The sequence below is a fragment of the Schistocerca cancellata genome, chromosome 3 (genome assembly GCF_023864275.1).
Source record: "Schistocerca cancellata isolate TAMUIC-IGC-003103 chromosome 3, iqSchCanc2.1, whole genome shotgun sequence".
NCBI lineage: Eukaryota > Metazoa > Arthropoda > Insecta > Orthoptera > Acrididae > Schistocerca > Schistocerca cancellata.
Window position 1 is genome coordinate 288,524,525 of NC_064628.1, and position 288,358 is coordinate 288,812,882.

General features: G+C 40.3%; 2 protein-coding genes and 1 non-coding gene across 3 annotated transcripts; 2 read left to right on the forward strand and 1 right to left on the reverse strand.

The window, feature by feature from the left end:
* Nucleotides 1-26,113: 26,113 nt before the first annotated feature.
* On the reverse strand, nucleotides 26,114-146,036 carry LOC126174969 (dolichyl-phosphate beta-glucosyltransferase). Its single transcript, XM_049921439.1, has 7 exons — nucleotides 145,826-146,036; nucleotides 131,228-131,399; nucleotides 106,000-106,199; nucleotides 79,424-79,532; nucleotides 57,506-57,749; nucleotides 38,984-39,069; nucleotides 26,114-26,458 (listed from the first exon to the last, which is right to left on the reverse strand). Exons 1-7 carry the CDS (start codon nucleotides 145,895-145,897, stop codon nucleotides 26,349-26,351), a joined length of 993 nt encoding a protein of 330 aa, XP_049777396.1. The 5' UTR covers nucleotides 145,898-146,036; the 3' UTR covers nucleotides 26,114-26,348.
* On the forward strand, nucleotides 138,521-138,594 carry Trnas-cga (transfer RNA serine (anticodon CGA)). Its single transcript has one exon. It is a non-coding gene; the product is annotated as a tRNA-Ser (tRNA).
* A 67-nt stretch (nucleotides 146,037-146,103) lies between the features above and the next one.
* Nucleotides 146,104-228,538, forward strand: LOC126174968 (TNF receptor-associated factor 6-B-like). Its single transcript, XM_049921438.1, has 8 exons — nucleotides 146,104-146,194; nucleotides 159,327-159,368; nucleotides 175,464-175,594; nucleotides 183,108-183,234; nucleotides 200,111-200,218; nucleotides 200,628-200,756; nucleotides 222,280-222,560; nucleotides 224,299-228,538. The coding sequence occupies exons 2-8, from the start codon at nucleotides 159,327-159,329 to the stop codon at nucleotides 224,624-224,626; spliced, it is 1,146 nt and encodes a 381-aa protein (XP_049777395.1). The 5' UTR covers nucleotides 146,104-146,194; the 3' UTR covers nucleotides 224,627-228,538.
* Nucleotides 228,539-288,358: the final 59,820 nt, after the last annotated feature.

The window sequence follows — 288,358 nt, forward strand, 5'->3', positions numbered from 1 at the left end:
AGTCTGCAAATGACTATGAATAGAGATTACCGGTTCTCAGCGAAAACATCATCTGCCGATCATTTCATAAGGCATTGGCATCGTGTAGCTGTTCATTTGTATGTCTAATTTGTATGGTGTTCCTATAACTCATTTTATTTTTGTATCTCTTTCAGCATTACTCTTCATACGTATTGTTTTGCCAGGCATTTGCTACTTATATAGACGACATTTACGACTGAAAAATTGTAACTCACCTTTTCCCCGTCTTGGGCGTGAAGTCATGTCTGTACACCGTTAAAAAGTCGTCAATTTTCCACTTGTCTTCCATTTCTATCCGTGAAACTTAAATAAGAAACAGCTATTACTTGGTAATAGCAAAAAAAAAAAAAAAAGAAAGAAATCGATCGTACCGGTAACGTAAACAAATCGCTCAGCTACTATTAATCTTTCAGTTCTGTACAAATAAACAAGTTACTTAAACACGAAAAATTATGCCGAACAGTTGCCGATAGCTTCAGTGGCTGTCTACAGATAACACAATACACGACTGCACTTAATTTATCTGTATCTTGTTATATTCGCAGAATGAGTTGTAGCCAGGGGGGGGGGGGTAAAATACCCATAATTTTGATCTTCTTTTTATATTAACGCATGTATGTTCTTAGCAGGCCTACATATGGAGCGGTATCCATCATGAAACGGTCCATTATATCGTATCGATTTAGATTTGGTGGATTAACATTAAAATGTTCGGTATCCTGTTCAGAACTGAGTAACTAGATGATAAGTAATATCTGTTACTCGATAATATTAAGTTTAAACCTAACTTAGTCAACAACTATTATTCTTTCAGTACAGTACAGATAAAACATATGAACAATATTTACTGTCACACTTTTGTTTACATTTACATGCCCTAATATAGAGCAGATCTGTATCATATGGGCACTATGGAGTGAACTCTTAATGCGTACTTGTCCTTTTTTTTATCGTAGTTACTTCAATCAGCAGCTATGCCAGCACTGCTGAGTTAAGATCACAATTTTAATTATCAACAGGAATGTAACAATACAAAAGGATATTATAACAACAGTTCAAACTCCTACGCTGCTATAGTTACATGACAAAATCGCCTTCCCGTTTCCTGTGACTGGGGTTGAATCATCAACAAAGAACAGTGGACAATCAACATTAGGGTACTTCGTAATATACTGATACAAATTCGACTAATTTAAATATAATTGGTGCATTCGGACACGGAAGAAGAAGAAGAAAAAATATCTATATTCCGTATTTTCAGGGCTGTCGTCAACAAAATATCTTGTGTTTTCGTTAATCAACATATTAACCCGCATGTGTCTTCTATATTCCTCCAATCGTAATAACGAATTTCGAACTTCATGTCGCTTGCTGAAGATACCTTGATTCAGTTTCACAATAATGCTTCAGTCAAAGACACACAGATATTCAGTTTGGTTAACTGAGGGTAGAACTAGTTACAATCCTCCCACAGTTTGGTAAACAGCTGCAGCCGACATTTTAGGAATATGGTTCTCGTTTAACCACAGATGCAGCTTAAGATGGCGTTTTGAGCTGACCACATTTTGCCTTCATTAACGCACCATGCTAATACCAGATAATTATGATTCCAACGTGTTGTACACACACACATGCATTCATTTCGCAATTGTCTAAAACTAACAATTCGGGATCAACCAGGGAAAACGGTCTCAGATCAATCCACCGTTGAATTTCATTTTTGGCAATATTCATCTGCATAAACACCTATCGGCATCACAAGACATGTGCTAAGTCCCATAGAGTGACATCACGAACAGCGCCACGTCATCGGTTTTCGAAACATATTTCTGACCTTGCAATCATTATGTGGAGTACAGTCCAGATTTCTGCGATTCTTACAAGTAGAGATTTGCTTGGATAAGAGAAATAAGATCCACGCTCACGTCCGTAAGTCTTTAAATCGCATCAGTTATATTAAAATTCTGTCAACGAAGTTAATCCATTCGGTAAAGCCGGAGCTCAAACGATGGGATTGCCCCTGGCCGACATTACTGTCTGATGAAGCGGATCATGATCATACTCTGTGGCGGCTTGTGCAAAATTTTGCCGATGGGTACAATATTATAAAAATAAATAGGTTGTATTTCACTGTATCGTTATGACAAGCGCGACTTAATATTGTTGCGATATTAGCTTTTCCTAACGCAGTTATCAAGTGTATTGTTAGTTTCCCTATTTTTTTTATTAATGCACAAATATTTCTTAAATCCCCCTGCATCCCTCGCATCACAGTTCTCTAACAACAAACATAAAATGCAAAAAAGTGCACTACGAACCTCACTTCAGCAGATCCAACTCTTTTCGTACACTTTCATACTAAATTTCTTCGAATACTCGCCTTTTTTTTCTTTTTTTTTTTTTTTTACATCACCTATGATCTTTTGACTCATAAGGGTAGTAATTGTCCGTACCATAAGTTGAATATATTTATTTTATGCATATAAATTGTACTGTTTAAATTTATTCCAATTTTGTAATTAACAGTTTACAAAAAAAAAGTCTTATCTTTAGAGGGCATTTACCTTTTCCTACAGCCTACTCAGGTGAAATTAGTCTAAGAACATGAAACTCTCACTTTCTCCTCCAGAACACTTCTGCAATATACGGAAGTCAACTACACTATCTGATCAAAAACATGCAGACATCTGTTAGTGGATATTAATACGGTTTGTGTCCAACCTTCACCTGTATAATGGCTTGAATTCTGCTGGGGACACTTATAATGGAATGTCTGTGGAGGAATGGCAAGCAATTCTTCCTCAAGATTCGAAACCAAAAAAGATAGTGACGTTGGACACTGGGGCCTGGAGCAATTCAATGTTTTAACTCATACTTACAGAGGTCCATTGGGTTCAGGTCGGGATCCCGGGGAGACGATTTCACTTCAGCAGTGTTACTGTCCACAAACCATTGTCTCGCATATGCTGCTTTATGAGAAGGTGCACTGTAATGCCGAGAGAAACAATCGTCGTCTTCGAAATGTTTCTTTCCTGTACTCAGTAAGCAATGACATAAAATATGTAAACATCCTCTAACGTTTCCTTAAGCGGACACAGGGGCTCACAGCCTAACCGCCAAAAACACCTTCGTACCATAATTGCACCTTCTCCAGACTTCACTGTTACACTACACATGATGGCAGGTAATGTTTTCTAGGCAAACCCTTCCATTGAACTGATACAGGATAAAGAATGATTCATCACTCCAAATCAGTCGTTTCCAATCATCCACCCTCCAGTTGTTTGGCTCTTTACAGCTCATCAAGTGTCATTTAATACTGACTACAGAAATGTGTGACTTATGCGGAGACGCTTAACCATTGTAACCCATTCTTTTTAACTCCCTAACCAGTATATGTGCTAGCTGAACTCCTCGTTGACTTTGGTATTGAATAGAGATGGGTCGTCGGCGAACTAAAGGCTCCAAACGAACGGTTCATCAAGATGAACGGAACGAGCGAGGAACGAATTCTAAGGAACGCTGTTTCATAGTTCACTTCGGCCGCGGCTTTCTACTGATAATTCCCGGAACAGGAAACGGTCGGTCTCGTTCCAGCCTCGATCCCGTTCCCGTCTCGGTCTCGGTCGCGCTCGGTCGGACTCGTCCTTCTTCACGTGGCCGCTCGTCGAGTTCCACTGCCGACTGCTCATAGTTCGGCATCGAGTTGTTTCTTTCGTTCGCTGCGCACGCCCATTCTAGATCTGTTTCAAACCTTTTTTTAACTCTGAACTTCTGGTTCTTTCCGTGGTATTCTATTCGGCGTCCACGACCGGTAATTAAAAAAGATTTTATAATTACGTAAATTACATAAAATTACGTGGTATGTAATACATACAACTTTTCAGGTAACAAAACGGCATATCAGCTTACTTCACTATTTCGACAAACAGCAGAAAAAATATTTGTAAAAAGGCAAGATTTTTTTGTTATTACACATGCAAAGGAAGTCGGTACGGCACACACGGGAGGCCATTTTCCGTCTTTTTTGATCCGAGGTAAAAGAGCACATTCATTGTTATGGAAGGCAGACCGACTTCCAACTGAAGTCGGCGCTCCATAATCAGAATGCCTGGTGTCACATTTTGTAAAGAGAATATGGTAACTTCTACAATATTATTTCAGTGCTACAGGGTGGCGCACGAAAAATCGGCCCCGAGTACTAGACTGCTCATGGTCGCCTACCAATCGGTCACCTATTGTTTAGAAGTTGTTTGTATTAGCTTATTTGTTATTTCTTCACTGCCTAATTATTACATGTTTATCTATTCGGCTCGGAGCGGTCAACAAATTCTGCTTAATTGGCGAGCTGTCTGTACCGGGGCCGGTTTTTCGTGCGACACCTTATGTTACTTCACTGCGATCAGCTACATAACGCTACAATTGACGAAACGAGAGGTTTTGCAGAATCACGAAAATTACAACTTTGTGAGAATTCTGTTATGAATAAAAACTCCAGGGCGGAGGTAAGTGCCCCCTCTCTTGGCGCCTTCCATCTTCATTCACCTATGCTACTAATTTTCAATTTTTCATAACAACCATATACCAAGCACAAATGAACGGTGAATAAGTAAATAAGAACGGTTCCCAAAAAAGAGCGATCACCAGTGAACTAGTTCCCAAGGATGAACGAGTTTGCCCATCTCTAGTACTGAACAAGTGATTCCTTCTGCTGATTTCATGTGATTTTTTCAGTCACCTCCAGTAATGCTCGAACGTCCCATCTGGCAGTACATGTGATCCACCTGGTTTTGCTTTAGCTGTGGTTGTTTCTCTGTGTTTCCACTTCAAAATCACATCGCCAACAGTATGGGTGACTTGAGTAGCTTTTTTTTTTAAAAGAGTTGAAATATTCCTCAGGTGACATCCAATGACTAGTCCATGTTCCAAGTCACTGATCTCTCCCAAATGACCCACTCTGCTATTATTGCTTCTCTGCAGATAACACAATAGTCCCCACTTTCTTTTATATGGGCAGGTCCACCTCTCACGACATCTAGTGCTCAGTTCTGCATAACATAGGTGTGCCCAGATGCTTTTGATCACATAGTATAGTTTCATGCTACAAGCTGACACCACATATTGCATACTGGCACTATTTAAAATAAGTCATGTACTCCATTTTTTTTTCAAATTATGTTACTTCAGCATAATGCATTAACTTCTCCATATAATGAGCACTGCAATGTGTACTTGTAAATATACACTCCTGGAAATGGAAAAAAGAACACATTGACACCGGTGTGTCAGACCCACCATACTTGCTCTGGACACTGCGAGAGGGCTGTACAAGTAATGATCACACGCACGGCACAGCGGACACACCAGGAACCGCGGTGTTGGCCGTCGAATGGCGCTAGCTGCGCAGCATTTGTGCACCGCCGCCGTCAGTGTCAGCCAGTTTGCCGTGGCATACGGAGCTCCATCGCAGTCTTTAACACTGGTAGCATGCCGCGACAGCGTGGACGTGAACCGTATGTGCAGTTGACGGACTTTGAGCGAGGGCGTATAGTGGGCATGTGGGAGGCCGGGTGGACGTACCGCCGAATTGCTCAACACGTGGGGCGTGAGGTCTCCACAGTACATCAATATTGTCGCCAGTGGTCGGCGGAAGGTGCACGTGCCCGTTGACCTGGGACCGGACCGCAGCGACGCACGGATGCACGCCAAGACCGTAGGATCCTACGCAGTGCCGTGGGGGACCGCACTGCCACTTCCCAGCAAATTAGGGACACTGTTGCTCCTGGGGTATCGGCGAGGACCATTCGCAACCATCTCCATGAAGCTGGGCTACGGTCCCGCACACCGTTAGGCCGTCTTCCGCTCACGCCCCAACATCGTGCAGCCCGCCTCCAGTGGTGTCGCGACAGGCGTGAATGGAGGGACGAATGGAGATGTGTCGTCTTCAGCGATGAGAGTCGCTTCTGCCTTGGTGCCAATGATGGTCGTACGCGTGTTTGGCGCCGTGCAGGTGAGCGCCACAATCAGGACTGCACACGACTGAGGCACACAGGGCCAACACCCGGCATCATGGTGTGGGGAGCGATCTCCTACACTGGCCGTACACCACTGGTGATCGTCGAGGGGACACTGAATAGTGCACGGTACATCCAAACCGTCATCGAACCCATCGTTCTACCATTCCTAGACCGGCAAGGGAACTTGCTGTTCCAACAGGACAATGCACGTCCGCATGTATCCCGTGCCACCCAACGTGCTCTAGAAGGTGTAAGTCAACTACCCTGGCCAGCAAGATCTCCGGATCTGTCCCCCATTGAGCATGTTTGGGACTGGATGAAGCGTCGTCTCACGCGGTCTGCACGTCCAGCACGAACGCTGGTCCAACTGAGGCGCCAGGTGGAAATGGCATGGCAAGCCGTTCCACAGGACTGCATCCAGCATCTCTACGATCGTCTCCATGGGAGAATAGCAGCCTGCATTGCTGCGAAAGGTGGATATACACTGTACTAGTGCCGACATTGTGCATGCCCTGTTGCCTGTGTCTATGTGCCTGTGGTTCTGTCAGTGTGATCATGTGATGTATCTGACCCCAGGAATGTGTCAATAAAGTTTCCCCTTCCTGGGACAATGAATTCACGGTGTTCTTATTTCAATTTCCAGGAGTGTATTTAAGAGGAATGTTGACAGATACTGATTTTATTCCAAACATTACTTGATACACAAAAATGAGTCAGACCAAAAAGTGAAGATTCCAGTGGATGGAGTATTCTACAAGACTTCTCAGGTAGCTTTATTACTGTAAACAGGACATGAATGAGTCACATGAGACAGCTGTTGATTTGATGGAAATAGGATGTTTGTGTAATTGTATGGAGACAGGAAGAAGAGCCTTGCAGATTGCAACAATACAGTGCTAAGTACCCTCTGCCACGGGCTTCACAGTGTTTTGCAGAATATGTATACAGATGTATTGTAGCACACTGATCATATTTGGTCAGAAACGCGCAGAGCAGGAAGTAGATTGCAGCAGTGGCAGCCACAGGCAAGGATGAATGTTACTGCGAGGCAAGCCTGCCTAGTGAGGTATGGAAACAGTTGACACAGCAGCATCAAAGTGGAAAAAGGTGGAAGCCTTTCCACACCAGCAGCTGGGTAGCTGTTTAATGTGTGTGCTACAAGGCACAGCAAAGTCCAAGAAAGCACAGTCTCCAAGTGTATAAATACCTAGATATTTTGTACTAAAGTTACTTGTGTTAGTATTGTAGCCCTACTGCCATAGGACTGTGACACTCAGGGCACCATCTGGAATGCCATTCGTGACTGCAGTTCGACTATGTGACAGAGGTGTCTGCCCTGAATCCACAGGAGCTGGAGCCGCTGCCACATCGGACCAGCTCAGGCCCCAGGAAGCAGTTTGCGGCTATTGATGCAGGGCAGTGGGTCACAGTTGAAAAATCACCTGCAGCCACCTGTTGGATAGCACTGGGGGTGCGAGCTGTGCCACAGCAATTGTGGCCGTAGCTAGAAGGCCATCACGACAGAGTCATCACCGACAGAGGAAGTTGCGCCACGTACAGTCGCTCGGCCGACACTACACTCTGTTGGCTTTACTGTATGAGAACACACGAGAGGTCGCTGGATGCCTGAGATAATGCCACTGCTTCCTGCAAAGAACCACATCAGAGAGTTGTAGTAAAGATATTTGGGCAATGTCTGGCTGTTTTTCTGGTGCCCCGCAGTGCCCCCTGGACTCTCATGACCCCAGACCACTTCAGTATGTAGATGTAGGTCTACCCTATGATACTGCACATTTAAGCCAATATAGTGGCACTCCATTCCAGATGGTAAATAATACTGACCTACAAGAGTAATAATCCAGAATGAGATTTTCACTCTGCAGCGGAGTGTGCGCTGATATGAAACTTCCTGGCAGATTAAAACTGTGTGCCGGACCACTGCACTCTGCTGCACTCCCCTGCAGAGTGAAAATCTCATTCTGGAAACATCCCCCAGGCTGTGGCTAAGCCATGTCTCCGTAATATCCTTTCTTTCAGGAGTGCTAGTTCTGCAAGGTTCGCAGGAGAGCTTCTGTAAAGTCTGGAAGGTAGGAGATGAGATATTGCCAGAAGCAAAGCTGTGAGGACGGAGCGTGAGTCGTGCTTGGGTAGCTCAGTTGGTAGAGCACTTGCCCACGAAAGGGGAAGGTTCCGAGTTTGAGTCTCAGTCCGGCACACAGTTTTAATCTGCCAGATAGTTTCAAGAGTAATAATCATTATTATTAATCCCGTGTCATGCAAATATACAAAAATTGTTATGCCCCCACTGTCCTTTAACTTTTAATGACATACTAGTTATATTATCAATATCTGCAGATCTGCACACAGATATCTGCACTGGTGCAGGTTATTCTCTGTAAAGTAGCTATTACTGCAGATATGCTCAGATGTATCAGTGTACACACAGACCTTCACTTATAAGTTAATTTCTTAGACCTAACACAGCCAAGGTTGGATTTAGAGCTTTCCTGATGCTTACTACCAACAGCATCACTATTACCAAATGCAACTAAATTCAAACCTTTGTGATGCAATACCCAACACTGTGAGCCTCTACTGTCTTGCCCTATTCAAACTCACTCGAGTCTATAAGACAATATATTGTTTTAGCTCTTGTAAACATAGATACAGGTTAAGCCTTAGAGTGAGGGAGACAGCAGGAGCATGAAGCAACTATGGGCACCTCAGTGTGATCTGAAAGGTCAACTGGCGCAATATGATTTGTTATGGTTGGTGATATACGCATATGATAACTACAACTGATGGGTGCAAGAGAAAGCATATACAGCACAACCGACGTCAACTTGGTTCGTATGAACAATCTGCTAAATTTTGACCATCAGTTGAGTGTCTGGATGACTGCAGAAACTCTCTGCCTTCCCAAAACAATTGTACACCAACTGGTGACTGATAAATTGCACACGAGGAAGGTGTGTGCCAAGCTGGTTCTCAAGATTTAGACAGATGACCAGAAGAATCACCAGGTGACTGTCACAACTGAACTTCTCAAATATGTGGAAATTGAACATCCTTTTTTGGGCTGTATCATTACTAGGGATGAAACATGTTGTTTCGAATATGACCCAGAAACAAAACATCAAAGCTGCAAGTGGCACACCTCAGAATCCCCAAAACTGAAAGAAGCAAGCATGAGCAAGATCAAAGTGAAAACGATGTTGTGATGTTGATTGTCTTTTTCAATGCCATAGGAGTGGTCCGCTGAGTTCATACCTTGCGGCCAAATCGTGAATGACACTTACGGAAAAACTATGAGAAAGAGTCATCAGAGTGGGAAAGAAGATGGCCACAACATGGGAGCTCAACCACAACAACTCTACGAGGCACACCGCTCTGCATATCCCCGAGTATCTGGTGAAACAACTTGAAAAGGGTACTGCAATCCCCCACCGTCTGGACATGGCTCTGGCCGACTCCTTTCTCTTCCCAAGGACTAAGGCACCCTCAGGTTGACTGAAGCCATGTAAGGCGCCATGACAAGGGCCCTTCCAGAGGTCTCTGTCAATGCCTTCCAGGATGCATTGCAGAGCTACTGGAAAATGTGTGTAGATGCCCAAGAAAACTGCTATGAAAAATATTAAATGTTTGAAATTATATTTACAATAAATTTATTCGTTAAACAAAACTGCAGTTCTCTATTGACATCTTGTACTTTACATTAACCTTAGAAAAAAAGAGGTGGTCATCCTTGTCCAGTGATAGACTGTGGGCTTTTCAATAAAACTGAGACTGATTCTCGAAATTTTCTCATGGGTCCATGAAGTTTCGAGATTCTAGCTGGATGATATCAACTTATTGCCATGACATTTTAGCTGATCTTCATGTGAGTGTTTTGCACTGGATTCAGCCATCTTCTGGTGAGTGTTTTGCACTGGATTCAGCCATCTTCAGGTGTGTGTTTTGCACTGTAAATTGTAGTTCACTAGCTTTATAGAAAAAATTGGCATGGAGATGCATGCACAAAGGCATCCACTAACATGAGCAACCTCCATTGAATGTAGCACTCTCTCTGAATACTGCTCCACCTATAGTTCGCAGGCACATTGCATAATATTGATAACACATGCATACTCTCTGTTGGAATGGGAGCTATGGAATTAAAATTCGAATATCAAATTAATAAAATTAATAGTCGCTAGACATGTCACTACTCACAAACTGCTTTTTTTTTTTTTTTTTTTTATATATATATGTTAAAGAAATCACTGGATCCCATCCCTTATACAGTTGAAAGCTGCTTCACGATTAATAAGGACTTCCTCCAAATGTATTTCCATCAATTCCTTAATAATTGAATTCCAGAAGGATCTCATCGAGTTCAAGATTTCTGTGGCAGAATAATTCATAGAATGTTCTGTGAAGAGACACAGATTGGCTATGGCTGACTTACCAGGCTGTGAAAAGCAAGCGTGGCGAACATGTTCAATATGCCATTTATGTACTGTGTGTGTTGTCTGACCATGTAGGCTTTGCCACACTGGCCAAGTATTCTGTGGATTCCAGCCCTCCCAAATCCAAAATTGTCCACTACCGAACTGAGAAGAGCACAAGTCTTTACAGGTGGCTGAAATATTACAATGTCCATTATCTTTGAACACAGATTGTAGGTGTTCCAGCTTCTTTGGAAGACTGTCTCCACCAGACACAACATGTGCCCAATGCATCATCAACGTTTGAAGGACAACCATAGTTTGTGATAGTTGGTGGCAGCTAGATGCCTGCAAATACAGGTCTGTATGTGTAGTTTTGTGGTAGACAGAATACCCCAATGTTCCATCCACTTTTGGATGGCTAAGACATGCAAAAAAGGTAAAACAGCCACCTTTCTCCACTTCCATCATAAATTGGATGTTTTCATGGATTGAGTTCAGATGCTACAAAAAGTGTGACAATTCTTGTTCACTGTAGGACCACACTACATAAGTATCATCAACATATTGCAAGAAATATTTTGATTTAAGTTCCGCCAAATCAAGTGCCCTCTCCTCAAAGTTTTCCATAAAAATGTTTGCTACCAGAGGGGAGAGAGGACTACCCATGGCAACACTGTCAACTTTCTCAAAATATTCCCCATTAAATAAGAAATAAGCTGAGGAAAGAGCATGATGAAACAGCACTGTTATATCAGCTTTTAACTCACTACTGTTGAGTGAGAATGAATCCGTGAGAGGAATCCTAGTGAAGAGTGAGTTTACAAATAAGTGTGATTCATTGAGTCGAAGTGACTTCAATCTATAAGGAATCATGAGTTGTGACCGTGCTGTGAGCACTTCCCCGTAGAAGGTCTCAGTAAAGAAGCAAGATATTTAGCTAAGTCATATGTCGCAGTACAGATATTGCCCACAATAGGCTGTAGTGGAAGATTTTTGTGAATATTCTCCACATAACATAAGCACTGCATTAAGGAGAAAAAAATGTGACCACCCCCAAGTGGCATAGGAGAAGGAGCGGTTCAAGTCCAGTGTGTTCCCCACATATGTTGGCAACATTTCATCAGAATTAGCCAGAATACTAAGAAAACATACCTTGCCAGTGTGACAAAGCCTACGTTGGTCAGACAGCATGCACAGTAAGTGAAAGGTGCGTTAAACGTGACTGCTGCACTCACCTTTCACAGCCAGTCAGGCAGCCATAGCCTAGCACTGTATTTCAGGACATTCTATGGATTATTATGCCACAGTTATCTTGAACTTGATGATATATTTCTGGAATTCATTTATTAAGGAATCAGTGGAAATACATTTTGTGGAAGATATTATTAATATTGATGACAGATTTCAACTGGATAAGGAGTGGGACCAATAGATTTCTTTAATATCTATAGAAAGAAAACATTTTTGAATAGAGACATGTCTCCTTACAATTAATTTTATTAATTTGACATCTGCATTTTATTCCATAGCCCATATTCCAACAGAATGTGCAAATTTAGTATCAGCGTCACGTATGCGCTTGCATGTCAAAAATGGAGCAATATTTGAGGAGCGATTCAGATTCCTTGTAAGCCACCGACTACATGCTGTAGATGGGCTTTACATTGATGTACAATAGCAATCACTATATTAGCTACTGGCCACATTTAACATACAAATAATTGATCCTATATAAACCTGTTGTACAGAATTGTAATAATAATCATAAAACTCATTTTCTAGACTACTAGTACCCAAGAATTCTCTTAAACTGTAGAATGGATTGTTTATTAACCAATTGTACAACTTACTTTTAAAATTATTGAAGTGTGTATTGCTTGTAGAATGTGGCAATTTATCAAAAACTTTCAAACAATTCACTTTGTGAGAAGTTTCTGTTTTTGTCATCCTATGCCTAGGAAAGTCAATGTTCTTCTTGTTTCTGGTGACAGTGTATGTTCTCTCTTGTGTCAAATTCTGCACTGTTGTTTTTCACATATATCAATGATGCATAGATATAAATATTGATACTGCAATTATTTTGGTATTAGTGAAATAAGGGCACTAGTGTTTCCTTGGACATACCTTACACATACCTGTAGCACCTTTTTCTGATTCAGTAATACATCACTGACATGACATTAGTGACCCCATGGCAGCAGCCCACAAGATATGTGGGACTGATACAGTATAAAGTAAGCTAACCTAAGATATTCATTTCTCACTAGCTCAGATAATTTCCGTATGAGATTAATATCTTTCAGCAGATGTTATTAATACGGGGCTGCCAGTTTAGTTTGGAATCAATATGTATTCCAAGCAGATTTACAGATTTTACTTCTATGTCTTTAGCTAGCACCAGCAGCAGGTGTTTTCTCTGGTCTGCACAGTAGTTTATTAGATGAGAACAAGTTTATTGTTAAGGTGAGAGTGCCCTGTGATTTCTGGCATAACCTTGACATATCTCGATCTGTGGTGATTAAATTTGTGTCATCCACATAACATGTAACTGACTGAAGCGCGCCACAATGTGGCAAAGCGTTAACTGCAACAATGAAGGAGAACGGTCCAAGGATAGAGCCCTGAGGCGCCAGATGATACTTTCTTCAGGGAAGAAAGCCTATTTTGAATTGACACAAATAGCCTCCTGTTATTTAGATAAGAATTAATTATTTCTAATGCTGTGTTATTTATTACATAATACTGTAGTTTGGCTAGTAAGATGTCATAGGGCTTACAGTCAAAAGTCTTACACAAATTGCATATCTCAGGAGAGACTGTATGCTTATTTTCAGATGCAGTTAAATTCTGATTAACAATTTCAAGGGCTGCAGAAGTGGTAAAACCATGCTATCTACTACAAAGATGGTTATGTTTTTCAAAGTAGTTACTAAACTGTACGTATTTTTAAAGATTGTGACAATAGACACTGGCCTTTAGTTCTCAGGGAGATGATTTTGCCCTCTTTTTGTACATAGGTGTAACTTTTGACATTCTGAGCTGGTCAGGAAAACTCCAAATTCTAGTCATTTGTTCATAATAAATGTAAATGGTTTGGAAATAATGTTTATTGCTGTCTGGCAGAGTGTGCAGGAACTAAAATGCCCCCCCAAGAAACCCCTCCACAACCTCAACACATTCTCTCAGGGACTAGAATGCAGCCCAAGGCACCCTATCTTCATTCCTTCACATCCTCAACACCATCTCTCCCATACGTTTCACGTGGTCTTCCTCACACCATCGTGCCACCTTCCTTAATGTTGACCACCTCCTCTCTGATGTCTCCACCCACACTTCTGTCCACATTAAACCCACCAACCACCAACAGTGCCTGCATTTCAACAGTTTTCATCCCTTTCCCACCAAAACATTCATACCACACAACCTGGCCACCCAGGGATGGCGTATCTGCAGTGACAAGAACTCCCTTACTCAGTATGCCGAGGATCTCACCAAGGCCTTCACCAACAGGCACTACCCCCCCCTCCCCCCCCCCCCCCCGGACTATCGCAAACAGATCTATGGTGTCATTTCCTCTAACACCCCAATCCTCTCAATGCCCCCAAGAAACACCCAGTACTACCCCGGAATGGAACAACTGAACCACATCCTTCAGCAAGGGTTTGATTGCCTACCATCACGTCCTGAAATGAGTGACATCTTACCTGAGGTACTATCCATTCCTCCTAAAATGGAGTTCTGTTGCTCAATGTCATTTACAAGCTCTGCTGCAATCATTGCATAGCTTTTTATATTGGTATGACTACCACTAGCTGTCCACCAGGCCAAACAGCCACACTGTTGTCAAGAGCAAAGTAGAACAACATGCATTGGCACATAACATGGCTGGTTTCAATACCTGCTTCACTACCTGAGCCATCTGGATGCTCACCTCCACCACCAGCTTTTTTGAACTGTGCAGATGGGAATCATCCTTACAACACATTCTCTGATCCCATAATTATCCTGGCCTCAACCTATGGTAACATACTGTACCCACACCCACCACCCAACAGTTTCCATCTCCTCCCCATTCTCATTTCCCACCCTTTTGTTTGCCACCCTCTGCCAACACACCCGCCCTCTTTCCCTGTTACTCTCCATTTTCGCTCCTTTTTTCCCCACCTCCCTGCCCCACAACCTCCTGATACTGTGCCTGCTGACAGTCTAGTCCCTGCACACTCCACCAGAAAACGTTCGTTTCTCTCTCCCCACCCATACACTATCCCTTCCCCTTCCCTGCCCCGTCCAGATTGCTGCTTGCATATCACATTATAATTGCATTCTGGCCTGAGATGCTGGAGTTGGTGCCCATGTGTGTAAGAGGTGTGCTTGCTTGTGTGTGTGAATGGTGTGTGTCTCTCCTTTACTGATGAAGGCTATGGCTGAAAGCTTTAAGTAAGTGTCTTTTAACTGTGCCTGTCTGCAACTTAACATATCTTCCTTACAGTAAGTAGCAATCATCTTTTCCTACACTGTTGTTATTGCATAGTTAAATAGCCAGAAATAGTCCTTGCTTTTAGAGTTAGAAAATTTTTAAACACAAATTACTATATTTATGTGTGTGACAAAATCCCAACAAAATTCATGTCCTCCAGGAACATGATCAGCAAGTACATTAGTTGCTGGTGTTTTTGACTGGTTGATTTAAAATCTTCCATTCATTTACTATAGCAATAAAGTATTTAGTGAACTCTTCTGACTCAAGCAGAATGTCTTTAGTATGTGTAGAGGGGGAGTCTTGTGTTATAATATTCCAGGCAGCCTTAAATTTGTCCGGAGCTCCTTCTATGTAATTTTTACAGGCAACTTGTTTGGCAATTTTAAATTTGGCTTTATAATTTTTTTTTCCAGATAAGCTTCATAAAAAATGTCATATTGCTCTATGTCATATTTGCAATAATTTTTATACATCCTGTACAATGAAAGCATCTCTTCCCTGACACCAGTAGGTCATCAGCGTACAATTTAAGTTTTTTACCTTTTTTGTTTGGTTTATAACAGATTCTTTTGAGTAGTGAGCAAGAGTACCATAAATTGATGTCTGTCTTAAAGAAATTATTAAAGAGATTTTCAACAGTTGATGTATCTCTATCATATTCATACATAAAGTCTCAGTTTATATTTCTAAGGCAGTCTGTGAATAACTTAATACAATCCTCTTTCTGACCTCTGACCCATGTAATTCTTGGCTTTTTATTTCCAGTCAGTCATTATCTGACTGTGCATAATAGTATGTGAATAGCTGCAGTGCCAAAACTTCACTGAAAACTAAGATTGTTCTTCATCCTTGCTATTCCCACATTCTTTCTATACGTTTTTTGCCCATAAAAGATTTTAATAAAGCACATCCTCATGTGTTTTGTATTTCTTCTTGTGTACCTGCAGAAAAATTGCAACAACTGTTGTCAGTGAGAATCCAAAATGTACCACTTAAAACATCATTTTTTGCTATTTGTTCAAATAACTCATGCCATTCACTAGGTCTGTAAATGGAAAAAACAATTAAATTACTCCAAAAATAGTAACTTCATTTCAGTTACTGGGATCTACAAGTATTATTTCAATTACAACTGTCTTATACCACCAATTGTTTAAATTAATGTTAACAGTTAAGAATATAATACAAAAATGCAGAAATAGGTGAATTTTGTATAGATGGGGAAATGGGAAATTGTCATGAAAAAAGTTGATGCTTTATTGCGCTGCTTGTCATACAGAAAGAAGGACTTATTAATATGTGGTGATTGTTCCATAATTTTATTGGAGGAATTTGACAGGAAAAGTGATATAGAGCTGCTGTTGGTCATTTATAATTTATTTCCAGTCATAAATTTCCCTACCCTACAACCCGAGTTACTGAACATAGTAGTACCATTACAGATAATAAATTTGTGCAAGAAGATGTTAAAGAAATACATGCCTATCCCGTGGTAAACATACTGCCAGATTCGGTTCTTGTATACCTGAAGATGCGCTTATATTCGTATGAAACCAATCATGATTTTGAACCAATAAACTATTTACAACTGTAGTGATTAATTATTTGTTTCTACCATGAAGATCAGTTGTCGATATCCTTTTAACCAAATTCTTTTAATTATAAACAGTACTGTAACATATAAAGAACAAAAAAGTCCTGGTGTATGCACATCCTATCTGAAACTGACAGATTAGACAACATCAAATCAATATGGTACTGTTGAAAGAGATACAGGGAAAAATGGTGATAGAAGAACCAAAAATTATTTTTCTGTTAAAGATAAAGGGAGCATTGTAGAAGACATTTTATGTGTAGCAGATTTGTTTAATTATTAGTTTTTTAAAACAGGTGAGAAAATTGTTGCAAATAGTTTAGAAGAGAGAACCAATAGCACACTGAAGAAGAAATACACAGGACAACTAGTGAAATAAAAATTAATCTCACATCCCCATCTAAAAATTAAAAGTTCATGTAGGGTGGATAATATATTCAACATGACATTAACATGTTGTGGCCCTATAAAAGGTGATGTTCAAAGTCACTTCTGCAATGCCTGATTAATCCAGGTGTTTTCCCAGAAAGATTAAAATATCCTATTATTAGGCCTCTCTAAAATAATGGTGACTCCACAGGTGTCAATAACTACTGCACATGGTCGCTCCTTACATTATTTTCCAAATACATTGAGAAGGTAACGTACTCGATGTTGTCACCCAATTGTGTAGCAATGGGATACGTAGCCAAATACAGTTTGGATTTATAAAGGGCTAGTCTACTGAGAAAGCTATTTACACAATTTTTAAATGATAAAATATCACCAATTGGGACCTTTGCATGTTATCATTCACTGACGCCTTTTGGGAGAATATCCCGGGTTAACCCCTCACTTTGGCAAAACGTATTCATTGCAACAAGAAAATCTTAACAAGAAGTGGGGTTCACACACACACACACACACACAATCTTGCAGGCATCTCTTTAAGCAGTTGGCAATAATAATCACAGCCTAGCAGTACATTTATTCACTTACAAAACTTCCTAATAACAATCCATCTGAGTTAGAGAGTAACAGAAAAATTGACAAGTACAACAATAGAAGGAAACAATATCTACATTAACCTTTAATAAATCTAACTTTGGCACAGAAAGGGCTGAAATTTACCCATGGATATAAAATTCTGATAGATAGCAGAAGTTTTTTCAAAAGTAGATAAAAGATGTTTCTCCTTAACAATTCCTTGCATGCCATACAGGAATTCTTGACAAGAAAAAATTGTAAATAACCAGCATGTAGCCATATAAAAAGTTTTGTTTTTTCAGCTATATACAGGGTGTCCATAATTTAAGTTCCAGTTTCAAAACACTGCTCAGAATGATGTAAGAATTGAACAGTGTCTTATTGACACAGGGGGAAACATTATGGAACAAAAAATTTTTACGAAAATTTGATCAATAGATGGTGCAGTAAGCATCAGAATATGCACACCAACAGATGCACAGCACATGGCTGTTCCTCAGTTTGCACCCGAGGTGCCCAACATGATTGTTTCTATAAAGGATCGCATGCAGCTGGCAGGTCTCTTCTATAAGAATGGTGACTGTGTGCCACTAGCCCTGCAGAAGTTATGGACACTCAAGGGTGTGAAAAGAGGCACTGGCCAAATGTCTGCTGAAGGTATGGAGAAAATGATTACAAAACTCGAAAACACAGTGGAGGAAACCAGTTGATCCGGCATCTATTGAAGATGTGGCCACAGCACTCAGGAGGGGTTAAGTGGTGACACGCAAACTTGCAGTGCACAAAGAACTGCACAAACGTTAGGTATGTCTGCGAGCAAAGTACATAAAATCCTATGAAACATCCTGCATTACCATCCATACAGTATCACCCATTTTCAGGAGTCACTTCCTGCTGACTTACCAGCAAGACAAATGTTCACTCTGGAATTTCTTTTTCACGTGGAAGTGGACAATGAATGGCCATGGAACACTGTATAGACAGAGAAAGTCTACTTCCATCTGCAAGGATATGTCAATATGCAGAACTGCAGAATATGAGCAACAGAAAATCTGCTCGCATATCAACAGGTACGACTTCATTTTGCAAAGGTGACTGTGTGGTGCAGGTTGATGGCATGTTTATCCCAGGGCCATATTTTTTGGTGGAGATGAGTCCTGTGGAATCTGTTACCTGTACCATCACTGGTAAATGTTTCGAGAGACTTTTACATACCAACATGCCCCAACCTTTCGCTGGCGTGGATGTGTGGGATCATTTTACATAAGATGGTGCTCCTCCACACAATGCACAGCTGGTGAAGTGGCTGCTGCAGAGGTGTTTTGGAAATGCTAGAATTATCAGCCATCATTTATTTACAGTTTGGCCATCTAGATCACCTGATCCTAATCCATGTGCATTGTGGCAGATGGGTTATCTGAAAGATGCTATGTTCAGTGTTCCAATTACAAACACAGCTGAACTGAAGACATGCATTGCGTAACACGTACTAAACATGACCCCCGAGACACTCCAGTATGTTGTTCAACACGCTATTTCTCAATTTCAACTTGTGGCAGAAAATGATGGACAGCATACTGAACATGTCTTGTACCAGTTTACAACAATTAAAACCCAATGTCATTTTGCTTTTTATGTGGTTTTTGGCCTCAGTACAATTAAAAATTGATTTTTCCCATCTGATATGGTATTACTTTGCTGTGGTATATGGGCTTACCTAACTAACAGTGCTGACTGCTAAACATGTGAAGTCATGCACATTGAACTGTAGGAATGGTGTAATGTGCAACTCAAACCATACCCATTGTATTGTAATTCATCTGCAATTCATTCGGAGCTGACCCAATTTACGTTAAAATGCTTACAGCATCATCTATTGGTAAAATTATCATTAATTTTTTTTTCCTCATGATGTTTCCTCTTGTGTCAATAACATGCTCTTCTCTTTCTATAGTGTTTTGAAACTGAAATTTTAATTATGGACAGCCTGTATATAAACATCAAATGTCCGGGAGTGGTAGATCACATTATGGGGAAAAGCTTTTGTTACAGACTTAATGTTTGCTAACACTTCTTGGCGATGCTACGCATCTTTTTATTAGATTTTGCCAGCCCTTGGACAACAAGACTTCACAGAACCAGAAGGGTCTTCTAACCAGGTGTGCTGCATATGCATAGTGCCTACCCTAACAAACTGACAGAATGGTTTTCGACAAGAAACCTTAAGAATGAATGTCTAAGTGGAGAAACATATTTCAGAAGTGAATCAGAAATGTTAATTTTGTTCAGCCTACCCCATTTCATGGCGCAGATGACTGTACAATATATAACATACATTGCATACAAATGCCGAAGAATGCCTACACCCTGCCGCCCCTTGGCGGCAACACCAATAAGCCTAGTGTAGCCAGGAGTCTCCAGTGATCAGCTAACATTTTGTCTCTAACAAAAGTTGTTCACCAAGATATGATCTATAAACCACAGGCATCTGATGCAAAGACAGACACTCTCTCTCTCTCTCTCTCTCTCTCTCTCTCTGTGTGTGTGTGTGTGTGTGTGTGTGTGTGTGTGTGTGTGTGTGTGTGTGTGTGTGTTTTCTGATGACATGTTCCATGTAATAACACTGAATATGATCTATGGTATACGTAACTAAGTACTTGTGCCGTATCTGCAATATTCTCTACTTGTTAGACATTATGTTTTTAACAGAACAACATTAGTCCATGCACCTCTGGAATACCTGTTTTTATTCAAGCCAGGCTGATACATTACTCTCCAAAAAATAGCCAGAGAAAATAATTTTTGCAGAAAGCCACTGTACTTATCAGCTGTCTCAGTGTATGAGAATTTCCTACTGATTTTTTGTCTAGGAAAAAGTTTACATTTGTTCACATCTAGCAGTGCTGCTGGAATTGAGAAAGATCATTAGCACAGCCAATAAGAAAATCACACAAGCTAGCCTTGCTTGATAGAGTTTACTGAAAACGGAACAACCACCTGGATGTGTACTATGGTGAAAATATAACACACACATAGTGCATTTGAACTGGAGGCAAACCAGTGTATATTCACTCATTGATTTTCATAGATCTCATCAAGGAGGAGAGCTTTCATGGATTTTGAAAGAGTTAAGGCATAACAAAAGATGAGCAAGTCATAGAAACTTAATTGTACAGTATCAACAATGAACTTTCACCATACTGCTTAATGCTACTTATGCTTATGCCAGCTAAAATAATCCAAGAATAAGACAGTAAGTTGCTGCTTTTAAAAAAGTGTGTTCTCTTTGATGGAACTGACAAAAAGGGTGTTATACATGGCATAGTTTCCTATGTTATTTCAAGGATCAAACAATACTTATTGCATATCCTCAGCAAACACAAAAAGGCATGTTGTACTGGATTTTCTAAGAAGGATGTATTATCCAGAGTAAAATAACATGGGTATTTTTTACATTCATGGTGGAATTAGATAATCAGTTAGTTATTTAATCAGTCAGTTAGTTATTTGCATGTTACATTGATCACAGTTCTGATCTCTCATTGTGATGTAGAATAAGCAAGTTAGTTTACAACAATTCACTTAATATTCTTTCTCAGTGGAAAATATGACAACATGTTGAACATTTACATGACTCTCTCACTTTCATTGTATGCAATGCAATGATTAATATCTAACTCCATCTGCAACCACACAAAAAATTATTTTATATTGCACACTCTAGAGGAGGAAAAGGGCTTGTTAAGCAGGTATGATTGCACTTTGTGTTTGAAATTAATATGATTATCGGTATCTACAAGGTTCCTCACATTACTGGGTATATGATCAATGATTTTTTGGCTGAAAACCTCAGTCCAGTCTTCACTACACCAAGGCTGAGTGAGGGATAGTGAAAGTCATTTCTCTTTAGGAATGATGCCCTTTTTTTCAAACTGTGATTGATTGTTGATAACAAAATTCACAAAAATGACACAGTTAAGCACCTTCCTGACAATCTTTTTCTTCCTGAGCTCAGTGCTCATTTTTTGTCTTTAATTATCATTTTTCTCTGTTTATCAATCTCTTTTCTCTCTTCGGCAACTGTTTTTCTTCATCTGGCAACCTTTTCTCTGTGATCAGCGATATTTTTTCTGTGTCCATCAATTTTATTTCTTTATTTCATAATCTTTTTCCTTTGTTGGAGATCATTCACTCTTTATTTGCCATTCTTTTTTCTGTGGATCTACCTTCATTGTTTAGCAATTTTCTCTCCTTTTTTAACGATTAACTCTCTTTCTATAACACAATTTTCTTTCCTATTTGTCAAGTATTTGTTTCTCGATTTGCCACTGTTCTTCCCCAGTTTTAGTGATCTTTTCCTGTCACGTTACAGTTTTATTTCTTTGCAGCTATAGAGTGGTGGGGGAAATGACTGTTTAAATGACTCTGTGTGCATAATTAGTCTAATCTTGCTTTTGTGGAACTTACGGGAGTAATATATTGGGAGTTGTAACATACTCTTAGATTTTCCACTTAATAGGGGTTTCTTGAAACTTTACAGGTAGGGTGAGATATAAAATGGAGTGATCCTATAGGTTCTGCCATAAACAGGTGGCAGACTTCAGTTCATTGGCAGGATACTTGCAAATTGTAGTCACTCTACAAAGGAGACTGCGTACAAAACACCCATGTATCCCATGTTAGAATATTGCTGTAGCATGTGGGACCTATATCAGATACGAATAACAGGGAATATTGAACTTATATACATATATTAAAAAAAAAAGAGAGAGAGGAGTGAGAATAGTCACAGGTTTGTTTGAATCATGAAGGAGCATCACTGAAGTTCTGAAAAACCTGACTGGCAGACACTTCATGACAGAAGCAAGTCATCACCCTTTTTCCCTCCGATGAGTGCCACTTTCCTGACAACTGAGCAAGACGGGCTTTCAAACTGGAATGATGAAAATTCTTCACATGGACCTTTACCTGCCTCCCCTCAAATGTAGCCATTGGGGGGCCACAGATGCTCTACCCCCCACCATCCTTTCCCCTGGTGTTAAGTTAGTCCTATTTCTAAAGACTAAAATCTCTGTTGCTCCTATCATTTTACAATAGGCAAATCTCTGTCCTCAGTCCTCTGCAAATACCAAGGTGCTGACATCATTTCTACTTATGGCTCCAAAGATGGAGAAAAGACAGGATATACTTTCACATACACTTATCAGCCAGAACATTATGACTGCTGATCTACTGTCGATATAAAACCCGTCCAGGCAACAGCAGTGTCACCTGGCGAGAAATGACTGCTAGTCAGGCACATACACGGTGCTTGTGGCACTGTTAAAAAGGAGAACTTCAGGAACGCATTTAATCGTAAAATCAAAATTCAAATGAAATATCACTTTATTAAGGCCCACCACGTAAGTCGGCAACAATCAAATAATAATAATCACAATAATAATATATATATTAAATTACGACGGCCGAAGTTACGCGAGACACCAGAGAGCATGCTCAGTGTGTGCAGAATGGAAAAGGCACACACAATCTATCTGAGTTTGACTGAGGGCAGATTGTGATGGGCCAGAGTCTTGGCATGAGCATTTCAAAAACTGCACGACTGATCGCATGTTCAAGGAGTGCTGTGATGTGTGACTTCAACACATGGCGAAATCAAGGTGAAACAATGTCCAGACATCGTGAGGTTGGCCAGCCACCCCTCTTGCAGATGTTGAATGTTGTAGACTGGGCAGGCTGGTAAAACACAAGTGGCGAACTGTGGTGGAACTAAACATCAGACTTTAATCGTGGGCAAAGTACAAGTGTATCTCAACATACAGTGCACCGAACACACCTAACGATGGGCCTTCACAGCCGACAACCCATGCTTTTGCCATTGTTAACACTACATCAGCAACTATGACTGAAATGGACATGTGGCCATCGGTACTGTACATTGTGGCAGTGGCAGAGTGTTGTATGGTCTGATGAATCCCATAACCTTCTTCATCATGCCAACGGGAGGGCACGAATCTGTTGTTTTCCAGGGAACAGCTCCTTGACACATGTACTGCAGGACAGTGACAAGCTGGCAGCAACTCCATTATTCTCTGGGGAACATTCACATGGGCATCCATGGGTCCAGTGGAGCTCAAGCAAGGCACCGTGATGGCCAAGGAGTATCGTATACTGGTTGCAAACACGTACACCCCTTTGTGACGACAATGTTTCCCAACAGCAATGGCATTTTCCAACAAGATAATGCTCCTTATTACAAGGCCACAAGTGTGATGGAGTGGTTTTAGGAACACAGTGGCAGGTTCCAATAGATGTGCTGCCCCTCTAACTCGCCAGATCTGAACCCGATCAAACACATCTGGCATGCGATGGAACTTGTCACCAGAGGTGATTTGGCTCCTCCCTGGAATTTATGGTGATTTGTATGTGCAGATGTCTTACCAACTCTCTCCAGTGACCTACCAAGGCCTCATTGCTTCCATGCCGTGAAGCATCACCACACTGTTATCCATGCCAAAGATACACATACTGATTATTAGATAGGTGGTCATTATGTTATGGCTTATCAGTGTATGAAGAATGCCATGAACAACACTCCTTACCAGAGGCCTGTATGGTCTTCATGGTGAAACTGGGCTATTGCTAGAGTTTCATTTCATATAAAGTACAAAACTCACAACCAAGTTTTGGTATGTATTGATTCTATGAACAGTCCGCAGGCCATTGGCCGATTCTTCACCACCCAACAGTGTCTACTGTCCATAACCAGCTTTATGATTTGAGTTGTACAGCAGCCTCAGACATTTTTTGCTGTATCCCAAGTCATATGGGAAATCTGAGGAACAATTTAGCTGATCACTTAGCCACGGAAAAGATTGCATGGCTAACACTGGTAATGGAGAGACCAGGCACTGATTTAAGAGTACATATGAGGCTTGTAATCTATCAGAACAACTCATTTGAATGGTGGGCTACTGTTCCCTCCAATAATCTTCACACCACTGTGGAGACCACTCCTGTGTGGAGGAATTGTTTATCGTATCAATGTCTTACAGAATCGTGTGTTGGCTAGAGGTCAGGCATAATAAGAATAAAGGAGGTTCTCATCACAAGTAAGTGCTCCTGTTTGCCTCTTTTCTTTGTACCACAGCCATTTCACACTTCTTCTTACATCTCCTGAAATTGCTTTTAACTCATGGTGTCTCTTAATTTTCCTCTTGTCTGTTTAGACATGTGCTACTTTTTAGATTATTTAATAACAGACATTCTGGAAAAACACTATAAGCTGTATTTGTTTTGTAAATAAAAACATTTTTATTTACAAGACAAATATTTCTGTGTTCGCTGCGGAGGATGGCCACACAAAGAAACTATAAGCTGTATATATCAAGTCTCCTATATTTCAATGGAGCACAACCAGTTTCCACATTCTTATTGGTCATTACCACGCACAGAGTAAATGGCAGTTATATTGCCAGTCCATGTGCCATTTAATACTGTTAAGGTGTACTGATTTGAGTTAACCGATAATGACAATTGTTGAGATATTTGACTACATGGAATTCAGTTGGCAGTTTGTAGTGTAACTTCCCTTTAATTCGCACCTGATAACAACCAAGAAGGTTGAAAGTGGTTGCACTCCAATGAAATAAATGAATTCCATGTATACTGCCTATGGCTCCAGAATATCTATCATTAAATTAAGGCTGTTAGTAACTGCTGTCATAAAATTTTTAATTTATTATAGCATTGTTTTGCACCTGTCCTGTATCTGCTGAGAGCTGTGCATGGAGGGGTCCTCTCATCAGAGATGAACCCCGAAGCACCCTCATCTGCCTCTGGCCTTCATGCTGGTCCAGTTTTGTGCCTGTTTTTATGTCTCTTTGAAACTGATTTTAATTCTTAACATTGTCAATATTCTGGATGTCTCTGTTTACTATTTTCCATGACATGGTAAAACTCCAAGGTGGCCTTAACAGTTTAAATCAGTGGTCTCTATCAGTAAATTGGTAGGCCAATTGGTTCTCTGGGATTACGGGACCAAACTACAAGCTCATCAATCCCCTCTATACAAAACAAGTCTATGGAGAGCAGCATCATTAACAGAGCAATGCTGTTCCCCATGGACTTGTTTTGCATACGGGGAATCGATCATATCAGTCTGGTCCTTTAATCCTATAGAACCAATTGGCCTACCAATTTACCAATATAGACCACTGATTAAAACTGTCATATAATTAGATAAATATATGAATATTATCAGGAATGTCTTTGGCCTGTGCTATGAAACAAGTACATATAAGATGCCACTGGTGATGGGAATGTGCACCTGTTCTGAGTCCCAGAAATTACAACAATTCTTATGCAATAGTGACAGGCAGTTTAGTTGTCATCTGTCTGTATTAGTATAATCAATAGGAATGGGAGCATATAGACACTGGAAAAGAAGAACTGAAAATTTGATACTTTTTTTATGAGGGAAGAATGATTTTTTTTTGGGAGGGGGGGGGGGAGGGAGGGAGAGGGAATGGAGTGAGAAATAAATGCTACAAATAAAACTTCACTGGATACTTACAGCATTAGATAAAAATGAATGGCCATACCATAGTTGAAAAATTTATCTTTTATTTCTGTCTGTTGAAATGTACGTGTGAAACAAAAAATAAAAGCATTAACAATATGTATGTCACAAGTATCAGCTTCTTACAAAAAATATCAGTACAAAATACCACTGAGATATTTCCCATGGAATGTTTGCTTTGGTTTCTACAGCGAACAAATGAATCAATCTTTTCACACAGCACCAGGTACCTACATGGTACAGCCATTAAATCACACTGCTAAGCAGATTTCTTCCTCAGCTTCCATGCTCCTATATGGTATCGAAACCAGATAAGGATTAAATCCTTTCCCATCTGCAGCCAGCTCCAAACTGGAACAATCTTTGAGCCTGCAAAAATGACAAACAGGGAAACATAAATTTCAATTTAAGGAGAAATAATGAACACGAACTATTCCTCACTTGAGGAAAATGTTATGGATGGTTAAACTTTATTTTATGTTCCAGAATGAATTTTCACTCTGCAGCAGAGTGTGCATTGGCACATTAAAACTGTGTGCCAAACTGGGACTCGAACCCAAGACCTTTGCCTTTTGCGGGCAAGTGCTCAACCAAATGAGTTACCCAAACACAACTTATGACGTGGCCTCATAACTTTATTTCTACCTTGGTTGGCTGTGGCTATGCTCTGCCCCTGAAGTACCTTTCCTTCCAGGAGTGCTGGTCACACAGGAGAACTTCCATGAAGTTTGGAAGGTTGTAAATGAGAAGCTGGCAGAAATAAAGCTGAGAGGGTGGGTCGTGAGTCGTGCTTGGTTAGCTCAGATGCTAGAGCACTTCCCTGCGAAAAGCAAAGGTCCCGGGTTCGATCCTAGTCCAGCACACAGTTTTAATTTGCCAGGAAGTTTCATTTTCTTACTTGCTTTCTCTTTATTTTTCCCAATTCAGAACTAATACCCATTTCTATTACAACTTTATGAAAATATAGCTGCTTTCTGAAAAAAATAAAATAGAAAATGCAAACCATATATAAAATTATGTAACTAATCAACATATTCATCACTACAAATGAATCAAAGCTTCATTAAACACACATATGCTCAGCTTATCATCAAAGGTAACAAAAATTTAATCAATGTAGCAGTTAAGATTTCATGTATGTACTGACTTATATGTAGAAAATTCAGCTATAATACAATCAATACCATTTACAGTAACATTGCTTTTAACAATTTATTGGCTATAACAGCGATATCTATTGGTTCCATTTAAATCCTATGGAAACGCTATACTTAAAAAATCGCTTAGTACGACATCACTTATTGTGACTTAGCATATAAACTAATGTATTTTTATTACATTTGTGGAGGAATATGTTAGCTATAACATCAATTATTCATTTCTGTTTGTTACATATCTGCAGGTTACTAACAACAATGTAAGACTTATTATCAAACTTTGTTTCCTGTAGAAGTCAATGCAAACATTGCTTTAAATACATCACAAAAAAAATGAAAGTATGTAATATTGAAGAAAAGTCACACATAATACAGCGAATTGAAAACGAGGAAACAAACTTCAGCATCGTGAAGAAATTGGGTGTCTCACATTCAACAATTTCTGCAATCTGGAACGACAGAGAGAAAATAGTCTCTTTCTGAAAACATTTCTTTTAAAAACAAGTGGGTGAGACAGTCTGCACACAAAGGTATTGAAGAATCTTAACTTACTTGGTTTAACCAACAAAGGTCAAATAAAGTGCCAATCCATGGACCAATTCTTCAGGCAAAAGTCAAAGAATTTGCCCATCTGTTGGGAAATCTGAATTTAAATTGTTCTTCATCTCGGATACAATATTTCCGAGCTTCCTATGCTATTACAGCCAGGAAAATTTGTGAAGAAGCTGCCGCTGTACTTGATGGTGTAATGGACAAGTGGCTGTCTAAGAAGTGGCTTGTTTTGTGTGAAGGTTACAAGCCTGATGCATTCAGTGCAGATGACACTGGCTTATTTTACAACATGACCCGAGATAAGATACTCAAATTTAAAGGTGAACAGGCTAAGACAAGAATCACAATTATGATTACTGCATATAAAAAATAACTTCTACATATAAGTCCAAATACAATTGACACTTGTTTTAAACATGCAGGGTTCAAAGATCTTTCTTCATCATCCCATAGTGAGGGAAAGACATTTTCAGCAACAGCTCATGATGAAGATGAGGATGACATTCCTCTGGCAGAACTAGTGCAATAATTTTGTCCATCTTTGTCAAATTATGAAATAGAGCACTTCAACCATGTAGACGCCACTCTTACCATGTACATCTCAGGGAACGAACAAGAAATTGTAGCTGACATCCAAAGCCAACATGTGACTGACAAAAATGAAAATGAACAAGAAGCACAGTTTGTTGTGCCATCACTTGACAAAGCTCTCAGTGCAGGGAAACTTTACCAAAAGTTCTTGTTTTCAAAGAAGAGTTTAATACAAATGACAATAGTGAGGTGTTAAAATGAATGCATTGTGAAATGCAAAATGTATAGATACATCTTAGATGCAGAAAGCAAATAGAGAGAACTGATTATCTTAAGTAAGATTGTATACTGCAGAATATGTTACTGTATTGTATTTTAAAGTTAAAGTAATTTATATATAGAATACTGTCTTTCATTTTGGCACCGTTGATTAATTTCTGTAATAAATTAATGGGAACGAAGCTGTGTCATTCATTACTATTATACTATACAGCACTTACAATAAGTTTTACACATTCTCAACATTTTATCTCATTGATTATCCAAGACAGTGTTTGAGTGTTTGACATCAATGAACAATTTACATTGTTGCTACTTCTTTCTTCGTTTATTGTAATAACAATGCACATCCCCATTCTACACGCGTCCCTCAAAACATTATTCAACAACAATTCGACTGGGAGCAGTTCAATCATCCAGCGTGCAGCCCCGATTTGTGACCTTCTGACCACCACCTTGTTCTTGAACTTGAAGCATGATTTTGGAGGAAGGCACTTTGACAGCAATGATAATGTAAAAATGGTGTTCAGCAGTGGCTGTCTTCATTGGCAGCATCTTTCTGTGATGAGAGCATAGAAAAGTTGACAAATGTCAATGGCAATTAAGCAGAAAAATAATTTAAGATATTTCCAAAATGCCTCATACATACTCAAGAGGTTTCACTGCATCAGTATTCTTTTGGCACATTTCACTGAACAGAATGTCACAATGAAGCATGACTTTATTAAAATAAATGCAACCAGGAGAGAAAATCATCATCTAGCAGGAGACCCTTCCGTCTGATAGCCTGGTTTACTGTTCTGTAATCATTAGTGTCATTTTCCCCATGCACTTAAGAATCTCCTTTTGGCATTTTTATAAAGCGACTATGTTCCACAAGTTGAGTTTCCATCTCAAGGACTGAGGACAGGAGGGAATATGTTTCTTCATTATCTCATCAAGAATTGCTGTGCATTTAGGAGACTGGGAGAAAAAGGTGGAAATTCATTCCAAGTTAAGATCTGCACCCTTATTGTATCACACAACCTTCACAACTGAATTTAAATGATGTCTATTGCAGAGAATAAAGTCAGCATTTTCAAATACCCTTCAATTCGAATTTTAACTCCAGTTTTCCGGGTACTCGTAATAGGAGCTCTGTCATAACACAGCGCTACCAGTGCTTCAAGTGTTTCATTTACTTCGTTTTGTCTAGGTCACTGATAACAGCTATACTTACATCATCTACAGGGTGACTTTTTGGCCTTACAATTTAAAATTGCAAGTTGACAAGTGTGAGTTGCTACAGAGAAGTAACTTACTATAGAAACATAATTACAACAAAAGGATTAAAGCCCCACCAACAGAACATGAGTGCAATAAGTGTACCCAAGAGCCAGTAACATATATCAGTTTTGAGTGCAAAAAGTGTACCCAAGAGCCAACAACATGAATCTGTTAGAGAGCTTTCTAGAGGTTGTGTCATTTTATCACAGACTTCAGTGGGATAGCAAGACTGTTACATGAACCACTCAATAAATGAGGAAACTATGAGTGGTCAACTCAGAAGGAAGCAGTTTTCCGGGAATTAAAAGAGAAAATAGTTAGCCTCCCAATCTTACAGTATCCTAATTTTACGGAGCAGTTTATAATCACAATGGACACTATGAAACAGTCGATTTGTGCCCTATTGAGTCAAGGAGAATTAGGACAAGATTTACCAGAAGCCTTTACATCCAGGACACTGAACAATGCTGAGAGAGGATATAGTGCAATCGAGCAAGAGATCTTAGCCACAGTGTAGGCAGTGGACCACTACCGACCCTACATGTACAAAAGAAAATTCATTTTATATACCAATCAGAAACCCTTGAAATGGTTGGCGCACATAATTGATCCATCATTAAGATTAATGAAATTCATAATTAAACTGGCAGAATATGACTTGGAGATAATGTAGAAAAAGAGATAGCAAAACACAGTAGCAGATGGATTGTCAGGCATTATCAGAACACCCAGCTGCAGTTGTTAGGAATGTGGAGGAGGCCAATGATGAAGAACAAGATGACCAGCAAGCAGCCATTAGTATGAGGAGAAACGAGCTATTCTCAAGCAAATTCATTATTCACCAATAGGTGGACACCAAGATGTCAGTCAAATGTATGACTGTGTTAAAAGGTATAGCTCATGAAAAGGTATGAATAAAAACGTAGAAGAGTACATTAAAAGTTGCAAGAGTTGTCAGAGGAATAAGATTATCCCCAATAAAGTTAAGATATACTTAGTGCTGATCAAAATACCCAACCAGGTATTAACCCGTTGTGATGTTAACATAGTCGGACCACTTCAGATAACAGAGAAAGTGACCAAGGCACAGACTTCCAAAGTGACATCCTAAAGAGGGTTTGTTGCTTACCGAAGTTCAAGAAGATTCAGTCTTGCACATACCATCTGCAAGTGAACAAAGCACTCGAAAGAATGCATCAATCACTAACAGAATATCTACGTCACGTGAGAATGAAGCAGGAAAACTGGGTGAATGGATGCATTTTACCTCTTCTGTATATAACGCCACACCATATTCATTAACGGGGTTCACTTCATTTGAGCTATTTTTGGGATAATATGAAACATTCCTGGGATCCTACAGCAGGATGCAGCCAAAGCACAATACAACTACACTGATTACATAACAGAACTAAAGATGCATCAGTCGGCAAATAAGGAACATTACATATTAAAAGAGAACATAGTTACCCACCAATTGTATAGTAACATGATTTCATGAAGCACTCAAAACAGAATGGAATTCAAGGCAGGAGACAATTTACTATTACACACGAAACTTTGAGAATAGGCAGGCAAACAAGTTAACGGGCCCATGGAGAGGATCTTCTCATGTCATGAAGATTCATGGACCAAATGTAGTACTCTAATTAACAAATAAGAAGTTCATAATAGTAACACAAACAGATTAAAGGAGTTCATCTAACATTAAGAATGTGAGATTGAAAGTGAGTTAATTTGTTCTGAAGAAAGAAAGAGAAAGAACAAGGTACATTCTATCTTAAAACTGATTAAAGGGGTACTTATATATAGGAATTCAAAAGTTTTATGTGAGAGAGACTTTGTGGTTTATCCTCGAAGATAGGCTGATCCTTGGTCACTTCACCTCTATTATCCTAACCCTGGCAGCTGTAGCAAACAGGAAGAAGGGACAGAGATGGAATATGTTCATGAGAAACACAAAATTAAAAGTTTAGATGTCCAGATATTAAGACAAACCTCTTTTATTTTACTGATGGCCCCAACGACAATGCTGCTAGGAGCCTTTTTGATAAATGTGTGAATAACAGCAACTTAAATCCAGTATAAGCTAGATGCCTACCAGATGGAGGAGTTTCATGCCACCCCAGAGGTATACTACAACTTGGAAGGAAAAGTAGAGGTCACCGGTATCACATGGAAAATTGTGACATACATCAGTTCACGCAAGTTAGAAGAAAAAGTTGACAAGAAGATACGCGTGGCACAAAGATTACTGGGACAAGTGGTTCCAGATAACAGGGCTGGATGCTATAGGTGGAAACTCCACAGAGAAAATGGTGGAATGGCTCTTCATGAACCACAGCCCAAGCAAGGACTCACAAAGTTTGTAGGATCAGGCAGTAAACTTTAATTTGGCACTTTAAACAAGTAGGACAATGAGTACTTTGAGATCAGGATAAGCAACTGGAACAGGAACAAAAGCAACTATTGCACCTAAGCCAGGAGGAATAAATGATAGTGAAATCTGCAATAACCAATTTTAACTGCATGGGGAATTGGCACTGGTGCACAGTTATCCAGTGGACCAGTACAGAGAAAATTAAGAAAAAAACTCTCTAAATTTCAGAATGAAACAGACCAGAAGTTGCAGTGGTTAACCTTAGAGACAGTTTATAATGAGCAGATGACACAGTTGACAGCAATGTCTCAAGGATTATGAGAAGAATATGAACAGTTATTGGCAGACATCATGAGTCCACAGAAGGGACTATTAGCACCATATATCATTAACACCGTACAGATGATAGAATACCTCCAGTTAATCAGGTACGGCTCTGGTAACAATAAGTTTCCACTAGACCTTAAATAACAGTATGGATATAGGTTCCTCCTAACAATAGAAACCAATGTGTTCCTAATTGACACACGTGTATTTAGCACATGTATTGAAAGTACCCCTAGGAGAGAACCAAGTTTTCAATTTATGCATGGTATTGCTACTACCCATAAGGAGAGAGGAGGATTGGTATGTATATTTGGATTCAGAAACAGACTTTCTACTAATGGACAACGCCAAGCAACAAAATGCTACTTTATTACAGGATCAACTAGACTGTAAAGACGTAGCACAATCCCAAAAGATATTCAAGCACACATTTGCAATTAAAACAACACAATAGCACAACCCCTGTGAGATAGACCTGTTGAAGCAGCTGCAAGAGTTTCCAAATAACTGCATCAACAAAACTGTGTTGATAACCATAGCATTTGGAGCCCACTGGACTCTATGTAGCCTCCAAAGATGAAACATAAACACTGTTATATGGTAGTCGTGAACCAACAGACATATAATCATAAAGAAACAGGTACACAGAAATTCTTCGGAAAGTGTACAGTATACGGCAAGTAGACTATACTGCATACCCAGCAGACAATACAGAATGAGTCATCTGCGGCTTACTACCCAGTGTTAACATATACATGAAGGAGGTCCAGTCCAAAGCTAAAATACAAGCAGATAGTAATGACGTCAGAGAACTTTGCCTACACCTAAGAGAATAAGTCATTTGCAGGACCTAAAATGGATAGAGCAACATCTGTATGAATTAGAAAATAAGTTAGGATTACACACAATAGCAGGGACTGAGAAGAGATCCCACTGGAAAATATGCATTCCCATCTATGCTTTAGTCACCACCACTACCATCCTGTAACCATAGCAGTGATGCTAGGGCATCTCAGATGCAGCATCCAGTGCAGGAAGTGGAATGAAGAGAAGTGGTATGACCATGTGCAAGTGAATTGTGATTCAGCTTAAGTGAAAATCTCACAAGTGCACCTCCCCACATTGAAATTATTCCTAACCACAGTGCTTTGCCACTGGATACACAGGATCACAGATGAAGGATAAAAAAGGATGTGATTACTTATTGTACATATTTGTGTCACAGGGATGTATTAATTCTATCAAGGGGAAAATCTATGTATGTGTGCTTATAGGTTAAAAGAAAAGAGAAACCCAGGTATTTATGTACATATATTACACAACATTGTAACTTATATAAGAAAGAAGCATAAAATTAGTATCTAAGATCTGAGGACAAATCACCTCCTGGTAGGGGAGATGTTATGAGCAAATCATACAAGGTTGCCAGAAAAAGAAAGAAAAACCATCAAAGTCATGTAGAGATGCACAGTGCAAGCTGCTTTCGTCAGTCTGTTAAGAGGTCGTATGCATTGAGATACGGTTTATCTCACACTCACTGATTCCAAACTGGAGCTAAAAAGCAACACAGAACATCCCCACATGTAAGCAGAGAGCCCCAAATGCCATATATAGAGAACCTCAAACACCAAGTAAGGCAGGTTCCAGCAAGTTTCTGAGTTCCAGACAGAGGAGAGTTCCAGCTTTGGATGACTGATAGTCTACTAGTGTGTTTGAGCATTATGCTTAGTTAAATTTGTACACTAAGGAGGATTTGCAAAGCTAGCTTCTGCGTACATCTGGACTAGGGTTATTGGTTTCCATCATACATTTGTCTTCATGTTCCTAATTCTATATGTCACTTTCACTGTGACGAGTACTTGAACCTAAGGGTTCAATTAGAGCAATAGCATCTGGCACTTCCGTGGTTTCTGGTCTGTAGTAGCATATGCTACTTTGTACCCGAATCTTAAAATTGTCACAACCAGGACAGCCATTTGTTCTGGTATTTGATTATCACCACCATATCCGCATCCTTAGCCTAACATCCTAGTCATTCTGCACTGCCTCCAATCACAAAGTCCTGAAAATTCTAAGCTTGAGCCTGTTGCTGTTCCACTCCTGTACACACTCCTCATGTACCAAGAAACTGATGATCTAAAACCCCACATCTCCTCTGATCTGAGTGTGAGCTTCTGAGTAGGTATGTTGCAGTCCACGTCCAGTTACTACAATAACAGGACATATTATGCATGCTGTTTCTTCTAATGATCTGTGAAATTCTTGTTAGGTGATGACACGTGTGTCTGAATATTCTAATGCACTTTAGTGAGACATTACTCCTACAGCGGATAAAACTGCCAATGCACCACACAGAAAAACTATTTCAAACACCATCAAAACATTTATACTACATCTACATCTACATCTACATCTACATCCATACTCCGCAAGCCACCTGACGGTGTGTGGCGGAGGGTACCTTGAGTACCTCTATTGGTTCTCCCTTCTATTCCAGTCTCGTATTGTTCGTGGAAAGAAGGATTGTCGGTATGCCTCTGTGTGGGCTCTAATCTCTCTGATTTTATCCTCATGGTCTCTTCGCGAGATATACGTAGGAGGGAGCAATATACTGCTTGACTCTTCGGTGAAGGTATGTTCTCGAAACTTTGACAAAAGCCCGTACCGAGCTACTGAGCTACTAATCGCTGATTAATCAAAAGATAATATAGATATAGTCTACTACACAAATCTAACAAACATTTCAAGATGTAGCCTTGAAATGCTAGATACTACATGTGATCTCTCAGGTTTTTTCAGCATGATTGATTAATGGTGTGCTTCCAGATATATTGCTGAGTTACTGTTTTCATTTTATGCACAATACTTCAGTGACTGACCCAGCTATCTTCTTCAGGTGATACAAGTTTTGCTGTTATGTGTATTCACTGTCCGGGAGTCCAGACGTAAGAGTCCAGACAGCAAATACACATAACAGTGAAACTCATAGCACCTCTAGAAGACAGCTGGGTCACACGTCGAAATATTGTGCATAAAATGAAAACAATAAGTTGGCAGCAGATCTGGAAGCACAACATTATTTACTATTTGGTCAATAAACATCACTCAATATCCACAGTTTCAAAAGCATTGCTGTCATTATTTAAATTCGTGTGGGAAGTATGCAAAATTCATCTTGACAACTTAAATTCTGTAACACATTATTAAGAAACATATTTTAATATACAGGGTGTTTGGAAATTATAGAATGAAGGTTTTCACGACCAGATGACATAGCTGCTGGTAAACCTTTCGGGATGTGAGGTCGTGTTCCAAGAAACAGTTCTGTTCCTGACATTTCATCCACGACTGCGCTGGAAATCTGTAGAGGCGCTACTCTGCTGAGTCAGTTGGCAAGACTCAGCAGAAGAGTGCCTCTACGGATGTCCAGTGCAGTCCTAGACGAAATGTCAGGAACAGAACCGTTTCTTGGACCACAACCTCACATCCTGAAAGGTTTACCTGCAGCTATGTGTGGAAATTGCCCCTACAAACTTCTACAACTTGTAAATGGGAGCAAGTACATAATGTTTTGTATAGGAATTCATGTGCGGAAAGGTACCGTTTCCGTGCTACAACCATTTGAAAACATGTTGGTAATGAGTAATTTATTAGGTGTGACCCAGTACATCATTTGTTTTAAGGTTCTACTCATTAATAACCAGAGAAACTGCTTGTGTACTCACTGACGGGTTCTCTTCAACGTGATGCAGTACAGTTTCTTGCACTCTGAGAATTTGGCGTCTCTTTGGAGGACAACAGTCATTCCTGCTGACGGTGACGGTACCCCTTTCTCAAAGCCATTACATAATTGTGGTGAAAGGTGTATGCAATAGAGTCATAAATTGTGGGCAACAATCTTGATAAAGGCAACGAGGAGCTCTTACTGTGAACTTTGCTATAAAGAAGGACCGTGCTGGTATATTCTGAAAACCTGATTCAGTCATGTTGCTCTATAAGTAAGACATATGGATGAGGCTCAAATCGGGTCAGAGAGGCAGGATAGATTGCAAATGACATCAGTATGATGTAAGAACCCCTCCCTGACTACCCTGTTGCATACCTATCTAGCAAATGTTTTCAAACGGCTGTAGCAAGGAAACAATATGTTTCCAGACACAGGTTTCAATTCAAAATACAGTGGGACTTCAATTTTACGTTCTCCAATTTTACATTTTTTGTGATTCTACACCATAAATTCATAGCCCCTTTGAAAAACCTGTAAGATCAATAATAAAAATTACCCAATTTTACATTTCTTCCTTGTAAGGTTCGATTCTACATTCTCTTTCGATGTCTCACTTGACTTTGTCCCATTTTCTTCCTATTGACATTTGATGTGAGTGAATGAGTTATAAGTGGCATAAAAGATAGATGGTTTGCACCATGGGTGATGGGGGAATTAAGGGAATATTTCAGTCTGTTGCAAAGAGGGGTAATGTGCAAGGGGATATGCTGACATAATCCACGATTGGTGTCGCCACCACAGCTTGCAACGTTTAGCTTCACCATGCAATTATGATACAAATACTGCTAGATTGTGGCAGCATTGGAAAAACAGGACAGTCTAAATAAAGTGTTCCAGACCAAGGCAATACGTACCAATGGGGGCCAGCCACCACCTTTTCTTGAGGCACTTATAACTCAGTCTTGTCTTTTTGCAAATATTTCCAATACACTGTACTCAGCAACAATATCGATCATCAACCTTTTAAATTCAAACACTGAGTTTCGAAGAATATGCTTGGTCATAAACAAGGAAATGTCGGCTGTTTCCAGCTAGTGAAATCTTACTGGTTGGCGACTTGTTATGCCACCCAACAGCCAGTGCAGCCACTGCATCACACTAACATAAGTAAAATGAGCTCACCTGCTGGGTGTGGAGAAGAGGAGAGGCTCCTCAATGACGGGAGTGCAGGTATGGATGAAAGCATTTTATAAAGTGCTGAAAGTATACTTTTCATGCAAATCATGTGCTATGGCAGAGATGTCTCACAGAAATACAACAAGGGTTTTGCCATAGCTCATTTTAAAGACTTTCATGCGCAAATCTGACACAATACAGTTGCAACATCTACATACACTACTCATGTATAGACTCTGCACCACACACTGCAGACTGTTAAGTTTGGCAGCAGTGATACAAGCCATCAGACGAAACTGTAGCACTTGAGCTCGCTTTTAAATTTACATTTTACACATCATACAGAAGTTCATAGAGCCGACTTCTAATAAGCTTGTATCAATTGGAGAAGTACACCCATTTTTTCACATGTCTATTTCTCTCAGCAAGAGAAGAAAAAAACGCAACCCAAATGTTAGATTCTGATGCCTTTCAGCACACTTCACAATTTTCGTTTTAATTCACCATTTGCTATTTTCTGGGTGAGCACAAAGGAAAGTTCTCTCAAAGACACATGTTTTGATGTATAATTTGTGGTTCTAGAATGTCAGAAAATAGCTTGATTACCTTGTATTTAGATACTAAGCTTTTACTTAATGTTATATATTGTGATTTTTTAAGAACCGATGAAATTCATTGTCACAAATTATTGTATGAACACTGTATAGGAGAGGATTACGATTTTTAATCATATATGCCAATTACACACATTTTTGTTCATATTTTGGGGGTTTTATCATTTTCTTTGATTCTGCATTTTCCTCAGTTTTGCATTTTTTATGTCTGGAACAAACAAAAACATGAAATAGGGGTTTCACTGAATTATCTATTCGGTCCCCTCTACAAGTCCTAGAAGTTTGTAATGGGAATTTCAGAACACCTTATACATATTAGGACAGCATCAGCTAGAACCCTTAACTATGAGCCGCACCTGCACACGGCAAACAGATAAAATATTTCATAAAATATTTCAAAATTAATTGTTGCTTTTTGATCAATTCAAAGTCCTTTCAAGTATAGAAAAGAAGGAAAGAAGGAGAGAAAGAAGAAATGTTTAAGCTAGTGATAAATCAAAGAATTCTAGGATGTACACAAAATAAACAAACAAGTGTCAAACAATAAACTGGGTTCAGTTGGTTCTCACTTATTCATCGTCTTTTGCATTATTGCAATCTCTTTTACACACAGCCTTGTTCTACTGATTTTACATCAACATAAGTATAGTCTGTTATTTACAATACTCTCATGTGTTTCCTTCCTTCTATCTTACTTTTTCTTTTGGTTTTGAGACAGTTGTATGAAGTCTGAAATGCTTGAAAAATTATAACACAGTCTTACGATTGTATTACTAATGCTCTCCATCTCCAATTGAAGACAAACATGATCTTTGTTTATCTATCACTATTCATATTTAATACTTTTACACTTCTTGTTAAAATACATGTAAATGGTATGTCTACCTTCAATCTCAGTCCAGTCAACTGCTACTTCTGCAATAGGAATTTTCAGCTTCTGGGCAATGTACAAAAGCTCCACATCAAATGCCCTGGAAGAAATGTACATATTATCCAAAAGAAGCACTGAGTACTATTTAATATGCATTTAAAGCATATAAAGTTCTTAAATATGAAATCATCTGACTGTTTTGCTACCAGAGCCCACTTTCTCCTGCATATGACTAACATACTAACTTTGGTGGAAGAAAATTTGTCAAGTACTGATAGAGAAACAGGTAACTACTATCTTCCATTTCAGTCATTATTACTTAGTAACTCAAAACACACTTAACGTTCTCTGTGGGCAAACATTTTTCCATTATGATTTAACATGACCATAGTCTTTCTGGACAATGCTGAATAAAGGAACATATATATATAAAGCAACTGCAACTTTCTTTTCTTCCCAAATTTTTTGTCAAGCTTAAGAAGTTGCATGGTCATTAATGATTCACAGCAGATGAGACATGATGCTGTAACAGAGAGAGAGAGAGAGAGAGAGAGAGAGAGAGAGAGAGAGAGAGAGAGAGAGGGAGAGGGAGAGAGAAGAGAGGAGAGAGAGAGAGAGAGAGAGAGAGAGAGAGAGAGAGAGAGAGGTGTGTGTGTACATGCCTTATAACACCTTGAATGTTTAGAGATGACCAAATTCATTTTCATCTTCAAAAACAAAACAACAAATACACTGCAAACATTAATCTTGCAACTACCAAAGACCACACTCATGGTTTTACAGTTGCTCCTGCTAATGATAGACTATTTTATCAATAGATGATAATTCTACCATATCATAATGACTTATTAATCTTGTCAACTTTTTTCCATATACACCAGTTTTAAAATTTCAGAAGGCTTGTCATCAAATGGTAGCACAAAATTTGTAACAATCCACACACAAGAATTCATTTACCTCTTTTAAAAGTATCCCGGGTGAGTCGTGTAACATTACCACTGGAAACACCTCCCAAGCCACAACAGACACTGAATTACCAATTCCACAGACCGAAAGTGAGGAGAGGGGCTGGTGTAATTGGTTAATACAAACAATTGAGAAATGCACAGAAGTATGAGTTTCAAAACATACTTTTTTATGGAAAACTGTTATTATTTTTAGCACAACTGAAAATAGAAGCTAATACTTAATCAATGCTGTTTGTTACATTGTAAAATGTTAAATACATCCAGAGTAATTTGTAATGCAAAGCTGACACTTGAGTAACTTCTCAGCAGTTCAATCGTGTGTATCAGAGAGAACCGAATTAATTACGAGTACAAAAAGAACAGTAGTGTAATATAAGTACAGAAGAGACATGAACAGCATGTTACATCCAAATGTTAACATTTTATTAGTTTTTTCCTCTGAAGAATACTGTACGGCACTGATTTGTTACAAGAAAATGTACATTAACATGAGAATGTAGTTAAACTCACAAATATGCTTTTTGTTTTCAATTACAGAATGTAAAAGAGTGTGTCCTGACATTTCAGGCCAATAACTGTTCAACCCCCCCCCCCCCCCTCCCCCGCCCCTGCCCCCTCCATGAAACATGGACTGAACCATGGACCTCGTCGTTGATGGGGGGGCTTGAGTGTCTCAGCAATGCAGAAAGCCATACCACAGATGTGACCACAACGGAGGGGTATCTGCTAAGAGGACAGACAAGCATGTGGGATCGGGGCATGGAGAGTCAGATCCCTTAATCGGGCAAATAGGTTAGAAAATTTAAAATGGGAAATGATAGGTTAAAGTTAGATATAGTGCGAATTAGTGAAGTTCAGTGGAAGGAGGAACACGACTTCCGGTCAGGTGAATACAGGGTTATAAATACAAAATCAAATAGGGGTAATGTAGGAGTAGGTTTAATAATGAATAAAAAAAATAGTGTCACGTAGAAGACAGTGTAATTAGATGAATGACAAACACTAACTTCACTTAACGAAGCTTTATTCAGCACTTGCACATACAAGCGAACTGCCTCTGGCCAGAACACATACAGTATATACACTGCTACAGAACATTCCAGTACAATGATTCTTTACATTTGTAGATACTTCTAGAATGTAGTCGAACCAAATATAGAAATTAAAATTGTACAGTCCAGGTGTGTTTTGAACTCATGAGCCTGCATGCAACAGTTAGTATCATAACCACTACACCACAGTGCTACTCAGCTTTTTCTGTGACATTGCTCCCTCCGTCTCGCTGTTACGTCCTCCTAATCCGGGAACGAGTCATCAGTCCTGCATACTCCGACTCTCGATGACTGATTCTCACCCTGGCAGTGATCTTCTTAGAACTTCTTTTGCCGCTATGCTCTTTGTCACCTTTCCGCTTGTTGCCTGTCGCTGGAGCTTTTAATTTACACTGGGTTGCAAGATCCTAATAGGGCTTCATTCAAAGGATGTGGACCATTCTCTGATCTTTCGTTGTCTTGTATCAGGGTCAAAATCTTCAACTTCATAAGTAACATCGGACAATTGTCTTACAACCTTATAAGATCCAAAGTAGCGCCTGACGAGCTTCTCAGAGAGACCAACCTTCCGAACAGGAGTGAAGATCCAGACAACGTCACCAGGCTGGTAGAGAACAGGGCGGAGGCTCACATCATACCTTCAGCGATCGTTTTCTTGAGCCTGCAGCGAGCGGAGTCGAGCTAACTGCCGAGCTTCCTCAGCTCTGGTTAACACCTGGCCGATGCAGTCGTCGTCCGCATCATCAGGATGTAACAGAAACACAGCGTCCATCGTCGTAGTCGCCTCACACCCATGCAACAGGAAAAATGGTGTAAATCCTGTGGTGTATTGTTGGTGGTGTTTTAGGCAAACATTACAAAAGGTAGCACCTCATCGCAGTTGCTCTGTTCAACATCGAAGAGTCGGCCAAGGTCTTAGTAAGGCGTTCAGTAAGCCCGTTAGTTTGCGGATGGTAGGCAATCGTCATGTGATGAGTAATGTTTCACCGACGGTTTATCTCTGTCACAAGATTCGATTAAAAAACTTTCCCTCAATCCGTAATTAACGACCTTGGGGCACCGTGTTTTAATACAATGTCTTCCACTATCAATTTGGCTACCTTGAATGCTTTGGCTGTTTTTGCAGCACATGGCCCAGATCACAGCAAGACATTCCCTTTCTGTAGTTGAGTAGTTTCTCTCGCTTTTGTAAGTGTCCTAGAAGCATAGGCTATAACCTTCTCTTTTCCATCCGAAATTTGCACCAGAACAGCATTGATCCCATACCCGCTGGCATCTGTGTGTAGTTCTGTAGGTGCTCTCTCATCATACAGACCAAGTACAGGGTCAGTCGTCAGAGTTTCTCGCAGCACATCGAAAGAATCTTGTTGAGCACCACCCCCGATAAATTTAGCATCAGCTTTTAACAACTCTTGGAGTGGCCTGGCTTTGATACAAAATTCTATGATAAAACGATGGTAATAATGACATAATCCGAGGAAGCTTCTCACATCTCTAATACTTTTAGGAATAGAAATTCCGTTACAGATCTCACTTTTTCTGGGTCTGGCCACACACCTTCGTTTGACACAAGGTGTCCAGGTATTTTGATTTCTTTTGCTCCAAAGAGACACTTTCTTGGATTATTTTTCAGTCCACTTTGTTGGAGACACTTAAGAACGGCCTTCAGTCTTTTTATATGTTCGTCAAATGTCTCTGAGAACACTATAATGTCATCCAAATAACAAAGACACATTGTCCACTTCAGGTGCCACAGAAGATTATCCATCATCCGTTCAAAAGTTGCTGGTGCATCACACAAACCAAATGGCATCATCTTAAACTCATACAGGCCCTCAGGGGTGATGACTGCAGTTTTCTAACGATCAGCCTCATCTACTTCAATTTGCCAATATCCCGAGTACATGTCCACGGATGAGAAAAACTTAGCCCCCTTCAGACAATCTAGTGTATCATCAGTTCTTGGAAGAAGGTAAACGTCCTTTTTAGTTACCTTATTAAGCTTCCTGTAATCAACACAAAAGTGCCAACTGCCATCCTTCTTCCTGACGAGGACCACTGGTGACGACCATGGGCCCTGTGAAGGCTGAATGATGTCATTCTTCATCATTTTCTCTATCTCATCGCGAATTATTCAACATTCAGTTGCTGACACACAGTATGCTCTCTGGCTTATTGGTTGATGGCCTCCATTGCTAATCCGGTGCTTCATCGTCAATTTGTCTAATTTGCTCTTCACCTGTGGATTGAAGCATTCAGAGAACTCTTGAAGAATGGCAAGTAGCTTCTTCTGTTGTTCCTTAGTGAGATCTGGGGATAGTCAAGCTAGAAGATCTTGTCTTGTAGTGGTAGCACTAATTTCGCCCACATACTTGGCTTGGGAGGTTTCTATGACGCTCAGCTTTTCTTCAATTAATGGCTCAGCGTTTGCTACATACATACGTGTTGGAAGGATTTGCATTTCTCGGTGACAGTCAACTATACACAATTCACTGAATTCGCTCTTAAATGAGATGACAGAGGCTGCGATGACCAAGTTATTCTTCAAGGGTATGCTTCTCTTACATTCCACTACAAGATCCATGGGTTGATGCATGGCACGACACGTGACAGTTACCTATCTAGCACTGACTGCAGGAATGATCACTTCATCCAGTATACATAGTCTCCACACACTCGGATGCGCATCTTCCTGTACACAGTATCTCATCTCATCTAGCATAATCTTCGAGCAACCACAATTATAATTGCCTGAGAAGCTTTCAAAAAGTCCCATCCCAGAATGACATCATGACTACACTCTTGTAAGACAATGAATTCTAAGGGCTACGTATGGCCACTTATACCCATACGAATGGTACATCTTCCTGTAGGTTTTACATTTTTCCCATTAGCCACCTTTAGCAGAGATGTTTTGTTGTGACTCGCCTATCATTCAAAGCGCCGCCATGCAATTACGCGTGTCCTCTACGTGTGGCGCTGTCTGCCAGCCATGCAGCAGCTGCGCCACCTAAGTGGCCAGCCGAGCAGCGGCCGCTAGACTGGGACTCAGTGCTCATTCGAATGCTAACGTGTACACACGTCTTGCTTGTCAACTTACTCTGTGACTTATATGTGTTGTGTCGTTCTGAATTATATGTGTTAAACTTGATGTTATAACAATTGGCGATGAGGTAGTGGATTTTTCCTTTTCACCGTTGACCCACAGGGTTCCATGGCTACTGTCGAGCAACTATTGCAAAATCTCCTTGAACAGCAAACGCTTCTAACAGCGGCGATTCACGATTTCATTGCGGCGTCAAATGCGGGGCATTTCTCGTCGTCGGCTATACCTCCTTTTCCTCCTTACGACGAGACGGCGGAAGACTGGTCTGATTATGAAAAACGTCTTCGACAGCACTTCTTGGCCTTTCATGTCACGGACGAACAACCATGTAAAAGTCTCTGTTCCTTTCCTGGATTTCACCTCAAATGTATCGGTTGTTGTCGCAATTGGCTCCTTTGAAGGATCCTGCATCTTTCTCTTTTGCTGAAATGTGCTCACTTCTGTCTGTCTATTTTCAAAAGCAAACGCATGTGGTAGCCTCTTGTGTTGCCTTTTATCATTGTCAAAAACAGCCACATCAATCCTATCGCGCTTGGGCTGCTGAACTTCACGGCCTCAGTCGAAAGTGTCAATTTGTTACTGACGTTCACAAAGAATCCTATGCCGATTCCATGGTATGGGATGCTATTATCCGGTCGGCGCCCGACAAAGAAGTTCGGCAACGTGCCCTTCAGTTGGCGAATCTGACTCTAGATGAAGTTCTCTCCATTGCGCAGTCATTTGAAATTTCTCGCGCTGCTGGGGAACAAATAGAGGTGTGGGGTGATGTCGGGGAAATACAACCTCTGTGCGCTGTTGACGACGTGTGCGGCGCGTCCCCGCCGGCCGACGTGGCCGCAGTGTGCTCCCACACGCAGCCTCGGCCTAGCCGTAAACAACCCGCTAAGAAACTGCAGCAAAACCCCCAGCAACTTCCTTCATGTCCGCAGTGTTTTACGAAACATTCACGCAAAGATTGTCCCCAACGTTGGGCTGTGTGTCACAATTGCAAAAAGAAAGGTCATGTGTCTTCCGTTTGCAAATCCGACCGCATACATGATGTTCATGAACATGACGCTGATTCTGATTCTTTGTTGTCTGCCAATTGCACTTCTTCCCTTTCAGGGAAGTTATTCCTCACTGTCCAAATCCTTGGTCGAGATGTTCGCATGCAAGTGGATACCGGTTCTGCTGCCACTATAATTAATTCTCAGATGTATCTTCAGTTGGGTTCTCCACTCCTGTCACCTGTCACTTGGCAATTACGGACGTACAATAAACAGAAGATTTCTCTCTTGGGACAGTTTAATGCTGAGGTATCTTACAAATCCGTCGTTCGCACTGTTCCCATATTTGTGGTCGACCAGAGCAACGCAGAAAATCTTTTTGGTTTCGATGCCTTTCGCGTTTTTGGGTTCTCCATAGATGACTCTGTCAATATTGTCTCTGATGCTATTCCTTATGCTCAACTGGATTCCTTGTCGATGACATTTTCGTCCCTTTTTTCTCCTGGGTTAGGCCGTGCAAACGACTTTGAAGCTCATATCACACTCAAACCCACTGCTCGGCCTAAGTTTTTTCGGGCTCAGCCCATTCCTGTGGCCCTTCATGATCAGGTAAAACGGGAGTTGGATCGTCTCACTACTTCAGGGGTCTTGCTTCCTGTCACTTCCAGTGAGTGGTCCTCTCCTCTCGTTGTCGTTGCTAAGCCAAATGGTGATATTCATCTCTGTGGTGATTTCAAAGCCACTGTAAATGCTCAATGCCTCATTGACACTTACCCTATGCCCCGTCCTGAACTGTTCACTAAACTTGCTGGAGGCCAGTATTTTTCTAAAATTGACCTGTCAGAAGCTTATCATCAACTTCCTCTCGACGCTGCTTCCCGGCAGTTTCTGGTACTTAACATGCCTTTCGGCCTCTATCAATACCAACGCTTGCCATTCGGGGTTGCTAGCGCCCCTGCTCTCTTTCAGCGATTCTTGGAACAATTATTGCTCCCTGTCCCTGGGTGTATCAATTACATGGACGACATTGTTGTCACTGGCTCCACCACTGAAGAACATCTTCAAAATCTCCGCACACTTTTTCATGTCTTGCAGACTGCCGGTCTTAAGTGTAATCTTCAGAAATCACAATTTTTTCAGGCATCTATCACGTACTTGGGGTTTCAACTCTCTCGGGATGGTATTCGTCCGCTTCAGCAAACTGTCGCTGCGATCGATGCCCTTCCTCGCCCTACATCTGTTAAGGAACTGCAGGCCTTCTTGGGGAAAATACCATTACTATCACAAATTTTTACCATCTGCAGCTTCGGTGGCTCAGCCGTTGCATCGCCTGTTGCATAAAAATGTGCCTTTTCACTGGTCCGCGTCATGCAAAGCGGCTTTCCAGAAATTGAAGACTATGCTGAAACAGGCCCCGTGCCTGGCTACTTATCGACCTGGCCAACATCTTGTTCTTGCCACAGACGCCTCTCAATAGGGATCGGTGCAGTCCTTGCGCACCGTTTTTCTGACGGTTCGGAACAACCCATTGCTTATGCCTCCAAAACGCTCACGGATGCGCAACAAAAGTATTCTCAAATTGAGAAAGAAGCTTTGGCCATTATTTATGCTCTTCATAAATTTGGAGTTTTTCTCTATGGATCAAAATTTCATCTTGTTACGGATCACAAACCACTTGTTTCCTTGTTTCATCCATCAACGTCACTTCCCGACAAGGCTGCACACCGCCTCCAGCGTTGGGCTCTTTACTTGTCTCGTTTCAATTATGAGATTCATTTCCGGCCAACGGCTCAACATGCAAATGCTGATGCTCTGTCTCGCCTTCCCATGGGTCCTGATCAGGCATTCGATAGGGACGAACTTTTGTGTTTCCACCTGGATGTTGCTGAGCAGCGGGTTGTGGACGGGTTCCCCATCACTGGGGACAGGCTGGCGGCTGCTACGGGTTCTGACCCTACCCTCTCCCGGGTTTTACGCAGTATTCAGAAGGGTTCGCCAGATCGCCCGTCCGCTAAGACTTCTGATCCGTTGCAGAACTACTACGCTTTGCGCTACCGCCTCACGCCTAGGGATGGTGTTATCCTTCTCTCCACTGACAATGCTTCGCCGTGTGTTGTGGTACCAGCGTCTTCGCGTGCTTCAGTCTTGCGCCTTCTTCACCAAGGGCACTGGGGTGTGTCTCACAAAAAATCTCTGGCGCGCCGTCATGTGTACTGGCCTGGCATCGACTCTGAAATAACACACATGGTCGCTGCCTGCGGCCCTTGTGCGTCACAGGCCGCTGCCCCGAATTCCTCTGTCACCATGGCCTTCGCCTGAGAAGCCCTGGGAGCGCATTCATGCTGACTTTGTGGGACCCTTTTTAGGTACTTATTGGCTCCTCGTAATTGACGCCTACTCTAACTTTCCTTTCATTGTTCGTTGCACGTCGCCTACCACCGCGGCAACCACCAGTGCTCTCACCCGCATTTTTTCTTTGGAAGGCCTCCCCTCTACTCTTGTTACTGATAATGGTCCGCAATTTGCCTCTTCCAAATTTGCAGATTTTTGTGCTCGTCACGGCGTTATGCATGTCACGGCCCCGCCGTTCCATCCACAATCCAACGGTGAGGCTGAACGACTGGTCCGCACATTTAAGGCTCAGATGCAGAAACTTCTGACTTCTTCTGCTGCTGATGATGCGCTTCTCCAGTTTCTGGCGTCTTACCGTTTCACCCCCATGGACGACCACAGCCCGGCTGAGCTCTTACATGGCCGACAGCCCCGCACGCTACTTCATCTTGTGCAGCCTTCCACCTCACAGCCGCGGGTGCCTTCACTTGGCCGGTTCACCGCCGACGACCTCGTCTGGGTACGGGGATATGGCAGGCGGCCAAAATGGAGCCCAGGCCGCATCTTAAGACACCGTGGCAGATGCCTGTATGAAATCCAGATGGACACGAGTGTTGCAGTGCGTCATTCAGACCAGCTTCGGCCTTGTGTGCCAGCAACCCCTGTTCCGAATGCCGCTACACCACCTTTGACTCTACCCGACGCTCGGGACCTTGGCATCCCTAAATACTCACAACGCTGCCCTCTCACTGTCATCGCGATGCCAGCACAAGAACGGACGCCACCAGGAGACATGCCCATGCAGGAACCGGATGACCATCCTCTGTCAGGACAAATCTACTCGCCGGCTCCTCCAACGGACGCCGACACATCGCCCATATCTCCTGTCATATCAACTGGACTTGCTGCAACAGGCAGATTGGTGCATGGGGCCCCAGCAGATTCGACCCCTACGTCTCCTGTCATCTCGACCCGTTATCATTGGGGACACTTCCGTCCGTACGGGAAGCCTCCTCCTCGAGACTTTACGGTGAGTCAAACAACGCCTATGGACGTTAGCCATCTCCAGGACACCTCCATCAAGACGAGTGCAACAATTCCAAAGGGGGAAAAGTGTTGTGACTCGCCGATCATTCACAGCGCCGCCGTGCAATTACGCGCGTCCTCTATGTGCGGCGCTGTCTGCCTGTCATGCAGCAGCTGCGCCACCTAAGCGGCCAGCCGAGCAGCGGTCGCGAGACTGGGACTCAGTGCTCATTCGAATGCTAACATGTACACATGTCTTGCTTGTCAACTTACTCTGTGACTTATATGTGTTGTGTCGTTCTGAAATATATGTGTTAAACTTGACGTTATAACAGTTTTGCTGTCGACGAATATGGTTTTCTGCAACTGGCGATAGTACTTCTCCAAAAGGACTGACTATGATGCTCCAGATTCCATGAGGATATTGAGGTAGTTTCCTATCATTTTTGTAGTGATCAACGTCGGAGGATTTTTTTCTTCGGTGGCCTCACCTCCAAGGAAGGTCGCACCCTGTAGTTTTCTAGGTTGCAGCAGCAAGGTGATCGGCTGGAGCTTCTAAATGGCAATGGAGACCTGGATCGGCTTGTTGGGAAGCATCCTCTGCAGCGGCTAGATTGCGGCAATGGTGACCTACGTCGTCCTGCACCCACATCATCTTGTTCATTTTCATCGTACCGGAGTTGGCATCGGCTAAAATCGGTCTGCTGTCTTCTGGCACGGGCGTCTTCAAATATCCGCCGCCTTTTACAACAGTAGCGCACCACATGTCCTGGTCGTCTGCAGTGGAAACATATTTGTTGGTTATCCTGGGTCCTCCAGACGTCAGTCTTCTTTGGTGCCCACAAAGGCCCCTCATGCGGCACTGTAGGAACGTAATTCCTCCTGAGTCTTGACTTTTTCGTTTCTCACCACATAAACAGCGGCTCTGTCTTGGCTTGATGGGAGTCACTGTGTCGTAGATAATGCATGCAATCACAAGTTCCAATACTCGGCACCTCCACCAGAATAATGTCATGTAGAAGATGGTGTAATTAGATGAATGACAAACACTAACTTCACTTAACGAAGGTTTATTCAGCACTTGCACATACAAGAGCATGAAGCGAACTGCCTCCGAACAGAACATATACAGTATGTGTGCAGCTACAGAACATTCCAGTACAATGATTCTTTACATTTGTGGATCCTTATAGAATGTAGTCAAACCAAATATAGAAATTAAAATTGTACAGTCCAGGTGAGTTTTGAACTCATGACCCTCCCTGCAACAGTTTAGTATTATAACCACTATACTATGGTGCTACTCAGATTTTTCTGTGACATTAGGAATGTGGGTAAGCTACTACAAATAGCATCATGAACACATTATTGTAGCCAAGATAGACATGAAGCCCACGCCTACCACAATAGTACAAGTTTATATGCCAACTAGTGCTGTAGATTACAAAGAGATTGAAGAAATGTACGATGAGATAAAGGAAATAATTTAGTTACTGAAGGGAGATGAAAATTAATAGTCATGGGGGACTGGAATTCGATAGTAGGAAAAGGAAGAGAAGGAAAAGTAGTGGGTGGATATGGAATGGGGGTAAGGAATGAAAGAGGAAGCTGTCAGGTAGAATTTTGCTCAGAGCGTAACTTCATCATAGTTAACACTTGGTTTAAGAATCATGAAAGAAGGTTATATACATAGAAGAAGCCTGGAGACACTGGAAGGTTTCAGAAAGATTATATAACGGTAAGACAGAGATTTAGGAACCAGGTTTTAAATTGTAAGACATTTCCAGGGGCAGATGTGGACTCTGACCACAATCTGTTGGTTATGAGCTGTAGATTATAACTGAAGAAACTGCAAAATGGTGGGAATTTAAGGAGATGGAACCTGGATAAACTGAAAGAACTAGAGGTTGTAGAGAGTTTCAGAGAGAGCATTAGGGAACAACTGACAAATACAGGGGGAAAATATAGTAGAAGAAGAATGTGTAGCTTTGAGAGACGAGATAGTTAAGGCAGCAGAGGATGAAGTAGGTTAAAGGACGAGGTCTAGTAGAAATCCTTGGGTAACACAAGAGATATTGAATTTAATTGATGAAATGAGAAAATATAAAAATGCAGTAAATGAAACAGGCAAAAAGGAGTACAAATGTCTCAAAAATGAGAGTGACAGGAAATGCAAAGCAGGGGGGATGGCTAGAGGACAAATGTAAATATATGGAGGCATATATCACTAGGGGTAAGATAGATACTGCCTACAGGAAAATCAAAGAGACCTTTGGAGAAAAGAGAACCAGTTGTATGAATATCAAGAGTTCAGATGGAAAACCAGTTCTAAGCAAAGAAGGGAAAACAGAAAGGTGGAAGGAGTATCTAGACGGTCTATACAAGGGCGATGGCGATATTATGGAAATGGAAGAGGACATGGATGAAGATGAAATGGGAGATATGATACTGCATGAAGAATTTGACAGAGCACTTAAAGACCTAAGCCGAAACAAGGCCCCAGGAGTAGAAAACATTCCATTAGAGCTACTGATAGCTTTGGGAGAGCCAGCCATGACAAAACTCTTCCATCTGGTGTGCAAGATGTATGAGACAGACAAAATATCCTCAGACTTCAAGAAGAATTTAATTCTTCCAATCCCAAAGAAAGCAGATGTTGCCAAGTGTGAAAATTACCGAACTGTCAGTTTAATAAGTCACAGTTGCAAAATACTAAAACGAATTCTTTACAGACGAATGGAAAAACTGATAGAAGCCGACCTCAGGGAAGATCAGTTTGGATTCCATAGAAATGTTGGAACACGTGAGACAATAGTGACCCTATGACTTAACTCAGGTGCTAGATTAAGGAAGGACAAACCTACGTTTCTAGCATTTGTAGATTTAGAGAAAGCTTTTGACACTTGACTGGAACACTCTCTTTCAAATTCTGAAGGTGGCAGGGGTAAAATACAGGGAGCGAAAGGCTATTTACAATTTGTACAGAAACCAGATGGAAGTTATAAGAGTTGAGGGGCATGAAAGAGAAGCAGTAGTTGGGAATGGAGTGAGACAGGGTTCTAGCCTATCCCCGATGTTCAATCTGTATATTGAGCAAGCAGTAAAAGAAACAAAAGAAAAATTTGGAGTAGGAATTAAAATACATGGTGAATAAATAAAAACTTTGAGGTTGATATGACATTGTAATTCTGTCAGAGACAGCAAAGGACCTGGAAGAGGAGTGAAACACAATGGACAGTGTCTGGAAAGGAGAATATAAGATAAACATCAACAAAAGCAAAATGAGGATAATGACATGTAGTAGAATTAAATCAGATGACACTGTGGGAATTAGATTAGGAAATGAGACACTTAAAGTAGTAGATGAGTTTGCTATTTGGGGAGCAAAATAACTGATGATGGTTGAAGTAGAGAGGATATAAAATGTAGACTGGCAATGGTGAGGAAAGCGTTTCTTAAGAAGAGAGTTTTGTTAACATCGAGTATAAATTTAAGTGTCAGGAAGTCGTTTCTGAAAGTATTTGTATGGAGTGTAGCCCTATATGGAAGGAAGCATTCGAAATGTGGTGCTACAGAAGAATGCTGAAGATTCGATGGGTAGATCACGAAACTAATGAGGAGGTACTGAATAGAATTGGGGAGAAGAGAAATTTGTGGCACAACTTGACTAGAAGAAGGGATTAGTTGATAGGGCATGTTCTGAGGCATCAAGGGATCATCAATTTAATATTGGAGGACAGTGTGGAGGGTAAAAATCATAGAGGGAGACCAAAAGATGAATACACTAAGCAGATTCAGATGGATGTAGGCTGCAGTAGGTACTGGGAGATGAAGAAGCTTGCACAGGATAGAGTAGCATGGAGAGCTGTATCAAACCAGTCTCCGGACTGAAGACCACAACAACAACAACAACAACTGTTTAAAGTGGTGCTCATCATTTGTTGCACACATTTGCAATCTACTGTGTAATGAATGTCTTATATGATGCAGTACATCTGGTGTAATGTTGCCACAGGCTGCCTCAATATGTTTCATATCCTCTGGGGTTGTAGGCGCATCACGGTATACATTTTCCTTTAACGTACTCCACAGAAAGGTGTCTAAAGGTGTAATATCAGGAGAACAGGCTGGCCAATTTATGCATCTGAAAAATCCTATGAAACACCCATTGAACATTCTGTCAAGGGTCAGCCTAGTGTTCACTTCACAATGTGCAGTAGCACCATCATGCTGATACCACATACGTCTACATGTTTCCAGTGGGACAATTTCTAGCAATGTCGGCAGATCATTTCGTAGAGACTCGATGTATTTTGCAGCTGTTTAGGTGCCTTCAATGAAGTGAGGACCAATGAGATGGTGGCCAATTACCCTGCATCATACATTTACATTCCACAGTCGATGTCACTCTACTTGTCAAAGCCAGTGAGGATTGTCCGTGGACCAATAATGCATGTTTTGTAAATTCACTGCACCATGGTTTGTGAAACATGCTTCATTGGTAAACAGGTTGAACTGCAACGCCTTCACTGTTAATGCCCATTGACAGAAATTCACTCGGTTATTAAAGTCATCTCCATGTAATTGCTGATGCAGCGACACATGATACGGGTGAAATTTGTGATGATGAAGTATGCACATTACACTACTTTGACTCATTGCACTGCCTCTAGCAATGTCACGTGAACTCGCATGTGATTCCATAGCAACAACAGCTAACATACCAACTGCACCTGCTTCTCCTGTGATAGATTTGTTATGGACCCATTTGTGTGTTGTGACCATAACTGTTGCACACAATTGTTTGTAGATGCTTTCAAATGCACGGCGTGTTGGGTGATCTCTGTCCAGGTACTTTTCTGCATACAACATGCATGCTGCAGCTGCATTTTGTCTACACTCACCATAGATGAGTATCATCTCTGCCCTTTCAGAGTTAGAATAAACCATTTTCACAGTTCTGACAACACTGTACACACTGTTGTACTTGCGACCTTCTCACGTTCCTACTGTGCGTATTTTTCTTCTTATTTGTGTACAGTACACTATCACACAGTGTACTACAGTTATTCTGAGTACAAAGACTAATTCAGCAAGTGCAGCATGCAGACACTGAGACAGCCAAACTCGTAAACATTGTAGTCTTCGTAAACATACCCCTACAGATCTTGTTTGTTAAAACATGTAACTGAATGTCTGAGGTTTCAACTTTACATTACAAATTATTCCAGATGTACTTAACATTTTACAATGTAACAAACAGCATTGGTATTTGTTTCTATTTTCAGTTGTGCTAAAAATAATAACAGGTTTCCATTTAAAAAAAAGCATGTCTGTACTGAAAATCAAACTTCCGTGCATTTCTCAATGGTTTGTGTTAACCAATTCCATCAACCCCTCTCCTCACTTTTGGTCTATGGAATAGGTTATTCAGTGTTTGTTGTGGTTTGGGAGATGTTTCCAGTGGTAATGTTAGGTGACCCACCTATTGCGTTGTTTTAAGTGAGGGAGAAGATTGGAGTCTTGATCTAAAAATAATACGCTGAGGTGTAACATGTCATTTGTAGAATGAAATGTTTCACGTCCTTAATCTTCACTGGCCAATGAAAGATGTTCATAGGTTAAGATAGTTAGTACATACGAAGTTTTGGGAAGTTTTTGATGGTTTGTGAAGAATGGAGTTGGGCTGATACTGTGCTATTGGCAATGAGGGCCACAGACTGGCACTTCTGTCTGCTGGGTGGAGTCATTTGTTCTGAGGAATAGCTAGCTGCCTTATATCAATACGAATTCAGAGTTGGACACAGAATTAGCTAAGGAAGTCTTAGCCATAGAATAGTGCCTGAAATAGAATTCCATTATCATAAATACAGTCTGATTTTTATTTCCCTTCTGCTTCCTTGGGATTTACACCAAGTTCCATACTTTGAAATACTTTCAGCTTGTAGCTGAGCTGCTGTCAGAGTACTACAAGCATCTCATGCTAATTTCTCTCATTGATTGAGGTAAGAACCCTTGTCTTTTAAGTTGTCCTTCTACCTCCCTCTCAGAACATAATAAAGTTTGTTAATCTTACAAACATTCCTCTTATAGTTGAAGAGGTATCTCTTCTATCAAAAGGTTTAAATTATAGCTCCAGACCAATATTAGGACTTCCTATTCATAGACACAATGACTTGACAGTCAAAGTCATCACCATGTTAAAAACACAGTTTCAGTCAGAAAGTAATCATAAAAATGATAGCAGGACTATAGATAACTTAAATAAGAAGTTAAAGAGGTATAAAACATTAATCATGAGGGCAGATAAGGACAGCACTGTGGTCACTTTAGGTGGTGATGATTATGTCAATGAAAAAGAAAAATTTTTCTCTGAAAAATGGATAAATGAAGTGAATGCATTTCCAAAAAAATGTTTCGTGCACTACTAATATGCTAAATTCAAGACTGATTTTCTACTCCCTAGTATGAGGAGGGAAAATAAGACATATATAATCATCAACCCTCAAATGCCAGACACACATGCACAGGTAAAGCTACATAAGAACGACAAAAACACGAGTCCTGTATCCAATAAGACACAGAGTACTAATAACCTGATAAATGCTACACTAGCACAAATGTTTTAAAGACTACACACATTTTACAAGCAGTATTGTTCAAAAAATATGTTTGAGTTTGTTGACAAAGTTAAGGATATAGTCATACCAGCTGATTCCATCTTTGCAACCCCGGATGTGGTGAACTTATACACTAATTATGTCTGTCCATGAGACATTACAAATCATTAAGAACAAAATTATAAAACACTACAAAAAGGCTACAGCAGTAATAGCTGAATCAATGGAGCTTCTAGAACTTACATTATCCTACAACTGTTTCATGTTCCATGGTAAGATAGACCACCAATTAGAACGGCTAGCCATGGGAAATTCTCAGCATTATGGCTGAGATTTTCCATAATCATTTGGAACATCAATTTTTCACTGGCAACCCTGCAGTAGCCAGGAAAGTTCTCTATTATTACCGTGAAGTGGATGATGCCATTTTGTTAGTTAAAGGAGATCAAAGTAGTGCTAATGATACAGTGGAGAGTCCGAGTGCTACAGCTGAGCATGAAAATAAAAGAGTCATCAACTATCTCAACATTACAGTTACAAGAGACGTGGGTAAACACTGTGTTAGAGTGTACAGAAAAACAACCTGTGCAGACATTATAATTAACTCAAAGTCTTGGCATCCAAGAAGAATCACGATACCATATTTTCAGTCCATGATTAATAGGTTATTAAAACTGCCACTAAGCAAGCATGAGATGAATAAAGAAATCACTATTATAATGCAAGTTTCAGTGAGCACCAGTTATCCAGTCCCAACAATAACTAAGCTACAATAGAAAATTAAAAGTAAACAACAGTGTAAAATCAGTGGCAGTGCACTAACAGATGAAAGGGAAGACAAGAAAGTCATGTACTTCTCCATATGTTATAAAGGATGGGTTTCAGCCATTACTGCTAGACAACTTTGCAATAGCAATTTGTGTACAGGGTTTAAAACTAATGACATTATCCATTTCAGACTGAGGTACCGTCTGAGCAGAAAAGCCTCAAAATTCATGGCAGCAGGCATAGATAAACTAAAGTCCAAGAGTTTACATAGGTCAAACAGGCACGATGTTTTAAGTCTGAAATATGTTGAAAAGAGCATGCTTTAATTCACAATAATAAAACAGCTTTTGATGAACATCTTCTAACATCAAAGCAAGCTGTTGGAACCATTGATATGCATTTGGAAGTACTGCAGAATGAACCTAAGGGACACCTCCTCTAAATGTCGGAAGAAAATGAGATTTTTACACATGACCTGCAAGAGCCTGGCAGCACATTAAATCAGCAGAATGATTTTATCAATAGTACTTTTATTAGAAACTCTGAAGGCCTCTTTCAATTGTCCGTCTCGACGCATGACACATATGAGTAACAACCCCACTCACTGATAAGAGACAGCAAGTAGCACTTTGATTCATACACCATCCTGGCAGCAGCACATCGGCATGCACACTGGTTTCCGTAAATACTGTACAATTCTGTGCCATAGGCTACCACACAGAATCAAATGCAATTACCCATAACTGTTACATTCTGTTCTCCATTAACTTTAGTTGCTGAACAGTTTTGCTGTTATAATTTATTGTTTTACACTTTTCATCATTTTATACCTCTTTTCTTTTTAATTTTAATATTTAATGACACATAAGTCAGTTCTTGGTACTATACTATACATAATTTCACTTCTATAATTTTACGATCTTTATGTCTTTTACTATTTATGCATCCATTGTTCTATAATTTTAATATTTTAATGAGAATTTTTATAAAATTTTACTTTTTATACCTTCAGAGCAAGACTTTATGGTTTTACACTTTCAATGTTTCACACTAAACATTTTAAGATTTAAGTTTTAGTTACTTTATTTCCACTTTTATAATTTAGGCACTATTTTATACCTTTTACAATTTTTATGCAGCCCTTGGTCTATGCTTCTAATATTTTAATGAAAAATTTATACATAATTGCATTTCTGCAATTTTAGTGTAAGACCCTCTATTGTTAAACCTGTAACATCCCTATCACTAGCCCTCATCCCCATCCCCTACTCCCTGCCTTCTTTTAGCACTCTCCCCTTTGCTCTATTTTATAATTTTATGCTGCTTACAGTTTATGCACTCATTATTCTACACTATTAACATTTTAATGAGTATTTTTACATAATTATACTTTTTTATAATTTTAGCAACACTGTTTTTGCTAAACTCGTGACATCCCTACCACTCTCCCTCCTGCTTCCTCTCGCCTCTCTCATTCACCCTTGCTTCATTTTTCCTTTTCCTCCCCTCTCCCCCTCCCTACTCCCCTACCACCACCAGATATCTATTTAAAACACTGACCACATCTGCAAACCACAGTACCCTGAGATGAGTTTCTGAACAGACAAGCCAGATTGCTGTTGCAAAATTCATGTACATTTTTCTGCTTATTGTACAATATTAAGCTTAATACCACTCACCAACGCTCAACATGCATGTTGTGAAAACACACTCTGGCAGTTTCACGGGTAAACAGTTTAAATCCACATTGTGTATCACGAATCCCTCTCACAGCAAACAGCCAGACAAGAAAATGAAATCCATGCATCAGTAACGTGCGAAACATGGACCGGGTAGCAATGGCCTCCTCCTCCAAGTGTGCACGTGATCCACATACTACAGCTATTCTACCTTCAACACCATCTGGTTCCTTTGTGTAGTCACCTAGCAACAAACAATAAAACTCAAATACTGTTTTTTTGCAAAGAACAATACAAAAATAACTACTACTACTACTATTGCTATATAACATCATAATCTTCCTAAACTCCTTCACTGCTATGATAACAATCACAGATATGTCCACAAAATATCTAAGAAAACACGCAGAGAGAATGGTGAAATTGAGAAGACTCATTTTGCTACTAGATATTAAAAAACTTACATAAAGTTTGATTAATAAGACATGTTTGTTTTCTCTCCTTTTGAATCTACATGTTGTTGTTGTTGTCTTCAGTCCTGAGACTGGTTTGATACAGCTCTCCATGCTACTCTATCCTGTGCAAGCTTCTTCATCTCCCAGTACCTACTGCAGCCTACATCCTTCTGAATCTGCTTAGTGTATTCATCTCTTGGTCTCCCTCTACGATTTTTACCCTCCACGCTGCGCTCCAGTACTAAATTGGTGATCCCTTGATGCCTCAGAACAAGTCCTACCAATCGATCCCTTCTTCTGGTCAAGTTGTGCCACAAACTCCTCTTCTCCCCAATTCTATTCAATACTTCCTCATTAGTTACGTGATCTACCCATCTAATCTTCAGCATTCTTCTGTAGCACCACATTTCGAACGCTTCTATTCTCTTCTTGTCCAAACTATTTATCGTCCATGTTTCACTTCCATACATAGCTACACTCCATACAAATACGTTCAGAAACGACTTCCTGACACTTAAATCTATACTCAATGTTAACAAATTTCTCTTCTTCCGAAACACTTTCCTTGCCATTGCCAGTCTACATTTTATATCCTCTCTACTTCAACCATCATCAGTTATTTTGCTCCCCAAATAGCAAAACTCCTTTACTACTTTAAGTGTCTCATATCCTAATCTAACTCCCTCAGCATCACCTGACTTAATTCGACTATATTCCATTATCCTCGGTTTGCTTTTGTTGATGTTCATCTTATACCCTCCTTTCAAGACACTGTCCAATCCATTCAACTGCTCTTCCAAGCCCTTTACTGTCTCTGACAGAATTACAATGTCATCGGCGAACCTCAAAGTTTTTATTTCTTCTCCATGGATTATAATACCTACTCCGAATTTTTCTTTTGTTTCCTTTACTGCTTGCTCAATATACAGATTGAATAGCATCGGGGAGAGGCTACAACCATGTCTCACTCCATTCCCAACTACTGCTTCTCTTTCATGCCCCTCAACTCTTATAACTGCCATCTGGTTTCTGTACAAATTGTAAATAGCCTTTCGCTCCCTGTATTTTACCCCTGCCACCTTCAGAATTTGAAAGAGAGTATTCCAGTCAACATTGTCCAAAGCTTTCTCTAAGTCTACAAATGCTAGAAATGTAGGTTTGCCTTTCCTTAATCTTTCTTCTAAGATAAGTCATAGGGTCAGTATTGCCTCACATGTTCTAGCATTTCTACGGAATCCAAACTGATCTTCCCCAAGGTCGGTTTCTATCAGTTTTTCCAATCGTCTGTAAAGAATTCATGTTAGTATTTTGCAGCTGTGACTTATTAAACTGATAGTTCGGTAATTTTCACATCTGTCAACACCTGCTTTCTTTGGGATTGGAATTATTATATTATTCTTGAAGTCTGAGGGAATTTCACCTGTCTCATACATCTTGCTCACCAGATGGTAGAGTTTTGTCATGGCTGGCTCTCCCAAGGCTGTCAGTAGTTCTAATGGAATGTTGTCTACTCCCGGGGCCTTGTTTCGGCTTAGGTCTTTCAGTGCTCTGTCAAACTCTTCACACAGTATCATATCTCCCATTTCATCTTCATCTACCTCCTCTTCCATTCCATAATATTGTCCTCAAGAACATCACCCCTGTATAGACCCTCTATATACTCCTTCCACCTTTCTGCTTTCCCCTCTTTGCTTAGAACTGGGTTTCCATCTGAGCTCTTGATATTCATGCAAGTGGTTCTCTTTTCTCCAAAGGTCTCTTTAATTTTCCTGTAGGCAGTGTCTACCTTAGCCTCTACATCCTTACATTTGTCCTCTAGCCAATCTACATGAATTTCTAATTTCCAGTTATGTCTGAGCGTAATTTGGTGAGGACATCTGCGTCAGAAAACCAGAAAACAGAACACACTCTGAAACGCAGCTCCAGAAACAATCGACATAACAACTATCTCGGTATCTTATAGTGTGGCATTTGCTGTGAGTAGATTTCTGCAGAATGCACTGTTATTCATTTAACGAAATATTCTTATTTCTCATTTTTGCACAATAAATCTGTTAATGACTTCAGCTGCATTACTCCAGAAAATAATCGCATAAAACAATATGGTGAATGGTAATATATGAAATAAGACTGGATTTTGTGTACGCAGTAACATAGTACGAGATACTTGTAAGTACAACCCATGCCAAACTGAGTTTTTTTTACTGTATTATTCTCATAGTCCTTTCAACTGGTTAATTCTCTGAAAACTAGACACACTGAAGGTAATTGCTGTTGCAGCTGTATGCAGTTTTATGTGTACAAGCTTCATTACGCAATAGCATCAGTAAGTTTCAAAGACAAGTAAAACTGTCTCTCTTGACTCGACAGTGGGTTTTCACATTTAGTGATGGAGTGCAGATGACCCTGAGTGTTCATTTCTGTCAGTAGTCATGGACACATATTAGGATGTGTACTCACACTGAATTATTCTTGAAATTACAGGAATGAGAATTAATTTCATCATCTAGACCATAGTCCAAAGTAAAAGCAGAACTCATAAAAAGTTTATTTAAATGTTGTAGCATAATGAAATGAGTAGTTTGCTCATTAAATAAAGGAAAGGCGATCACTCTTCCACAAAGAGCTCTCAAATGGACAGAAACTGGAAGAAGACCAAGAACAAGATGGAGAGCTCAGGTGAGGGAAGATCTGAACCAAAGAGGATTACAATGGGAGGAAATGTGAACAACAGTCTTTGCACGAAATGAGAAGATTGGAAGAGGCGCTGTGAATGACTTGCATAAGAAGAAGAAGGAGGACTCACCTTTAGCAGACTGAGGTGTGGCAACCAGACACACACATAACCGAACACAGTATTAACAAACTTTTGAATTCTGGCTCTCCTTCTCGCAGAATGTCCACACTTCCACACACACCGTACACAAACTGAACACAAGAGGTTTGATTTAGTGTGTCACCAATAAAAAACTCTGTTAGGTGTAGAACACAGATCTTTGTTCAACACTGCATAATATTTTGTAAGCTGTCTACATGATTCTTTGTGCATCGAATCAAGCTTGTCCATATTCTTTGTTTCATCTAGTGAAGTTGCATTTAGGCCCCTAATTAGTATAGCCACAAATTTTATCCCCTCTCTCATTCCACCCAATACAACTCCTCAATGCAGTCAAGTTGCAACCCCAACATTGCGTATTCAGCCAGCACAATATACATGTACAGGTGTGTGGGTGGGTGCATGTGTGCGCACACACATGCAATCCAGCTAAAAAAAATGTCAAAATGCCAGCAAGTTTTCTGTCCTGCTTATGTGTCTGTCAATAATGCAACAGCTCTACTGCTTGGTGAATTGTTACCTTTGCCCCTAAATTGTTTACGTTTCACCAGGATTTTCCACTGCCATATGTTATAGCACTGGGAGAGCACTTAAAGATCTTTAATATTAGGGCCACCTTTCAAGATTTTACAAAAACAAAGAAAGAAAACTTTGTGGTGAAAATTTTTTATTGCTTGCCAAAACATTCACCTTTGGAATTTATACAGTTTTGCATGCATTAAAACTAATTTTGGAAACATTTTTTCCCACTGTGTTTGCATCTAAAAAATCTGGTTTTGGAAGGATTCAACATGTCCTTCAGATGACAAAAATCTCCATTCATACATTTTTAATAACATAAAGGAATGAAAAGAAGTCATTAAGCAATAATTCAGATAAATAAGGGCAATGAAATATTAATTTAATGATTTTCTCCTTCAAATAATCAATTTCCTGACAGACACCACTGTAATGATAAAGAACGACACATTTTTGGTTATTTTCCTGATTTTATCTGACTTGTGGTAGAAAAAGGATATACTCCATTCAGCATTAACTTTTCTTCAATCCTCTTCAGTAATGGACACATTCCAGTTTAGACACAGAAACAAGTGATCATTTTCATGTAAGTGCTTCACGAACAAACAACTTTTCTTAGTTTCAGCTAAACTTGGAGCAACCAAACAGCTGATTTCAGCTTCATTTCCAGGGAGTATGAATATATCCAATTTTCATCTCCTGCTATGAAGCTGAATACAGATTTTGCATTTCTTTGGTTGAATTATTTGAGAATTTCCTTACAATTGACAAATTAACATTTTTGAGCTTTGGCAAAACTGTGTGGAAGCTATCAAAAACAGATCTTTTTCACAGCTGAATGTTCATGCAAAATCCAATTTACTGCAATTTTCGAGATGCCTATCAATGTCTTTCAGAACGACTACTGATTTTGATCTACCTTTTCTGAACACGAATCATAAAAAATCACCAAAAGGAAAGCTTCATGCGGAATTTACATTTCTTTAGAATACTGTTTCTTTAAAAATTCATGGTAAACTAACTATTTGGCCAATTTCTTAGCTGACATATTTTAAAACAATAACACTGTCACATTTCAATAGTGCCACCTATAGCTAAGTCAGCATGAGTTGATCCCTGACAGCTGCAGAGGACTGCGTGCGGCAGATACATGGGACTACGTCAACTGATAATGTAACGCAATTTTGTAAACGTCTCTAAGCCAATGCCTTCATGTTGTCAGGGCTCCATAGCCAGCTACTGTTTTTGCCTGCAGCCACTAGCACTTCACAGCTGAAAGCTGCCAACAATGCTGCAAGCTGTCAAGGATTTTCTTAGACGGTCTTGACTATAGTGGTTGTTTATATAAACGAGTGGCTCCTAAAAGACAAATTTAGAAAGGTCAAGAATGAGAACAAAGGCACTACAAAACACAAAATCTTGGTGCAGTTTCTCTGTGCAATTTTACCTCATAGGGCATGAAATTGTGTTGTGTACACAGTCAAGATGTTGATGATTCATTCTTTCATTCATGCACACCTCACGTTCCACATGTATGTGGAATGAATCAAGAAATACATTAACAGACAGAAGCAGGCGTTGCAGGCTACTTATGTAAAGTACGCTAACAATAAATTCTGACCAGTTCTAAGTTACTCACAATTATAATTATGGGAACTATTTAAAGATTAGTTTATATGTGTATATGTATCTTGGAAGGAAAACATTTGTAATAAAGTTCTTGGAGAATGTAAATACTTTAATTTGAAGAAAGAGAACTTCTCAGCCAAGATCGCATGTGTAAAATCGCCTTACTTGGTGCTTTTGCATCAGTGATGTACTGTATGAACTGTAATACGGCATGGATGAACTTGGCGTAGCACTTTGTAAATACTGGTTTACCTTTTAACATACTGTACATACTAGTTTCAACTTTGACATGCCAGTGCATCTTACATCAACTATCGAACAAATTAAAATTTGAAGAAAATTTATATGTCAAACTGGGCACAGTTATTAGCCCATACGAGGATCAGATGATGGTTACTCTGTTTACCAAAACCAGTTGTCATAAATAAATGTGGGACACTGTCTTTCTTCTAGTTGATTATTTACAGGTCACCCCTTACTACTCAGCATGAGATTTTTTAGGATTTTAGGACTTTAGGATTAAAGGAGAACACTCGCCGAAAGACAGAAGCAGTTAGTTCTCAATAGGCACACAGATAAGAAAGAAAACTTGCTTGATTTTGGAGCTATTCTTTGATGAGCTGGAGTAACACACACACACACAGATATATATATATATCTAAAAAGAAAGATGATGAGACTTACCAAACAAAAGCGCTGTTTGTGTGTCTATCGACCTGCCAGCGCTTTTGTTTGGTAAGTCTCATCATCTTTCTTTTTAGATATATTTTTCCCACGTGGAATGTTTCCCTCTATTATTTTCATATATATATATATATATATATATAGAATTTTGTGTGTATATTTGTGTTTGTTTGTGTGTCTATCGACCTGCCAGCGCTTTTGTTTTATATATATATATATATAACAAAAGCGCTGGCAGGTCGATAGACACACAAACAAACACAAATATATATATATATATATATATATGGTTATAATAGAAGGAAACATTCCACGAAGGAAAAATATATCTAAAAACAAAGATGATGTGACTTACCAAATGAAGGTGCTGGCAGGTCGACAGACACACAAACGAACACAAACATACACACAAAATTCAAGCTTTCGCAACAAACTGTTGCCTCATCAGGAAAGAGGGAAGGAGAGGGAAAGACGAAAGGATGTGGGTTTTAAGGGAGAGGGTAAGGAGTCATTCCAGTCCCGGGAGCGGAAAGACTTACCTTAGGGGGAAAAAAGGACGGGTACACACTCGCACACACACACATATCCATCCACACATATACAGACACAAGTAGACATATTAAAAGACCAAATATATATGTCTACTTGTGTCTGTATATGTGTGGATGGATATGTGTGTGTGTGCGAGTGTGTACCCGTCCTTTTTTCCCCCTAAGGTAAGTCTTTCCGCTCCCGGGACTGGAATGACTCCTTACCCTCTCCCTTAAAACCCACATCCTTTCGTCTTTCCCTCTCCTTCCCTCTTTCCTGATGAGGCAACAGTTTGTTGCGAAAGCTTGAATTTTGTGTGTATGTTTGTGTTCGTTTGTGTGTCTGTCGACCTGCCAGCACTTTCATTTGGTAAGTCACATCATCTTTGTTTTTAGATATATATATATATATATATATATAACAAAAGCGCTGGCAGGTCGATAGACACACAAACAAACACAAATATACACACAAAATTCTAGCTTCCAGGAATCCTCAGAACCTTAGGCCCCCTACAAAACCTTTCACCTGACTCCATCAACCTCCTGACCCCACCGACACCCCGCACGCCTACCTTCTATCTTCTTCCTAAAATTCACAAACCCAATCATCCCGGCCGCCCCATTGTAGCTGGTTACCAAGCCCCCACAGAACGTATCTCTGCCTATGTAGATCAACACCTTCAACCCATTACATGCGGTCTCCCATCCTTCATCAAAGACACCAACCACTTTCTCGAACGCCTGGAATCCTTACCCCATCCGTTACCCCCAGAAACCATCCTTGTAATCACTGATACCACTTCCTTATACACAAATATCCCGCACGTCCAGGGCCTCGCTGCAATGGAGCACTTCCTTTCATGCCGATCACCTGCCACCCTACCTAAAACCTCTTTCCTCATTACCTTAGCCAGATTCATCCTGACCCACAACTTCTTCACTTTTGAAGACCAGACATACCAACAATTAAAGGGAACAGCCATGGGTACCAGGATGGCCCCTTCGTACGCCAACCTATTCATGGGTCGCTTAGAGGAAGCCTTCTTGGTTACCCAGGCCTGCCAACCCAAAGTTTGGTACAGATTTATTGATGACATCTTCATGATCTGGACTCACAGTGAAGAAGAACTCCAGAATTTCCTCTCCAACCTCAACTCCTTTGGTTCCATCAGATTCACCTGGTCCTACTCCAAATCCCATGCCACTTTCCTTGATGTTGACCTCCACCTGTCCAATGGCCAGCTTCATACGTCCGTCCACATCAAACCCACCAACAAGCAACAGTACCTCCATTATGACAGCTGCCACCCATTCCACATCAAACGGTCCCTTCCCTACAGCCTAGGTCTTCGTGGCAAACGAATCTGCTCCAGTCCGGAATCCCTGACCATTACACCAACAACCTGACAACAGCTTTCGCATCGCGCAACTACCCTCCCAACCTGGTACAGAAGCAAATAACCAGAGCCACTTCCTCATCCTTTCAAACCCGGAACCTCCCACAGAAGAACCACAAAAGTGCCCCACTGGTGACAGGATACTTTCCGGGACTGGATCAGACTCTGAATGTGGCTGTCCAGCAGGGATACGACTTCCTCAAATCCTGCCCTGAAATGAGATCCATCCTTCATGAAATCCTCCCCACTCCACCAAGAGTGTCTTTCCGCCGTCCACCTAACCTTCGTAACCTCTTAGTTCATCCCTATGAAATCCCCAAACCACCTTCCCTACCCTCTGGCTCCTACCCTTGTAACCGCCCCCCCCCCCCCCCCCCGTGTAAAACCTGTCCCATGCACCCTCCCACCACCACTCCAGTCCTGTAACCCGGAAGGTGTACACGATCAAAGGCAGAGCCACGTGTGAAAGCACCCACGTGATCTACCAACTGACCTGCCTACACTGTGACGCATTCTATGTGGGAATGACCAGCAACAAACTGTCCATTCGCATGAATGGACACAGGCAGACAGTGTTTGTTGGTAATGAGGATCACCCTGTGGCTAAACATGCCTTGGTGCACGGCCAGCACATCTTGGCACAGTGTTACGCCGTCCGGGTTATCTGGATACTTCCCACTAACACCAACCTATCCGAACTCCAGAGATGGGAACTTGCTCTTCAATACATCCTCTCTTCCCGTTATCCACCAGGCCTCAATCTCCGCTAATTTCAAGTTGCCATCACTCATACCTCACCTGTCATTCAACAACATCTTTGCCTCTGCACTTCCGCCTCGACTGACATCTCTTTGCCTCTGTATATGTCTGCTTGTGTCTGTATATGTGTGGATGGATATGTGTGTATGTGCGAGTGTGTGCCCGTCCTTTTTTCCCCCTGGGGTGGGTCTTTCCGCTCCCGGGATTGGAGTGACTCCTTGCCCTCTCCCTTGGAGCCCGAATCCTTTCGTCTTTCCCTCTCCTTCCTTCTTTCCTGGCGGGACGGCCGTTGGTGGCGAGGGCTGGAATTTTGTGTGTTTGTTTGTATGTCTGTCGACGTGCCAGCGCTTTTGTTTGGTAAGTCACATCATCTTTGTTTTTAGATATATTTTTCCCACGTGGAATGTTTCCCTCTGTTATATATATATATACACTGTGCTGGCCAGACTAATAATGCCAATGCTATTTTGCAGCAGGTAGGCTAATTGTGGAGAGGGTAGTGTCGGGTGGGATGTATAGAGGGAGAGGGTGGCGAGAGGCAGGCAGAGGGACAGGGGATTTGTGGATAACAGCTTGGAGTTAGCCAGCTAGGAATGCAGGAGGGAGGAGTGGCAGGTATATGGGCCTGCACAATTGTACGATGCAGCAGAAGCAGCACACGATGAAGGTAATGTGTGGACACGGGCTGGGGGGGAACAGGACAGAGGAAGGGGAAACTGTTGGGTGGAGAGTGCAAGTTAGCAAGTTTTCTTTTCTTTGTGTGTGCCTATCAATAATTTAACACTTCTGTTTTTTGGTGAGAGGTCTACTTTAATCCTAAAGTATTTGGGAAGAAAACAGCCGCTTAAAAATAACAGCTGTTATACTAATCATCTGCTGTTTTTATCTAATACATCAAACAAATTATTTACATAATTTTACATAAACAACTATCAGCTCTTCATATACTAGCTGTGCCAAGCACTGTTGAATACAAGCACCACAATTATGCAGAATTTACATCTCTGGGTCCAAATATTATATACAAAGAGTGACTATATTCTTTTCCTTTGTTTTTGAATAACTGAGGACTTTCAATTTCCTGCCTGATGTTTACTGCCAACTTGTTACTGACTTCTGTGCCACAGTACAAAACCCCACTATGAACTCTAGATAAGGGGGCATACTCTGTATGGAAATCATTTTTAGTCCTAGTTTTGGGGTTGTGCATTGCCTATGTCAACCTAAAGTCACCCTTGTTATTAACCAGAGATACAATTAGGCAAAAAGTTTAGTTACAAACCTCATGAAATGTTCACATGTCCCATTTCTGTAAACTAAATACTTTTCTAAGCTCATTTGCACTTGTAGTGTGCAGCTCTATGAGGTCCACATTCCATTCCGCATCATTCCACCTCAGTGATGGTTACTGAATATTTTGGTTGCATGTGATTGATTTGTGAGCTACTGTGATATGGATTTATTCAAATTCAAAAAAGGAGTAGTGATATGGAACATATATTTGCTTTGCACATAATTAATTTCATTACATAATATGAGCTCAAATTCTGTACCAGAGGGTGTATGTGTGGAAGCAATCAGAGCCAACATAGCAGATCTTACAGTGTATTCTCACTGAAAAGGGGTACACGGCCACCAGGAAGATTTCAGATCATTGATAGAATAATATTGCCACAGACTCCCCAAGTTAAAATGAAGTTTCCCTGCAGTTACAGGACCAACACTTTGTATTGTTTTATAAAAATGAAAATAACCAATTTTTGACAATATAATGTAATTGGATAGATAAAAAATCTACTCACCAAGTGGCAGCACGAGAACACACATATAAAGAAGTGTTTTATGTATGCAAGCTTTCTGTGCCAGTGGCTCCTTCTTCTGGCAGAAGGGTTGAAAGGGAAGGAAGAGGTATTCTCATCCTGTCCAGTACGACTCCCCTGACCCATGGTTCTGGGTGACTTTTCCAAACTCTACCCCTTTTCATTCACCCCTCTTCCTTCCCTTTCAACCCTCCAGCCGGAAGATGGAGCCACAAGCTCCAAAAGCTTGCATGTGTAAAACCTTTTTTTATATGTGTATTCTCGTGCTGCTGCTTTGTTTGTATTTTTTTTTTTTTTAGGTAGCCACTGCACTTCAAGGTAAATAGTTTCCTTTCAAAAGTCAAATTTATTCTGACTGGTGCATGAATCAAAACCTTTCATAAAAAATGCAAGGGTTTCTCACTGCTTTAACTATGCTATAGAGAGATCATACTGTGTGCTTGCGCTTTTTGAAAATGAGATGCACGTAGAAACTTCAGTCAGTGGGATGATATGCAGCGCCAAGGTAAGTGGGTTTAAGTGGAGGTCAATTACCACACTATCTGGGCACCAGCAAGATGTAGCTACATGTCTTACCCACTCACCTTATCACAGAGGTAAAGGCACACTATGCTACAATTTGGTGCATTGGCCAGGAAATGTTTAATTCATTGTTTTCATATTTTATGCTTGCAGGTAATAAATGTTTCCACACTGTTTGGATGTGGTGCTCGGTGTCAGAATAGACACATAATATGACTGAGCAAACTGACTCACACATTACCACTCAACCAGAGATTGGTTGTGGTACGGTTAGAAAATGACACAGAGCACTTTAGCAGTAGCTGGGAAGTGCAGCACAGGAGCGCATGAATGGCTCTCGATGAAATTCACCCTTGTTGTGAGTCAACTTGACCACCACTATGCCGCAGAAGTACAAGATGTGATTACTGCACCATCTCAAGAGATTAATACAAAAGGCTCACATTGGATTAATCCGAAGAGTCACAGCATCGCACAGGAAGCGAATCCATCACGTGCTGACACAAGAAGACATAAGCAACTGCAAGCGGTCAGCAATATTAGCATCGTTTGTGGAGTAAGGTATATACAGTTACAGTTCCTGACAATCTACTACAAACACTGTGGAGCAGCAGGCTGCCATCACAAGTCAAAGCGATCATGGGGTCACAAATGGAAATGTTGTTGGACACCGTAATGGAGCTCGCCAATCAAATTCAAGAGGCCATTGCACTTCCACAGGTTAATACAGTGGCAGTGCCGGGCACTAGAACAACAGTGACAGTAACAGTTGGGTGCAAATAGTTTGACTCATTGGCAGCACACAGTTCAGTATGATGCTATCGCAAAGGTTTAGGGAAAGGGGCAGAGTTTGGAAAAGTCACCCAGAACCTCGGGTCAGGGGAGACTTATAGGATGGAATGAGAAGGAAAGTCTTTCCTTCTCATCCCAACTGGTAAGTCCACCCTGACTCGGGGTTCTGCGACTCTTTTCCAAACTCTAACCTCCTTCCTAAACTCCTCCAGTCCTTTTCCTTCACCCCTTTTCCTTCCCCTTCAACCCTTCTGCCAGAAGGAGGAGCCACTGGCTCCGAAGCTGGCATATATAAAACACTTTTTTACATGTGTGTCTTCCTGCTATCATTTGGTGAGTAGATATTTTTATCTATCCATTACATTATACTGTCAAAAATTGACTATTTTCATTGTTATAAAACAATACAAAGCACTAAACACTTCCTCAATTATAGTTGTGCTTGGAAAGGTAGAGGATGTTATCGCTGAAGATAAAAACAAGCTGATCGTCGACCAATGCTGCGTCATCGAGCATGGAACAATCTATGTGCTGGTAACACCATAGGTTCAGTGAACAAGTACAAAAATGTACAGCACCATGTTCATACTAAAATGAAAGCAGCAGTCAGTAGTAGGCAGAACTGACTGCCCCACAAAGTTATGGTGCCTGTTCATTAGTGATACAAGGTCCCAGCCAGATGTATCTGGTAGACACCAGCTCAGATTTAAACATCCTACCAAGAACTTCAGTGAACAGCTGTAGACTGCCTATGGCATTCCGTTTATCTGTCGCTAATAACTCGTCCACTTCAACACATGGAACACCATGGATCGAGTTGAATTTATGACTGCACCACCCGTTCAACCGAGACTTCACTATCACCAACGTTACGGAGCCGATTATAAGAGCCGACCTCCTGGCACATTACTGGACTGATGACAGCAGGCCTTCAATACAATACATCAGTGCACAGTGTTCAGCTGATGCAGGCATCTGTAGTGAAGTATGCCTCTCTTCTAAGACAGTTTCCAACTTTGAGCAGACCTCCATGCACACCTACACATATATCAAATAATACGGTGCATAGAACTGAAACTACAGATGGTCCTCTGGTATCTTGTAGATCCATGCATTTGGCACCTGATCATTTGGCCATCGCAGAATTTGATGGGATGCTTAAGAAAGAAATAATCTGACCATCATGTAGCCCATGGTTACCTGCACTGCACCTCATCCTGAAGAAACGAAGAGGCTGGCATCCACGCACTCAACTCCAGAACTGTACCTGATCACTATCTCATGCTGATGTTGCGTGACTACAATTACATGCTGCATGGCACAACAGTACTCAGTGTTTTGGCTCTGAGCACTATGGAACTTAACATCTGTGGTCATGAGTCCTCTAGAACTTAGAACTAATTAAACCTAACTAACCTAAGGACATCACACACATCCATGCCCGAGGCAGGATTCGAACCTCTGCAAGGACAGTATATAAGAAAAGTGCAAATTGTGTTTCACATATTCGATGTTTTTGGAATCCATGCTACTTAGCATGGAGGGTCATCCTGTTCAAGGTATAAAGGATATTAGACAGCAGTTTTGTTGATCACTTCTACTATCCTTCTTGTAAACGGATGTGACCTGTGGTTTTTTCCAGGAACTGGACATGTTCTTTTGTTCAAGGGTCTGCAGTAGATTATAGTTAGAAGAGTGGAAAATGCAGTATAGAATTTGACAGGGATTCCATTGGGCCCTGGAGCTTTATTCAGTTTTAACGATTTCAGATGGTTCTCAACACCACTGACACTAATATTTATTTCATTCATCTTTTCAGTGGTATGAGAATTAAATTTGGGCAATTCTCCTGGGTTTTCCTTTGTAAAGTAACATTTGAAAATGGAGTTAAGTATTTCAGCTTTTGCTATGCTTTCCTCAATTGCAGTTCCTGTCTCATTCAGTAGGGACTGGACACAAACTTTGGTTCCATTAAAGCATTTACACATGAGCAGAATTTCTATGGGTTTCGTGAAATATTATTTGACAATATTCTGCTACAGCACCTAATTACCTGAAGCCATCACGCACTGCTTTCTGGACAGCCAAACGCATTTCATTCAGCACCTCTCTATCTGTACCCCTGTGCTTTGTTTCACACAAATTATGCAGTAGATTTTGTCTTTTTATAAATTTCTTTACAGTGATTGTATACCATGGAGTTTCCTTACCATTATTAACTGTTCTCCTGGGCGTACATCTATACAGTGCCTGATCAATTATTCTTTTATACTTAGACCATAGTTCCTCTTTTTGCTTCTGCCCTGCACTGGAAGTTTCACGTTCCTCACTGAGATATGATACTGCTGACTTTTTATTACTTTACTGCAGATAATATCTATCTGCTTGTTTTAGTTATTCTTGGTACTTAAGTAATCACTGTTGCCACAAACGAACGTAGTTACTGATACCAGTTTCAATGTGGCCATCCTCAAAGAGGTCAGGTCCATTTGTTGCCGTTACATCCAATATACTGTAGTTCCATCATGAGTGGGGTTCCTAACTATCTGTTCTAGGTAGTTTTCTGAGAAGGCATTTAGCAATGCTTCACAGGATGCCTTGTTGCTGTTGTGGTCTTCAGTCCAGAACCTGGTTTGATGCAGCCCTCAGTGCTACTCTATCCTGTGCAAGTTTCTTCATTTCCAAGTAACTACTGCAACCTACATTCTTCTGAAACTGGTTAGTGTATTCATCTCTTGGTCTCCCTCTATGGTTTTTACCCTCCACACTGCCCTCCAATACTAATTTGGTGATCCCTCCATGCCACAGAAACATGTCCTACCAACCAATCATTTCTTCTAGTCAGGTTGTGCCACAAATTCCTCTTCTCCCCAATTCTATTCAGTACCTCCTCATTAGTTACATGATCTACCTATCTTATCTTGAGCATTCTTCTGCAGCACCACATTTTAAAAGCTTCTATTCTCTCCTTGTCTAGCTAGTTATCATCCATGTTCCACTTCCATACATGGCTACACTCCATACAAACACTTTCAGAAAAAACTTTCTGACACATAAATCTATACTCTATGTTAACAAAATTCTCTTCTTCAAAAATGCTTTATTTGCCATTGCCAGTCTGCTGCATTTTATATCCTCTCTACTTTGACCATCATAGTTCTTCTGCTCCCCAAAAAGGAAAACTCATCTACTACTTTAAGTGTCTCATTTCCTAATCTAATTCCCTCAGCATCACCTGATTTAATTTGACTACATTCCATTATCCTCATTTTGCTTTTGTTGACGTTCATCTTATATCCTCCTTTCAAGACACTGTCCATCCCGTTCAACTGCTCTTCCAAGTCCTTTGCTGTCTCTGACAGAATTACAATGTCATCGGCGAACCTCAAAGTTTTTATTTCCTCTCCATTTTAATTCCTACTCCAAATTTTTCTTTTGTTTCCTTTACTGCTTGCTCAATATACAGATTGAATAACATCGGGGATAGACTACAACCCTGCCTCATTCCCTTCTCAATCAGTTTTTCCCTTTCATACCCCTTAACTCTTATGACTGCCATCTGGTTTCTGTACAAATTGTAGATAGCCTTTCACTCCCTGTATTTGACTCCTGAAACCTTCAGAATTTGATAGAGAGTATTCCAATCAACATTGTCAAAAGTCTACAAATGCTAGAACATAGGTTTGCCTTTCCTTAATCCATCTTCTAACATAAGTCATAGGGTCAGTACTGCCTCACATGTTCCAACATTTCTACAGAACCCAAACTGACCCTCTACCAGTTTTTCCAGTTGTGTGTAAACAATTTGTGTTAGTATTTTGCAACCGTGACTTATTAAACTGATAGTTTGGTAATTTTCACACCTGTCAACACCTGCTTTCTTTGGGATTAGAATTATTATATTCTTCTTGAAGTCTGAGGGTATTTCACCTGTCTCATACATCTTGCTCACCAGATGATAGAGTTTTGTCAGGGCTGGCTCTCCCAAGGCTATCAGTAGTTATAATGGAACGTTTTCTACTCCTGAGGCTTTGTTTCAGCTTAGGTCTTTCAGTGCTATGTCAAACTCTTCATACAGTATCATATCTCCCATTTCATCTTCATCTATGTCCTCTTCCATTTCCATAATACCGCCCTCAAGTACATTGCCCTTGTATAGACCGTCTAGATACTCCTTCCACCCTTTTGCTTTCCTTTCTTTGCTTAGAACTGGTTATCCATCTGAGCTCTCTTTTCTCTAATGGCCTCTTTAATTTTCCTGTAGGCAGTATCTATCTTATCCCTAGTGATAACACTCTAATGAAACTGTAATCTGGAGACAAATCTGGTGAGCTATAGAAGGACCCAATTATCATTTTATGCCAATTGCTGATACTGAATCTTGCCCAAATAAAGTCTCTGCAGCTTCAGTTTCTATCTCAGTCGATTTGAGTTTCTTGACTGTTGTGACAAATACACCACCTCCAGTTCCCATTTGCCTATCCTTTCATTATTCACTTACATTATCCCCCCCCCCCCCCCAAATTTCACTGCTGTAAATATCAGGTTTCAACCAGCTTTCTGCAACTAGTATTACGTGAGCTCCACTGCTTTTCAGGAGCACTTCAAACTCTGGCACTTTGTTGCAAATGCTTCGGCAATTAACCATTAGGATTTTAATACTCTCATTTGTGGCAGGCATTTCTTTTGGCCTTCCACTGACACTTTTGTGTTTCTTAAAGCTATCACAGTTAATATAAAAAAAAATCCTTGTATCCACCCTATACACAGTCAGCTACGTAAGTAGCAGCCTCTTGTGTGTGGTGTACACCTGATCCATTTAGGGGGACTCTACAGTTCTCAACTCTATGGCGCAGCTTATCTTGTCACAGAAACTTAGAAGTCTCTGGTTCAGTCCTTCCATTTCACATAGAAAATGTTGTGGGGATGGCAAGCCAGACTGAGTTATATTGAAAGAAAACTTAGAAGATGCAGCTGATCTACTAAAGCCTACACTACATTTGTTCGTGCTCTGCTGGAGTATCCATACCAGACAGAACTGACAGAGGACATCAATGTTGTTGTTGTGGTCTTCAGTCCTGAGACTGGTTTGATGCAGCTCTCCATGCTACTCTATTCTGTACAAGCTTCTTCATTTCCCAGTACCTACTGCAACCTACATCCTTCTGAATCTGTTTAGTGTATTCATCTCTTGGTCTCCCTCTATGATTTTTACCCTCCACGCTGCCCTCCAATGCTAAATTGGTGATCCCTTGATGCCTCAGAACATGTCCTATCAACCGATCCTTTCTTCTAGTTAAGTTGTGCCACAAACTTCTCTTCTCCCCAAACCTATTCAATACCTCCTCATTAGTTATATGATCTACCCATCTAATCTTCAGCATCCTGTAGCACCATATTTCGTAAGCTTCTATTCTCTTCTTGTCCAAACTAGTTATTGTCCATGTTTCACTTCCATACATGGCTACGCTCCAAACAAATACTTTCAGAAACGACTTCCTGACACTTAAATCTATACTCGATGTTAACAAATTTTTCTTCTTCAGAAACGCTTTCCTTGCCATTGCCAGTCTACATTTTATATCCTCTCTACTTCAACCATCATCAGTTATTTTGCTCCCCAAATAGCAAAACTCCTTTCCTACTTTAAGTGTCTCATTTCCTAATCTAATACCCTCAACATCACCCGACTTAATTCAACTACATTCCATTATTCTCGTTTTGCTTTTGTTGATGTTCATCTTATACCCTCCTTTCATGACACTGTCCATTCCGATCAACTGCTCTTCCAAGTCCTTTGCTGTCTCCGACAGAATTACAATGTCATCGGCGAACCTCAAAGTTTTTATTTCTTCTCCATGGATTTTAATACCTACTCTGAATTTTTCTTTTGTTTCCTTCACGGCTTGCTCAATATACAGACTGAATAACATCGGGGATAGGCTACAACCCTGTCTCACTCCCTTCCCAACCACTGCTTCCCTTTCATGCCCCTCGACTCTTATAACTGCCATCTGTTTTCTGCACAAATTGTAAATAGCATTTCGCTCCCTGTATTTTACCCCTGCCACCTTCAGAATTAAAAAGAGAGTATTCCAGTCAACATTGTCAAAAGCTTTCTCTAAGTCCACAAATGCTACAAACATAGGTTTGCCTTTCCTTAATCTAGCTTCTAAGATAAGTCGTAGGGTCAGTATTGCCTTACATGTTCCAACATTTCTACGGAATCCAAACTGATCTTCCCTGAGGTCAGCTTCTATCAGTTTTTCCATTCGTCTGTAAAGAATTCGCATCAGTATTTTGCAGCTGTGACTTATTAAACTGATAGTTCGGTAATTTTCACATCTGTCAGCAACTGCTTTCTTTGGGATCGGAATTATTGGTTGGTTGGTTGGTTGGTTCGGGGGAAGAGACCAAACAGCGAGGTCATCGATCTCATCGGATTAGGGAAGGACGGAGAAGGAAGTCGGCCGTGCCCTTTCAAAGGAACCATCCCGGCATTTGCCTGGAGTGATTTAGGGAAATCACTGAAAACCTAAATCAGGATGGCCGGACGCGGGATTGAACCGTCGTCCTCCTGAATGCGAGATCGGAATTATTATATTCTTCTTGAAGTCTGAGGGTATTTCGCCTGTCTCATACATCTTGCTCACCAGATGGTAGAGTTTTGTCAAGACTGGCTCTCCCAAGGCCGTCAGTAGTTCTAATGGAATGTTGTCTACTCCCGGGGCCTTGTTTCGACTCAGGTCTTTCAGTGCTCTGTCAAACTCTTCACGCAGTATCGTATCTCCCATTTCATCTTCATCTACATCCTCTTCCATTTCCATAATATTGTCCTCAAGTACATTGCCCTTGTATAGGCCCTCTATATACTCCCTCCACCTTTCTGCTTTCCCTTCTTTGCTTAGAACTGGGTTTCCATCTGAGCTCTTGATATTCATACAAGTGGTTCTCTTTTCTCCAAAGGTCTCTTTAATTTTCCTGTAGGCAGTACCTAACTTACCCCTAGTAAGATAACCCTCTACATCCTTACATTTGTCCTCTAGCCATCCCTGCTTAGCCATTTTGCACTTCCTGTCGATCTCGTTTTTGAGACGTTTGTATTCCTTTTTGCCTGCTTCATTTACTGCATTTTTATATTTTCTCCTTTCATCAATTAAATTCAGTATTTCTTCTGTTACCCTAGGATTTCTACTAGCCCTTGTCTTTTTACCTACTAGGTCCTCTGCTGCCTTCACTATTTCATCTCTCAAAGCTACCCATTCTGCTTCTACTGTATTTCTTTCCCCCATTCCTGTCAATTGTTCCCTTATGCTCTCCCTGAGACTTTGTACAACCTCTGGTTCTTTCAGTTTATCCAGGTCCCATCTCCTTAAATTCCCACCTTTTTGCAGTTTCTTCAGTTTTAATCTACAGTTCATAACCAATAGATTGTGATCAGAGTACACTGGCAACTTATTTTATATTATTATGAAGTATAGGTGAGAGTGTCATGGATATGAGACACAAGTTGGGATGGCAATCACTAAAATAAAGGTGATTTTTCACAGCGGCAACATCTTTTCATGAAATTTCAATTGCCAACTTTCTCCTCCAAATGCAAAAATATTTTCTTGACAACAACCTACATAGGTAGAAATTATCATCATAATAAAATACGAGAAATCAGAGCTCATAAAGAAAAATTTAAGTGTTGGTTTTCCTGCATGCTGTTTTGAGAGTGGAATGGTAGAGAAATACCATATTTACTAGAATCTAAGCCGCACTTTTTTTCCGGTTTTTGTAATCCCAAAAACCGCTTGCGGCTTAGAATCGAGTGCAAAGTAAGCGGAAGTTCTGAAAAATGTTTGTAGGTGCCGCCGCAACTAACTTCTGCCGTCGAATATATGTAGCCGGCCGGGGTGGCCGAGCGGTTCTAGGCGCTACAATCTGGAACCGCGACCGCTACGGTCGCAGGTTCGAATCCTGCCTCGGGCATGGATGTGTGTGATGTCCTTAGGTTAGTTAGGTTTAAGTAGTTCTAAGTTCTAGGGGACTGGTGACCTTAGAAGTTAAGTCCCAAGTGCTCAGAACCATTTGAACCATTTTGAATATATGTAGCGCTACACAGGCATGCTTTGCAGGCACAAAAATAAATACTGGCCCAAAACCTCTGTGTCAGTAAATAAATTAAAAGAAAAGGTAGAAGAATGTAAACATTATGCCATGTATTCTTTCGTGTTTGCTGCTATCTCATTTAAATCCTGTCTGCCTAATAAACTATGAAACTAGAGTGAGACAACAGCAAACACGGAAGAATATACATATCATGTCATGTTTATATTCGTATTATTCTTATGCTGAATAGTGATACAGTAGGAAATGAGGCACGGCAACTGACTAGATTTTTAAATCTAAGATGACTCTAATTTCTGTGCAGAATGTAATGTACTAAAGAGGCGTTTGCAAAGATTTTCAAACGGAGAAAAAATTTTGCTAAACTCTAGTTCAGAACATCTTCTATCATACGCAGATTATTTGGTTCTTGTTGATTATTATCAAAGAAAGTAGCAGTGTGAGTAACAACAAATAGCAGTCTCTTGCCATTGTTTCGCTTATGAGACAATTCCTCTCTTTTTGTTTTTATTGTAAGCCGCGGTAGCGCGCACAAAAGCAAGCCATGCCGCGAGCAGTGACAGGTTGTAAACACTCTTTATCAGAATGCGACAAACAATGCATGATACATTAAAATAATGCAGTTTCAGCTTAGAGTGACGTAAACACCTATAACAAAGAGAACACCACTTATCAGATCAAAGCAAAATAAGCAATCGATTCACGAAGCACATGAAACAGGAAGGGTACCCGTACAAATAAGGACGGAGCGCCTGACACATAGCAATGGCTACTTGGTAAAGCTTAACTGTCAAGCTTATGACTTGAACCAAACCACTGTAGCTGTATCTTCATCCATTTGACCTAAATTGTGTCTCATGTTACAATGGACCAACTTTGTTTCGATTTGGAGGTGCGGTCTAAAACTTTTCTCCATCCTTGAATTTCGAGTCTCAAATTTCGGGTGCGGCTTAGACTTCGGAAAATTTTTTTTCCTTGATTTCGAGTCTCATTTTTCAGGTGCGGCTTAGATTCAAGTGCGGCTTAGATTCAAGTAAATACGGTAGTCTGACAGTGGTTCAATGAACCCTCTGCAATACACTTAAGTGTGATTTGTAGAGTAGTCATGAAGATGCAGACGTAGCTGAAATTTGTTCATGGGATGTGCTATGAACTGTAGCAATACACTGCTCAGTAACCTTGTTAGAAAGCTTGGCTACTGCTGTTCTGTAACTGTTGATCACATTCAAAATTAAAGGAGTAATTTGTTTTACTGTTTACTGCACAATGAAACAAATGACTGTCCAGTCTATCTTCAGTTCATCTTGCTTGTACTAGTCCAACTGCCAACAAAAATTAACAAGTTAGACCAGTAGCCATAGTGGGATTAAATATTACATGTTTACACAGTTATTGGAATTAAAAATGACACATAGTGTGACTGAGATAGTTTGCTGCAGACTACAATGATTATGATACACATATTTGTGCAAACGACTATGTTCACTTCAACTGAGTGTCAAAGGAAACCATTTATGTACACTTAGAATTACGCTATCTGTCAGCAATATTCCTGAGGAACAGTGTATCAACTCATAACATTAGCCCTATCAACAGTAGCAAATGTAAAATCAGACACAGATTTCATAAAATCTGAGACATTTCTCATGAAGTGAAGACTGTATAAAATGGCAGTTAGGGAAGAGAATTCAGATCAGAATATGACTACTGTCTCTTCACAAATAAGATATGTTTTAAATATTAATAAAGTATTCATAATAATACATATATCAGAAGAATGAAGGTCTCATGCATTTTGAACCACAGCAGTGCAAAGTATAATTAAAAAGAAATACATGTAATAATGAGACTTTGTACCTCCAGTCAACTTCTGGAGGCTCGTTTCAAGTTTTTCAAGTTCTGAAAACTTTGTAGCGCCATCAGCATCAGCAAAAAGTATAACAGCTCCTCGGGAGCTTAGAACACCCTGAAAATAAAGACAAAGAAAACTCATAATGTGAGCAAAAGCACACATACACTATCAAAAACAGGTAAAGTGGTTGAACTTAATTTAACAGTAAAAATTCATGTACTGTATTAAAAGAAAATTTACTTGAGAAAACAATAAATGAGCCACCCACTTCGGGGATGCTGCAAACTAGTTGTGGAACAGAACAGGTTATGTTAACTAACTGAGCATGACCTGGATTTAAGTGACTGACTGTTACAAAACCAATATATGCTAAAGAAACAGGATAGAAATATCAGTATTGACTAAAGTCAGTTTTTGACAGGGCAGTAATAGGTAATGCAGCATCTTATCACATCAATCTTAAAACAACTGCACAACTCACAGTGCCCACAGATTAGGCCTAGTATACGCACTGAGTTAATTTCAACACACGTTTCTACACTGCAGTAAAATCACAGTAAGCGTATTGCAGCTAGTTCACAGTAGGCCATAAACATGACAAAAAGTGTGAATGAATAGACCTTCTTGCAATGAATATGTTGTGACACAGCATGAATATTTGTGCCAGGCAAGGACTTTAGCCCAAACTCCCATTTATAATGAGCAGTGGTCTTAACTGTTACACTATTAATTCAATTAGAGAGTTATGGGATGAAGCAAGGAAAATAGGGGAATAGGAAAAAATGCAATGGTAGCAGAAGAATTCTGTGAACACAACAACAACAAATGACTTCAGGGAAATTACACAGAAATGGCTGGCAGCAGTCAAGAAAATGAGGCAAGTACAGTACATCACAAATAGAAAACCACAGTAAAGCTGTCTCTGTATTTTACAGTGTCTGTATAGTCCAATGCAATGTTCCTTCGGACATGCATGTACTAGTAACATTCAAAAATTTGCACTAGACCAGCACTCAAACCCAGATTTCCCACTTTACACCAGCAATCACCATAACCTCCCTTGCCATCCGAGTACACCTCTAGGACCAACCCAAACTTCCATATGTCCTGGTGTCTTACATTCCATAATGCTAACATACAAATCGCCTGATTCCTGCTGAGGGAGGGACAGTGTTTTGCTCATCGGATTTCCTTGCTTTGGTATAAAATACAGCAGCACAGTGTCTGTATAGTTCAATGTAATGTTCCTTCGGACATACATACATGACACTGCTGACGATTGACAGCCACATTAAATTATGAAATGTATTCTCAAATTGTGAATGTGATTGTACAATGGCTATATGATTTATAACAACTTTTGAAAATTTGTGCTGGACCATGATTCGGACCCAGATTTCTGACTTTAAGCAAGCTGTCACCTTAAATGCCTTGGCCACCGAGCATGCATTGAGGACAAACACAAACTTTCATATCTCCTAGTGTCTTATATCCCAAAGCATTCATAAACAAATTGTATGTTTCACACACAGTGAGGGACATTGTTTGACTTGTCAGATTGCCTTCATTTGGCATAAAATACAGTAGAGCTGTGTCTGTATTTTCCAGTGTATGTATAGTTCAATGCAATGTTAAATCTTATGATTTGTGAGTGAGCACTATGGGACATTCCTTCAGAAACAACATGTTTAGAAATTTTCCCATGAAGTTCCATCATAGACCTAAAAAAAAGACTGGGAGTCTGGACAAGGGCCTTATGCTTCTGAATGTTGCAAGATCATCTCACTGGTGTCTGTGAACATTGTTCTCCATAGGTCACTTCTCTTGAAACAATGCTTCATCATCGTCAAACATGCACAACTCAGTAATATACACTCTATTCTAGCACAAAATTCCAGAAAGTGTCCCAGTCAAATAATAACAGTGAAGTAATCTCTCTGTGGATGAACACAGCCACTGACCTCTACTTGCCTACTTTATTTCCCACCCAACTGCTCTACATAGGTTCCATATCAGTACAAGCAAATCTGCGTTGCATGGCTTCTTAAACTGGGACTCACATAGTAATCCAGAAAAAAAAATGTTTTTGTGACTCTTAATCTTATCCTTCACTTTCACAACAGTGTACATATTGTTTGTTGCATAGTAAAAAATGATCAACTGCAACCACTCACCGCTTACAACCATTGGTTTCAGTTTTTCGTATTTTATTGCAATCATTCATGGCTGTCACTAATAATAGATTTAGGCCATCTGTTTCCTCTACTTTGACCAATGTGTAACTACTGAAGTGTAGGGAACTCCTGTCAGGTTCCAACAATCACGCCCAAGAACTAGCTGTGTTGCCGAATGAGTGGGCATGGATAGTACAAGTGTATGACCTGTTGTGTTGAGAGATCCACCAAACTTCTCAGTTTGAGTGACAGTGTTTATCTGTTTAGTGTAAAACTGATAGAATTTTGTATAAAGTAATCCAGTGTTTCCAATGTGCTTTGGCATACAAGGTCAGAAACAAGCAAGTAGATTTTGTCAAGTTAGGGGCTGGCACTGTTTCACGACATACATAATTCAAAATAGCTTAGCAATGGATAAGTAGTTACATCTTTCAAAGACCAAGTCAACACATAATAATGAGACCACAGATCCTGCAGCAACAGGACCTTTCAGCTATGACAGGTAAGTGCAGAGAAATAGAATTGTAGACATGCACATGAAAAAGCAAAACTACGATGAAATATTTCAGCAATATGGATTTGCTTTCATTTCTGCAAATACTGAAGAATGAAATATGTAACCAATTTGGAAAAATGCTTAGCGATTGAAAGTCAGGAACTTAACATAATTAGAAAGTCACCCACTTATGAAACTTGCTTCCTAATCCAAAAGACCTGCACAGTTTTTAATGGCTATTGGAATCATCTTATATAGAAAAAGAATTACTGAATCCCACACATTGATCAATGGGAAACAGTTAAGAGCATCCTATGGAGCCTATAACTTAACTGCAAAGATTAAGAAATCATACAATTTAGGCAAGATCATGTGTTATCCCCCCCATGAACCATGGACCTTGCCGTTGGTGGGGAGGCTTGCGTGCCTCAGCGATACAGATGGCCGTACCGTAGGTGCAACCACAACGGAGGGGTATCTGTTGAGAGGCCAGACAAACATGTGGTTCCTGAAGAGGGGCAGCAGCCTTTTCAGTAGTTGCAGGGGCAACAGTCTGGATGATTGACTGATCTGGCCTTGTAACATTAACCAAAACGGCCTTGCTGTGCTGGTACTGCGAACGGCTGAAAGCAAGGGGAAACTACGGCCGTAATTTTTCCCGAGGACATGCAGCTCTACTGTATGATTAAATGATGATGGCGTCCTCTTGGGTAAAATATTCCGGAGGTAAAATAGTCCCCCATTCGGATCTCCGGGCGGGGACTACTCAGGAGGACGCCGTTATCAGGAGAAAGAAAACTGGCGTTCTACGGATCGGAGCGTGGAATGTCAGATCCCTTAATTGGGCAGGTAGGTTAGAAAATTTAAAAAGGGAAATGGATAGGTTAAAGTTAGATATAGTGGGAATTAGTGAAGTTCGGTGGCAGGAGGAACAAGACTTTTGGTCTGGTGATTACAGGATTATAAATACAAAATCAAATAGGGGTAATGCAGGAGTAGGTTTAATAATGAATAAAAAAATAGGAGTGCGGGTTAGCTACTACAAACAGCATAGTGAACGCATTATTGTGGCCAAGATAGACACAAAGCCCATGCCTACCACAGTAGTACAAGTTTATATGCCAACTACCTCTGCAGATGATGAAGAAATAGATGAAATGTATGACGAGATAAAAGAAATTATTCAGGTAGTGAAGGGAGACGAAAATTTAATAGTCATGGGTGACTGGAATTCGTCAGTAGGAAAAGGGAGAGAAGGAAACATAGTAGGTGAATATGGATTGGGGGGAAGGAATGAAAGAGGAAGCCGCCTTGTAGAATTTTGCACAGAGCATAACTTAATCATAGCCAACACTTGGTTCAAGAATCATAAAAGAAGGTTGTATACCTGGAAGAATCCTGGAGATACTAGAAGGTATCAGATAGATTATATAATGGTAAGACAGAGATTTAGGAACCAGGTTTTAAATTGTAAGACATTTCCTGGGGCAGATGTGGATTCTGACCACAATCTATTGGTTATGAACTGCAGATTGAAACTAAAGAAACTGCAAAAAGGTGGGAATTTAAGGAGATGGGACCTGGATAAACTGAAAGAACCAGAGGTTGTAGAGAGTTTCAGGGAGAGCATAAGGGAACAATTGACAGGAATGGGGGAAAGAAATACAGTAGAAGAAGAATGGGTAGCTCTGAGGGATGAAGTAGTGAAGGCAGCAGAGGATCAAGTAGGTAAAAAGACGAGGGCTAATAGAAATCCTTGGGTTACAGAAGAGATATTGAATTTAATTGATGAAAGGAGAAAATATAAAAATGCAGTAAATGAAGCAGGCAAAAAGGAATACAAACGTCTCAAAAATGATATCGACAGGAAGTGCAAAATGGCTAAGCAGGGATGGCTAGAAGACAAATGTAAGGATGTAGAGGCTTGTCTCACTAGGGGTAAGATAGATACTGCCTACAGGAAAATTAAAGAGACCTTTGGAGAGAAGAGAACCACTTGTATGAATATCAAGAGCTCAGATGGCAACCCAGTTCTAATCAAAGAAGGGAAGGCAGAAAGGTGGAAGGAGTATATAGAGGGTTTATACAAGGGCGATGTACTTGACGACAATATTATGGAAAGGGAAGAGGATGTAGATGAAGATGAAATGGGAGATAAGATACTGCGTGAAGAGTTTGACAGAGCACTGAAAGACCTGAGTCGAAACAAGGCCCCGGGAGTAGACAACATTCCATTTGAACTACTGATGGCCTTGGGAGAGCCAGTCATGACAAAACTCTACCATCAGGTGAGCACGATGTATGAGACAGGCGAAATACCCTCAGACTTCAAGAAGAATATAATAATTCCAATCCCAAAGAAAGCAGGTGTTGACAGATGTGAAAATTACCGAACTATCAGTTTAATAAGTCACAGCTGCAAAATACTAACGCGAATTCTTTACAGACGAATGGAAAACCTGGTAGAAGCCGACCTCGGGGAAGATCAGTTTGGATTCCGTAGAAATGTTGGAACACGTGAGGCAATACTGACCTTACGACTTATCTTAGAAGAAAGATTAAGAAAAGGCAAACCTACGTTTCTAGCATTTGTAGACTTAGAGAAAGCTTTTGACAATGTTAACTGGAATACTCTCTTTCAAATTCTGAAGGTGGCAGGGGTAAAATACAGGGAGCGAAAGGCTATTTACAGTTTGTACAGAAACCAGATGGCAGTTATAAGAGTCGAGAGGCATGAAAGGGAAGCAATGGTTGGGAAAGGAGTAAGACAGGGTTGTAGCCTCTCCCCGATGTTATTCAATCTGTATATTGAGCAAGCAGTAAAGGAAACAAAAGAAAAATTCGGAGTAGGTATTAAAATTCATGGAGAAGAAGTAAAAACTTTGAGGTTCGCCGATGACATTGTAATTCTGTCAGAGACAGCAAAGGACTTGGAAGAGCAGTTGAATGGAATGGACAGTGTCTTGAAAGGAGGATACAAGATGAACATCAACAAAAGCAAAACGAGGATAATGGAATGTAGTCAAATTAAGTCGGGTGATGCTGAGGGAATTAGATTAGAAAATGAGACACTAAAAGTAGTAAAGGAGTTTTGCTATTTAGGGAGTAAAATAACCGATGATGGTCGAAGTAGAGAGGATATAAAATGTAGATTGGCAATGGCAAGGAAAGCGTTTCTCAAGAAGAGGAATTTGTTAACATCGAGTATAGATTTAAGTGTCAGGAAGTCGTTTCTGAAAGTATTTGTATGGAGTGTAGCCATGTATGGAAGTGAAACATGGACGATAACTAGTTTGGACAAGAAGAGAATAGAAGCTTTCGAAATGTGGTGCTACAGAAGAATGCTGAAGATAAGGTGGGTAGATCACGTAACTAATGAGGAGGTATTGAATAGGATTGGGGAGAAGTTTGTGGCACAACTTAACTAGAAGAAGGGATCGGTTGGTAGGACATGTTCTGAGGCATCAAGGGATCACAAATTTAGCATTGGAGGGCAGTGTGGAGGGTAAAAATCGTAGAGGGAGACCAAGAGATGAATACACTAAGCAGATTCAGAAGGATGTAGGTTGCAGTAGATACTGGGAGATGAAGAAGCTTGCACAGGATAGAGTAGCATGGAGAGCTGCATCAAACCAGTCTCAGGACTGAAGACCACAACAACATGTGTTATCAGCCACTGGCAGTAAGAATGAATAGGATTATTCTGAGCCAAAAATTTGTATGCAGAGATGCATGTACGTGTGTGCTCTCACTCGCTCTCTCTCTCTCTCTCTCTCTCTCTCTCTCTCTCTCTCTCACACACACACACACACACACACACACACACACACACACACACAATTGTACTACACATTCAGATATTATTCTTTGCAGTAGAAGAAGTTGTCAAGCAGATAGTTTGTACTTGAAATTAATTTTATTCTCTATTAAAATCTTTACTTCAGTGGACAGGTGGTCGAAGACTTTTATGGCTGAAACCTCACTTCTTTCTGTGCCATACTAAACCTGAGTTATGGATAGTGTAAATCATTTCTCCTACCAGTATTACATTTATGAAAGTTACTGTTGTTTTCAAACTGTGACTGATTGTTGGCAACAAACAATGTAAGGGACTAAGTGTACTGTGACGATGTTGTTACTATGCTCAGCTGGTTAAAGAGCTGTCTACAAAATGTTCTAGGGTGGATACATGCAGAAAACATTGTTCTTTCCTCAATGACAGGTTAACCCGGGAATATGATGCCATAAGACAGGTGATGTGGCCTTAAGTCCAAAAACTGGTTTGATGCAGCACTCTATCCTGTGCTAGCCTCTTCCTCCCCAAATAACTACTGCAAGTTAAATTCTTCTGAATTTGCTTACTGTATTCATCTCCTGGTCTCCCTCTACAATTTTTACCCCCACAATTTCCTCCAATACTAAAGTGGTGTTCCCTCTATGTCTCATAAAGTGACCTATCAACCGATCCCTTCTTCTAGTCATGTTGTGCACAAATTTCTGTTCTCCCTAATTCTACTCAGTATCTCATCATTATTTACATGATCTACCCACCCAATCTTCAGCATTCTTCTGTAGAACCACATTTCAAAAGCTTCTATTCTCTTCTTGTCTAAACTTGTCTTCCTGACACTTAAATCTAGATCCAATGTTAAGAGAGTTCTCTTCTTCAGAAACACTTTTCGTCATTGTCAGTCCACATTTTATATCTTCTCTGATTCATCCACCATCAGTTACTTTGCTGCTCAAATAACAAAACTGACCTGCTACTTTTAGTGTCTCATTTCCCAACCTAATTCCCTCACATTGCCTGATTTAATTCTACTACATTCCATTACCCATATTTTGCTTTTGCTGACATTCATCTTATATCCTCCTTTCAAGACACTGTTCATTCTGTCGAACTGCTCTTCCAAGTCCTTTGCTGTCTCTGACAGAATTAAATCGTCATCAGGAAACTTCAAAGCTTTTATTTCTTCTCCCTAAACTTTAATTCCTACTACAAATTTTTCTTTTGTTTCCTTTTCTGCTTTGCCCAGTGAACAGACTGAATAACACGGTGATAGGCTACAACCCCATCTCACTCCCTTCTCAACCACTGCTTCCCTTTCATGACCCTTGACTCTTATAACTGCAGTCTGGTTTTTGTAAACATTGTAAATAGCCTTTTGCTCTCTGTATTTTACCCCTGCTACCTTCAAGATTTAAAAAAATAGAATTCCAGTCAACAATGTCAAAACTTTCTCTGAGTCTGCAAATGCTATAAATGTAGGTTTGCCTTCCTCAATTTATCTTCTACGAGAAGTCATAGGTTCAGTAGTGCCTCATGAGTTATAACATTTCTCCACAATCCAAAATGATCTTCCCCATGGTCAGCTTCTATCACTGTTTCTATTCTTCTGTAAAGAATTTGTGTTAGTATGTTGCAACCACAACTTATTAAACTGATAATTCGGTAATATTCACTCCTATCAACACATACTTTCTTTGGAACTTTTTATTTATTTACTTGTGTCCACAACATAACATACATGTATAGCCAATGTTTCCTTGTTGGATGAGTCTCATTTCAAATTATACTGAGAAGACGGACGTGTACGGGTATAGAGACAACCTCATGAATCCATTGACTCTGCATGTCAGCAGTGGACTGTTCAAGCTGGTGGAGGCTCCGTAATGGTGTGAGGCATATTCAATTGGAGTGATATGAGACCCCTGATGCATCTAGATACGATTCAGACAGGTGACATGTGCTTAAGCATCCTGTCTGATCACCTGCATCCATTCATGCCCATTGTGCATTCTGATGGACTTGGGCATTTCCAGAAGGACAATATGACAACCCACACGTTCAGAATTGTTACACAGTAGCTCCAGGAACTCTCTTCTGAGTTTAAACACTTCCGCTGGCTACCAAACTCACCAAACATGAACATTATTGAGCACATCTGGGATGCCTTGCAACATGCTGGTCAGAAGAGATCTCCACCCCCCTCATACTCTCAGATTTATGGACAACCCTGTGGAATTCAGGGTGTTAATTCCCTCCAGCACTACTTCAGACATTAGTCAAGTCCATGCCACGTCGTGATGCAGCAGCTCTGTGTGCTCACAGGGGCCCTGCATGGTATTAGGTAGGTGTACAAGTTTCTTTGGTTCTTCAGTGTATGTTGCTTATCATGCACTGCATTAGTGTTTCATTTAAAAATGTAAGAACTGCTGACTATGTTGACTTTCTAGCTCTGGACCAATCTTGTGAGTCCTTTATGAGTCAAAATGGTCTATAATTAGCAATTTCACATTTTGGTTGGTTGGTTTGTCTGGGGGAGGCCAGTAAACAGTGATGTCACGGGCCCCATTGGATTAGAGAAAGATGAGAAACAAAATGAGCCATGCCCTTGCAAAGGAACCATCCCCGCATTTGCCTGAAGCGATTTAGAGAAATCATGCAAAACGTAAATCAGGATGGCCAGATGTGGGTTTGGACCATTGTCCTCCCGCATGCGAGCCCAGTGCGCTAACCACTTCACGATGCGGTGTCCCCGCCCCACTGATGAGTTTTATTATTTGCGTAGTTCGGCTCTGTCTTAATGTTGACTAAATTCGTCGAGTGAAAGAGGAGACGGCGCAGCTGATGAAGAAAATGTCACCTATGGTGATCATTCACCAGTAACTGACGCTGTCTGACAGCTTCTCGTAATATCTCTTATTCAGAACTCCTTTTTTACAATAGTTACAGTGATTTATTTCTGATACCTATGTACAGTCGGCTCTTGAGGTACTGCCTACTGCGTTACCGGCCGTTAAATTGCTTCTTCCTACTTTTGCTGTTATACACAAAGTTCCTCATTATACATTCTTCGTTTTTTTCCTCCGAAATCCAACAACCGCCTAGGAGTATCCCGCCGCCGCGACTCTGGACCTCCATGGAGCGACGTCATCAGCCTCACTGTGTTTGCTCCATGGCGGCCCGCTACTTGCCACGTCAACGAAAGTCCGCGCCAGTTGCTGGCTCGGTGTTTGAATTATCTGCACATATACAAACCAAATACTTCCGCAGTATTTATGCACATAACTAACAAATCCTAACCAGCAACTCAATTTTATCATTTAATTAGAATTTGTGCAAGGCCAGGGGCGATAGATGGTGCATGCAACAGACCACTTGTCGTCTGTTACACCACAATGACCTTGCTTGGTTTCATCTTTTGTACCCTTCTTATATAGAGGTGTTACTTTATCAGTATTACTCTATTTGGATATACACTTTCTCAAATGATGATTTACTATGTCTACTAGTGGTGCCACAAGAAATGTTACACAAGTTTTGATGATAGTATCTGTTCTCACCAACACCCAATGAATATTTATTAGGTAATCTCTTCATAATTTTACAGTTCCTTGGGTGTTGCTGGATGCATGATGATGTATTTGCATGAATTTTTTGATCTGATTGTACACTCTTATTGTATGGCTGTTTTTTCGCAGCGAGTTTTTATCAAATGCTGTGCTATGTTGGAGAAATAATGGTTGAAAGCACTAGCCACTGTTATTAATAATGAAGTCTGTAGTACTGTCATCAACTGGCCCTGCACCTATTTCTCTTCTTATAACTTGCCAGGTTGCTGCAGTTTTATTCTTGAAATTACACATCGATTTGTCAGTTTCTAGTTTTTTGCTTTGGAAAACACTTGTTTTAATATTCATTTGTATCTTTTGAAGTAGGTAATAAAGTCAGGACTAGTATTTTGCTTGGAATATTCACAAAACTTCCTCCTATTTTGGCATGATATCAAAAGAGGAACCAGCATTAAAAAAAGAAATGTACTATACCTGGATTATATGTTTTTAAGTAAATGAGCATACTAGGGACCATTTTGGTGTTTTTAGCAGTAAGTGAGAAATACATTGGAAAGTATCATTTTCTGTTAAATGGAGAAAAAATTCAATGAATATATGTATGAGGTGGAACACAACTGCAGCAAATGGGCTCAGAAGTATATTAGAGAGAAAGGAGGCTACTTGTGGGGCACATACAAACAAAGAGGTCGCATGCGGAAGCAAAGAGAATTTTGTAGGGTGAATAGCATGCATATTTAGAAAAACTGTGTGCAGAGTTATTAATTATCCTAGCTTTCAAACTGTTAGTTCCTTCCTCATGGAAGAAAGGAGGATATACTGGAGCAGGTTGGCAAAAGGAGCTATTAACACTTACTTTGGCCCTATTTTGTATCTGAATCAATATTTGTGTGCCATTTTGTAGTTAGCTTATGTCTAATGTTGTATCTGTCATGGAAATTCTTTGTCTATGCATACATGTTTCAGTTATGTGAGTTTTTGAACGATGTTGTTTAAATTATGCTTGTGAACTTAAATAACTATTTAAATGATTGTTATGTAATGTACTGTAAAGGACTTGGTCCACAGTTAGGGAACATAGGGTTAAGTGTAAGAGATGTGGGGAAGCAGATCATTGTGGCTCATATTCCCAGAGTTTTGAGGCCACAAGAGCTTAAGGGCGGTATTTATGGGCCTCAGATGCTGCATTTGGTGATACCATTATCATGGCATGATTTTTAGCCCTATAAATATCATTCCGACACCAAGAAGATATGTAACAGGGCGAGGCCAACAGTACTGCTATGACTGCATTGCCGCCAGGTTAATAGCCACTGCAAATTATGCCACCAGCACCACTAGCCTTCCACTAAATTGTTTATTTTTGGCACTCTGTAAATGGACCAGGTATTTGTGAAATTTTGTTGATTTTATAATAATAATAATTGTGGTGTTGCTAAAAACTCTATCTGACACCAGTGATCATCCCAAATCACAAACCTGGACAGGAATCATAACCTAGTGAATTTCATTCTGAGTGTCCTAATCTATTATGAGGAAGTTGTTGAATTTAATGTCGTATTGTCATTTGCGCAGCCAATTATATTTCTGAGTAAGTCAAAGGACTGCTTATTACATCTACATCTACATCTACGTGATTACTCTGCTATTCACAATAAAGTGCCTGGCAGAGGATTCAATGAACCACCTTCATGCTGTCTCTCTCCCGTTCCACTCTCGAATGGTGTGCGGGAAAAACAAGCACTTAAATTTTTCCGTGTGAGCCCTGATTTCTCTTATTTTATTGTGATGATCATTTCTCCTTATGTAGGTGGGTGCCAACAGAATGTTTTTGCAATTGGAGGCGAAACCTGGTAATTGAAATTTCGTGAACAGATCCCATTGCAACAATAAACACCTTTGTTTTAATGACTGCCACTCCAATTCACATATTATGTCTGTGGCATGATCTCCCCTATTTCGCAATAATAAAAAACGAGCTGTCCTCCTTTGAACTTTTTCGATGTCATTCGTCAGTCCCACCTGATGCGGATCCCATATCACACAGCAGTACTCCATAATAGAGCAGACAAGCATAGTATAAGTAATCTCTTTAGTAGTCCTTTTTAAGTGTTCTGCCAATGAATCGCAGTCTTTGGTTTGCTCTACCCACAACACTATGTGATTGTTCCAGTTTCAGTCCCACCTGTTGCGGATCCCATATCACACAGCAGTACTCCATAATAGAGCAGACAAGCATAGTATAAGTAATCTCTTTAGTAGTCCTTTTTAAGTGTTCTGCCAATGAATCGCAGTCTTTGGTTTGCTCTACCCACAACATTATGTGATTGTTCCAGTTTAGCTTATTTGTAAGTGTAATCCCTAAGTATTTAGTTGAATTTACAGCCTTCAGGTTTGTGTGACTTATCGCGTAATCGAAATTTAGCGGATTTCTTTTAGTACTCATGTGAATAACTTCACACTTTTCTTTATTCACGGCCAACTGCCACTTTTTGCACCATACAAATATCATATCTAAATCATTTTGCAATTTGTTTTGGTCGTCTGATGACTTTACAAGATGGTAAATGACAGCACCATGTGCAAACAATCTAAGAACGGCTACTCTGATTGTCTCCTATGTCGTTAATATAGATCAGGAACAATAGAGGGCCTATAACAATTCCTTTGGGAAAGCCGATATTACTTCTGTTTTATGCAATGAATTTCCATCTATTACTACGAACGGTGACCTCTCTGACAGGAAATCGTGAATTCAGTCACACAGTTGAGGCAATATTCCATAAGCACGCAATCTGGCTAAAAGACACTTGTGAGAACGGTGTCGAAAGCCTTCTTGGAAATCTAAAAATATGGAATCAATTTGACTTTCCCGGTCGATAGCGCTCATTACTTCATGAGTATAAAGAGCTAGTTGTGTTTCGCAAGAACGATATTTTCTGAATCTGTGACGACTATGTGTCAATAAATCATTTTCTTCGAGGTAATTCATAATGTTCGAACACAGTATATGTTCCACAACCATACTGCAAATCAACGTTAGTGATAGCGGCCTGTAATTCAGTGTATCACTATTTCCCTTTACCAGTCTTTAGGTGCGGATCTTTCTGTGAGCAAGCACTTGCATGTAATTGCTAAATGTGGAACTATTGTACCAGCATACTCTGAAAGGAGCCTGACTGGTATACAATCTGGACCAGTGAAGTTATTGATTGCGTTTTGCCATTGGTGTGCTTTATGTATGACCAGAATCTCTTTAGGTTTTCTGCTAGATTCTGAAACAGAGTTTCATTGTGGAAATTATTATAAGCATCTCGCATTGAAGTACGCGCTATCTTTTGAACTTCTGTAAAATTTTGCCAATCTTGGTGATTTTGCATTCTTTCAAATTTGGCAAGCTTTTTTTGTTGCTTCTGCAACTGCGGTCTGACCCATTTTGTGTACCATGGGAGATCAGTACCATCACTTATTAATTTATGTGGTATATATCCCTCAATTGCCGTCGATACTATCTCTCATATTTTCTACGCTTACATGATCAGAATGGAAGGAGTTGAGACTGTCTCTTAAAAAGGCATTAAGAGCATTTTTATCAGCATTTTTAAATAGATGTACTTTGTGTTTCTTTTTGATGGTTGAGAGTGTTACGGTATTCAGCCTAGCAGCAACTGCCTCGTGGTTGCTAATACCTGTAACCATCATGTTACTCCCTATTTGTTCAGGCTTATTTGTTGCTAAGAGGTCAAGTATGCTTTCGCAACCATTTATGCTTAGAGAGGGCTCGGGTTCTATTTGTTCGAAATAATTTCCTGAGAAAGCATTCATTACACTTTTGGATGACATTTTATGCCTGCTGCCGGCTTTAAATGTATAATTTTTCCAGCATATTGAGGGTAGACTGAAGTCACCACTGACTATAATTGTATGATTGGGGTACCTATTTAAAATGAGACTCAAGTTTTCTTTGAGTTTTTCTGCAACTATATCTTCTGAGTCAGGGGGTCCACAAAACGATCCAATTAATAGTTTAGCCCAATTGTCAAGTATAACTGCTACGCATACTATTTCACAGGAAACTATCTACTTCAATTTCACTACAAGGTAAACTACTTCTAACAGTAATAAATACTCCTCCACCAACTATCTTTTTAAACACTGTTAGGTCGTTTGAAAAAATTTCGGCTGAACTTATTTCCGGCTTTAGCCAGCTTTCCATACCTATAACTATTTGAGCTTCAGTGCTTTTTACTATTAGGGCTTGGAGCTCTGGTTCTTTCCCAACACAGCTACAACAATTTACAACTACAATAATAATCATTTCTACAACTACCATACTGTGTTTTACCTGCTCCCTTTTAGACGGATAACCTTTCTGTGGTTACCTGAGACCCTCTAAACTAAAAATCCGCCCAGACCCCCGCTACCTGTGTTGCCGCTTCCTGTGTGTAGTGGACTCCTGACCTACTAAGCGGAACTCAGAAACCCACCACCCAATGGCGCAAGTCAAGGAATTTGCAGCCTACATGGTCACAGAACCGTCTGGGTCTCTGATTCAGACTGTCCACTCAACTCTGCACCAAAAGAGGACAGTTGGTTCTGACTGTCCACTCAACTCTGCACCAAAAGAGGACAGTTGGTTCTATCAATGATGCTGCATATGGTGAGCTCCACCTTAATCTCACCAGCAAGACAAGCAGTCTTTACCATTTCCGCTAGCCGCCTGAAACCAGAGAGAATCTCCTCCGATCCAAAGTGACACATCACTGGTAACGATATGAGCCAACACCTGCAGTTGGCTGCACCCTGTACTCTTCACGGCATCCGGAAGCATCCTTTCCACATCCAGAATGACTCCCCCTGGTATGCACACAGAGTACACGCTGGCTTCCTTCCCCTCCTTGGCAGCCATGTTCCTAAGCGGCCCTATTACGTGCCTAATGTTGGAGCTCCCAACTAGCAGCAAACCCGCCCCCTGTGAATGCCCAGATCTTGCAGGCCAAGAAGCTTCCTCTGGAACAGGATGGACGACTTCATCCAGCTCAGAGACATCATCAGTCACAGATAATGCCCGAAACCTGTTTGTCAAACGAACCGGGGAGGCCCTAGAATTGGCCAATTGGAAAGTCCTTTGCTGCCTGCCAGACTTTGGAATTATCTCCCACTCGACCACGGGTGTGGGGTCAACCTCAGTGCAAGCAGTACCCAGGGCAGCTACAGCAGTGGACCGATCGGGGGACACTTGGGACATGCTCGACATCCCTCACATCCCCGCATCTGACTCCCGACAGTGATGCCCCTTGGCAACAGCCTCAAGCTGTGTGACAGAAGCCAACACAGCCTGGAGTTATAAGTGAAGTGTCACCAACTCAGCTCACATCTGCAAACAGCTATCACAGTTCCTATTTACTGTGTTATCTATTCTAGTGTAAGATGGTTAATGCACATGCTTAGATACCCTGTATTAGGCAGTGAAGTTATAGACTGTGATCATTAGCAGACTCCTGATTTAAATTCAGAATCATTTCAGGCTTTCCCCTGTTCAGTATTGCAACTAGTTTCATGTGTGTCAGTAATTGGTTTTACAAACTGTTGCACCTAGTTCATTTAAGGTACATGTTGTTGAGAGGCATACGTTACTGTTTACAATCTCATTGGCCATTTGTTTGTTAGTAGCACATTTATCTGCAAGATTACGTTACTGTGTTGCAGTATGAACAGATATAAGGAAAGAGTTTACTGTGTGTGTCAAGGAAGGTTAGGTTAGTCTTAGCACTGCCTTCTGCTTTATGATTTTGCTTGACCCAAGAATGCCTAATTAGGTGGGTTTTAATATGTAATATGTAATGCTACAACTTGCATCTGTGCTGGGAGAATGTCTGTTCTTGACCCACCGCTTATTATTGGTTATGCTTTGCTGGAGTGTTTTGGAAACGAATCTCAGTTTGATTGTTCTGTTTCCATTAGGTTATCTCATGGTCACATGTCAAAAATTCCTCACAGAGGTATAACGTTAACAACAATTGCCGTTTAAGGCAACCAGTGTTGCAGTTAGAGAGGGGCAGGTCACCCAAACCCCTTGTTGACCTTCTTCCCTTGAGGTGAGTCAATTTGTGATCTGAGTGGCCTATCATTCTTTCCCAGATGTAAGCAATCTATCCCTTATTTCTCCCTGAGAAAGGAACTAACAGTTTCAAACTCTAGGATAGTTTTCTTACTTTTACATGAGTCCATTAACAGACTGTAGTTTCATGTCCTAAAGATAAGTACTGAGCAGATGTGTCTCCTTATAATTTTTGTACTTTCTATATGCAATCTGTAATGTTAGCTCAGTTAAGATGTGGGTACAGGACTAACTAAAGCACACATCTCCTTTTCCCCCTTTTTTTCTTTTTCTTTCTCTCTCTCCCTCTCCCTCTCCCTCTCTGTAGTGCCAGGCAGTGTGGGAGGCAAAGAATATCCTAAAGTCTCCTACTGTAAGCAAGTGGCCAGTCTCAACTTATGCATAGTCAAAACTGAAGAATAAGTTGCTATTAGCCACAAAGTTGAATTGTGCTTCTGCACTGGAGGAAAATACAAAAATTTATTGGTTGCGATACTAGGGCACTCACTGCAGTTAGTGATACTCCCTACTGAAGAAGGTACGCACATGCTGAAATGCTTGAAACGTGGACACCCTAATACACCCTTGTTACCTCATGTCTGCATAATCTACCAGTATATTTTTCGCAATAGTCATAGCGACTATTGATGTTTGTCTGTTGTGTGTGTGTGTGTGTGTGTGTGTGTGTGTGTGTGTGTGTGTGTGTTTATGTGTGTGTTGTTGAAAAATGCCATTGGCTGAAAGCTTTAAGTGTGAAAATCTTTTTGTTGTGCCTATCTGCGACTCAGCATCTCCGTTATATGGTGAGTTTCTAACATTATTAATTCATCATTGTGAACCTAATCAAACATCACAACACAATGGTTAAGAAAATACTGACCTTATCATATAAATGGATAGATAAAACGTCTTCTCACCAAGTGGTGGCAGGGGAACACCCACACAGAAGGATTTAACTTTTACAAGCTTTACAGTTAAATCCTATTGTGTGGGTGTTCCCCACTGGTGAGAGGTTTTTTATCTATCCGCTTATATTATATTATCAATAATTGATTATTTTCCTTGTTACATTCATCTTATCATATGTTAGTTATGCAACAGTGCTATGCAAATAATTAACATCATCCCCTCACACACTAAATTGGGGTGCTCCACTACCACCCCCCCCCCCCCCCCCCAATTTTGCCCATACACAATATGGAAGTACCTAACTACAAATTGCACAACTGATGTTTGGAAGAATAGAAAAAGTATGCTGAGATATTCTGCTAAATGCAATTACTAGTAGATCTCAATCTATTAGTTTTATGTTTGTGTCCATCCAACATTCACTGTAATTATTAAAATTTCAAGACAAGGAAGGAAAAAATTGTAATGATGTGCTGCCAGTATAAACCTTGCTACTCCCTTTAAATACTGTTCAATTATTACGCCACAATAGAACATCTTTCAAACATATCAAACACAGACACTTTTCATCTCTCACTGTTATTTTCTATGTTCACTTCACATGAATGTCCACGACAAATGCAAGGCATCCATATACAAGCATATGTAACACTTAATTAAGTATAGCATCGTTGCTTCTTGCCATGGATGAATTATACTGCATGTTTTCACTATGATTTTCACATACATGCCATAGTGAAAAATGCTCCATTCATAGCACAAAAATGTCCTAGGAAGAGTTAGGGACATAAAAGAAGGGAAGTGGCTTTTCAACTTATCTGGCAGCTCTGAAGATGTTTAAATCAAAACATCTTGACATATTCATGCTTTTTTACTTGTTAGTTACCTACCTATGTCATGTAATATAATGCATCGTGCCCAGTAAACTAACATGAGACATGGAAACTCCAGGTAGGAATATCAGCAATGTGGGAAAAGGTAAATTGCTACTTACCACAGAGAAGACATGTCAAGCTGCACATTGGCACAATTAAAAGACACTTGCATATAGTTTTCGGCCACAGCCTTCATCAGTAAAAGAGAGACACACTCCATTCACACACACAAGCACCCTTCATGCACACATGGCTGCCAACTCCAGATCTTAGGCCAGAATGCAACTATCACGTGGGATGCAAGCAGCAATCTGTACGGGGCGGGGAAGGGACAGGGATGGTGTATGGATTGTGAGAGAAACAAACACTGTCTGGTGGAGTGTGCACGGACTAGACTGGTAACAACTGCAGTGTCAGGAGGTTCTGGGGCAGAGAGGTGGGGGAAAAAAGTAGCAAAAAAAAAGGAGCAGCACGGAAAGACGGGCAGATGCGTTGGCAGAGGGCTGCAAGTAAACTGGGTGGGAGATGAGCTTGTGGGGGAAGATGACAGGACGGACAGGGTAGAAAGCATTGGGTGGAGGGTGTGGGGACAGTATTTTACCATAGGTTGTGGTCAGAATAGTTACAGGAATGGAGAATGTGTTGTAAGGATAACTGTCATCTGCGCAATTCAGAAAAGCTGGTGGTAGATGGAAGGATTCAGATGGCTCATGTAGTGAAGCAACGATTGAAATCAAGTATGGTCAGGCTGTGTGAGAGGGGTTTTTTGGTGTGAATGGGATGACAGCTGTCAAAATGAAAGTATTGTGGTGGTTGGTGGGTTTAATGTGGACAGAGGTGCAGATGGAGCCATCAGAGAGGAGGTCAACATGTAGGAATGTGGCATGCTGGGTTGAAGAGGACCACTTGGAGCAGATGGGAAAGAAGGTGTTGAGTTTGCGAAGGAATGAAGATAGGGTGTTTTGGCCCTTAGTCTAGATCATGAAGATATCATCAATGAACCTGAACCAGACTAGGGGCTTCAAATGAGAAGTAGTTGTGGGTTAGGGCAGAGTTAGTGAGGTGTATGAGGAGTGAGGTGATGAGTTTGGAATCTGAAGGACTCTGGGAAAGGCAGTGTTCAGTACTGATAAGACCATGGGCATGAGGGATGTCAATAGTGACAAGTAGGGACCCAGGAGGTAAAGGGGTGGGGATGGTGGAAAGTTAGTGAAGGGAGAGATTGGTGTGTTTGATGTGGTACGATGGATAATGGGCAATTGGTTGGAAGTTTTGGTCAATGAGGGCTGAAATTCTTTCAGTGGGGGCACGATAACAGCCAAAATGGGGTGTCCAGGATTGTTCAGGTTTGTGGATTTAGTGGAGCATGTAGAAGGTGTGTGTGGGGGGTATCATAGGGGTGAGGAGAGAAATGGATTCAGGGGCAATGTTCTGGGAAGGGTCTAAGCATTTAAGCAGGGATTGGAGTTTGTGTTGGACTTCTGGGATGGGGTCACTCTGGCAGAGTTTATAGGTGGAGGAGTCGGACAACTGGCAGAGGCCTTCTGCCAGGTAGTCACTGTGATTCATAACAACAGTGGCAGAACCTTTGTTTGCAGGTAGGATGATTAGGTCAGGATTTGTTTGGAGGTTGTGTATGGCTGTTCTTTCTTCTACTTAAAGGTTGGTGTTGGGAGGCAAGAAATTTCTGGAAGGTGACCAGTGCGCAGTTAGGTGGGAAGGGGGTGGGGGTGGGGGAAGGATCACAGTTGGTATGAACTAGAAGAGGCAGGGTTCAATGTTGGAATTAGGGTTATTTTGGCTGGGGGAATTGGCAGCAAAGGAGTGCTTCCATTGCAGGGATTGGGAGAAGGAGATGTAATGTTATGTGTGCCTCACTGATTTTTTTAAAACTAATTTGTGTCTGATTTTATTCTGAGAAGCTCAGTAATGTATCCAAATACCGTAAATGTAAATGTGATTCAAAAAGTACTTGAAAGTGAAGTGCAGCTAGACAGCAACAAACACTTTGGCCCGCAATCCCCACAACGATAGTAGTTGTGAATCTTTGAGTATGGACTCTTTATAAAAAAAAATTAGGCGGTCGCTCAGAATGTATTGTTACATTTAATGAAAATTGATATTTTAGAGATAAAACCAAGTATGTGTAAGAGTTTCCAAACATTTATGTAAACAAATTTTCTAGAAGTGAAGAATAGAAATATCTTGTTCTTGGAAAAGGAGGTGAACTTCATTATCATTGCCGTCTATCAATCGACAGAATTGTAAGTGTACAAAGTTCACTAAAATTAAGGAAAAGAAATGCATTCTCTATAGTTTTCATTCAATAAGTAACAACCTCTCATAATTTCTTAATTACAGTAATTGGATTATTATCTTGAACAATAGTATGGTGCTGAACTCCACTGGCCAATTTTGATGTAGCAGGACGTGTAGTTTGAAGGAAGTTTGTGTACCAAGCAATCTCCTTTTCTCACGAAAAGCAGATTGCTGTTTTATCTTATTTACCTACAACAGCGGTCCCTTAGGTATGAAAAGCTACAAAAATTTGGGTTCAAAGCTGTCTGCAATATGGCCAAGTAACTAACAGAGTTGTACTTTAAACCTTAAAGAACAATAACTTCCTACAAATTGTAATACGTCACCAACTGGTGCAGAAGCTGATCATTCAAGGAGGCAGCAGCCAAAATTCAGGTACCAGTTACGACTTAAAGTAAAAATCTCAATCAAAAATCTCTCTCTCTCTCTCTCTCTCTCTCTCTCTCTCTCTCTCCAAACACATATATAAATATTCATATTATTAACATAAAAGTCATTTTATAGAGAGTACGTCATTGACAAGTCCAGCATGGTTAAATTTGGTTGTAGGCCTGAAGGTGAGGCCTTTGGTTAGGACTGCAACTTCTGTGGAGCTGAGGGTTTTGGTGGAACGGTTAACAACAGTGCTATGGGAATGTTTTGGCTCTGGATTTGGTGGACAGTTGGTAGAGAGTTTTGGGGAATGTGGCAAGTTGAAGAAGTCAGCTATGCATGGTTTAGTTGATGTGTGGTGTGGACGAAGGGGAACACTGTGGATACAATAGAGGTTGGACAGTGATGCCCCGTGACAGCAGTAGGAAGTCACCAGGTTGGATATAACTTATGGAGGTTCTATCTGAATCTGTCTGTTCACTTATCTGATGGCTCATTCCACATCTCTGTCCACATTAAAACCACCACTCACCAACAGTACCTTCATTTTGACAGCTGTCATCCCATTCACACACAAAAAAACCCTCTTTCACAGCCTGGCCACCTGGGGACAGTATATCTGCAGTGAAAAAAACTCCCTTGCTGATTATGCTGAGGGTCTCACCAAGGCCTTCACAGGCAGGCACTATCACCCAGACGTAGTACGCAAACAGATCTCCTGTGCCATTTCCCCTCGCACCCCCAATCCTCCCACCACCCGAAGAACCAGCCACAAAGGAGCTTCCCCTTCATAACCCTGGACTGGAACAACTGAACCACATCCTTCACCAGAGCTTTGATTATCTATCATCATGCCCTGAAATGAGGTTCATCCCATCTGGGATACTTCCCAAGTGGTGTTCTGTCACTCAACCAACCTCCACAATATCCTAGTCTATCCCTATGTCACTCCCAATCCCAACCCCTTGACACAAAGATCATATCCCTGTGGAATACCGAAGTGCAAAACCTGCCCAATCCACCCACCCAGCACTTCCTATTCCAGTCCTGTCACAGGTTTGTCCTACCCCACCAGGGGCCAGGCCACCTGTGAAAGCAGCCATATCATTTACCAGTTCTGCTGCAATCACTGAACAGCTTTTTATATTGGCATGACTAATAACCAGCTACCCACCAGGATGAATAGCCAGTACCAAACTGAAGCCAAGAGCAAAGTAGACCACCCAGTGAACACAGCATGCAGCTGAACTTAACACACTTGATTTCAATGGCTGCTTCACTACCCGAGCCATCGACATCCTTCTCTCCACCACCACTGCACAGATGGCAGTTACCCTTACAACACATTCTCTGCTCCCGTAACTATACTGGCCACAATCTATGGTAAAATACTGTCCCCACATTCTCCATCCAACAGTTCATATCCCCTATGTCCTATCATCTCCTCCCTACCTCATCCCCCACCTTGTTTATTTTCAGCCCTCAGCCAATGCACCCGCCTGCACTCCCCTGTTCCTCTCCTTTCTTGCTCGTGTGTGTGTGTGTGTGTGTGTGTGTGTGTGTGTGTTTTACCGATGAAGGATGTGGATGAAAACTTTATGTAAGTGTCTTTTATTGTGCCTGTCTGCAGCTTTATGTGTATTATTTACGGTAAGCAGCAATCTATCTTTTCCTACATCGTTAACATGAGACATGATGTCATGAACCATATACATGACACCATATACCATCGTGGTTTCTAACATGGCATTAGTCATATCATGTAATATGACACAATATGTCGTTAAAGTTTAGTATTCCTAATCTGGAATACTTCCTATTACAGATGCACCACCACTCTCAGATACTTCTTACTGTGAATGCATCCCTCTCTCTAAAAGTACATAAATTTCTGTCTATTTGCTGTCACACCCCTCATCATACAGGTAACAGGGGGTAGGTCTAATAGAGCTCACTGCACTGAGGAAATAGGGTTCGCACATAAAAAAGAGTGAATATATCAAAATGGTTTAATTTAAACACCTTTACAGCTGATAGATAAATCAAAAAGATAGTTTCTTTATTTTACACCCCTAACTCTGGCCAAGGCATATTCGCCTTTTTTGGGGGAGCATTTTTCATTCTGGTTCCCAACTTTTACTCTACCACAATTTTGACATTAGACTGCCACAGATTGGCAACCAATGTAGACATTTGTTCACTCAGGTGACAACTGATTCAGTACAGGTATTTTTATTGTCTTTCAAACCATGTTGCTTATATCGTGGCAATGGATAAGGCTACCACAAAACAACTGGATGACCATTAACTGCAAGTATTTGCCTACCTTCTTACAAAATTTGAACAAATTCGCATAAGTCTGAAACACAGAAGTGGCACGCATAAAAAAACTCACAAAAAGTATTTTTTTACATGTAAAATCCAAATGGAGCTAGATTTTTGAAAGTAAGTATTCAATTTCATAATAAGAATGCATTTTTTATTTATTTTAAACCATTTCATATAAAAATGAACTTTAGGTGCTACATTTCGCTTGACTTTAAGCCATCATATCTCAACAACAGATAAAGATTACTGGATTAAAGAAAAATGACTTTATCCATTTATCTACCTCTGTGCAAAGTTTGAACCAATTCATACACATTTAAAGTAAAGAAGTGGCGCATTTCAAAAATCTTCCAGAAAAATGAGTTTTTTTTTTTTTTTTTTTTTTTTTTCACATAAAATCCACACAATAGAAGATTTTTTTAAATGGTTAAAACTTACCTTAGACCAAGGTCCGACAGACCAGTGGAAAAAATTTGAACTATCAGTCTCGCTCGAGTCCGGAGGTAGTTACAGGTGACTGTTTTTGCATGTAAAATGCAAAAGGTGCACATACACATGGTGCTATTAGTTGAGCGTTAATTTCAGCCCAATTAAGTTCTTTTGCAAGAGGAATTAATCAATTTAAATAATCTGCTTGGGTGCCAGCTCCAGGTTGTTCAAACCCTGCTTAATATACTGTGACATAGCTACAGTATGTTTGAATGGCTGTACAAATGGCCTCTGGTCTCGGCTAAACCAAGAAATTCCCCATGTTCTTAGCTCAAGAAGGAACTGAGCACCAAGAGCACCCCCCCCCCCTCCCCGCCCCCCACCAAAATTTTGTATGTGGCCTTTTCAGACATATTTGTTACAGTCAGTGGCGGCTCATAAGTATACATTCTGGGTGTTCACAAATTTTTAGATTCAGATAAATATGAGAGTGTGACATTAATAGCATTTGCCGTGTTACAGTTCTGCTTATCAAGGTATTTATACAACTAGAGCCACTGCCTACAATAATAATAATAATAATAATAATAATAATAATAACATATGTAACTTGTCTAAAAAAGAAAGAATTTTTTTAAATTTTGTTGTTTGGTACACAATTAAATACATTTCAGGGCACGAACAAAATAATGTTTAAGCCTTCGCTAATCTCCCATTCACATTTTTGTGAAAGTGAGAGTTTTCATACTTTTTATTTTCTCAGACAGATGTACAAGATCCCTAACACATGTGTATGTATTAGCTGACAAATTAACTTCCGGGCTAAAAATTAGACATTTGTACATTGCACCCACACATCTTATGCTTATTGTGCACTTCTTCATTAAATGTTTGCTTGTAGTCATGCTTATCTTATACACTGTTGGCCTGTAGCACAAATAGACCTAATCCATCATAATATCAACAGATGTCAGAAGCGTGAATAAATGCTACAGTCTCACAATTAACGATGGCATGCTTTATGGTTCACAGCACCTCAAATGAATCACTGCATTATAAAATCCAAAACTTAATACACTATATCTCACTCAGAAATTTCATTATATAGTGAGTGAATTGACACATCTGAGGAGTGTGCTACTTCCTAACAGGATTTATACCAAACAAACAGAGGCAAAGTCTACTGCAATGTGATATCACCTGATGGCATTGACACAAACTTGTAGTTGAGTGGTAAGGGCTACCTGTGCTTGCCATGAGCTGTGCACATCATTTATCAAATCCATATGTATTTGGTCCATAAGGCAATTACATCACATCAGTTGTGCATGCATAAAAGCTCCTTAAAACTTGCACAACTAATGGTGTGTTCGTGACTCCGATGCCAAGTTTCATGGAGCCTTGAGGAGTAGCAATGTAGCATAGCACGGCAGAGTTATGCCATGAATTTTAGATTACCACATCTATATTATGTTTAACAGCATTCAAAGAAAAACAATCAATAAATCCACAAGGCGTCAAAAGTTGGGGTGTTCAGATGCTCTTGTGCTCTTATACAACAGTTGCCACTGGTTACAGAGCTTCCATGCTGTAATGATTACCTCCTGTGATTTTACACAGCAGATGAAGGAAGGTTACAGAGTCAGTGAGCATTCCAGTGACTGATACTACCATTTGCAGTCCACAATCTGAGTATAACATTATTTAGAACACAGTGAAATTAACTGAAAGCATCTAAGCCATCAGAGCTCATTTCCTATTTTACCACACATGGCACAAGGAGCATTTTGTTGCCACTCTAAACAAGAGCTGTATGCAAATAATCAATGTGAACTATTGAATGAGCTTTGTGAAACATAGTCACATATGTTTCCTACAGTGGAATAAACAGATAAGAATTATTGGAAGTTCATCGTAACAATGATTTTAGTAAGAATATATGCTTTTGGCTCCAATACTCTAAGTTCCATGCATGTACAATAAGAACTTTCAATTACTCAGAAATCTGATTGTGCTTGTGGATCAGATTGCTACAGTGATCTCCACACATCCATTTACAGTATGTCTCGGGACTATATTTTTGTGTAGTAGGGATGGTACATTCAGCTGTATTTATATGCTGTTGATGTGCTACATAGTTCACACCATAGCATCAAAAAAGATTCAACATAGCAGTTATTGATTTTTTGTACCCTTCATCACAGGCTGATCAGATGCTGCCCCACAAGCAAAGGATGCCTCTTATCACACCCTTGGGCAGGAGCGGTACTGTAGGTTACATGCCAGATGGCCCTAGTGCATGTGTTCCAAGTATAGACAAGCAGCCTGGCCACTCCTCCCCGCATGCACATGGCCACTGCACTTAGGTTGTGCGGGCTATGGACCAGCTGCAAGAATGCTCGTACATCAACTGTTTGCCCACCCCTACCCACCTGTGGCCATGCCCAATTGTGCTGCCTCCTGGGTGGGAATGTGAGCTTGAAAAGCCCACCCTATGAGACATTAACAATGGCTACCCAATATCCATATGATTACTCAGTATCATAGAGAGGCCTGAAAAGATGTAACATAGCACCGAAACTGATTACAAATAAAATATAGCCTATAAATATAGCTGAAGGTGTCATCAATATTACATAAAGACACTATAGTGATTGTCATCAACATTTCTTATAATTATGACAATAATATGAAAAGGATAGATGGCTAATCACCACATAGTGGAGATGATGAATTGCAGTTAGGCACAAGAAAATGACAGCTTAGCAAGTGAGCTTTTGGCCAAGAGGCTTTCTCCTGAATTAGACAACATACACACACCCATTCACACTAGACTGGCCTCAGCAGCAAGAGACAGTTGTCATGTGCATGTGAGTTGCATTTGCATGAACATGTTTGTATGTTATCTAGTTCAGAAGAAGGCCTTTTGGCCGAAAGCGCGTTTCTTTAGCAGTCCTTTTGTTGTGCCTGTCTGTGACTCAACGTCTCCACTATATGGTAAATTGCAATCAATGCTTTTCATAATACTGTCATTATTCCATGCTGGACCTTGCTTATCAGTATGTAATTTACAGTTCTGTTTCAACTGTCCATATTTTCTACTCTTTTTATGCAAATGATTTGTTTCTCTCTTGTGTAATGCAATTGGTAGTTAATACAGTAAAGATGGGCCCTTATGAAACAATAATACTAAATGCAAGATGCCAAAAATGAACTTCCTTACCAACCGTACTGCACCTCCTTTACCCCTATTTTTAACAAGCTTTAATACTCGGACTTTCTCTGATCCAAATTTTTTAGTGTATTGCGATGCAACAGAAACAGTGTTATCAGTACTTCCATCACTAACAACTATAATTTCATACTTGAAATTTCCGTTTCGTTTTTCAAGGAAGTCCAAACATTCATCAAGCATTGGTGGAACTGGAACAGGAAAAGAATAAAATTACAACTAAATAATAACATACCATATTTTATCATAGTGTCATGTCTGTTACTAATCAAAGTTGTTCAATATTAAACAGGAAAGCAAGTTCATGATAAAATAAGTAACATTTTGCAGACCATCAGGAAAGTTATCTGAAGATGGCCTAATAAGCTGAAAACTAGATCATACAAATAAAAATCAGTAGAACAAAAAACTGACTAAGTGTTATTCAACCCTCATCAGGAAAGTGTTTCCTAATTATTTTGTTGTCATGTGGTGTCAAGCACAGGTGAAAAATTCAGTTAATGTTACAAAGTAACAAGTATTGTGATTCGTATCATGTAAAATATGTGCATTCTTTACTACACTTTTCATAACTTAAAACATTTCAAGGAGGTTGTAATGTATGGTATCAAGACGCTTTTAGTTTACTACTCGATCCACACTTTTAATGTGATAACTGATACAGTATTGTGAATAATATAACTTCTTGTATCTACTGTCAATACCTTATAATTTGTTATCTGATGTATAAAATCTCATATATCGTAACTTAAACATATTTTTATGCTAAAATTCTGTCTCTGTATGATCAACACAGGCTATCTAAATATGTTTGCAAATTCCATCTTGAAATATTTAAAATATACTTTAAGTTTAATGAAGAACTATTATTAAACGTACAAATTTTATATTTGTCTTTGAAGACTGTAACTATGCTAGACATTTCCAGGCAACTAGTAAGATGTATTGATGTAATTATGTTTCTGTAAAAATATCATTTGAATTATACATCTAATTATCTGACTATTGTAACAAAATACCTTGCAATTTTTGCATTGTTAAAATCTTATAAAGCATGTCAGCAGTGGCGGGGAGGGGGGGGGGGATGATCACTTGGTGCTGTTCAGAGCCAAATGCCATGTCAGTTCTTGTAATTAATAATTTGTGTTGAAATGCATGATTATATTTCGCCAAAAAGAATACAGAAAAGACAAAACAAAAATTAAACACCTCTCAGCCTCCTTTCCATAAAGAACTTGATATTTACTAAAATTATCACCAACCACATAAAAAAAACAACATTGGATTTTAATCAGTCTATAATAAATTAGCTTAAGGAACAGATATTGCTCAATGGCCAACTTGGAAGTCATGAACTCGTATAATGGAGCAATGAGTATCAAATATCACTGAATCAGGGATTCATAAATATTGAGAATGCTTTTGCTTTGTTTCAATAAAATCTGTAGCAAAACCCCAAGAGAAGAATAACATTAAAATACATTAATCATATTCCGTGCATCCCACAGAGAATAGACACATAAGCAGTGCATTCTGATCAAAGTGATTTCAGTGTAGGGAAGTAAATGAAGATGCGGAGGCACCCACTGCAATGACCTTTTTGCTGTATTGTGGTGGTATAGCTTCAAGATTAGAAAGAATTCTCTAGAGACATGCCATCAACTATGATTTTATCCACCAGAAAAATTTAGGAATTTGTTATGTTTGGTCAGACAATCTTGGAAAAATTTGGTTCATATAAGATCCCACGGCAATGTGGGAAATCTTATATTGGATAGACATGTTGAACCGTGCAAGAATGTTGTATCTGAATGCCATCATATATGCTCAGACCAATCCTATAAATCAGGGACTGCAGAGCCCTGTCTGACCATGGGGCATCACGTTTTACAAGATGGCTGAAGTTTTATGGTCAGCTTTGTCATTCTGAGATTGCACTTTTAAGGAGACCATACATATCTGTATGGCAGACAATCTGGTCAACAGGGGTGCAGGGTTTTAATCAAGCACTACCTGGAATCCAGCACTGGTTGCTGTTAAATTAAAAAAAGGGAAACAAGAACTTCCGGATTCATGACCAGACACAGCACACTGTACAAATTTCTTTCAGCTTTCATCACAGGAGCACCGCTTTCATCCAACTGTGAGCACTTCAACGTGCAATTGTATATACTGCTCCTGGCCTGATAAATTTCGACACTGCTGCACGATTAACATCAGTCATGTCTTGCAGCAGTGACGACAGCAAGTACCATTAAAGTGAAGTTGCTGAACAGTTGTACGGGTGGAATATTGTGAGACTTACACAATGTTATCCAGTGGCAAACTCCATAGATGAATATCTTAACAGAGATTGTTAACCCAGCTTAAGTAAAAATAGCTCTTAGATTTCAGTTTTGACAGCAGTTGGTCACAACAGTCAAGATTAGGTATTTTGTGTATGATAAGTTTATTAATAGTGCATTACAATGTTTCATTCTGACAGCGTGTTACTTCTGTAAATATCAGCTGTTCCAGTTTAACGCATTGTATTCACCTATTTCGACAATCTCCTAACAAATGATCAGGGTAGTCGGTATTATATTCAAATGTTTAATGTTCGTATGTTATACTTTCTGACAAGTTCTACACCCATGAGAATCATCTCATTTTTGGTCTCCAGAACGAAAACTGAATCTAATCTAATCTAGAAGTGTATTTGCAATCATATTGTTGATATTATGTAAATTTTTCCCATGTTTTTGTTACTAGATATAAGTCACAACCCTAAATGGAAAAATCACAATTAATTAAGCACTTTAGTTTACCTGCATTTACACTATGCATCATCACTGCTGTAGGAGATCTAAAACTGAAGAAACTAGTTTATTCCACATATTTCCCCTCGCTACTGAGTTACGGTAGATAAATTTTTGGAGGAAACTTGATTCTCAAGGACAATATTTTGTAGACTACAGAAGCAATTTATAATAATTCTGTCTGGTGTTAATTCAAGAACATCTTGCAGAGAGTTCTCAAGAAAACATACTTTGGCAACCATTTCACAATAGATATATGTTGAGTTGCAGACAGGCATAACTAAAAGACTGTTACACACTTAGCTTTCTTCAGAAAAGAAAAGAGAACATACACAGTCACACAAGCAAGCACGCCTTACACATACATGACCACTCTCTGCAGCCGCTGTGGTTAGAATGTGTGATTATCAATATTTCTCTTTTCTCAAAAACAGAGAGAAGCAAGAATATAGTACCAGGACAAAACAGCTTCTACAAAATCATCATGGGATTAACGTTAGTGCAAAACGGATTCAGATAGGGTACACAGTACCCGTATATTCAACAACTTATCAGATCAAATTAAAACATGAGGGCTATCCAGAATGAAACAGGTAATCTGAAATAAAAAATTAGCAATATGAAAAATACAAATTTCATTATTATAGAAAACTGCAATTGCAACCACTGGTTTATACCGGCATGCAGTTCAGAGTCACTACTGAATCATTGTGTAGTGAGTCATGTCTTCATTACTGGGAAGAGGTGGCGGTTGCTCAGTGCCAAATCCGAGCAGTATTGTGGATGATCAAACACCTCTTAGCCAAAAACCATTAGGATCTCTTCGGTACAATTGGCCATTGCGGACACGCGTTGTCATGAAAACAACTAAACTTTTGTGTGAGTAAGTTTTCCGCGACGCTTGTTTTATATCACCTGCCTTAACTTTGTCAGTGTTTGACAATACCTAACTAAGTTAATTGTTGTGACACATCCAAGGAAATCAATGAGAATCATTCCATTTGAGTCCCAAATACAGTAGCCATGATCTTTCTAGCTGACAGAATTTGCGAACACAGCCTTGGTTTCTGCGAGAATTTATGCGTTTCATTCCATCAACTGCCTTTTCCTTTAACAACTGAGAGGCTTCATCCAAGTCTCATCCCCAGTTACGGTATGATCAACAATGCGCTTACAATTTTCTCATAATCTTCAAGGAAGGTCATTGCTGCAACACACACTATTTTTTGTGGTCTTCCATTAGGATTTTGGGAACTCACTGAGCAGAAAATATTTGGTAACCAAGGTTCTCCGCCACAGTTTCATGCACTAAAACTCTGTCAATTTTGGAGAAAATGTCACGAAACTTCTGTAATCAAAAGTCACAATAAATTTCAACTGGGTTGCAGTTTTTTGCAAACAAAACCCTAATTGCAGAATGCACCTCACAAGTGGCAGTATTTTCTATTGCAGTGCACATTTTAACACATCACAGAAAGCACAGTAGTAGGGACACAGACCGCTCACTACCAGAGCTGGGTGTGTGCTGAATGTAGGAATGTTATTGCAGCAAGATGGCAGCTGTAGCTCCGCCCACTGCTGCGATACACAAAAATGTCTGTTACTTTCTGGATAGCATTCATATGATGTTTAGGCAACTATTTCTATACTACTGTAAAGTGTCTGCATAGAAGCTCACAATGTTAATGTTTTGGGTTATTTTATAATATAATTGGCACTCACTGTAATACAGAATAACTGCTGTAATGTAACATTGTTCTTTGGGAGACGCAACTCACCTGACAGACTGTTGGTATCTGAGACCACAAGTGCTTTATGTACCAGAGAGAATGAGGTACTAGCACACTGTGCAGGGTGATGACAGCTTGTGGCCTGCAAATATTACTCTGTTGAGTTGGTTTGTGGTAGACACTAAGTACCACTGTAGCGATAGCTTTTCTTCTAACCATGAGAGCTGTGATCTGTTTTCACTTCCATTGTGAACTGAATATTCATGTGAAGAGAGTACAAATGCTGAAGAAACACAGGTAATGTCTCCATTCCAGGGGGGCACACCACAAATATATTGCCTACATACCATCAGAACAGTTAGAGACTCACCAACTGCAAAGGTTTTACCTCAAAGTCTTCCATAAAATAGTTAGCCACCATGGGAGACAGGGGACATGCTACAGTGTCACCGAACATTTGTCCAAAGTACGGGATATTGAGTAAGAAGTAGATTGAGGTAAGAATGTGTTTAAACAATGGCACACTGTCTCTCTCAAACTTGTTGCTGATAAGCTCTAATGAGTCCTACAGAGATACTTTCAAATATAAAGATACAACATCAAATCTAACCAAAAGATCTGACAGTTGTAGTTTAAGGGTCTTTGGTCATGCTATGAAGTCCTCTGAATTCCAGATGTAATTGTCACATTTGTCAATGAGAGGTCCCATCAGTGAAGTAAGATGTTTAGCCAGGAAATAAGTAGGCATTCTAATGTTGCTTACTACTAGGCTAAAGAGGAGACCCTTCCTTATGAAACTCTGGCAGGCCATACAGTTTTGAGGGAACTGCAGCCTGTTGGCACAGGCCCTCGATTACATTTGTTGGAACAGAACTCTTCTTGAGAAGGTCTAAAGATTTTCTCTGAAGCTTGCCAATCAGATTCTCTCTTAGCTAGCGATATGCAGGGTCATCGAGCAAAGCCTCTATCTTGCTATTGTAGTCATCCGTGAGAGAAGGGCAGTGGCTTTCCCTTCATCAGTAGATAAAAAAAAAATGAGGTCTTGGTCTGCTCTCAAGTCTCCCAGAGCTTTCATTTCCTCTGAAACGATATTAAAGTTTTTATATGGGGATCAGGTTCAAATCCAGCAGGTATCCCTCCAAATCTATTCTGCAATGTCACTGGGAAGTTTTGAAATTTCCTGCTCTATACTAGCTTTTCACAAGTTGTATTGGAATTGCCCAGATGTCGGTGCAAAGTTCAGACCTTTCTCGACCAACAAAACCAATGTGATGCATTTTCTTCTTTGCATTTGGGTCTCAAGAAGAGTGTACTTTGCCATTTGGTGAACCTTAGCATGCTGTTTATTCCAGCCTGTTAGTTCCAGGTACCGCTACCTACCCAGTCCCAGAATACAGCAGAGACATTCGAAGAGATCTTCAGATACAGTGATAGTAATGGACACCATGCGCAGTTCCCATCACATATAAGGTACCCTCTCTTCCACTAGGACTGCACTTGCCCGTCGCTTAATTCTAACAGCAGTCACAGAGACATTGTCACATTCACCTCTGTCACTGGCCATCTCCTCCCACGAGAGGTGCCAGATCTGACTTTTCAGGCTTTCCCAATGAACTTGTTGCAAATACACTTCTCAAGTTCACCACCAAAAAATGACATATCCAGAATTCAGAGGACTTCATAGGACACCTGAAGACATTTCAACTACAAGCATTGAATCTTTTGGTTGGCTTTCAAGTAGTCTCTTCATTTATGAAAGTACCTCTACAGAACTGGAGCTTACCATCAGCAGCAAGTTTGAGAAAGATATTATGGCACTGTTTAAACACGTGCTTACCTCAATCGATTTCCTAGTCAATAATCACTATTCTGAAGAAGTGGACAATGTGACCAGGAGAAGACGTTGTCTCCCATGGTGGCAACTACTTTAAGGAAGACTGTAGTCAGAAAGTCTCCAACCTTCCTGTTTCTGACGGCATGTAGACAATTCATTTGTGGTGTGGCCATGCAGAACACAGACATTACCTATATTTCTCCAGCATTTGAACCCAATCCATCTGAATATTCAGTTCACTATGGAAGTGAAAAAATAGATGGCAGCTTACCATTCCTGGGTGCCACAATATCCTGGAACATAGTGTCTACCAGAAGCTGACTAACACAGAGTTGTACTGGGGTGCACAAGTTCTTAGCAGTTTTCCGTAAGTTTAATAAACACAACGGATACACATAATAGAGACTTTAATCAGCAATAATATATTCTCCTTCACTATTTACAACAGTCTGGCAACATTGTGGTAACTTTTTGATTCTGCGGCTGTAAAAATCTCTCGATTTTGAGACGAAGAACTTGTCACCGCATTCGGAGTACATTTTCATCCAGATACAAAATTCCTTGACTGTTGCTTGGTAGAGATCAGAAAAGGTGAAAATCTGATGGTGTAAGGTCATTGGAATAAAGTGGGTGCAAATGACTTCCAACCCAACTCCTGTATAGAGTTTTTGCAGAATGCATGCGAGTGTTACCATGGAGTAGCATCATTTCACACAGTCTTCCTGGTCGTTGTTCTCGGATTGCATCCACAAGACGTCTCATTTGTAGACAATAAATGTCAGCAGTAAAGGTTACACGTGGGGAATCAATTCATAGTACACCACACATTGTCGCTTTTCCATGATATGCGTAACATTACCTTTCGGGCATGAATGTAGGTCTTTGTATGGGGAATTGCTGCTTTGTTTGGACTCAGTCATTTCTTTCTTTTCCTATATGTTAGCATATAGACTTCGTTTCTTGTCACCAGCAGTGATACAGGAAGGGAACGGTTGGACTTGTTCGTGAGCCAATTGAGGACGAGCAAGTAGAGATGCACGTAATATGACCGCCTGCTGATTTTTGTGAGTTTGGCTTAAGAGTGTACAGTACCCATGCAGTCGATTTTTGTACCTTCCCAATTGCATGCGATTATCACATGATGGTAGAATGATCACATTTCATCACATTTGCCGTGCTCGATTACACTGATGTGGATCATTGAGGATTAAAGTGTTTAAAACGATTTTCAAATCCTGAAGGTCTTCCCGAACCTGGAACTAGCAGCATGCGTATCCTACTGTGCCGAGCCAAGTCGGGTGGGTTGCGATCCGATTCACTAGGTGCTCAGCAGGCAGTGCAGCACTATGTTTTCGAATTTTTTTCAAACTGTTGCATCCTTGAGCCCCTGGCTCATGATGTACTTCTAGCGGTTACAAAGGTCAAGGATCACACTTTATTAATAAATATAGTACAGAGTAATATCACCAGTTACAGTTACATTTTCAGCCAGTACACCAAGTCCTTTCATCCATACATGTATTTTCTCATCATTACTAACTTTTCTACAAGAACGTGTATACAATGTAAATGGCATATTACTTTAAACATAACTAGGGCTACTTCGGGTCTTCAGGTCAAATCCACAATGCCAAGTCTTGTAGGCGATGACATCTCGATCGGCTCAAGCAGTAATCTTAAATGGACCTACATTCTTCCGCGGCTGCAGGGTCAACTTTACACTGGATGTCGCTACTGGAAATTCTGGTAGTGGTTGGTTTACCCTAGGAATTGTTCATTGTGAGAACAGCTCTCTTCCTGGACTTGAATCATTCGCCAATCAAGATGTCATCGCCTACAAGACTTGACATTGTGGACTTGACCCGAAGTAGCACTAGTTACGTTTATAGTAATATGCCATTTACATTGTATACACGCTCTTATAGAAAAGTTAGTAATGATGAAAAAATTCATGTATGGATGAAAGGACTTGGTGTACTTGCTGAAAATGTTACTGTAATTGGAGATATTACTTTGTGGTATAATTATTAATAAAGTGTGATCCTTGACCTCTGTAACCGCTAGATGTACATCGCGAAACGGGGGCTCAAGGATGCAACAGTTTGACACCATCACCATACACACCTGGGGCAACCTGATAAATCAGCTGTATCGGAGCAGTTCCTGAACATGGGGGCATCACATGTTTCACAAGAAGACTGAAGTTTTAGCCTGAACATCATCATTCTAGGATTGTGTTGTTAGAAATACAGTCTTCCTGTGCTCTCGGTTGCCCTGTTTCCCTTTTAACAATACTCCAAATTGTTTTAATTTTATTACTAAAAGGGATGCAGGTTTTCAACGAAGTATTGCCGCAAATCTACATCTACATCCATATGGATACTCTGCAAATCACATTTAAGTGCCTGGCAGAGGGTTCATCGAACCATCTTCACAAGTCTCTATTATCCCAATCTCCTATAGCGCAGGAAGAATGAACACCCAGGTCGGTGTCAACAAAATATTTTTATATTCAGAGGAGAAAGTAGGTGATTGGAATTTCGTGAGAAGATTCCACCGCAACAAAAAAGTCTTTCTTTTAATGACGACCACCCAAAATCCTGTATCATTTCAGTGACACTCTCTCCCCTACTTCACGATAATACAAAACGTGCTGCTCTTCTTTGAACTTTTTATATGTACTCCATCAGTCCTATCTGGTAATGATCCCACACCATGCAGCAGTATTCTGAAAGAGGACGGACAAGCGTAGTGTAGGCAGTCTCCTTAGTAGATCTGTTACATTTTCTAAGTGTCCTATCAATAAAACACAGCCTTTTGCTAGCCTTCTGTACAACATTTTCTATATGTTCCTTCCAATTTAAGTTGTTCATAATTGTAATTCCTAAGTATTTAGTTGAATTTACGGCCTTTAGATTTGACTGATTTATCATGTAACTTAAGTTTAACAGATTCTTTTTAGCACTCATGCAGACGACCTCACACTTTTCGTTATTTAGTCAACTGCCAATTTTCACACCATACAGATATCTTTTCTAAATCATTTTGCAATTTGTTTTCATCTTCTGATGACCTTATTAGTCGATAAATGACAGCATCATCTGCAAACAACCTAAGACGGATTGCTCAAATTGTCTCCCAAATCATTTATATAGTTAAGGAACAGCAAAGGACCAATGACACTACCTTGGGGAACGCCAGAAATCACTTTTGTTTTACTCGATGACTTTCCATTAACTACTATACACTGTGACTTCTCTGACAGGAAATCATGAATCCAGTCACATAACTGAGACGATACTCTGTAAGCACACAATTCACTACAAGTCTCTTGTGTGGTTCAGTGTCAAAAGCCTTCCAGAAATCAAGAAATACAGAATCAATCAGAAATCTCTTGTCAATAGCACTCAACACTTCATGTGAATAAACAGCTAGTTGTGTTTCACAAGAATGATGTTTCCTAAATCAGTGTTGACTGTGTGTCAATAGACCGTTTTCCTTGAGGTAATTAATAATGCTCGAGCACATATATGTTCCAAAATCCTACTGCATACTGACATTAATGATATGGGCCTGTAATTTAGTGGATTACTCCTGCTACCTCTCTTGAATATTGGTGTGATCTGTGCAACTTTCCACGGACGGACGGGGACGAATCTTCCGTCGAGTGAACGGTTATATATGAATGTTAAGTATGGAGCTATTGCATCAGCTACTCTGGAAGGAACCTAACTGGTATACAATCTGGACCAGAAGACTTGCTTTTATTAAATGATTTAAGTTGCTTCACAGCTCCAAGGATATATACTTTTATGTTACTCATATTGGCAGCTGTTCGTGATTTGAATTCTGGAATATTTACTTCATTTTCCTTTGTGAAGGCATTTCGGAAAGCTGTGTTTAGCAATGCTGTTTTGGCAGCACTGTCTTCGATTATATCTCCATTGCTATCATGCGGAGAAGGTATTGATTGTGTCTTACCGCTAGCATGCTTTACGTACGACCAGAATCTCTTTGGTTTTTCTGCAAGGTTTCAAGACAGTTTCATTATAGAAACTATTATACACATCTCAAATTGAAGTCTGTGTTAAATTTTGAGCTCCTGTAAAAGATTGCCAATCTTGGGGATTTTGTGTCTGCTTAAATTTGGCATGTTTGTATCGTCTGTGCAACAGTGTTCTGACCCATTTTGTGTACCAAGGAGGTTCAGCTACATTGTTTCTTAATTTATTTGGAATAAATCTCTCAATTGGTGCCAATACTACTTCCATGAATTCAAGCCACATCTGGTCTACACTTACATCATTAATCTGGAAGGAGTGGAGATGGTCTCTCAGGAAGGTGTCAAGTGAATTTTTTATCTGCTTTTTTGAATAGGTATATTTTTCATTTATTTTTGGAGCATTTTGGTGTTACAATATTCAATCTTACTACAACAACACTGTTCACTAATCCCTCTATCAATTTTGATACTCATTATTAACTCAGAATTATTTGTTGCTAAGAGGTCAAGTGCGTTTTCACAACCATTTACTATTCGCATGGGCTCATGAACTAACTGCTTGAAATAATTTTCAGAGAATGCGTTTAGCACAGTTTCGGATGATGTTTTATGTGTACCTCTGGAATTAAATGTGTTTTCGCCAACATATTGAGGGTAAATTAAAGTCACCACCAACTATAATCATATGAGTCGGGTACATGTTTGAAATCAAATTCAAGTTTTCTTTGAACCTTTCAGCAGTTGTATCATCTAAATTGAGGGGAGTTGGTAAAAGGATCCAATTATTATTTTATTCCAGTTGTCAACAATGACCTCTGGCCATACTAACTCACAGGAACTATCTACTTCAATTTCGCGACAGAATAAACTACTTCTAACAGCAACAAACAAGGCATCGCAAACTGTGTTTAGCCTATCCTTTCAGAACACCGTTTTGTTCTTCGCATAAATTTTGGCTGAGTGTAGAAGATCTGCTGAGGAGTTGGAGAACTGCATGACACATTCCCTCTAAGGTGTTACAACCACAGGGACTAAATCTGACAGCAAATCAATGAGACAAATAGGAATGATGCATAATTTGCATGTAGAGAAATTACAATGAGATTCCCACAGTTCTCAATCTTTGACCCACTACTGTTCTTGTTTTAGCTTATTGATCTTTCATTTCATTTGAATTAGGAAGCATAGTTAGTCCCGTTTGCTGGTGATACAAGCATAGGTGTGAAACCAAACAAAAAAGCAACAACGGAGAAAATGGTAGTAAATGATGGTTTTGTTAAAATTACTGACTGGTTTTGCAAAAATGGGCTAGCTTTAAATTTGAGAAACACAGCTCAATTGAATCTGTACTGTCTGAAACATCCCACTTCCTACTAAGATGGCATACCAACAAAAAATAATAAAGTTCTTTGCTGTGCTTGTTGATGGAAACAAACTAGACAAACATCCAACTCTGCAATTCAGTTATCAGCATGTATGGCTGCTGCATAGGAGATCCAGGTTCGAATTCCAATGCAGCTATGCATGTTTTCTTCATTGGAGGACTAGAATTGGGTGCACTCAGCCTCATGATGCCAATTGAGGAGCAACTTGAGTGAGAACTAGTGGATTCAAATTGAAGAAATCAGACAATGGCCATGAGAGCAGTGTGCGAACACCACACCCCTCTATACCACATCCAGTGGCATCATTTGTAGAGGTTGGTCAGTCACAATTAGCCAATTAGGAACAGAATGCAGAGCTTTGCTAGGAACAGAATGTAGAGCTTTGCTAAACTGGGAAAAACCATATAATAGACCTGATAAAAAGTTTAAGTTGGTTACTTTTACCGTAAGAATAATTCCAACTTGAGGCATATAGCAGTCAGTAAGTTCACATATTTTGCGTATTTTCATTCACTAACGTCTTATGGGTTAATAATATGGATAACTCCTCACTCCAACAAAAATTCCTCACTGCACAAAAGAAAATAATTAGAATTATGATTGAGGTTCACACACACGCATCCTCCACACACTTCTTTAAGAAGCTGAGAATATTAACTGCAGCCTCACAGCACGTTTATTCCCTTATGAAATTTGTTATCAGCAATCCATCTGAGTTTGAAAGGAACAGTGATCTTCACATGTACAACACTAGAAGGAAAAATGATCTGTATCATTAGCAATTAATGAATTTAACTTTGGGACAGAAATGCATGAAACACGCAGCTACAAAACTGTTTGAGAAATGTACCCATGAAAATAAAATGCGGAGAGCTAGCAGAATAGTTTTCAAATCTATTATTATTATTTACATTTTATGGCCTTCATTGGACCACTCTAGTCAACTTTATACAAAGAATTTTTTAGTTTCCTGTCAGCCCAGTACTTCTTCATTCTCTCGGCTCTCATCCTCCTTTCTTCATCAGAAATCACCCTTCCTACTGTCTGTTTGTTGATTCTCGTTTGCAGTCTGGTTTGTCTGTGAGTTTCCTGATTTTGTCAGTTTTGTTTCTTAGGTAATGTAATCTGTAGCTCATCCATATCTTCCTTGATTTCTGTAATCCACTTAATGTTGCACTTTTTATTCCACAATTTTTCTATTATTCTCCTAATGATCCTGTTTTCTGGTGTTCTGATTAGATGTGCGAAAAATGAAATGTGTTTCTTCCTGATTGTACTCATTATCGGTTCTATTTCCTTGTAGACTGTTTCATTTGTAGCTGGTCTTCAGTGTTCATCTTTCTGGTACGATTTGTTGATACACGTTCTGATGATTTTTCTCTCCATTTTGAGTATTTTGTCTATTTGTGCAGTGTTAGTTGTTTTGAAGATGGTTTCACTTGTGAATGTTATTTCTGGTTGACTGACTGTTATGCAGTGTTTTAATTTTGTTGCTATTGACACGCTCTTTTTGTCGTAGGCGTTCAAATGTATATTAAAGATGTTTTTCGTTAACAACTCCTTCCACACCACAGAGGAATCCTTGAATAGAAATAATTTGTCAATTTTACAGAAAAAAAACCTGTAAATGGCCAGCACACAGCCATATAAAATATTTTTTAACAGTATTATGAAAAGGACAGACTGCTACTCGCTGTAAAGATGACACACTGAGTTGCAGACAAGCAACGTAAAAAGCACAGCAATCTGCAGTGGGGTGGGAAGTGGAAGGAATAGCAGAGTACAGTGGAAGGGGAGGGGGGCAAGAGAGAGAAGAGTACTATCTAGTGGAGCATGTAGGGACTTGATGGTGGGACAGGACAAGGCTGTCAAGCACAGTACCAGGAGGCTGTGAAGGAGTAAGGGCGGAGCAGGCAAAATGGGGAGCAGAAACGGAGAGGAACAGAGAAGAGCAAAAGAACAGTGGGTGTGTTGGCAGAGAGTAGGACACAGTGAGGGTGAAGAGAAGTGAACTGAGAGGAGTAAATAGGACAGAAAGCGTGAAAACCTTTGGGTGGAGAGTATGGGGGTTGTAGGTTACAGTACATTGAGGTCGAGATACTTTCACAGGCAAAAAAATGTGTTTTACAAAAAAATGTGTTTTAAGGTTAACTTCAACCTGTGCAGTTCAGAAAAGCTGGTGGTGAAGGGGAGGATCCAGATGGCCAGGGTTGTGAAGCAGCCATTAAAATCACACATTTTATGTTCAGCTGCATGTTGTGCAAGAGAGTAGTCTACTTTGCTCTGGCCACAGTTTGGCGGTGGCCATTCATCCTTGTGGGCAACTAGTTCATAGTCATATAAAAAGCTGTGCAATGATATGATCCCTGTGGCAAGGGATTGGGACTGGGAGTGGTATGGGGCTAGACTACAATATTGTGGAGGTGGGTGGGTGATGGAATACCACGTTACGGAGGTGAGAAACTTTGGGGGTAGAATGTCCCTTATTTCAGGGCATTATGATAAATAATCAAAGCACTGTTGAAGAATGTGGTTCAGATGTTTCAGTCCGAGGTGGTATTGAGTGATGAAGGGGGCACCCCTTTGTAACTGTTTCTTGGGGATGGTGGGAGAATTAAAGATGTGTAGGGATATGACATGGGAAATATGTTTGCAAACTCGGTCTTTGAAAGCCTTTGTGAGATCTGCAGCATAGTGGGCCAGGGTATTCTTGTAACTGAAGATACGCCGACCCTAGGTGGTCTGGAATTTTTGCTGTGCAAAGGATGGCAGCTATTGAAATGCAGCTACTGTTGGTGGTTGTTGAGTTTAATGTGGACAGAAGTGTGGACAGAGCCATCAGCGAGAAGGTCAACATCCAAAAGGTGGCACACTGGGCTGAAGAGGACCAAGTGAGGCAGATTGGCATAAGAAGGTGCCATGCGAAAGCCCATAGCAGCGCCATGGATTTTTTTGTAGACCTTCCCTTCAAAGGAGTAGTAGATGTGTGATACAATAAAATTAGTAAGGTGTATGAGAAATGATGTAGTGGGTATGGAGTCTGAAGGATGTTGGGAAAGGCAGTGTTCAACAGCAGCAAGACAACGGGCATGAGCGATGTTGGTGTACAGGGAGGTGGCGTCAACAGTGATGAGTAGGGATCCAGGAGGATAAGGGATGGGGATGGTGGAGAGTCAGTGAAGGAATTGGTTGGTATCATTGACGTGGGAGGCTAGATTTTGGGCAATTGATTGCAGGTCTTGGTCAATGAGGGCCAAAATTCTTTCAGTGGGGACACAATAACCAGCTATAATGGGGTATCTAGGATTGTTGGGTTTGTGGTTATTGGGAAGCATGTAAAAGGTAGTTGTGTGGAGTGTCATAGGGATGGGGAGGGAAATGCATTCAGTGGAGACATTCTGGGGAGGGCCCAGGGCTTTAAGCAGGGATTGGAGGTTATGTTGGACTTCTGGGATAGGATCATTCTGGCAGAATTTATAGTTACAGAAGTCAGCCAATTGGCAGAGGCCTTCTGTCAGGTAGTCACTGGAATTCATAGTAAAAGTGGTGCAACCTTTGTCTGCTGGTAGAATGATTAGGTCAGGATCTTTTTTGAGGCTGTGTATGGCTTTCCTTCTTCTGCTGAAAGGTTGGCATTATTGGGAAGGGATTAGGGAACAGATGGTGAGGCCAAGTTGGAGATAAGGAATTCCTGAAAGGTGAATAGAGGGTGGTTAAGAGCAAAGGGGTGGGGGGAGGGGGGGTAGCTCATGGTTTGATGGTGGTAGCAACTGGGACAGGCAAAGTTCATTGTTGGGAATAGTTCGGTTTTGATTGGAGTGATTGGTGGCAAAGAACTGTTTACATTGCAGGTATCGAAAGAAAGAGAGTAGGTTTTGACAAGTTCAACATGGTTAAATTTGGGTGCAGAGCTGAAGGTGAGGCCTTTGGATAGGGCTACCGTAACTTCTATGGGGCTGAAGATTTTGGTTGAAAGGTTAACAATAATATTCTGGGATTGTTTTGGCTCTGGTAAGAAGTTTTTGGAGATGTGGCAAGTTGATAAGGTCAGCTAGGCACAGTCTGGGTGCTATGAGGTGTTGACAAGAAGAAACCCTATGGATAGGATATAGGATTGGGCAGTGAGATGTCAGCAGGTTGGATACTTATGGAGATGGTGTTTGGAATGCTCTTCCAAGTGATGTAGAGCAAGGGATTCAATTTCAGAGATGTGATGTATGTAATAGGGGTTGCACAGTAGCAGTATCTTGCAGTGGTAGCAAAGGTGGTTCTGGGATATCTGTACCATGGAGATATGTTTTTGCAGTACTAAGTTTGTGAGGGCACGGACTGGCAGAATCGGAATAGGTGAAGGTCACTGTCTGGAGGGAGGGGGTGAGTGATTCCAAGATTTTGGCAGCACTTGAGGAACAGGATGTGGGTCTAGGTTTTAGCCAGGAAAATGAATACTTATCTGAACTGATGCAGAAATATGAAGCATGGGTCCATTGTGACAGGTATGGCATTGGGGAAACAGGGAATGACGCAGAAAATGGGCAACGGAAAGTGTTAGGTGATTGAAGGGGAGCTGGGTAACAGAAAAATACACATAACATGACAGCAAACACACAAAAATACACACACATACATAAAAATACGTAACAATATGCACAAATATGTGAATATATGTAAAATTATCCAAAACTACATAAAAAGTGCAAAAAACATAGGAGAAAAGGAAGTAACAATTGAAGTATAGGAGTATGCATGTGGTTGGATAGTTAGATAGTTAGTTTGTTACATGTTCCACATGTTATCAAAATGATGCAGTGTTCTTCATTTCAATGACTGCCTCACAGCCTGTGCCATCTGGATCCTTCCCACCAACACCTACTTTTCTGGATTGCACAGGTGGGAACTCTCCTTCCAATATATCCTATGTTCCTGTAACACTCCAGGCCTCAACCTACATTGGTCATTGTCCTCACCCATCTAGCCCCTTCCCTGTTCCCATTCCAGTACTACACAGCCCTCTATTCCACCAACACACAAGCAGTCTTTTTACTTCTCTCCTTTTCAACTAACCCCCCACCCCTCGGCCTCCGTCTAACCTCCCGACTGCACCTAGGTGCCCTACCATCTCTCCACCTCATCCCTGTATGGTCTCACAAGCAGCACTTTACCATCCATCACCCCTACCCCACTATCCCGCCCCCCCCCCCTCCCAGCCCCAGCCTGCTCCATACCCCCACTACCCAGGTACTTCTCCTATCATGCACTGCTCCTCGCAGTGTGGCCTCAGCAACCAGAGACTGCAGTCATGTGTGTGTGAGTTGCATTTGCGTGAGTGTATGTATGTTGTCTACCTCCAACAAAAGCCTTGCTGGCCAAAACCTTACTCTCTGATAGTCTTTATGTTGTGCCTATCTGTGACTCAGCATCTCCGTTATATGGTGAGTAGCAACTATCCTTTTCATAATATTGTTGATTAGTGTTAGCATTAACGAACACATGACAGTAAAACCTCATTTATACATTTTTGAAGGGAGATGATAAAATAAATGTACAAGTGAGATTAATGTTAAATTGGAATTTTTAAATATATTTCAATTACACTCAAGTGCGTGCAAACAGAAGATACTTACACTGTACAGTAATAGGTACAGCAGTTTAAGTAGGCTTATGCCTAAGTTATGGACAATTAAAGTTATTTAGGCCTAAAGAATTAAATAACAGTCATTTGTTTTTTGGAAGCAATACTGCATTCATAAATCAAGTTTTCATATTCAATCACTGTGACCATCTTGTCATCACTAATGTTTTTTGATCTTATGTAACATTGTGTTACTTCCAATGCAGTAAATGCTTCTGACAGACTGGGAGGGTTCACAGATTCTCCATCCAATTCTTCAGATTCCTCAGAACTATTTATTTCAGCTGATACTGGCATACTTCTTCAATTATTTCATCCTCATTTTGTACACAACACATGGCAGTATCAGCATCACAAACAACAAAATCATCAAAATTAGTTTCACTTGAAATACAAGCCCAGTCATTGTCATCTGGTATATTGAAATCTACATCAAAATGTTCAAAATTTTCGGGGTCAGCTTGAATTTCATCTTTTGTGATATCAGCTTCTCGAAAGCACTTGTGATTTTGTTTGGCTTCAATTGATCCCAAGCAGTCCTTATGGACTGCATTGACTAGATAAGAAAAATAAATTAAAAAGCTACATATAAGTATCTGTGGCGAATTTAATTTCATTTATACATCCATTCTAAAAATTTTTAGTGAAGTTCAGGGGGAACTGACAGGGAATGCTATACATACACAGTGTATGTGTAAAGTGTATCCTAACCCACAACGCAATTCTTTGGTTTACCTGCAACACGTCCAGCTGAAGATCACCCTTCCTATTGTCAAGATGTGTGATGACACATTGAACCAGCATTTTCTTGTACTTTGCTTTTGTGGCAGCAATGATGCCCCAATCCAGAGTTTGAAAATGGCTCATGCAGTTTGCTGGAAAAAATGCCAGTTCTATGCTGCTGAACTGTAGCACCAGAGAATGAACCAAACATATTTTCCTCGTCTCACGACACATGTGGGCATTAAGCTTACTGAGGTTTGCAGTCATCCATCCTTCTTATCAGAGCATCTGTGTTTATGGTAAGGAGTATTGTCACTCTCTGCTTGCTTCTCTTTCCCCCAAAGCAGTGATCAACCTTAAATGCAAAGGTTTCATCCGGAACAAGTTTTAAAAAGTCCTATCTCACCTGTGTTTCAAATGTGTTTCAGACTGCGTTTTGCGATTATAGTTGGGAGATTATGCTCTTTCCAACATTGTATGGTGACATTATCCACACTGTTGGCCTCCCTATAAACAATGTGGCCAGTAATGTCACATCTTATGTTGAATTGATGTAACTAACCAGAAGAGCACGGAAGTTTTCAACATTTAAGTTTTTTTGTGAATTCTAAAGCCTTTACTTCCAGTATTGCACATGAACTAGGTACATTACCTGCACACTGTTGCTGAAACCAAATCTGTAGGCATTTTTCCACATCTGCAAACTTTCCACCCCAGATACGTGAGCGTTTCTCACCACTTGGTCCAGCTTTCAAAGCACTACATCTTCCGATTGATTGGCCAGTATGGTAGTTGAGATAGACTATGGGATTTTGAGACACTTTGGGATGTTCACTTGAGGTTCACTAGGACTTCCCGACCTTAGCGGCCCATTAAATGATGCCATCAAGAAGCACTCTGCAGCACTCATGTATTCACACGCCATGGTGCATCATGCTGCCATTCACAAAGGTGAAGCTGTAGCTGTGAGCAACTTTTATGCTGCCACTACTGATGCTGTTTTCATTGACATCTTGTGCCAACTGTTCATAAGTGGCTACCCGCTGCTTGGCTGGTCAACAGCACCCCCAAGTGGCAATGTGGGAAGGCCGCTATTGGGAGCAATGTTCCACCAAGTTATATGATCTGAAACCGATTGCCACAAGGTCAACAGCAACAGTGTCACAATGTGTACCATAGCTAAAGCCCGCAATAATAACTGTGACTTTGCATGCAGACAGCAAACCAACGATCACTGGCCACATCATATACAAAACATTTCAAGACAATTTCTTGGTCTTTACAATGTATACGCACGACAAAAACGACTGTGGAGGAGTAAAAATAATAGCATAAAAGTGCGAATACGTATAAATGGAAAACATGAAAGTGGGGTAATTTTGCACGCAAAACTGAAAAAGTATACAGTGTACAACATACAAGTATGAAAAACGTAGATCTGAGAAACATATAAATGCAGTTTCCCATGCAACTACACTTATACAGACAGCTGTCACTGGAACAGAAGGATCTATCATGGAGAAATGATTTCAAATTAGATTTAAAACCTGCTTGTTACCTGTTGGACATTTCATGTCATTGGGCAGATGTCCAACAATTTTTGTTGTTGGCTACTGAACTCCTTTCTGGGCCACTTACAGATTTAATAATGGGTAATAAACATCATTTTTCCCTCTAGGGTTGTAGATATGGACATCACTGTTGTTCTCAATCTGTGATGGATTATTTATGATGAATTTCATTAGAGAATATGTGTATTGTGACGGCACAGTTAAAATGCCTAGCTCCTTGAAGAAGTACCTACATGACATTCGTTGGTGAACAGCACATAGTATTCTTACTGCTTGCTTTTTTTGCAATAAATACTTTCTTTCTAAGAGATGGGTTACCCCAGAAACTTATTCTGTAGGGGATGATTGAGTGGAAATATGCAAAATATGTCCTGATGTTCATTCATTTGTTTCCAAGATTAGCAATTATGTAAAGAGCAAAAGTAGCTGAACTTAAATGTCTGAGAAGCTCAGTAATATGCAGCCACCAGTTCAAGTTTTCATCAATATGCACCTGCACAAATTTAGAGCATTTTACCTTATTTACTGATTCCTCCTCATGTGCTACCTCAAACATTTGTATGACTGACCACATTTATTGTACAGAACTGAATGTAGTGTTTCCTTTCTTTTTTTCAAAATTTAAGGAGAATCCCTTTTCAGAGAACCATTTAATAATTCTTTGAAAATTTCATTTACCAACTTTTCTGTTTCTTTCTCTTTCATGGGAAATATTGTAACACTAGTATCATCATCAAAAAGTACTTATTTTGCTAGTTGAATTCACATATATGAGGAATAGGAGTTGCCCTAAAATTGAACCCTGTGGGACTCTCTTTGTGATTTTACACCCCCCCCCCCCCCCTCCCACACACACAAAATCCACCTTTGCAACACTGTCTGATTTTTTAAACAACCTTTTGCATTCTATTTGTTAAGTATGATTCAAACTAACTGTGCAAATAGCCATCAATTCCATAAAATCCTGAGTCTTTCTAAGAGACTAAATGACCTACAAAATCAAACACCTTGGAAAGATAACAAAAACTACAAACTGGAGATACATTACTATTTAAGGCTTGTACTGTTTGATCAGTGAATGTATAAATAGCATTCTCAGTCAAGAAACCCTTCTGGAAGCCAAACAGTGATATGCAAAGTAAACGGTTTCCACTTAAGAGTGCGGCTACTCTTGAGTAAATTACTGTCTTGAATATTTTCGAAAAAGGTGTCAGTAAGGAAACAGGATGATAATTGTTTAAGTCTGTCTTGTCATCTATCTTATAAAGTGGTTTAACTATTGAGCTTTTTAACCTGTCTGGTATGGAAAGAGAATGAGAAGAAAGGGGCATTGGTTAGGTCAAGATTCACAAGTAGGTGTGGAAAATAAAACATGGAAATACAAGAGGATGAGGGAGGAAACGTGATCAACAGAAACCCCAATCTGCCCACCTAACCACCCCTTGGCCATCTTCCAGAAATTAATTATCACCAACTCTGACTCGCCATCCTTCCCCAGGTCCCTTACTAAGAACACCAACCTTTCAGCAGAAGGAAGGGCAATCATACACAGGCACTATCCCCCAAACTTAGTCCACAAACAGATTTCCCATGCCATGTCACCTCCCACAAACCTGCCACAAAGGTGTGCCCCGTATGTTACACAGCACCATTCGTGGCTAGAACAGCTGAACCACATTCTGCAACAGGGATTTGATTACCTTATGCCCTGAAATGAGGGACATCCAGCCCAAGATCCTTCCCACCACTCCTGTGGTGTTCCGTCACCCTCTCCTCCCCCCTTCTCCAACTTCCATAACACCTTAGTCCATTCCTGTGCCACTCCCAATCGCAACTGCTTGCCATAGGCATCACATCCTTGAGAAAGGTGCAAGTGCAAGACCTGCCCAACCAACCCATCCAGCACTTCCTATTCCAGTCCTCTCATGGGCTTACACTATCCCATCAGAGGCAGGGCACCTATGAAAGCAGCCATGTCGTATAAAAGTTCTGCTGCAATCATTACACAGTTTTTTACATAAGTACGACTACCAACCAGCTGTCCCCCAAGATGTATGGACACAGTCAAATTGTGGCCAAGAGCAAATTGGCCTACCCTGTCACACAACATGCAACTTTATTTCAATGAATGCTTCACAACCCAGGCCACCCGGGTTCTCCCCTCCACCAACAAATTTTCTGAACTGCAGTGCAGGTAGCAGTATTCCTTACAAAATATTTTCCACTCCCGAAACCACTGTGGCCTCAACCTACAGTAACCTACTGTCCCCACACTCTCCACCCAACAATTTCCACCCCCTGTGTCATACCACCTCCTCCCAATTGATGTACACTTACCTTCATTGTGTTTCACTTCTGCCAATGTACCCACTGACCTTTTCCCCTTTTCAGCCCCCCCCCCCCCTCCCCACCCATGGTCCTCCCCCATAGCCTCCTGTTGCTGCACTGACAGCCTTGTCCTGCCATCATCTAGTCCCTGCATACTCTGCCAGACAGTGCTCTTCTCTTTCCCCAACCACACTCTGCTACCCAAGCACATTACCCGTTCTACTCCAGAATGATGCTTTTGTTGACTGCAACAGCTGCATTCTGGCCACAGCTGCTTGAAATAGCAGTCATGTGAGCATGAGTTATGCTTGCTCATGTGAATGTGTGTTATCTTTTCTGAGGAAGGCTTTGGGCAAAAGCTCAATGCGTAACAGTCTTTTGGTTGTGCCTGTCTGCAACTCAACATGTCATCTTTATAGTGAGTAGCAGTCTATCCTTTTCATAATGCTGTTGATTTTCCAATCTGAACATTCCATTGTTTGATTATTTTCATTTTCCAGTGTGTGTGAGTGTGGGAGGGAGGGGGTGGGGGCGTGCATACATGCACTATTTTTGTTCAGCTCACATGTTCCACATCATGAAGTTCATCACAAATACAATTTATGGAACAACTAACTAATTAACTACACTGATGCTCATAAATTAAGGATAATTGCATAATGTGGTGCCACACAATGTGGCACTACACAAAACTGACACTAATAGCATAGGCACATAGGGAACACACACGACACAGATCTGTAAGGCCACGGTATTGGTGATAAGTTGGGAAAACCATTCTGAAACACGTGCTACAAAACGCCACTGTTTCCTGCACATGTACCCCGACATCAATATGAGATATGGTCACCATGCACACATACAAAGGCCACACAACGGGTTGGCATACTCTGGATCAGGTGGTCAAGCAGCTGCTGGGGTAAGCCTCCCATTCTTGCACCAGCGCCTGTCGGAACTCCTGAAGTGTCATAGGGGTTTGAAGACATGCAGCGATACATTGACCGAGAGCATCCCAGACGTGCTCGATGGGGTTTAGGTCTGGAGAACAGGCAGATCACTCCATTCATCTGATAGCTTCTGTTTCAAGGTACTCATCCATGATGGCAGTTCGGTGTGGCCATGCATTATCATCCACCAGGAGGAAGGTGAGACCCACTGCACCCCTAAAAAGGCAGACATACTGGTGCAAAATGAGTCCTGATACACCTGATCTGTTACAGTTCCTCTGTCAAAGACATGCAGGGGTGTACGTGCACCAATCATAATCCCACCCTACACTATCAAACCACGACCTCCATACAGGTTCCTTTCAAGGACATTAAAGCGTTGGAATCTGATTCCTGGTTCACACCAGATGAAAACCCGGTGAGAATCACTGTTCAGACTATACCTGGACTCATCTGTGAACATAACCTGAGACCACTGTACCAATGACCATGTACTGTGTTCTTGACACCAGGCTTTACGGACTCTCCTGTGACCAGGGATCAGTGGAAAGCACCTTGCAGGTCTCCAGGCGAATAAACCATGTCTGTTCAGTCGTCTGTAGACTGTGTGTCTGGAGACAACTGTTCCAGTGGCTGCAGTAAGGTCCCAAGCAAGGCTACCTGCAGTACTCTGTGGCCGTCTGCGGGCACTGATGGTGAGAGATCGGTTTTCATGTGGTGTTGTACGCTGTGGACGTCCTGTACTGTAGCACCTGGACACATTTCCTGTCTGCTGGAATTGTTGCCATAATCTTGAGATCACAATTTGTGGCACACGGAGGGCCTGTGCTACGACCTGCTGTGTTTGACCAGCCTCCAGTCGCCCTACTATTCTACACCTCATAATGTCATCAATATGTGTTCTTTGAGCCATTTTCAACACACAGTCACCATTATCACATCTGAAAATGTCACACCTCTGCATATGTGGACTGCTGCCAGCGCCACCATGCGACAACCGCAAGTCAAATGCACTACATGGTCATACCCCAAGGTGATTTAAACCCGCAAACTGCCCACCAGAGCGTTGTTTCACCATGTATCAGCATTATCCTTAATTTATGAGCATGAGTGTAACAATGCACCTTATGTGCTGTGTTTGAAAAAATGAAACACAAATGTCTAAAGGGTTAATGAGCTTTTGCATGCATTGCAGCAGAAGAAAGTGACTGAAAGGTCAGCAAAATAAATAGAACACTAACAAGGCTGTTTTGCCCTTGAAAAGCTAAACAGAACTTATAAAATTTAAGATTTTGACTTATCTGAAACAGGAAGTTTAGAATAAACAGACAGTATTTATTACTATTTTTCGTTGAGAGCTGTGAGACATGGACTTTTAATGCAAAGACTATTCATCAAGTGATGGTAAACAGTCAAATCAAGAGAACCAATTGAGATGCACATGTCCTCACCCTCACTGTGTGCCACTCTCTGGCAATGCACCCACAGGTCTTTTTCCCTTCCCTTCTCTCCTCCTCCCTTTACCCCCCCCCCCCCCTGCCTCCACCACAGCCTCCTGACACTGCTACGTAAATAAAATGAGCACACAAAAGATATGTAACCAGGTGACTGAATGGTAAATACACCATAGAAAATAAACAAGAGCATCATAGTTGCATATAGCTGAAGGGTATACAGCATTATACAGCAGTGTATGTCAAATCGCTGATGATTAGCAAAGCACGTTGCTGGAAGGACAGTACTGCATCATGAAAGCACTTCAAGGGTAATATGCACAACATATCTTGTCTCTTTCTTCCTTCTTTTGAGAGAAATGTGAGTAACTATATTTTGCTCCGGCCACAACACAGTATAGCAATGCTGTCGTCATCTGTTACACACTTCGTAGTTCAGTTGCCATAATATTAGTTTACATTGTAATCAAATCACAATTGCAGTAATGGTTCTTGTATCATTGCAGAATGTAAATGTTTCCAACAGCTGGATGAGATATACTTTTTGTTGTAGACGTCCATACTGAGCAGATACTTAATGACGTAGAACGAGTCATATGCCAACAAAAATTTGCTAATGTTCTTTCCACAAATCCTGAGTGAAATGATCCTCATGGATGTGGAATACATTTTAAAAAATTAAACACACTTTAATTTAAGAGATCATAAAGTTTCCAGAACATATGTAGAGGTCAGTAACCTGAAATGCATTTTACAATTCCTAGGCTATTGTAGCTACACCTGATCAAACAGAAAATTAGTTTACAACACTTACGTCGCGTTTCTTCATTGTAGGCTGGCACTACAACACTAAGATGAATATTCCATGTATCTTCAAGATCAGGAAAATTCTGCTGTACTGAATGTTCATCACAAAAAGTCTTCTCTTCTGAAGACCGATCAATGATGGGGTAAGGAAAGGATACCACTTTTAGTATCACAGAGAGCTAGAACACACAAAAATATCTGCAGAGCTCCAATATGTACAGGATTATTTAATGATTATTTGCAGGAATAAATTTATTCATGGGAACAGTTAAAGCATTTTGGTGCTGTTTAATACTTTGGTCAGCTGAGACAACAGACAAGCACAGAATAGCTACCAGGTTTATCACAACACATATGAGAACAGTTGAGTAAATTATTTAGTTACTTTTCTCTTCATCACTTACTCATATAGTAATCAAACTAAATATAACTTGACGATTCCCAGATTCAGAAATGATTGTGTTAAAGATTGTAATGCATAATGATAGACACAACCGCTACTTCTGGGAAGGTTGACAGTCCATATAAGGGGTTATTTTTTTGAAACTTCCTGACAGATTAAAACTCATGGCCTGTTGATCCAGTAGGTAAAATAATTGCATGGATATAGAACGAGTCATATTTAACAAGTAAAACAAAAATTTAAAATTGAGATATTGTAGCCATTCATGTGAACAGTAACTAAATATATTAATTACAAATTGCAATATAATATGAGAATGGGAATAAAATATAGTTATAATTACTGACTTCAGCACTATTTACTATAGTGAAACTGAAGTTTGAAACAATAAAATCGTACGTTGTACTTATTCCAAATTATAAAAAGTTCATAATTAAGCTGAGAATAAAAAAATTACAGTAATACTGAATGCTACAGTATTAAAACACATTACATTACTTTTTATTGGTCCTTTTGATCATTTGTTCTACAAGGTATACAATATAATATTGGACAAGTCATCGTGATTTACAATACATGTTTTTAAATCATACAAGAATAATTACATTGATTTAGGCTTAATACTATCACAATTGAAGGTTCAGCTTCCATACATTATATTTAACCCAAGTAATTCAATGTCTTTTTTTTCTTTTTTTTTCTATTTGGAAATAAATTTTTATGTTTCAAGATATTCATCTATACTATAACATTTTTGCAATAAATATTTATGGACAGTAGTTTTAAATTTTGAAGTGTCTTTTGTTGTTTTAATGTTTGCGTGTAGCTTAGATTAGATTAGTACTTGTTCCATAGATCATAAATACGACACTTCGTAATGATGTGGAACATGTCAGGTTAATAAAAGGTGTCTATACAAGATATTACATTACACAAAATATTACATGACTCTCAATATGAAATTACCCACTTGCTATATCCAAAAATTCATCTAATGAGTAGGAGGAGTTGCCATTAAGAAATTCTTTTAATTTCCTTTTAAATGCTATATGGTTATCTGTCAGACTTTTGATGCTATTAGGTAAGTGACCAAAGACTTTTGTGGCAACATAATTTACCCCCTTCTGAGCCAAAGTTAGATTTAACCTTGAGTAGTTAAGATCATCCTTTCTCCTAGTGTTGTAGCCATGTACACTGCTATTACTTCTGAATTCGTTCGGATTGTTAGTAACAAATTTCATACTTGAACATATGTATTGTAAAGCTACAGTGAAGATCTCTAGCTCTTTCAACAAGTGTCTGCAGGATAATCTTGGATGAGCTCCGGCAATTATTCTGATTACACGCTTTTGTGCAATGAACACTATTTTACTCAATGATGAGTTACCCCAGAATATGATGCCATACGAAAGCAGAGAATGAAAATAGGCGTGGTAAGCTAATTTACTCAGATGTATATTGGCAAAATTTGCCATGACCCTAATAGCATAAGCAGCTGAACACAAACGTTTCAGCAGATCTTCAGTGTGTTTTTTCCAGTTCAACCCCTCATCAATGCATACGCCTAGAAATTTTGAATATTCTACCTTAGCTACCAATTTCTGATCGAAGACCGTATTTATAATGGTGTTATTCCATTTACTGTGTGGAACTATATATACTGTGTTTTGTCAAAGTTTAATGAGAGCCCATTTGCAAAGAACCACTTAATGATTTTCTGAAAAACATCGTTTACAATTTCACCAGTTAATTCCTGTCCGTTGGGTGTGATAGCTATACTTGTATCATCGGCAAAAAGTACCAGCTTTGCATCTTCATGAATATAGAATGGCAAATCATTAATATACATTAAGAACAGCAGAGGACCCAAGACCGAACCTTGCGGCACCCCATTCTTTTAATTGTTCCCCAGTTTGAGAAATCACCAGTTTTTTGCATATTATGTGAACTGCTTATTTCAACTTTCTGCACTCTCCAGTTAGGTATGATTTAAACCATTTGAGCACTGACCTATTCATACCACAGTACTTGAGCTTACCTAGAAGTATTCCATGATTTACACAATCAAAAGCCTTTGATAGATCACAAAAAATCCCAACGGGTGACTTCCGGTTACTCAGAGCATTTAATATTTCATTAGCGAAAGTATATATGGCATTTTCCCTTGAAAAACTCCTTTGGAAACCAAACTGACATTTTGTTAAGACTTTACTTTTACAAAGGTGTGAAGCTACTCTACAATACATTACTTTTTGAAGAATTTTGGATAAGGCAGTCAGAAGAGAGATTGGGTGGTAGTAGTTGACACCAGACGTATCCCCTTTTTTATGCAGTGGTTTAACAATGGCATGCTTCAGTCTGTCTGGGAAAATACCCTGCTTCAGAGAGCTATTACATATGTGGCTAAGAATCCTACTTATTTCTTGGGAACAAGCTTTTATTATCCCCCTGGAAATGCCATCAATTCCATGTGAGCTTTTATTCTTAAGAGAGTTTATTATCTTCCTAATTTCAGAAGGAGAGGTGGGTGGAATTTCAACTGTATCAAATGGTGTGGGTAAGGCCTCTTCCATTAACTGCCTTGCTTCTTCTAATGAACATTTAGATCCTATTTTCGCTACAACATTTGCCGTCATCTTGTACTCTTGGTTGCCCTGTCTCCCTTTTAATAATATTCCAAATTGTTTTGATTTTGTTATCAGAGGTATTAATCTCAGACATGATGCACATGCTTCTGGACTTTTTAATAACCTTTCTTAATGTAGCACAGTAGTTTTTATAATATTTGGCCGTTTCTGGGTCATTACTCTTTCTTGTTGTTAGGTACAGTTCCCTTTTGTGGTTACAAGATACTTTTATTCCTTTAGTAAGCCAAGGTTTTTTGCATGGTTTCTTATAATTAGATTTAACTACTTTCTTGGGGAAACGGTTTTCAAATTCTCTTACAAGTGTATCATGAAATAAGTTATATTTTAAATTAGCATCGGATTCCTTGTATGCCTCATTCCAGTCTAACTGTTGAAGATTTTCTCTGAAATTTCTAATTGTTGAGTAATTAATTGAATGCACTATTTTGGAGGGTAGTTTTGAATTACTGAATGGAGCTATGTCATATACTATAACTAGCTGAGCATCATGATCAGAAAGGCCATTCTCAACAGGACAAGAATTTATGTTTTTAATATTATCTTGATCTATAAAAGTGTTATCTATCAATGTGCTGCTGTCCTTTACTACCCGAGTAGGAAAATTAATGACAGATGTCAAATTGAAAGAACCGAGCAAGACTTCCAGGTCATTCTTCCTACTACACTCTTTCAGTGAATCAATACTGAAGTCCCCACAAATAATAATTTGCTTTCCCCTATCTGACAGATAGCACAACAAGGCATCCAACTTTTCCAGGAATAAATGAAAGTTTCCTGAAGGGGACCTATATACTGTTACAATTATGAAAGAGCCCCCCTTCAGTTTAAGTTGACAGGCACATGCTTCTACACTCCTGGAAATTGAAATAAGAACACCGTGAATTCATTGTCCCAGGAAGGGGAAACTTTATTGACACATTCCTGGGGTCAGATACATCACATGATCACACTGACAGAACCACAGGCACATAGACACAGGCAACAGAGCATGCACAATGTCGGCACTAGTACAGTGTATATCCACCTTTCGCAGCAATGCAGGCTGCTATTCTCCCATGGAGACGATCGTAGAGATGCTGGATGTAGTCCTGTGGAACGGCTTGCCATGCCATTTCCACCTGGCGCCTCAGTTGGACCAGCGTTCGAGCTGGACGTGCAGACCACGTGAGACAACGCTTCATCCAGTCCCAAACATGCTCAATGGGGGACAGATCCGGAGATCTTGCTGGCCAGGGTAGTTGACTTACACCTTCTAGAGCACGTTGGGTGGCACGGGATACATGCGGACGTGCATTGTCCTGTTGGAACAGCAAGTTCCCTTGCCGGTCTAGGAATGGTAGAACGATGGGTTCGATGACGGTTTGGATGTACCGTGCACTATTCAGTGTCCCCTCGATGATCACCAGTGGTGTACGGCCAGTGTAGGAGATCGCTCCCCACACCATGATACCGGGTGTTGGCCCTGTGTGCCTCGGTCGTATGCAGTCCTCATTGTGGCGCTCACCTGCACAGCGCCAAACACGCATACGACCATCATTGGCACCAAGGCAGAAGCGACTCTCATCGCTGAAGACGACACGTCTCCATTCGTCCCTCCATTCACGCCTGTCGCGACACCACTGGAGGCGGGCTGCACGATGTTGGGGTGTGAGCGGAAGACGGCCTAACGGTGTGCGGGACCGTAGCCCAGCTTCATGGAGACGGTTGCGAATGGTCCTCGCCGATACCCCAGCAGCAACAGTGTCCCTAATTTGCTGGGAAGTGGCGGTGCGGTCCCCTACGGCACTGCGTAGGATCCTACGGTCTTGGCGTGCATCCGTGCGTCGCTGCGGTCCGGTCCCAGGTCGACGGGCACGTGCACCTTCCGCCGACCACAGGCGACAACATCGATGTACTGTGGAGACCTCACGCTCCACGTGTTGAGCAATTCGGCGGTACGTCCACCCGGCCTCCCGCATGCCCACTATACGCCCTCGCTCAAAGTCCGTCAACTGCACATACGGTTCACGTCCACGCTGTCGCGGCATGATACCAGTGTTAAAGACTGCGATGGAGCTCCGTATGCCACGGCAAACTGGCTGACACTGACGGCGGCAGTGCACAAATGCTGCGCAGCTAGCGCCATTCGACGGCCAACACCGCGGTTCCTGGTGTGTCCGCTGTGCCGTGCGTGTGATCATTGCTTGTACAGCCCTCTCGCAGTGTCCGGAGCAAGTATGGTGGGTCTGACACACCGGTGTCAATGTGTTCTTTTTTCCATTTCCAGGAGTGTATATGTTGCTCTAGACAAAACTTTTTTGTATCTAAGTTTTCTACACAGTGATAACTTTTAACATATATGGCAACTCCTCCTCTCACCTTATTCTCTCTACTCATATGTGCAGCTAGTTTATAACCACTGATATTTACCTTTTCCATATCAGACACAATGTGATGCTCAGACAGACATAGTATATCCATTATATTATCAGATTCAACATCATCTAAACAAACCAGGAGCTCATCTACTTTATTCTTCAATCCCGGAATATTTTGGTGAAAATTGGTAACATTATTTTTTACTTTACTTTTGTGAGAATCTACTTTTTTCTTTAATTCTACTTTTTTCTTTAATCCACCAATATTTTGGTTAAATATCATAACATTATTATTTACTTTCCTGTTGTGAGAATTTTGTGAGTTTTGGACCTCTTTAGCACCTGTCTGCCTGAACTTCTCATTGGACACTGATATTAGCCTAAAAAAAGAGGTACATCCATGAGTATTAGTGTCCCCCCTTATGGATTTCGCTAACAACCCTGCCAGTTTACCCTTCCCTTTCCTATTGAAGTGTAGGCGATGCCTTGTGAAATCCCCCCTATCAATAGCCTCGACAGGAACCAGTCCAATGTCTGACAGAGTGGCCGCCCTACGCAACTGGTCCAACTCCATATTTACCCGCCTGACAGCGCAGTTCAACTGGGGCTGATCATGCTGCACGAAAGCAGGCACCAGCCCAACATTGGTATGGGTCATTGCCGAGGCTATTTTCACCAGGTCACACTCCATACTGTAGCCTTGATCCCTATCAATACTGTTTTCCACTCCACCCACTATCATCACATGACCCTGCTTTGTGAAACCCTTGCACAAGGAACCTATTTCCTCTACCACCTGGCTAAGACTTGCACTTGGCTTGAAAAAGTTTGTGACCTGATACCTGTCACCTAATTTTTCCTGCAAAATCTGGCCCACACCTCTTCCATGGCTGCTACCTAGCAACAGAACTTTCCTCTTACTTTTTTTTTCAGTTGGTTTCCTAGTGAGATACATCTACTTCTACTGGAGCCTCTTCCTTACTTAACTGTGGTAGCAAGGCAAATCTATTGGTTGTGCCTATTCAGAAACTGTCAGACACTGTCCTCTTTCAGTGGCCGCTGCTCCCAGCTAAAACTACCCACCGCTGTTTACCCTCCTCCCCCATTAACCTCTTCAGTTCCTCCCTCGCTCTATCCAAATCAGCCTGAAGGGCTCTAATTTTCTCCTCCTGCTCAGCTATAATCATATCTCTCAAGCAAACCCTGCAAAAGAATGGAAGAGTCTCGTTTGCTTCCCCAATTCCCATGCCGCTACAATTTCCCCAATGAAACCACCTGTCACAACAGCTGCACAAAACCCCTGAACTAACTTTCCTACTGCAGCTCACACACTTAGTATCCATGGTAGTTTGAAAATTAGTTAGCCTAAGAGATTAACTAAGTTATAACGATAATATATTAAATACAGATGCAAAAGGATACTAAATATGCAGAATGAGATTTTCACTCTGCAGCGGAGTGTGCGCTGATATGAAACTTCCTGGCAGATTAAAACTGTGTGCCCGACCGAGACTCGAACTCGGGACCTTTGCCTTTCGCGGGCAAGTGCTCTACCACTGAGCTACCGAAGCTGTGGGTACCGGGCATGAGTCGTGCTTCGGTAGCTCAGTGGTAGAGCACTTGCCCGCGAAAGGCAAAGGTCCCGAGTTCGAGTCTCGGTCGGGCACACACTTTTAATCTGCCAGGAAGTTTCATATCAGTGCACACTCCGCTGCAGAGTGAAAATCTCATTCTGGAAACATCCCCCAGGCTGTGGCTAAGCCATGTCTCCACAAATCCTTTCTTTCAGGAGTGCTAGTTCTGCTAGGTACGCAGGAGAGCTTCTGTAAAGTTTGGAAGGTAGGAGACGAGATACTGGCAGAAGTTAAGCTGTGGGTACCGGGCATGAGTCGTGCTTCGATAGCTCAGTGGTAGAGCACTTGCCCGCGAAAGGCAAAGGTCCCGAGTTCGAGTCTCGGTCGGGCACACAGTTTTAATCTGCCAGGAAGTTTCATACTAATTATGCTTTGGAAACGAATATGTAAGTAAACTATTACCAAATGCATTTAAATTTGTGGTATAACGCTAAATATGCACGACCAAAAACTAGGCCTAAACAGTCAAATGTAACCAAAACGAACTTATAGCTTATTGTATAGTCTGTTTCCTGTTTGTAGTGGTCCATTCTGTTTTAGTCTTGTGTGTGCGTGTTGAACATTTACGTCCTGCTTTCTCCTTGTGTTATACAGGTGGATACTCTGGTTAGTTGACTCAAGATTGTTGCTATTTTCCAAGATTTTCCTTACAAATATGATTACTTGTAAAATGTACAGACATTGTAGTGGAAGGATATATAGGTTCTTGAATAAGGGCTTACATGAGCTTCTTGATGCAGCATTTTCTATGGCTCTTACAATTCTCTTTTGGCATATACACTACTGGCCATTAAAATTGCTATACCAAGAAGAAATGAAGATGATAAATGTGTATTCATTGGACAAATATATTATACTAGAACTGATATGTGATTACATTTTCACGCAATTTGGGTGCATAGATCCTGAGATATCAGGAGAAAGAAATCTGGCGTTCTACGGATCGGAGCGTGGAATGTCAGATCCCTTAATCGGGCAGGTAGACTAGAAAATTTAAAAAGGGAAAAGGATAGGTTGAAGTTAGATATAGTGGGAATTAGTGAAGTTAGGTGGCAGGAGGAACAAGAATTTTGGTCAGGTGAATACAGGGTTATAAATACAAAATCAAATAGGGGTAATGCAGGAGTAGGTTTAATAATTAATAAAAAAATAGGAGTGGGGGTAAGCTACTACAAACAGCGTAGTGAACGCATTATTGTGGCTAAGATAGACACGAAGCTCATGCCTACTACAGTAGTAGAAGTTTATATGCCAACTAGCTCTGCAGATGATGAAGAAATTGATGAAATATATGATGAGATAAAAGAAATTATTCAGGTAGTGAAGGGAGACGAAAATTTAATAATCATGGGTGACTGGAATTCGAGAGTAGGAAAAGGGAGAGAAGGAAACATAGTGGGTGAATATGGATTGGGGGGCCAGAAATGAAAGAGGAAGCTGCCTGGTAGAATTTTGTACACAGCATAACTTAATCATAGCTAACACTTGGTTCAAGAATCATAAAAGAAGGTTGTGTACATGGAAGAATCCTGGAGATACTAGAAGGTATCAGATAGATTATATAATGGTAAGACAGAGATTTAGGAACCAGGTTTTAAATTGTAAGACATTTCCAGCGGCAGATGTGGACTCTGACCACAATCTATTGGTTATGAACTGTAGATTAAAACTGAAGAAACTGCAAAAACGTGGGAATTTAAGGAGATGGGACCTGGATAAACTGACTAAACCAGAGGTTGTACAGAGTTTCAGGGAGAGCACAAGGGAACAATCGACAGGAATGGGGGAAAGAAATACAGTAGAAGAAGAATGGGTAGCTCTGAGGGATGAAGTAGTGAAGGCAGCAGAGGATCAAGTAGGTAAAAAGACGAGGGCTAGTATAAATCCTTGGGTAACAGAAGAAATATTGAATTTGATTGATGAAAGGAGAAAATATAAAAACGCAGTAAATGAAGCAGGCAAAAAGGAATACAAATGTCTCAAAAATGAGATTGACCGGAAGTGCAAATTGACTAAGCAGGGATGGCTAGAGGACAAATGTAAGGATGAAGAGGTTTATCTCACTAGGGGTGAGATAGATACTGCCTACAGGAAAATTAAAGAGACCTTTGGAGAAAAGAGAGCCACTTGTATGAATATCAAGAGCTCAGATGGAAACCCAGCTCTAAGCAAAGAAGGGAAAGCAGAAAGGTGGAAGGAGTATATAGAGGGTCTATACAAGGGCGATGTACTTGAGGACAATATTATGGAAATGGAAGAGGAGGTAGATGAAGATGAAATGGGAGATACGATACTGCGTGCAGAGTTTGACAGAGCACTGAAAGACACTATTTGGGCAAGAAGCAGTATCAGCAATTGGCATAAAATGATAATTGGGTCCTTCTATAGCCCACCAAATTTGTCTCCAGATTACAGTTTCATTATGGTGTTATCACTAGGGATAAGATAGATACTGCCTACAGGAAAATTAAACAGACCATTAGAGAAAAGAGAGCTCAGATGGTAAACCAATTCTAAGCAAAGAAAGGAAAGCAAAAAGGTGGAAGGAGTATCTAGAAGGTCTATACAAGGGCAATGTAGTTGAGAGCAGTATTATGGAAATGGAAGAGGACATAGATGAAGATGAAATGGGAGATATGATACTGTATGAAGAGTCTGACAGAGCACTGAAAGACCTAAGCTGAAACAAAGCCTCAGGAGAAGAAAATGTTCCATTATAACTACTGATAGCCTTGGGAGAGCCAGCCCTCACAAAACTCTACCACCTGGTGAGCAAGATGTATGAGACAGGTGAAACACCCTCAGACTTCAAGAACAATATAATAATTCCAATCCCAAAGAAAGCAGGTGTTGACATGTGTGAAAATTACCAAACTATCAGTTTAATAAGTCACCGTTGCAAAATACTTACACAAATTGTCTACACACAACTGGAAAACTGTTAGAGGATCGGTTTGGGTTCTGTAGAAATGTTGGAACACGTGAGGCAGTACTGACCCTATGACTTCTGTTAGAAGATGTGTTAAGGAAAGGCAAACCTATGTTCTAGCATTTGTAGACTTTTGACAATGTTGATTGGAATACTCTCTATCAAATTCTGAAGGATTCAGGAGTCAAATACAGGGAGTGAAAGGTTATCTACAATTTGTACAGAAATCAGATGGCAGTCATAAGAGTTAAGGGGTATGAAAGGGAAGAACTGATTGAGAAGGGAATGAGGCAGGGTTGTAGCCTATCCCCGATGTTATTCAATCTGTATATTGAGCAAGCAGTAAAGGAAACAAAAGAAAAATTTGGAGTAGGAATTAAAATGGAGAAGAAATAAAAACTTTGAGGTTCGCCGATGACATTGTAATTCTGTCAGAGACAGCAAAGGACTTGGAAGAGCAGTTGAACGGAATGGACAGTGTCTTGAAAGGAGGGTATAAGATGAACATCAACAAAAGCAAAACGAGGAAAATGGAATGTAGTCGAACTAAGGTGGGTGATGCTGAGGAAATTAGATTAGGAAATGAGACACTTAAAGTAGTAAAGGAGTTTTGCAATTTGGGGAGCAAAATAACTGATCATGGTCGAAGTAGAGAGGATATAAAATGTAGACTGGCAATGGCAAGGAAAGCGTTTCTGAAGAAGAGAAATTTGTTAACAGCGAGTATAGATTTAAGTGTCAGGAAGTCGTTTTTGAAAGTATTTGTATGGAGTGTAGCCATGTTTGGATGTGAAACATGGACGATAAATAGTTTGGACAAGAAGAGAACAGAAGCTTTCGAAATGTGGTGCTACAGAAGGATGCTGAAGATTAGATGGGTAGATCACTTAACTAATGAGGAGGTATTGAATAGAATTGGGCAGAAGAGGAGTTTGTGTCTCAACTTGACAAGAAGAAGGGACCGGTTGGTTGGACATGTTCTGAGGCATCAAGGGATCACTAATTTAGCATTGGAGGGCAGCGTGAAGGGTACAAATCGTAGAGGGTGACCAAGAGATAAATACACTAAGCTGATTCAGAAGGATGTAGGTTGCAGTAAGGACTGGGAGATGAAGAAGCTTGCACAGGATAGAGTAGCATGGAGCGCTGCATCAAACCAGTATCGGGACTGAAGACAACAACAACAACAAGATCTTGAGAAATCAGTACCCAGAACAACCACCTCTGGCCATAATAAGGGCCTTGATATGCCTGGGCATTGAGTCAAACAGAGCTTGGATGGTGTGTACAGGTACAGCTGCCCATGCAGCTTCAACACGATACCACAGTTCATCAAGAGTAGTGACTGGCGTAAGCCAGTTGATTGGCCACCATTGACCAGACGTTTTCAATTGGTGAGAGATCTGGAAAATGTGCTGGCCAGGGCAGTAGTCGAACATTTTCTGTATCCAGAAAGGCCTGTACAGGACCTGCAACATGCGGTCGTGCATTATCCTGCTGAAATGTAGGGTTTTGCAGGGATTGAATGAAGGGTAGAGCCACGGGCCTTAACACATCTGAAACATAACGTCCGCTGTTCAAAGTGCCGTCAATGCGAACAAGAGGTGACTGAGATGTGTAACCAATGGCACCCCATACCATCAAGCCGGGTGATACGCCAGTATGGCGATGTCGAATACACGCTTCTAATGTGCATTCATCGCGATGTCGCCAAACACGGATGCGACCATCATGATGCTATAAACAGAACATGGATTCATCCGAAAAAATGACGTTTTGCCATTCGTGCACCCAGGTTCATCGTTGAGTACACCATCGCAGGCACTCCTGTCTGTGATGTGGTGTCAAGGTTAATCGCAGCCCTGGTCTGCTGCAAATGTCGTCAAACTGTTCATGCAGATGGTTGTTGTCTTGCAAACGTCTCCATCTGTTGACTCAGGGATCGAGACGTGGCTGCACGATCCGTTACAGCCTTGCGGATAAGATGCCTGTCATCTCGACTGCTAGTGATATGAGGCCGTTGGGATCCAGCACGGCGTTCCGTATTACCCTCCTGAACCCACCGATTCCATATTCTGCTAACAGTCATTGTATCTTGACCAACGTGAGCAGCAATGTCGCGATACAATAAACCGCAATCACGATAGGCTACAATCCGACCTTTATGAAAGTCGGAAACGTGATGGTACATATTTCTCCTCCTTACACCAGGCATCACAATAACATTTCACCAGGCAATGCTGGTCAACTGCTGTTTGTGTATGAGAAATCGATTGGAAACTTTCCTCGTCAGCACGTTGTAGGTGTTGCCACCGGCACCAACCTTGTGTGAATGCTCTGAAAAGCTAATCATTTGCATATCACAGTATCTTCTTCCCGTCAGTTAAATTTTGCATCTGTAGCAAGTCATCTTCGTGGTGTAGCAATTTTAATGGCCAGTAGTAAAACAACTTTTGCTAGCAGGTGTGTTTCCCCAAAAGGTTATGCCATATCGCAGTAAGGATTCTGGCTGGGCGAAGTATGCATCTTTTAGTGTCTCTTTTGATGTTCAATCAGAAAAAATTTTGTCAGTATAGCAAATAGTATTTAATTTATTTGTAATATATTTTGTATGTTGGACACATCTTTGATCTTCTTGGATGCCTATCCCAAGAAATTTTGTAGATCTTACATTTCCGAGGGTTCTAGTAAACAACTCTATGTCTGGTGCTAGTGGACATTTATTTTGCACTGTGTGTATAAGTATTGTAACTCTTTTTTCTGTGTTTATTACTGATTTGTTTCCAGAAAACCAGTCTGTAATGTGGGTGGTACAATTTTTAATCTCATGTAATAATTCTTCTTGGGTCCTTCCTTTTATTATCACTTTTGTGTCATCTGCAAATTTTATGTAATTATGGCATCGGCTAGTCAGTTCCAACTAACTCAAAAAGAGTAGAAACAGAACTGGTCCTAGAATGGAGCCTTGTGGACACCATACTTGATGCTCTGCTTTTCTGAGTAGTAGGACTTTATCTTGTTCCCTTCTTGGATAGTAAGCTTAACTAATTGCTCTCTGTTTTGGAGATATGATTTTATCCATTAGGCACAACAAAAAAATTCACACAATCAAAGCTTTCGGCCATTAAGGCCTTTGTCAGCAGTACACACACACACACACACACACACACACACACACACACACACACACACACAACTTGCACACACGTCTGCAGTCTCAGATAGCTGAAACTACTCAGCTCTCCGAGACTACAGACGTGTGTGCAAGTTGCGTTTGTGTGAGTGTGTGTATGTGTGTCAACTGCTGACAAAGACCTTAATGGCCGAAAGCTTTGACTTTGTGAATCTTTTTATTGTGCCTATCGCGATTCAGCATCTCCGCTATATGGTGAGTGGCAGCTTTCCTTCTCTGGTATTGTTACATTCCATCCTGGATTTTCCATCATTTGATTTTATCCATTCATAGAGTGGGCCACTAATATCTACAGGTTCAAGTTTCTGATTGATGACATCAAATGCTTTAGAGAGATCTAGAAATATGGCTGAGATATGTTCTTTATTGTCTATTGCATTTAAGGCTTCATTTAGAAATTCACAAAGTGGTAATACCAAATATTACACATGCAGTGTGTCATCCCTAATGCACAATAGAGAAATATTCACATTACAAAATTCATCAGGAGAGAAGAAAGGGTTTTCAGATATATTTCTTAAACTTATTCTTACATTGTTGCATTACACTAGTAAGACTCTTAACTGTCAGATGGGAGTGAACCGAACACCTTTGTAATTGGGTAATGCACACCCTTTTATACAAGACTCAAGTTCGGTATGCAAGTCGTGTTTTGATCTTGTATCATGGTCATGATATGCATTATTTCTTTTGTACACTGAGTGGTTATTAATCACAAAGCACACAAGAGACAAAATATACTGCGAGGTCATTAACATTTTATGTTTTCTAAAAACATTTCAGCATATATATGATTTCTTTTAACTCCACTTAAAATATGGGTCTTTTATGAGTAATGAATACCTTCTTCACCATTTGTTGGTTACCCCCAAAACATAATGCCGCTGGACAACAACGAATGCTGAAGTAGCTCTGATGGTTAAATCAAGAACATGGCAAGACTAATTTAATTAATTGTCAATATAATGGCCTAAGTATTTGGAGGAGTATACTTGATGTATGTCTTGATTATTATATTTTATTCTTATGTCCTCCTGCACTTACTGAGCCCTATGAAAATGAGTGTGCTGTTCTTCTCTTCCTTTTTGTTTTACGTTAGGCCATTGCAAATGAAACACTTTTGCATGTCACATATTGTTTACAGTTAGTTGACAGGGCAGTCATCAGGTACATAATTACCACCAGGATGATGAAACTGCAAAATTTAATTTTCCACACTATGTTCCTGCTGTTCTTTCCTATAGTTGCGTTTCTAACAAGTAGTTAGGTCTGATTTTTGCAGTCTTTGAAATCACACTTCTTCATCAAAAACCACCCTACATCATGGGAAGACGTATTGTTACAATGAAATATTTATAACAAGAGCCGTCACTTAAAAGTTTTATTTAATAACATTTAAATCTGAAGTTAAAACTCAAAAGAAAGCGGCAAAACAACTTACCAACAATACTAAAATAATTCCGGCTAAAACTGCAGCACTAAGTGCACACCATAAATGAGACAGCAGTTCCATATTCCAGGTTATAATGGTCCTTCTCTGCACATTATGGACTGATTTTTCAAATACGCTATGCCACGTCAAAACTCATTCTTTCAAAGCATGTTGTTGACATTGCACAGCTGGCACAGTGTGGATAAACATATGACGTGATGATGAACACCGAAAGCAACAAACTCTGGCGGCAATAGCGTGAGCGTGAAAACGAATCGTAGCGTCTTCTCCTTTAAAGATCTTTGTATTTATTTGTGTGTAACAGGTTGACATGTGAACTACACAGTGGGCGTATGGATTGGAGAAAGTGTGCAGACGGTATGTAATTGTAACGAACGTTGTTTATCATACCACTTCTTTGTAAATATTCAAAGAATTCCTAGTATTGAGATTTGCGTCCGTTTCATTTTCTGGCAACGAATATCCGTATTTTTTTTTTCCTTTTTCATTACGAGCTTTCTCCCGCATTCACCTCGCGGTTTTAAAGCAAGACAGATTAGCAAGTGTGAGCTATTGGTTGTGAATAATCGGTTATTTTTGCATATTTTGTATAAATGGACGAATTGTAGAGTTACAGATGACGCCAACTGAAAAGCAAGTTCGCACTAACAGAACTGCGTCAACAAACAGATTACGTACATCGTTCCTGTTTATTAGTATTGCTATAATTTTATGAGATTGGTGAATGTAGTCATTGTGTAGCATAATCATTGAAATAATACATAATCAGCGCCGAACTTCTTAAATTTCGCTGGAGAGATTTAGAAAATGAAACGTAACTTACCCTTCGTTTAAGGCAATTCTCAAGTCAGCCGTTGCATTCTCGTCAGAGAGAAATCATCCTTGCATTTTTGTGAAATGAGTGCATTGCCAAAGTTCTAGAGCTGTAAAAAAACAGCTGGGGCGAAATCATGATCCAGATTTTGAATGACTTGATGGCTTCCGGGCAAGGTAATGGCTATGAGATTAGTGTTCATGCGGAGAAACTGAAATTCCTATCACAGATGATAATGTGTTTATGTAGCCAAAAGATACATTTCAGATACACTGTTACCTGTGTGTAAAACACTTGTTGCCCTTGCAGGCAGGACTATCTTCTCACTTGGAGTAGGGCTTAAGGTACTGTGTCCATACTTATCATTCACAAAGAACTTAGCATCCCCCCCTCCCCCAAACCCCCACCCTTAATACACCTGTACAAGAAGTTGCTGCAGTAGTCTACATGCCACAAAGAACAATTACATGCTCCTGTATCTGACCCCTAATAAGGGTTCTGACCAGAAGACACTCACACCATGTAGCCATATTTACATTTTAATGTATTTACTGAGCTCTCCTATCCATTCAGCCTTTGTGGGTACTTCAACACGCTAACATGCAATGTTGATTCTACCATCCCCAACACTCGGGGGCTACGCTGTTGAGAGTTTCATGTCTTTAGAAACACTGAAATGAGTTCTGTCACTGATATCTTGATATGCTGCCCTGTTGACCTGCAGACAATGCTCAGTGGAAGTGCTCAACAATTTTCCCTCAAGTGACTACCTACTTCCTGACAGATTTAGCAGCATGAGAGGAAGTTGCCAGACTAGATCTCAAGAAGGACACTTTGACACTTCACACTCAAATAACTATTTAAACATTGAGTGTACACTAGATGTAGGAGATCATATTACCAACAGGATTTGCCAAGCCAATAATGCATCCACCCAAAATCTCCAGGCCACCTATAATGACTACCTACCTCTCATTGGAATGAAGAGTTCTGCTCTTCAATCAGGGCAGGTGTAAATCTCTGCAGCAGATCAAATGCCCACCAACTGCAAATAATCTCGTAGCAATTTGGGCAGCAATGGCAAAATACTGCTGAATTATTAAGGAGAACAGAAAGAGATCATGGTATAAGTTGCTGAACATCATAGCATTTTCCATCACAATATACAGCACCTGGTCAAGGCAAAATTCAGTTTTCCATGTTGTGGTATCTTTTGAGGGAAGCTGAAGAAATCATTCTTTCCCTGCTCAATCCATTTTTGGACACATGAAGCTTTCCTGACTAATGGGAGGATGTAATTTTAACAACCCTAGTGGCATTTGGGATGGACCACACATGCCCCTGTGGCTTTCATAGTGTAGTTCTCACCAGCTACTTAGGAACTGATATACAATTTTGGTTCAGAAGATATAATTTTATGATGACCTTACTCTACTGTAAGTGACTATCCAACAGGCTTTCCAAAGCAGATAACACAATATTGATTTCTGTTTCTATCCTGAGAAGGCTTATGATACCACTTGGAGGCACAACATCCTCAAATAGCTTAGTTAACGGGGTTTCAAAAGATATCTACCTATGTTCATACAGTCCTTATTCACATTATTTCTTCTGGTATCATGTTGTAAAAGTCTTGCCAGATGGGTTTGAACAGGATAATCATATCCTTTAAAGCAGTGCACTCAGTGTTGCTATTTTTCTGTAGTCATAAATGGTATTACATCTGCTATTAGGAGGTCAGTACGATATCCATTATGCTTGGATGAGTTTGCTTCCCCAACTCTGAAAAAGCGATGTGGCAGTTACAGGTAATATGAGCATATCCATTTGTGATTTGTCTGTAGCAGTCATAAATTTCAGTAAGTAAAATTCTACACCTACCACAACGGCTTTTATTAAATGCTACTAACTTCAGAGGATTAGTAGTCCCATAAAAATCTGTCAAACATAAAATTTATGATACTAAAACAACCTAATCTCAATGTAGCTGAAAATAATTAAAATTAATATTGTATGGGTATTGGTAAAAGCTTTCTCATACAATTGTGATACAATTTAATTTAGAAATTGATAAGCTACCAGCCAACAATTTTACTGGATCATGGGTTCTCTTAGGAAATTTAGCTGTGTTGGATGAACCTTCAGCCTCCATAAGCTCTGTAATTCATTGTACAATATAACAATCAGTTACCAGCCATCACTTTCCAAGTTATTGCATCATGTGAAAAGTACCAACAGGTGTGTGCAATTAATTCAGCAATATATACCTAAGATGCCAACACTGCCCAATTCACTGAAGGACTGGGCATCACACAATACCTGGCTACCCGAACTGCATGAGAAACATTGCTACATGTTTACTTGTAGATGCTTGATTTGTACCCTAGCTGAATCTAAGTTTTAATTGTCAAGATTGCTAAAGACTAGTTTTCCTTATTTATTTTTTATATTTATTTATTTTTTCACTATAGTATATAAAAAGATTTTGCTTACTGATCATCGTTTATGGTATTTCTCCATATCTCCATAACAAGTTTTTGAGCATAGTGTAGCAATTATAAGGCTTTATGGTTTGATATTTTGCATAAGATATTTCATAATAATTGTTAAATGCTGTCTCCTACAACTTCCAAAGGTGTGGGAAAAAAACAATTTGTTGTGCGATATTTGGTGCACTATATATCTCAAGATTGAAAATAACGATTTCCCAGAAGGTAACTGAAGCTGGTTTTGTGGAGTAGGAAGATACACGGTTGGATGACAGCTTTAATTGGTACAGGAAAGATTCAGTGTTATGATTTGGTTGGAGTGATTGGCAGAAAGTAAAGTGTTTCCCCTGTAGAGTGTCCCCCGTGGTTTACCCTGGGTGTGGGGCTGAGCATGAGGCCTTTGGATAGGACTGGAACTCCCACATGAAACAGTGTTTTGGATTTGTTTAGGTTTTAGATTTTCTGGGATGTTGGTAAGCCATTCTAGGGCATGTGTTAGATGGAAAATGCCAGAAAAGACAGGACCTGGATGCTATGGGGGTGATGAAGTGGTTCACTGGGTATAGGAAATGAACATCCTTCCCACAATTCTTCCCACTCTTCTAAAATTGGTATTCCGCCACCCACCCAGTCTTCATAATACACTCCTGGAAATTGAAATAAGAACACCGTGAATTCATTGTCCCAGGAAGGGGAAACTTTATTGACACATTCCTGGGGTCAGATACATCACATGATCACACTGACAGAACCACAGGCACATAGACACAGGCAACAGAGCATGCACAATGTCGGCACTAGTACAGTGTATATCCACCTTTCGCAGCAATGCAGGCTGCTATTCTCCCATGGAGACGATCGTAGAGATGCTGGATGTAGTCCTGTGGAACGGCTTGCCATGCCATTTCCACCTGGCGCCTCAGTTGGACCAGCGTTCGTGCTGGACGTGCAGACCGCGTGAGACGACGCTTCATCCAGTCGCAAACATGCTCAATGGGGGACAGATCCGGAGATCTTGCTGGCCAGGGTAGTTGACTTACACCTTCTAGAGCACGTTGGGTGGCACGGGATACATGCGGACGTGCATTGTCCTGTTGGAACAGCAAGTTCCCTTGCTGGTCTAGGAATGGTAGAACGATGGGTTCGATGACGGTTTGGATGTACCGTGCACTATTCAGTGTCCCCTCGACGATCACCAGTGGTGTACGGCCAGTGTAGGAGATCGCTCCCCACACCATGATGCCGGGTGTTGGCCCTGTGTGCCTCGGTCGTATGCAGTCCTCATTGTGGCGCTCACCTGCACGGCGCCAAACACGCATACGACCATCATTGGCACCAAGGCAGAAGCGACTCTCATCGCTGAAGATGACACGTCTCCATTCGTCCCTCCATTCACGCCTGTCGCGACACCACTGGAGGCGGGCTGCACGATGTTGGGGCGTGAGCGGAAGACGGCCTAACGGTGTGCGGGACCGTAGCCCAGCTTCATGGAGACGGTTGCGAATGGTCCTCGCCGATACCCCAGCAGCAACAGTGTCCCTAATTTGCTGGGAAGTGGCGGTGCGGTCCCCTACAGCACTGCGTAGGATCCTACGGTGTTGGCGTGCATCCGTGCGTCGCTGTGGTCCGGTCCCAGGTCGACAGGCACATGCACCTTCCGCCGACCACTGGCGACAACATCGATGTACTGTGGAGACCTCACACCCCACGTGTTGAGCAATTCGGCGGTACGTCCACCCGGCCTCCCGCATGCCCACTATATGCCCTCGCTCAAAGTCCGTCAACTGCACATACGGTTCACGTCCACGCTGTCGCGGCATGCTACCAGTGTTAAAGACTGCGATGGAGCTCCGTATGCCACGGCAAACTGGCTGACACTGACGGCGGCAGTGCACAAATGCTGCGCAGCTAGCGCCATTCGACGGCCAACACCGCGGTTCCTGGTGTGTTCGCTGTGCCGTGCGTGTGATCATTGCTTGTACAGCCCTCTCGCAGTGTCCGGAGCAAGTATGGTGGGTCTGACACACCGGTGTCAATGTGTTCTTTTTTCCATTTCCAGGAGTGTATCTTATATCACCATCCACATTTCACAAACACTTCAAACATCCTGTACTGTAGAAGATCCATGTGTAAGAACAGTCCAATACACCCACTCAAAGCAACTGAGTCCAATCCCATCATATGCTTATTCCATACTGTCAGAGTATGGAATAAGCTGTGTATGCTGTGTAAGCATTCATGACCTAGACCAGCAATGCTGCAATTTTTTAACAGCATTTTATGTGGACATGACCACCAGCCTACTTTCCACTTACTAGACTATGACCTAGAGCACAGCTGTTCACCCAGTGGCTGCTTCACAGCTCATGGCATCTCGTAATGTAGCAGAATGGGACAGTATAAAACAAAGAGAAGAATGTCATGTGTTAACAAGACTGTGATATTATCACACAATCTTGAGGCGGAGTCATATAATGGGTGGGTATAACTAAACTGCCAATGTTCGGAGTGCTGCAGTGTGGTCTGTATATGTTGCAGGATAATGAAACATTGTAGGTATGTTTATTAATTGGTGTGCTCACAGAGTATGCTGAAAAAATAATAGTTCCACTTACTGTCACTTGGTGAAAATATGGCACAGTAACTTGTCAGAATGTGTAATGTTTCCTACTTCAGTGTTAGTATGCTGTCTTTCATATGCCAATGCATGCTGATTTCTTTTTTGAGAAGTGACTGTCAATAGTATAGTGTGAAGAAGGTTGAAATTTTTCATACGAAACACAGTTATTGAAAAGGAAGACTGTGAACTGCTGGTAAGATTGTTTTATCAGATTGGCAGCAATAGCAGTGCTGCACAGCGGGAATATCACCAACAGAAATAGTTGCAAAGCACTCGTGTGTCAATAAATTGGCTAAAGAGTATGATCAAGAAATTTGAAGAAACAGGTGAATCAGCTGGTGCAGCAGGGACAGGGAAGCTGCCCATTCCAATTGCAGTTGTTGATGAAGTTGCTGTAGCTATAGCCAACCATGCTGTGCATAGCTCAAATGTTGCAGCCAGTGCTCGAGCTGTGTCATGGGAACTGCCTCTCCATTGGAGAACAATTTGAAAACTTTTGCAGTGCTTTTGACACTGGTATCCCTGCAAGATTCAGAATGTGCACCAAATGAAGCCCCAAGATAGGCTACAATGGCGTGACTTTGCCCTACATTTTTGGCACGCGTGGAAATTGATGACGTGGCCCTGGAATGTGCTTTGGACAGACAAGGCATATTTTACTATGATCGGTGCGGCAAGGGCACAGAACTGTTGCATGGGTGGGGGAGGGGGGTGTTCTACTCCTCCACATGTTGTGTAGGAATGACCATTGCACTCAGCTTGTGTGACTGTGTGGTGTGGTTTCACGAGCTCCTCCATTGTCTGTCCATTTTTCTTCAAATAGTGGGCTTGCATTTGGGAGGATGATGGGTTCAAACCTGCATCTGTCCATCCAGATTTAGGTTTTTTGTGATTTGTCTAAATTGCTCCAGGCAAATGCTGGAGTCGTTCCATTGAAAGGGCATGGCCGATTTCCTTCCCTATCCTTGACACAGTCTGCACTTGTGCTCAGTTTGTAATGACCTCGATGTCGACAGGATGTTAAACCCAATCTTCTTTCCTTGCTTCTTCGAAGAGATGACACGTCAAGGGCCTATTAGGTTTACTGTGAGATCTGCACATTATAAAGGTGCATGTGTGGCCTTCCAGATCCTCTGACCGGAATTCATGTGACTTCTGGTTGTGGGGATATATGAAAGATTGTGCCTGTCAGGGATGTATCTGGAGTCCTTGATCTGAAGGATAGCATACAATAATGTATCACTCTGATTACACCGGATATGCTGCAACAAGCTGTCGATCATGCCGTGTTACGGATGCAGTATGTTGCCGAGTCTGGAAACCATATTGAACATATGTTATAACTTGTGACTATATCCTAGTAAATGTACTAGAACCACCCTTGTCGTGTGTTTGACCATTTCTCCCCTTTTCCTACACCCACACCACATTCTTACTAGACTGCGGCACTTGAAACATAGTCAGTGTCATTTTAACAAACCAGTACATGCAGAAACTTTAGTTGTATTGCTATACACTTACTATACATATGAAAGCTAATAAGTTTCTAATGAAATTAAGTGCATAATACACAATTCCTAAAAAATTGTAGGAGGATTGTACTGCAAACACAAAATATGTTTAGCCAAATGTAAACACACCCTGAGATCATTCTTTGAAAGAATAGTACACAAAACAACAGTTGTAATAACAATAGAACTCAATGTACAGACACTGATATCATGTTAGCATCATAAGTCATGGTGTGATTATGAAGTAATTAATGAAAGTTATCAGCATATTGTTATCAGCGAATCGTTTGTGAATTTGTAATGTAAAAATCAAGTTGTTTAAACATGCTAATTTTATCACGCTAACTGCCACCATTTGTCAAGCTAAATTCTGTAACCAGTTTTATAAGAGTGTATATTTCAATTGTATTCAGTTTATAAACAATACATAGAAAGATTTTGTGATTGTTGAATGTTATATAAGGACCAGCCATGTTACACCAGTTTATATGGAGTTAGCCTTGAAGTCAATTAGTGTACCACATTTGACGAGAAATATACAAACGTTAACTATTCAAATTTAGTGAAAATTATGATCTGGACCCCCCCCCCCCCCCCAACAATACCTTATGTGAATTGAAGCCGTCCTTGCAACTTATCCACCTTCACTGCTGCCCCAGGATCGTGTGTCTATCATGAGAGGGACAGTTATTTAATAAAGCTACTTAGAAATGAACAGAAAATATTTCAGTCGGTGAGCCAGATACTGAAGAGAAGATGAACATTACAGCAAATTATAACAGGAACATGGTAGAATATTCAAATAAAACTATTTTGAAAATGCCAGAAGGTACAATGAAAATTTCATAAAAATAAATAAAATATTAAGGGTAGAGGGGGGGGGGATGGAGATGACAGTGATTCAGAAGTAATGGCTTAAGTTGAAGAAAAAATTACACAATACAATACATAGAAAGATTTTATAATTGTGGATGTTATGTAATGGCTAGTGGCAGTAGTCACATTACTTCACTTGTTACTGAGTTAGTCTTGATGTCAATTAGTGCACCACAAAAACTGACTGTTTGTAAAGGAAGACAATTCCCCAAAAATTCCACTAAAGCTATCATCATTTATTAAAGAAAAAAATATACTTGTGTATTATTCAGGCAAAGAAACAAACTGGGTATAGAAGTACATGGATAGTTGAAGATTGTAGTTTATGGGATAGTTTGGTGAGACATTTTATCCAGATGTGGATATCAAATGGCTGATGTTTATGATCCACCATGATTGGCTGGTACAGCTCAGGAGTACCTAGAGCACGATGCTCATACCCAGCGTCTTCCTTATTTTCCTGTTCATGGTTTTGATGAGAGTTATTTATTAGATCATTGTTTAATGCATAACTTGTGCTCTGCCTACATCCTATACACTATTCCACTTTTGAGATACATCTCCCGAACTTGCTTCAACTTTTTTGTTAGTGTTCTGAATGTCTCATTTATATTGCTTTCCATATGGCCAAGATAGACACAAAGCCCATGCCTACTACAGTAGTACAAGTTTATATGCCAACTACCTCTGCAGATGATGAAGAAATAGATGAAATGTATGACGAGATAAAAGAAATTATTCAGGTAGTGAAAGGAGACGAAAATTTAATAGTCATGGGTGACTGGAATTCGTCAGTAGGAAAATGGAGAGAAGGAAACATAGTAGGTGAATATGGATTGGGGGGAAGGAATGAAAGAGGAAGCCGCCTTGTAGAATTTTGCACAGAGCATAACTTAATCATAGCCAACACTTGGTTCAAGAATCATAAAAGAAGGTTGTATACCTGGAAGAATCCTGGAGATACTAGTAGGTATCAGATAGATTATATAATGGTAAGACAGAGATTTAGGAACCAGGTTTTAAATTGTAAGACATTTCCTGGGGCAGATGTGGATTCTGACCACAATCTATTGGTTATGAACTGCAGATTGAAACTGAAGAAACTGCAAAAAGGTGGGAATTTAAGGAGATGGGACCTGGATAAACTGAAAGAACCAGAGGTTGTAGAGAGTTTCAGGGAGAGCATAAGGGAACAATTGACAGGAATGGGGGAAAGAAATACAGTAGAAGAAGAATGGGTAGCTCTGAGGGATGAAGTAGTGAAGGCAGCAGAGAATCAAGTAGGTAAAAAGACGAGGGCTAATAGAAATCCTTGGGTAACAGAAGAAATATTGAATTTAATTGATGAAAGGAGAAAATACAAAAATGCAGTAAATGAAGCAGGCAAAAAGGAATACAGACGTCTTAAAAATGATATCGACAGGAAGTGCAAAATGGCTAAGCAGGGATGGCTAGAGGACAAATGTAAGGATGTAGAGGCTTGTCTCACTAGGGGTAAGATAGATACTGCCTACAGGAAAATTAAAGAGACCTTTGGAGAGAAGAGAACCACTTGTATGAATATCAAGAGCTCAGATGGAAACCCAGTTCTAAGCAAAGAAGGGAAGGCAGAAAGGTGGAAGGAGTATATAGAGGGTTTATACAAGGGCGATGTACTTGAGGACAATATTATGGAAATGGAAGAGGATGTAGATGAAGACGAAATGGGAGATAAGATACTGCGTGAAGAGTTTGACAGAGCACTGAAAGACCTGAGTCGAAACAAGGCCCCGGGAGTAGACAACATTCCATTTGAACTACTGATGGCCTCGGGAGAGCCAGCCATGACAAAACTCTACCATCTGGTGAGCACGATGTATGAGACAGGCGAAATACCCTCAGACTTTAAGAAGAATATAATAATTCCAATCCCAAAGAAAGCAGGTGTTGACAGATGTGAAAATTACCGAACTATCAGTTTAATAAGTCACAGCTGCAAAATACTAACACGAATTCTTTACAGACGAATGGAGAAACTGGTAGAAGCCGACCTCGGGGAAGATCAGTTTGGATTCCGTAGAAATGTTGGAACACGTGAGGCAATACTGACCCTACGACTTATCTTAGAAGAAAGATTAAGAAAAGGCAAACCTACGTTTCTAGCATTTGTAGACTTAGAGAAAGCTTTTGACAATGTTAACTGGAATACTCTCTTTCAAATTCTGAAGGTGGCAGGGGTAAAATACAGGGAACGAAAGGCTATTTACAATTTGTACAGAAACCAGATGGCAGTTATAAGAGTCGAGGGACATGAAAGGGAAGCAGTGGTTGGGAAAGGAGTAAGACAGGGTTGTAGCCTCTCCCCGATGTTATTCAATCTGTATATTGAGCAAGCAGTAAAGGAAACAAAAGAAAAATTCGGAGTAGGTATTAAAATTCATGGAGAAGAAGTAAAAACTTTGAGGTTCGCCGATGACATTGTAATTCTGTCAGAGACAGCAAAGGACTTGGAAGAGCAGTTGAACGGAATGGACAGTGTCTTGAAAGGAGGATATAAGATGAACATCAACAAAAGCAAAACGAGGATAATGGAATGTAGTCAAATTAAGTCGGGTGATGCTGAGGGAATTAGATTAGGAAATGAGACACTTAAAGTAGTAAAGGAGTTTTGTTATTTAGGGAGTAAAATAACCGATGATGGTCGAAGTAGAGAGGATATAAAATGTAGACTGGCAATGGCAAGGAAAGCGTTTCTCAAGAAGAGGAATTTGTTAACATCGAGTATAGATTTAAGTGTCAGGAAGTCGTTCCTGAAAGTATTTGTATGGAGTGTAGCCATGTATGGAAGTGAAACCTGGACGATAACTAGTTTGGACAAGAAGAGAATAGAAGCTTTCGAAATGTGGTGCTACAGAAGAATGCTGAAGATAAGGTGGGTAGATCACGTAACTAATGAGGAGGTATTGAATAGGATTGCGGAGAAGAGAAGTTTGTGGCACAACTTGACTAGAAGAAGGGATCGGTTGGTAGGACATGTTTTGAGGCATCAAGGGATCACAAATTTAGCATTGGAGGGCAGTGTGGAGGGTAAAAATCGTAGAGGGAGACCAAGAGATGAATACACTAAGCAGATTCAGAAGGATGTAGGTTGCAGTAGATACTGGGAGATGAAGAAGCTTGCACAGGATAGAGTAGCATGGAGAGCTGCATCAAACCAGTCTCAGGACTGAAGACCACAACAACAACATGGCAAGGTAAGATGCTTGAATCAGTTTTATTTCTGGTAAGCATTACTGTTATATTTTGCTGACAATGGACTGATGATCTCATAGTTTGATCCCTTAACCCTTGTACAATCAGCCAACCATATGCAGTCTCTATGCTGAGACTAGTGAGCCACCACAAACCATATTGCAACAACTTCTCGCACTGTTACAGACATGTAAGTTCTTGTCTGATCCACAGTCACCAATATTCCACCTGTATGAACACTCAACTATGGAAATTGATATACGTAAGTCACATATGATGAAAAAGGCTTTTTTAAATTTGCATGAAAGCTGAATTAATGGTGTTCAGTATGGTTCAGATTCCAGTTATTGCCCAGGAATGGAGGTAGATGTCACTCTGGATTCTTAAGAGGTCAAAGGTTATTTTACATTCCCTCGGTACTACGATCTGCTGTACCCTGCATTTCACAGGATATTATTGTCTGTGACACTGAGATGCATGCAGTCTAGTGAACATAGAAGCAGATTAACTTTATTCGAGTTATGAAATTCCTCTTTGTTCCAATACCCTGAGAGCACTTTAAACCATTCAGATCTATTAGATTAATCAGTCCAGTCCATCCAGGAAATCCTCTTTCATCTGCAGTATTTACAGAAGTAGGTGATAATGTGCTAGGTACCACTGTGTGTTACAATGAGAGCAACTAACTGGCAGGTGCAGTAGCCAAGACGGCTTCTACGGTACCTAAAGGGATGAGTTGTGAAGTACGTCTTTATGTAGTTGCCTCACTGTTGAGGCATAGGACCATGCACTATTGGAAGGAGAGGTGGCTGGAAATGTGAGACAAGAAGTTGGAGGCAGTAAAGTCAGCTGCCTGGCCATGGTGAAGCTCCATCTAGCAACTACAGTTTAATGTAGTCCTTCATAACTGATGGTTTGGCACTGCCCATTGAAGTGTGGTTCCCCTTTGCCAAGAGAATCCACCCGTGATGCCTATGATATGAAAGCAGTATACCACTTGTTGAAAGATGCTTCCATTTTGCTGATGCTCTGTATTTTGAGTGATTAGATTGCAAATGCGTCTCTCTCTTCTTGCATTTACCAAATATTTTGGTAAGGAACATCTAATATATACTCAAGGTTGCTGTAACACACAAGTGTTAAATTTTTTCTGGCTCTATATTTGTGAACATTTTTTGTGCAATTATTGTACATTTTTATTACTACTATGTTATTTTGATGAGCTGATTTTTTTATGTAATTCATTTTTGTGAAAGTTTAACTGTTAGCGTTTTGATATACCAGTGACAATGCTGTTATGAGCTGTTATAACAAGGAGTAAAAACAACAATAATAGGAAATAATTTTGTAACATGGAATGATGTGGAAGATGATTTGGAGGAAATAAGATGTTATTAAGGAAAGTGAGATACTGAACACGTGAATGACAAATGTAGTGAAGGTAATAAAACACAAGGCAAAGTGCCTCTCACCCTTACATTCTTGATTTTGATTGGTATATCACCAGTACTACTCTGTTTACTTGTAAAGAATCTAGTTTCTTGTTCATTCAGTTATGTATTTAATTTTTGTTCTGAATTATTCTTTTTGTTAGCCTTACAGAGTCATAAAGTACCTGTCCTTACCTGCTTACTACTTTTTCATTTTCTGTGAACATTCTTTCATGCCACATCTAAAATGCCTGTTTTCACCCTCAGATGCCCAGTGTATTACTCAGTACTTAGATTTGGAAAAGTTATCTATCATATTAGCAAATACATAGCTGTCATCAAATGCATAGCTGTCATCACAGGTACCATTGTCACCTGTGTATAATATTCTCTGCGATTATGTTCCTGACTTCCATTTGCTGCTTGTATGGTTTTTTTGTTTTCATTGAGAGCTATTTAATGTAGTGTGCACAATACACACATGCCAGTATCTAACCAAATTATTTGTAATTTTACAGATGACTCACAACAGAGGAAGTTGTGCTCAAGAAAGTGAAATTGTGAGTATACCCCAGCTATGAAAGTCTGTATAATCTTTAATGCAACATTTCATAGTGTAGCATTATCACAGTAAATAAATAATTCACACACAAGAAAAAAACCAGATGCAAAGGTCATGTGTTCCACAAGAAAAAATAACTATTGTTGTAGGCTCATGGTATATTAAAAAATTGTAACTGTAAGTTTGAACAATACACTCATTCTGGTTAGCTTTTAGATCAAAGACCAAAGATAAGAAAGGAAGTCGTACAGATGATTAGAAGTATGTTGAAGTGCATACTGTACATCAAGAGGCCTGAGATTCAAAATGCATGTTCAAACCATCATACTCCTAAAGCAGTGGAACACTCACCCAGATAATCTTATCTCATCATTCAGTTAGTCTCGAATAATAGCATTCATTCTTTTGTAAACATATTTTTATATATTACATTATCAACTATGCTGATTTATGGTATTCCTTCAGTGCTATATCTGTTAAATCTGAGCTCAAGAGGATAATCAATAAACCAAACATTGATTATTTTAGGACACTCCTCAGATACATTCACTGGAGTGATGTTTATAGTGCTCATTGCATGAATGAAAAATATAACACTTTTGCTGATAAAGTGCTTACCTTATTTGAACACTGTTTTCCCCAAAAACTAACCAAGGTTAGAACGAAGTCTACAAAGAAGCCATGGATTACTCAAGGAATAGAGGTATCTTGTAAAACAAAAAGAAACTGTATCTGTCAATCCGAAACAGTTCTGATGTTGATGCTATAGCACGTTACAAGAAATACTGCAAAATATTAAAGACTGTAATATGGACATCAAAGCAAAATTATTACAAGGAAAAGATAGTCATATCCGATAACAAAATAAAGACAATATGGGATACAGTGAAGGAGGAGACCTGTAGAACCAGACATGAAGAGGAACAAATAGTTTTAAGAGTATATGATACATTGGTGACAGATGTGTATAGTGTTGCAGAACTTTTTAACAAACATTTTATAACTGTTACAGAAAAGATGGGGTTGTCAGGTTCTGTAGATGCTGCAATGGAATACCTCAGGCCAGACATTTCAAGTAACCCTCACTACCCCAGCAGAAGCAATGTCCATCACAGAATCTTTAAAATCAAAAACATCTAGTGGGTCTGATGAAATATCAACAAAGTTAATTAAAGAGTGTGATTCTGAGTTAAGTAACATATTAAGTTGTCTGTGTTACCAGTTGTTTATCAGTGGAGTATTTCCTGAATTGTTAAAATATGCTGTGTAAAGCCACTGTTTAAGAAGGGAGATAAAGAAATAGCATCAAATTTCTGTCCAGTTTCACTTTCGCCAGCATTCTCAAAAATTTTAGAAAAGATAGTGTACAATCAGCTTTATAACCATCTTATCACAAATAACATACTGTCAAAGTTTCAATTTGGATTTCTAAAGGGTTCTGATAATGAGAAGGCTATCTACACTTACAGTGGACAATGTACTTAATTCATTAGACAAAAAATTGCAGCAACTGGTATATTTTGTGATCTGTCAAAGGCATTTGTCTGTGTAAAATCACAATATTCTTTTAAGTAAATTAGAATATCATGTTGTAACAGAAAATGCTGCAGAATGGTTCAATCATATACCTCTGGCAGGAAACAAATGGTGTTATTAGGAAAGAGACATGTATTAAGCTATCAGGCATCATCCAACTGGGAATTAATTACATGTGGGGTCCCACAAGGTTCCATCTTAGGCCCCTTACCTTTTCTTGTGTATATCAACGACCTTTCATCAGTAACATTACCAGATGCCAAGATTGTTTTGTTTGTCAATGATACAAACATTGCAATACATAGCAAATCAAGTGTAGTCTTAGAAAGATCGGCTAATAAAATATTTGTGGACATTAATCACTGGTTCCTAGCCAATTCTTTGTCACTAAACTTTGAAAAACACACTACATGCAGTTCAGAACTTGTAAGGGGTGTTCCACGAGTATATGCCTAACATATGATGACAAGCAGATAGAAGGACAGCATTAAATTCTTGGGATTACAGCTTGGTAATAAATTCAACTGGGAGGAACACACCACAGAACTTCTGAAGCAGCTATACAATCTCTATTTGCAATGTGAATTGTGTCAGACATAGAAGATACAAAGGTGAAAAACCTGGCATACTATGTTTACTTTCACTCTGTAATGTCATATGGTATTATTTTTGGGGGTAATTCATCAAGCCAAGCTGAAGTTTTTTCGGCACAAAAACGTGCAATAAAAGTTATATGTGTTGTGAACTCAAGAACATCCTGCAGAAGCCTGTTTGGGAAACTAGGGATACTAACCACTGCTTCCCAATATATTTATTCCTTAATGAAATTTGTCATTAAAATGTATCAATTTTTCAGACCAATAGCTCACTTCATGGAATCAGTTCTAGAAATAAGAATAATCTTCACAAGGCTTTAAAGTCACTTACTCTTGTACAAAAAGGTGTGAACTCTTCAGGAACACTCAGTTTCAATAGCTTTCCAGCAACCATATTATAGCTTAACAACCAACGAAATTCAGTTTAAGAGAGGCCTGAGGGATTTATTGTTGGCCAACTCCTTCTACTCCATTGATGAATGTCTCAGTTGTACCAATTTGTGTGTGTGTGTGTGTGTGTGTGTGTGTGTGTGTGTGTGTGTGTGTGTAGTACAATCTAACTTCTGCACCATTTCAGTGCAGTAATGCGTTCATTGTAAATAAGTGTTGTAGTAGTTCTATTATATTTTTACTACCTCATAAATAATAACACATTTTTTTAAATTTTAAATTCAGTGAATTAATGTTATCTTAGTAAATGAGTGTTTGTAAAATGATTCTTTCATGTAGTGTTCCTTAAAAAAAATGACTGTAATTCTACTTGAGACCTGCAGAAGGTACACTAGCCTATTTGTTTCAGTTGTAAATATTTGTCATGTTTTATTGTTTATCTGACATGTTCTACATCCTGGACAGCCTGGACGGATGAATTGGAATGAAAGTAAATCTAATCTAATCATGGCTAGTACATATAGAATAATGTGCTTTGGCACAATGTTTGTTATAAGAGAAAAAAGGAGGAAGTAAAAGATGGGTCAGAAATATACAGAGAGATCTACAGTACATAAAGAGGCTTGCTGAGATGGGCATACTCTAGGACAGACGCAATGAAGCCACTCACACCAAAGATGGACTGAATTCAAACATGGTTCAGTATCTTTGCACTTAATAGTTGCCCTGAAAACTAGGGAGCTGGCTTATTATCTATAATTCCATTCCCTGTTCTCTTGCAATATTATATATTGGGACACTGGAGCTAAAGTAATCAAAGGATTTATTCAACAGAAGCAACCAATATGAATACTGTGTGCAGGATATAATCGAAAACTTTGCCAGTGGCTCTTCAAAGGTCCATAACTCCAGTAATAACAGAAAAATTATTTCGTTGTTGAGGTTACCTCTTTGTCCATTGTCAAATTTGGGGCTCTGTTTAAGTTCAGCTAAGTTTCCTCTGAGATAAAACACAAAATTGTGAATTCCTGTAATATCAGTAGAAATTTAAAATGTACTCTGGTAGCCACATCTACAAATCCTATTGTGGAAATTGAGAAACTGAAAATACCTGTCAGCTGTTTGACAAATGGTAAACATACCTCTTTTCTTATGTCATACATTTAACTATTGTTCTACAATAAATAGTTGTGTACTAGTGCCAGCCGGAGTGGCCGAGCGGTTCTAGGCGCTACAGTCTGGAACCACGGACCGCTACGGTCGCAGGTTCGAATTGTGCCTCAGGTATGGATGTGTGTGATGTCCTTAGGTTAGTTAGGTTCAAGTAGTTCTAAGTTCTAGGGGACTGACGACCTCAGAAGTTAAGTCCCATAGTGCTCAGAGCCATTTGATTTGTGTACTTGCATAGATGTCAAGTTAGCAATAGAAGAAAAACAGCAGCTGCATCTTTTTCCAAAATAGCTATGGCAAGCAACATGTTTTAACAAAGTACTAGCTTTTCTGTTACTGTTACTACATTAAAAGTAGTTTGAGGAGCACAATTTGTTGTAGTTATGTAATGATAATGCACAGCCTGACAAAAAAGTGAGGCCCTGAATGTTAGCAGGAAACAAAATGAAACTTCACAAGTTGAGGGAGTATGTGATGTTGTTTCAGTGATCATAAAATCAGGTCAGCCATATAGTTGCAACAAGATTTTAATTTAACTTGGTTTCGACACCAACTGTGAGTGTCTTCATCAGAAAATCCAAACAATTAATTGTAGTAACAGATGAACAGATTTAAGAGCAAAATCCTCTCATCATATAAAATACTTCATAAGAAGATAATATTTAAACCACATAAAATTTCAGACATTGAAATTGAAATAAAGCTTATAATTGTCATTAAAATTATGGCTGTATGGCATAGCACCCATATACAGGGTGTACATAAAGTCAGGGAACACTTTCAATTATTTATTGCACAAGAACTAAACATTGTACAGATATCATACATATTGCATTTTAAAGAGAAACTGAAAGTGTTTTTTACAAACATTCAGTATGCGAACCATGAGTGACCTGGCAGACATCAGTACAGTAATCAAATTCTCACCATACCCGTCCCAGCATGGCATCGTTGACTCGTTTCCCGTATTCTCTCCCGGAGCTCTGCTACATCACGTGGTAGAGGGAGTACATACACCAGATTTTTTGTGTGTCCCCACAGAAAAAAGTCACACGGAGTGAGATGTAGTGATTGGGGAGGCCATTTCATGAAACAGCTGTCCCCTTCTGTAGCATGGCCGATCCATCGATGCGGCAGATCCATGTTCAGGTACCCACGAACTTCTTGATGAAAATGAGGTGGAGCCCCATCCTGCTGAAAGATGAATGCAGAGTCCGTATTTGAGGCATCAGCCATTGCTGCAACATGTCCAAGGAGGAATACCCAGTGACAGTGCTCTCGGCGAAGAAGAATGGCCCGTGCAGTTTTTGATGTGGCAAGGCACAAAAAACATTTACCTTTCCTTGTTGGCGGCTTCTTACCATACTTGGTTCTAAGCATCCGTTGAACAGCTGTAGCATACTTGTTTTTGTCAAACTCCAACACGCAGAAAGCTTGCTCCGCACCTGAACTCACCACGTTTCTGTTTTAGCACTGACTATCGGCTGACTATCTTCAAAATGACATATGTATGATATCTGTACAATGTTTGGTCCTTGTGCAATAAATAATTGAAAGTGTTCTCAGACTTAAAGTACATCCTGTATATCCCTAAGGGCTGCTAGGACAAACAGTCAGTGGAGGTGGCATTAGACTAAGAGGCTCACGGGCCAAATTTGGCAGTGTAGGATCTGTTGTCAGTATGATAGTGCACCCTCTCTACGCTGGGTGTGTGCACTAATTCGGTTGAGAAGTATATCAGAAAACCATTGTATCCTCTCCCAAGGCCAGCTGGCCCACAACTGCTGTTGACATCTCAGCTGGTTCTTTACATGTTCTATCAAGAACAGGTCTGTGGATCTTGCTAATCGTGGGAATACCTCGCCACCATGCAGACAGTTCATAGAGACACGTGCCATGTGTGGATGAGCATTGTCTTTTCGAAAAAGGGCACAGTGATTCTTTTGCATGAAAGGTAATGCATGAGGATGCAGAATGTCATGATTTACTGTTGTGCCATCAGAGTTCCCATAGTCACCATGACCTGAATTCATACCTGATTGCCCCATGCACCATGGGGCCATGAGTAACACCACTGTGTTTCTCTAAAACATTGAAAGAACGTTACCTGTCACCATCATACTTGCCAGTATTTGTCATGCAGGGTAGTGCAGAACCGTGATTCATCACGGAATACAATTTGATGCCATTCATCAGCAATGCACACTTCTCGGTCGTGGCACCACTACAGACACAGCTGTTTGTGTAATGGTGTTAATAACAGCCTGCTTGTGGGCTGGTAATTCCATAGCTCAGCTGCTGCTACTCTGTGATGAGTGGTGCAAGATGACACAGAATGTTGGAGTGGGTCCATTACTAGCTCTCAGATAGCAGACACAGACACGAGCGGATTATGATGTGCATAGTTCACAGTGGTCATTGAGATGTACTCGACCAGAACCTCAACAGTGAGTTTGTCTTCCCTCATGTTTCCCTGCAGTCAGACACCAGGGCACTATCACATCCAAATGCCCCACAAACCTGGATATTGCACAATTCAGCCAGCTGGCCAAATGGAGATCCGCAATGAAGCTTCAAACTCTGCCTCTCATGAGTGTGTCACATCTCTGTATCCTTCAGTGATCACTCAGCATCTGAAACTATTTACGACCTTTATATAATCTAGAAGGCCTGATGAAAACACTAGATGTGAACAACACTGCTTCACTCTGGTGGCCATTACATGCCTGTCTGTGGTGTGTATGTGTACATAGTTATATTGACATCTGATCGTGTCTTTTGAGCGCTTCACTTTTTTGTCGGGCAGTGTAATTAATGCCATTCTAACAACTGCTTAAATTTGTTCATTCGTACTGTACTTTGACTCATTTCGCATCTCAACAGGCTCTCTTTCATATGGGATCAGTGCATAATGAATGACTCAATGAATGAATGAATGAATGAAAGGATCTCATTTTGAAACAACACAGCGTGAATATTCCATTCAGTATCCCCCCCCCCCCTCACACACACACCTCCCCCTCTCCCTTGTCCCCTATGTTGTACAACAACATTCCAAAAAATATATTGACATTTTTTGACACTTTAAGAATGTGACAGTGAAAAGTTGATCCATACTACCCCTTAATAGTCTATGAAATATATTGATATATGCTTTTAAAAGTAAAATTTACAATCTACTTAACTTTCAGAACTAAAAGGTTAAATCAAACAGTGGAAAATCCAGGATGGAATGTAACAATACCAGAGAAGGAAAGTTGCTACTCACCATATAGCAGAGGGGCTGAGTTGCGATAGGCACAACAAAAAGATTCACACAATTAAAGCTTTCTTCCATTAGGGCCTTTGTCAGCAGTAGACACACGCGCGCGCGCGCACGTGCACACACACACACACACACACACACACACACACACACACACACACACACACACACACACATGTGCGTGCACAATTTGCACACACATCTGCAGTCTCAGAGAGCTGAAACTACACTGCGAGCAGTGGCACCAGTTCATGATTGGAGTGGTGATTTGGTGGGGGTAAAGAGGAGGCTGGGGCAGGGGGGGGGGGGATGGTATGGTGGGAGTGGCGGACAGTAAAGTGTTGCAGTTTAGATGAAGGGCAGGAGAGAATGTGCGCAGAGGCCGGGGGGGGGAGTGTAAGTAGTGGAAAAGAGAGAAATAAAAAGAAGAAATTAAAAGACTGTGTGTGGCGATGAAATGACGGCTGTGTAGTGCTGGAACTGCTACAATACTTATTTACAATGAACGCATTACTGCACTGAAATGGTGCAGAAGTTAGATTGTACTTCACACACACACACACACACACACACACACACACACACACACACACACACACACAAATCACACAAATTGGTACAACTGAGACATTCATCAATGGATTTGAAGGAGTTGGCCAACAATAAATCCCTCAGGCCTCTCTTAAACTGAATTTCATTGGTTGTTAAGCTATAATATGGTTGCTGGAAAGCTATTGAAACTGAGTGTTCCTGAAGAGTTCACACCTTTTTGTACAAGAGTAAGTGACTTTAAAGCCTTGTGAAGATTATTCTTATTTCTAGAACTGATTCCATGAAGTGAGCTATTGGTTTGAAAAATTGATACATTTTAATGCCAAATTTCATTAAGGAATAAATATATTGGGAAGCAGTGGTTAGTATCCCTAGTTTCCCAAACAGGCTTCTGCAGGATGTTCTTGAGTTCACAACACATATAACTTTTATTGCACATTTTTGTGCCCAAAAAACTTTAACTTGGCTTGATGAATTACCCCAAAAAATAATCCCATATGACATTACAGAGTGAAAGTAAACATAGTATGCCAGGTTTTTCACCTTTGTATCTTCTATGTCTGACACAATTCACATTGCAAATAGAGATTTGTATAGATGCTTCAGAAGTTCTGTGGTGTGTTCCTCCCAGTTGAATTTATTACCAAGCTGTAATCCCAAGAATTTAATGCTGTCCTTCTATCTGCTTGTCATCATATGTTAGGCATATAATCGTGGAACACTCCTTACAAGTTCTGAACTGCATGTAGTGTGTTTTTCAAAGTTTAGTGACAAAGAATTGGCTAGGAACCAGTGATTAATGTCCACAAATATTTTATTAGCCGATCTTTCTAAGACTACACTTGATTTGCTATGTATTGCAATGTTTGTATCATTGACAAACAAAACAATCTTGGCATCTGGTAATGTTACTGATGAAAGGTCGTTGATATACACAAGAAAAGGTAAGGGGCCTAAGATAGAACCTTGTGGGACCCCACATGTAATTAGTTCCCAGTTGGATGATGCCTGATAGCTTAATACATGTCTCTTTCCTAATAACACCATTTGTTTCCTGCCAGAGGTATATGATTGAACCATTTTGCAGCATTTTCTGTTACAACATGATATTCTAATTTACTTAAAAGAATATTGTGATTTACACAGACAAATGCCTTTGACAGATCACAAAATATACCAGTTGCTGCAATTTTTTGTCTAATGAATTAAGTACATTGTCACTGTAAGTGTAGATAGCCTTCTCATTATCAGAACCCTTTAGAAATCCAAATTGAAACTTTGACAGTATGTTATTTGTGATAAGATGGTTATAAAGCTGATTGTACACTATCTTTTCTAAAATTTTTGAGAATGCTGGCGAAAGTGAAACTGGACACAAATTTGATGCTATTTCTTTATCTCCCTTCTTAAACAGTGGCTTTACACAGCATATTTTAACAATTCAGGAAATACTCCACTGATAAACAACTGGTAAGACAGACAGCTTAATATGTTACTTAACTCAGAATCACATTCTTTAATTAACTTTGTTGATATTTCATCATACCCACTAGATGTTTTTGATTTTAAAGTTTTTATGGTGAACATTACTTCTGCTGGGGTAGTGAGAGTCAAGTTCATATTATGGAAGTTGCTGAGGTATCCCATGGTGGCATCTAGAGAACCTGACAACTCTAACCAATTTTAACTCAGTCAGTATGAAACTTCAGCTATCTTTATTGCATCAAAATATTTGTAGACTGAGAAATAAAATTAATGAATTAATTATCTGCATAGATGAATTAGAGTCCTCAAACCCAGCTGGCATATAATCTGTCTCTCTGAACATCATGTCACCACTGGCATAGAACTTTTAAGTGTTACAGGACTTAGATTAGCATTTCACTTTTGTAGAGCAGAAATGGAGAAAGGAGGAGTTGCCTCATTCATCAGGGACTGTCATAAATTTAAGAACATAGACATTCATAAATTTTGCCTAGAACAGTATATGAAAGCATGTGCAACAGAAGTAAAATTTCATTAAAAAATTCTTTCATAATATTAAGTGTATATCGAGCACCTGCAGGTAACTTTAATCTGTTCACAAGCCACCTTGAAGCTGTACTGACCTATTTAACAACCAAAAACAAACAAATAGTGGTTGCTGGTGACTTCAGTGTAGATTTTCTTGAAGATTCTCCCAATAAGAACTTATTTGAGTTAGTAACACTATCATTCAACTTAATTCCCACTGTAAAGAAGTCACAGATTACTCAAGGAATAAAGGTATATTGTGAAACAAAAAGAAAACTGTATCTGTCAATCCCAAACAGTTCTGATGTTGATGCTATAGCACATTACAAGAAATACTGCAAAATATTAAAGACTGTAATATGGACATCAAAGAAAATATATTACAAGGAAAAGATTGTCATATCAGATAACAAAATAAAGACAATATGGAATATAGTGAAGGAGGAGACCAGTAAAACTAGAAACGAAGAGGGACAAATAGCATGAAGAGTAAATGATACATTGGTGACAGACGTGTAGAGTATTGCAGTATTTATAACAAGCTTTTGAACCAGCTATCACTGCATTTGTTTGAAAGATGAGATTGTATTTTATCAACTGTAATTTAAACTTACAACTAAGACTTCAAATGGTTAAATGTAATGTAATCTCAGTACTCTTGTGTGCAATGGAGACATGGACACTTATAAGACAACAGTGAGGAAAATTAAGGCATTCGAAATGTAGTTATATGGACAAGTGTTAATTAAAAATATCCTGGACACAAAGTATTATCAGTGAAGAAGTTCTAATGTGAATCAAGAAGAATAAGGAATTGAGTACACAATAAAAACCAAAAAACTAGAATAATTTGGCTCTGTGATTAGAGGAGAAGGGTACAGTGTCCTGAAACTTGTAATGGATGGAAAAGTTGTAGGAAAAAGATCTGTTGGATGGAGACAACATTGTGGGTAGAGAATCTGAGAGTGATTCAGATGCACTTCCCCACAACTGTTTGGATCCGGAAAGTCAAGAAAAAGATTAGCCCTCATGATAACAAATCTCACCGGAGAGACATGGCACCTCAAGAGCAAGAAGAAAAAGAAGAAGAAGAAGAAAAAGATGTTCCAGAGAGAACTTATTAGATAAAGTTTTGGTAAGAGTCCCAAGTCTGCGAATGTACTGTAAATTTGAAGATCAGATCACTTTCAAAGCTACATGGACAGTGTTTCAAATACCCACTGTCATGTTGTCTTGTGGATGATGAAAGACATCCTCTTCAAAGTTGAGAGTATGGTACATTGAGGCATAGAGCTAGTTGTTACAATTCTACTCCTTAAAAAACATTTTTTCTCCATTTTGTACATTTTATGTGCAGTGCAAAATATATGATTTCTTATTTAATGAGAGATTATCAAAACTTTATTATTGTCTGTGTACTTTCTTAATTACTGATAAAAATAATATAATTAATTCATCTTTAAAGAATTATTAGTGATCATCTACATATGCAAACCATGTGGAGGTGAAATTTTTCAGTGAGCAAATTGTTGTTTGTTTCTGAATTGAGGTAGTCAATTTGATAGACCTTAATCTCCTCTTCTCAATGAACATCTTACTTTTTCCAAAAATGTCACATTTCAAAAGTTTTTCATATTCAGTGTGTTTGTATTCCAGAACATTCCAATGTTAGCTTGTGATTATTTCCCAGTACCATAGTTCTGTAGCCCTGATTTTTCTGAACCCAAAAAAATTTGCTTTCATAAAAAAATATCTTACTAGTTTGTTAATTATTCAGTTTGAAAAATTTCAGCTTCTCCAAACTTTTTAGCATTCTTTGGAAATTTCCTTTTACATAGAAATCATCTTCATAAAATAGTACCTCTAACTTTTTCATTGTCTAGGTAACCAGCTCATAGTTAAACTAAATTATCAGTTTAATAAGTCGTGGTTGCAAAATACAAACATATATTATTTACAGAAGAATGGAAAAACCAACCTCAGGGAAGATCAGTTTTGATTCTGGAGAAATGTAGGAACACATGAGGCAGTACTGACCCTACAAGTTATCTGAGAAAGCTGGATACGGAAAGGCAAACTCACATTTATAGCTTTTGTAGATTTGGAGAAGGTTTTTGACGTTGTGAAGTGGAATATACTTCTTAAAAAAAGGTGGGATAAAATACAAGAATAAAATGTTATGTACAACTTATACAGAGACCAGAAGGCAATTATAAGAGCCAAGGGGCATGAAAGGGAAGCAGGATTTGGAAATGGAGTTGGCAGGATTGTAGCCTATACCCAATGTTGTTCATGTTATACATTAAAAGATACCAAAGAAAAATGTGGAGAAGGAATGCTCAGGAAAAAGAAATAAAAACTTCGAAGTTTGCCATCAAAGACAGGAAAGGTCATAAGTCTTGGAAGAACAGTTGAAAAGAATGGACACTGTCTTGAAAGGACAGTATAAGATAAACATGTAGAGAGAGTTAGCTTAAGAAACAAGACACTAAAAGTAGTAGGCGAGTTTTGTTGTAAGTGCAGTAAAATTACTGATAAATTCCAAAGTAGAGAGAATATAAAATGTAGACTGACAATGGCAAGAAAAGTGTTTTTGAAGAAGAGGAATTTGTTAACATCAAATTTAGATTTATGTGTTAGGAAATCTTTTCTGAAAGTATTTGTCTGCAGTGTAGTGTTGTACAGAAGTGAAATGCAGATGATAAGCAGTTCAGAAAAGAATAGAATAGAAACTTTTGAACTGTGGTGCCACAGAAGAATGCTGAAGGTTAGATGGGTAGATCATGTAATCAGTGAGAAGGTGAAATTTTTTAGTAACATTTGTGGGAAACATCAATCCTTTAAGCTGTATAAAAATAGTGAAAAAACATTGTAGATCGCAAGGGTTATTTTATTTAAAATCACTGGTTTTGGCATAGTCTTAGGCCCTTTTCAGAATAGCACCGTCAGCTGAAGTTTCAGCGACTGAGGTCTGCTAATAGATCTGGACATCATCTACTTCAGCTAATGGTGCTATTCTGAACATATCCTAAGACTAGGCTGAAACCAGTCATTTTAAGTAAAATAACCCTCTCAATGTAGACTGTTTTTCATTAATTTCAATGAGAAGGTACTGAATAGAACTGAGGAGAAAAGAAATTTGTGCTTGACTTGGAGAAGAGATCGGTTGATGGAACAGTTTCTGAGACATCAAAGGATCAGCAATTTAGTATTGAAGGGAAGTGTGGGAAGTAAAATTGTGGAGTGAGACCAAGAGACGAGTATGATATGCAGGTTCAAAAGGATGTATGTTGCAGTAATTATTTGGAGGTAAAGAGACTTGCACAGGATAGAGCAGCATAGAGAGCTGCCTGAAATTTATATGCTTCTAAAGTAGACCTGTTGTACAAAGATCCAGTCAGTCAGTGGTTAGATATCAAGAAGTCAACATGTATTCAGTTTGAAAGAGTCTGTAGTGAGAATCCAAATTGCACAGGTACTATGTATAAGTGAGTTATTGCCCTGGGAAACAACTTACATATCATGTAGCCATTTGTGTCAGTTAGTCTCTGCTGAGAAATCAAATTACCAGCATCTTTTCATTGCTACGAGGTGCATTCAAGTTCTAAGGCCTCAGATTTTTTTTTCTAATTAACTACTCACCCAAAATCGATAAAACTGGCATTACTTCTCTATGTAATCGCCCTGCAGACGTACACATTTTTCACAACGCTGACGCCATGATTCCATGGCAGCGGCGAAGGCTTCTTTAGGAGTCTGTTTTGACCACTGGAAAATCGCTGAGGCAATAGCAGCACGGCTTGTAAATGTGTGGCCACGGAGTGTGTCTTTCATTGTTGGAAAAAGCCAAAAGTCACTAGGAGCCAGGTCAGGTGAGTAGGGAGCATGAGGAATCACTTCTAAGTTGTTATCACGAAGAAACCTTTGCGTAACGTTAGCTCGATGTGCGGGTGCATTGTCTTGGTGAAACAGCACTCGCGCAGCCCTTCCCGGACGTTTTTGTTGCAGTGCAGGAAGGAATTTATTCTTCAAAACATTTTCGTAGGATGCACCTGTTACCGTAGTGCCCTTTGGAATGCAATGGGTAAGGATTACACCCTCGCTGTCCCAGAACATGGACACCATCATTTTTTCAGCACTGGTGGTTACCCGAAATTTTTTTGCTGGCGGTGAATCCGTGTGCTTCTATTGAGCTGACTGGAGCTTTGTTTCTAGATTGAAAAATGGCATCCACGTCTCATCCATTGTCACAACCGATGAAAAGAAAGTCCCATTCATGCTGTCGTTGCGCGTCAACATTGCTTGGCAACATGCCACACGGGCAGCCATGTGGTCGTCCGTCAGCATTCGTGGCACCCACCTGGATGACACTTTTCGCAGTTTCAGGTCGTCATGCCGGATTGTGTGCACAGAACCCACAGAAATGCCAACTCTGGAGGCGATCTGTTCAATAGTCATTCGGCGATCCCCCAAAACAATTCTCTCCACTTTCTCGATCATGTCGTCAGACCGGCTTGTGCGAGCCCGAGGTTGTTTCGGTTTGTTGTCACATGATGGTCTGCCTTCATTAAACTGTCGCACCCACGAACGCACTTTCGACACATCCATAACTCCATCACCACATGTCTCCTTCAACTGTCGATTAATTTCAATTGGTTTCACACCACGCAAATTCAGAAAACGAATGATGACACGCTGTTCAAGTAAGGAAAACGTCGCCATTTTAAGTATTTAAAACAGTTCTCATTCTCGCCGCTTGCGGTAAAATTCCATCTGTCGTACGGTGCTGCCATCTCTGGGACATATTGACAATGAACTCGGCCTCATTTTAAAACAATGCGCATGTTTCTCTCTCTTTCCAGTCCAGAGAAAAAAAATCGGAGGCCTTAGTACTTGAATGCACCTCGTATTAGTCAGTCTGCGCGAAGCTATCAGAATGTAATTGTCAATGTGACTCACTTAGATTACTATGCCAATCAATGTCCCTATTAAAAAGTGTAAGTGTGCCGTGACTATGTAACCAAGAAAACATTATGTTGTTTGTCATTCAGAACTCGATAATTAAAGTGTACAGTAATTACATTGCCACTCTTTCAGAACAATCTTAGTTTAATAGAAGTACTGACTTGTGATAAATTAAATGTCTAAATTCATGAATACAAACTGGTCATGGCAGTATTACTTGTCAATAGATATGAGATCACGAATTAATTTCTACAATGTTGTTTGTTGTTTAATGAGTAGTCACCAAATCAATGATCTGAGGAAGGCGTAAACAAAGAAAAGCTACGAGACTTCTGAGATCAAATCCAGGTCATTAATGCTTCAGGCACCTATGGAGAACCACTGTCAGCTCTCATAGCAGTCTAAACTGAAGACTCAGTATCTGTGCCAAACTTTTTTTTATATCCAAATGGCACATTTCCGGACATGGCTTCCTTTTATGGGTCAACTGAAGACTGGGATGCAACCAGTTGGCTGTGACCAGTGACGTCATAGTGTATTCATAGATATTAATATTTTTATTTTTTTAACCATAGATAATAAATTGGTTATGTTCTCTAGTGAGGCGTCGTCATTGTAAATTGGAATAAATGAATGTGTTTTCAAAAGACAGGGCTAGACATTGCGTACAATTTTTGTCACTCACATTAATTTAAACCATTTGTTCATTCCAATTCATTCAGTACTTATTTCCATTCTTAGAGAGTTTGAGATATTTTGGAAGAATTGTTTTTCATGCTGGACAATTTTTGCTTTTTTTTGTATGGATTTACCTCTTCTGATGAATATGGAAGACTTGAAGCAGGATTTGTCAGCTGAAGTATAGGATACAAATTTTATGGATGTCTCACTCTTTTCACCTTTGCTATTACTAGTATCAGCTGAAGAACAGGATGCTAGTAGTAACAGAGACAAAAAAAGCACCTGTAAAATTTGTATCCCGTACTACAGTTGACCTACACAGGTCAACTGAAAAATAGGATACTTGTGCAAGCGAAGGCAAAAAAGTCAACACATGTTAAATTTGTATCCCATACTGCAGTTAATCTATATAGATTAACTCAGTTTGTCAACTGAGGTATTACATACTAACATTATTTCTGTGCCTTTTTTTCCTCTCTTTTTTGCACTACCATCCCATTCTTCAGTTGAGTTATGTAGGTCAGTTGCAGAATAGGATACTAGGACTCAGGAAGTGAGATACTTAACATTATGTTCACCATCTGTTTCCTCTGTCCTGCATTCCTTTGTTTCTCAACATTCGTCTTTGCTGTTAAATCTGTGCAATACATTGTCTCTGGTAACTTGTGACATCATTGGTCAAAGACAACAGGTTGTATCCCATTCTTCAGTAATCCCCCTTATCCATACTTCTCTCTTATCCATACTTTTCTCTACAACCTCCAGAAGCCTGTAACAGAAATTGTGAAACACACTGTACATTCACCGTTATATTTATAGGAAAAATAGACATTGACTGCAAAGGCTAAGGAAGTAAAGTCTTGAATTTTTTGTGCTGGAATAATGACCTGTTGCTGTTTAATACATCATCAGTTTAATGTTGCAGCCATGTTTCAATGGACAGCCACATCTTGAAGCCAGATTTGAGTGCCCAATCTGTCTTCAGTGCATGAGAAATCCCATCTTGACAGCCTGTGGGCATCGATTTTGCAGTGACTGCATTACAGACTGGCTGAGGTTTGTAATTATTAATACTTTGAATCAGAATTGCATTTATTTTTAAAATGCTTTAATTTTGTGTGCTTTTCATTCTGTAGTATTTCCTTTGGGAAATTTAACAAACACTGTATCATTTTAACCGAGCGAGGTGGCGCAGTGGTTAGCACACTGGACTCGCATTCGGGAGGACGACGGTTCAATCCCGTCTCTGGCCATCCTGATTTAGGTTTTCCGTGATTTCCCTAAATCGCTTCAGGCAAATGCCGGGATGGTTCCTGTGAAAGGGCACGGCCGATTTCCTTCCCCATCCTTTCTTCACCCGAGCTTGCGCTCCGTCTCTAGTGACCTCGTTGTCGACGGGACATTAAACACTAATCTCCTCCTCCTCCTGTATCATTTTACCCCCACAAATTCTTTCAATCCATTCCCTGTGGCATCATCATAGGAAGTTCTGTGGCCTTCGTTGCCACATTGTTGACGTAATAGATCATGGAGATGTCATAGCTGTTTCAGCAAGAAAAATTATTACAGTGCAAGTAATTTCTAGACACCATAAATTCTGCTGCAAAGTCATAATTCAAGAGGAAATGCTCAGTAACAAGTTTCTGGCTGCCACTAGGACATCAAAGACAGAGGGATCTCTGATGAGCTGCATTTATTTATTTATTTATTTATTTATTTATTTAGTTTTATTTACCATAAAAGCATAGATTTGTGTGTTATACTAGAAATTGATTGCTACCTCTAGCACACTGTGAAAGTTGGGTGTATCTATCCAAACAAAAAGTGAACACATTTTCAGACAGATCAAGTAATTACCTATATTGTCTTGCACATATGGAGAACATGGTCACTCAGCAGAGGAAGAGACCATAAAAGAAATTTCCAACTGTTCCCCGAATGTCTCCTAGTGGTGCAACATGACTCGTGCATTCACTCATTCATGTGTTCATTCATTGTATTCTGGAGACCCATTAAGAAGGAGAATTTTAAGGGGTGAGACTTTTCCACATAATGAGCTTTACAAGCATTTCTTCTGATATGAAAAAATGTGAATCAGTGATCATAATATCCTGCATTATGAGTATAGATGTCTCAAGCCTTTTAATGAATCTTGGCTTTGCTTCAGTTTGATCACCAATATTAATATTGCGAGGTTGCAGTGAAAGGTGCAAATGATGTGTTGTAACAAATGTGGGTGAAAAAAATGCCGGAAATTGGCCAGCAAGAGCATGAGGACTAATGAACACATCTCAATCATCACACATATGGGTTAACAGCTCTGGAAATCGTAATACTGAAAGATAATTTCACCTCACAGAATTTTGTGCTACAAAAGTTGATTCTAATCTGAAAAACAAGAGAAAAAACTGTCAAAATGTAACATAGTAACATATTGTGGCTACTACATAATACACTTATTATATGTGTAAAAAGAAACGTGTATTACAGGCTGCTGAAGATGCTTCATAAATAAAAGAATCAAAACGCGTATGGCAGTAAATAAACAGCCTTTCATTTAGTTCCATAGACAGAACATACCTCCATGAACAGGGAGAACTTGTTGAACTTTGAAAGAAAACCATGACAAAGTTCTTTGAACCAATCTGTAAAGAGAACATTTGGAGACATAGGAAGAATTGAGAACTGTACGACCTGATGAAAAACAAAACATTTTGCAGAAAATAAAAGCATGAGGAACAAGTGTGGAAGCACACTTTGCTATGAGGCCAGACACTATCTGGGCCAAAGCTGTGCTTGAAGGGAAACCTAAATGGTACACGCTCAGTTGGAAGACCAAAGAAGCAATGGGAGGATGAACTGCAGAAGGACCTTCAGCAGTTGGATGTGCACGAGGACTAATGCATAAGACTGCCACCTATGGAAGAACATTGTAAGGTCTATGCATCATCTTCAGGATCCACGATTGCTGCTATGTGCATATGAACTTTGGCCTGTATGTCAGACATCTGCTGAAGATCATACTATATACTTCGACAGATTGTGTACTTATATAATTCATTTATCTAAAAACAAAGATGATGTGACTTACCAAAAGAAAGCGCTGACATGTTGATAGACACACAAACATACACACAAAATTCAAGCTTTCGCAACCAACGGTTGCTTCTTCAGGAAAGAGGGTAGGACAGGGAAAAACGAAAGGATGTGGGTTTTAAGGGAGAGGGTAAGGAGTCATTCCAATCCCGGGAGAGGACTTACCTTAGGGGGGAAAAAGGACAGGTATACACTCTCGCACGCACACACACACATATCCATCCGCATATACACAGACACAAGCAGACATTTGTAAAGGCAAAGAGTTTGGGCAGAGATGTCAGTTGAGGCGGAAGTACGGAGGCAAAGATGTTGTTGAATGACAGGTGAGGTATGAGTGGCGGCAACTTGAAATTAGCGGAGGTGGAGGCCTGGTGGGTAACGAGAAGAGAGGATATACTGAAGGGCAAGTTCCCATCTCCGGAGTTCTGACAGGTTGGTGTTAGTGGGAAGTATCCAGATAACCTGGACGGTGCAACACTGTGCCAAGATGTGCTGGCCATGCACCAAGGCATGTTTAGCCACGGGGTGATCCTCATTACCAACAAACACTGTCTGCCATTTGCATGAATTTGTGATTGGCTAACAAAAAACCCATGTTACAATGTAAAAGAATTCTGTTATGCAGACAGCATTGATTTTAATGTTTAAGATTATAACTGTACTCTTTCACTTGATGTGTGCAATATTCAATTTAGTATTTAAACCTATAGCTGCACTGTTTTGTTAAGTTGTTTAATTTGTACATGTAATGTGAATATTAATTTCAATATTTTGATTGTAAATATTACATTCTGTGACTAAAAATGCATATTGTGCTGTATGTGATCAACAGCAAATAAAGAATCTGAATCTACATAATTAGTTAAAAAATTATCAGTACATAGATCTTTCTTCAAGTGGTTAATTACAGCCAATAAATACTTGGAAAAAATCGTTTCCTGTGGCACCAGTTGTGCAGTTTTATTTATTCTGTTCAGGTTTTGGTGTCCAGCTTCACAGGAGGTGATAATATACATCAGTTGATCAAAAATACATCTGTGCCAAAAATGGCAACATAAAGTACAAGGAGCGTTTGAAAAGTGTGTGCAAAGTCCGAGAGATGGCCCAACCGGCACATATCGAGGTCACGTTTAGTTAGTAGCATCTTTGGAAAGAACACACACCAAGTTTCAGACACATTGGTCTATTTCTTTGTGTTTGGCATTCGTGTGAATCAAGGAAGTCAAGTGATTGTCAAAAAATGGACGAAAAAGAACTTCATGTGGTGATTAAACATTATTTTATGAAAGGCAAAATGCCTCAGGAGACTAAAGAGAAGCTTGATAAACATTACGGTGACTCTGCATCTTTGATTAGAACAGTTTATAAGTGGTTTCAAAATTTTTGGAGTGGCCATATGGGCACAAGCGATGCTGAACGTTCTGGATGTCCTGTGGAGGTTAAAACTCCAGAAATCATTGATGAAATCCATGCTATGCTGATGGATGACAGAAGAGTTAAGGTGTGTGAGATTGCTAGTGCTGTGGCCATCTTGAATAAATGAGTACTTAATATTTTGCATAAACATTTGGGCATAAGAAAGCTATCAGCATGATGGTTTCCGCGATTGCTCATGCTTGACCAAAAACAGAATCGTGTGAAGTGTTGCAAGGATGGTTTGCAGCTGTTCAGGAAGAATCCACAGGACTTTAAGCATCCTTTCGTCATTGTGGATGAAACATGGATACATTACTATACTCCTGAGACTGACAACAATCTAAACAATGGGTTACCAAGGGAAAATCTGCACCAAAAAAAGCGAAGACCATTCCTTCAGCCAGAAAAGTTATGGCGACTGTCTTTTGGGATTCGCAAGGGATAATCCTCATTGACTATCTGGAAAAGGGTAAAACTATTACAGGTGCATATTATTCATCGTTATTGGACCGTTTGAAAACCGAGCTGCAAGAAAAATGCCGGCGATTGAACCGAAAATGCACCAGCATGCACCTCAGCAGCTGTGGTCGCAAAATTAATGGAAATAGTATTCCACCTCATTCCACTTCCCCCGTATTCTCCAGACTTGGCTCCCTCTGAGTAATATTTGTTCCCCAATTTGAAGAAATGGCTGGTGGGACAAAGATTTTATTCAAAAGAGGAGGTGATTGCAGCAACTAATAGCTATTTTGCAGACTTGGACAATTCCTATTATTCGGAAAGGATCAACAAATTAGAACAGTGTTCGACAAATTGTATAAGTCTAAAAGGAGACTATGTCGAAAAATAAAAAAGGTTTACCCCAAATACATAAGTAGTTTTTATTTTTGCACGCACTTTTCAAATGCCCCTGTATAACATGTCACAAATTATCGCAATAATTGTTTCATGTAATTCTACTACAGTGGATACTCAATGAAGCTATTACATTCACAATGTACAACCCTATAAGGATAAATATGCAGTGTCGGGTGTATACAAATTAGAGTTAGCGATTGTGAAATGTCATATATAGGCCAGACTCGCAGAATGTTTAAGACCAGGTTCTGTGAACACATGCTGGTAAAGGCTGGGTTAAACAGAAGTCTGCATTTGCTGAGCATCTAAGTCAAGCAGGCCCCAGTCTCCCACACTCGAAACCTTTCACCCACACTAGAAAACTTGAGAATACTATGCCTTGCTCAGAAGAGTAAAAAGCTGAATCTACTCAAGGAGCTGGAATTAGTTAAACATCTTTATGTTGATAAAAAAAAGTTGCTGAACAATCAAATAATTAACAGAAATCAAGTATATTATGATACAATGTTTAGAATGTTGCTACAATGGTACCTTTTATTTTATGTCAACGTCATTATTTTTAACTTATTTGTTTTCTTGTGAATGAAGTTGGGGGAGCTGTATTTCAAGGCCAGGTTATTGATGACCTTATTTTATCACAATTGACTTAGCCTTTTTATATTCTGTGCCTTACATTTCTTTATATTAATGACTAAAACTAGGTCTTTTCTTTAGTTTGCAACGCTTATGACTGCCACTTATCCTGATGCCTTGATGTTTGGGTTGTTGATCCTGTATGCATACATTACACATTTTTTAAAAATTTAGCTATTTTGCTCTGCATTACAATTTAACGATATGATGACTCTCCATTTTTCATGTCTTCATTTTACCAATTTGTATAGGGATATCTTAATGTACTTTTGGTAACTTGTGATTGCAATGGATTGCACATATGCATCATAATTTATTAGTTTTATGTAGTTTTTGTATTTCGCAGATGAGCCTTTTGCCAGTCATGCATGCCTCCTATCCACCTATTGCTGCATTATATGCATTGTTAGTATGTGTGACTCATACTACATTTATTTTGTATGTGTGGCCTGATTTTTTGCCACTACGGTGGAGTCAGCTGGCACGCTCAAAGTTTATTGTTTTTATAGACCATCTGAAGATGCCCCAAAGGGTGAAATGAGTCATCGATACGAGGTTCATTCAAGTTCTAAAGCCTCCGATTTTTTTTCTAATTAACTACTCACCCAAAATCGGTGAAACTGGCTTTACTTCTCGACTTAATCGCCCTGCAGACGTACACATTTTTCACAACGCTGACGCCATGATTCCATGGCAGCAGCGAAGGCTTCTTTAGGAGTCTGTTTTGACCACTGGAAAATCGCTGAGGCAATAGCAGCATGGCTGGTGAATGTGCAGCCACGGAGAGTGTCTTTCATTGTTGGAAAAAGCCAAAAGTCACTATGAGCCAGGTCAGGTGAGTAGGGAGCATGAGGAATCACTTCAAAGTTGTTATCACAAAGAAACTGTTGCGTAACATTAGCTCGATGTGCGGGTGCGTTGTCTTAGTGAAATAGCACACGCGCAGCCCTTCCCAGATGTTTTTGTTGCAGTGCAGGAAGGAATTTGTTCTTCAAAACATTTTCGTAGGATGCATCTGTTACCGTAGTGCCCTTTGCAACGCAATGGGTAAGGATTATGCCCTCACTGTCCCAGAACATGGACACCATCATTTTTTCAGCACTGGCGGTTACCCGAAATATTTTTGGTGGCAGTGAATCTGTGTGCTTCCATTGAGCTGACTGTTGCTTTGTTTCTGGATTGAAAAATGGCATCCACGTCTCATCCATTGTCACAACCGACGAAAAGAAAGTCCCATTCATGCTGTCGTTGTGCGTCAACATTGCTTGGCAACATGCCACACGGGCAGCCATGTGGTCGTCCGTCAGCATTCGTGGCACCCACCTGGATGACACTTTTCGCATTTTCAGGTCGTCATGCAGGATTGTGTGCACAGAACCCACAGAAATGCCAACTCTGGAGGCGATCTGTTCAACAGTCATTCGGCGATCCCCCAAAACAATTCTCTCCACTTTCTCGATCATGTTGTCAGACCGGCTTGTGCGAGCCCGAGGTTATTTCAGTTTGTTGTCACACGATGTTCTGCCTTCATTAAACTGTCACACCCACGAACGCACTTTCGACACATCCATAACTCCATCACCACATGTCTCCTTCAACTGTCGATGAATTTCAATTGTTTTCACACCATGCAAATTCAGAAAACGAATGATTGCACGCTGTTCAAGTAAGGAAAACATCGCAATTTTAAGTATTTAAAACAGTTCTCATTCTCGCCGCTGGCGGTAAAATTCCATCTGTCGTACGGTGCTGCCATCTCTGAGACGTATTGGCAATGAACGCAGCCTCATTTTAAAACAATGCACATGTTTCTATCTCTTTCCAGTCTGGAGAAAAAAAATCGGAGGCCTTAGAACTTGAATACACCTCGTATTAAATAACTTTGCAACTGTGACTGTTTTTACTCTGGAGCAATTCAAAACTGGGTGCTGTAGCACCCTACCACAGTGGAATGGATTTTATTTTTTTTTTTTATTTTAAAAATATTCAACTGAATAACATTCTGGTTGCTGGTATTGTCTTTCAAATGATTTCATTGATTTTGATTCCTGTTTCCTAATTTGGGGTTAAATCTTTCAGAGTTCCTGTCAGATTCAAGCTACAACACTATCTACCTTACAAAAAGTTGATTTCTTTTGTCTCAGGAAGTCAGGTAATTCTTACCTGCTGTGTACAAGCTATCACCTATTATGTCTTTCCACCATGCATTGCAGTGGTGGTGTCTCACCTATACTTCTGACAGTTAATACCTACCTCTTATATGTGCTAGGGGAGTTTATCCTTACTATTCTTCCAACTACATCTCTGTAAGTATTTGTAGCTATTAAAGACATAACCCTGAAGTGTAGTCAGATTCATTTAGTTCTATATTTTGCAGTTCACTGATTATAAGAACATTAGAACAGAAGTATTTATATCCACAATTAAACATACAGTTTTGTGATCTGGAGAATTTCATAATTTTTAATAATAATTGTACAACATTTTTGTATGAGAAAGCAATTGTAACAATTTATTTAGAACCTTTATTCATACACATCTAATCATTTACTTTGTTTCCCAGGCAAAAAGACCAGAGTTGTCCTATTGATAGCCTTCCTATCAATCAGGAGACAGATCTGTTTCCTGACAACTTCACCCGTCGTGAGATTCAGGAACTTGATCTCCATTCTTCGTCCTGTAGTTATGAGGTATGAGCAGTAACACAAAACACTATTTTTTAATTTTAACAGAAACTTGACATTTCCCTTGTTTGAAATTTAAATATACTAATTGCCAGATTTCTGATGAATGTGTCACTGAATATTTCCCAGAAGTTTAAATTGGCAGAACAGGTGTCAGTTTGAATTAAATGGTGAAGTTCAATTGAAGTCATCTTAACGAACTTAAATCATGTGAAACTCAGATAGTGGCACATTTGACACAGAAAACTAGCAACAATCTAATAAAGCTACCTCCAGTAATTTATGAGATAGACCCATGCTCAAGATGTAGTTCTTGTAAGTTATATAACATTGAATTGTCACAGAGTAGAAAATAAGATGTACATACACGTATACAGTGTAACAAAAAGTTTGTCTACTGAGGATTAATGAAATTTCCCAAATGTATTGGAATTTGACAAGATTGCAACAAAACAAATGTAAACATTCTTACAATAAGTGACCAGGGTTGCCACAAGTTCTGGAAAACAAGGAATATCTGGGAATTTCAAACATGTCAGGGAAATATCAGGGAAATTTGAAAAATAAAAACTGGAAAATCTCGTTTTTGTCTCAGTAGATGAAATGGTTTGTTTACTGAAATGTCATGCGTCATCACTGACTGGGCATAGCTGAGTATGTGCGCCACTTCGTTACTCCTGCACTCTTACTGCTTCTCCTCCCCCTACCACTCCCCACAACTTGCAGTCAGTGCTGCCACCACTTTTTGTCACTAACGTAGCAGCTACTGACGAGAGGCAGGGAGACGGGAGGAGTGGTTTGTTAGGATCTGATTCTCAGAGATTGTTGACGCAGCAGCCAGAGGTGGTGGTCATGTGTGCGTGAGCTGTGTCTGACTGACTGTGTGAATGTGTGTATGACCTTGTTTTCTTACAAAGTCTATGGCTGCCATGAGAGTGTGATTGTCTTTTCTATGTGCCTGTCTGTGGCTCAGCAATCATCTTTATGGTGAGTTGCTACCTATCCTAATTAGTATTGATTCTCAGAGTATTTGCGTAAGTTATCTGTTGCAGTGATTGATTAATGTGGCCTCATTTCAACATGGTGTCTGTGACATGTGAATAGCTGGCCACACGAGGGGACTTCAACGGGCCAAAACCACAGGCCATTTCTTTAGGTGTCTCTAACAGATCAGGCGTGCCAATCTTAAGCCCATCATTTACCATTAATGTGCAGTCCCTGCCCATCGGATCTAATCTCACCAATCTGCCTGGAGTCTAGGTGTGTGTGTGTGTGTGTGTGTGTGTGTGTGTGTGTGTGTGTGTGTGTGTGTGTGGTGCATCAGATTTTCGTGGTTTATCCGAGGGCCCAGGACTGCGATGCCCCTCAGCTGGCCAGAGACCATGGGCGATGGATTTCAGAAATTGCGTCTGTACATTGTACAGTGCAGCATTTTACAGACATTTTATTTTTTCTAGTACATTTTGGCCCTTAGAAAATAATTTCTATATTAGTAAGTATAGACGATAAGAAGAACAAAACTGTGTCAGTCGCTGGCAGTTTGTACACTATGCACTCATATATTTCTTGAAAGAAAAATCACACAATACCTGTAAAATAATAGACATAACACAGTGACTAATAACTGACAATAACGAACATAGTAGAACCAACATTTTATTGCTGGTCACCTATAGTGTTGGTTTATACAACTCTTCCCTGCCTTATACACTTGTTTCAAGAGGCCTACTTTTTTCTGAGGTTATTTCTGAAATCAGTGAACATATTTTAAATCTGTCTTGTGACTTCAAGGAAATGCATATTTTTGTCACAAATGTGTTTCAATTTATAGAAATAAAATAACAACAGTGGTCTTAAAGAAACACATATACCATCTGCCTTCCTTTCTCCATCTAAAAACAGTTCATTAAAAAAGACACTGATGTTAGTACTTAAGATTTCTGGTCACGGGGGGCCCCAGACTTTGCAGCATCTTTTCCCTTCTGTACTGCATATCTATCCTCTATTCTTTTTCCCCTCCCTTGGGGAACACATCTGATGTGTTTTTGGAAATGGTCCGCACTGTCCGTAACGGACAAAAGAACAGTCTCACCACTGTTTTTTGTTCCCCTTTCCTTTCTTCATTCACTTTCTCCTATCCTTCCTCCACTTAGGTGCTTGAGACCATCCTTTTTCTTCTTCCTCCCTGTGTGTTCCTGAAGGCCGCCCAACATGTATGACGCATAACAGGTGACTGTGTAACATGTAATTCCCAGCCCCAGGTCAAGAGGTAGGGTTCACACGTACCACCTGGCACAGGCCAGACCCAGGGTGGGGTAATTGCCTGTGCTGCTACTTTTCCAAAATGCCGATTGACCCCTCTGTCAGGTTTCAGGAGGTGTAACCTCAGATGTGATCAGTTACTTAAGGCGGATGCACCCCCTTTTGAAGGGAACCCCCAGTTGGAAGCAGCGCACCATCAGAGACGCTGGCAGTCATGAGGGATGTTCTCACAGTGAACCAATCTTCTACACAATCATTGTCTACAAAATGTATACGGAATGAGGCTAACAATTCAAAGACCCGCCCACCTGCACCATAGTTCCTGGTGGTTTCACTTACTGAAGACAGCAATTGCCAGCCCTGTGAAATCCTGCTCTCGTTTACGGAATGACACTTTGCCTTTGGAGAGTACTTCTGATTCTCAAGCACAAAAACTGCTTGCAGCTTCGCTTCTTCATGGCTATCCTGTTTGTGTTGAGGTCCACAGAACTCCGAATTCTTCCCGTGGTGTTATTTACAATAGGCTGCTCGACGATCTGACCAAGGCTGAAATGCAAACATACTTCTCTGATCAGGGCGTCATTGCCGTCCATGGGGTGATGAAAAAGGTAGATGCCTCCTTATCCCCAGGCTGCTGAAACATTTCACTTCAAGGTCACTCCCCAAGCACTGTAAAGTTGGCAGTATAACTGACAAACAAGTGAGGAACACGAGGCACTGCGTCTCTTGAAACAATAATAGCACTGCTACAAAAATGGGTTCTGGTATTGATGCTACGACGTTGCCGGCTCCTGTGTAAAAATTGTATGTTTGTGTGCGGCCACCTGCTTTTGTGTTGTGTTGTGTTGCGTTACATTGTGTTACCACCTCAGCTACAGTTTCTGTTTATTAAAACATGTCACCAAAACAACGTCATTCACCAAGCGACAATCCGTGGAGTTTCATTAAATGGTCAGGCTTTGAAATTGCTACGGAGGACGCATGAGTTTTATGAGGAATAAAAAGAATTTGTTTCTGTTCATGGTCATATGTTGATTTCTGCCGATAAATTTTTAGAGCGTACCTCAAAAACTCTTGGACTCAGTCAGAGAACGGTTATAAGGAAAGGGGTGCTACTTCAAAACTTATAGATACTGAGGTAAGCAATGTGAAAAACAGCCCCTGTGGGAAAAACAGTGTGTTTTTATGTACTTCTGGAAAGAAAAAAAGGCAGCTTCGTCCAGTTACAGATATTGATTCTTTCTAAACTGATGCAATTTGTCGGCATGCATAAGCATATTACAGAAGGAAAGAATACCCTACTATAGTGAAGTTGCTAATTTTTTTAAAAGAAAGTGAACTTTTCTCAGGGGGAAAACGTCACTTAAAGTGGTATTAAAAAGTATGGGGTTCCGTTTTAAAAAGTTAGATGGTCGAAAAGTGTTACTTGAAAAAGCTCACATCATCGAAGCTCATGCCATGTAAAGTTTTTATATTTCACTTAAGAATGTTTTCATTATAAATTTGGAAATTTTCCTATACAACAAATTAAATTATTTGAATATTGTATGTGATAAGATGAATAAATCACAATTTACTTTACTGCCAAACTTGGCAGGCTGTTCTATTGCAGGTGAATAGTCCCCTTATTATGGATAGTGATAAGGTTTTAAGTGTCAACTAGGAAAAGATCAAGCTGCAATGATAAAACAATGAAATGATTGTATGGCATTACTGACTGAGAGACAAGTCTTTTTATTTGATCCCACTTGAGCAACTTGCATGTCGATGATGTTGATATTGATGATGAAAACATGACACCCAGTCCTCCAAGCAGAATCAAACCTGGGTCCCCATGATATAGAGGCAGCAATGCTAACCACTAGACCCCAAGCTATGGACAACTGCAATAATGAAACTTGCTGTCAGTGGTAACCCTTTTCTACATACTAACCCTTCAATGCAAAACATTTTCCCAATGATGAATGACTAGATGAACACCTCGGTTGCAGAAATCAGCATTTTAGCTGTTCAGGAAAAGTGTCATCTCGAAAACTAACTCGTTGTCATTTTGGAAATGCCTGCCATGCAATAATGTCTTCATCCTAGAAAAATGAAATGAGTCTCTCAATGCCAAGTTAGGAAGATAGGGGGGGAATGGGGAAGGCAAAATGACTCTTCATCTTGACAGTCTCTTGTAACCACATCAGGAGATTTCAGAACCATGCATCTTTGATGGTTTGCCGCTTACGAACATAATCTGTTAGCACCACAACATGGTAGTCCCAAAGAAACATTTAACCTCACCTTTCTCAATGGTGATTGAGGCTTTACCTTTTTCAGAGTTTCTGAATCTACAATTTTTTCTGCACTCTCATTTTGGCAGGCTTTTTTATTGGATGTGATCTGTTACGAAATCCAGCAAGTGGTAACCTGTGCTGTGTTCAAAATGTTGTGTAAAATGTTAAAAACTGATCCATGACTTATTTTCAATTTTCCCACTGTCACCCCCTGTGTAATAGACCAGTCTTCAGCTACTAGGGCCTTCACTTCTACTGCAATCCCCAGTTTTCCACAGAGACATGGTCTGCCCCTAAGTTCGTCATCATTCAGACCCATTTGAGTGCCCAGGAAGCATCAGTGTCACCTAAGCCCTCACAGGTCAAAAGCAGTTAAGGAAGAACAGTTGAAAATTGTGGACCATTATCAGAAGGCTTTTTGGTGTTGTCATGATACTTAAAATAAAACATAGATCCATCATCACTAACTGTAAGTACAACTCTTGATTAGTAAAGCTGCAAATGCACCAAAAAAAAACAGCAAAACCTGTTTTGTTGATGGAAAAAATCATAATAGTTTTTTGGTACTCAGGGACTATTTTCATGATAGGCTGTTTGAATAAGTGAAAAACTTAGTGGGTCCTTTTAAGCAATGTTGTTGAACCCTTTGTACAGTGATCTGAAGCAGAAGCAGTCATGATTAAACTTCAAAAATGTGTGATTTCATCTGGATACTGCATCTGCTAACTAATTGGCAGTCTGTTAGAAGGAAAACTACCAAGGGAAGATATTTTTCATGAATGAAGAGGTTAGCTGAAAAACTTTGTCTTCTTGCTTCCATGTAAACACAATTTTCATTGCCATTTTGTTACATAACTACCTCTTCATATAAGTAAAAAAACACAGAAAAGGGGTAGGTGTACATACTATATAATATCAGAATTCACATAAATTTTTTGCTATAACCCAATTTTTTTTTTTAATTAATATATTTTGGCATACATCTATCAAACTTATCAGTGAGGCAGCACAGTCACCAAAATGCTGCATGTCGTTCTCTACCAGTGTACACTACTTTCATGTTATCCACATGTGGAAGCAATGTAATGTCATCTAGATGTCAGAGAGAACAGGAAATTTCATTTTAATGTGTTTAATAGTAGTATGTTATTTTTTAATGCTTTGTGTGTTTTGTGGTACATAGGATTTTTAGTTTGATAGACCTCAAAGCATGCTATCATATATTTACTAATTTCCTGCTTTATCCTGTGCATTTACATAACATATCTTTTTAGATCAGGCTCATACGAACCTTTTATTGTTATATTTGACACATATGACCTCGGTGATAAGCCGTGTAGCACTGTCTATAATATAGCAAAAGCTTATCATGCAGTGCTACATTTTTAAGTTGTTTAATCACACATTTACACTTTTTATGTACCTCAGTGTTTTTTACAGGTATCTACACAGTTGTCTCTGTCTACCCTCAGGTATCTCAGTGTATACAGCTTTGTTTAAGTAACGTTTGTAACTATGAGCCCAGCCATGACACCTAAAAAGATGACTGGCATGATAAGTTACAGCACATTTTGGTACACATCACGGCAGGATATAAGTATGCTTTCAACTATCCAATTGGAGGCATTCTTGTGTGGGCATTTTTTACACGAGAAGAAATGGGCTTTCTGATATGTTAGTCATAGCTTTTTACTGAGGCACAATACAGAAACCTGTTGTCTCATTGTGTTGAACCTATGGCACCCGGAAGTTGACACAAATCTTCATTGAAACAATGCATCACACCATTGCTCCTGAACTGCACCAGATTGGTTCAGGAACACTTAACAAATATTAGGTGTTCGTGTAGCCCTTTTGATCTCAATCCTATTGAACACAGCTAAGATCCCATCAAGTTAGTTTGTGCACCATGGAGCCAGCTCCTGTCAGGCTGTGAGTTGTCGAGTAGTGGTTAATTGGGGTGATTCCTCAACACTTTTGATGTTTTGTGCAGCTAAAGCCCTCATTTGAGCAAAAAGGAGCTTCATGCTAAAGTAAAGGGAAGAACTGTAGCATCACTTGAGACCAAGGACAGAGCACCAAGAACCAGGCGTCATCGACCTGCCTGCTCACCACCCTCGGCAGCAGCAAGACACTTCCATGTCACCATTCCACATGTCATTCCCCAGGGGCTAGCCACTCGGGTTTGACCAACTTCTGTGTGACAACAGCTGCTTTGGTTGTTGCATCTATTCCAGAACATTTGCACATGATCAACAATTGCAGACACTCCACAGATTTAGCCAGAGTAAGATTTATTAAATTCCTGAAAACATAGTCAGCAATCTTAAAAGTAGTTAAAATCAAAATTTAAAACAATCTAGCAGTGTCCATCCACCACTCTGGAGATTGAAGATGAATGGAATTGTACAAACAAAAGTTTGCTGAGACAGGGAAAGTGGTCACAGGATGGACCTCGTCATCTTCAGGCAAATGGGGATGGGGGGCACTGTGTCCACTGTGAAGGTAAGCACAGGTAACATGCGCACGGAATCTGTGACAGTCTTTGTTTCTGACCTGTTATGTGGCAGGAAAGTTTCGCAGATTGTTATTTGATACAGGATTTTAAGTATCTGTGGCAAATACTTTATAAAGTAGAATTAAACCCACCACACTGGAAGTCAAGCAGTACAGGTGGGGCTCATGTTGGCTCACTCAGTTCTGTAATGATAGAATTCGGAGGAGGGGTAGGGGGGTGGAACCATTATTGCCACAAAGATCACCCCTAGCCTGGGGGGGGGGGGGGGGGATATAAGGTCTCTTAAAGTCAGCTTGCAGGATATTGTACCAAAATACTAGAAATTAATCTGGGTTGATGTAGAATCAGATCTGCTGGTTAACTGTTTGTGTGTAATTGTGCCTTTGCCTGAAAATGAAGATTTAGATAAGGCACAATGTTTGACACAGCTTAGTTTGTCCTACATATGGAAAATTGGTGGAAGCACAGTTGTGCCTGTCAGCGTTCATAATTTCAGTTCCGAAAAGGTAAAGCTATCACATGGTACTCTGATAGGCAGCTTATAAATAATGTCACATAGTGGAAGGTGAAAGTAGGAATGACAAACACTAACTTAGGTTTATTCAGCACTTGCACATACAAGAGTGCGGAGCGAACTGCCTCTGGCCAGAACTCATAAGATATATATACAGCTACAGAACATTCTGTTACAATGAGTCTTGCCATTTGTGGATACTTCTAGAATGTACTCAAACCGAAGATAGAAATTAAAATGTTTCAATTCAGGTGAGTTTTGAACTCGTGAACCTCCATGCAACAATCTAGTATCATAACCACTACACTACAGCGACTGTGCTACTCGGATTTTTCTCTGACATTACTCCCTCCTTAAGAGAACAGCATCTCGGTGTTAGGTCCTCCTAGTCCGGGAACAAATCATCAGTCCTGCATACTCCGACTCCCGATGACTGATGTTTGCTGTGGCAGTGACCTTCTTAGAACTTTCCTTGCCGCTACATTCTTTGTTACCTTTTCGCTTGTTGCCTGTCGCTGGAGCTTCAAATTTACCCTGTGTTGTGGGATCCTTATAGGGCTTCATTCGAAGGATGTGGACTGTATCTCTTATCTTTCGTCATCATGTGTCGGGGCTGAAATCTTCAACTTCATAAGTAACTTCAGACAACTGTCTTACAACCTTATAAGGTCCAAAGTAGCACCTAAGGATCTTCTCAGAGAGACCAACCTTCCGAACAGGAGTGAAGATCCAGATGAGGTCACCAAGCTGGTAGACAACAGGGCAGTGGCTCATGTCATACCTTCGGTGATCGTTTTCTAGAGCCTGTAGTGTGTGGAGTCGAGCTAACTGCCGAGCTTCCTCAGATCTGGTTAACACCTGGCCGATGTAGTCGTTGTCCAAGTCATCAGGATGCAACGGAAAAGCAGTGTCCATCATCATCATCGCCTCATGACCATGCACCAGGAAAAATGGCATAAATTCTGTGGTGTCTTGTTTGGTGGTGTTGTAGGCAAATGTCACGAAAGGTAGCACCTCATCCCAGTTACTCTGTTCAACATAGATGAACATTGATAGCATGTCAGTCAAGGTCTTATTAAGGCATTGAGTAAGCCCATTAGTTTGTGGATGGTAGGCAGTCGTCATGTGATGAGTAATGTTGCACCAACGGTTTATCTCTGTCACAAGATTTGATTGAAAAACTTTCCCTCCAATTCGTAATTAACAACCTTGGGGCACTGTGTTTTAATACAATGTCTTCCACTATGAATTTGGCTACCTCGGATGCTTCAGCTGTTTTCACTTCTTTTATAATGGCATAGCGTGTCAGATAATCAGTGCAAACAATAATCCATCTATTGCCACTTGCAGACATTGTAAATTGTGCGAGGAGGTCAATCCCAACACGCAGGAAAGGCATTTCAGCTGGTGGAATTTGTGAGTCAGCCAGTTGGTTTCTGAGGCACTGCCTTTCTTCTCTGGCACTCTCGACAGTGTGACACATAGTGACAGACAGTCCTAAGTAAACCTGGCCAGAAAAATCTCTTGCAGATCCTATCATATGTCTTAATAAATCCTAAATGTCCGGCCTCAGGTGTGTCATGGAATTTCTGTAGAACATCTAAGCGCATGTGTTTAGGAATCACTGGTTGCCGCCTCTGACCAAACAGATCAAAGTTTTTCTTGCACAGTAATCCATTAACTACTTTAAATTGTCCTTTCACATCCTCTGACCGATTTAAGGCAAGCATAATTTGAGATATCTTGGTGTCATCCTCCTGCTCAGCAGAGAGATCCTGGAGTGCAGTGAGGACGTAGTGCCCACCTGGCGAGTCATCCTGTTGGATCCTTAAGACCTGTCAACTAACAAAGTGAATGATGGTCTGTAACAACTGTGAATGGCCTTCCATAGAGATACTGTCAAAATTTGCACATGGCCCAACTCACAGCAAGACATTCTCTTTCTGTAGTTGAGTAGTTTCTCTCGGCTTTTGTAAGTGTCCTAGAAGCATAGGCTATAACCTTCTCTTTTCCATCTGAAATCTGCAGCAGAACAGCACCGATCCCATACACACTGGCATCTGTGTGTAGCTCTGTAGGTGCTCTCTCTCATCATACAGACCAAGTACAGGGTCAGTCATCAGAGCTTTTCACAGCGCATCGAAGGAATCTTGCTGAGCACCACCCCAGATAAATTTAGCATTGGCTTTTAACAACTCTCAGAGTGGCCTGGCTTTGATACAAAAGTCACTGATAAAACAACGGTAATAAGAACACAATCCGAGGAAGCTTCTCACATCTCTAATACTTTTAGGAATTTCCTAATTTGTCACAAGGTGCCCAAGTATTTTGATTTCTTTTGCTCCAGAGAGACACATTCTTGGATTGTTTCAGTCCGGCTTGTTGGAGACACTTAAGAATGGCCCTCAGTCTTTTTATGTGTTCATCAAATGTCTCTGAGAACACTATAATGTCATATAAATAACAAAGACACATCATCCACTTCAGGTGCTTTAGAAGATTATCCATTATTCGTTTAAAAGTTGCTGGCGCATTACACAAACCAAACGGCATTACCTTAAACTCATACAGGCCCTCAGGGGTGATGAATGCAGTTTTCTCACGATCAGCCTCATCTACTTCGATTTGCCAGAATCCAGAGTACATGTCCATGGTTGAGAAAAACTTAGCCCCCTTCAGACAATCTAGTGTATCATCAATTCGTGGAAGAAGGTAAACGTCCTTTTTAGTTATCTTATTAAGCTTACTGTAATCAACACAAAAGCACCAACTGCCATCCTTCTTCCTGATGAGAACCACTGGTGACGACCACGGGCTTTGTGAAGGCTGAATGATGTCATTCTTCATCATTTTCTCTACTTTGTCGTGAATTATTCGATGTTCCGTTGCTGACACACGGTATGCTCTCTGGCTTATTGGTTGCTGGTCTCCAGTGCTAATCCGGTGCTTCACCATCAGTTTGTCTAATTCGCTCTTCACCTGCGGATTGAAGTGTTCAGAGAACTCTTGAAGAATGGCAAGTAGCTTCTTCTGTTATTCCTTAGTGAGATCTGGTGATAGTCAAGCTAGAAGATCTTGTCTCGTTGTGGTAGTGCTAATTTCGCCCACAGACTTGGCATGGGACGTTTCTGTGATGCTCAGCTGTTCTGCAATTAACGGCTCAGCGTTTGCCACGTACGTGCGTCTTGGAAGGATCTGCGGTTCTCGGCGACAGTTAAATATCCACAGTTCACCGAATCCATTCTTAAACGAGACGACAGAGGCTGAGATGACCAAGTTATTCTTCAGTGGTATGCTTCTCTTCATGACACATGACAGCTACCTTTCTATTGGTGACTGCAGAAATGATCACTTCATCCACCACACATAGTCTCCACATACTCGGATGTGCATCTTCTTGTCCACTGTATCTCATCTCGTCTAGAATAATCTCGAGCAACCACAATCTATAATTGCTTGAGAAGCTTTCAAAAAGTCCCATCTGATGATGTCATGACTACGCTCTTATAAGATGATGAATTCTTGGGTCTGTGTATGGGCACTTATACCCACATGAATGACACCTCTTCCTGTAGTTTTTACATATTTCCCATTAGCCACCTTCAGCAGAGATGTTTTGTTGTCGATGAATACGGTTTTCTGCAACTGGTGATGACACTTCTCCGAAATGACTGAATATGATGCTCCAGAGTCCACAAGAGCTTGGGCTGGTCAGCCATTCATGAGGATATTGACATAGTTTCATATCATTTTTGTAGTGATCGATGGCGGAGGATTTTTCTCTTCGGTGACCTCACCTCCAAGGAAGGTCGCACCCTTTAGTTTTACAGGTTGCGGCGGCTAGGTGATCAGCTGCAGCTTCTAAACGGCAATGGGGACCTTGATTGGCATGTTGGGGAGTGTCCTCTCCAGCGGCTAGCTTGCAGCGATGGTGAACTACGTCATCCTGCATCCACATCTTCTTGTTCATCTTCGTCGTCCCGGAGTTGGCATCGGCTAAAATCGGTCTGCTGTCTTTTGGCATGGGCATCATTAAATATCTTCTCCTTTCTCGACAATAGCACACCACATGTCCCGGTTGTCCGCAGTGGAAACATATTGGTTGGTTATCCTGGGTCCTCCGGACATCAGTTTTCCTTGGTGCCCAAACAGGTTCCTCACGCGGCATTCTAGGAACATGACTTCGCCTGGTTGTCGACCTTTTTACTGTTTTAAAGGGAAATGAAGGACGACAGATTTGGTTCAATGTCTGTCCTATTTCCTCCCTTCTGACCTCTTGAAGCGTCTCGGTTTTTTGCTCGCCATGCAATCCAAGTGCCTTCTGAATTTCCTCCCTCACTGTCTGACGAAGAACACTTGTGAAATCAGTTTCTTTCTCCATCACAGACATCGATACGACATTTGGAAGCCGTTCAAACTTCTTGCTTGTAATTCTTTTTTTTTTTTTTTTTTTTTTAATACATTTTCTCAATATATTGGCACCACTTTATGAAGTCATCTGTTGTTGAAACCTCCTTCAGGAGTAGGGCTTGATACATGTCCTCAGCAACACTCTTCATGAGATGTGCAACCTGATCTTCCTCCTTCATTCGATGATCCACTATTTTATACAGCTCCAAGACGTCTTGAATGTAGGATGCTGTTGTTTCTCCTGGACGCTTCGCCCTCCACTTTTAATTTATCTTCAGCCTTGCACTTCTGTTCTGTGTCACCGAAATACTTGTGCAGTTCTACCTGGAATACTTCCCAGCATGTGAACTTCTCCTCGTTGTTCTCATACCATTGCTTGGCAGTGCCCTCCAAGTAGAAAAATATGTTAGCCAAACATGCGGTGTCATCCCATTTGTTAAATTTGGCCATATGCTCACATACCTTCAGCCACTTGTTTGTATCTTGGCAATTGTCACCAGAGAACCCGGAAGGATCTCTCATGTGGTGGCACACAGTTGCTGTCATTGTGACATCCTCTTCTTCCTCTGTCTCTGATAGATTGTGATGTGTAGAATATGGCTCAAACTCAGTTTTCTCACCACTTAAATGGCGGCTCTGTTGTGGCATGATGGGGGGAGCCACTGTATCGTAGATAATGTGCATTATCACAAGTTCCAATACTCGGCACCTCCACCAGAATAATGTCATGAAGAGGAAGGCGTAAGTAGTTGAATGAGGAACACTAACTTCACTTAACAAAGATTTATTAGGGCACCTGCACATACAAGAGCATGGAGCGAACTGCCTCCGGCCAGAACACATACAGTAAATATACAGCTACAGATCATTCCAATACAGTGATTCTTGCCATTTGTGGATACTTCTAGAATGTACTCGAACCAAAGATAGAAATTAAAATGTTTCAGTTCAGGTGAGTTTTGAACTCACGACCCTCCCATGCAACAATCTAGTATCATAACCACTACACTACGGCGACTACGCTACTCGGTTTATTCTGCAACAATATTGTATGAAGGTGAATTGGGTAGGAATTTCACACCAGTGTGTGCAATGCTGGTACGGTATGTCATTTAACCACATTGAGGATGGAAGGATCACGTTTAGAGGGACAGGATGAGTAGAACATGGTGAGACTACTAGAAGATTGTGATGAGTTATTTGATCCTCTTGGACCATTGCCTGCTATGTCACTAACACAGCATCATATGCCCACTGGGAACAAGTCACATGTCTGTAAGAAACTGTACAAAGTCCCACATCATCTGCAAACTGTCATGAAAAAGTTTATAGATCAACAACTTCAAGATGGGATGGTAGAAGAGCCGTGGTCCACACCCGCCATCATTGCCCCTAAGAAAACATCAGGTGGCAGTGAAGCATAAAGGTTTCATTGCGACTACCATTATTTAAAGCGTAAAACAATTACAGTTGCGTATTCTAGGCCTGACATGAGATCTTATTAGGCCAATGACGTTATTTTACAACCAAGTGGACACCGTCAATTAGAGGTAATACCTGAAGATCATCCGAAAACACCATCCCCAACTCCGTCTGGACGTCATCACATGCCTTATGGGCTAAAAACTGCACCACCAACTTTCCGAAGTCTGTTAGTTGGTGTATTGCCATCATTAAAATGAAAGAAATGAATGGTCTGTTAAGACGATATCATTGTGTTCCCCAAGATTAGATTAGATTAGATTCAGTTTTCGTTCCATAGACCCTAAAAATGAGATGATTCTCAGGGGTGTGGAACATGTCAGAAAGTATGACATAAAAACGTAAGGATATCCAGGAGCATATACTACTTTTACGTGAAGTCTTTGAGTATTTACTTGCAGCAGGGTTAACACTCAATGTGGAGAAGTGCCATTTCGTTTTACTAGAAGTCCATTACTTAGGCCACATTATCAGCCAGAATGGTGTGTGCACCAATCCGCAACTTGTTGATGCCATGAAAAACTTCCCAACACCCACTACAGAAAAGGAAATGCAGTCATATCTAGGCCTATCCAATATTTATAGAAAATTTATTCCAAAATTTGCTAAAATTTCAAGACCCCTCACACAATCGTTGAAAAAAGAAATTAAGTTGTAATGGTCTCCATATTACAAAACAGCATTGTAAAACTAAAAGGTTTATTGACCTCTTAGTCAGTCCTTGCTTTTCCAGATACCCAAAAGCAATATATACTTTTCTGTGATGCTAGCAGTTTTGTGCTAACGGTAATTGATGATTTTTCATGTTTTGTGTCATCATTGATAGCCATACTTAACCAGCAGGCAGAAACCATGGTACAAGCCATAGTTAACCAGTGGATACTAAAGTTTAGAACACCAAGCACCTACTGAAAATTTTACTGACCAACTTTCCACTTACCTGTCACCATCACTGGAACCATCACCCAAATTATCACCCGCACATAAATTTACCTAGCCAGCCTAACCTTTGAACTCTTACCCACTGTAAACCTGGCTTTCTTGAATAACTCTTTAGATTCAACTCTGCTCACCTCCCTAGATCAGACATTAGCTGTGCTATACAGGGTGTTACAAAAAGGTATGGCCAAACTTTCAGGAAACATTCCTCACACACAAATAAAGAAAAGATGTTATGTGGACATGTGTCCGGAAACACTTAATTTCCATGTTAGAGCTCATTTTAGTTTCGTCAGTATGTACTGTACTTCCTCGATTCACCACCAGTTGGCCCAATTGAAGGAAGGTAATGTTGACTTCGGTGCTTGTGTTGACATGCGACTCATTGCTCTACAGTACTAGCATCAAGCACATCAGTACGTAGCATCAACAGGTTAGTGTTCATCACGAACATGGTTTTGCAGTCAGTGCAATGTTTACAAATGCGGAGTTGGCAGATGCCCATGGCAGACAACCATGTCCAGTTTTGATAGATGCCCATTTGATGTATGGATTAGCACAGGGCAATAGCCGTGGCGCGGTACATTTGTATCGAGACAAATTTCCAGAACGAAGGTGTCCCGACAGGAAGACGTTCGAAGCAATTGATCGGCGCCTTAGGGAGCATGGAACATTCCAGCCTATGACTCGCGACTGGGGAAGACCTAGAACGACGAGGACACCTGCAATGGACGAGGCAATTCTTCGTGCAGTTGACGATAACCCTAATGTCAGTATCAGAGAACTTGATGCTGTACAAGGTAACGTTGACCACGTCACTGTATGGAGAGTGCTACGGGAGAACCATTTGTTTCCGTACCATGTACAGCATATGCAGGCACTATCAGCAGCTGATTGGCCTCCACGGGTACACTTCTGCGAATGGTTCATCCAACAATGTGTCAATCCTCATTTCAGTGCAAATGTTCTCTTTAAGGATGAGGCTTCATTCCAACGTGATCAAATTGTAAATTTTCACAATCAACGTGTGTGGGCTGACGAGAATCCGCACGCAATTGTGCAATCACGTCACCAACACAGATTTTCCGTGAACGTTTGGGCAGGCATTGTTGGTGATGTCTTGATTGGGCCCCATGTTCTTCCACTTACGCTCAATGGAGCACGTTATCATGATTTCATACGGGATACTCTACCTGTGCTGCTAGAACATGTGCCTTTACAAGTACGACACAACATGTGGTTCATGCATGATGGAGCTCCTGCACATTTCAGTCGAAGTGTTCGTACGCTTCTCAACAACAGATTCGGTGACCAATGGATTGGTAGAGGCGGACCAATTCCATGGCCTCCACGCTCTCCTGACCTCAACCCTCTTGACTTTCATTTATGGGGGCATTTGAAAGCTCTTGTCTACGCAACCCCGGTACCAAATGTAGAGACTCTTCGTGCTCGTATTGTGGACGGCTGTGATACAATACGCCTTCCCCAGGGCTGCATCAGCGCATCAGGGATTCCATGCGATGGAGGGTGGATGCATGTATCCTCGCTAACGGAGGACATTTTGAACATTTCCTGTAACAAAGTATTTGAAGTGATGCTGGTACGTTCTGTTGCTGTGTGTTTCCATTCCATGACTAATGTGATTTGAAGAGAAGTAATAAAATGAGCTCTAACATGGAAAGTAAGCGTTTCCGGACACATGTCCACATAACATATTTTATTTCTTTGTGTGTGAGGAATGTTTCCTGAAAGTTTGGCCATACCTTTTTGTAACACCTTGTATAGCCACTTATTGATGGAACACCTTTTAGAGCATGTAAAAATCGCCAGCTTATAACTACAAGAACATCAGTCTCAGCTGCTTCAATAATTTTAGCCATAATAGGTGTTGCTTTTTGCCTGTTCAAGTAGAAAGTTGCTCAGATTTCATCCATGCCATCTTTCATCCTAGGTGTTCAAAACAATAAAAACAGCAACAATGAGAAACAGTCTCACAAGGAACCAAATCAGTAGTGAACAAAAACTTAGTGTATGAGGCAACTGTTAGTAATGTCAGGAAAGAAATGTAAATATTATAAAGGAGCAAGTGACACTCTGAGTGAAGTAGGGGGCATGAAGTGTAATTACTTCTAAATGAATCAGTGCTTACATTACATCCAGATTTCAGTGGAAATGTAGCAGCCAGATTTTTCTTAGGGTAGAGGAATGTAATGGGATGAACTGCAGCAGTGCTTGGAGCTAAGGACAGAGTACCAAGAACTGGGCATCAGTCATTGCCAGTCGTCATTATGCCTGCTCAGCACCCTGAAGCTGTTGCCTGTAATGAATAGTTCAACAATACACATTATATTAAGTTTCACCTTAAGAGCATCACAGTATATTAAACATTATGTTAAAACATTTGAAATATTTTCCAACTTTTGTGTGAATGACTGTTTTGATAGATACGTAATTTATTTCTATCTATTGTTCTTGCAGAAGAGGGAAGAAGTTCAGTGTACCTTCCATGATGTGGGATGTACAGAAATACTTACAAAGAATTCTTTGGCTGAGCATCTGAAATCACAAGTTCATCAGCATCTAGATGTAAGTTATTTGCCAGATTTAATTTCTGTACTTTAGGCATAAAAGAAAATAGTACTGTGTAAATTTGTATCTGTGTTTCAACTTTGTACTGTGATAAGGAGACTGATGACACTAATAAAAATGCAAATAAAAATCACATATAGCCTTGAAGAGAGCTATTATGCTAAAAATAGTAGACTTTAATAAGCATTACAGTAACATGAAAAAATATGGTTGTTATTACTGATTGATAATGTTTGTATATGTTGAGAAAAATATTCATGTGAAAATTACTTTCTTGTGTTTCTCATTATTTTGGAAATTAAAACGTTTTCTGTTCTATTTAAAATTGATTTCCTCTTGCGAACTCTTTTTGAGATGACTGTCAACAGTGATAAACATATTTACACTAACTTATATATTTTTTCAGCTGCTTAGACAAGCGCACATGAAAGCACGAAGACAAAACTCTGTTGAAGAGAAGTTGAAAGGAAAAGCACAGGAAGCAGCTCTTCTTTGGGCACCAGATTCAAAAGGAGAATCCACAGAGAAAAATGGGGTATTTATTTATCTTGAAATTGTGTGTGTGTGTGTGTGTGTTTCAAATGATAGAATGCATCCTCATGTACTGATAACAAAAATAATTAGATTACTGTTTTAAGAGGAAGCACTCATGTACTGCTAAGTGTGCATTTAGTTATGCACTCTTAGCATAAGTTTGGGTATTATACCATTTACTTTTGCAGTTGTATCTCCAAATTGAACTTATTCTTCTAAAACCTTACCACCTAACAGAGTTTTTAAAAGTTGTACATGGAGGTTGAAGTGGAATAGTTGGGAAATATGGGATAGAGTAGTAAAAATGTGGATAATCATGTAAATTTCAGAAAAATCATATTTAATGTAGGCAAAATTCGATTCTGAGATTGCACTTAACTTAAACTATTAAAAGACATACTTACGGGAAGCAGAAAAAAATAATTTAACAGTGGAAAATTCAGGTTGGAATAATGACTATTATAAAAGAACAGATTACTACTCACCATATAGTGGACATGTTGAGTCACAAACAGGCACAACAAAAAGGCTGCTAAACAAGTAAGCTTTCAATCGAAAAGATTCTTTTGACTTAGACAATACACACACACACACACACACACACACACACACACACACACACACACACTTGTGTGTGTGTGTGTGTGTGTGTGTGTGTGTGTGTGTGTGTGTGTGTGTGTGTGTGTGTGTGGTGGTTATCTAAGTCAGAAGAAGCATTTTGGCCAAAAGATTACTTGTTGAGCAGTCTTTTTGTTTTACCTGTCTGCGACTAACATTTCTACTATACACAGAAATTAATTTGATTCAATAACGTATCTCTTAAGTTTATTAACTTCAAAAAAGTTCTGAAACAATTATCTGTTTCCATAGTATAAGTCATTTCATTTTACATTTATCTGTCTGCAGAAATCAAAAATGTATTCTTTGTTCTCTGCACCTGCGCACTCAAGAAATACCATGCACTCAAGAAATACCATGCACTCAATATTGCCTGACATGCCATCTTGGACTTCATAAATAAGAACCGAACCAACTGTATCTGTAGTTAAAATTGAGCAACACACAACAATTGACTATTCTGTTACATAATGCATTGTATAGTATTAATTGCTAGTGTACCTTTTGTATAATTATTGAATATTTTTTAAAACTTAGCTGCAAAAAGTTTGTAGAACTGCGAAAACAGTTTTCCTGCACTGTAACCTCATTCAGTGTCTGGGGATGAACTGGACTTGCTATAGAGAATCACTAAAACATTGTGAAATAGTCCATGCATCTTCCACTTGGGAAAACCACTCAACAGGCGAGAAATTACCGTATTCCGTATTTCCCAACTATCCTCTAATACCTGAAGTTCATGTAGTAGTTTATAAGAATTTCAGTCAGCTTAATGTCACTGATGTGCATCGGTTGAGTTTTTTAGGTGCTATTTAATGTGAATTGTTAAAATTTATGCAATCCCCAGCCACTGATATGATCAGCTGCTTGTGTGCGTCCTGTCTCAGCCAGTTTACATAAAGAAACCTCAGTGTTTACCTACTTTCCCAATTACAACAGCCCTAAATATTGATAGCACCCATGCGAAGAAACTGAAACTCATAGTCCAAGGGAAACTTACGTGTTGCTTGCAGTAAATACATATTGTCTTCCTTATATCCCTGTACCGACGGCTGGAATTCTGCATAGAAAGAATGACCCCTTGGCAGCCATGCAGTGGATGTTGCAGTGCCACATCTCTCCCCACCTGCTAGATGCTGAATACTTCAGACATGCTCACTATTTCTCAGGATTGTTTTGTTTCAGTCATTGGAGACACACTAAGAGAATTGGAGTATTTATTTATCACATTTATGTCATTTACTGCAGTCTACAACAATAATGTATTTATCCAGCAGAGCACAAAGATGCAGAAATGAAATGTCATTTGTTGGATGTACAGCAAGCTACAAAGGATGCTGAGATTCTGCCAAAAGTGATGATACTGAACTCATAACAGAGGCACATACAGTACATTGAAATACCATCTGGTGGGTTGACTTCAAAAATAAAATATGGTGGTACTGCATCGGTAGTCCTAGAAAACTGTTGTCCACCACAGCTAAATGATAAACAGGGGAATGCTTCGAAACTACTACTGCAGTTAAAACTACTCGTACACCATGGACACATTTACACTATGTGTTAGTAGCGAGCCATATGCAGAGTGTGGTGTGCTTAGACTCCTGTGGCTATCCACTGCAGTCAATTAACTAATGATCAAAAGCTAATTGTTCTAGGGCTGCGTTTGGAGTTGATAAACACACTACTCAGTTATTCCCCTTCAGAGAAATGTAGAAGTGACCATTGTTATAAAATATGCTGCTTCTTAAGTCTTGGTGAACCATATTAACTTGCAAGTCTGTTATCTGATTAATTGTAAAATTTTCCTTGCAGATTCTATGAATCTAGAAGTGTTTGATGTATATAGTGAACAATAATGGAGGTTCTGCTGCCACCTGACCCAAGTGCAAAATAGTTTAGAGTTTTCTTTCTCTTATTTCAGAATTGTTATGAATTCTGAGTACAGGCGATGATAATTTCTTCAGCACTGCTAGTTACTGAAGTGTCATTTCTCTCTCCCACTCTTGGTATCACTGTTCTATAGGAAGCTGTTGAAGATTACACTGTAGCAAGCACCCCTCCCTTTCCAGAAACAAAATTGCATTCCATGTATGTCGAATTAGTTTTATGTCATCATTCAAGTTTCTGTTTTACGGACAGGAAATGAAAGTTACTGGGCTGCACAATTCACTGCACTTTTTAGCCTTATTGAGTTTCCTTACTGTAAAAAAGCGTGCTGCATTCAGCTAAGGTACATGAGCCCTGTGTGTAGGCATGCAGAATACCATGGCCGGTAGCTGTGCAGATGGCAGGGGATACTTGGGGAGAGTCGTTGTGGTGGGGGCTGTGGGCAGACGCTGTAGGGGAAATGCCAAGCACTGGAGGGGAAGTGCTGTTCTAAACTGAAGCCTACATTCACATTTTTTGTAAGTATTAAGTGAGGAACTGAGAAAAAGTAAGCTCAAAATCTTACAGATAAGTACATCCTTGGCACAAAATATATGTGTAATGACTTCACTTACATTGTTCCAAAACCCATAGCATTTCTCATTTCACCAGCTATCGATGGCTCCTAAAAATTATATTCTTTCATTCGAAAATTCTGTAGTTAGCAGAATAACTTGGTAGATAATGAAGTTTTGCATAATCACCATACGACAAAATACTCCCCTCTGTGTGTGCTATCATCTGCCAAAATCTTATTTCGATATCTCCAACCTTTTATGAAGTATGAGAAATGTTGTGGATGTTTCACTCAGGCTTTATCACTTGCATGGTGCAATCTCAAGATTGCAGGGCATGCATGCCAATTCTGTCATCGCTGACTGGCTGAAAGGTGGCAAACGCTTGTCAGCCTCCCATTCTGAACAAACAAATGAACTCGCCTAGTGCTTTGGATGAAAAATGGCCACTGCACATCGTCCATTGTATCCTGCGCTACTTACACCCATAACCTTCTCATTATATTGAATAGAATTTTTTCCTATGTTTGGTAGGTTGGTAATGGATGTTATGTGGGTCTGGGGCAGTACTGGCACCTAAAGATAGCATTCTGTTAAACAGGTCAGTTGTGAATGTCCTCCATAAGTGATTTTTTCACCAAGAAGCAGCAGGAGAAAACACACAAAAATTAACAAAATGTGCAAGCTTTCGGAATCAGTGGCTCCTTCTGGCAGAATAGTTGAATAGGAAGGAAGAGGGACAAAGGAAAAGGACTGGCAAGATTTAAGAAAAGGGAATAATTACGGAAAAGTTGCCCAGAGACATAATACAGGGTGAGAAGAAAAGACTGACAGTTGCCAACTGCACTAGATCAGACTCGAAAACCTGAGAGGTTATGTTGGAAGATAGAGTAATAAGCAAGACAGAGATTACTGAAAAAACATCGTGCAAGTGTTAATAAGAGTGGAAAGTGGGGACGGAGGAAAACAGACAGGTCAGAAAATAAAAGATATACAAAACTAAAAAAGTGAAGAAAGGAATAGTTACTGAGAACAGATGCTGAGACTGAAGAAATTAACATAATTTAAGGCCGGAGGCATGGCAAGAACCAAGGGTATGTTGTAACACCAGTTCCTGCCTGCAGAGTTCTGGTAAAGTGGTGTCTGGGGAAGAATCTAGATGGCACATGTGGTGAAACAAGCAGCAAGGTCATGACTGTCATTTTGTAGAGCACACTCTGCAACATGTTATTTTGTATTACCAGTGTACATCTTCTATCTGTGCCTATTCATGCTAACTGATAACTTGGTGCTAGTCATACTCAGGTAGAAAGCTGAGCAGTGTTTACGTAACAGCTGGTACGTGATGTGTTGTTTCGTAGATGTCTCTCCCATTGACAGTATATGTTTTGCCAGTTACAGGGCTAGTATAGGTGGTGGCAGGTGGGTGGATAGGGCAGGTCTTACAGTGGGGATGGTCATAAGGGTAGGAGCCAAGGGCAAGGAAATGGTTGCCAAAGGAGCAGGATATTGTGGAGGGGGGAGGGAAGGGTTGGAAAGTTATTCCAAGTGTGGTGGGCAAAATGTCACTCAGAACTATCCTGGTGGTGCTGTGCTCCTTCTGCAATCATTTCCCTATCCTGTGGCTCCTACCACTGCTACCTCCTGATGTGCTTACATCTGTTTTTGTTACATGTTAATCTGGGGCTCTGTAAACAGATATGAATGTAGCTGTTCTACTTTATATCATTATTCTAGCATGACAAAAATGTGATTGCTTTCAGTTTGTTTGGAAAGGGATGGATAAAAAAAGGCTCAAGTCCTTTATAACCATCTGTTGTGTCTGATCTGAGTTTAGCTAGAACAAAATACATGCACAGGGCCTGCCCATATCAGTAGAAATAATGCATGAAAATAACTCAATAAATGAAACAGAATATTTCTAAATTCTTAGATGTTTATATTGATAAGAACTTGAACTGGAATACACATGTTACATGTCTTCTTAAACGTCTTAATTCTGCAGCTTCTGCATTACAGATAATGCACGGTGGCACAGTGAAAAGTAGCTCACCTCCCCTTTTAAGGCAAGTGCAATATTTCGGCATTTGAAATAGAATTAATGGCTATGATTATGGACAGTTTTATGCAATAATCGATTGTTACCATTCTTCAGTCAACATTTCAGTTTATTTTATCAGTGAAGTTAGACATTTCTCTTTGCTGTCTGCAAAATTACTTTCTTGGTAGAAGAAAGAATTGAAATTGTGGAAGCATATGTGAAAACAGGTTTGATTAAGGAAACACACAAAATTTCCCGGTTCAAGTATCCAGATAGAGGATTACTTGAAAAGAGGGCAGTATGGAGACTACAAAAATTAGGGTAGCTATGGATCTGTGCAAAATGTAAAATGACAAAGAATTCCTTCAGTTTGCACACCAGAAGCTGTTGCAGACATTCACCAAAGAGTTATTGAGAGCCCAAAGAATTCAACACGTAAACTGGCCCAAGAGATGCATGTACATAGGAGGAGTTGCCAATGGGTATTGAAAGTCTCAATTTGAAACCGTATCGTGTGGCAGTTGTGCAGCAAATACTGGTCGATGACTGTCAGAAACGTGCAGATTACTGCACTTTGCTTTTGAATAACATCAACAGTGGTTTGTTAGACCCTTTCCATTACATCATGAGTGATGAAGCAGGGTTTTATCTTTCTGGTCATGTGTATTCACAGAACACGAGGTAATGGATGATGGAGAGCCCTAACACTGTGTGTCAGCAATCACTCCATGATGGAAAAAATTGGCATTTGGTGTGGTGTAACAGAAACACACATCATTAGACCAATATATTTTGAGAGTACCTTTAACATGGTTGCATATATGGAAATTTTTGATATATTTTCTGCTTAACTCACTAAATATGAAAGACAAAGGTGCAAAAAGGTGTGCAGTATACTGGTGCATTCATTTTCAATAAGCTGCCAACCGAATTCAAAAATCTTAACAGTAATTGATGCACTTTCAAATCGAAACTGGAGAGTTTCCTCATGGGTCACTCCTTCTATTCTGTCGAGGAGTTCCTTGAAAAATTAAGCTGATTCTTATTGTATTGCTGATAGCTTTTATTTAAACTTATGGACTTACTTTTTCAGGTTCATGAACATTTATTTTTATTTGTTATTACTTTTATGTTGTAATTTCATGTACTGACATGTTCCATGACCTTGGAGATTTGCTCCTCAATTTGGTCCTTTGGAACTTGACGTGTAAATAAATAAATAAATAAACTCCCAGCAATATGGGACAACATGCCACACGTCTAAGGTATCCATGGAACAAGTCCATGATGCCTTCACTGAGTAACAAAATGACAGCCAACATTTACGGCCACCACATTCGCCAGATCTAACAATATGAGAGTCCCCCCCCATGGAGATATTTGAAGAGCAAGGTCTGTGAAACAAATCCACACACAATACAATATCTGGAAGTCAAAGATATTGTTGTTGCAGGGGGTCACTTTCAGCATCTTCTTTAAATGTATTTTTCACTGAAAATAATAGGTAAGTCTGTTTCATGTCAGTAATTTCACTGTATTTTTTTATATTTACGTGGACTACTTCATCTGTGCCACCCTGTCTCAGATTTTGAAAATGAAAGTGTAAAAGAAGTTGAATTAATTCTCCTATATTCATTCACTATTGTCTTATGGCGCCATGTTCTAGGATAACTCATCATTGAGGAAAACAGTGTTTGTAGCAAAGATGTGTGTAATAGAGATAATGTTTTATGTGCACTCTAGAATCTCTTGCAGACAGCTCTTTACCAAAACCAGCCTCACAGCACATTTACTCCCCTATCAGTTTTGTTGTCGACAACTGATCAGAGTTTAAAAATAACAATAATAATCATAAAGATGGCTTAGTGTGGCACAGAAAGGAAGAGGTACTCAGTCACAAAAATCTTTGACCACCTACTGAGTGATGTAAAGAATTTAATGGATAGTAAAATTAACTTCAAACATAAATAGAAATATTATCTGATTGACAACTGCTTCTACTCCATAGAAGGATTTCTAAAAGTATTGTAGTATGATTTTGTGTATGTACATGCATGTGTGTGTGTGCATGTGCATTTTTGTTTGTTGGGAGTAGGATTGAACATAGTTAAGTATAACCCAGTATGTACAGGAAAAACAGTGCATGGAAAAGATAGATTGCTACTTACTGTAAAAATGACACATTACATTGCAGACAGGCAAGTTAAAAGACAGTTGCACATTAGCTTTCAGCCACAGCCTTCATCAGAAGGCTGATTTGTGGCCAAAAGAAAATGTGTAAGTGTGTTTTAATTGTGTAACTTAATGAGTCATCATTACAGTATTAGCAATCTATATTTTCCTAACATCACTGTTATCCCAACCTGGAGCTTCCATTGTTCAGTATATGCAGGATATTTGAAAATGATGAATATATGGGTTTTAAAGCTTTGCATGTTTTTTACATTCGACTTAAAATCATAAATAATACATCAAATGAAAGAGCAACTCAAACAGCTTTGTTTGTATACCTGTGCACAAAGGGAAGAGTATGAAATGACCAAGAATGATTGAAGAACGCGTTGAACAAGTGAAAGTCTTTCATGCGTATCCCAAAGAAATCAGTTTGGAAGGCTATTCATGAATTAGCAATTCCAGCAATGTCTGAGTGGGGACTTTTAAGTAAATGCTTACAACTGCATCTACATCCTTATTAACTGCAGTTGTTCCAAGCTCTAAAGCCCAAAGACTACAGTTTCTGTGCCAACCTTTCAAACAAAACGTTGCTGCATAACGATGAAGATTTTCTGAATCATGTTGTCTTCAGCGATGAATTGACATTTCATCTAAGTGGAAATGTGAAACATCTAATGTGCACTTCTGGATATCAGCAAATCCTCGCGAGATGGTACAGTTGCTTTTTTTCATATCCCGATGAAAAGTGTACTGCATTTCTTTTTCAGTGAAGCAACTGTAACTGGTGTTTCTTATATCACTGCGTTAGAACTGTGACTCTTTCCTCAATTGGAAGAAACTGAACCACAGAACTTGGCAGCAACATGGTGCGCTGCCTCACTGGCATAACTCAGTGTGCAGTTTGTTAAAAAACATAGTATCCAACTGCTGGATTGGCCACAGGGGATCAAGTAACAGAGCTTGTTTTGCGTGACTTTCACATTCAGACTTGATCTGACGCCATGCGGTTTTTACCTTTGGAGCTTCATAAAGAATCATTTGTATGTGCCTCTGCTACCAGCTAATCTACCCAACCTTAGAAACAGCATGGTTGCAATAATTACTCTAGACCCACTGATTGAGTTTTGGGAAGAACTCACCATCCACTATTGAGTTTTGGGATGAACTCACCAATCACTAGATGTGTGATGAACGGTGCTCACATTGACACTTCAAAGAAAAACTGTTTGAGTTGCCCTTTCATTTGATGTAGTATTTATGATTTTAAGTTGAATGTAATAAATGCTACCAAGCCGACACACTGTATGTACTTAAGAAATCATGTAAGTGATCAGCACATTGCCATTTTTTGTGCTGAATATATACACTATAACTGTAAAACAGACTTGAACCACATCATAGCAAGAGGTCACAATTATGATCCAGGGAACATGTAAATAACTAACTCTACTTATGCTCCTACCAGGAAGATAAAACTGTGCTCCTGTCTTAAGCTATATTTTGCATATGGCACAGAATATCGGGTATTTGGTAAGACATTTTGATAATATCACTTTATTGGATGTAATGGAGCTTGTACTTCACTAACTGAGTTTGAGTTGTCTGTTTGCCATTACCGAGATGGATTTTGTAAAGACTGTCTACGGTTCGTGATTTAAAGTGATGAAATGACTACAGTGATTCATATGTGGAAAAAGTTATAATTTGCTGCATCATGATTTCTTTCAAGCAGGCTGCTGTTTGCATATGAAGATTTGAGTGAGTTTTCTGCTGATGATATTGTCGTGGTTATGGATTCTTTGTAATTTGTGACACTGGACTGATAAGAGGAGGTGTCATGTTCGGTATTGCTGTATATTGTTTAACTGCCTACACATTTCTGGTTGTCTATCTTGTATCCCCTTTAATGCTATGTTTTGTTGTAAACCTCTCACTGGAGATTTTTTGTAAACATTTTTGGAATACAGTGATCAATAGATTATTATATTTTGACTAAAGTTCAGTCTTGATCACACCATTTATGTTTCAATGACATATGTAACCGGTTTCGGTTACTTTTACATAACCATCATCAGACCAATGGCTCCCTTACGATGGTAGGCGGAGCTCTCCTCAGCTGCTACGAAGTTCTGACATAACGACGACGACTCATCGTGCGGCTGCAGGATGACTAACGTCATCCGCTACAAGCCAGCTATTTATAGCTGCTCAAGGTCATATGACGTCACATTTGATTTTCCAGCGGCCAGCCTTAAGTTAAAACTAGAAGGCTGGCCGTTACCCCGTCCGCCTGGCAGCGTGCCAACAGCGACAACCCAGAGGTGCCTCACACAGGGTTCATCCCAGAGTGACCCTGAGAGCTACAACACCAAGAAGAATCGCTTCTCGGCTTTTGACAAGATCAATGTGTAGGTTTTCTTATAAAAATAAACAACAACATAATAAATAAAATAAAATCTTTATTAATCTCAAACATTACAATAATAAAACATAACATCTCCTTGTACAGCACAATCATTACCTAAGGAACCACCACTCTTACACTATACATATATACATTCAGAACTTTCTATTTTACGACAAACACGACTTCTTAAAACAAGTGGTTCATCACTTGACAGATAACTTCCTCCATAAGCCTTATTAGACTGATGAATAATATTAAATGTCTTCCACGCAATCACATCACTCCCGAGGCTGAAAAGAACAATGAAAGGATGTTGTTTTGCCACCATTGGTGAGATAAAATCAGAATCGCTGAAGAAGCTGAACTCCATAATCAAAAGTGAGTTCCAGAAGTGCTTCCAAGATTGGTTCAAAAATGGCTCTGAGCACTATGGGACTTAACTGCTGAGGTCATCAGTCCCCTAGAACTTAGAACTACTTAAACCTAACTAACCTAAGGACATCACACACTTCCATGCCCGAGGCAGGATTCGAACCTGTGACCGTAGCGGTCGCGCGGTTCCAGACTGAAGCGCCTAGAACCGCTCGGCCACCAACGGCCGGCTCTTCCGAGATTGGAGAAGGTACTGACAGGAGTGTGTGTTATCTGAGGGTGATTACTTTGAAGGGGGAAATTGTTTATGTTGATGCATAAATAAAGATACTTGAAGATAAACAAAACTTCCCTCATGTGGGCATGATAAGACAGCAAAATCATTTGCATGTGTTTGGCTTCTGGATGCTTCACATGCTTTCTAGTAAGCTTCACATGCTTTCTGGTAAGCTTCACATGCTTTCTGGTAAGCTTCACATGCTTTCTGGTAAGCTTCACATGCTTTCTGGTAAGCTTCACATGCTTTCCAATAACTCAAGTTGGACTATGCCTTAGTGCTGTCAGTAGCTTTTTGTCGAGCACATTCCCCACATGACCTGTCAGTAGCTTCATAATGACCTGAATAGTGAAGTCGGTACACACTGAGTTGACTAAAGTCATGGGATAGTGATATGCACATATACAAATGGCAGTAGCATTGCATTCACGAGGTATAAAAAGGCAGTGCATTGGTGGAACTGTCGTTTATATTCAAGTGATTCATGTGAGAAGATTTCTAAAGTGATTATGTTCGCACAATGGGAATTAAAAGACTTTGAATGCAGAATGGTAGTTGGAGCTAGAGACATGGACATTCGGTTCAAGAATCAGTAGGGAATTCAGTATTTGAGATCCACAGTGTCAAGAGAGTGCTGAGAATGCCAAATGTTTGGCATTACCTCCTTGCCATGGTTAACTCAGCGGCTGACGGCCTTCGCATAACAACCGAGGTGAGTCTTGTTTGCACAGAGTTGTCAGTGCTAACAGGCAAGAAACATTGCTTGAAATAACAGCAGAAATCAGAGTGGGGCGTGCAACAAGTGTACCTGTTAGGACAGTGCAGCAAAATTTCATGTTAATGGGCTATGGCAACAGACGACTGATGCGAGTGCCATTGCTAACAACACGTCATTGCGTGCAATGCCTCTCCTGGGCTCATGACCATGTTGATTGGACCCTAGATGATGAAATTGGTGGCCTGATTAAATGAGTCCTATTTCAGTTGGTAAAAGCTGATGGTAGGGTTTGAGCGTAGCACAGACTCCACAAAGCCATGGACTCAAGTTGTCAACAAGGTACTGTGCAAGCTGGGGGTGGCAGCATTTACATAGAATGGACTGGGTCATCTGATCCAACTGAACCAATCATTGTCTGGAAATTGTTGTGTTCAGCTACTTGGAGACTGATTTCATGTTCCCAAACGGTGATGGAATTTTTATGGATGACAATGTACTATGTCAGAACATTCTGGGCATTTTGAGCGAATGGTTTGACCACCCAAATCACCCGACATGAATCCCATCAAACATATATGGAACATAATGGAAAGGTCAGTTCATGCACAAAATCCTGCACTGGCAACACTTTCGCAATTATGGACTGTTGTAGAGGCAGCATGGCTCACTATTTCTGTGGGAGACGTCCAAGGACTTGTCAAGTCCGTACTACATCGTGTTTCTGCACTGCGTCAGGCAAAATGAGGTCTGACACAATATCAGGAAGTACCCCATGACTTGTCGTGGGTATACAGTGTCGTGTGGGGCACTGCACTCTGCTGTACAAACCGGCACACTGACTATATCCCACACTGCTGTCATTTTTGTCGTATCTTAAACGAGCACAGCACTGTGAACTCAATGGATGTCCCTTTCTCAGGCTGTTTTGGGCTTTGAATAGTAATCATGTTTGTGCCCTGTCTTAACTACTCAACAGATGACTTTGGGTAGAGTCTTCCAACATTTTTATTTTTACTGTCTACAAACATACAGTTAACAAAAGTTAGTATTTCCTACTTAATAATGTGATGCTGTTTGATATGGAAGTTTCTGTTGTTTTCAACACATTCTTCAGATTCGTGCTGTAATTTGCCTGACCTACTTGAATCTCCAGTTTCTTCTTGTTGTGCTCAGAGGCTGTTTATAAAACAGGCAGTTTTAACTCTTTGTTAACCATATTCCCTAAAACAAGTTAGGGCAAAATTGAACAAAAGAAAGGATAAACAATAGATAACCCTTGGGATTAAAATGCCGTGTGCGTGGAAGAGGGAGCTCTGTGTAATTCAGAGAACAAGCAGTAGTCAAGATTTGGAACTCCATTACCATCAGTTAGGATGTAGTGTTGAATATTCCACTCGGTCATTAAAAAAAGAATAGTTCATGTACTACACTCAAAAAAATGAAATATTCCAGGAATAAGACAAAACCTCTTTGGAACATTACTAAAACAAGAAACAAACAGCACTAGTAACCCAAATTAAATTAGGCCCTCAGAAAATACCTCCGGCAGAAATGGTTGCACGTTCAAATCTTGGCCATCAGATTCAATCATTACTTCCTCACAGCCACTGCAAACACTACACACAGCAATAAACACTCAAATATAGACACATTAGATTTACTTGTCCAGACACTTGGTGCACCACCAACAGACACTAGCTTTAAAAAAAGTATACAATTCATCAGGTGTGTAAAAATTAGTAATTTTGCTGGCTGAAATGATGTTTCTAGTATAACATTAAAATTTTGTGCTGTCTTGACTTGATATGATTACCTCTAAGCTACCTTTGTAATCAATCAACCCTGAGAGACGTAAATTTTCTGTAACAGGCCCATCTGCAAACCACCTCTAATTGCAGACGTCCATCATTTCTTGCAGTCTTCAAAGGAATTCAAGGAAGTGGTCTATGATAGAATATTGACTCATTTGACTAACCAGTACTTGTCAACCACCTCTCAGTTTGGATTTCACAAAGTATTTTCCACAAAGAAAGCAATAAAAGATCTCACAAATGAACTGCTGACAGAGTTAATCAAGAAAATGTTGGTATATTGTGTGACCTTGCCAAAGCCTTTGAATGTGTGGCTTAAAAATAGCAGAGAGTCACATTAACAGTCTCGGGTGTGAAAATAACTTCAACGTGGGGAACATAACGTGGAGTGTCACAGTGATTGGTACTGAGCTCATTCTTGTTTCTAACCCACACACACTGTCCAGTCAGTTTAAATGAATAAATGAATGCAGTGCGGATCACTCCATGACATATAGGAAGAGAGTCAGTGAGGTTCTAGAAGGTACTGATAGGGATGTAGAGCCATGCTGATCCCAGTGCTGTGTCCAGCTGTGATAGGCTTTATGGTTGAGGATCCATGGTACAAATGTTCTGATGGAGGTTCCACAGACCATAACGCTCCTTCCTTCAGCCTGGACCCTGACAATTGTTGCAGGGTGTTTGCTTTCAATTCTAAAATTTGATGCAACTCAAAAGGCCACCTGTCACCACTCAACAGAAGTCCAGTTGCGGTACTGGTAGTAAATTCCAGCCTTTATCAGCAATGAACATCAGTCAGCATGGATGCATGAACCAGACACTTGCTGCAGACACCCATACGCAGCAACGTTTGCTGAACGATCGTTTAGGAGACACTGTTGGTAGCCCCTTGGTTCATCTCGGTGGTTAGATGCTCATCAGTTGCTCGTCTGTTCACCTGTACACATCTCTGCAGCCATCATTCACCCCTGTCATCTGTGGCCCACGATGTACCACATTGCTTCGGCTCTGAGATTGTATAGCCTCATTTTACCATGTACAGTATACTTTAAAATGCATGCAGACAGTTTACAAACTTACCTATTTTGGAAATGGCCCAAAAGCCAAAGATCCGGGCCTTCTGGACATCAGATAAATTGCGCCATTTCTGTATTACTACTATGAATGCACTGTTTTCCACGTCCCCCGAGATGCTGTATATACCTTCCACTGCTAGTGATAGCACCTTCCATCTGTGAGTGATTATTGCACGTTGACATCAGACATAAGTGGAGGTCACATTAATGTGACTGGCATGTGTATGTTCTTCCAGTAACTTTAAAGAGCAGTTCAAAAACTGTAGTGTTTGCTGATGACACAAGAAATGCGTGTGTACAATCGTGGTATCGCTTGAAGAGCCAAGGAGCCATCAGCACCAGCCATAGAGGGTGCAAAAAATTGGAGGATAGCTTTAACATAAGCTGAAACCAGTAGTAATAAACAAATGTTATTGCAATCTTGACTGTTGTTTTAATCAATACTAATCAGGGGTCCCAGACACTATAATGGCATAATGGCATCCGTCCATCCTTGAGGGATGATGGTGTAGCATGCTTGGTTTAGAGTCTGCAGCATCTGCTGTGGCTAAAAAGTCCCACTCGAGAGTGGCAGTCCCTACTGCAGTTTGGACATGTGAAATTTGAGGGACTTCGAACAGAAGCCGCTCTGTCTCTTCGCTTTGTCCTCTTCCTGATTTGTTCCTTTGTGCGTTCATCCTCTGAGAGCTTGACGCCGTTGCGCACAGTTACTCGCCACTTGACACGGTCATCTGCAATGCTTTCCCAGTGACTTGGATTGATTCTGGTCTTGGTCAGGTCTCTCTTGCAGACATCCTTGAAACGAAGATGCGATCGTCCCACTGGCCTCACACCTTCCTGAAGTTCGCCGTACAGCAGCTGTTTCGGTATCCGTTCAGGATCCATGCGCCTGACATGTCCCAACCATCTTAGACGTCGATGACTCAGGAGTGCAAAAATGCTGGTTGTGGTTGCATGATGAAAGACTTCGCTGTTGGGTACTCTGCATCTCCAAGAGATCTGAAGGATCTTCCGGAGACAGCAGAGATGGAAGCTGTTGAGTCGAGATTCATGCCTAGAAAGAGTTGTCCATGTCTCTCAGCTATAGAGAAGGGTAAAGGGTGCTTATAACACAAGCGTTGTAGACTTTTAATTTAGTTTTTGTGGTAAGCAGTCCGTTGTTCCATACTCTGTTTTTCGATCTAGCCGTGACAGATGATGCCTTTGCGATTCTGTTAGTAAGTTCAGTCCATGGACAAGTTGCTACATATTGTAGATCCCAAGTAGGTAAAGTCATCAACTATCTGGAGAGGATTTGCCATCAATGCTAATGGATGGAAGGTTGGTAGTGCTCTGCGCCATGATCTTAGTCTTTTGAAGGCTGATGAGTAGACCAAACTTTTCACAGGCATTTGATAATTTGTTGATTATATACTGCAGCTCATCTTCTGTGTTCGCTACTAGAGCTGCGTCGTCCACATATAACAACTCACGGATAACAACTGTATTTACTTTGGTCTTGGCCTTGAGGCGAGCAATGTTGAAAAGATTTCCCTCAGACCTCGTATGTAGATACACTCCCTCCTCACAGTCGTGAAAGGCAAATCTGAGCAGAAGGGAAAAGAAAATCCCAAATAATGTAGGAGATAACACACACCCCTGTTTCACACCGCTATTAACAGGGAATGCTTCTGATGTTTTACCGTTGAAGCAAATTGTTGTTTGTGTTTTCTCATGGAAAGAGACAATTATCTGTAGTAGTGTAGGTGGGCATCCAATCTTCTGCAACAGTTTGAAAAGCCCACTTCTGCTCACTAAATCAAACGCTTTAACAAAGTCAATGAAAGCAATATAAAGTGGCCTCTGCTGCTCACGACATTTCTCTTGTAGCTGTCTTAAGGAGAAGATCATATCTACGGTTGATCGGCCAGGCCTGAAGCCACACTGAGATTCTGGGTAGATTCTGAAAGCTAAGATCTGTAATCGCATTAGGATGACTCTTGCATAAGCTTTCCTGGCTACACTTAGTAATGAAATTCCTCGGTAATTGTTACAGTCACTTCTGTTCCCTTTCTGTTTATATAGAGTAACTATCCTCGAATTCCGCATACTCATCGGGACATAACCTTCTTCCCAGCTGGTTGTGATAAGTGAATATAAATGTTAGAGAAGAACAGACTTGTTATACTTAATAACCTCTGCAGGGATCCCATCTTCACCTGGGGCCTTTCCATTAGCAAGAGAATCTATTTCTCTACTAAGTTCTTCCATAGTAGGCATTGCATCTAGTTCTTCCATAACTGGCATTTGTTTGATGGCGTCACATGCATCCTTGCTAGCCTCATTCTTGGCTGCATACAACTCGAGGTAGTGTTCAACCCAGTGTTCCATTTGTTTGCCTTCATCAGTAATGACATCACCCGCCTTGGACTTCAGGGGAGCTGTTTTTCTGACAGTTGGTCCAACTGCTTTCTTAATACCATCGTACATTGCCTTAGCATTCCCAGAGTCGGCCGCTTTCTGTATACCTGCACATAAATTCAGCCAGTAGTTATTTGCGCATCTCCTGGATGTTTGCTGTGCCCTGTTCTTTGCTTTTCGTAGGTCATCTCGAGTTCTTTCATTTGGGTTTCTTTTGTAAGCAAGCAGGGCTTTCCGTTTAGTGTCAGTGACTGGTTCCATTTCTTCCAAATTTTGCTTGTACCAGTCCTTATTTCTTTTTCCTTTTCTTCCATAGGCCAATACTGCTGAGTTGTAGATTGCACCCGAGAGTTTTGCCCATTTCTTATCAACATTCCTTTCTGCTTGCACGTTTCCTGGGAAAGCACTTTCAAAATTACTGGCAAAATCCTGCTTTCTTTGTGAAATATGTTTTCCCGGCTACGACACAGTTTGAAATACGGCATCTCGGCTACAGTCCCCAGTTGAAATATGGTATCCCGGCTAAGACACAAGTTGAAAATATGCTCACTATTTTTTATTTACTTAAATTTGCCATATTTCGTGACAGTACCTTTTCCGTTAGACGTTTGCTAGCCGATATGAGTCTTGGCTTCAGTTGTCTAAGTATGATTCCACAATGCATCGTTGTCGGCTGCAGAAAAGACGTGGTTCAACGTGTTTCTCTCATTTTGGTGTTTCAAATACCAATTCTTCAAATGTAGTTTCTTCTTTTTAGTTAATACAAAAATAATAGTAACATAATTCAAAATTATTTATGACGGCGACCTTCACATTGTTCTTCCGTCAACACACACCAAGAGTTAGCTGCCGACTGACTATAGTCAAAGACGACTCCAACGTCAAAGATATTTTACACAATTCACAAGTTTCCACTTGTAATCAGTCTCTTTGCTATTCTTCGATACATTTTCTAATAGTAATCAATATGCTTTTACTCTCAAAAACAGAAGTAAATTAACATATAATAAGACAAATTATAATAAATCCTGACAAAAATATAAGAAAACATTTACAATTCGGTATCGACAAATACGGTAAAAAAATTACATCTCCCAGATCCATTACATTTGTGTGTCATGAACATGATCTCTGTTGATACGGGGATGACCTCTCGGTTTAGCGTGGTGACATTTCTTAGGAGTGAGCCTCAATGTGCACGCCACTAGAGCGTGGTCTGTGTTGCAATCAGCACTATGATAACTTCGTTTCAGTAGCACATTTTTGAGACCAGTACGCCTAGCTATAAGTCAAGTTGATGCCAGTGATGAGAGCTCGGGTGTCTCCAAGACACCTTGTGCTGATCCTTAAGCTGGAAATATGTGTTTGTGATACAGAGCAGACACTGCTCATATGATAACTGAACAGTCCAACAAGTGGTTCACAGCAAACAGTTTGTTTTTAAGTCTTTGCCTCACAAAGACTCATAATATGCAGTTTCAGACAAACAATAATTACCTTTTAACGCCAGAAGTAGGCATTAATCATCACACACTGAATGAAGCACAGTCTCCTTGGTTAGATAACAAGTTAAGGAGAAGTCAGTATATGGATAAAGTAATCAAGAAGCTCAATTCAACGTGTTATGCCCTCAAATACATCTCCCACTGTATTGAGCTGAAGACAAGAACTGTTGGCTTGCATATATTCACTCCCCATTGCCTTATTGAATTTCTTCTGGGCAGTGCACTTCAAGTAACTGTGCTTGTTCAGAACCGAGCAGTAATAATATTGTGTAAAGTATGTAGTCATACAACTTACAAAAGCCTTTTTGAAGATCTTGGAATTCTTACACTCACTTTCCAATGTATTTACCTTTTTGTGGTTTTTGTTGCTGATAATAAAAATCAGTTTTGACTGAACTTTCAAACAAAGTCACAATACAAGACACAAAATTTAAATTAAGCTTCCATGTCCAGTGTGAGATATTCGACAAGATCCTGCCCAACATAAAGATAGAAACTTGGAATCCCTACCACTTCAAAAGAAAATTGAAAGCTTACCTCATTAGCCACTCTTTCTACAAATTATTGGAATATCCAGGTTCAGGGATTTAAAATTTCTGTCGGCAGTGGTATCTGTACAACAAGTAATTTACTATAAATGGGACTCAGTATTTATAGATGTAATAATATTTTCTTTGAAAAATACCATTGTAGTCAAGCAAATATTTAGCTACTACTAACAGATAAAAACACAAATTTAGAAGGCATTAGTGTGAATAGCATTAATCAGAATAGTGATAGTTTTGATGGTAATACAGTATACAAATTAAGTTTCTATGATGCCTTTGTCTCATGTTAATGTGTACCTTGACTTGTTCCACATCCCTGAAGATTCTCCTTCTTTACGAGATCTACAGAACACAATGAATGAAGGAATGGGTGTTTGTTTCTGTTACTGTTGAATGGTGGTTCCAGTGGTATCCATACTTGTTGGCTACCATCATTGATGATGATTTCTGTGGAGGTGACCATGGCTGCTAATCCTATTGTTGCTACTTAATCTGGCTGCAGGAGATTGTTCACCTTCTTCAACATAGTAGCAGTTAGACCATGTGGCAATTCACATTTAGTGTAACAGACACACTGAATATAGTGTATAAAAGAACTTAAATGTTAACAAGAAAGTGAACATGTTATATAAGTTACAGCTGTGTATATACCCAACATGGAACGCAATAAACACTTGCACTTCACCAAGGATGAACTTAAAGTAGAGCTATATATAAAGGCATGCCCACATTGCACATTCTGGAAATAAACTGCTGAGAAAAATTTGAGAAAGTATTGAAATCAAGAGAAATTGCTTAGGAAAATACACACAGATGTTTATGATTAGGTTGCCAAGGGAACACTGTTCTCTCTTCAGACTTAGAAATAAAACATAGTTGATCCAATTTCAAATAGTGGGAAACGCGCGCGCGCACACACACACACACACACACACACACACACACACACACACACCTGTCTTGTACCTGTAGTTTCTGTCTGAAACCATCATAAGTACCAGTGCCTTTAGCACAAAACATGAAACTGCGGATTCTGTTGCAAGACAGAGACATCTAGTGGTACACTGAGGTAATTCTACAAATGTAGTGCATTGTAGCAGTAGCTTATAATGTTCAAAGCAACAGCATGTAGTTTTTTTTCTTTTTTTTTCTTTTTCTCTCTCTCTCTCTCTCTCTCTTTAAAAAAAAAAGTGTAATGGCTGTGTTCAGGAGATCACTGTCAGTGAAAGCAAGGGTATCAGTTAGGGTAACATAAGTTTGAGCTCTACTACTGGAATCACTGGGGCAGTATATGGTTTTGATACAAAACTTATTAAGTTTTGGGCCCATTTTTGCTTATTATTTGGGACTATAATTTGTTTTAGACTTTATGAGTTCATGGAAGTTTTGAGACGTGGGATTGTGTCAAGGAGAAATGTGAATTTGCTTTCAAATATATTACCCAAAATGATGGGTGATTGAAATCTGTATGTCCTTGTGATTCCAAAGTGGAACCACACCCATAAAACAATTTTTGTTTACTTTTTGCCAGTTTCTTCTTGTATTCATTGTTTACTGTGGTAATAAAGGTTAATTATGTGAAAAATTTTAAAATTATTTTTCCCCTTATTGGTGGGACTTGCAGGGTTAAGTAGTGTACTGAGTAAGAAATAACGTGGTAGAAATTTTCAAGTTATTGGGTGTGAGTACCAGAGAAAACTTAAACTGGGAAGACTGTATATAACAGCCCTGCTAGGGCATTTAGGTCCAACTGCTTTTTCCATCAGAGTACTGCCAACTATGGGGCAGAAAAATCTATAACTTAACACACTTGTGGATTACTTGTCACTTAGGTGAAAAGTACTTATTTTACAAGACAAAGTAATAGAATTAGTTGCTAGATTCATACATTTACATCTTATAAATGTCAATTTGAGTGGGAATATTAACCACAGCTTTTCACTCCAACAAACTATTTGGGTCTGAAAACAACAAATACAGTATATTCACAGATACAAAAAATTATAGTAATAGAAGAATTGATTATCTAAATTTTCCTGTTGTTAATCTAAATTTGGCACAGGACTGAATGAAATACCCAGCTATAGAACTGTCAGTGGACCCTCAGAAATAAAATTTATATCAGACAGCAGAAACATTGTCAAATGTAGATTAAAGTTTTTCTCATTAGCAGCTCTTTTTATACCTTAAAAGAATATTTCAGCATTGCTAAGTAGTCAGTAAAAATATGGAAACCATCACCGTGTAGTGATGTGAATGTGTGTTTTGGCAAGTGTGTATAAATTTTGCTCAGTGAACAAATTCCACATCATACTATGGTTATGATGTAGTGAACGTGTGATTGACTAAACTGATTTAAATTTCAGAATTTAGGTTGTGCCATGACTTACGAGGACTGTTCGGAAAGTAAGGTCCGATCAGCCACAAAATGGAAACCACAGTGAAAATCAAATATTTTTTATTCACGACAGTTAGCCCCCACCTTCCAACTACCTCTCTAAATAGTCACTTCTCTGACTTAGACATTTGTTGTAGCGTTGTACAAACTTTCCAGTATCCTCATCACAGAAAGCAGCGGCCTGTGCTTTCCATCAATTCTCTATGTTGTTTGCAAAGTTCCATCGGATTTTCACATTGGTTTCCATTTCACTCCAAATCAGACCTTACTTTCCAAATATACCTCGTACATTTCATTTAAACTGTCTCGTGTTAACTAGATGTGGAACCAGTTTTAGGTCTGAAGAATGTGATAGCTTGTCAACTTCTGTAGGACCATGTCTGTAAAAGCATTATGTTTATCAAGCCTTCAAAAATGTTGTATGTTTTGCAACTGATTAATAGTGCATAAGTTACCTTACAATTATTTCAAGAAAAATGCATCTCTCAGTTAAAAAATGGTGGTAGTCCTGTGAATCTCCCTCAATAGAGCAACTTTCAAACCTACTGGTACAAGATATTATGTGATATCTGTACAGAGTATTAAAAGGTTAATTCTGTGTTTGATCATGACTTTCACACAATCATATCAGTCATGTATGTTACTACAGTTCACATTTAATATTGACTTTAAAATATACAGGAGATCATGTGCAAATGTATGTAAGTCGACTGCAGTGCACTTATAATTTTTAGGAAACCTGGCAAGCACTGGCACGTGACTTATTTGGTAGAATTGTGGTCCTGGAACAGAAGTACAATGAACATGAAATACAGCTGTCTAACATCAAGCAGCAGCTGCAGCAACATGTCAGCAATTCAAGTGCTGTCCTCGAAGAAATCTGTCGTAAACACTGTGGTGGTGTGATGTTGTGGGCTATCCCTGAGTTTCGTAAAGAGCTGAACACAATGGAAAGAGAACCTGCACATTATTTCCTTTACAGCCCCAGCTTTTACACTTCACCCAATGGATACAGGTAACAAATTACTATGTTCACCCACTGCATTTTTTTCCTTTTGAAATTCCTTTGTATTGTTTTGCACTTTAAGCCTTATTTAAGACATAGTAAATTTTTGTCTCCTTAATCCTCACAACAGGTTGGCCCCCTGTCATCCTGATGTCCAAGTGCCATCCATGCTTTTCCTTTTTATCCCTTAAACCTATCCCTCTCTTCTCAAAGATGAAGGAACCGATAGTCCCGAAAGGTAGAATAGTACATGAACTTTCATATATGAGGTGTGTGAGAAAAGTAGAGAAACTGATTTTGTATTTACCAAAGTTTTTATTTTATTTTTCAAGTAACATTGTGGTCCCCATTTAAAGTAGTTTCCTTTAGCAGTTATACACCGCAAGAGTTGTTGTTTCCTGTCTAGCAGTGCCAGAAAGCTTCACCTGATAAGACCTTTAATTCGTCGGTCTCATTCTTTTGAAGTTCTCTTTGAATGACATCCTTTTAATACACTTTTCAATTTTGGTAAAAGAAGGTCACAAAGACTCAGATCAAGTGAATGGGGGGCTATGGAACAACAGGAATGCAATTTTAGGTAAATAATTCTGAGATGGAAGTGTCCATGTGACATGAAGTTTGTCATGATACAGCATCCACTTGTCTGCAATGTCCAATCTCTCTCGATTCACTCTTTTCATGAGCCTTTAGAGGACAGCTTTATAAGTCACTTTGTTGACAGTTTGTCCTGGAGGAACAAATTTTTTATGCACTATACATCTACTGTAAACATGCAAATTAGCATTCTTTTAATCTTAGATTTGCTCATATGAGCTTTTTTTGCCTGAGGAGACGTCTCAGTGTGCCACCCCTCATTATGCTGCTTTGTCTCAGGATCATACTCAAAAATCCAGGCTTCATTGCCTGTGATCACATGACTGAATCATTCGTGGTCATTTGCAGTACTTTCAAGAAGATCAAAACATACATTTCTTCAGTTGTCCTTTGCTCAGCTGAGAGATTTTTCAGCACCAGTTTATCGCAAACATTTTGCATGTGCAAATCTTTGGTCAGAATTTGATGTACTTTGAAAGTATTTAAGTTTAACAGATCACTCATCATACTTATTGTTAAACATCAGTCTGATCTCATAAGAGCAGACACACGTTCAACGTTTTAATCGGTTTTTGATGTTGAAGGTCTCCCTGAGCAAGCTTCATCTTCAATTTGTTCTTGGCCTTTCAGAAATGATTTGTGCCAGCAAAAAACGTGCTGTTGATAAGGAATATTCCCTATAAGCCTGTTTCAACATTTCAAAGGTCGCACCCACAGTTTCCCCGGATTTAACACAAAACTTGATTGCTTAAGGTTGCTCTAAATTCCACGGTTCCATTTTCATAGCACACAACAAAACACAACTTCACTAATGGCACTCTCAAGAATCATATGTTAGCTGTATGGAGCTGAAACTCAGACTGAGCTTCTGGAAGGGATAAACACACCAGTCTACACAAGTAGAACAACACAGCATTGCCAGATTGCTCACAGTGTTGTCAGTCTCATTTTTCTCACACACCTTGTGTGTCTATTGGCAGTAATAAATTTTTCATCTTCTGAAGGCATGTGGTGACCAGCAATTCTGTCTCGTACATTATTTACATTATTTAATTTTCTCATGTGAATTTTCCATTTGATATGGATAATTATCAGAACCAAATAATGATTGTCATCTCATTTTTAGCTTATAATTCAGAATTATTTGTTTCAGGTTTTGTGCTCGGCTCAATATATCACCAAAAGATCACAATTACTTATCATTGTTGATTCATCTTATGAAGACTGATCATGATGTTTGCTTAGATTGGCCGTTCACTGGAAGAATCAGTTTTCGCTTGGTCAATATGAAAGATTCACAGTTACACATTCAAGAAACCATGATGTCTAGGCCTGAAATTGATGCATTTCAACAGCCAACAAAAAACATTAACCCTAGAGGGTTTGGATACACAGAATTTATTTCAATACCAGAGCTTATGTCTGCTGGATTCATACATAATGATACACTTACCATCAAAATAAAAGTGCAAAGTGTGTAATTAATGTGATTCTTCAGGTTTCCTCAATGTAGTAGATCATTAAGGAGACCTTGGACAAGAATCCGGATAGGCATGTGCAATATTTCATCAGTTTACTGACTGACTGTCATCAGGTGCATTCATGGAACACAATAATATGGCCATTCACCTAGTACTTGTCTGGTGCATCTATATACTTCATGCATAAATGAGACCATTCACAAAGTAATAGAAACATTGAGTTGTTGGCAGGCACACAAGAAGAATGAAAAGAAAACTTGCTGGAATTCAGACGAATACTTTTATGAACTGGAGTACACACACACACACACACACACACACACACACACACACACAGAGAGAGAGAGAGAGAGAGAGAGAGAGAGAGAGAGAGAGAGAGAGAGCTACATTGTGCTGGCTGAACACACAATACCAGGATTGCAGTTCGGCTGATGGACCGGAGTAGGCGGTTGTGTCAGGTGCACTGGGTAGAGTGAGAAAGAGGTGGGAGTGGGATGAGGGGTTGTGGAGAGGTAGCTGGTGCCTCAGATGGTAGCAGCAGGTGTGCAGGATAGAAATTCAGGAGGGGGAGACAGCAGGTGCACTGGCTAGGAATGCGACACATAGGCATTGGAGTCAGTGAGTTAGTGCGATGCACAGTGAAAATGATATGGAGGCATGGACTGATAGTTTTAACGGGATAGAGGAAAGGGGAAGCCATTGAGTAGAGGGTGTGCATGCACTGAATTAATAGAGATTGAGGCCAAGACAGTTATGGGAGTGCAAGGACAACTCCCATCTGCCTAGTTCAGGGAAGCTGGAGCTGGAGGGAAGGCAGGGGTTGTGGAACAGCATGCTGTGCTCAGTAGCATGTTCCACCACTGGATGGTCAGCTCTGTTTTTGGCCACAGTTTGGCAGTGGCAATGCTCTGCAGAAATTAGAGCACAACCTATATATGACATGACTACTTTCACAGGTGTCCCTGTCTCTGATGAGCTAGGAGAAGCCTGTGACAAGATTAGAGTTGAAATCGATAAGTAGTTGAATCAGGCAGTTCTTGCTCTCAGGGTCTTCCACAGGGATATGACCTCTGTGTCAAGAAACTGGAAGTTGGAGTATCATGTGGATGGGCAGGGATGTAGTGTAGGTTGGTTGGACGAAGGAATACCACTTCAGGATGGATGGGAAAGATCATGTGTAGGATGTACCACCTAGCACATCCTACTCTACTTCTGTCACAAGCTTCTCCTGTCTCATCTGAGGCAAGGGCGCCTACGAAATCAGCCATCAGCTCTACTGGAATTTCTACAGAGCATTTTATGTGGATATGACCAGCAACCAGCTGTTCGCCAGAATGAATGGCCACCGACAAACTGTGGACAAGAACAAAGTTGACCACCCAGAGGCAGAACATGCTGATTAGCGCAACATGCTGGAGCTCAGGAGTTATTTTACAAACCATGCCATCTGGATATTTTCCTTCAGCACCTCTTTTTTTTACAATGTAAGTGGGAGTTATCCTTTCAACACTTCCTTCACTCCCATAATCCTTCTACCCTCAGATCCTCAAATACTAGACTCACATTTGGGAGGGCAATGATTCAAATCTACAAAGGGCCATCCAGATTTAATTTTTTTCATTATTTCTGTAAGATAACTGTAGACAAATGGCAGGATTATTCCTCCAAAAGGGCATGGTTAAACTCCTTCCCCATACTGGAATCAGTCTGGGCTTGTGCTCCATCTCTAATGATCTTGATGTTGATGGGATGTTAAACTAAATCTGTCTATCTTCCTTCCTTCCTGGCCTCAATCACCACTAAACCACTTCATGCGCACCCTCTACCCAGAACTTTCCTCTTCCTCAGTCCTGTTACCCCCTCCCATTCTATGCCTCCACTTTGACATTGTCATGCACCATACAAACTCACCAGCTTCGGCTTCCGTTGTCGCATTCCGAGCCCATGGACATGCCACCTCCCCACCCCACATTTCTATCCCGCACATCTGCAGCCACCCTCCAAGTCACAAGTTACATCTCCACAACCCCTCATTCCAATTCTCGCCTCTTTGTCCCTCTACCCAACCCAACCCCACCCCACCTGATATAACCGCTCACTCCTGCCAAGCTGCAGTTGTGGCATAGGTATTCATTTGGCACAATGTAGCTGCACAGGTGTGCACTTGTGTGTGTACTTGAACTTGTTAAAAAGGGTTCATCTGAAAGCTAACAAGTTTTTATTCTATTTTGCGTGCCTGTTAGCAGCTCAACGCAAACTATTCGACGAATTCCTTCCTTTACTCCTAAAGTATTTACATACCACATTTGATTTATTTTTGACATACTTTATGTATAAATATACCACTGTACATAATATTATTTCTTTGACTTAGTGCAGAAACATAACTTATATTTTGTCATTTTTAATATACCACAGTTGACTCAATTCAAAACAACCGCAAGAAATATTGTCATTTGCTGTTTTTCATGGCATATTAGTGTACAATTGTTTTTGACGTTGAAATGTGTTTATACACTGTGATAAATTTCATCAAAATCAATTGGCTCTGTGGCATTGGACTAGCAGTTTACTACAGACTTGTTCATGGTCTCCACCGGAAGAGATCATACGCAAAGTGTCACACCAAAAAAGATGAGACTTATGTTGTAAATTTGTATTCTTACTAGGTATGTTCAATTAGTTATACTTGCTTTAAAATGGATCCCCTAGTAATCTGTATATAGCTGCAGTCATTCTGACTTTGCTCAAAACATTCTTGGGAGCAGCACAAGATTTCAACCATTTTTGCCTTCCACAAAGCATACAAAACTCATAAGTTCTAATCCGCTGCCACTTGAGCTGAGCGATTGTGTTAAAACTTGTCAAAACCTGTATATTGTTGTTCTGTGGTGTATTGCCATATTTTGACAGAATGAAAACCCGTACTTATGACTAGTTTGAATATTTTGTCTGTTAATGTTTTATGTACAACATTTTTGTACTTGTTATTATCTAAATACAATAGTAGTATATTTGTCTGTTGCATGAACATTACCATGGAATGTAGTGCATGTGTTTCCATTTTGTGATATCATTTCCATTGATTTCTGTAACATGGTCTGTTGTATAATTACTAGGGTGAAAAGTTTTGCACTTAGTTAATAATATGATTATCATGTCACTGAGGAACCTATAATGGTGTGCTGGGATGTTTTTCTTTGACTGTATTTTAGATTTGGATAATGTCACCACCCATAGTGAATATGGGAATAATTCAAATCAAAAGCAATGGTGGTTTACATATGGTGTCATACATGCCCAATACAGTGTTACAGCAGCATATACTTTTATGTTTCTAAGTGCAGGACCTAACAATTTTGACTGATGCCTCAGATCTCTCCTGTTCCATCTCCATGACATCCCCCCTTTCAGGGTATTAGTTCCCACATGCTGCTGAAACTCGACAGGCACTGTGAAGATTCAGTCTGTGTCCTTAAGAACAGCAAGCATTGTTGTTGATATCATTTATCTTTTTAATTACATAAGTTTCTTAAAGTATTACTCAAAAGTGCAAATAACTACCATACTGTGGAAAACCATTAACTAAATTCTTGAAGCAATGAGAGACTATTTTATCAGTAGGAAAACATTGTTAGATTCTATATTTTTGCATTATGAGGTATGTTATATACACTTTAAAATGTCAGTATTATATTTTGTGGGGTGGGATCTTTTCCAGAGTGCAATAACAACATCCTTTTGTAATGTACATTTTACTGCATTGTTTTTAGAATATATGTATTACTGGGGTCATCATTTTAACCAGTATTAATCACTATTATGCCGTCCAGTTTATTACGAAAGTGGTTGGGTTATAGCAGATATTGAATGTATATTGTTTATCCAATTAAAGCACTTTCAAATCCTTAAGTTTTTGTGGTTATTCTATTAATATATAAGTCTGTCACATTTACCTCATTCCTGCATGTTTTGCTTACATGTATGTTGATTTCTTGGGAAAAGAAATAGTTACAAACTCTGAGCAAGATACTTACAGTTTTAACAAAGAGCAATTATCACACAAACTGAACTTGCAAACATGTTTAGAATGCAGTGAATAGATATCACAGTTGTTTCATGCATGTGCTTCACCACCATTCCTTTTTTTTATACACCTATATTTGTATTCATTTATTGAATTACACATCTGTGGCAGTGACTTAGTGCCAGTAGAATACATCATAACACCCACAACATTTATTGAAAGAAATTTTAAGAATACTAGAAACAGTGAAATTTAAGCATAAATCTGAAAACAACAATAGCAATAACTATGCATACACAAGATGATTGAGGGCAGAAGACCAAGGGAAAAGCCAAGTGACAAGTGGCTAAAAAGTCCACAAAAGGTGAGAAGAGCGAACCAGAGTAGCGACAGTTGGGTGGACCAGAGAAGATGGAGAGGCATGTGTTCCAAGCAAACCTTGCTAGTTGTGGGAAGCTACAAGATGATGATAATGAATAATAGCCCTGTTAGGAACCTTTCTGAATTTTCCTGGAATGACTGGGGGGGAAAAGGAGATCAAGTGCTCTAATGTTTATCCATTTCATGTACTTTTTTGGGGTGGATACAATACGCCACAATTATTAATAATAATTATTAACTCACACACCCATGACTATAGTCTCTGGCAGCAAGCCAGACTGCAAGCAGCACAGCTTGATGGGTGAGGCAGTCAAGTGATTGGAGTAAGGAGGAGGCTGTGGGCAGGGAGTGGGAGGGATATCGGGGTAGGGACTGGGCACAGCAAAGTGCTGCTTGTGGTGGCGTACAGGGACGAGGTGGAGAGAGGGTGGAACATCAAGATGGAGGCCGAGATAGCGGAAAAGGAGAGAAGTAAAAAGACTTACAGTGTGTTCGTGAAATAGAGGGCTGTGTAGTGCTGAAATGGGAAAGGGGAAAGGGCTAGATGGGTAAGGACAATGACTAACGAAGGTTGAGGCCAGGTGTGTTACAGAATGTAGGATATATTGCAGGGAGTTTTCCCACATGCGCAATTCCAAAAAGCTGATAGGAAGGATCCAGATGGCACAGACTGATGCATTCATTGAAATGAAGAACGTCATGTTGGGTTGTGTGATAACACCCGAACCTCGAGATGTTTGACACTCAGATAGGTACCAAATGTTGTGTGTCGATAGAGTATCAACCAAAACATTAATTTAGTTTGTGCTGTATGCTGTCGTCCAGTAGAACATGTGTAAATGGTAATTAAAAGTAACACCAGAATTATGAATATAGGAAAAGTGCATCTGTGAGGTGCAAACATCAATGTCTCTGGTAGGTGAGTTAGTAGAGCATCAGATCGTCATATTAAGGGTCCAGAGTTCAAAACCTAATGCTGATTTTTTTTTCTTTTTTTTAACAGCTTATGCTTGAAATTGTTATATGAGAGAACATTTTTGTGACTTGTAAAAAGGACTTTTTGGAGTTTGTAGCAATGTCCTTTTGGCAGTCTGTTTTCACTTCATTAGCTGAAAGTAGCACCCCTATAGAGTACATTTGTATTGGCAACATCACACCTATCTATACAAATGTACTTTATAGGTTAGCTACTTTCAACTAACGAAACAAAAACAGACTGCCAAAACAACATTGCTACAAACTCCAAAAAGTCCTTTTTACAAGTCACAAAAATGTTCTCTCATATAACAGTTTCAAGCATAAGCTAAAAAAAAAGGCATCAGTAGGTTTCAAACCTTAATATGACGATCTGATGCTTTACCAGCCAACCTACCAGAGACACTGACATTTGCACTTTTCACAGATGCACTTTTCCTGTACTCCATAGTTCTGGTGTTACTTTTAATTACCATTTACACATGTTCTACTGGGTGACAGCACACAGCATGAATTGAATCAGTGTTTTCATTGATACTCTATCGACACACAGCATTAGATACCGATCTGAGTGTCAGACATATGGAGGTTTGGGTGACAGCAACAGGATGGCCCAGTTGTTTCTTGGCCACAGTTTGATGCTGGCCATTCATGCAGACAGACAACTTGTTTCTTGTCATGCTTACATAGAATGCAGCACAGTGGTTGCAGAATAGCTTGTAGATCACACAAATGGTTTCACAGGTAGCTTTTCCTTTGATGGGATAGATGATGTTTGTGACCAGACTAAAGTAGCTGGTATTGGGAGGATGTATGGGACAGGTCTTGCAGCTAGGTGTATTACAGGGATGTGAGCCATGGAGCAAGGTGTTGGGAGCAGGGGTTCTGTAGGGATGGATGAGGATATTGTGTAGGTTCAGTGGATGGTGGAATACCATTTTGGGAGGGGTGGGAAGGGTACTGGGCTAGACATTTCTCATTTCAGGTGCATGACGAGAGATAGTCGAAAACCTGGCAGAGAATGTAATTCAGTTGCCCCAGTCCTGGGTGGTACTGAGCCATGAGGGGAATGCTCCTTTGTGGCTAGATGGTAGGACTTTGGGAGGTGGTGGGTGACCCCCACCTCTTCAGATTCCACCAATCTTTAACCCTCACCAACGTAATCCTGCAAAACCACACCAATCTGGCCCAAACCTCCTTGCAATGCCTCCTCTCCATCCGCAAAATTCTTCTGCTATGTAATCCGAAATTCCTGGATCCCTTAACACACATTGAAACTCTTGTCCTCCAGGAACTAGAGCAACATGCACAATGCCAGTTCAAAAAACTCTCCACCCTGTTCACGTCCTACTCCTGTCTTTGGACTACCATAATCCAACAACCTCCAAACCTCCTCTGTATCCCCTCATAGCTGACAAACCCTGTCTCCCAGACACAGGGAAACTAATACGGCGGACCAATTCCTATGGAATTAGGTCCGAAAGAACTAACAAAGCAAGGGACCTTAAATTTGCAGTAAAAACTCACATCGGTGTAAACTTTGCCGACAGTTTAATAGATACTGTAAATTCTTTAGTCAGAAAAAATGGCTCCATAATGAACTTAAACATAGGTGGTGTGTCAGGAGAAATGATGAACAAACTATATGACTTAGAAATACTCTTAGGGCAAATTAACTCTGTAAAAGTCATATGTTTGAATGAACTTTGGCTTAAATGGGACAATGTCAAGCTACTAAATTCACTCTCGGGATACAAGTTAGCATCGAGTTTTTGCAGAAAAATGGGGTATGAGGGAACATGTAAATTAGTTGAACAGACACAAAACATCGAAGCCAAAACGACATTCGATTGTTTAAATGAGGAACAGGTATTCGAAAGCTGTTGCATTGAGCTGTCTGAATACGGTTTACTAATCATAAGTATATATCATGTCCCAGAATATTGGGCTACTAGGGAATTTCTAGAGAAATTTGAAACTCTGCTAAGTAGGTTGCAGTTAGGGAAACCATATAAAAATATTGTAATTTGTTCTGATTTTAATATAGATATGAGAGACGAAAACAGATTTGTTACCACCCTGAAGGATTTGTTGGCTACAAACGGCTTAACACTAAATTTTACTGAGTACACAAGGGTAACAGCCACTTCTGCCACAAGCATTGATAATATAGTGAGCAGCAAAAATTATGGGAATAGACAAAAAAATGTATTAGACTTAGGAATATCTGATCACTCAGCACTTTTTGTCACTGCCATACATAGACAAAACATATAGGCCCACAGTGAAATTGGTCAGAAATTTCAGCCAGCCAAATATAAACACATTTATCTTGAAATTAAAGGAAACCCATTGGACCTTCAGCAACCAGTGTTCAGTAAACAATAATTACAACACTTTCATATCTGAATTCAAGAACATTTTCAATGAATGCTTGCCCCTCATATCAACAAAAGATAAATACAATAAAAGTAAGACATTGATTACAGAAGGTATCAGGATCTCTAGTATTAGAAAGAGGGAAATGCATAAGGAAGTGGAAACCAACCGTGATGCTGAATTTATTAGGTACAAAATCAAATACAAAAAATATTTGATCAGGTAGTTAAACAAGCAAAACAATTGGCAAACAGTAAATATATAGCTAATGCCTCAAATAAATCAAAAGCAGTATGGCAGGTTGTCAAGAAAGGAACAGGTACTGAAGAAACAAAACATTTTAATTACAAACTAGAAATTGGTGGGAATACTGTTACTAACACTTGGTCCATCTGTGAAGAATTTAATAAGTACTTCATAACCACAAACAAAATTCATAACTTCTTACTTCCACAAATGAGACCTGATGCAGTACTGCAGGAATCGAGAGAGTTTAAATTTACTGCAGTATCATGTCATGAAGTAGCTAACATCATACAATCCCTAAAAAATCTTAAATATGTGGGCTGAGATGAAATTCCAACAAATATCATAAAGGCAGGAAGTGACAGCATTGCACCTCAACTCTGTAAAATAATAAACCAGTCATTTGATGAGGGCTGCTTTCCAGACAGACTGAAATATGCCGAAGTCTGTCCGGTCTACAAAAAGGGAAAACAAGATGATTTAGTAAATTTCCGTCCAATGTCTATACTCCCAATTTTCTCTAAAATAGTTGAACGAATAGTATGTAATCAATTAGAAAAGTACAATAAGGAAGGTAATATTATTCTCAATAACCAATATGGGTTTAGGAAGGGACGAAACACTTTACAAGCTGTAAATGAACTAATCTCCAAAGTAAGTAAATGCCTTGACAACAAACAAAGTGTATCTGGTATTTTTTGTGACCTCTCAAAGGCGTTTGACACAGTAAACCATAAGCTACTGCTCCAAAAATTGGGTACCTATGGCTTCCATGGAAAATCTGTAAGATGGTTTTCATCTTGCTCCATTAAGTTTCGGGAATGCAGCCGCATGAATTCTGCTTCTTCTTCTAATATTTTGGCTGTATACCCTTCAGCCATCTTCAGAGAGAGCCATACGACTGACGCTCCAGCGCTCGCTCCATCCTTTTAAACTCGCGGACTGCGCCACTGCGCATGCGGCCACAGATAAACAAGGCGCCAGTGATGTGGCGTGGGTGGTGACATCAAGACAGACTACAAAGTTCAGCCGACTTGAGCCATCTCCACAGCAAGAAAGTATCATTCGACGCTCCGTCATTAATATGACGGATAGAGATTTGGACGATGCTACGATGATGGTCTTAAGCAAAGGACTGAATTTTGCACCCACGCCAAAGGTTTTGCCTATACCTGCATTCATCAGTGCCGTTGAAGAAGCTGTTCGACCACTCTCTACGGATTCTGCAGATGAAATAAGACGCGAAACTTGTCGAGCTGTTATGAAGGCTCGCCCACAAAGAAGCAATATATCTGTGGCAGAGAGGACTGCACTACGTATGCTCCGCCAAGATACCGAAACGGTGGTTCTCCCTGCTGATAAAGGTAATGCCACTGTTTTAATGTCACGTGACGACTATCATGAAAAGATATACAGCTTACTGAATGATAGTATGTACCGGAAGATCAGTAAGGACCCCATCAACAAGGTGGTAAGGAAGACGGCGTCGCTACTGAATGCCTCCCCATTTCCACCGGAAGTCATACGAAGAGTGAAACCAAGACAGGCGTCTAAAGCTAGCGAAATGAGGGATGCTCAACTACCGGACCTACCGATAGATGGCTCTACCAGCTGATTACCATCGTCTGTATTGCCCGCCATGTTTGAATTTACCAAGAAGTTTCTCTCAGTCTGTACGGTTTATAAGGAATTAAGGATTATCGAAATAGTGATTTCTTGTTCCGCTTTCAATTGTACGGAGCGATGGAGTAAGGAAAGTGACTTACCATTTCACAGGTAATAGGACTACCGATTCAATACGACAACAATACAGACTTAGTGCGTTTGTTAATTCGATGTTTTTGAAGCCTTTTCCGACAAGGTGATTACGTAGTGAGCCCTGGAGCGTGGAAGAAACGTCTCAGACCCGAAGGAGTGCCATCAGTTTTTGACTTTCCGACACATTTGATGCCACCAAATAAACAGCCACGACGACATGTTAGGATTTTGAGTGACAACGATGCTTCTCCATTTGAGGTAGCTAATTAATTTCCTTGCTATGTATGTGCTTTTGTGAATTTATTTCGTACGGACACAAATGGGCTACATAGGTCTAAGCAATGTTGTAATACAGTTCCATATTTTTGTTTTTAGCGTTCTGTCCTGGAATCCGTGCTTGATTTGTCCTCTGCAGAAGCTACTGATTGCGTGGAGAATGTTGTCAATGAGAATTCTTCCGTGGAAAGCATGTCCCATTTATCCAATGCAGAAGCTGCGAATTGTGTCGAAAACGTTAGTATAAGGATGTTTTCACACCCCCCAAAGTTTTCTTATAATATTTTTTCATCAAGCCTTCAGTTAGTTCAATCATATGTAACGAAATTATTTCTTTATTTCAGAGTGCAGTTGGTTCTCAAGTAATTGATTGTGGTATACAGTCGAAAGTAGAAATGGAAGACAAGGCGACCGAAACTTGCAATTTTTTCTCAGACATTGTGCACGAATTAAAACGTAAACTTAAGTGTGTCCGTGAAAACTTCGAAGAAGAGAGAAGAAAGTGTTTTCCATGGATGAAATCATAAGTTCATTGAAGGAGAAGGGGCATCTTCCTGAGAAGTTACATAACTTCCTCAATCATCAGAAAGGAACACAAGTGGAATTAGTGTGCAATCTAGTGGACAACTCTCTCTCGTCAAAGGGTAATTGATAGACAACAAATGTGAAAATGCTTGGGGTCGACAGAAGCGTCCGATCCCACGCGTCTGCTTTGACCCGTGACGTTATGGTGTTGTCGTGTGGGACGTCATGACGGCGCTGAGTTTGGTTTGAGTGTGGCTGTCTCCAGTTCTGTTTTATCTTATTTTATTTACTTTTCTGATCTGTTCGTTCTATCTCGTGAGATTTTTTTTTTAAATTTAAAAACACTTATTACTTATTTTAATTATGTTTCCTCGAATTTCTGTTTTAGTTTATTATATTTATCTTTCTGATCTGGAGAGGCTGCATAGTTCTGGCATTAGGGTTTGGTGTGTTACATGTGATGGCTGCAAGGTAAATGTAAGGACTTTACGTACACTTGGCTGTACTTTAAATTTTTCCAAGGGTGATTTTAAAAGCTACAATGTGTATTGTATCTTGGATATGTCATATGATTAAGTTTGCCAGAAATGCTCTAGCAAAAGTATCTGCTATTGAGTCTCCAACTGGCATTATTAGATGGCATTTCATTGAGCAACTGAACAAGGTACAACAAGAAGGTATGACATTTGCCAACAAACTATCAGGACAACATATAAGTTATGTAAATAGAAAAATGAATGTTTCATTAGCTCCACAGACTTTGAATTCTAGTGTGGCAGATAGTATAGAGTTTTTGAGGAGGGTTGGTGATCCAAATATTAAAGGAAGTGAAGCAACAGTAGAATTTTTGTATAATATTGATAGGATTTTTGATATTCTGAACTCCAGAAATCCATTAGGTAAAGGGTATAAGAGCCCCCTGAGACTTGACAACAAATCTTATTGGCTTGGTATTTAAAAAAAAATTTTAATAAAATGATTCAAATGGCTCTGAGCACTATGGGACTTAACATCTATGGTCATCAGTCCCCTAGAACTACTTAAACCTAACTAACCTAAGGACATCACATAGCACATTGGTATTTTCAGACACTCTGAAAATTATATCAAAAGCTTAAAAATCATTGGTGTTCCATTGCTGCTCCATGCAAGAAATACTTTTGCTTTTGGGATAGTTTTCAATATGCAATCAGCAAGGCACATAGTTCTGACAAGTATGCTTCGTGTTGGATCTCCTTTGAAGTATTTGCTAACATATAAACTGTCACAAGACCACATAGAGCTTTTTTCCCCCTGCATTCGGTCCAGATGTGGTTGGAACAACAATCCAAATGCATACCAGCTCAAATGAGCCATGAGAAAGTTGCTCTTGGGTAACAGTGTCACTGCAATGAAGGGGAATTGCTCAAATTTTAATGTGTGTTGTTTGCCACCTGTTTATGATTTTCATGCAAGAAAGCATGTAATAGAAAGTGATGAAAGTGCTGCAGAAAATGAAGTAGAGGAGTGGTGTGCACTTCTTGATGATAAGATTAAGTTCTCATTTCACAAGTAAAGCATACTCTATTATATTGCAGGGTATGTGTCATTGCACCTTTCAAGTTAGATCACATGCAAAGACTGTCTTCACATACTGAAGCCACCAGTAGTTAAATCTGCATTAGAACGTGATTCTCTCTATGCTTTTCCCAATATGGCCAATAAAAATGCATTTGTAAATTTTGTTAACCGGGGAAAACTGGTTAAAACAAGTGACTGCGTGTACTCTGTTATAGAATACTCAGAAACTGTTTCAGATGTTTGTGATTGCTGGGAATATGCGACAGAAATATATACAGGCCAAGATTTTGCATTGTGTTAAAAATAAATTTTTAGATCACCCATTTCCTGCTCATGGTCATGATTACCATTATGAAATTAGGATTGAGGACTTACATCAGACTCAACTTGTTTGTAAGATTGCATCCCTATACTCCTGCATACGCTTAAAAACATGTGGAAAAAAAGCTTGCTGAGAAAATTTTAAACAACAAATCAAGTGTAAGGCAGAAGTTAAATAAACTCATATTGTTTAATCATGTATAGTGCTCAAATTGGAAAAATTACGTAATGGGACATTCCATACAGATGGGTGTGACATTTTGACAGATTTTTTAAAACTATTTTGTCCATAGATTTGTTGTTGTGTAATGATGAACTTCAAAAGATGAATCACATTGAAGTAAAATTAAGTCTTTATGTCCTTTGTAGATATTGTAACAAAATTATAATTGTTTATTATATAAGCTTGTTTTAAGATGTTTGGTGTTACAAAATATGCACTTGCATTAAAAACAGGTGGTTTGTGTGAAATTAATGAAAAAAAAACAATGTTCTGAGACTTATTTGACAGATGGCTTTCAGTGCGAGAAAATATTTCCCTCAATAACTATGTTAACTTGAATTTTTCACTTTAAGAAAACAGTTTAATCAGAGGATGGGTGTGATCTAATGGAGTGTGCAGTGGCCCTATGTTTCAAACAGTAATGTTTGTGGATACTCTGCAACATAAGAGCAATAAAATTGTTACTCTGTTAATTCTTGTTTTAATACTTCCTATAATGAACACAATGTTCCAGTTGATCATAAGCATTCTTATTACTTTATAACCACTCTAGAATAAGGGAGCCTGAGTCAGGCAAAACCTAATTTTCTGAATTTTGTCTTCATTTTGCTAGGATGTCTTTCTATTATATTTTCCTGTGTTGAGGGGGGGGGGGGGGAGGGAAGAGAATGCAAATAATCATATAGAATTATCTTTCTAACACTACAAAGTACAGAATACAGTGATTACAGGTACACGTGGAAATCTAGGAAATTTCAGTATTCATGTTACATGCCTAATTTTCATCAACATTTACCTTAATTATACAGTTACAGTTTTTGCTGATTTGAACTGTGTACTACATGTTAAAAAGATTTTGTTTGGTCATAGTACTAAAAGCATTTCATTTTGTTAGTTCATATGTCCCATACGGAACTGAAATTATCAAGTTATGATGACAAAGGAAGGAAATAACATTAAGGAATCTTACTTCACAGAAATTATGTAACAATGGTCACACTTTTTGCTAGTTAACTTTAACATAAACCATTTAGCTTTCCATTAAGAGTGGAAGCAGTTGCATGAGTCACGTAAAGAACAAAGTTTCCCACAGGGAACTAAAGTATTTTACGTTTGAGTTATTGCAGACCCAAAGTATTGTGATCTTCATATTTCTATTTAAAAAGGTTTGTAACTCAAATTCGCAGACATTTTGGAATCTGTACATACATGTGTGTAGCAAGGTACTTTTCATGTGCCATGTGGAACCTTTAATTTTCTGGTTTAAATATAATTTATTTCATGAATTACCTTTAATACCAGCACTGTCTGAATGCATTATTTACCATTTAGAAGAAGAAATATTAGTGTACAGAATAACAAACCTCATGAAAAATGCGAGAGATTGTTCTGTACAGAACTTGGAATGGCTCTTTATCAATAGCAGGTAAAAAAGAAGGCTTCTATTAAATGTGCAAAGAAACCAGTTAGTACCTCTTAATTCACCATAGAGGTGATACAGTAATAAAACAATTTAATTTTTTCAGAATTTTTGCTAAGTATTAAAAGTGTGAAGACCTATTCAATTAGTATTAGTATAGTCAAGAGTTATGTTAAAATTAAAGATACTGACTGTTATTACTTGCTCAAAAAGCATTGTAGTTGCTGTATGTGGTGTACCCAATGTGATTCCTGGAGGACATAATATTCTGTTATCCTATGGGAGTGCACTGGTACCACACCAATTGAAAGTACGTTTTGCTGTGGAATAGTTGTATCAGATGTCTGTACCAGAAAACAAATTCCACTGTGACACCCTCATGTTCTTGGTATGCTATTAGCTATTATTACAGGAATACTCTTCACATGGAGGAGGAAGCATAGTGAGATTTTCTTTTTCATCATTTCCAACATTGTACACAACTTTCTTGCACTTTTATGTTATCACATTTTTCCCTTGATAAACGAAGAGAGAGAAGGGAAAAAAAAATTTAAGCGAGCTTTCATAAAAACTGAAAACTCTACTTGCGTCATTTGTTATTTTCAAAATGTTACTCTCTTTCCAAATACTGTTCTATTTCTTCAAACCAATTTTGAATTTCTCAGGTTATTACATATTATTTACTGTACATTGTCCACCAATACTTCTGTTGTTACCAGATAGTTTGTAATGTGGCACTACCTTTGTGCCACTGGTATTGGCTAGTGTACTTTTGCAAATAAGAAAATCGACTGGACTAGAATGTCCTGTCAGTATAGGACAAATTCAGACAATATGGAACTTTTTACACTAAATTTGCAATATAATGTCACCCTTGTCTCACACAGATTGTAGCAGCCATTGGGGTGCCTGTCTGGCCAGCTTCTGCAGCTTTCACTTTCAGGTTTGTTTTTTGCTTGGGCCGTATACTGACAACCAGTCATTCCAGTGATTGACACCATGTCAAAGACTGGAACCAAGATTCACAGAAATAGAATTCTATGGTTGTAATTCAAAGTGTAATTAATTTTGCTCACTGACATGTTTTGAATTCAATTTTAAAATTGTTTGGGTGTCAGACTGGAAAATAACAGTTTTAAGACACCCCAACCTTAAAATTAACAGCTGTGATCGAGGTTACTTTCAACAAGTTCCTTCACTTCCTACATCATCATGGATCAGTCCAATATAATATTATTACTAGACTTAACTTCCAAATGATAGAAGTCATGCATTTAAGAGGATCCTTAACGTTGGGCTTTGTGTTTGTCTCATTTAAATGTATTTCTTGTCTCGTATCAAAGACAGAAGCACTGTTAAAAACTGGTGCTTCTACTATATCACTCAGTTTAAATACACCGTGTCATGTACAGGCGTTAATAAAATCATGGCATTTAAATTACTGATCAAAGAGAGAGCCAAATTCGTAAGTGCATGCTGCAATTATAGTGTCAGCATATATGCAGATCGGTAATGCATCACTTCAGATAAAGAAAAAATAACGATTTTTTCCGTTTATACGTAAGTAATACTTTAATAGTTCAGTTGTAATTTCTGTTGTCAGTAAAGATACCCCTAAGCAAACGATGTCAACTTTTTTTCAAGAGACGTCTTCACTGTTGTCCACACTTGATTTTCCGAATTATACCAGTAGTTAAAAGCTTCGGCAAGTAAGGTTATTTGTTGACCTCCATTGAATCTTAAATAGTGTTTTAAAACGGGCAAATAAGTAAAGCACTCATAAAATAGTAAACAATTTATAGGCCAGCTTGTCAAACTTTCAAAACACACTCGAATTTAGGAATTTCATAGCAGAACTGTCACTGTTTTTTCTCGCTAGATTAGAAACACTTCATTATGTTTATGTGTAGATATCTAGAACATCCAATATAAAATACTTGTGAGGGCGCAGAACGAAAACATTTTCATCATTGTTTTGACACTTCCTTTTTTGCCAAATTCAGATATGGCGGACACTCAATGATACGATCTCTTGCCGGCACGCGCTAGAGCCATCTATTGGTAGGTCCGGTAGTTGAGCATCCCTCATTTCGCTAGCTTTAGACGCCTGTGAAACCAAGTGGTGCAGTGCCTTCAAGGCTTTATGGACTCCCAAAGATCCATAAGAAAGACGTTCCTCTACGTCCTATCGTGAGCAATATTGGTTCTCCCAACTATGATTGTGCCAAGCACCTGGCGTCACTATTGAGGCCGCTTGTGGGAAAATGTGATCATCATATAAGGAACTCTGCAGATTTCATTGGCAAATTAAAATCTTTGAAACTGAACACCTCTGATCTATTAGTCAGCTTTGATGTAGTGTCGCTATTTACTAAGGTACCTCTCTCTGAATCTTTAGATCTCATTGGAAAAAGTTTTGATAAGGAGATTTTAGCTTTGTTTCACCATGTGATGACCTCCACATACTTTTTATTTAATAATGACTTTTTTGAACAGACTGACGGTGTTGCCATGGGTAGTCCTTTGTCACCCTTGGTGGCCAATTTATTTATGGAGGACTTCGAGGAGAAGGCCCTGGAGTCTGCTAGTTTGAAGCCTACAGTTTTTTGGAGGTACGTTGATGATACCTTTGTGGTGTGGCCCCATGGCGAGGACAAATTGCAGGACTTCTTAAACCATTTGAATTCCATCCATGGACAAGTTCAGTTTACAATGGAAGTGGAAAAGGAGGGATGTCTTCCATTTTTGGATGTCTTCGTACGGCGCAAGGAAGATGGCACTTTGGGTCATGCAGTATATCGAAAACTGACCCATACGGACTTATATTTAAACGCAAATAGCTGTCACCATCCTTCGCAGACGAGCAGTGTTCTAAGAACTTTGGTACACCGAGCACACGTCATATCTGATGAAAGTAGTTTAAAAGGCGAACTTTTACATCTGAAGAGAGTTTTTGAGGACAACGGGTATTCTCCACAACAGATACGTAAGGCACTACAAATAAAACCTAAGGTGTCCGTAAGGAATGCAGAAGATGACGAGGAAACATTTAAATCCATGGCTTTCCTGCCGTATGTGGGAAGCCTTTCATCCAAAATAGGACGGATCCTCACTAAACATAAAGTGAAAGTGATTTTTCGTCCACCGGCGAAGACGGCTGCACTCCTGGGTTCCGTTAAAGATGACTTACTACCCCGCAAACCTGGAGTTTACAAGATACCATGTGAATGTGGCCTCTCATATATCGGACAAACAAATCGTACAGTCCAAGAGAGGTGTACAGAACATCGCAGGTACACTCGGCTCTTACAACCCAGTAAATTGGCTGTGGCAGAGCATTGTATTGATTCTGGTCACTCTATGGTATATGAAAATGTCGAAATTCTGACTTCTGTTTCATCTTCCTGGGACTCCGTAGTAAAAGAGGCCATTGAAATCCGCTTGACGAAGAATTTAATTAATAGAGACAGCGGTTTCACGTTAGATAAATCATGGAATCCGGCACTTTCAATATTGAACTTACAAAGACGTCGCTACAGTTCAGCTCCCAGTAATACATCGACCTCCCAGCATGGATCGAATGCGCAGCCACAGACGTAACTCGTGCGCATTGTACGTCTTTGCCGCCGATTAACATCACTGGCGCCTTGTTTATTTGTGGCCGCATGCGCAGTGGCGCGGTCCGCGAGTTTAAAAGGATGGAGCGAGCGCTGGAGCGTCAGTCGTACGGCTCTCTCTGAAGATGGCTGAAAGGTATACAGCCAAAATATTAGAAGAAGAAGCAGAATTCATGCGGCTGCATTCCCGAAACTTAATGGAGCAGTCTTTGCGCCGCGAAAACCTGAAGGTTTTCATCTTATCTCAAAAACAGATACCAAAGGGTGGTGATACATCAAAAGGCAGAGAAAAACTTGCTCTAGCTGGAAAGAAATTCAAGCAGGCGTGCCCCAGGGCTCGATATTAGGACCACCTCTGTTCTTATATTACATAAATGACATGCCTAGCAAAGTAAATACAGATACAATACTTTATGCAGATGACTCAACTGCTGTAGTCTGCTGCAAAAACACTGACGAATTAGTAAGGACCACGAAACAAACTCTACAAGAACTTGAACAATGGATAAAAGATAATGCTATGAAATTAAATCTTGAAAAAGCCCAAATCATACACTTCAGGACCAAACAAACTACTGAATGTGTATCACAAATAGAATATTCAGGTAAAGAACTGACCACAGTTGATTCTGTAAAATTTCTTGGGATAACTTTAAATAAATACTTGCAATGGACTGACCATGTGGACAGTTTACTGAAGAGATTAAATAGTTTAGTTTATGCAATGAGGGTACTACACAAAGTAACGGATTTAACAGTGAAGGAAACTATATACCACGCGTATTTCATAACACTTATAAGATATGGAATAATATTTTGGGGTGCTGAAAAGACAAACCTCCTTCGAATCTTCAACTAAAAAAAAAAAAAAAAAAAAAAATCAGAGCAATGACAGGAACCAATAGTAGACATTCATGCAAAACACTATTCAAAAGCCTGGACTTCATGACAATCCCTTCCATCTTCATATATGAAATACTTCTCTTTGAATAGAAAAACTCACATCTGTTTGAAGGAAATACACTCACACATGCCTATGAAACCAGACATAAATTGAAATACATGCTACCTTGTCACCGACTCACAGTTTATGAAAATACTCCATATTACATGGCTCTGAAGATCAGAAATAAGATAAGGTCAATATTTGGGGAATCCACATTGGAGACCATTGGCACATACCTAAAAAGCAAATGTTATTATAGTCTAGAAGAATTTCTAAATTAATAAAAAGCAATGTTATAGGTTAGAAGAATTTATAAATAGGAATAGGGAGTAAAAATGCAAGCCCAAATGGTATACTTTCGAAGCCATATAGATACAAAGTATACATGTTCACTGTATATTCATGTTTATATATAGAATTATATTGTGGTTTGTATCCCGTTCAGTACATCCATACTTCATATAGGTGTGTGAAGGCTATAGTAATGATTCGATGAGTTACGAAAAGATTTAAAATATAATGTTGTATTTTTATTATAATAAGCAATGTATGTATGACGTATTTCCTGTAGTATACAAAATACTGTAACAACTTAGGTTAAAGACTGACGAGTCACCAATGTTCTCAATCAAATGATTGTATAAAAACATGTTATGTGACAATAAAGTATCTTATCTTACCCCGCCCTCAAAAACTGCCTCCCACCACCACACAGAATCCAGAACCTAAACAGACCTGAAACGCAGTCCTGAACATTTCCTCCAAAATCCTTAGCCCCACAGAAGTATCGGTCCTTTCCAAAGGCCTCATCTTTTGTCCAACACCCAAATCATTCATGCAGGACTTGTTAAAGACCTTCTCTCCTTCTCCTGTTCCCTACATTGGAAACATTTTTTTTTCCACCAATCAGACTCAACCACAGACAAATTTTGAACCCTGCCTTACTCATTTCACTCGTCCATCCAAATGTGATCCACGCCCACTGCCTCCAAATCACCCCCTGTTAACTTTCCAGAATTTCTTAACCTCAGACCTTGCCTCACCATCATTCCCCAAATCCCTCAAGAATCCCAATCTGCAGAAAGAACCACAATCCACCACCTAAAAACTGATCCCGACCTTATAATCCTACCTGCTGACAAAGGCTCCACCACTGTTGTTTTGAGTCACAAGGATTACCTCGCAGAACAACTCCTCCAGCTGTCAGATTCATCCACCTACAAAACCATGCCACATTCCAGAAATCCAGCAGGATCTCCAGTCTCTCCTCAAAAAACTTAGGCCATTCCCAAAATATCTCCCTAGAGTCCATCTCTCTCCTCAATGCCACCACTCCCCACACTCTGTGTAGTGTATGTTCCTTAAATGGTATATACATATAAATGGTATATACATATAAATAAATATTCATGCTGTCTCCGTATGGCGAGGCTATTATGGAGATGTATGATTATATCTATGCTGACAGAAAATTGAAGAACAAAAATAGCCATTATTTTATGTACTTCATTTGTCTTGTTTCACCAATATTGGTCTCTATCAGTCTCCTGAGTTGGTGTGAGAAAGACGCATGTAATTGAGTCTGAGTGCTTTGTTAAGTAGAAGTTCAAATATGCAGAAGTCGCAAGTTTTCTTTCTACTACAGAGTTATGTCCTCCTTTCCTTCTGATGCGATGAGAACTTGCATTTTTAAATGGACACATTCATAGACGTTATTTATGAAGACAGAATTGCTGCCACAGCTATGCCAGCATTGTTGTACATTGTTGGGGAGAAAAGGTAAATTACCAACCTGCCCACAAAAACTGCGAGATAAACATTTATCTCATCCGTGCACTTGTTTCTGGGCAGAAATTTTCGTGCAACTTACTGATAATTACTACATATATCTCTTCCCTAACCAATATAACTCCTATCTTCTACATACTTCCTTAAGTCCATAAATCCAACCAGCCAGGATGCCCTGTTGTGGCCGGATACTGTGCCCCACTGAGAGAATTTCTGCTCTCGTGGACCAATACCTTCAGATTATTATCAGCACTCTACCCTCCTATATAAAAGATACCAACCATATCTTGCAGTGACTCTTCACAGTTCCTGTTCATTTACCACATGATGCTCTGCTTGTCACTACTGATGCCACCTCCCTTTACACTAACATTCCTAATGCCCATTGCCTTACCACTACCGAACACAACACCCAATGGATTCCAAGCCAACAGCCTCCTTCCTGGTCACCATGACCAACTATATACGCAACCAAAATTACTTTTCCTTTGAAGGCATTACCTACAAACAAATCCGGGGTATGGCTATGGGCACACATATGGCATCATCCTAAGCCAACCTGTTCATGGATCATCTAGAGGAATCCCTTCTAAACACCCAGAATCCCAAATTCCTCACCTGATTCAGATTCACTGATGACATCTTCATCATCTGGATCAAGAGTGAGGACACCCTGTCCACATTTATCCAGAATCTCGACACATTCCCCATTCACTTCACCTGGTCCTACTTAACCCAACAAGTCACCTTTCTCGATATTGACCTCCATCTCAAAGATTGCTACATCAGTACCTCTCTCCTTATCAAGCCTACCAACTGCCACCAATACCTCTACTTTGACAGCTGCCATCCATTCCATAGCAAGGTCCTTTTCATACATTTTAACCATCTGTGGCCTTCCTATTTGTAGTGATGAGCAGTCCCTTTCGAAATAGACTGAGGGCCTTCCTGATCCTCCACAGACCATAACTATCCTCCCAACCTTATCTCCCATGTCTTATCTTTCCAGTCACCCCCCACCTCCCCCTGTCTGGCCACAGAGGAGCATTCCCATCATTACTCAGTACCACCCAGGACTGGAGCAACTGAATTACATTCCCTGCCATGGTTTTGACTACCTATCATCATGCCCTGAAATGAGAAGTGTCCTATGCACTATCCTACCCATCCCTCCCACAGTGGTAATCCAACGCCTACCAAACCTACACAATATCCTCATCCATTCCTACACAATCCCTGCTCCCAACCCCTTGCTTCATGGTTCATATCCCTTTAAGAGACCTAGATGCAAACCTGTCCTATACATCCCCTCCCCCCCACCCACTCCACCACCACCTACACCAGTCCGGTCACAAACATCACCTATCCCATCAAATGCAGAGCTACCTGTGAAACCATTCATGTAATCTACAAGCTAAGGTGCAACCACTGTGCTGCATTCTATGTGGACATGACAACAAAGAAGTTGACTGTCCGCATGTATGGTGACCAACAAACTGTTGCCCAGAAACAGCTGAGCATGCCATCCAGCATGACGTTCTTCATTTCAGCAGCTGCTTCACAGCCTGTGCCAGCTGGATCATTCCCACCAACACCAGCTTTTGACAATTGCTCAGGTGGGAACTCTCCCTGCAAAATATCCTACATTCCTGTGACCCCCCCCCCCCCCTGGCCACAACCTTCATTAGTCATTGCCCTAACCCATCTAGCCGCTTTCCTGTTCCCATTCCAGCAGTACAAACCCCTTTATTCCACCAACACACCCTCTGTCTTACTTCAGTCTATTTACTTCTTTCCTTTTCCGCTACCCCCCCCCCCCCCAACCTCCGTCTAACCTCCCAAATGCATGTAGGTGCCCTACCATATATCCACCTAGTCCATGTAAGCTCCCACAAGCAGCACTTTACTGTATCCAACCCCTGCCCTGGTGTCCCTCCCACTCCCCGCACCCGCCCTCTCTGTACCCCCACCATTTGGTTGCCTGTCTGATCATGTGCTGCTGCTCAGTCTGGTTTCAGCTACCAGAGACTGTGGTCATGTGTGTGTTAGTTGCATTTGTGTGTGTGTGTGTGTGTGTGTGTGTGTGTGTGTGTGTGTGTGTGTCTATAGAGCAAGAAGCAAATTACACTGTTGAGCCAAAGAAAGTGGTACACCTGCTTAATATCGTCGCGAGCACGCAGAAGTGCCACAACACGACATGACATTGACTCGACCAATGTCTGAAGTAGTGCAGGAGGGAATTGACACCATGAATCCTGCAGGGCTGTCCATAAATCCATAAGAGTATGAAGGGGTGTAGATCTCTTCTGAACAGCACATTGCAAGGCATTCAGATATGCTGAAAAATGTTCATGTCTGGGGAGTTTGGCAGCCAGCGGAAGTCTTTAAACTCAGAAGAGTGTTCCTGGAGCCACTCTGTAGCAATTTTGGAAGTGTGATGTGTCACATTGTCCTGCTGGAATTGCCTAAGCTGTCGGAATGCACAATGGACATGAATGGATGCAGGTGATCAGACAGGATGCTTACGTTTGTGTCACCTGTCAGAGTCATACCTAGATATATCAGGAGTCCCATATCACTCCAACTGCACTCGCCCCACACCATTACAGAGCCTCTACCAGCTTGAACAGTCCCCTGCTGACATGCAGGGTCTTGAAATGAGACTCGTCTGACAAGGCTACAAGTTTCCAGTCATCAACAGTCCAATGTCAGTGTTGATAGACCCAGGAAAGGTACAAAGCTTTGTGTTATGCAGTCATCGAGGGTACACAAATGGGTCTGCGGCTCCAAAAACTGATATCGATGATGTTCCATTGAAAGATTCACACACTGACACTTGTTGATTGCCCAGCATTGAAATCTGCAGCAATTTGCGGAAGGGTTGCACATCTGTCATGCTGAACGATTCTCTTGGTTGTCATTGGTCCCAATCTTGCAGGATATTTTTCTGGCCACAGTGATGTCAGAGATTTGATATTCACGGTACACTCGAGAAATGGTCATATGGAAAAATCTCCACTTCACCAGTACCTCGGAGATGTTGTGTCCCATTGCTCGTGCACCAACTATAACACCACGTTCAAACTCGCTTAAATCTTGATAACTTAACATTGTAGCAGCAGTAACTAGTCTAACAATTGTGCCAGAAACTTGTTGTCTTATATAGGGGTTGGCAACCAAGCACCATATTCTGCCTGTTTACAGATCTCTGTATTTGAATACCCATGCCTATACCAGTTTCTTTGGCACTTCAGGGTATAAGAAATCATACAAAGGGTTACATGTTTATGACAAATATTCAATGTACCAACAACAGTATTAACAACATAAACCTTCACGGAGGCGAAAAATTGCATTTTTTGATTGGCCATCCAGTTCTAGTTTTTCATTGGTCAATTGGTTAGAGCTCAGATGGCATGATGGGGATATTGCTAAACCCCATATTATTTCCATTCTTGTATGACACACTAACACAATCTGTCAAGAAGCATGCTAAATACTCTGCTATATGGAACTTTATGATTAGAAAACTGAATGACTGTTTTCTAATCACAAAGTTCCCTACAGCAGAGTATTTAACATGCTGCTTGACTCATGAACACCAGCTTTGGAACTCCTATTGCAAAACACCTAGATAAAGACCATGTCACCATTCTCCACATGTGTGAAGACCTTTTGCATTTTCACTAAACTGACACATAGTGTTTTGACTGCACATGTAACAACACTGCAGTACATTTGTGCAACTAGTGTAGTACTGACACATGAGGTAAACAAGGTGTACACTTGCAGGACTCATCACCCCTAATGCATCTTGTGCAAATACATACACACAGGAATAAAAAGCCATGCACAAAATTTGTGGAAAGAATGCATGTGCGCATGGGTGTTCTCGTGTCCACACATTTCCTCATTGTGCTAGCAGTCTGCTATGGATCCCCTTCTTTGCTTGGGATCTTATGCTGTGTTTATTGTGATGAAAAGGTGACAGAAAAAGAAAACACAAAAGTGACTATATGTAAGGAAGTGTCTAAATAAAGAGCTACAAAAAAATACAAAGCAGCAACAACGTTTCGTTTGCAAATTTGAGAAGGAGAATGAAGTGTGGGCGTATGTTATCACCCTTAATGGTCCCTGACGTGCAGTGAACTGGCTTTACTGCCCCACCCATGCACTATGTCCAAGGAAGAAACATGGTTATGGGAACTTGACAGGAATTGATAAGGTTTTTTTTTCCTGTGACACATTTATTTTGCCATAGCTCACTAGATGTTACTAACAAACCTTAACTTCAATGCCCATACGGATGCATTGTACTGATGATACAGTTTGATCACTGATCCTGGAGGGTACACACTCCTGTGACAAGCATATTGTACAGGCATGTGAACCACATTAAACAAAGGTTGTGTCTCTGAACAGTCTACATCTACATCTACATTTATACTCCGCAAGCCACCCAACAGAGTCTGGCGGAGGGCACTTTACGTGCCACTGTCATTACCTCCCTTTCCTGTTCCAGTCGCGTATGGTTCGCGGGAAGAACGACTACCAGAAAGCCTCCGTGCACACTCGAATGTCTCTAATTTTACATTCGTGATCTCCGGAGGTATAAGTAGGGGGAAGCAATATATTCGATACCTCATCCAGAAACGCACCCTCTCGAAACCTGGACAGCAAGCTACACCGCAATGCAGAGCGCCTTTCTTGCAGAATCTGCCACTTGAGTTTGATAAATATCTCCGTAACACTATCACGCTTACCAAATAACCCTGTGACGAAATGCACCGCTCTTCTTTGGATCTTCTCTATCTCCTCCATCAACCCGACCTGGTACGGATCCTACACTGATGAGCAATATTCAAGTATAGGTCGAACGAGTGTTTTGTAAGCCACCTCCTTTGTTGATGGACTACATTTTCTAAGGACTCTCCCAATGAATCTCAACCTGGTACCCGCCTTACCAACAATTAATTTTATATGATCATTCCACTACAAATCGTTCCGCATGCATACTCCCAGATATTTTGCAGAAGTAATTGCTACCAGTGTTTGTTCCACTATCATATAATCATACGATAAAGGATCTTTCTTTCTATGTATTTGCAATGCATTACATTTGTCTATGTTAAGGGTCAGTTGCCACTCCCTGCACCAAGTGCCTATCCGCTGCAGATCTTCCTGCATTTCGCTGCAGTTTTCTAATGCTGCAACTTCTCTGTATACTACAGCATCATCCGCGAAAAGCCGCATGGAACTTCTGACACTATCTACTAGGTCATTCATATATATTGTGAAAAGCAATGGTCCCATAACACTCCCCTGTGGCACGCCAGAGGTTACTTTAACGTCTGTAGATGTCTCTCGATTGAAAACAACATGCTGTGTTCTGTTTGCTAAAAACTCTTCAATCCAGCCACACAGCTGGTCTGATATTCTGTAGGCTCTTACTTTGTTTATCAGGCGACAGTGTGGAACTGTATCGAACGCCTTCTGGAAGTCAAGGAAAACGGCATCTACCTAGGAGCCTGTATCTAATATTTTCTGGGTCTCATGAACAAATAAAGCGAGTTGGGTCTCACACGATCACTGTTTCCGGAATCCATGTTGATTCCTACAGAGTAGATTCTGGGTTTCCAGAAACGGCATGGTACGCGAGCAAAAAACATGTTCTAAAATTCTACAACAGATCAACGTCAGAGATATATGTCTATAGTTTTGCGCATCTGCTCGACGACCCTTCTTGAAGACTGGGACTACCTGTGCTCTTTTCCAATCATTTGGAACCTTCCGTTCCTCTAGAGACTTGTGGTACACGGCTGTTAGAAAGGGGGCAAGCTCTTTCATGTATTCTGTGTAGAATCAAATTGGTATCCCATCACGTCCAGTGGACTTTCCTCTGTTGAGTGATTCCAGTTGCTTTTCTATTCCTTGGACACTTATTTCGATGTTAGCCATTTTTTCGTTTGTGCAAGGATTTAGAGAAGGAACTGCAGTGTGGTCTTCCTCTGTGAAACAGATTTGGAAAAAGGTGTTTAGTATTTCAGCTTTACGCGTGTCATCCTCTGTTTCAATGCCATCATCATCCCGGAGTGTCTGGATATGCTGTTTCAAGCCACTTGCTGATTTAACATAAGACCAGAACTTCCTAGGTTTTTCTGTCAAGTTGGTACATAGAATTTTACTTTCAAATTCACTGAACGCTTCACGCATAGCCCTCCTCACGCTAACTTTGACATCGTTTAGCTTCTGTTTGTCTGAGAGGTTTTGGCCACGTTTAAACTTGCAATGAAGCTCTCTTTGCTTTTGCAGTAGTTTCCTAACTTTGTTGTTGAACCACAGTGGGTTTTTCCCGACGCTCACAGTTTTACTCGGCACGTATCTCTCTAAAACGTATTTTACGACTGCCTTGAACTTTTTCCATAAACACTCAACATTGTCAGCGTCGGAACAGAAATTTTCGTTTTGATCTGTTAGGTAGTCTGAAATTTGCCTTCTATTACTCTTGCTAAACAGATAAATCTTTGTCCCTTTTTTTATATTCCTATTTACTTCCATATTCAGGGATGCTGCAATGATTCCCTGTTCTGCGCTTACAGAGCCGAAAAGTTTGGGTCTGTTTGTTATCAGTAGGTCCAAGATGTTATCTCCACGAGTCGGTTCTCTGTTTAATTGCTCGAGGTAATTTTCGGATAGTGCACTCAGTATAATGTCACTCAAAGCTCTGTCCCTACAACCCGTCCTAAATATCTGAGTGTCCCAGTCTATATCTGGTAAATTGAAATCTCCACCTAAGACTATAACATGCTGAGAAAATTTATGTGAATATAACCCATAATAATTCACAGCAACTATCCACTTCTATTTCACTACAGGATAAACTACTACTAACGGCTACAAACACGCCACCACCGGTAGCATGCAATCTATCATTTCTAAACATCGCCTATGCCTTTGTAAAAATTTTGGCAGAATTTATCTCTGGCTTCAGCCAGCTTTCAGTACCTATAACGATTTCAGCTTCGGTGCTTTCTATCAGCACTTGAAGTTCCTGTACTTTACCAATGCAGCTTCGATAGTTTACAATTACAATACCGATTGCTGCTTGGTCCCCACATGCCCTAAGTTTGCCCTGCACCCTTTGAGGCTGTTGCCCTTTCTGTACTTGCCCAAGGCCATCTAACCTAAAAAACTGCCCAGTTCATGCCACACAACCCCTGCTACCCGTGTAGCCGCCTGCTGTGTGTAATGGATTCCTGACCTATCCAGTGGAACCCGAAACCCCACCACCCTATGGCGCAAGTCGAGGAATCTGCAGCCCGCACGGTCGCAGAACCATCTCAGCCTCTGATTCAGACCCTCCACTCAGCTCTGTACCACTCGGCTTGGCAGTCAGTCCTGTCGACGATGCTGCAGATAGTGAGTTCTGCTTTCATCCCGCCAGCGAGAATGGCGGTCTTCACCAAATCAGATAGCCGCCGGAAGCCAGAGAGGATTTCCTCCAATCCATAGCGACGCACATCATTGGTGCCAACATGAGCGACCACCTGCAGATGGGTGCATTCTGTACCCTTCATGGCATCTGGAAGGGCCCTTTCCACATCTGGAATGACTCCCCCGGTATGCACACGAAGTGCACATTGGTTTTCTTCCACTCTCTTGCTGCCATATCCCTAAGGTGCCCCATTACGCGCCTGATGTTGGAGCTCCCAACTACCAGTAAGCCCATCCTCTGCGACCACTCGGATCTTGCAGACTGAGGGACAACCTCTGGAACAGGACAAGCAGCTATGTCCAGCCGAAGATCAGTATCAGCCGGAGACAGAGCCTGAAACCGGTTCGTCAGACAAACTGGAATGGCCTTCCTTTCAGCCCTCCGGAATGTCTTTCGCTCCCTGCCACACCTCGAGACGACCTCCCACTCTACCACGGGTGAAGGGTCAGCCTCAATGCGAGCAGTATCCCGGGCAGCCACATCCGTAGTCCGATCAGGGGATGCATGGTACAAGCTGGTCGTCCCCGACAAACCCCCATCTGGACCCCCACAGTGATGCCCATTGGCAACAGCTTCAAGCTGTGTGACCAAAGCCAACACTGCCTGAAGCTGGGAGCGAAGGGATGCCAAGTCAGCCCGCATCTGAACTCAGCAGTCACAGTCCCTATCCATGCTAAAAACTGGTGCGACCTGCTGAGCATCATGTCTTGCACAGGTGGATGAAAGACACCGTGAAACAAACGAATGAACTAAACTTTTGTGTACACATTTCTGGGGAGTCACTTTCATTCAAACCACATGGTCTGCGGCTAGAAAGATCGGAGGCATGTGTCGTATTGATTTGTCCAAGTCACACTGACTGCCTGCCGCATCTTGTGCGGGCTGGTGTGCATCACGCCATTGCCAAAATTTGGTGTAACAGTAAATCTGCACATGCAGGCCAGTGAATACTAGGCTCTGTTTGCTTATTTTAGCTGTGACCGCAATTCCATCATTGTCGTATTTCTGTGGTACAGCCACCACATTGATCCCTCCTTGGAGAGTGGAGCTCCATAGCTGCGAGAAAGCGTGGTAATCAATCTGTGGTGTACATGTGTTCAGAGTTCATGTGCTGTATGGTGACATCAGTATGAATCTAAGGGCAGCTGGTTGGTCAGTGGTGGAAGGGCTTTGACTTATGATGTCAGTGTGCGGGGCTGATGAGCATGTGGTGGGCATGTTCTTGCACAGTTGGCTAGTGACAGCAACAGCAGCAGCCAGGGCTGTCAACAAACTGTCCATAGCAATGGGCAATGTAGGCATGTGGCTGTGAGTCATTTGGAACAATGTTTCAAAGTCTGATCCACTGATAGCTTATTAATGACACATAGCATTCACTAGTGCTACAGTTAATACCCTACAATAGAATGAAGTTCACTATTGAATTGTTCAGAATGACAAATCCAAAGTTCATGAGACAATGGAGGTATGGAGATTGCACACTAAATATAAACTTGCACGAGTATGTGTGCCCTCTCAGTGACAATTGTGTCATAAAGACATTAAAAAAAAACTTGAAACGAGAAGGTATCTCGAGATAAAATAAATGTACTCGAACCTTGTGTGTTTCACTGACCACATAGATGGCGTAAAATTTACCTGTTTTATAGTAAATTTAATCTTAGTATCAAGGAGTAAACTCCTTAAATGTAATAACTTATATGCAGTTAATAAGGGAGAAGAACGCTCTTAGATTGGTCTTATCTCCCTCTCACTTCGCTTGTTTCTAGTAATAGGAAGCCGACATATTCTACCACGAAGGTTAGTGGTTGTTATATAGTACATTTAAGTTCGAGTGTGAGTTATTTTAATGTACAGTGAGCCCTCTGTCATGTTCCTTGTATTGAATTAATTTTTCTTATGACGTTTACACTTCCACAATTTTAGCGGCCACTGCTTCAATGGACACCATTATGCATTGACCCATAAAGTGAAATCATAGTAGAAATGCAGAGATTGCCTTCTTTTCACAGCAATGAGCCACAGCAGAGAACAACACTAGTTTTAAGATTTCACGTATCAGATTACGCTGGGATCGAGAATTTGACAACCACAGCCTGAATATGATGGTAAGAGGAGTTTTCTTCGAGTGTTGTGTGGGTCCACATTAATTTCAATATTTGACTGCTCAATTGCGAGTTACATAAAAGTAAAACCAATTTTGAAATAATTTTCTAAAATAGATAAATAACTCAACAGTCATAAATCAAAGAGTATATTTAAATCTCTTTGAATGATAGATTTCAAGTAAAAATCATTTTAACACTTTTTGCATATTGGACCACACAATTACACTCACATGTGTTTTTAAAGACACCAAATTAATGAGAAGAATATAAATAAATAAATAAATAAATATACTCCTCTCAAAGAGCCATTTCAACCGGTATCGCCATGACTTGAATGTGGGTCCCAGAGCTGTGACGGACAAGCTCAATGGCACAGAGGGTGATTCTGGATCTCAATGGGAATGTGAGTATGGAAACTGGAATGGATGACGATCCAGCCTAACGCCCAACACGGCAGAGGCACACGGATGTGAATGCAAGTCCATGAGCTACAACGGACGAGCCGCTGTTGATATGGGAGTTGGTATCCTGAGCTGAAGACGCTGGCTGCAGGCATGGCCAGCTGGGGACAGTGTCTCTGCAGCAGACAGTGGCAGGGTGGTGTCAAATTCTAGTGACATACAGTGGTTGGGGCACAATCTAGCTGCATTGCACAGCATGGCGTTTTGATGACTTACACCTGCATTTGAAGCAGATGCAGTATCTGGTGTGCATGACGTAGTCTGCTGGTGGCTGTGGTGAGGGTGACAGTGCACCTGTGGTGGTCACAGTCTGAGTGGCAGCACTGTTGCCTTGGTGAGGTGCTGGGAGATGCTTGTGGTGACACAATGACAGCTGGCTGCAGCTGTCATCTGTCTGATCACTGTTGGAGCGAGTGTCGTCTGTTGTCAGATCTTCTGTCGGGTTGAAGAAGTGGGTGCCTGCTGGAGTGGGCAAAACATAAGCTGGCTTGATGCAGCCAATTGAGACTCTAGATGCACTCAGTGTGCTGCATTTTTTCTCTATGGACTATCGTGTGGTGCAGTCCAGTGTAGGGTAGCCGGAGAGATGGCTGTTCCATGTCAGTACACAACATCAAGTGCCTGCTCCACTACAGAACAGCATGCATGAATACTTTCCTCATACCAAGCTGCATCGGTGCATGTGCTCGGAGCTCAACCTTGTGAGTGCGCAGACGTTCTGTCAAGGTGGGTGCTGTGGCGTCATGTGGGAGTGGTCCTTCCTCTACAAAATCAGCCGGCCGCTTTGGCAGAGCAGTTCTAGGCACTTCAGTCTGGAACCGTGCTGCTGCTACAATTGCAGGTTCGAATCCTGCCTTGGGCATGGATGTGTGTGATGTCCTTAGGTTAGTTAGGTTTAAGTAGTTCTAACAAGGGAATGGTCAGACTTGTCATGCCGAAACATGTATTGCTTTTTTTAGCACTGTTATTTAACTGTGCAATAGGTCCGTATGCAGAATTGTAGCTGCTGACATGAACTGGAAGTCACCTAAAAAAATCACGAACATGGCTGTGTTTCCTGCTTGGCGCTTGCAGTGACGGCTGGCCACCCCTGGAAATGGCGAGTCGCGAGCGTCGTGCGCATGGCCGGGAAGAGCGGCCGTCTTATCACGGCGTTCACTAAAGAGGAATATCGCTGCACGGTTTTGATGGAAAGGGGAAACGAATATTCGTTTCTGTGGCATCCACGTCCTTTTAATTTCTGGTACGTATTTCGAAACATACCGTTCTGAAACTGGTTAGAGATGTGAAAGATGTTCTGTACATGTTCATCTATACTCCGCAAGCCACTTAACGGTGAACATTCAATCTCCCCTCCCAGGTGATGGTGAACCCTGTAAATGTTTTGCTGCTTGCCATGGAGATATGCCACAGACGCCAAATGAAGCAATCAACAGAAAACACGCGTGAAGACTATGTGTTGTGCGACATGGTTGTTAAACTTCTAGACGAGCATGTAAATGGCGCAGACATGTGGCTAGAAACAACTGAAACACTCGATATTGCAGACTGTGAATCTACAGACGGCGAAGACACCGATGAAGACTCTTCGAGTGATAGTGCCACGTACCATCCGAAAGTAACACCAGCAACTACAATTACCTTATCAGACAAAGAAAAAGCGGTGACGTATTGGTTGAACGAAAGTGGTAAGAAACGCCTATGTGTAAGTACTGTTCAAAATAAGTATCGGTTTGTCCGTTCTGAACGTGAATTGTATAGATGGAAAAAGGAAGTCGGTGGACGACGTAAGAGTCGACTGGAAATTGCAACGGAGATAAATGCGCGACTTTTTGAGCTATTTACCGATGCCAGACAACAGTCATTTAACGTCAACGATATAACTTTGCGTGATTGGGCGTTAAAGATTGCCAACGCGATAGGCGCTAAAGAATTTACAGCTTCTCAAAGTTGGATTAGTCGCTTCAAAAGATCACATAAAATTGTGGCAATAAAAATAATAAAATTTGTATCGAGAAACAGGTCGGAAAATGAAGTGGCACAAATCGAAATGATAGAAGCTTTTCTTACGAATGCAAAAAATAAGATCGCTAATTTTAGTGAATCGTACGTGTACAATGCAGATCAGTCAGGTTTTCAAAAATAAATGCGTGCGAAAAGAACACTGACATTCAAAGGGGAAAAACATATTTAGGCGATTGCGCAGTCCACGACTGCACTCACCCATTCATACACAATAATGCCCATAATAAGTCTGGATGGTTCATTGCTGCCTAAACTAGCCTATATGTGTGTCTTCAAGAACCAACTGGACGTTTTGGACCACGTGTCAAAAGAACAATGTTCTACGCAAACAATCTTGTGGTAGACGCATCGAAGTCTGGAAAAATGGGAAACGAAAACGTTACACTTTTCATGCGTCATGCTTCTCTTCCGTTTTGCGGGAACAAATCTCTTCTCCTTCTAGATTCGTGGTCAGGTCATAAAAGGTGTGATTCATTAAAAGCTGTATTTCGAGCCCACCCTGACAAAGAAGTAGAGATACTTTAGATTCCACCCAGCACGACGAACTTAATTCAACCTTTGGACGGAGAATTTTTCCGTCAGTGGAAGTCATTTTACAGAAAACTAACAGAGAAAATTATTGTGTGCAGAACACTGCAATTTCCTGTGTATCACCGTGACAATATTTTCAAGCTGCAATCAGTAGTACATTATCAATTTTCCTCCCCACGGTTTCAGAATTTGATTAAATATGCGTGGCACTCCTCGAAGGGCTGTCATATGTCATCTTTGCTTGTATGTTCTTGGTGCACAAAAAACCTATGTTTTGAACATTGTATCAATATTTCGCATTTTTGAGGTAATTACAAAAAATAAAATTTGGACGTGTTCTAAACCGTATATTTATTTGTGTCTATTTCATAGCTATTTGGAAAGAATGTTGTAGATAACATATCAGCCATATTTGTCAACGAATGTTTAATTATCATACGATCCCTTTCACTGGGGGAATCAGCTCTCTCACTGCTGTGGCAAGAGAGCGGCGCGTAGCTAACGCCACCTTGTCCCTAGATGGCGTTGGTATAACGTAGCGAGAGAGGTCAGGGTTGTACAAGAGGCAGTTATAAGCGCGGAAACCATGCGACAATAATGTCTTACTTCATCAAATTGTTTACAGACTTGCAGTTCATGTCAGCAGCTACAATTCTGCATACAGACTTCTTACAATGTTAACTCACAGTGGTAAAAAAAAGCAACACAGGTTTCGACATGACAAGTCTGACCATTCCCTTGTAAGTATAGACCTCAGATGTTAAGTCCCATATCCCATAGTGCTCAGAGCCATTTGAACCATTTCTACAAAATCACCTGGAATTGCGAGAGCCTGTACGTAAATGAGGTTGGCAGGTGACACATCGATCTCCTCCTCCAGAGTTACTTGCAGGCCCAGCAGCACCAGAGGAACTGCCTTCATCAAAGTATTGTTGTGGCACATGAGGGTAGCTTTCAGAGTCCTTTGGAGCCATTCGACCATGCCCTTTTACACAGGATGGTAGCTTGTGAGTCAGAGAATATATAATAAAAGAAAGATAATGAGACTTACCAAACAAAAGCGCTGGCAGGTCGATAGACACACAAACAAACACAAACATACACACAAAATTCAAGCTTTCGCAACAAACGGTTGCTTCGCCAGGAAAGAGGGAAGGAGAGGGAAAGACGAAAGGCTTTTTTGGTGTGGATGTGGGAGAGGAAAGATTGAGGACTTTTATTAAGGATAGGAGTTGACGGGTGTGTTGATTGGCTGAGTGGATGTGTAGGTGAAGGATTAGGTGGGTGAGGGCAATGGATTGTTCAGTTTGGAACTGGTATAGGGACTGATGGAAAGAAGGGTTGCAGCCAGAGATGGGAACTTTAAGTGTGAGGCCTTTGGGGGTGATGCCAAATGTCAGACAAGCCTGAGAAAATAAAATATGGGAGTGTAATCTGGCTAGGGCGAAGGCATGTTTGCGGAGGGAATGTAAATAAAACTTAATGGGGTCGTTGTGGAGGTGTTGTGAGGGTGACATGGTACTAGAAGGTGGAAAGTGTAACATGGCTGAAATGAAAATGAAAATAAATATAAAAATATATGGGGAGAGATAAAGGTGAACTAGAAAGCAAATGGAGATCTGGTGTGAAAAAAGGCGAAAAAGTGTTGGTTAGAGCTGGGCTATGTTGATACTGTGGTGAACTTGTGTAGGTAGATAACGATGTGCATAAAGGTTAGGTGGTTGTGTTGCCGCCAAAACACGTTAAAGGGTGGAGAAATTCGGGAAAATTTCGAAAAAACTACGTGAGGATGTATTAGAAGGAGTGGTTTGGTGGTGGCAGATTATGGAAATGAGGCTAACAATTGTCTCCTCTCCTTCCCTCTTTCCTGATGAAGCAACCGTTTGTTGCGAAAGCTTGAATTTTGTGTGTATGTTTGTGTTAGTTTGTGTGTCTATCGACATGCCAGCGCTTTTGTTTGGTAAGTCTCATCATCTTTCTTTTTAGATATATTTTTCCCACGCGGAATGTTTCCCTCTATTATATATATATATATATATATATATATATATATATATATATATATATATACCTGAAATATGGTGAATGTCTGTTGTAAATTGTGACACATATTCTAATTACTGGAGTTGACATGGTGAACACTTGGAGTGGCTGTTTCAAAAAGCCTGACTTACTGGTATACGGACAATGAAAATGACAGTCAGGCTTCTATCAATGGGCAGAAGTACTTCACTGCAGCATATACTGCAAGCAACTCCTGGTGATAAGAACTCCAAGCACATTGCAATTCCTATATCCTCTGCAAGAAAAAAACCTACTACCTACCAGGTCCCACCAACGTGCTGTTGCAGCGCCAAGCCAATAGCAACCTGGCTGATGCCCACCAATACGGCTACGCCTGTGTCTTGTACCAGGTGCACGAGCAGCATTGCTTCTGTCAGATTCCTTTTGGCTCCCTGAAACTCTGATCGAGAGCGTCCATCCAATTCACAGGAGTCTTCCCTTTTGCGCTGGGACCAAGTAGCACTGTAGTAATAGGTTCTTGCACATTGGCAGTGTTGGGCAGATGGGGGCGATACAAGTTCAACATGCTGAGCTAATGGAGTAATTCTTTGTGTGTCTGTGGATGAAGCATGTTCAGAATCACTTGTACTTTCTCTGGTAGTGGTATTGATGTAGTGGGGGTAATTGAATGGTCAAGAAACTCGATTCTCCTCACACTGAATGCGCACTACATTGGATTGATAACGATCCAGTTTCACTCAGGCGCTGAAAGGTAGTTGTTAGATGGGTTGGTGGAGCTCGGCCAACTTCAAGAACACCAGGAGTTCGTCGAGATATCCAAAACAAAATGGAGAGCCATGCAAGACGCTACCAGGAAGCGCTGCCTGGTCTGGGCAGCATTCTGAAGACCGAACATCGTAAACAGAGTTTCGATAAGCCCAAAGGGTGTGATAATAGCCGTCTTCGGCGCCATTGTAATCTGTAGGTACACTTTTGCGCAATCGATCTTGCTAAATATGATGCATCCTGCCAAGGGGTTACTAAAATCTTGAAGGTGCCGTACCAGATATCGATCTAGCACTATTTGTGAATTATGGGCATGATAATCTCCACACCGGCACTGCTAATTGTGTTATTTTGGAACTAATTGCAACACAGACGACCATGGGCTGCTTGATGGCTGAACGATACCTTGCCTCAAACTCGGTTTTTGCTACCACCAGGCTCTCAGGCAAGAATTGACATAGGTGGCATAATGTGGCACGAGGAACCTGTGTTGGTTAGATAAACAATAATGCATCTGTGAAATAAGTATTACACAATAGGCCATGTGTAAAAACAATAACATTGACTGTGGTGCACCACTGGATGACTGATGTCCTTCAGTGCGCCAACTAGGCTGGTGAGTTCAGGAAGTTTTTCCAGAACGTCATCATAAGGTCCAGGGCACATCACACGTTTTACACTGTAGAATACAGCCTGCCAAGACTATCCTGCTATTTTTAAATTTGTTGTCACACCAATCAGCTAGCTGTTCGCTTTGTCAGCTGGCATCTGGCCAAGGAAGTCCACCCCCAAGATCAACTCATTGGTGTCACTCAAAGTAAATGTCTATCAGAATGTGTGGCATAGTTCGAGATCTACATTGTGGTTGAGTGTGCCATACTTTTTAATGGCCAAATTGTTCTCTGCAGTGAGAGAGAGAGCCTTTGCCCGTCTGTGGCCTCTCAGCACGGAACGGGGGAATATCGAGAGGTCCAAACCTGTGTCAATGAGGTACCTCAAACCACCAACCTATTCTGCTATGAAGAGACACCTGAGTGCTGAACTGCAGCCGGTTGTGTCTAGGCCCAGTTGCAGCTGGAGTTTGGGTGCATGGAAGATGATACTGTGTCACATCAATGCTGAACTGCATGTGGTAACAGCAGAAGTTACTCAAAAAATGGCTCTGAGCACTATGGGACTCAACTGCTGAGGTCATTAGTCCCCTAGAACTTAGAACTAGTTAAACCTAACTAACCTAAGAACATCACAAACATCCATGCCCGAGGCAGGATTCGAACCTGCGACCGTAGCGGTCTTGCGGTTCCAGACTGCAGCGCCTTTAACCGCACGGCCACTTCGGCCGGCAGCAGAAGTTACTCAGCAGCTGCTCTTCTGTGAGTAGAGTACCGTTAGAATGACTGGTGCTGCACTGCTAGTTGTGTGGGCTAGTTCAGCAGTGCCTCATTCAGCTGCCGCTACAGTGCCTGCTGACCTCTGCCCACGAATGCCTCAACTGGTCAATCTGCACGGTGAGAGCTGCCACTGCTGTGGTCAAGTCGTGAACTAGCTGGTGTCCTTGGCGGATGCTATGGGAGGTGAGAGCTGCCATGGAGGTGGGGGAACAGTGTCATAAGTCACAGCAGCTGCAGTGCTAGGCACGGTTACCAGCAGCTCATGCACCTGGTCGGCCATGTTTGCAATGGCATCCAGCTGCGTGTCTGTCTGGACTGCTGTTACTGCCTGCACCTGAGCAGGGAGGCTGCGCACCCAGATAGTGTGTAACAGTGAGTCTGGTGTTAAGTCGAACTGTGTGAGGTACCCCAAGTGGCACAGGAACTTAGAAAGTCTCTGGTCGCCCCATTCCTCTTGACACAGCAATTCGTGCACTAGATATCTGTTAGACAACAAGATTCGACGGATCAGTCCTTCCCTCAGTGCGCCCTGCGTTGGCGGGGCGGCAACTATGTACCACACTTTGGTCGTGTAGTTTTGGTAGAGCTGGCTCGCTACGTGACCGAATTTCGCAAGCTCGCAAGTTACGTTGTTACTCATGAAGACCACCTCTACTTGGCTGAACCATATGACCAGGTCGAGAAGCTAAAAAGGAGCAGCCTGACCTAACCCGTGCAGTGTTTGTCGCCGTTTCAGGACCAGTAGGAGGCGGCGGTGTTGCAGGGTTTGGTGTGCCAAAATTTTCCTAAGCTGTCTGCAGGTGCACAGAATCTGTAAGTGCAGAGCGCGTCTGTAATTCACCCTCGAGCCTCTGGTTGTGCACAAGCAAGTCTTCTATAGTTTCTTATAGTTCTGCTAGATTCGCCATCTTGGCTTAGAGTCAAATTCTCGTGCGAGGGGAAAGCACACAATGGAAATAACACAACACATGACAAAAAAAAACACAAAAACACTAGAAGTTCTTGAATGAAGAATGTATATATAAAAAAGAAAAAGGAATACAAGTATCTTCGTCAACATTTTGATATTTTTTCGAGAATATATCGTGTAGTACCACTATGTATCTTCTCCACCTTTACTTCTTTGATATGGACCAGCTATGTCCAGGGATACTACTATACTACTATATCTAAAGGTTTTTTTTGTGTAGCTCAGTATATTTTGACACATTGGACTGTTTTGATTTTTGACATATTGCACACTTTCTTAATACCTTTAGGACTCGCCTTCTCAAATTTGGAAAGTAACAATGTCTTGCAACTTTTTAGTAGATTTGCCTACTCCCTAATGTCCCCAACTTCATGTGTGTGTCTCATACATTCGCCGATATAGTCTTCAGGAATACACACACACTACTGATCAGATTTTTCGTGTTTCCTATGAAACAAAACTTCATTGTACTCCTGAAACCATTTACTTACCTTTCCGCCTTCATCTTGCTTAAGGTTTTGCATGACTTTACTCAATCTGCGATATTGTTGTTGTATAAGGCTCGATGCACACGAGCGATTTATTATCGCGCAATCGCAGCGTCAGTTTCTTGCGCGTTTCAGCAGTGCATGTGAAACAATGGAGCGCCGCACACCGCAGCGATATCGCTGCCCGCGAATTGCGCACGCCAGCCACTGCTGCTCGCCGATCGCCGCGGAGCAGCAGTCGTTGCACGTGAATGGGGCAGCACACACGTATTCGCAACCACACCAACAGCTGCAGTCAGCCTGCCATGGATGCAATCGGTTTCGACGTCGAAATGTTTATTGAAGAGGTGAAAAAATACCGAGAAATATGGGACACTTCTCGCAAGGAGTATCACGATCGACTTAAGAAGAGAGCCGCTTGGTTTCAAGTGTGTGAAGAGTTTTGTGAGGGTTTTGCTGCGAAACACGATCAGAAGAAAAATGATATAGGTAAGCATAATCGTTAAACTATTTTGCGTTTGTGTTCTATTGGCGCTTTTGTTCGAATGTGGGCATTCAAAACTTGAAATAGCGTTAAGCAACAAATGCTTTGTGCTCCCTGGCGAGAGCCCATCATCTCAATGAACAAATCTCCAGTTAATAATGAAAGTTTAAAATAAATTTTGTTATTTCAGATTTATTGTATTGCAGCCACAAACTACATAATTACACAAATTTCAATAGTGACATAATTGAAATCATCTTTCACATTCGACAATACATTGCTTCACTGTTCACTATTATTGATACCGACCAGATTTAAATAAATTTGAATCACTGACAGCAGAAACAGCATTAGTCCATGCATGTTGATTTTGAGAAAAATCTGTTTTCTTTGACAGCTCTATTTTACTTTGAACGGCACAGTTTCTGGTGATGTCCAGACACTATTTTCAATGATGTAATGATTAGATTATATAATGATTTCAATACGCAAAGTTCGTGAACATGTGCTGTTTCTGAAATCAGTTGGTTGCCAGAAATGTAAGTCTGTGTTATTCAGCAGTTCATTTGTAAATTTATTATGTTCAATACAAAAATTGTTATTATTAGGCTACATAACAGTTTCTGAAGATCAGCTATATTATTTCTGATTACCAAAATTCTTATTTTATGTGTACTTAACAGATTCTGAACAACTACTTTTAACTACAAATTACAATCAGGTAAATAGCAAGCTTAGTGAAATATTGCTTGTACTCATGTCTATTATTCACTGTCTGGCCCTCTGCTGCCTACTGAAGGCCAGTTGTAGAGAGCTCTGTAAAAGGATAGGTGCTCTTCAGGGATATACAGCTCCAATTTCTTGAAGTCAGCTATTTTCTTCTCACTTAGTGGTATACATTTTTCGTATGCTGCAGCAGTCGGTAGAGTTACTGTTGTTTTTAAATCAAAAAGTAAACGAAAAGTGTGCATCACAGGCTTCCAATGTATGGTTTTGCAATGACTTTCCCACTACACTCACTGTTGTATTCAAATTCCATGAATTCTGAAACGGTGGAGGATTGTTTCTCATTCCTTGTGAGCACTTTGCTGTTCATTGTTTCCAAAGACAAGGCATTGCGTTTGTAAAATTTAGGACACCATTGTTTGAAAGCCAGTACAAACTCTGTTGAAACAACTTTAACCTGGTATTTGTTAAAGGTACTTGCAGCAACAATAAGTTCTACAAACTGCTTGATGCTATAAATCCTATCGACAGCTCGAATTTTCCTCTTAATCACTGCAAAGTTCATGTCACAGGGTAAGAATGAATGGCCTCTGACCGGGAAATAATAATAAATTCTGAGTAAATGCTGAGATGCTGCAACTGCCATCAGGAACCTGACCATAGTATTATTCTTATTCTGCCCTGGGCAGCCATCTGAAAATGTATGCAGGTATTTTATGTTTGGTGACAACTCGTTTCGTATGCAATCCAGCAGAAACGTGCGGACTTCATCGGGACCTTTCTTTGCTACACCTTCGTGATAAATGTAGAATGTTGCATATCCTGTCTTCAGGTTGTGTATATTGAATACATTGAGTTGCTGAAGGTAGGAAGGGACAGATTTTGCATAAAATCTATGGCAATATCTGCAACATCCTCGTCTTTTTGACGCAATACTTGTACTTCACGAATACAAGCAGAAAACTTGGCAGCCCTGTGTTTATGAACCATCATTTCTGCCACGGCAACCCTCTTAGCCTTTTCATTCAGTGTTTTGTTTCGTAATTTATTTTGAAGCACTTCACAAGAACCACATGTGTCAACTTGTGGTTGACCAAATGTAAGTGAAAAACGTTCTTTGAATATTTTTAAATAAAATTCGTACTTAATATTACTTGCTTGGAAATGACAGAATCTGAACTACTCATGCATGATTTTGACATTAAGTTGGCTATTTAAATAACGCCGTTCTCTCCTGCCATAGTGAGTAATTTTTTGGGGATAGGAATTTATGTGACCAATTATCAAACTTATTTCTGCACCACCGATTTGATTTCCCGATGCTTTTTACCCTTCTGGTCACTAGGCGACTTTCCACAAGCAAGCAGATTGCTTATCCTCCTTACCTTTTGGTTTGTGGCACCATGGATCCTTAAGAAGGCTTTCTTGCATACCTCTGATCGTCCAGTGCTGGAATTAATAAAATACTGAAAATTGTTGCATCTTGGTTTGCAGTTGCCTCCTTCTGGTACTCTTTTTCGTCTTCTGGAAATATTACCTAATGTAATCTGCCCTTGGAGATAAGAATCTTGTGCGTCCTTTGATATCATATTGTAGAAAAGTGAAAATACTTCATTTCTTTCCTCTTCAGGAATTCTTCCAAAGCAGTTTCTACAACATCTACAAGATTACACAGATATTTCAGTCACGCAATAAATCATTAGTTTACCATTTTACTGACGTATAACATCCCGTATTAGAACATTACTTACTTGCAGTCCACACCAATGCTTTTCTTTGAAACTAACTTTCCACTGTAGTTTTTGTACTCTAAACCTCTAATTCGCGACCTTTTTATGATTTCATGCTGATACTCAACATTCTTTACACCTTTTTTCCTCTTTCTACTTTCACCACCATCATGTACATCCATATCTTCCCTGTTCAACATTGCTGTGTTTCGCAAAGAAAAACCATGCGAACACAGAGATGATATTACACAACAGGCTAGCCAACGTTGGCTGCAGAAATAGCACTAGTCCTGGACAAGTGTTCTTTCTCCTCTCACTCTTAACTTCGGGATCTTGTTTGCCCAATTAAGAATGACGGACAAATGTCGTTTCTGCCTTCATTCCATAGAGGTAGCGCCATAACATGGAAATCAGCTCTTAACTCAGTTTAACCAAAAAGTGGACAAGTGTTGTTTCTGCATTCAGTGATTCATTTGTCTTGCCATGGTACTTTCCCAGCATCGTTTATGAAATAATCAGCGAGAACATTTCTTCTAGAATTAAGTAAACTTCCTCCTTGGGTTGTTGGAACTTCATTGCCCAGATCACATAGGCCCTGTATACTTAAAGTGTCTACAAAGTTAAAGCTATCTCTGGAACGACAACAGTTGTGAAGGACACAGCAATATTTGATGATGCTAACAGTGAAGTTCAACTTAACATTGATAGGTCTGTGAAATATTCGCCATTCATTCCTCAGAATACCAAATGCGCACTCCACATATCTCCGAGCACGACTTAAATGGTAGTTAAAGATGCGTTTCTTGTAGGAGAGGAAAGTTCCGGTGTACGGTCTCATGACGAAATTAGACAGAGAAAACGCTTCATCCCCCAATAACGTAAAGGGCACAGAAGGTTCTGTAGTTGCTGGTAGAGGTTGTCCTGGTAGGCTTGCTTGGCCACTATCTAGTAGTTTATACAGCTCAGAGTTTTCGAAGATAGTGCTGTCCGATTCTCTACCACGAGATCCAACTTCAACATAGCTGAAGAAATAGTTTGCATCTGCAACTACGAACAGAACTACAGAATGGAATTTCTTATAGTTGTAGAACTGAGAACCACTTAAATATGGTTTAACTATTCTCACGTGCTTACCATCTAAGGTACCTAGGCAGTTCAGGAAGTCTGCGTGCTTTTCAAATCTCTTGGCATTTTTCAGCCACCTTTCTTCTCTAAATTTTGGTACACACTCTTCACGCAAGACTTCCCACTGAGCTTTGCAAACTTTCCTTACTATTTTACACAGTGTTGTGTGACCGATTCTGTATTGATAATGTTGGTCAATTAGATTGCAGTCACTACCCAGGTATCTGCAAAAGATCAATATTAACTTAATAATAATAATAATAATAATAATAATAATAATAATATATACGGCCGTCAACTGTCGTTCCGTGCAAACACAATAGATCCAGGTCCCACGCAAACTAGTGTCGATGATGATGGAGTGACTGGGGAATTGACAGCAGAAACGTCATCAACTGCCCAGAGTGAGCCTTTGAAAAATTTGGATAATGCACCTGCTGCCAAACGACGCAGGAGAATTGAAGATTTTTATTAAGATTCACGAATACTCCAGTACCGTCAGCTTCACCCGAAGCACCGGATGATGACAAATTATTTTTTGTCACTGGTTCATGCAGTTGAAACGTTGCCTTTGGACGTTAAATTGGAGTTTAGATGCGAGGTGATGAAATTATTGCAAAAGTTCTGAAACATGAATGAGGCTTCCATCTTAGTGCTCCGCAATATCCTCAATGAAGGCAATCTATTGATCGTTCTGCACACTGCAACAATCAAGAGAGTGTGTTGTCTCGTGATTCTCCTACTCAGACTCACGCAACGCACGTGCCAGTTCCCTGCAACACCACTACACCACGGCTACCCCTTCGTCCTACAGCAGTACATGTGTGACAACAGAAAGTGAAGATTCTGTGGACATTTTTGATACCCGTACTCAACAAGTATAGAAAAGAACGGTATTTCTAAGTGTGTTTGTAATTACTTTCCTAATAAATATTTTGTTTTGAGATGTGTGTCTGTTGTTCGACTGCCCTTTACATATTCTTGTACCGCATTGAAGTTTCTGCACAACGTTGTTTAATTACTTTACAGCTCTATATGCAAAATATTTCGACTGCTCCTAATCTACTGATGTTAGTTATGATGCTTTACATCAAAATACATTAGTAAAATCCCATATTCAGTAATACGATAACAGAATATCGTTGATATGAGAATACCATTTACAGTTATAATCCAGTTCACTATATTTTAGCTTTTGATGAAAATAATTAACATGGTGTGAATATTTAAATACTCTCTGCTTACCTCGCAGCCACAGCCAACATTTCTTGAGGTGAAACTGAAAGCCTCATCGCAGAGTCTATGCTTCTGATGAATGACTGCAGTTTCACTGTTAATTCATCAAACGAATGTACAGTCATTCGAAAATAACTAAAGAATTTACTTTCATCTTCTCGTAAATCTGTAAACAGAGTCACGAACGCTGCTTTCAGCAGACGTGAACTAACGAGCGGGTGAACCCAAAATCTCCTGTTGCGTTGCTTGATGTATTTGTAAACGAAATAAACAAACAGTCCTGCTTTCTTCTGTATACGACCATACTAGTTGGCTCCCAATCTAGTACTGCTTCGGAATAGTTCAGCGCGCAGTCATAGCTTCGAGTATGGCGCGTCGTATTTCGTCACGGCCACAAGACTCGAGACTGGAAACAGGTACGGCATTCCTTCTAGAGTTATATGCATTATATGCTGTAAAATGCACCAAACGCAAACTGGCCAGAGACTACATTTTTACCGAGCGAGGTGGCGCAGTGGTTAGACACTGGACTCGCATTCGGGAGGACGACGGTTCAATCCCGCGTCCGGCCATCCTGATTTAGGTCTTCCGTGATTTCCCTAAATCACTCCAGGCAAATGCCGGGATGGTTCCTCTGAAAGGGCACGGCCGACTTCCTTCCCCATCCTTCCCTAATCCGATGAGACCGATGACCACGCTGTCTGGTCTCCTTCCCCAAAAACTACCAACCAGACTACATTTTTCACTGCAAACTTTTCAAAATATGCGCGGGTTGTACTTTGCTTTGAAGTATGACAGTAACTACGAGAAATAATGAAAAGAAAACCAGTTCATTGTCAAGCTGAGATTTCTGGCTATAACATACGAAAAAATCATTTCGTTTTACCTAATAGTTTTCTCAAAATCGAGTGAGAAAGACTGTATATCAGAGAACGTACGTCATTCTATAACAGTATTTTTTAGGAGAAAAGTCAAAGTTTTATTGAGAAACTAAGTACAGATATGGGTGCAGTTTTGCATCATCTACATAAAAAAAAAATTTTAACGCAAATCGGATGACTTGAAATTTCACTCCCCGTTGCGCGGTTATCGCTGCGATGCCGCCGTGTGTGCACTGGAATAGTTCTGACGCCGCTATCTCGCTGCGAGCATGCGCGGCTGTTTCTCGCCCGTGTGCATCGAGCCTAATTGTCATTTGCTAACAAAACTTACGGTAATCAGACTTGTGTTGTACCTTGCTTTAATAACGTTTTGATTACTGCACCTTGCTCTGCTAATTCACTAAATTCGTCTAAAACTTGTGGTAACCTAGACAAGGCATCTGCAATAACGTTCTGACTTCCTTTAATATAAATGATCTCGAAACTGAATTCTTGTAAATATGGACACCACCTAGCTAATCTACGGTGCAATAGTTTACATGTTAAAAGAAATGACAGTGACTGATGGTCACAGTAAACTTTCGTATTCTTGCCCCACAAAAAAATCCAAACTTTTTAAATGACCATATTACAGCTAAACTTTGCAGTTCCGACACAGAGTAAGACCTTTCTGCTTCTGATAATGTGCGACTAGCAAAACTGATGACCTTGGATACTTCTTTACCTTCTTATTCTCTCATCTGAAACAAGCATGCCCCCAGCCACTGAGAGGTCAATAGCCTAGGGCTTAACTACGACCGGTTGGTGTTTTCCGACGGCGTAGTGTGACTTAATTCATTACCTGGAGTAATTTCAGTTAGTTGCACTGTGTGGATATTCCGCCAATTATTTGTGTCGTTAGCTGCTGTGCCGTTATTTTGCTGCCCGAAGGTCGGCTGCGGTACAGCGTAAAGCATGGCATTGTTGCCGCGCGTCAGCCGCTGCTGCGGCTGACTGTTTCTGTTCATGTTCGGCATAGGGCCTTGTGATAGTGGATTGTAATTCGCTCGTGCGTTGAAATTTCTCCTGTTGTTTTGAAAATTTCTTTTAAATCGTTTGTTTTTTCCTTTCCCGTTGCCGTACTCGTTACCTCCGGGTATGTGATTTTGCTGTTGTGTGTACCATCATTGCCTGATTCTCTGTTGCTCTATTGGGTACAGGTCTTTCCTCCTAGATTAAGTCGATAGAATAAAGCACTGACAGAAAGTACTCAGTGTCCTGCTCTGGCGTTGTGACTAATTTTTCTCTAATGTGCGATGGAAAACGATTTTTCAAAATTTTTAACGCGTCTGTCTGTGATATTGGTTTCGTCCAGTAGCGTGTCTTGTTCAGGTATTTTTCAAAGTGTCAACGTAGACTACCGAATTTGCCATTGAATGGTGCGGGGTTGAAAACCTCACGTTGAGTCTTTCCTGCGCTGCCTCAGACCAGTATTTGTCGTTGAAAGCTCGTTCAGATTGGATGTAAGTGCTGAAACGTTCGGCCACATCAGTTACCCATAAAATAACGTCACCTTGCGTACATCCCACGAGAGATCTTATTTTCTGTGCTTCCGTCCACTTGCGTGGAAATACATGACGAAAAACACTGATAACTACTAATGGATTCATTCCTTTACCTTCCGCAGTGAATGTAGGCAACTGTCGATGTCTCAGCAAACCTTCGTCTGCAAAAATAATTGATAGACACGTGGCATTTTTGGTCGTATTTATATGGCTATTGTTGTTACCTGTAATTCCGGTTGGTAATTGCTCAGGTATTGGAATTGTGGATATGTTTACATTTTGCACTCTACAATCGTCACTGGTACCTGGTGTGGGGCTCGTGACATTTTGTGGATAAATACCAAATGGTTGTGGTTTGTTCACTGTAGTCTATGTATTGTTGTGTGCATTTTTCGAGATCATGTAATATTTTCTTCTAAAATATTGCGGATCCTATTTCCCACAGCTTGTATGTTAATGTTTACCTTGTTCACTATTTCATTTTCTTTTTTCTGAATAGCCTTTTCTACTACATCTGTGCATAACCTACAATCTTTTAATAACTTTTCTGCAATGGTATTACCTTATCTAACGTTCCTGCTTCAGTTTGACTAATGATATCATTCAGATTTTCATTGATCTTCTCTCTCTCTCTTTCTTAGCACATGCTCAGTCAACTTCTAATGTCGCTACCCTTAAAATAAGGTCTTCTACAGTTAGAGGTACACCTTCATAGTCTTTATTTAGTTTGTTAACGACAGTGGTTACCTTTTGTACTGTCGAACACAACTGATTTTGTGTGGCTTTAATATTTGTGTTTGCGCCTGTGATTTTCTTTTTCTGTTGCTTTACTAGCTTCCTTTGGAGTTAACAGACATTATTCTACGTAAATAGCTTCACAGCATAACCTCAACACACTGCACTATCAAACAAGCACAGGCTCCAGTTCCCTGTCGTCTGCTAAAAGCATAAAGGTTCCCACCAACGGCCGGAAGCAATGCGCTTTACGCAAAAAAAGAAGGCATCATGTAGACACACATTTAAGACAACACTATGTAGCCCAATGTCACTTTGGTTGTATTCTCATGTGAGTGCTGGTGAAAACGGACATGCAACTGATGTCAATGATTGTCAAACAACTGTGTGTTGAATATGGTTAAGAAAACGGCAAACAGACAAAAGAAAAAAAAAAAGACGCACCACGAAGGAGCTTTGGCGACCATCGAGCACTAGAACAATGTCGTTCATCTTTGATGTTGTGGTAACTCACTCTGCTATCTTTGTCTTTGAGGCTGCATGCAATTACGATTCGTTCAGTTGTATTGTGTTTCTACGTTTCATTAAAATTTTTAATAGTGAACCACTTGATGACGATTTCCATCCTCTACCCTATCATCGTTGGCACTGGAATTGCCACATTAGTGACCCCAATGATGCTCACGAACATTGTTTTCGTCGCCGATAAAGTGGATTTGCACTTTGTCGTGGACTGACAATGTTTCTATCTTTTGTTAGACTTCTACGTTCGCCATTTTAACAGCTCAGTTCATATGTACGTAGCGTACTAGAAGTGTGATTTGTGTATATTTTCTCGACCTGAGTGTGTACAGCCCCAAATTCGCCTGCATTTTGTTAAACATTATTCTGATGTTTGTTTACATCAATGTGTGTGCTTCACTAACCATGAATCCTGCAACATACAATGTATCAGACTCTGTGCTACCCCATCACATTGTGCCAGTAGGCTATGAATCTCAAATGTATCACCCTCAACATCCTACTGTTAAACTGGAGCAGAAACAATTTCGCCCTTATGCGACTCAATTGGAGACTCTAACCTTACCAACTGCACAATGGTGAAAAAACAGTGCACCGACTTCAGTAGTTCCACACAGTATCATCTGTCTTTGCACTTTACACAATCTGTTTATAATGTATGTTACTGTACTACATACTTCATCACTGTCGCTAGGTGGCGTGGCATTTTGCATTACTTGTCTTCTACAGATATTGTCCACTCCCTGGCTCTGTATGTTCGTGTTCTGACTTCTCTGTTTTCACAATCTGTAGCTAAGGATGTACCTCCTGTGATGGTCATCAGCGCTTCTGTGCCCTCTGCATCGCAAATCCTCAGCCTGTAATGGAACATATTAAAGGCTTTACTGTACCGAAGTATGCGATACCCTCCAAATTCAACCAGTTTAACGAGTATTTATGATTATAGAAAAGTTATTGTGTATGTTAACAATGATTGCGTAACATGTCTCCATAAACAGTCAACCCATTAAATTATACTGAATTACTAACCCACACAATAGTTAATATCACTTGATCACTGATACAGCAAATGTCATCATGTAAAAACACTGAATTCATCTTAAATAATTAATATGAAGTACGAAAAATAGTGTACAACTTAGGTATTTTGGATCTCCTTAAATAAAAATCACCCAGTGAAACCTATTTGTTCACTAGGAGCGGTTTCACTTAGTATTCACGAAATCAATCCTGTTTTAGACGAAAACCAATGATTTCTTAATAATTCATGTTAATTACTTATTTATGCAAATTAGAGAAGTCAATTGACAAACTTCTAAAAAACGGACTTTTTGTAACAAAGAATTATTCTGTCAAGTCAACAAATCTGTCTGTCATTTTAATAACATGTTAAATTATGTCACTCGATGCAAATTAATAACTTTTCTGCACAAATTATGATAACAGATGTATATGTGACTTGTAAACTATATCTCTTTTTAGTAGTTCTTTGACAATGTTATAAATACGAGCAGCAAGAAGGGTCGAGAGGCAGTCGGAATGTCACTTTGGTACAGTGTGTTAGTGTGTTATAGTTTGAGGTGGATAAACAATGCAAAGAACATGTAAAGGAAGTTGTGTTGTGTCATAGTCTTTGGTGGACAGTGGAATTAAGATGGCCACCAGAGAAATAAATATTTGAAGTTTACATATTTGTTGGTTTCGTTCATCCTTTATCATCAAAAGCACATAAAACAAAACACGGGACCTCAGGTTTTTAACCCTAGACAACCAGATTTAGAGCCAGCATCAACATCGAGACACAGCAGCGATCCAGCAAGCATCAGTGATTACTACAATGCATTGTAATGGCGCCAACCTAACCTCAAGTGCTAACAAGCTCCGTAAATGGGAGTGAAATAGTGCGATTATAGCAATTAGCAATATCTATGACCAGGCGACCATTACAAGCCCCCCCCCACCCCCACCCCCCTGTGGGCTTCTGGTAACACTTTGCTTACGTCTGTCCTCCGCCTGTTCATTCAGTGCTACCTTCAATGACATGGTTGTTCTTGCTGTGCCAGCCTACTGTGCTCTCTTGCCTATGAAGTCAAGTGCTGCTTCTGGTCACTGCAATTGACATCCCTACAAAGACATCAGGTGACGCCTCACTGTGACACCTACAACTGCTCAATCAAAATTTTGTTGTAGGCATTGCTATATCAGTTTCACCAGTCACTGCTGTCAACCCCATATGCCAACACCTACGCAAACAGTTTGCCTCTATTACTGAAGGACAATCCAACTATGTGGTTCACCTTGGCAGATCTTTGACTTTTATAGCATTATGGACGAAGAGTCCTGGTTTATTTGCCTGGCTATTCATTTGCAGGATCACACAGATCTTATCAGTGACTTGGCCCTCGCTGCACATGCCCATTGCAGACAATCTGTGGCTAAAACTACTGTTATTTAATGTTTGTCACATCCCAAAAAATGGTTCAAATGGCTCTGAGCACTATGGGACTAAACTTCTGAGGTCATCAGTCACCTAGAACTTAGAACTACTTAAACCTAACTAACCTAAGGACATCATACACACCCATGCCCGAGGCAGGATTCGAACCTGCGACCGTAGCGGTCGTGTGGTTCCAGACTGTAGCGCCTAGAACTGCTCGGCCACTCCGGCCGGCTGTCACATCCCATTTTCGATCTCATGCATCATATTATACATGACAATAACTTAGGATATAGGATCCCATCTCAGCTTTTGTGGCACCTTTACATGTCAGTGCATGTTGAATTCATGATAGAAATTTTGTTTAGAACATTGTGGCTTGTCAAGCTCTCATATGAATTGCAATTTCAATTATTGTCACATACGTCTGAACGACTGGAAAGCATTTTATGACTCACAGATCAAGCATATAGCTTTCTGCATCACAGACACATTCTTGCTAGCCCACACAGCCATTCGGTTGTTAATGTTGTCACTATGGTCGACCCCCTCCCCCACTCCAATTCATTCAGTTGGCAGAGGCTGTGCGAAGGTGCACATGGTTGTTCGACTCCCTGAACACATCTGACCTCTATCGAGGAAGCAGCCAAACAACAGGACACCTCTCTGCAGAATCCAACAGAGGGTATGTGTGTGCCATGGCTTACTGCCCACATTGTGTACCCCTTCTGCTGGTTCCACATTACATTTGAAGACATTGCTAAGAACTGCCACCCCCCCCCCCCCCCTTCCATGTGGTAAACTCTATATGCAGAACAGTTAAGACACCCCGTTCCTTACCTCTCATACACTGTGACTCATCAAACAACAGTCAACAAACAGCTCCACATCTTCCAGCGGTCGTTTTTTCGTTCTGGACTGCATATCAGGCCTCCAATTTCTCATCAATGCTGGGGCAGAGGCTGACCCTATCTCCCACATTCCCTACCAAACTGACACTGCACTTGGCAAACAAAACCCACATCAAAGTCCTTGATATTGTGGACCTCTAGGTTCATCTCATGTCTGAACTGTTTTTCCCATGAACATTTCATGTCACTGATGTCGACAGCCGGTCCTCAATGTCGTTTTCCTTAGACACTTAGTACTTTTACTCAACATACATTCAGCCTTACTGCTGTACCATGCATCTGGTGCACTAATTCTGGGCTTATTCGGCACTGCCCCTTCCATGCTGCCTATACAACACTCCCTCTTCCATTTCCTCTTCGAGTGCTCCACTTTATTGGCCATGTCACCATTTCACTACTCAAGCTTTTGCTCATGTGCTCCACTGTCAATGCTCTTCAGGCACACAATGCCTCACTACATCAACAGATTGACACTTCATCTATATGGCTGGCACAGCTCTTCACATTGCATGCCAGCTCTCTGACATGATTTCTACTCAACTGGGCGATTCAGTTGCTACCAGGTCTGTTCTACCTTCAGTGATGCTGATGTCTCAGAACCTGAAGATCAGTGACATTTGTCTCTCCAGTGTATCTCCCCAGTGCACTTTCCCCTCACTCTCTGACAGTGAAGCTCTTCAGGCAAGTTGCAACAAATGGTCATGTCAGTTATCTCTAATGACAGGTATCACGGAATTAATACAAGTGAATGTCCACCCGTACATCATAAGGAACGTCATCTTAACCCCAAAAGTTACGACATGCCAAGCCAGTCATCAGCAAACTACTCGATGCTGGAACCATTCACCCACCAGACAAAACCTGGTCTTCCCCCTTATATCTTGTCCAGAAAAAAATGGCCCATTTTGTCTCAGCAGGAATTACCAGGTCCTGAACTCTTGAATTGTCATAGATAAATACCCAATCCCACACGTCCAAGATTTAATGGCACACAGGTGTTTAGTGTCCTGGTCTTCTGGAACACTTACCACCAAATACCTACATTTACCAATGACATTCCAAAAACTTCACTGATTACCCCACTGAGATTTTGCAAGTGCTGCTTCATGCCTTATGGCCTCAAAAACACAGCCCAAATGTGGCAGAGATTTACTGACTTTCTTGTTCAATGTGCCATTCGCATCTTGACGACATTTCAGTTCTTTTGTCTACCACTCAGAAGCACGAAGAGCCCTTGTTACAAGTCTAGGCGACGCTCTACTGCAATGGGTTGAAATCAATCGTAAAAAGTCACACCTAACCCATGACAGTATACCTTCCTGGTCTACATCGTTTTGCCTAAAAGCATCCAGCTGACGGCTGTGTTGAGCTAATTCACAACCTCCCTTTACCTAAAGACTACTGCGACCTGTGTAGATACTTCGGTATCATAAATTTCTACTGCTGCCATCTCCCACATGTTGCCTCTGTACAGGACCCCCTTACCTACTTCCTCATTGGTAAGAATATATAAGGCGCTAGGAAGGCGCCTTCAACAAATGATTTGATCACAGATTTCGAGTCCCTCAAGGTCGTTCTCGCCCATGCTGTTACACTGGCTCACCCCATACCTGATGCTCACATCTTGGTTACTGCAGACGTGAATCCAATATTAAAGCAACATATCAGTGTTACAACCAAGCCTCTTTGGTTCTTCTCTAAGACACTTTTGACCTCGCAGTGCAAGTGGTCAACATTCGACCACCAACTTCTCAGGTCTAAAAAGGCAATCAAACACTTTCACAATGATGTCATGGGATGCGAAAGTAGTTGGGAGATGGCGTTCCAAGCACAATTCTGACATCATACAATTCTGACCCCACCGTCATCCCACCCCCTACCCCCAGATGACTAGGGATAAATAGGGATAAACTGGTATAACTAATTTATCTTTAGAGCTTTGACATGATTGTCAATAAATGCATCGAGTATGGCTGTAATTTTTCGTACAGGAGACGAAAAATATAAGAAAATGAGCTAATGTCGATGCCTGCATAAGTATATTTACTTTGTACAGTCTGCAAGCTTAAATAATTACATTACAGTTTGTTTTACCTGAGGTATATGTACATTTTCATGGTTTTTAACAAATCTAGTATTAATAGACGTAGCTGAGCTTAAAGAGAGGTATCATCTAATAATTATGAAAACAGTAGTTCGAGAATTGCAGAAACCAGCACACAAAACATATCCTCATAGGCATATTATGATTAAAAATTTGGATGACTTATGGCAGGCTGATCTTGCAGATATCAGGGAGTATTCACATGAGAATGATGGATTCATAAATATTTATCGTTATTGATACATAATCCAAATTTGCCTGGGCATTATCTGTAAAAATAAAAAAGGGGAGAAGTGTTGCTGATGTGTTGGAGTGTTTTCTGCAGCCAGGGACGGATCAATGCTCAGACAACCTCCAAACCGGTCACAGTGGAGAGTTTTACAATAGATATTTCAAAACCGTGAGGCAGCAGTATGGAATACACCACCACTCAACATTCACACACCTGAAGATGAGTATTGTGGAACATCCGAACAGAACAATAAAAGGTCAAATGTGGATACTTTGTTCATTGTTACCTTAGCTACTCATACAAATGGACAAATATCGTCCAACAAATAATTGCACAGTATAACAGAACCAAACATAGCACAATTGAAAAAAGGCCAATCGATGTTCATGACAATGGACTCATGGATACAGAGTACTATCGCATTAAAATGCTGTATCCAGGCAAACAGAAATTTAATGTAGGTGATTTGGTACATATGTCAAAACACAAGACAGCATTTGAGAAATCAACAGAGATATTTACAGTTTCAAAGGTGCAAAGAACGAATCCTAGAACTCATATCTTGAAGGACAATAAAGGTGAAGAAATTTCAGATTGCTTCTACTCTGAGGAGCTGCAGAAAAGCTAAGAATCAGATATGTTTTACGGGGAGAGAGTTATAAGGTAATGGAAATACAACGTTAGTCAAATGGCTTGGTTTTCCTGCAGCACAAGAAAGTTTGACTGATGCTAACGATTTGCTACATAATGGGGTGCTCAGTCCACAACAACCACTGTAGCATAACATGCATACTAGGAGAGGCGTTAGAGGAGATGGAGGTATTCTAGACAAACTGGCAGTGGAATTACTCTTTCTGGGATATAACTACTGCGGACATGGAACAAAGCTTCAAAAACGCTTTGCACGAGATGATGAGGGGATCAATCTGCTCGATGAAGTGTATATGGAACAAGATATAGCATACGCTGCAAATAAAGATCTCCCAAATCGTCACACAGCAGACAGTATTTTAGCTGATAAGGCTAAGGCGATATGCAGAAGAAAGGATGTTGATATAGGTCAATGCATTGCAGCATTTGCAGTTGATAAAACTGCGTTTAGGAGTGATGAATTTCAAACAAGTTATGTATGTTCCACGTTGTGCACTAAAGAAGAAGAAGGGTGGGAAGCAAAGGTGTTTGAAGAACTGTATCCTGACAGTGATGTATGCAACTAAAAACGCTTTGAAGCAGAAGGGTGCGGGAAGGAGATGAGGATCGCTTAAAGCACCTAGAGTTCTACCAATACGCAATATGGCTGGTGGTTTTCTTCCATTCCTCATCCCAGCCCTTTCCACTGTCTCGGCCGTAGTGTCCCTCGCTAGTGGTGTTGCAACTACTGCTCGAACAGTCAAGAACGTGCAATACTCCCAAGTGCAGTTAAAAGAAACAAGAAGTCATAACCACGTGATGGAAGCCACAGCCATTGGGAAAGGATTATATTTGAAACCATGCAGGAAAGGGCTTGGTCTGCTCATAAATAAAAAAAGCCCATTAGAAATCCTACCAGACTGGCCTCTCACAAATACTAATTTTCTTAAGTTTGTTAGAAAAAAATTCAACATTCCAAGATTCTGTGGTGTGTTTATGCAGAATACATTACCAAAGACTATGTGGAAAACAGGTGAATGTGTTACTGTGACTTTAGATGTTTCTGGAGGTCCTGGCACCCACTGGGTGTCATGTTCTATGAAAAATGCAAATAATGTTTACTATTTCGACCCGTTTCGTGACCTGCAACTAGCAGAAGAATTACGATGATACTTCACTCGCACAAGACGTGTGTTCTACAATTTTCGGCGCTACTAGAACCTAAATGCACATCTCTGTGGATATTCATGAATCATGTTTCTCTTCACATTTACAAATAAGAAGAAGAAGAAAAATATAAGGAAGAGCTTTAAACATTCCTTCATCAGTTGATGTTCATATGCAATGATGTACACTTTGAATTTAAAAGAACGATCATCTGTGTTACGTGCTATTGATTTAAGCATTGATATTGATACTTTCTCTGCTGCTACCGACGTGCATTGTTTTGATCGCTGATTTTGTGTGTTCTGTTTTGAAAGGCTTGCAATGTGGTGTTATGAATTTCGATACGATTTTCATTTGGCCATATCGTTTTGTGTTCGATTGTGGCATATTATCGCACAAGATCCCTAAAATTCATTGCTTCAACCGCAAACAACATCACCAGGGTAACAGATACACTCTAAAGGGTGCTACAACAAATGTTACACCAGTGGCTCAAGACAGCAACCTCTTAGAGCCGGTGAACAAGCCACCGCTGAGTGCTTCAAGAAGGAAACTTGTTTTTGGTGCTAATGAAAATGTAGGCTGTGAATCTGAGGGTTCGTGTAATATTATTGGTGATGTTAACATACTTTCGCAGTTAATATTGGACAATGTTATGTGCAAGTTTTGCTTTGGTGTGCAATGTGTTCTGTGGTGGAAGATGACAGTGCCAGGAAAGGCATTTCTACGAACTTATCTGTGATATGCAGCAAATTCAAAGTTGATGTGTCTTGTGTAACATCTAAAATCGTAAACAAAGGTTATGATGTGAATTTGGGGGTAGCATATGGCATGCACTGTATCGGTAAGGGAAAGAATGCACCAAGAACACTTTGTGCACTGATGAATCTTCCACCTCCTCCAGCAAAATTTGAGAGATATTACATATTACTGCTTGGGGCTGTAAAAGAAGTTCCAGAATCTTCAACGAAAAATGCTGCAGAAGAATCTGTTATCGAAAATTATGGTCACACGGACACGTTTTTGATGGTATCTGGCAAAAAAGAGGGCTCACTTCTATGAATGGTGTTGTTAAAACATCTGTTGACACTGGCAAAATACTGGACGCTGAAGTGTTGAGCAAATTTTGTCATAGTTTGTGAAAATGATTCCAGATCATGAATGTAATATGAAATATAAACGCTCAAGCGGAGGTATGGAAGTGCAGGGAGTTGTCAGTTCATTTACCAAATCTGTTGCCTCTCGTGGCCTGCAATACAGAAAATATCTTGGTGATGGTGATAGTAAAGCTTTACTCGAGATTCAAAAATGTGCTCCATATGGTACAGAAGTTATAATGTGTGGGAGACGTACAGAAAAGATTTGGCACTAGACTTAGAAGGCTGAGACAAGATTTGTCAGGAAAAAAATTATCTGATGGGAAAGGTAAAAAAGGGAGAGGGCTACTGACAGATGCAGAAATTGACAAGCTACTGACATATTATGGCTTGGCAATAAGAAGGAACACAGGGGCTTGAAAAATATGAAGCAAACAGTTTGGGCCTTATACTTCCACAAAATGTCCACAGACAATAACCCTATCTATAACTTCTGCCCAAAAAAATTGAATCATGGTGTGGTTACCAAAGGCCAATTTCTGGTGGTGAAGAATATCATCACAGGAATTCTCTACTGACCACTGTAGTAGAAGCCATCAAACCTATGTTCAGGGACCTTGCAAATGAAAAGTTATTGAAGAAATGTCTTCATGGCACTACCCAAAACCCAAATACAATTTTTAACCAATGTGTAAAGGAATGATTACCAAAAAAATTTTTGTGGGAAGAAATGCACTTGCTGTTGGTGTTTATGATGCAGTTTCATGTTTTAATGATGGTGTGTAAAGCAGGAAATATGTTTTAGAGAAAACAGGAACTAAGCCCAGAGTGAACTTCGTCAAAGCTTTGTATGCGATAGACAGAGAGTGTGTAGTGAAAGCAGATAAATCATTTTTGAAGGTGATAAAATCAAGAAGAGTGCATCATAGTAATGTGAAAAGGAAGAAAACTGATTTAGAAAATGAAAAAGAACCTGCTTCTGGTGCTTGACAGTTCTAAAAGGATGCCAAATACGAGCAGAAACTTTAACGGCAATTTTCCACAAAACGCAAATATCCTGTTACTTTCAAACTTGGTATGCTTATTAAACACTAACTCCTTAATGCAAAACTCTAGAATTTTCCAAAGCTATAAAAACAGTGTTAAAACTGAGATAATTAACTATAAAATTTGAGTTTTTTTCTAAACATGAAGTTTAAAATGTAACAGCTCATTCATTTTCTCATAAAATAAATAAATTCTAGAGTTTCAAACATCTGTAAGTATTGTTTGTATGCTGTGCAGAATTCATCGAAGAATCTCTCTTACTTATGAAGAAAAGTGTACCTATAACAACAAATGTAGCCAATAGTAAGTGAATAAATGATGAAATTTCACATGTTAAAGGTTTATTTCGTTATGTTTTTGAACTTCTGCTGCTATGAGTGTGAATCCTGAATCCTTGCTGGTCATGCTGATAAAGTTTTATGAATTTATTTGTAAAAGAATAGACAATGGGAATGAATATGTCATGTGGTGCCTGTCCTGTTCCAAGTCGGTCCGTTTGACGACCTACCCACCTTACCTGGGACGAGGAGTACCATACTCCTCTTCAGTTGGCTGAACACTACATTCACACATGCGAGTAATTATACAGAAACTATAACATTACGAATGATAACCCACTAGCCCAAATCAAATCGATTACCACTGATAAAATATTCTCCTAAACAAGCTGAACAACTCGTGACATGTTTCTATCTGATAATGCAATAGTGGATAATGCATAGCGCTCAAAATCCATTGGCAGAGCTCAGTAATCCGTATGAGATCAAATGTGAAACAATAAAACATTAAAATGCATATAACCACTTATCAAATGTGTAAATAAAGAAGTATTTGCAATTTAAGGCACATGAAAGGGGAGAGAAGTGTCCAACTTTTATCGTGTTAGTATTGATAGCAAATGTTCTCAATAATACAGACTACATCATAAGTCAATAAGTTTGTAAAATTATTATGATTATGGAAAGAAATATGTTAATGGACAAAATCTGGTTTTAACTATTATCTTGGGCATTGTTAGTTATAGGAATCAAAACAGCATTGCAATTACAATTACATAATTTACAATTATGTAAAATTAACCACCATGAAAAGTTATTCTTGCTTATGCCACACTGAGCTTTTACATCACTGCTTAGAAAAGTATGGTACGCAGAGTCTCTTAGTGAAGAATATTCTTTGTAAAAACATCGAATGTTTACATCCTGTGAGCCAGTGTAAAACCAAGTTTAGCTACATATTGTGTTTATTTGTGTGCATAGCTTAATAATGCATGTTATAAGAAGCAATCTGATGTCAATACCCCAAGGCAGTGCACTCACCAGCACTCCATCTAGCTACACTTGGTCCACAAGATAACGTTTCTGTAATACCTCCCTCTGAAGATGAGCCTGAAGTGGCTCAAAAACATGTTCATGGTTGAATAAATCGTAAAAAAGTGTCTGGTTGCATATTTATTATCAGATAAATGCTAAATATGTTTCTGTTCACAACACTGTTTGTAACTTGTTCTGCAACATGTTGGCAAAATTGTTCTTTATTTGTGTTCCCATCTACACTGGCGACGAACATTTCCAAATATGTATTCACATCATCTTCTGTGCTGAACTGGCAGCAAGCGTTTAACATTTTGTATTCACATTGAGAGCTACGCTATGACAAATAGAGAGGAAGAATTAACGGCACGTGGTGCTGCATTAATAATACTCAACGATATAAGGAGACAAACAAAAAGATTTTCGTCGTTAGTGGTCAAAAACATGCCATAGAAGACGTGGAAGGCTGACATGCTTTGTGAGCTGAATTTAGGAAGACAGCTTTGGTTTTCGTAACTTCACTAGGATGTCACAGTCAGATTTTGAAATTCTAATGAATATTGCAGGGTCAGTTGTTTCAAATATAGGCACAAATTTCAGGAAAGCAAGAGGAGATCCGTATCAAAGTCTTGCATATTGATTCCACATTTCTAAACCAGCCATATCTCAGATAGTTCCTGTAGCTCGTGAATCTTTGAATGAAGGGTTGAAGGATTATGTAAACGTAATTCAGTTATGTTAATAGCACTGAACCATACATTTAATTGATCGCATATTTATCTCATTTTCATATTAAAATTAATCCAAATTATCATTTTCAACAAAAAATCTTTTTTAGCTTCAGTCCCACTCATACTTCCAACAAATGTGACAGAGAAATATGCTGTTGATGATCTCCGTACCACATCCACGTTTACTACTGACTGCTGCCTCCTAAATACATCATTTTCTGCCTCATTGAAATGGTCGTAAATTTTATTTTGTGTCACCGCTCTTTTCTTAGCTCATGTAGCTTGCTGACGAAAAATTTTCCAAAGTCGGTTAATGAATCCTGTTGTCATTGTAGGTGTTGTTATGATACTGAGAAATGAGAGACTTGTATCATCTTATTCAGTCCCTGCAAACACGAGTAAACAGTGGTGTATAAAAATTCCATGCGACTAGTATTTGACGTTATAATTACTCTTTCTCGTTAGTGATACAGAGGATTCCATGTCGCTCATGACAGTTAACTGTTCAGTCTTCCACGCTTGTAAGCTTCCCTGATAGACACCTTCTATGCGGAAATAAATTTTCAATTCTACCAGATATCACATATTTTGTGGCTCCGGCGAAAACACAACACGACCGCGTCGGCTTCAACGTTCTGCACCGCATCGTAACGTGGACGTTGATTACTTTGCGTCAGCTGCGCCGCGCTCGTTCTCGCACAAAAGTGGACAATCCGCCAGTCACCACAGAGCCAGCTGATAGCAGCACAGTTAATAGGTTACAATTAAACCATCGCCGTTCTGGCAACACAATCGGGTGTTGCGGTTCGCACAGTTTGAAAGCCATCTCGTCCTTGTGCAGGCGTCAGCAGAAGAAACGACATATATCTATGTAGTCGCAGCACTAACAGAAGACTTAACTGCTGAGATAAAAGATATCTTTGCTGCACCGCCCAACGCCGAATGGTATGCGTCAATTAAGAACGCGCTAGTGACGCGCCTGTCATAATCAGAAGCTAAGCGACAAGAGAAGGTTTTAGGCACTGAGCATCTCGGCTATCAAATCCCGTCACAACTTTTACGCCGTTTGTGCGGACTGGCAAGTAACACAGTAAACAACAACGTGCTGCGCAATATTTTGTTGTCCCCATTACCCTCTGACACTCAAAAACTTCTGACTGTGTGCAGGGCTGATTTAAATACACTAGCGCAAACAACTGACAGGATTGTCGAGATGTATCCCGCTACAAACGTGTCAGCACTGACATCACTGCATGAGGACACGTCTGCAGTGACACTGGCATCGCTCCAGTAACAATTAGCGGAGCTTACCGCGCAAGTAGCCGCATTACAAACGACGCACACAGGTCAGCGACCACGCCACCGATCATCAAGAAATCGTAACCACTCGCCATCGGCGCAAATTTTGTACTAGTACGTACCACAAGAAAGTCAAGAATGACGCGCGAAAGTGTACACCACCATGCAAGTGGAAGCATGAAGCCGAAAACGTAGCAGCAACTACTACTCATACCGGTAATGCATATCGACTTTTTGTCACAGACCGCATTACAAATGTACAGTACCTAGAAGTGTCCGTGTATCCGATAACTCGTGTACCATGCCGGAGCTGCGACCATTATTGTCTGTTTGCCGAATCACTTTCTAAATTCGGTTATTCTATTACGAGCTTACACCATCGGTGACGTGCTCCCGCACTTTTGGCCTCCGGTGATCACTGACTATTTTCAGTGTCGCAGTATTAGTCTGGAAAAACCACTTCATTTGGAGGTAACGCCATATCACGATTTATAAGGCTTGTACAATTTTTAACATGGATATCATTAGCGATACTTATGAGCACCTGTAGAATCAATACTGATTGTGACAGTAACATGGCTACTGTGATCGTGTTTTTAACGCCTGGCAGCTTGTAAGATGATTACACCTCTCTTTCTGAGACACAATGGTACCACTCGCAGGAAAAATTTATGAGACATGTCCACCCGTCACTGATTTTCACTCGCCAGCAATCAGTTATTGGCGAAGTATTATACTTAGTAGTAGGGGATGCGTGATAGGCTCGCCTTGAGCATCAGGCTTATAAAGTAGGTGTGTTTGCGTGTTCCGACACATGCAAAGAAAAGGACTATGGTCAGTTGTAAGGAAGATAGGGATTTGACGTGGAATACTGTGATAGCAAAGGGAATGAAAGATTTTTTTTATTTGGAAAAATATGTTAAGTCATAAGAATACTACAGATATTTCTATTTCCAGAGCCACATCTCTGTGTGGGGTGCTCATTGTCGAATATCGTCCAATTGAGACCGCAATCGTAATATTTAATTGTAAGTATAGCGATCAAATATACAGGGTTATTACAAATGATTAAAGCGATTTCACAGCTCTACAATAACTTTATTATTGAGATATTTTCACAATGCTTTGCACACACACACAAAAACTCAAAAAGTTTTTTTAGGCATTCACAAATGTTCGATATGTGCCCCTTTAGTGATTCGGCAGACATCAAGCCGATAATCAAGTTCCTCCCACACTCTGCGCAGCATGTCCCCATCAATGAGTTCGAAAGCATCGTTGATGCGAGCTCGCAGTTCTGGCACGTTTCATGGTAGAGGAGGTTTAAACACTGAATCTTTCACATAACCCCACAGAAAGAAATCGCATGGGGTTAAGTCGGGAGAGCGTGGAGGCCATGACATGAATTGCTGATCATGATCTCCACCATGACCGATCCATCGGTTTTCCAATCTCCTGTTTAAGAAATGCCGAACATCATGATGGAAGTGCGGTGGAGCACCATCCTGTTGAAAGATGAAGTCGGCGCTGTCGGTATCCAGTTGTGGCATGAGCCAATTTTCCAGCATGTCACGATACACGTGTCCTGTAACGTTTTTTCGCAGAAGAAAAAGGGGCCGTAAACTTTAAACCGTGAGATTGCACAAAACACGTTAACTTTTGGTGAATTGCGAATTTGCTGTACGAATGCGTGAGGATTCTCTACCGCCCAGATTCACACATTGTGTCTGTTCACTTCACCATTAAGAAAAAATGGTGCTTCATCACTGAAAACAAGTTTCGCAATTAACGCATCCTCTTCCATGAGCTGTTGCAACCGCACCGAAAATTCAAAGCGTTTGACTTTGTCATCGGGTGTCAGGGCTTGTAGCAATTGTAAACGGTAAGGCTTCTGCTTTAGCCTTTTCCGTAAGATTTTCCAAACCGTCGGCTGTGGTACGTTTAGCTCCCTGCTTGCTTCATTCGTCGACTTCCGCGGGCTACGCGTGAAACTTGCCCGCACGCGTTCAACCGTTTCTTCGCTCACTGCAGGCCGACCCGTTGATTTCCCCTTACAGAGGCATCCAGAAGCTTTAAACTGCGCATACCATCGCCGAATGGAGTTACCAGTTGGTGGATCTTTGTTGAACTTCGTCCTGAAGTGTCGTTGCACTGTTATGACTGACTGATGTGAGTGCAGTTGGTGGATCTTTGTTGAACTTCGTCCTGAAGTGTCGTTGCACTGTTATGACTGACTGATGTGAGTGCATTTCAAGCACGACATACGCTTTCTCGGCTCCTGTCGCCATTTTGTCTCACTGCGCTCTCGAGCGCTCTGGCGGCAGAAACCTGAAGTGCGGCTTCAGCCGAACAAAACTTTATGAGTTTTTCTACGTATCTGTAGTGTGTCGTGACCATATGTCAATGAATGGAGCTACAGTGAATTTATGAAATCGCTTCAATCATTTGTAATAGCCCTGTACATGTGATCGGTTTCCTAGGACAGTTCTATCTGGTGTGCGAGGAGTACGTTTTGGTATTGGCCTGTGGCGAGAATGATTCACGTTTCCCGCTAACAGCAGGAACCGTCCAAATGGAAAGGCCGGTTGGGGTACAGGAATGTAGCTGACCTAACTGTGTCGCCCTCTAGACGGCTGAATAGCGAACTAATGCTCAGTATATGTTGGACTCCCTTCGTGATCACGTGTGTTCCCCATGGAAATTTGAGAAGCTTCAATATGGACGTGTGTTTGTGCTGGACCATTATTCCCTCCCTTGTCCGGCTGACTGTTTCTTCACATTTTCCCATCTCTATTTGCTTGAGAGAACATCGATTGTGGTGTGCATTGTGTGCATATAGTAGGTGAAAGGTGGGTGGAAGACATGCTTGCTGGTTCTCTAGACATGAGAAACATCTTAAATGACTTTGTAAATTATAAGGATGATTTGGAATCTGTTATTCACTGACATCGGTATTAGCGAGTTAAAACATCAGTTTCCTCTATTTTTTTCGAGTTTTCACGTGAAGGTCTTCACAGATGAGATAAGTTTCTAACTACTCAGTAGTTCACAGCACACTCCACCTAGCTGTGGGAATCTGT

Bases quoted from the DNA above. Each gene is read 5' to 3' on its own strand.
- LOC126174969 (XM_049921439.1), bottom strand. From the start codon at position 145,897: ATGGAACTGCTGTCTCATTTATGGTGTGCACTTAGTGCTGCAGTTTTA. The intron at 106,200-131,227 runs GTAAGTGTTGTA...TTCCTGTTCCAG, and splicing joins CTACAATGAAGAAACGCGAC to TTCCACCAATGCTTGATGAA. The intron at 79,533-105,999 runs GTAAGGAAGTTC...CTTTATTTTCAG, and splicing joins AAGGAGGTGCAGTACGGTTG to GGTGTTCTAAGCTCCCGAGG.
- LOC126174968 (XM_049921438.1), top strand. From the start codon at position 159,327: ATGACTCACAACAGAGGAAGTTGTGCTCAAGAAAGTGAAATT. The intron at 159,369-175,463 runs GTGAGTATACCC...TTAATGTTGCAG, and splicing joins GTGCTCAAGAAAGTGAAATT to CCATGTTTCAATGGACAGCC. The intron at 183,235-200,110 runs GTATGAGCAGTA...TTGTTCTTGCAG, and splicing joins CTTCGTCCTGTAGTTATGAG to AAGAGGGAAGAAGTTCAGTG.